General features: G+C 50.0%; 12 protein-coding genes and 1 pseudogene across 50 annotated transcripts in view; 7 read left to right on the forward strand and 6 right to left on the reverse strand.

Annotated features, from left to right (window-relative positions):
- Positions 1-3,305: 3,305 nt before the first annotated feature.
- On the reverse strand, positions 3,306-8,931 carry UBALD2 (UBA like domain containing 2). Of its 2 annotated transcripts, none has more exons than XM_067715841.1 (3): positions 8,549-8,931; positions 8,099-8,161; positions 3,306-4,461 (listed from the first exon to the last, which is right to left on the reverse strand). In XM_067715841.1, exons 1-3 carry the CDS (start codon positions 8,666-8,668, stop codon positions 4,141-4,143), a joined length of 504 nt encoding a protein of 167 aa, XP_067571942.1. In that variant the 5' UTR covers positions 8,669-8,931; the 3' UTR covers positions 3,306-4,140. The 2 variants fall into 2 exon arrangements, with proteins under 2 accessions (XP_067571942.1, XP_067571943.1); XM_067715842.1 differs by having other exon boundaries at positions 3,306-4,458; positions 8,549-8,923.
- A 14,093-nt stretch (positions 8,932-23,024) lies between these two features.
- RNF157 (ring finger protein 157) lies at positions 23,025-103,791 on the forward strand. 4 transcript variants are annotated; one of them, XM_067717463.1, is made up of 19 exons: positions 23,028-23,340; positions 46,192-46,310; positions 74,839-74,927; positions 80,260-80,406; positions 80,854-80,971; positions 81,437-81,503; positions 81,800-81,843; positions 82,474-82,521; positions 84,443-84,514; positions 85,007-85,166; positions 85,301-85,413; positions 87,424-87,662; positions 88,379-88,487; positions 90,887-90,998; positions 91,474-91,646; positions 91,938-92,009; positions 92,870-92,918; positions 95,018-95,128; positions 100,928-103,791. In XM_067717463.1, exons 1-19 carry the CDS (start codon positions 23,253-23,255, stop codon positions 101,047-101,049), a joined length of 2,052 nt encoding a protein of 683 aa, XP_067573564.1. In that variant the 5' UTR covers positions 23,028-23,252; the 3' UTR covers positions 101,050-103,791. The 4 variants fall into 4 exon arrangements, with proteins under 4 accessions (XP_067573565.1, XP_067573568.1, XP_067573566.1 ...); XM_067717464.1 differs by lacking the exon at positions 95,018-95,128 and having other exon boundaries at positions 23,025-23,340; XM_067717467.1 differs by lacking the exon at positions 95,018-95,128 and having other exon boundaries at positions 23,025-23,340; positions 91,527-91,646; positions 100,928-101,016.
- Positions 32,840-33,241, reverse strand: LOC137212546 (NHP2-like protein 1 pseudogene; annotated as a pseudogene).
- Positions 103,792-104,932: 1,141 nt separating the features above from the next.
- FOXJ1 (forkhead box J1) lies at positions 104,933-109,436 on the forward strand. The gene is made up of 3 exons (XM_067714629.1): positions 104,933-105,059; positions 105,635-106,299; positions 107,979-109,436. The coding sequence occupies exons 2-3, from the start codon at positions 105,802-105,804 to the stop codon at positions 108,744-108,746; spliced, it is 1,266 nt and encodes a 421-aa protein (XP_067570730.1). The 5' UTR covers positions 104,933-105,059; positions 105,635-105,801; the 3' UTR covers positions 108,747-109,436.
- A 10,258-nt stretch (positions 109,437-119,694) lies between these two features.
- EXOC7 (exocyst complex component 7) lies at positions 119,695-149,613 on the forward strand. 15 transcript variants are annotated; one of them, XM_067716549.1, is made up of 21 exons: positions 119,697-120,244; positions 121,698-121,754; positions 132,351-132,416; positions 133,566-133,750; positions 133,936-134,041; positions 136,317-136,539; positions 138,523-138,690; positions 141,653-141,745; positions 142,635-142,703; positions 143,678-144,243; positions 144,515-144,613; positions 145,013-145,075; positions 145,346-145,412; positions 146,172-146,210; positions 146,947-147,012; positions 147,475-147,595; positions 147,811-147,906; positions 148,637-148,700; positions 148,921-148,962; positions 149,062-149,195; positions 149,442-149,613. In XM_067716549.1, the coding sequence occupies exons 3-21, from the start codon at positions 132,414-132,416 to the stop codon at positions 149,542-149,544; spliced, it is 2,307 nt and encodes a 768-aa protein (XP_067572650.1). In that variant the 5' UTR covers positions 119,697-120,244; positions 121,698-121,754; positions 132,351-132,413; the 3' UTR covers positions 149,545-149,613. The 15 variants fall into 15 exon arrangements, with proteins under 15 accessions (XP_067572655.1, XP_067572650.1, XP_067572645.1 ...); XM_067716551.1 differs by lacking the exons at positions 119,697-120,244; positions 121,698-121,754 and adding an exon at positions 131,965-132,146 and having other exon boundaries at positions 143,678-143,823; positions 144,091-144,243; XM_067716554.1 differs by lacking the exon at positions 133,566-133,750 and having other exon boundaries at positions 119,695-120,244.
- A 930-nt stretch (positions 149,614-150,543) lies between these two features.
- On the reverse strand, positions 150,544-154,791 carry ZACN (zinc activated ion channel). The gene is given in 11 exon segments (XM_067714240.1): positions 150,544-150,689; positions 150,692-150,733; positions 151,175-151,292; positions 151,294-151,340; positions 151,445-151,652; positions 151,784-151,908; positions 152,680-152,849; positions 153,112-153,202; positions 153,335-153,398; positions 153,733-153,844; positions 154,745-154,791. Coding segments are annotated over 11 exon segments (1,170 nt in total).
- A 277-nt stretch (positions 154,792-155,068) lies between these two features.
- Positions 155,069-157,525, reverse strand: GALR2 (galanin receptor 2). The gene is given in 3 exon segments (XM_067714241.1): positions 155,069-155,894; positions 157,166-157,456; positions 157,458-157,525. Coding segments are annotated over 3 exon segments (1,185 nt in total).
- A 3,820-nt stretch (positions 157,526-161,345) lies between these two features.
- Positions 161,346-191,146, forward strand: SRP68 (signal recognition particle 68). 2 transcript variants are annotated; one of them, XM_067715906.1, is made up of 16 exons: positions 161,346-161,546; positions 163,116-163,182; positions 165,584-165,697; positions 168,659-168,854; positions 169,419-169,501; positions 169,746-169,855; positions 170,211-170,293; positions 171,866-172,006; positions 178,455-178,553; positions 181,449-181,513; positions 185,144-185,300; positions 186,189-186,283; positions 187,236-187,365; positions 189,300-189,496; positions 189,835-189,887; positions 190,345-190,441. In XM_067715906.1, exons 1-15 carry the CDS (start codon positions 161,387-161,389, stop codon positions 189,842-189,844), a joined length of 1,707 nt encoding a protein of 568 aa, XP_067572007.1. In that variant the 5' UTR covers positions 161,346-161,386; the 3' UTR covers positions 189,845-189,887; positions 190,345-190,441. The 2 variants fall into 2 exon arrangements, with proteins under 2 accessions (XP_067572007.1, XP_067572006.1); XM_067715905.1 differs by having other exon boundaries at positions 161,347-161,546; positions 189,300-189,375; positions 190,345-191,146.
- Positions 191,147-199,617: 8,471 nt separating this feature from the next.
- Positions 199,618-216,526, forward strand: EVPL (envoplakin). 3 transcript variants are annotated; one of them, XM_067715884.1, is made up of 22 exons: positions 199,618-199,889; positions 202,204-202,303; positions 202,640-202,794; positions 202,915-203,031; positions 203,786-203,915; positions 204,112-204,150; positions 204,287-204,448; positions 204,529-204,636; positions 204,833-204,928; positions 205,895-206,017; positions 206,697-206,843; positions 207,161-207,315; positions 207,478-207,575; positions 207,882-208,054; positions 209,383-209,561; positions 209,649-209,787; positions 209,919-210,112; positions 210,662-210,812; positions 211,570-211,653; positions 211,791-211,901; positions 212,007-212,099; positions 212,828-216,526. In XM_067715884.1, the coding sequence occupies exons 1-22, from the start codon at positions 199,792-199,794 to the stop codon at positions 216,266-216,268; spliced, it is 6,093 nt and encodes a 2,030-aa protein (XP_067571985.1). In that variant the 5' UTR covers positions 199,618-199,791; the 3' UTR covers positions 216,269-216,526. The 3 variants fall into 3 exon arrangements, with proteins under 3 accessions (XP_067571985.1, XP_067571986.1, XP_067571987.1); XM_067715885.1 differs by having other exon boundaries at positions 199,642-199,889; positions 202,905-203,031; positions 203,786-203,911; XM_067715886.1 differs by lacking the exons at positions 199,618-199,889; positions 202,204-202,303 and having other exon boundaries at positions 202,321-202,794; positions 203,786-203,911.
- Positions 216,527-216,843: 317 nt separating this feature from the next.
- CDK3 (cyclin dependent kinase 3) lies at positions 216,844-220,512 on the reverse strand. 2 transcript variants are annotated; one of them, XM_067715913.1, is made up of 7 exons: positions 220,235-220,512; positions 219,815-219,892; positions 219,615-219,735; positions 219,349-219,519; positions 219,165-219,266; positions 218,693-218,896; positions 216,844-217,686 (listed from the first exon to the last, which is right to left on the reverse strand). In XM_067715913.1, the coding sequence occupies exons 1-7, from the start codon at positions 220,399-220,401 to the stop codon at positions 217,537-217,539; spliced, it is 993 nt and encodes a 330-aa protein (XP_067572014.1). In that variant the 5' UTR covers positions 220,402-220,512; the 3' UTR covers positions 216,844-217,536. The 2 variants fall into 2 exon arrangements, with proteins under 2 accessions (XP_067572014.1, XP_067572015.1); XM_067715914.1 differs by having other exon boundaries at positions 216,844-217,553; positions 220,235-220,496.
- Positions 220,513-221,017: 505 nt separating this feature from the next.
- TEN1 (TEN1 subunit of CST complex) lies at positions 221,018-237,072 on the reverse strand. The gene is made up of 4 exons (XM_067715915.1): positions 236,868-237,072; positions 231,177-231,273; positions 227,442-227,599; positions 221,018-221,388 (listed from the first exon to the last, which is right to left on the reverse strand). The coding sequence occupies exons 2-4, from the start codon at positions 231,266-231,268 to the stop codon at positions 221,267-221,269; spliced, it is 372 nt and encodes a 123-aa protein (XP_067572016.1). The 5' UTR covers positions 231,269-231,273; positions 236,868-237,072; the 3' UTR covers positions 221,018-221,266.
- Positions 237,073-237,117: 45 nt separating this feature from the next.
- On the forward strand, positions 237,118-259,721 carry ACOX1 (acyl-CoA oxidase 1). Of its 3 annotated transcripts, none has more exons than XM_067715903.1 (14): positions 237,118-237,371; positions 237,647-237,806; positions 242,435-242,595; positions 251,173-251,280; positions 252,462-252,581; positions 252,722-252,837; positions 253,251-253,420; positions 254,339-254,501; positions 255,094-255,284; positions 255,552-255,731; positions 255,870-255,975; positions 256,109-256,252; positions 256,399-256,605; positions 257,610-259,721. In XM_067715903.1, the coding sequence occupies exons 1-14, from the start codon at positions 237,263-237,265 to the stop codon at positions 257,658-257,660; spliced, it is 1,986 nt and encodes a 661-aa protein (XP_067572004.1). In that variant the 5' UTR covers positions 237,118-237,262; the 3' UTR covers positions 257,661-259,721. The 3 variants fall into 3 exon arrangements, with proteins under 3 accessions (XP_067572004.1, XP_067572003.1, XP_067572005.1); XM_067715902.1 differs by lacking the exon at positions 242,435-242,595 and adding an exon at positions 248,420-248,580; XM_067715904.1 differs by lacking the exon at positions 237,118-237,371 and adding an exon at positions 248,420-248,580 and having other exon boundaries at positions 237,666-237,806.
- Positions 259,722-262,564: 2,843 nt separating this feature from the next.
- The window catches only part of FBF1 (Fas binding factor 1), a 22,546-nt gene continuing 7,854 nt past the window's right edge, over positions 262,565-277,256 (forward strand). Inside the window, exons 1-18 of one of the 15 annotated variants that reach the window (XM_067715891.1) lie at positions 262,569-262,722; positions 263,154-263,219; positions 264,273-264,356; positions 265,060-265,087; positions 265,883-265,924; positions 268,072-268,165; positions 268,795-268,855; positions 269,754-269,804; positions 271,666-271,807; positions 272,336-272,413; positions 272,955-273,074; positions 273,416-273,554; positions 273,679-273,812; positions 274,410-274,509; positions 274,779-275,213; positions 276,517-276,615; positions 276,960-277,048; positions 277,218-277,256. The exon at positions 277,218-277,256 is cut by the window's right edge and continues 20 nt beyond it. In XM_067715891.1, the coding sequence (XP_067571992.1) occupies positions 264,354-264,356; positions 265,060-265,087; positions 265,883-265,924; positions 268,072-268,165; positions 268,795-268,855; positions 269,754-269,804; positions 271,666-271,807; positions 272,336-272,413; positions 272,955-273,074; positions 273,416-273,554; positions 273,679-273,812; positions 274,410-274,509; positions 274,779-275,213; positions 276,517-276,615; positions 276,960-277,048; positions 277,218-277,256 (1,654 nt within the window). In that variant the 5' untranslated portion in view covers positions 262,569-262,722; positions 263,154-263,219; positions 264,273-264,353. Of the gene's footprint in view, positions 262,755-263,153; positions 263,220-264,272; positions 264,377-265,059; positions 265,088-265,882; positions 265,925-266,003; positions 266,023-266,962; positions 267,357-268,071; positions 268,166-268,794; positions 268,856-269,753; positions 269,805-271,126; positions 271,263-271,665; positions 271,808-272,335; positions 272,414-272,954; positions 273,075-273,415; positions 273,555-273,678; positions 273,813-274,409; positions 274,510-274,778; positions 275,214-276,516; positions 276,616-276,959; positions 277,049-277,217 lie in introns of those variants that run through there. The other 14 variants (XM_067715890.1, XM_067715895.1, XM_067715889.1 and 11 more) reach the window with 14 other exon arrangements.

A 277,256-nucleotide genomic window follows, 5' to 3' on the forward strand; every position in this document is an offset into this window, starting at 1 on the left:
GCTAGGAAGCAGCAGAGCTGGAGTTCAAAGCCAAGCCATCTGGCCCCAGAGCCAGCGCTGGTGACAAAGGGTAAGAGCCTGGGATGGAGGATTCAGCAGTGGACCGACAGCACAGGTCTGTGGCTCTTGGTTCCGAGTTGATTTCTTGGGGGTACTTAGCTTTTTTCTCCCCAGCACTCCACCGTCTACTCCAAGGGCACTTAAAACGTGTGGACGCAGCAGCAAGAGGGAGGGTAGTGTTAGGGAAAATTCCTGCACCTATTTGTGTCAATATTGCCTAAAGAGTCCGTGTATTAAGAGGGAACGTTACCAAAGAGGCAGGCTCTCAGCCCCTGGTGAAAGCTTATTTATTTTTAACTCAGATTATAAAGGAGTGTGACTTAGGGGCTCGTATGAGGGCTTGCCACCCCCCCACCCCTCCCCAGCATGATGCCCTAGCTCGGCCTGGCTACTGGGGCTGCTCTCGACTTCCCTGGGCTTCGCGCTAGCTGGGCTGGGCCGCTGGCGGGCGTGGGAGCAAGACAGAGCCAGGTCTGCTCCCTGCTGTCTCGCACATTCTTCTCTTCAACGGAAAGACAGACCCGTCTCCACCGAGGGGCGCCTCTCCCAGCCGAATACAGCTCACCTGCCCAGTGAGATGACAAACCTGCCAGCGGGGCTGGAGATGCATGTGGACGCGCCTCCTGGGGAGGGGCTCGAGGAGCCCACCCCGGGGCCAGGCTGAGCAGAGCTATAAATAAATGTTTAGGAGAAAGCTTGGGGCCTTGCAGCTTCTCTGGTCCTGGCTCAGGAAGGTGGAGTGAGAGGCAGGGGCCGCTGCAGGTCGGATGGCAGACCTCTTGCAGCCTGACCATTAGGCCATGGCCCCCAAACAGGTTGAGCTGTTCTCTGAGGGTGCCAGGGCTTCGAGAGGGCTGAGTGTTGGACCCAGGGCCAGGAAGAGGCAGCACAGGCCAGACCCCAGGCTCCGGGGACTGGCGGGCCTGCAAGCGGTCTGCCCTCTCCTGACCCCAGCTGGACCCGGTGCTGTGGCCTTCTCTGGCACTGGCACTGCCTTCCATCTGGGGAGGCTGTCCAGGGCACTCTGGTGAGGTTGGGAGCTTCATGTCTGTGCTTGAGCTGTTCCTTGTGTACGAGCTGTACCTTGTGTATCTTGGAGCAAAGGTAAGGGTGGCAGCCCTCCTGCTGCTGGCAGGGAGGCTCCTGGCACATCCTGGGGGGGAGCAGTGCCACCAGCACCTGGGAAGGTTCCCGTTTGCTGTCCTCTGTGGCTTACCCTTGAGTGCCTGCTGCAGACGCAGGAGGGGCGCAGACCCAGGGGCCGCCAGGGCTAGGTCATGTCCCTATTCCCCTCCCTTCCCCACCCCTCCCCAGGAAGATAGAGCAGAAGTGTGCCTGGCATTTGCCAGGGGGTCTTGAGGCCTGGCCCTTGCCCTGCTTCAGTGTCACCCCAAACAGGCCAGAGGGCTCACTGCTGTCCCCCAAGTCAACTGTAAGGGACAAGCGCGTCCCCAAAGCCCCAGGGACAAGGGAGTGCTGCCCCGCACCCGGACGGAGGCCTCTGCAGTCATGGAAGCAGTTTTCTGCCTTCAGATCTGTTCTCAGCAGCTCCCTCTTCCAAGGTGGGGTTCCCTCCCTCCCCCCCACCACCCCCAGTCCCCTCTGACATGGGAAAGGGATGTCTGGGCCCAGTAAGAGGGCTGCTTCAGGGTGTGAATTGAGGGATGACAGAGTCACACAGGAAAGTGTAGCAGGAAGTAACCGAGAAAAGGGTTTCTCCCTCATCCCCCTGTGGGCACAGGAGGGTGGAGTTGGCTGGGGTGTCATGGGTGGGGCAGGCGCTCCCTGCGGGAAGGGGCATCCCCCATCTCTCCCCATCTGCTGAGATCCCGTTCACTGTTGAACGCTGGGGTCCCAGTTGGCACCGCCCACACCCCCACACCCTTTTCTCTGCAAGGGGCGGCAGGGCCAGGCCCAGGCCTCCTCTGCTCCTGCCTGAGAAATGTCAGGTCACTGGCTCAGTGTCCCTGCTCTAGAATCCAAACTCACCAGCTTGGAAGGGAGGAGCGGCAGCCAGGCCTCCCCGATGCCCCGGAAAGGATGAGGGGTGACATTCCCCAAGCAGCCCAGGCCACCCCTGCCTCCCCGCACCTGGACCCGCCTGCCTACGCTCACCCAGGCCGCCCAGCACTGACCGCCCACGTGCCCACGAGGGGCCTTCCCCTTCCAGCCTGGGAAAGCACAGGTGGGCAGAGTGAGGGGTGCGGGTGGGAGGAGTCTCACAGGTTTCCAAGGAGGAAACAAAACTGAAACGACAAACCCAGCTTCAAAGTACATGATCACATGCAGAGGGACCAAGGACAGCTGCGTCCCCAGTTCTCCACCCCTGCAGGGGCGGCCCCACAGGTGACCTTGTGAAGACACACGAGGCCCAGGAGCAGCACGGGCTGGCTTGCCAGGTGGGGCCCTTCCCAAGTGTCACTGCACGTTGGGCCTGAACCTCCAGGCCCCGCAGTCCTGATCAACAGCAGTGCCCGGGCTGCTGAGAGAGGGAGGGAACGAGCCCACTCACACATGTTAAAGGGGTTTGTTTTTTGTGGGGGGCAGGGGGCTCAGGAGGAATCCCAACCCTGGGGCCAGCCACCCACTCCTCCAATTGGGCGGACAAGCTCCTCACGCACCTGGCCACCTGCGCTGGAATCTGAGAAGAGCCCAGCTGCCATCACTGCTGCTTCCATTCCAGCGCCTGAAGGCCGAGCGAAGGGGGGAAGGGAAAGGAAGCCAGTCCTCTTGGGGACCCACCCAGTCTCTGTGGCTCCCTGATCGCCTCGGTTGACCTTTGGGACAGGGCCACACAACATGCACATGGGGACAGGTTACCCCAAAGGAGGCTGAGGGCAGGGACAGCAGAGACAGGTCCAGCGGCAAGCGCCTGGGGGAACAAGCAGAAGCGTGGGGCTGCCATTGGGCCCCCAGGCGGGGAGGCAGCTCCCCCACTGCAGGCAAAGACAGGGGCTCCAGGGCTGAGGCCTAGCCTGCGGTGGGCTGCACGGTGGCGAGAGCCAAGGGAGAGGGTTACCGTAACCAAGCCAGGACCTGTCCTTCCCCTCCTCCCCACGCACAACCGGATCCAGCCTGTCACGTGGCCCCCTGGCTAGGATGCCCCTTATCAGAGCGTCCAGACCCGCCACGTGGCAATGGAGCTGGTCCCCCAACCACAGCACAGCCGAGAGCCTCACCACCCCTCTGCCCAAGGAGCACGCTCTCCACACCAAGGTAAAGAAAGGCACCGCAAACCAGGCAAGTTAGAAAAGTCTCTTTTAAGTTTTAAATTAAAATTTCACCCTGGTGAGATGACTGATTTGGGAACTAAATCCAAAGGCAAGCTCTCCACTCTGTTGTCCGCGGCTGGGCTGCACGGTGGAAGAGGCAGGGCAGCTACGGGGGTCAAGCCCACTGGCCGAGCCCGGGCCTCTGACCCCAGTTGGCTCTTAAAGTCCCGCACAAGCCCTGCACACCTAGATGGAGACAGGGGTGACACCGGGAGAGGCGACAAGAGCTGGAGAGCCACTGGCTGGGGGTGGGGAGAGCCTCAGGACGGCGAAGAGGGCCCACACCTTCACCCAGCCGGCGCACCCCTCCTGCCGCCATCACGTGGAGTGGAGAGGTGGTGGTCCTTCTCCTGATTCCAGAAGGTGTGGCCTTTGAGAGGAGGCAGCCGGCAGACACCTCGTGACTGCAGGATCACACCACCTGGCTTCCAAGCACCTGCGCCCGGGACCGGGGTGGAGGACGGGGTGCTGGCCCAAGGGGAGGCTTCTCTGGCCCTTCCCCACTGACCCAACACCCGTCAGCCAGCCCCGTTCTCACACACATTAGTTACTTTTATATATTCATATATATATTATAGTTATATATTAAAAAGAGAAAAAAAACTTGCCTGAAAACTCCTGAAGGACCCAAGTGGCTCAGGAAGTTTACTGTCCCCTCCACCCACAAAAATTCTCTTATAAAATCTTCCAGTGCGATCTTCAGGAAACCCCGCCCGCCCCAGCTCCCCCCACCCCGCCCCGGCCCTCCTGTGTCCCCACGACCCTGGACTGCCCCCAGCTCCAGCCCAGCGCCCGGCGGCATCCAGTCTCATCTCTGGCCATCCATCGCAGCCACGGCTTTCTGCTGGGTGCCCCCCTGCTGTGCTCCGGGCGGCCACGTGGGCTGCGGGTGGTGGAGATGGTGGAAGCTGTGGGCCGTGGGGGAGGAGGGTGGGATCCAGGCGGCCTGGTGGCTGGGCGGGGACGAGGCCCAGAAGGGGCTGAAGCTTGCCGGGGGGGAGCAGGCCACCGCGGTCATGGGGCCGTTGTTGTTCTGCAGGCCCTCGGAGGCGCGAAGCTTGGAGAACATGGCCAGCGCGTCGGGAAAGTTGGGCGGCGTGGCAGGTGTGTTGCTCGGGGTGCACATCTGCTGGGAGAGAACACTGGGGTTGCGAGGGCTGCCTGCACCGCCCCCACCCGCCGCCCCGATCCCAGGCCACTGTCTGCGGGTCTATAGAGCCTTCCCACGGGGCTCACCCACACTGGGCCCTCCTTCCTCCCCGTTTTTCAGTCCATAAGCGGTTTCAGCAGGACAAAAGCACTCCTTGCACCCTGAGCCAATAAAAACAGAAAACCGGGGGCAGACTCCTACAATTTTTGTCAAAACCAAAGAGTGTTTCCTGATGTTTGGGAATGACGCTCTGAGTGTCAGAAGTAGATGGTTAATTCCGGCAGAAGCTAGGGTGTCAGATTGAAGCCAGGACAAGGGAGGCAGCCCAGGACACCGCTGCTGAGCGCCTCACCCTGGGTGAGAAACCAGCTGGCTCCTCAATAATCCGCCCTCAGACGTTCCGAGGTTGTTAGCCAAGGGAAGGCGGCCAGATCCAGGATCTCCCTCCTATGCCAACCCCGGGGAGGCTGCACTTGCTAGGTGCTTGGGTCCGTTCCACATCCACAGCGCCAGCCAGCGGGCCTCGGGGCCTCAGCCTGCGCGCTCTCACTCCTCACCAGGGTGCTAGGTCATTCTGATGGTCTTCTCGGTTACAGATGAGGAAACTGAGGCCCAGAGCTCAGGTCACTGGACCAAAAACACACCGCTGCAGGGCACAAGTTGAGAAGCCCGAATCCCGGGGCTCCCAGGTCTGCAGGCCCAAGCTCTTAACCTCTACCCAGCCCCACTCTGCACTTAAGAGTCAAGTGCAACTTCATGCCTGGGCTCCCCGAGGACAAAAACCGGCGTCTCCCAGCAGGCTGCCCTTGGCCAGATGCTGCCAGTGTCTCGGTCCGCTCAGCCCCTCTCAGCCCGCTTTGTGAGGGCAGCTGCAAACATCCCAGCATCTGCTGTCTTCTGCCACTACCCTGAGCAGGGACCCCAGCCAGGAAGGGCAGGGGCTGGGCTGCTGGGCGGTAACTGGCAGCCTCCCTGCAAACAGCGGGGACCGCAGGCCTCCCAGCCCTGTGGCGTGGGGGGCATGGGGTGCCACCCCCCCCCCCCCGAGCACTTCACCAGGGTGCAGGGAACAGGCGGCAGAGAACAAGGCCTGCCCAAAGCCAGTTCTGACCCCGCAGCAGCTTCTCCCTTTCCCAGGAAGCCACGGGAGCCCTTCTTTGAATTTCTCCTAATTTTAGCAACACCGGCCCCTCCCCCAGGCAGAGGGCTCAGGGAGCACGATTCTAGGGCTCCTCGCCTTGCTCCCAGGGCTCTGTCCCGGGAGCTTCCACAGCTCTGCAATTAAACCCCAGCCCAGAAGGAGGACAGGCCCACGGGAGGGGGGCAAACCCCCTCTGATGAACTGGGCCGGCTCCACATCGGCAGCTGGGGCGCTCCAACCAGCGTCCTCTCCAGGGAGGCCACAGGACCCGGCCTGGCCCCACCCAGACCATTTCCCTCCTCCCTTCACTCCTCCCCGCCCCCGCCCCCCCCCCCCAGGGCTGACTTCTCGGCAGCAGGAAACAATGAATGGGGGGTTGGGGGGGACAGGCCAATTGCATCACAGCATCGTGACCGACTTCCCCAGTTCACCGAGCCAGTGGAGCCTGTCTCCTCGGCAGCCACCCTGCCCCCGGCCCCCGACAGCGGCAGCGGCCTGGATCCGGGGCAGGCCTGTGCCCACCTGCCTGTGTGAGCTCGGGCAAGTCCCTTAACCTCTCTGGAGTTTCTCTCTACTTCTATAAAACCAGGGGTTCGGACCAGGTCCTGTAGAAGTCCCTCCAGCTCTGCTTCTAATAGCTGTGGATGGAACTTTCCAGCTCTCAAGCACACCCAGCGTCCACTGCACCCCGCTAACGTCCTACTGCTTCGCATCCAGTGTCTTCCTCCTCTTCCCGGCCCTTCCCCATCTAACCCAGGAGCCCTCCCTTATCTAGGAAGATGCCTCCGACTGTGTAGGTACAGTCATCTATGGGACAACCATTTATCAGCAGCTCTTGGCCTGGGTCACTTCTGGTATTTTTAATCTAACATTTTCCTTCGATTTATATTATCTCTAAAAAAAATTACCAACTCCTTGAGGGCAGGGATGGCGTTCTCATGGATACACTGATCATAATGTCTATTAAAAAACCAGCCACAGCCCTTGAGGGAAGCTTCAAAAAGATGACAGTCCCTCAGGATTTGCAGGGAAGGAGCAACAGAACCTAAAAGGACCATCAGTCCCAGCTCTCGGGGGCGAGCCCCTCTGTTCAGGGCAGCACAGAGTGGCTGTGCTGGAAGCCTGGGCCTTTTGAAACGACCACAGTTGGTGGAGCAAACCTCAAGGCCCCTTTAGGAGGAGACGGAGGCAAGACAGAGGCAAGCTCCAGGCTCACACCCGAGCTTCCCACGGTCCGGTACAGGGGAGGGTCCCCTGGAGATGAACCCCTCTTGGGTTTACCAAGAGCCCAGCCTCAACTGCCACAGCCCTGCAGCCAGCATAATTCTCATCATATTCCGATGCAGTTTTGTTTTTTGATTTATACAAATAGCATGGGCTATTCCAAGAGAAAAGCTGGTTAAAAGGGTCAAAACAGACCCCCTCTACTTGTCCTTTGCAACTAGATGAATACAGAGCGCCAAAGACAAGACACAGCAGAGGAACCATTTGCAGCTTCTCCAGGCAAGGCAGCAGCTCTGAGAAGGGAGCCACGGGCAAGGACACCAAAATGCCAAAAATGTACTCCAGAAGCCATAACAGATCTCCTGGGGAATCATGTTTTACAATCCCTATCTTGAGGCCCTCCCCCCACCAGCAGGGCTAATAGGTAACTAGAGAGGTAGAGAAGGCATTCAATCCTCTAAAGTGAAAGGGATGTCCTATGCCTGTGGAAAGCAGGGCAGGAGGGCAAAGGCCCAGGCCTGGGGCCAGCTTGCAAAAGAGACGAAAGCAAATCCAGGCCTGAACCACTTCTGTTTCCTGTGTTTTATGTATCTTCACCTACTGAGATTAAACGCATTCTTGGTTTATCTTGTCAAAAATCTGTAAGTCTTCCACGCTCAGGGTAGGTCTTTTTCCATGAACAGGAAAGAGTGAACATAACTCTCTGGGGGGAGCCCAGCTCCCAGGCCAGGGTGGATTTATCCCTTTCCTGTTCTCTGCAGAGCTGGGTTGTCTGCATGGGGGGCTGCCACTCCAACAGCAAGACGGCTGCTCCATATAGACAGACATTCCAGGTCTCAGTCCCCTCGGGGCCCTTCACTCGGCCCGGGTTCCCCCGACGTCTAGTTGTCGTCCGAGCCCCCCTCCCCACTCCCTGCCAGCCGGCTACTCCGCCGGCCACCCTCGCCGCCCTCCTAGCCCCTGGCCCAGGGGGAGCGCCGAGCACAAGGCCTCAGGTCGAACTACAGCAGCCCAGGAGGCCTGACTGCAAACTTGGGCGAGCCAGCCGGCCCCGGGAGCCGCTCTTTCCTGGAAGACATTTTGGCTCTTTGTTTACATCGCGGCTCGGCGCTCCCCGGCAACATGGCTGTCACCGTCGGCGCCTGACAGCGGCCCCCGGCCCGCGCCCTCGGCCGCCCGGGTGGGCTGCGGCCGCGGCGAAGCCGACCCTCCAGCCCGCCGGCCCTCCCGCCGGAGCCCGGCCACACTTACCATCTGGTGGTGGTGGTGGCTGTTGGGAATGTTGGTTTCTTGGAAAAACGTGCTCAGGGCGGTCTGCGGACAAACATAGCGGCAGGGCGGCGGTTAACGGGGACGGGGCAGGAAGCCCACCGGCCGGCCCTGCCCCACCGGCCGGTCTCATCCGCAGTGTCCGCGGCGCCGCGCTCGGGCCGCCGGGCCCGACCCCTCGGACAGCCGGCCCGCGTCGCTCGAGGGGACGTCCCCGGGCCGCGCGCGGAGGTACAGGGCGGCAGGGCCCCGCGCCCCACGCGAGACCACGAGGTCACTGAGCGCCTGACGGGGCGATATAAATAGAGCTTCCCTCCCCCCACCCCCTTCCGTGGCGCGCGGCCGGCCGCCCCGGCCTGCGCCTCTGCCCCAGTGCCGGCGGCCGGGGAGCGGGGCCGGCCGGGAGCACTCGCTAGCTCGGCCCGCACGCACCTCGAACTGCCAGTGGGCCGCCTGCAGCAGCTGCTTCGCCTGGTCGGCCGCGCAGCCTGCGGCCAGCACGAACTGGTTGATCATGACCTGGTGCCGCAACTCATCCATGTTCACCGACATGGCTCCGGCCGGCGCCCCCTCCCGGGATCGGCGGCCGCGGGAGGCTGGCCGCCCTCGGCTCGCGCTCGCCGCCGCCCGCGGCCTCCGGACCCTCGCCCGCCCCGCCGCCCGCCGGGCGAGTGTTGTGGTCCGGCTCGCGCGGCCGGCCGACACCACAAACAACAGTGCGGGGCGGGGCCGGGTGTCCCAACGTTCGGGGGCCGCGAGCCGCCGCCGCTGATTGGCCCGCGCCGCTCGGCCGGCGCCCGGCTCCCTGGCAGACGTTCGATTCGAATCCTGCGGCCTGCGGGCCCGCACTGTTTCTCTTTCTGCCTGGCCGCGCCCATTGGCGGACGTCGGCGCCGTGGGGCTCCCCGGTATTGGCCGGACGCTGTGTTTTGGCTCGTCCTGGCTCATGATTGGCCACGGCCCGGCGTCTGGGGAGGAGCCGCGCGCGCTGATTGGTCTCCCTTGGACCTGTTTGAACTCAACTTGAAAACCTTGAGTGCCTGCTGATTGGCCGAGGCCCCTCTGTTTGCTGTTGTAGGCTTGGGGGTGGTGCAGCCAAGTTCATTCATTACTTCATTGAAACTGAACATGCTCAGCTGGAAAAGCAAGACAGAGTGGCTTTGACTCACTTCCTCTGAAAGATGTGGTCATCTCGAGAAACAGAATGATCAAAATAGAAAACAGACAGAGACTTTGCAGCTGCTCAACTCTCAAAATTGTTTATTTTTTTTAAAACTTTCAAGCTGCTCTACTTTTTTTTTTTTAAGCTTTTTATTGAAATGTAACGTACCCACTTCATGCCTCCTTCCAGCCGCTACCCACCCCAAGAGCCCAATAGTCTTTCCCTACGTTTTTAGGACAAAAACTTGGCTCTCTGAAGACGAAAATTGCTGTTAATGTACACTATAAATACAATTGCAAGGGGGAAACGAGACTTTCTCAGACACTAATATTCCAAGCTAAAAAACTGTTTTTCCTTAAATTGATTGGCCTAACTGAAACTTTAATTTGTTTCTATACATGTACCGGCTCTCAACCCTTGACATTTAAAAACAAAGTTTATTTATATGCACCGAGCTTCCATCTTCTGGATTAGGATTTAACCTTCAAGGTTTGTGCTTGGGATTTGTGCGGGTGGGGAAAGAACTAGGAGTTTAAGCATACAGAAGAAAGGCCAGAGAGTTTAGGAAGGTAAACATTGCTAGGAATTCACTGTTAGAATTTCTGTTTCTAAAAAACTTAGTAAGTTCTGGATCTGAAATACCAGTCGAAGAGTATATAATAATTAGTTAAGAGTCTTCAGAACGGGAGGCTAAGAAGAAAGCAAGCAAGTTCTATTTTGACTTTGCCTAAAGTGGATTTAACTCTCCATCTAAGAAAACTTAACCATGTAACAAAACAGAATATAAATAGGAAAAAGTTACACCCAGTGTTTATGTTCTGATGAAAAACAGCCTCAGGCACTATAATGAGTTTGTCCCATTTAGTTAGTCTTTTTGTTTGTTTGTTTCTTGTTTGTTTTGAACGGGCAGGAGTCAGCTTTTTTGCCGAGGCCAAAAGACCCATTTCTCTTCCCGTAATTGCACTTGGCCACCCCCAAGCGCTCACGGGCTGAGAACTGGAGTGTGACTAGAGAGTCAAGTACAGCTTGCAGCCCTTCCCTTCCAGTAATTGCAAGGTGAAATCAAAAATGAGTATCCAGGGCTTCCCTGGTGGCACAGTGGTTGAGAGTCTGCCTGCCGATGCAGGGGACGCGGGTTCGTGCCCCGGTCCGGGAGGATCCCACATGCCGCAGGGTGGCTGGGCCCGTGAGCCATGGCCGCTGAGCCTGCGCGTCCGGAGCCTGTGCTCCGCAACGGGAGAGGCTGCAACAGTGAGAGGCCCGCGTACCGCAAAAAAAAAAAAAAAAAAAAAAAAGTGAGTATCCAGCAGCTGCCATTGCCAAGGGGCCTGGCCCACGAGCAGCCCAGAACAAGGAAGTACTGTCACTGTGGGGCTCCAGTTTTCACAAGTACATACAGTTGTCAAGCATGTCAGGGCCATGAGTAGTAGGATCTAACTGGGCAGAGGCGTCAGGCTGCAGGAGCCCTTAGGTCTTATTTAAGAAGTTCTCAAGGAAGACAAAGGTCCTGAAAACACCAAAATTGCCAAACCTATTTTTTTTCTTGGATATCAGTGTGGTTTATTCCAAAGCTTTCTTTAGTTTACCATTTGCAGGGCACAGCTGTAGGCACCTGGCATAGGCATGGAAGACAAAGCCCTAAGCCACTCTGGTTATCTGCTGGGGGCATAAAGTCACCCTGGGCAGAGAGAGCAACAGAGTTCTGCCTCTGAGTTGTGGCCATGAGTAGTGGAAATACTTAATCAGTACTTTGGCTTCTGAGAATCTCTTCAGCGATGTATGAGGGTAGGGCTTCCCCTTCTAGGACTGGGAAACAGGAGTGCCCTGGTCCTGGGAGCGCAGGGAGAATGAATGAGGTCCTGTTTGTAGAGGGCTTTGAGCTGCTGGGATGAAAGCAGCTCCCCAAGTGTGAGGTATTATTAACTGAAGGTATTATTATTTTCATCTGAGAGGACAGTGTGCATCAGGTAACACAGAACAATGAAAACATGCCCCTTAATAACGAGTAAAACCCAGTAGTAGCCTTGGAAGGAACAAAATCCTTGTTACATCAGTGATCTAGGCTACAGAACGGGCCATGTCACAACAACTAAGAGAAACAACCTCAGCCAGTATTTCCTCTGGGCCCGGATAACAAGGATGCTGTGAATGCAAGTCATTGAGTTGGTACAGAGACAGGCAACAATAAGTAGCTGGAGCATCACAAACAGCTGCCATTTACCAAGCACTTCGTGTGAGCCAGCACCTTCTGAAGCGTTTACTGTCTGTTAACTCACACAATCCAGAATTCCATTTCACAAGCAAGGCGGTTATGGCCCAGAAGAGGGGAGGAGCTTACCCAAGGTCACAGTAATAAGTGCTGGAGTGAAGCGTTGGCCCAGTGTAGTTCCAGAACCTTGCAGTTAACCATTACACCATACTACCTTCCTTAATGCTGCAGTGTCACCTCAGTGGGGCTCACAAACAACAGCCATCAAGGGCACTGGGACTTGCACAGCAGACGCTTGAAAAGTAGTGAGCCCCAGATGGGGAAAAGGAGGCACCAGCTGTCTTGGGCAATCATGGGGGAGGGGTGGGGAACTGACATTCCCAACCTCCATCTCTGCAGTGCATTCCGTTCCTATTCCTTTTTTCTTCCTTTCTACCTCTTACTCCTCAACCCAAACAGATCCAACAAAGCTGAGAGAGGGAGGGACTTCCCTGGCGGTCCAGTGGTTAGGACTCCGTGCTTCCAAAGCAGGGGGCGTGGGACTGAGATCCCACATGCTTTGTGGCACAGCCAAAAAATTAAAATGAAAACAAAAAACAGAGAGGGAACTTGGGGACTCTTGGTACCCAAGGCCCACCACATGCAGGCTCCCCGTGAAACTTTGTACACCTCTGCACATCTTCTCTGATTTGAAACTTCTAATAGTCTTGAGGCTCAGAGAGGGTGAGGAACCTACTCAAAGCCACACAGCCCCTGCTTGATTTATGGTAGCAATGGGATTAGATCTCTCATTTTCTCCCGTCCCTTCCTTCCCTCCCTCCTTTTCTCCCTCTTCAAATTCTCATTTCTTGTTTCGCTGCCAAGACAAAAGGACGAGGTGGCCAGGAGAAGCAGAAAGATGCTGAGAGAAGGAGAGGGAGGATGGGAGAGGATGAAGTGCCAGGTAAAGAGACCAGATGCAGACAAGCAGCACCAAGGTCTGCGGGGCAGCTGGGTTAGGGTGGACCCAGGCACTCCTGGAGGTGAGATGGCTCCCTTCTCCTTTCGTGGACTTCGAGCACTATCGCCAGCCCTTGTTTGTTTAACACAACCTATTTTTTTTACAACTACTTGCCAGGGCAAATTTATGCTATTTCTACTATATCATGGGCAAGGTAAACTTTGCCACTTTTTTTTTTTTTTTTTTGCCGCTTTTGAAGCATTCGGTTTTTTTCCTAGTCTTTTTCCTTAAAGAAGATGGGGGCTTAGTGCAGGAGTACTTCTACTCCAGGCAAATCCCAGTCCTCCGTGATCACTGAGATTTTGTCTCAATGACAAAACATTATGTCTGTTGAGAATGTACTCTGAACCCAGCTCTGCGCCATTCTTTATTTGGATTATCTTGTTTAATACAACAACCCAGGGAGGTGGGGACTGTGCATATCCCCAACTAACAAAGAAAAGCAGGGTCAGAGAGGGTAAGTGACTTGCCCCAAGTCACTCAGATAGCTCAGGGTGGAGCTGAGATCTGAACGCAGGTACATGTGTTTGCTCCCAGAGCTCTTAAATATCACAATCTACTTTCTAGCCCTGTCCACCCCCTGGAATGCACCTTATCTTCTCTCTCAGTGGTACTGAAAAGACACAAAAGCTTGTCTGTATTATTGGAAGTAGTGGGAAGGTCAAAGCCAGTCCTCAGGTGATGTGAGTTTATACTGCTTTATACCAGATTTCGTTTTCACCAAATGTCACATGTCCACAAGGGACAAAGGCCATACCAATCCCAGCACAGTTAATGGCAGTTCCCAGAAGGAGCACTGAGGCCTGTACTCTCTGTCCTGTACCTGCCAGCCCCCTGATAAGGCAGCCCCACCTCCCGTTGCCAGGTGTGTCTTATGGTAGGTAAGTTTCTGGCAACACTTTCGAAGGGATGTCAGAGGTGGGTCTTTGCCGAGGGGGACAGGAAGGGAGGGCAGGAGACAGCCTTCTTAGGAGGGTCTTCCTTCTCTGGGGGCCTCAATTGTCTGCTTGGACTCAGGCACCTGCCACTTTCTCTCTATGGGAGAGGAATTGATCAGCCTGGAAGCGGGCCTCTCTAGCCCCATCCGTGAGTCCAAAACACAGGAGGCCTGTTGCTGTGGCAGCCACTGACTTCAAGGTTTGACAACCTTCCAACTTGACACACCTTTTCTTTTCTTTTTTTGAGAACTATATCATATACCAAGTTTGTGTATAACCTATGCACAGTTTGAAGAATAATAAACAAACACCCACATACCCAACATAGAACTGAAGTACAAGACTAGTACCTTTGAAAACCCTTGCATGACTCTCCCCAAATGCATATTCCTTTTCTCCCCAGACACATAATCCTCAAATCTGCATTAAGCATTCCCTCCTTTGCTTTTTCTTTTTTACAAATTTATTTATTTATTTATTTATGGCTGCGCTGGGTGTTCATTGCTGTGCGCGGGCTTTCTCTAGTTGCGGCGAGCGGGGGCTACTCTTTGTTGCGGTGCGCGGGCTTCTCATTGCGGTGGCTTCCCTTGTTGTGGAGCTCAGGCTCTAGGTGCTCGGGCTTCAGTAGTTGTGGCACACAGGCTTAGTAGTTGTGGCTCACGGGCTCTAGAGTGCAGGCTCAGTAGTTGTTGTGCATGGGCTTAGTTGCTCTGCGGCATGTGGGATCTTCCCGGACCAGGGCTCGAACCCATGTCCCCTCCATTGGCAGGTGGACTCTTAACCACTGCACCACCAGGGAAGCCCCTCCCTTGCTTTTCTTGGTCATTTAATCCTATGTGCAGGTATCTCCAGACAAAGGCGATTGTGGGTCTGAGACATTGATCCCATTGATTAAGTGACTCACCTTTCCCGGGGCCCAGTCTCTCTCCTCGAACTCTGCTGGGTGAGCTCAGCGAAGCCCCCTGAGCAATATGGATCACTCGCAACAAGGGCTGGCTTTCTTTTTCTCTTTTTCTCATTTTCATGACCTCAGACAGTGACTCTAATCATAGGATCAATCATAGAAGATTGTCCAAGAAGACTCCTTGGAGGAGGGAGATCTGAGTTGGGAAGGATTTGGGTAGATAGAAAGGAGACGGAAGGGAATTTTTGGAAGTGGAAACAGTATAAACTAAAGCACAGAGTTACCTTGAAAGCAAGTTAATAGCAAGACCCGTCGGGGCTTCTGTTGGGGAGTGGGGTGGGGGAGACACTAAGCTTGGAGAGGCATGGGTTGGAGTGGACCTGCCCTGGGCAGCGGGAGAGGAGGGGGCTGAGTATCACTTCCTTTGTCCACAAAAAAACGGTACATGCTTCCTCAAATTGGTGCAGAGACTCCGTAAATTGGCCAGGTAAGGCTAAGCTATGCTGAGGTAACTACAATCCTACAGTCTTACTTCTCACTCATGCAAAGTTCGCTGCAGTTCGGTGACTCTCAAGAAAGACTGCCCTCTGGGCAGTGATATGATGATCCAGCCTGTAGGAGCTTCCGCTGCCTTGTAGCTCCGAATTGGCAAACTGCAGCTCTCGGGCTGCCTCCTGTTTTTGTAAATAAAGTTTTATTGGAACACAGCTCTATTTATTTGTTTGTGTATCATCTATGAGTGCTTTTGTGCTATAACAGAACTGAGTAGTTGCAGTACGAACCACAAAGCCTAAAGCATTTCCTATCTGTTCCTGTGCACCAGCTAGAACTTGGCAATGAGAGGCTTGGAGGGTTGAATGTCGGCAAGTAAACGCTTTAGCCCAGAAGTAATACACCTCTGCTCATGGTTCATCGTCCAGAAGAATCACATAGCCTCTCCTGACTTCCAGGGAAAAGCGAAGTCGATCTTCCGCACACCCAGAAGTAGAGATCCAGGGACTGGTGTCTAAACCACCTACATGCGGCTCTTCCACAGGTACCAGCCTGTTGGGCAGTGAGGACGAACCTATTTTCACTTGCTTATCTCTAAATCCCAGAGTCATAGAGGGGATATAAATGGACCAGGACTCAGCAGAACGGAGAGAAATATTGGAGAGGTCTGTAGTTTCCAGTGAGATGCTGCTTGAGGTTTTGGAAAATTTCAGAAACACAGGAAGCCAGCGTACATTTGGGGGAAAAAAAAGGGAAGGCAAGTCCTGGAGGAGAAGCATTTGTTTAAAATAAAGCCCCTGGTTATTTATTTTTTTTTTTTGCAAGTTTGGCAGTGACAGGTGCCCTCCTGTCAGGAACACAGGGCACCTCGGGTCAAATGATGGATGCGTGCTATTTCCTGACCCCAAGAGCCCACACCGCTCTTTGGAGCAAGCAGGGTGCTGTTAATAAACACAGGGCAGTGTTCCACATAAAGAGGAAGGAAGTCTCTACTGAGAATGAGAGCACTGGGTTGTACACAACAGAATTGGGAAACCACCAGAACACGCCTTGTCACCAACAAGATCCATGCCCATCATGCTTTGGACCCTGGGAGCAGGCAGAGAAAATCCTGTGACCTGCCCTTGGGGAGCTGCCAGGCCAGAGCTGTCCTACTGCCTGGGGTGTGTACTAAGCCCAGTCATCAGATGGGATTGTGCAAGGACACAGGATGTCTGTCCAGACCTGAAGGCAGTTCCAAAGCACAGGGTTCACCGAAGTGTCTATAGGAGAGAAGTTTAAGGCCAAGAACGACTTCCATAGACAAGAGGAGACGGGGGTCAAAGGCCTTGTTGAAAAATGGTCCTAATTCAGAGGCGGAGATGAGGTAGAAGGAAGTGGGGTAAGGAAGGCAGATTAAAGTTAGAGAGACAAGGTGAAGGTGAGGTGGAGAGAAGTCCCCATGAGTCGCCCTTTTTCACTGGTGCCACTACAGAGAGAACTACTCTGCTGGCTCAGTGACCAGCAGGCCTGGCACAGGGACAGGTTTTCCCCATGGAGGCTGGTAGGACAAGCGATCTGTGGGGAAGACCTGGGGCTTTAGGCTCAGGCAGTTTCCTGCTCCCTGGTGGAGTGAGCTTCAGTTTCCTCATCTGGGAAATGGGAACAATAGTCCTACTTACCTCTAGGGGTGGTTCTGAAGATTAAATGAGCTAACGCATTCAAAAGTGCTTGGATGGAGTCATTGTTCAAAGTCGATTATTCTTTGTAAGTATTTAACTAGTCATTTATCTAATGACTCTTACCCATATGGGAAACGATGTGGCCAGTCCTTCTGGGGGATTTGAAGAAACCTAAGGCCAGGAGTGTGCTGGCAAACTGGCTCTGGGGAGTGGGGGAAGCCCTGATTGGCAGCATTTGATGCTTTCTGTGGTTTAAATAGTCCCATTATGGCCAGTTTCAAACTACTGGCCGTTTCACAACTTGGCTGGCAAAATTCCGAACAATCAGCTCTGGAGAGCAGGCCTCAGCCCAATGGGCTTTCTCTCTAGTTAGCAGATGACACATAAATGAAAAGTTAACAATGGTGGCTCACAGATACACAGCCCAGTCCACAGATGGCCTATCTAGAGGGCCTTTGAGGGTGCCATTCGCTTCCAGTGCAGACACTGGGGCTGCCGTGCGTTGAGAAGAAGGAAGGGGTGCAGGCTGGCTTTTTATCTGGCCATTCAGGAGCCCACAGGCGTGATGGCGGAGATGTGTTCCTGGCAGTTTGGGTTCCAATGGCGCAGAAAGGGGGTGTCTCAGGGGATCCAAGCCCTGGGCTCTGCCTCCCTCTATTGTAGTTCTATCATCTGCACCATGAAGGCATGGGTTTTTTGTTTTTTTTTTTATGTTTTGGCCGCGTGGTTTGCGGGATCTTAATTCCCTGACTAGGGATTGAAACTGGGCCCCCTGCAGTGGAAGTGTGGAGTCTTAACCACTGGACCGCCAGGGAATTCCCAAAGGCAGGGTCTTGAATGCACATCCTGGCTCAGAAATCCTGGACCCCTGACTTTAAAAAGTTATCTTTTGGGAGCTTCCCTGGTGGCACAGTGGTTAGGAATCCACCTGCCAATGCAGGGGACACGGGTTCGAGCCCTGGTCCGGGAAGATCCCACATGCCATGGAGCAACTAAGCCCGTGTGCCACAACTACTGAGCCTGAGCTCTAGAGCCCACGAGCCACAACTGCTGAGCCCACGTGCCACAACTACTGAAGCCCACACGCCTAGGGCCCGTGTTCCGCAACAAGAGAAGCCACCACAATGAGAAGCCCGCGCACTGCAACGAAGAGTAGCCCCTGTTTGCCACAACTTGAGAAAGCCCGCGCACAGCAACAAAGACCCAGTGCAGCTGAAAAATAAATAAAAAACAATTATCTTCTGGAATCCAATTGCTTCATAACAATATTTTTATTATTGAAGTTGATTTACAATGTTGTATTAGTTCCAGGTATACAGCACAGTGATTCAGTTATATATATCTATTCTTTTTCAGATTCTTTTCTCTTATAGGTACTAAAGATTTTTTAAATTAAAAAAACGTTAGCATTTATTGAGCCCCTGCTGTGTGCCAGGAACTGTGCTAGGGCTTTACATAGCTTGTCCAACTGAATGTTCAGACAGCTCTTTGCTGTTCTCATATTCATTTATAGAGGAGGAAACTGAGGCTCAGAGAGAATGAGGAAATTTCCCGAGATGCACAGATAGTAATATAAGAACTGGGCTTAGAACCTTGTTCTGATTGGCTCCAGAGCCTGATACGCCTTTTGCCTTTGGAAGCTGGGGACATCCTGCATATAAGTACATATCAAGTGAGGTATACAGAAATTTATTCACACAATAAGACTTCTGAGAAAAGAAGAGCCAACTGTGGGCCACAGTTCTCAGAGGCGGCTTCATGGAAAAGGTCAGATTTCAGCTAAGTGGGATTGACCTCAGCACACAGGTGTGACACAAACCAGGTTTTTTATGCGCAAACACATGAGCCTGAATGACAGCTGTTTTCAGGGTACGAGCGGGGTTTATTGGGGCACAGAGGGAGAAAAGGGCTCGGGGATAAAATATCTGTCTTGTGTAGGGTAATAGGGAGCCACTAAAGGTATACGGGCAGTAACATGATGACAGGTGTGTATCAGGAAAGTTAAGCAAAGAGTGATTTTTAGAATGTATGAGAGGAAAGAGGGCCAAGATGCAGGAAAAGCAGAGAGGAAGCTGATGAAATTGCTAGGCCTCTTTTTATACACAGATAGCATCTTGGACTATAAAAGGTAACAGTACATGACGAAGCAATATAATAAATATACACCTCATGGTACATGAAAGAGATCTGAGGCTTCCAGCAGAACCACAACAGTAAGTGGTATCTCCGTTTATTACTCTGACAGGCTCAACACGTGATCTTTGAAGTGTCCCTGATGAAGATAGTAGGTGTCACCTAAATGAACAAGCAATTAGCTCAGGAATAAATGTGTCTTTGTAAACGGAGTCACGGAATTGGCCAGTGCTCAGACTTTAGCAGGGATGCACCGTGAGTGTGTATGTGACACTTTTCACCTGCTTGCTAAGAATCTGATCTAACCCTCGGTGGTGGGTCTCACCCCCTTTCCTCATCTGCCCTTGGGTTCCCGTGCCTGGGAGGAGATGAATGACTGATCTGACCTCAGCTCCAATTTCAGGGGAGTAGAGGGAGTGTGTAGGGAGACTCCAGCTGAGAGAAGTTCTGTGGCTTCCTTTCGCCAGCTGGAGCTCAGGATTGGATAACTTCCATGGCAGGGTGGTTTATCGTGTGTGGGCACTGGTATCACAACAGGTGAACATGTGTTTGTGTTGGATTTCTGAACTTATTCCTTGAGTTGATTTGTCCTCTTATACCAGCTCTAGAAGTCAACCTACCTTGCAAAAAAAGAAACTAAACCAGCAATACGGGTTTCCCACAGCGAGGCCCAGTGCGCGAAGCCTGGGATCCCTGGGTTCTGAGCCAGGCTTCCACTGGCCTGGCCTTGAGAAAGTCCCTTCCCCTCCCCAGGCTGTAGCTGCCTCATCGGTCAGGTGAGGGAGCCTGGACTAGACGGTCTTCCGACTTCTTTCAGATCTGATGCTCCAGCCAGGACTCGTGTTGTCAAGAAACCCTGGGAGAAGGAAGAGAATTTGTTCTCAGTTTCTCCCTTCGATTTTCTAAGTAACCGCAGTTGAGCATAGAGGTGTGGAGGCTGTCACCATGCTGCCTCTTCCACATTCTGGTTTCTCTGGGTAGCAGGAGACAGATGCTGGGCTTTTTGCCTGCCTGAGTGTTTCCCCAGGAAGAGCAGAGGGGGCAGCGGATCCACACTGGGCTGAAATGTTAGTGGTGACTTCTTTCACGCTGATTTTATCACACAGCATGTGCGGCCCCAGATGGGGCTGAGCTCAAAACCAGAAGAAGGGCAGGGAAGTGAAGGGAGAAGCGAATTACAGAAACGAGCTTTACGGGCTCTAGTGTTTGATAGAAACAACCTGGGACTAAAGTAAAGCAAAATAGAACGAACTCTCCTAATTTCTTTAAATGAGTCCTTGAATGGGATTAATGTCCCAGGTCTTCCATTTCTCCAAATGCCAGATGCCTGGGCAGCAGGGCTGCAGCCAGGGTGAGGCACCTGCGTGACACTAACAATGAGTGCCAACTTCAAGGTCCCACCCCAGGCACCTCACCCCACCCAAAGCCACACCAGTGTAAACACTGTCTTTCATTTCAGTCTTAACTTGAAAAGTAGATTAAGAAGTTACAAACCCAACTGTAGTCTGAACAGTTCTCCTTTGTTAGGGTCACACAGCTGAGCAGGAAATTAACAATGAAGAATTCACCCTTGGCAAGAAGCGAAATGTGAAAGGCCGATTGCTGATTGCCTAATGGGCAAGGTTATTTTCCTCAACAGAGAGCCTTAGGTCGTCAGAGGAACCGTTTGCTGGGTCTCAAAACACGTAGGCTCAGCCCCCTCTGTCAGCGTCAGCCTAGCACACTGATCTGAAGCAGGATGTGAAATTCCCTGCTTGTGCTTTTAGCTTTAATCCATTTAAGCCATGAGCTTAAGATCAGGGGCTGTGTGTTGTGACTGGGCCCATCTTTTGGATACTCAGAACAGCCTGGGCTCTAACCTTCCTATCCCCCCTAGCCCAGGCAGAAGGGCCAAGCCAACAGCCAAGAAGGGGCCTGTCTTAGCTCCTTCAGGTTCCCAAGGTATTCCCTGCTCTGCTGCCTTAGGAGCGCTGTGCTACATACAGGGCAGCGCCCATCAGCTCTTCGCCCACAGGCTCTCTCTCCCTCCTGATACAGGAATCTGTGCAAATCTTCCAAATGAATGGATGTGTTACAAAGGTGGAAAATGCACATCTGAGCTGAAACCAGGACAGCCAAAATGAACAAAATTAAAAGCTCAAGGGGACTAGCTGACCTAGAAATTACTCATCCCTCTGTTCCCCTCCCCACAGCCTTCTCCTTTCTCCCTCGGACCCAAGGTTGAGAAGAAGGGCGAAGACCTGATAAAACACGTAGCTTTTACCTCCCTGCCTTCCTCGGATGCTTAGAGGAAACCCCTGAGACCTTTAAACGCACGGCTCTCCGCTGGGCTGCATCCACAGCGTGGAAATGGATAGGACGCCTTGAGGCTATTTGCCCAAAGGATGCATGGTATTTGCATGTAATTTCCCTATGCGCTCTGCGCCACCCCTCCCCAGACCATTTGTTCAAGTTAAAAGTATTTTTATGGCTCTCTTTTTTTTTTTTTTTTTTTATGGCTCTCTTGATGGGAGTCATTTCTGGATTTTTCCTCTTGTCTATGCCATCTTCTCCCTCAGGGCCTCTCCTTGGCCCAGATCTCTGGCAAGGGAGTCAAGAGGCACCAAGGAAGGACCTGGGAGGAATGCAGTGGCGGCTCTTCCAAGGGTTTGCTTATCTCGCTTGCACCCTGAGCACCCGTAGAGGTTTTCTTTTCCAAAACTGTAACATGATGTGATTAGTAGACGGTGGGACTCTAATTCAATTCACAGAAAGTCTCTTTGAGCTAGAATTTTCCCTCCTTTTCTCTTCTGTCTCATGACCCTAGGCAGGGACAAGAACAGATCCTTGCAAGCAACGGGATGGCGCTGTCTCATTGAGCCACAACCTGCCTGGCTCTGGCTGGGACAAAGAAACCTGAAGACGTGGGTAAACCCATTAAGGGGATGGTGCCCCCTTTACCAAATGCTGAGGGCAGGAAGGACAAAGGCTTCTTAACAGGGTCTAAGATTATAAGACATTTTACTCTGTGATGTGCCGAAGGCCTTCTGCTTTGAGGCGGTTTCTAGATGACTTGTATTTTCCCTTTACCCAGTAGTTACAAGGTGGGCCTATGTGTGGTGAAAGGAGTATCCAGGAGGTCCCTTCCAAAGTTATGTCCAAAAGCCTTCTAGTGATGAGGGTCGAGGGCTCGGGGGGAAGGCTCTGAACTCCTCTAGGGAGACCTGGTACTTGGGAGAGGCTGCCCATCCGCTCCTCTGGGCCAGGGACTTGCCCTGTCGCTCAGGCCCTCCTCGCCATCAGTCGAAAAAAATGACAGGGATGTGTTCCTGCCTTCCTGGGGACCTTGGAGAAAACCAAGGCAACTGGGTGTCAGTATCTTCGTCACCAGGTCTGAAGCTGAAGAAAGGGCGATGAAAACTACAAAAGACAATCAGGAAAGAGACTCTATGGTATGGCTTTGCAAACCTAATCAAGGGAACTCGAGGCCCCAAACTGCACTGTGTGTAGAGACGCTCTTGAAATCACGTTCTAGCAGTTGAAGTTCTTGCTTATCAGTCCACCCTCTCAGAAAAAAACACCAGACGCACTCAAAAAAAATAAAAGGTTTAAAACACAAATGTCTGTAATTAAGCTCTGGAGTGACGTCTTCTGCCTGTCCAAGCATCCCACTGTTGGGTGTGTGCTCTCATCCAGAGGAGCCCCTGCTCTGCCTGGCCCACTCGCGTCCCACTGCGTCGACTCTCCTCGCTCGCAGGGCTTTCCAAAGTTTCCAGAAGGTGCAGAGTCCGGGGTTGAATGTCTTGATCTTCCTTTGGCTTGATGGTCCCCTAACTTCAGGACTACATGAGCTGCCCAAGGGACCCATAAACAGAACATGTATAGCTTTCTGCGCTTTGAAAGGAGCTAAGTGACAGGGACGGCGACCTCGTCCTAGCAGGTCCCCAGCACTCACCAATCTCCCCGCCCCCTGGGAGCCCCTTTGGGGCTGAGGCTCTGGGGGCGGGAACCCACCCGAACTGCCCCGGCTGGGAGACTCGGGCGCCCCTCTGCGGGGTTTCTGACCACTGGCTTTGGCAGATGCTGATGGGTGGGGCTGGAGAAGGCTTCCCCCGGGCCGGGAAGCCGCGTGCGCCTTTCGGATGTTGGGGGACAATGGTGACCAAACTCCCGGCCTCGGCCTGGAGCGCGGCGAGGAGGCGGCTCCCGCGCGGTCACCTGACGGGGTCAGCGGGCTCCGCGGGGCAACGCATCCTCGGCGCCTTCAGCCCGCGGTGGGCCGCGAGCCCCGGGTCGGCCCCGCGCGCCCGGCCGCCGCTCCGCCGCGTCCCGCTGCCCATTGGCTGGCGCGGCGCGGCGCGGACGCTCCCGCCCCGCCCCGCCATTGGCCTTGGCCGCCGCGGTCCCCGCGCGCGAGCCGCCGCTGACATCACCAGGCCTGAGGCGGCGGCGGCGCCCCCGGCCCAGCCCGCAGCCCCCCTCGGCACAGGCGCCGCCGCAGGGCCCGACGGAGGATGGTGCGCGGCGCGCCGGGGGCTCCTCGCCGCCAGAGCCGCAGCACCGAGGCGGAGCCGTCCGCGGCGGGCAGCCGACCACCGCATCGGGCGCGGGTCGAGCGGCCGCGGTGAGGCGCCGAGGGCGGCGCGGGCGCAGCAGCCATGGGGGCCCTGACCAGCCGGCAGCACGCGGGCGTGGAGGAGGTGGACATCCCGTCCAACTCCGTGTACCGCTACCCGCCCAAGTCCGGTGAGCACGACCCAGGGCCGGGAGGAGGTCGCGGTGCTCCCGCGCGAGGGCTCCGAGGGTCCCGGGGACGCAGAGGCCGACGTCGCTGCAGAGCGATCTCGGAGGGTGGGAGGTGTTGGAGGAGGTCTGGAGGGGTGCTTTAGGGCCCTTGGCCGGGTCGCTGGAGTGGGCAGCCCTTCCGCCGGGGGACGGGAGCGGCCCCCACGCAGTCGGTCCTGTGACAGAGACGTGCGCTCGGGGCGATGCGGCTCCCGAGGGGCGGGGTGTCCGCGGCGCAGGCCGGGTTCCCGCTGGCCGCAGCGCTGCATCCCTTCCTTCCCGCCCGGTGGTCTGTTCCCCTCGGGAGCTGAGGGTTAGTTCAGGCGGGCTTGGCATCCGAAGCAGGCGCCTGTGCCAGGTGCTGGCCCTGGTGGCCTCCGGAGAGGGAGGGACAGACACAGGTTTGAATTAGGTTTCTCAGGGGAAAGCTCCCGTCGCCTGCTGGAGGATGGAGGCCGAAAATGCGTTGGCTGTACTGGTGCTTTTTAAGAGGCTGTCAGAAGAAAGAAGGTGTTTAACAGAAATGTTAAGGAATCTGGTATCAGAGTCACTCGGGTTGCCGCTTTGCCAAAGTAGCGGCAAGCCTGGTTTTTGGAACGAGGATAGCTCTGGGACAGGGCACAGGTATTTAAAATGTAGAGAAGTATTATGTTTGTTTTCAGAATCATTAAAAAGATGAATGTCTCCAGCCTCTGGTTTGGAGCATAAATATTGGAAGTGTAGGAGAATTTTGACAGCACAAAGAGGATGACTAGTGGATCGAGCACCAGCCGATGCTGAACTGCTGGCACGTGACCTAACTCTCTGCTCTTTATTTTTCCTTGCTTTTCTCAAAACTTCTGGGGACCCATGGCTATCATCTTCTCTTTGGCTTAGGACCTGATGAGGATTTTCGTGATCTTGGAGAGATGTCAGAATTGCAGCAGGAGAATAAAGACATAGTAATGAGATGAGCTGGTTTCTCAGCAGTCTGTCCAGTTTGTGCCAGCCCAAAGTAGGGACCAGACAATGAACCTGCACCCTGCAGAGTGCCTGCCAGAGCTGTGTTGCTCACTGATTTGTGCCAAAGAGTGAATCCTTGCAGAGATGAATATGCTTAAGAGCTTGCTTTAGAACAGTCTAAGATAAAGCTGTGCATCATTAGTGTTTTAATAAAGCTCTAGCTGATTATGACTATAGGAAACCAGGGCTAAAGGAAACATGCATTTTGCTTTTTAGTAGACAAAAATATGCACAAGTATTGTGGATTTTTCTTTTCTGAAATCACTTAGCTTTTATTGCTCAGAATATGGAGCAGGTTTTGCTGGCTTGGAGTTTGCAGTAGAATTTGCTGCCTCAGAAGAGTATTCACCCCTCCTTCACTTATGGGAATAAGCAAAGGTAAATCACTGGAGGGCTAGTCCTCAAAGGATATTAATACAAGTATGAATCTTGGATGGTGATAATCAAAGGATAAGGGACCAAACTAAAACTTTTCTTAACCAGCACCCTCCATACCTACAGTCTTAAATCATCCTCTCCACTCTATCAATCTTTTAAAAGTTTTACCTAATGGTAACTCTTTTTTTTTTTTTAATAAATAAATTTATTTATTTATTTATTTATTTTTGGCTGTGTTGGGTCTTTGTTGCTGCGCGCGGGCTTTCTCTAGTTGAGGCAAGCGGGGGCTACTCTTCGTTGCAGTGTGCGGGCTTCTCTTTGTGGTGGCTTCTCTTGTTGTGGAGCACGGGCTCTAGGCACACGGGCTTCCGTAGTTGTGGCCCACGGGCTCAGTAGTTGTGGCTCGCAGTCTCTAGAGCGCAGGCTCAGTAGTTGTGGTGCACGGGCTTAGTTGCTGCGCGGCATGTGGGATCTTCCCAGACAAGGGCTCGAACCTGTGTCCCCTGCATTGGCAGGTGGATTCTTAACCACTGCGCCACCAGGGAGGTCTCTGGTAACTCATTTTTAGTCAGAGCTTTTGCATGAGAGAAATCTTTGTATCAAGTGGACCAAATTATGTATGTTTAAGATAAAACACGGAAAATAGGAATCAGAACATTCATGTCCCAGTCAGCAAATCTTTGTGTACGTGAAAATATGCTGTGGTCTAGAGGCATCTCCTATCCTTCATCTGATCTTTAGATTTACCTGACTCTTTATTGGATTATAGTATTTTATTTTATTTTTTTAAATTAATTAATTAATTTATTTAGTTGGCTGTGCCAGCTCGTATTTGCCGTGTGCGGGATCTTTGTTGCCGCGTGTGGGATCTTTGTTGCCGCATGTGGTATCTTTAGTTGCGGCATGCAAACGCTTAGTTGGGGCATGTGGGATCTAGTTCCCTGACCAGGGATCAAACCCAGGCCCCCTGCATTGGGAATGTAGAGTCTTAGCCACTGGACCACCGAGGGAGTCCCTGGATTATAGTATTTTAGACCCAAAGGAATCTTGCAGAGAATTTGGCCCCAGACCCATTCATTTCACCGGTAAGAAAATGGAGGCCCAGAGAAATGAACTGGTAAGGCCAGGGTTACCCAGCAAGTTAGTGCTCTTCTTACCAAAGCCTCTGCCTTTTTCAAGGAATTGAATTTTGAACTTGTCCTTGATGGTTTGTGGAATGGAGGCTATTCTGCATCAGAATTGAGACAAAACTCAGAGGCCTGTCTCCCTGTCGAAAAATCAGACTGGGTTGATTTTGAGGTCTCCCTATCTTGAGTACGGAAAGTAGAACAAAGCAAATAGCAGAGTCAGTTTTCTCCAGGTGACTAAACTGGCTGAGCTGAGACCGCCCTCTGGCTCAATGGAAAGTCTCTGTTACTCGATGGCCTTGGAGTAGTTGTTTCAGCAAGCACATGGTCATCTGTCCCTGTAATGGTGGTCACAGTGCCCAGAAGAAATTGCTTTTTCTTTCTTTTTTTTTTTTTGGCTGCGTTGGGTCTTCGTTGCTGCGCGCGGGCTTTCTCTAGTTGGCGGCGAGTGGGGCTACTCTTCATCGCGGTGCACGGGCTTCTAATTGCGGTGGCTCCTCTTGTTGTGGAGCATGGGCTCTAGGCAGGTGGGCTTCAGTATTTGTGGCATGCAGCCTCAATAGTTGTGGCACACGGGCTTAGTTGCTCTGCGGCATGTGGGAACTTCCCGGACCAGGGCTTGAACCCTTCTCCCCTGCGTTGTCAGGCGGATTCTTAACCACTGTGCCACCAGGGAAGTCCCTCTTTTTTGCGTTTTTAAAGGAACCCCTTCGTTTTGTATGCACATTGAACTAGAAACATTTAAAAAGTATTGAGAACAGCCGATTTCATGTTGGAACTTGGGTTTACAGCTTTTTTTTCTTTAATAGAGATAGGTGAAAATAAAATAGCCTAAAATTACTTAGAATTATTTATTTTTTTGAATAAGTAATATGGTCACGTGGTTCAAAGTTTAAAAGAATGAAAAGGCGTACAGTGAAAGTCTAGTTCTCACTGTAGCTGTTCATCCACCCAGTTCCTCCCCATACACCTCCCGTACATATGTAACCACTTTCTGGAATTCTTCCAGAGTTTCTTGTGTAAATACAAGCATAGCATGCTACTTAGACTGCTCTGCACCTTGTTTTGTATTTGTTTTGTTTACTTTCAAACATATTGGAGATCTTTTTATATTATCTCCATATTAGAGAGGGTTTTTTGTTGTTGTTCTTTTTTTTTTTTTTTTTTTTTTTGCGGTACGTGGGCCTCTCACTGTTGTGGCCTCTCCCGTTGCAGAGCACAGGCTCCGGATGCGCAGGCTCAGCGGCCATGGCTCACGGACCCAGCCGCTCCACGGCATGTGGGATCTTCCCGGACCGGGGCGTGAACCCGTGTACCCTGCCTCGGCAGGCGGACTCTCAACCACTGCGCCACCAGGGAAGCCCTGTTGTTGTTCTTTTTATTAAAAAAAACAACTGTATAACATTCCTTTGTGTGCACATGCTATCAGTTTTTAACATAGTCTATTGGTGAACATTTGGGAGTGGTTTTTTTTTTCAGTCTTTTACTATTGCAAACAATGCAGCAATGATTAATGTTATACATATGTTCTTAGGTGATTTGGGGCTTTGTTAATAAATACATAAATATTACTCATTAAATAGCAGAAGGTATGATGGGAGTTTGTTTCTGTAGAGTATTTCTACATTATCATGGGAAGCTATTTATAACACTGTTCTGCATTTGGTCGTGCCTTCGTAATTTTTCAGTTGGAAACCATACGTGCTTTTAAATCCTTCTCTGAGATCTTTGCGTCTTTCAAAGCCCATGATCGTTGGTTCAGCAAAGTTAGGGCTTTGCTGAGGTGGTTGTTTTTATGCGTGTAGGCCCGACTTTTGAAAGGGGTCCCCATGTTGATATGAGTCATTATTTCTGTTTTCTCTGTCTAGGAAGAAATAAGCATACTATAAAGACAATTTAATCCATTTTAATTCAGTACCTGATAAATCTAGTTCATTTTTCTCTTACATATTTGAGCAAATTGGAAAATAGGAGTAATTCGTTTTGCTCAGGTGTTAAGAGGGAAACCTATTATAAAAATTCAGAATGGTAATCAGAGTCCTGAGCAGCTAACATCATCATCTTCCAAATTTTTGTTATATTGGGGTACACATATGCTTGTCAAGTGGGTCTGTCCTAGGGCAGACCACATTTCTAAAGCATGGGTACTGAGCCTTTGCTTATCAAATAGTTATAAAAGTTTCTCTTAGCTTTTAGGAGCATCAGGTAAATATGTTTCGAAACCAGGGGCTTTCAAAGATGGAACTTACTGCAGAATAAAGAATTATTTGGTTTTGGCACATTTTGATTGGTACGTTACCTAAAATTAAGTAGGTTTCTGAAATTCATAGTAAATACATTTAATACCATAAAAAATGTAAAGGTTCTTCCATTTAATGATGGAATCATCAAGATCAGGAGTTCAAACGCTAGTATTATTATTATTTTAAAATAAATTTATTTATTTAATTTATTTATTTTTGGCTGTGTTAGGTCTTCGCTGCTGCGCGAGGGCTTTCTCTAGTTGCGGCGAGCGGGGTCTACTCTTCATTGCAGTGCGTGGGCTTCTCATTGCCGTGGCTTCTCTTGTTGCGGAGCACGGGCTCTAGGCACGTGGGCTTCAGTAGTTGTGGCACGCGGGCTCCGTAGTTGTGACTCACGGGCTCTAGAACACAGGCTCAGTAGTTGTGGCGCACGGGCTTTGTTGCTCTGCGGCATGTGGGATCTTCCCGGACCAGGGATCGAACCCGTGTCCCCTGCATTGGCAGGCGGATTCTCAACCACTGAGCCACCAGGGAAGCCCCAGTATTATTTTTGAACACTTACAACGTGGTAATTCTTCTACTTTCGAAACCTCCAGTATTTTTGCTTTATTTGTACTTTACTTCATTGAGAGCAGACTGATTTCTTTCACTTCTTGATTTTGTCTTGTGATTTGGGGCCTTTCACTTACTTATATGATGGTGGTTGTGTTCTTTTGTTCTTGAGCGTCTCTTTTCTCTTTCTGTTTATTGCCATCAGCGCACATTCTTGGGCACCTGCTACGTGTTTATCATGCGTTGTGCTGTGCACCAGTGTATAGATGCTGATCCTGTGATCTTGATGCCTGTGGCAATCAGCAGGATAGAAGCCCTCAGAATCAACTTTGTAATTCATGATGTGGGTCACAGAAGGGAGGATTAACAATATAAGCTATTTGATGGCTGTATCAGCCAGGGTTCTCCAGAGAAAGAGAACCAATGGGAGATACATACATATAACTGGCCTCCATTCTTGTGGGGGCTGGCAAGTCTGAAGTTGGTAGGGCAGGCCAGCAAGCTGGAAGCTCAGACAGGGGTTGACATTGTATTCTTCAGTCTGAAATCTGTAGGACAGTCTGCCAGATGAGAAACTCAGGCAGGATTTCTATGTTAGTCTTAAAGCAGAATTTCTTTTTCTCCAGAAAACCTCAGTTTCTGCTCTTAAAGCCTTCAACTGATTGGATGAAGCCCACCCGCATTATCAAGGGTAATCTATTTTACTTAAAGTCAACTAATTATAAATGTTAATCACATCCAGAAAATATCCTTGCAGCAACATCTAGATTAGTGTCTGGACGAACAGCTGACCACCATAGCCTAGCCAAGGTGACATAAAAATTAACAGTCATAGTGGCTTCTTTTTTTTGTTTCGGCCATTCCCGCAGCCTTATGGGATCTTAGTTCCCCGACCAGGGATTGAACCCACGCTCTCAGCAGTGAAAGCACAGAGTCCGAACCACTGAACTGCCAGGGAATCCCCAGTGGCTTCTTTTATTTTTTTTTATAAATTTATTTATTTATTTATTGGCTGCATTGGGTCTTCGTTGCTGTGCGCGGGCTTTCTCTAGTTGCGACGAGCGGGGGGCTACTCTTCGCTGTGGTGCGTGGGCTTCTCATTGTGGTGGCTTCTCTTGTTGTGGAGCACGGGCTGTAGGCACACGGGCTCAGTAGGTGTGGCACGAGAGCTCAGTAGTTGTGGCTCACGGGCTCTAGAGTGCAGGCTCAGTAGTTGTGGTGCACAGGCTTAGTTGCTCCGCAGCATGTGGGATCTTCCCAGACCAGGGCTTGAACCCGTGTCTCCTGCATTGGCAGGCAGATTCTTAACCACTGCGCCACTAGGGAAGTCCCCCCAGTGGCTTCTTATTTTAACAAGTTATTCTTGCTAAATAGGTGCTGAGCTCAAGTTTTTAGTTTCTGAAAGAGTACTTGTGCTGGGAAAACATATTTTTAAAAGTCTAAAAATTGCAGTCTTTAAAAATCATTATTTAAAAATTACGCTCCTTCCTGGACTTCCCTGGTGGTCCAGTGGTTAAGAATCCGCCTTCCAATGCAGGGGACACGGGTTTGATCCCTGGTCGGGGAGCTAGGATCCCACATGCCACGGGGCAAGTAAGCCTGAGAGCTACAACAAAGAGCCCACATGCCGCATGAAAGATCTCGTGTGCCACAACTAAGACCTGATGCAGCCAAAAATAAAAAAATAAAAATTACACTCCTTCCAAAATTTCAGTGCTTATCATCTAGTATCAAAGATAGAATGCAGGCATACAGAGATAAATAAGAATACAGAATATACCATGACCAGGGATCTATCTCAGGAATGCAAGGTTGGTTTAATATCTGAAAAATCAATCAGTGTTAATACACCATATTGGTAGAATAAAGAATAAAAACTACATGATCATCTCAATAGATGCAGACAAAATGTTTAACAAATCCAACACCTTTTCAAGATGAAAAACACTCAGCAAACTTGTAATAGAAGGGTACTTCCTCAGTCTGATACAGGGCATCTACGAAGAGCTCATAACTACCACTCTACGTAAAGGTGAGATAGAGATGCTTTCCTGCTAAGATCGAGAAGAAGACAAGGACGCCTGCTTTTGCCATTCAGTATTAACTGGAGATTCTAACTAGTACAATAAGGCAAAACAAACAAACACATTTTTTAAAAAATTTAAGGTAACCAGATTGTAAAGAAAAAAGTGAAACTGTCTTTATTCATAGATGACATGATCCTATGTATAGGAAATACCAAAGATCCACAAAAAAACCTACTAGAACTAAAAACTGAGTGAGGAACATTGCAGATACAAGATCAGATCAACACACAAAAATCAACTGTGCTTTTATATACGAGCAATAATCTGAAAATGAAATTAAGGAAACTGTTCCCAGTAGCATCAAAAAGAATACAGTTCTCAGGAATAAATTTCACATAGTAAGTATATGATTTGTACAATGAAAATTCTAAAATGTTGCTGAGATTGATGCTTTAACTAAAAAAGTTTAAAGAGATCTAAATAAATAGACGTTTCATGTTCATGGAATGGACAACTCAGTATTGTTGAGATGCCAGTGTTCTCCAAATTGGTCTGAAAATTGAGTACATTTTCTGGTAAAATCCCAACAGACTTTTTTTTTTTTTTTTTGCGGTATGCGGGCCTCTCACTGTTGTGGCCTCTCCCGTTGCGGAGCACAGGCTCCGGGTGCACAGGCTCAGCGGCCATGGCTCACGGGCCCAGCCGCTCCGCGGCATGTGGGATCTTCCCAGACCAGGGCACGAACCCATGTCCCCTGCATCAGCAGGCGGACTCTCAACCACTGCGCCACCAGGGAAGCCCTCCAACAGACTTTTTTGAAGAAATTGACCAGCCAATTCTAAAATGTATGTGGACATTCAAAGGACCTAGAATATCCAAAACAATTTTGAAAAGGAAGAACAAACTTGAAGGATTTTCACTACCCAATTCCAAAAATTACTATCAAGCCATGGTGTGGTATTGGTACAACAAGAAGCATATAGATCAGGGACTTCCTTGGCGGTCCAGTGGTTAAGACTTCACCTTCTGACACAGGGGGTGTGGGCTCGATTCCTGGTCGCGGAGCTAAGATCCCACTGGCTTGCTGCCAAAAAACCAAAACATAAAAGAGAAGCAATATTGCAACAAATTCAACAAAGACTTTAAAAATGGTCCACATCAAAAAAGAAAAAATAACTTAAAAGAAACAGCATGTAGATCAATGGAACAGAATTACAAGCCAGAAATAAATCCTTGTATTTACGCTCAGTTGATTTTGACAGAAGTACCAAGACAATTCAACAGGGAAAGGATAGGTTTTTCAGCAAATGGTGCTAGCAAACTGGATATTGACAAGCAAGAAAATGAACTTAGACCCTTTCTCCACATGACCAAAAATTAACTCACAATGGATCACAGAATGAAAATATTACCCACAGAATGGGAGAAAATATTTGCAAATCTTATGTATGGTAAGGGATTTATATCTAGAATGTATAAAGAACTTGTACAATTCAAAAAACAAAAAGACAACCCGATTAAAAAAGGATCAAAGATCTTGAGTAGACATTTGTCCAACAAAGATATACAAATGGATAGTAAGCATGTCAACAATGAAAAGATGCTTAACATCATTGGCTGTTAGGGAAATGCAACTCAAAACTACGGTTAGATAATACTTCATATCCATTAGGATAGTGATAACTTAAAAAACAAATAGTAGGGCTTCCCTGGTGGCACAGTGGTTGGGAGTCCGCCTGCCGATGCAGGGGACACGGGTTCGTGCCCCGGTCCGGGAGGATCCCACATGCCGTGGAGCGGCTGGGCCCGTGAGCCATGGCCTCTGGGCCTGCGCGTCCGGAGCCTGTGCTCCGCAACAGGAGAGGCCGCAGCCTGCGTATCACAATAAAACAAAACAGAACAAATAGTAAGTGTTGGTGAGGATGTGGAGAAATTGGAATTCTGGTCCCCTGCTGGTGGGAATGTAAAACGGTACAGTTGCTATGGAAAACAGTTTGGTTTTTTTTCCAGATTTAGCGCTACAATCTTTTATAACCATAGAAGGTAGCTGGAAATACTAGATGCTAACAGATAATACGATACATAACCCCTGGGGTAGGAGTCAGCAGGGAGTTTGACAGAGACCACCTGTTTAGACTAAGAGCCTTTCAGGGGATTGCTAGATGGATTGGATCTGCTGCTTCAGTTGTGAGCGTTCTTTGATGGTGACAGAGCAGGCGATGACAGGCCTGGAGACCCCACCGGCTCGCCCCAGGGCCTGCCTGGAACGCACAAACACACAGGGCACGTTCTTGTCCTCACATAGCAGTGGGAGGTGCAGCATGATCTCCAGGGGCTCGGCATCTGCAGCCATCGCAGTGAACTCAGAGATGTCTCTGTTGAGGGTTTCGGTGGCCTCACTGGCTCCTTTTCGAAGCTGCTTGTAGTTACATGATGGCTGAATGAGGTCCAGTAGTTTCTTGGTGAGGTGGGCATCTGCAAGAGGGTAGGCCTTCAGATTTACATCAGCCTCAATCTTGGCTCCAGTTCCATGGTATTGTCATTGGTCAACGAGCACAGGCGATGTCAGAGTTGGAGCCCTCACCGCTGCAGACAGCTCTATGGAAAACAGTTAGACAGTGCCTCAAATGTTCATTACTTCATAACTCAGCAATTACAGTCATATGTTACACACACACACATAATATATATATGCCCAAGAAAAATGAAAAAAAAGTCCACACCAAAACATGTACTTGAATGTTCATAGCAGCACTGGTCATCATAGCTAAAAGGTGGAAACAACCCGAATGTTCATCACCTGGTGAATGGAACAACTGATAAAATGTGGTAAATCCATGCAATGGAGTGTTACTTGGCAACAAAAAGGAATGAAGTATTGATATTTGCTACAGCTTGGATGAAACTTGAAAAGCACTGATGTTAAGTGAAAGAAGCCAGAGGCAGAAGGCCATATATTGTATAATTCCATTTATATGATGTGTCCAGAAGCGGCAAATCCACAGACAGAAAGGAGATTAGTGGCTGCCAGTGGCTGGGGGAGGGGGAAATGAGAAGTGACTGCTAATGGGTTTCTTTCTGGGATAATGAAAATGTTCTGAAATTAGATAGTAGTGAATAGTTGCATAACTCTGTGAATATACTTAAAAAACCATTGAATGGTACACTTTAAATAGGTGAATTATATGGTATGTGAATTATAGCCCAATAAAACTTTTTTATTGTTACTTTTAAAAATCTTTATTTATTTCTTTGGCTGCTCTGGGTCTTAGTCGCGGCATGTGAGATTTTCGTTGCGGCGTGCAGGATCTTTTAGTTGTGGCATGGGGATCTAGTTCCCTGACCAGGGATTGAACCCAGGCCCCCTGCATTGGGAGAGTGGAGTCTTACCCACTAGACTACCAGGGAAGTCCCAAAGCTGTTTTAAAAATGGACCTAAATTCAAGAGCTAAAACTATAAAACCCCTAAAAGAAGACATAGGAGAAACTATTTATTCGTTTCAGATTGGGCGGAGTTCTTTGATACATTGCCAAAAGCAAAATCCATAAGAGAAAAAACTGATAAATTGGATTTCTTCCAAATTAAAAATGTTTCTACTTCAAAAGAAAACATTAAGGAAATGAAAGGACAAGCCACCTTCTGAATGAAAACATTTGCAAAACACATAAAGGATTTACTTCCAGAATATATCGAGAACTTTTTACAGCTCAGTATTAAGAAGACAACCCAATTTACAAATGGACGAAAGAGTTGAATAGACATTTCACCAAAGAAGATATAGGAATGGCCAATAAATACATGGAAAGATGCTCAGCATTAGTAGTTATTAGGGAAACACAATTAAAACCACAATGAGATAGCACTTCAAAACCACTAGGAGAGCAACAATAAAAAAGACAATATCAAGTGTTGGTGAGAATGCAGAGAGATTGGAATCCTTGTGCATTGTAGATGGGGATGTAAAATGGTAACAGCCAGTTTGGAAAAGAGTTTGGGAGTGTCTTAAAAAGTTAGGGACTTCCCTGGTGGCACAGTGGTTAAGAATCCACCTGCCAATGCTGGGGACATGGGTTAAAGCCCTGGTCTGGAAAGATCCCACATGCCGCGGAGCAACTAAGCCCGTGCACCACAACTACTGAGCCTGCGCTCTAGAACCCGCGAGCTGCAACTACTGAACCTGTGTGCCACAACTACCGAGCCCTCACGCCTAGAGCCCGTGCTCCACAACAAAAGAAGCCACTGCAGTGAGAAGTTCATGCACCACAACGAAGAGTAGCCCCCGCTCGCTGAAACTAGAGAAAGCCTGCACGCAGCAACAAAGACCCAACACAGCCAAAAATAAATAAATAAATAGAAAAAGTTAAACATAAATTTACCTGATGATCTAGCAATTGCACCCCTGTGAATCTATCCAAAAGAAATGACATAGATACAAAGATATGTATGCAAATGTTCATAACAGCATTGCTCATAACAGCCAAAAAGCTGGAAATAATCCAAATGTCCATCAACTGGTGAATGGATTAATAAAATGAGGTATATTCATACATTGCAATACTATTCAGCAATTTAAAGGAACGAACTATTGATATATGCTACACGATGCGGGTTAACCTCATAAACATTGTGGTAAGTGAAAGAAGCCAGATACAAGACGGTGTATTATTGTATGAGTCCATTTATATGAAATGGCTAGAAAAGGCAGATATGTAGAGATAGAAAGCAGAGCAGTGTTTACCTAAGGTTGGGGATGGGAGTGGGAATTAGTTGTAAATTGTCATGAGGGAGCATTTCGGGGTGGTGTTTTCAACTGGATTGTGGTGGTAGTTGATTGTAGGATGGATGAATTTTATTCTGTGTATATTATACCTCAATAAAGCTGTTTTTAAAAATAACAGTACAGGGCTTCCCTGGTGGCGCAGTGGTTGAGAGTCTGCCTGCCAATGCAGGGGACATGGGTTCGTGCCCCGGTCTGGGAAGATCCCACATGCCACGGAGTGGGGCCCGTGAGCCACAACCGCAGAGCCTGCGCGTCCAGAGCCTGTGCTCCGCAACGGGAGAGGCCACAACAGTGAGAGACCCGCGTACAGCAAAAAAAAAAAAAGAAACAGTACAGAGTGGTTTATGCCAATTGAATAAAATAAAGAGAAGAGCTTCATCATTAAGGGTGGGGCTCTTGAGAGCTAATGGCCTTGAAGGTAGACTTTGAAGGCAGGTAGAGCTCTCCAATAGTCCAATGTGGAGAATAGTATTAGTAGTGGGTAAAGGTCGCCGATGGTATTGATAGATACAGAATTACAGGTAGGAGCCAAATTTGAGAGGAAGCAAATGGTGTTTTAAGGAAGATTTATCTCTTAGAGGGATAGCTTGTGGGGAGAAAACACTGGAAGCATAGAGACTTGCTAGGAAAGTTACCTGGTAACTCACTGTAATCAAACTTGGAAAGGGCTGAGGTCTTGACGGGGTGCTTTGCACGAAGCACATGTTCACGGTTTTTGTAGCTTTGATGCCTGTACTGTTTTTAGCTTGGGAGCCAGAGAAGTGAGGCCCCGTTGACAGAAATTGGGAATATGGAGCAGAAACTGCTTTTGAATTGATTCCCAAATGTCGGCCAGGGCTTTACCGCTCCTCAAAATCTAGGTAGATTTGGGACTTCCCTGGCGGTCCAGTGGTTAAGACTCCACGCTTCCACTGCAGGGGGCGTGGGTTTGATCCCTGGTTAGAGAACCAAGATCCCGCATGCAGCACTGTGCGGCCTAACTAACTAAATAAATAATCTAGGTAGATTAGACAGAAACCCACCTATTCTCCCAAATCAGAGTACAGACTTCTGATGCCCCCTCAGAGATTTCTGTGAATTCCCAGGTGACATGTTATGACCATGTTGGCCCCGGAGCTCCAGCTTGCTGTCTTGGCCTCATAACAAATGTAACATTGGTCCATTATTCAGTTTCTCCAAAAAATTCCATTCACATAAATTATTCGAAGTGTGGATTCTAGGGCTTCCCTGGTGGCGCAGTGGTTGAGAGTCCGCCTGCCGATGCAGGGGATACGGGTTCGTGCCCCGGTCCGGGAAGATCCCACATGCCGCGGAGCGGCTGGGCCCGTGAGCCCTGGCCGCGGAGCCTGCGCGTCCAGAGCCTGTGCTCTGCAACAGGAGAGGCTGCAACAGTGAGAGGCCTGTGTACCGCCAAAAAAAAAAAAACAACAAAGTGTGGATTCTAGTAAAGATTTGTAGGGGGATGATGAAGTTTGGGCTTACATTGGAGAAATACAAACTCCCTAATTGTATGTCAACTAGGGAGTTTTACTGGCTCTTCAGCTCACCAGTCCTGGCCTTCCTCTGTTTTAATGTCTCTTTTCCTCTTACCTCTCCTTTTTTGGACTCTTCTCTTTATTATTTCCCCTGAGAAAAAAAACAACTTACTGGGACTTCCCTGGTGGTCCAGTGGCTAAGACTCTGTGCTCCCAACGCAGGGGGCCCGGGTTCAATCCCTGGTCAGGGAACTAGATCCTGAATACCGCAGCTAAAATCCTGCATGCCACAACAAAGATCCCACATGCCACAACTAAGACCCGGTGCAGCCAAGTAAATAAATAAGTGAATAAATAAATAAAACAAATTACAAAGTAGTTTGAGTGCCATTAACAAGCAACAAAAGCACCCATACTTTTGGCGTGCCATTCTCCATTCTAAGTAGCTCGTGAATGTATATTCCAAAAAAAAATTAAGCCTTCCCTAAGAGGAGTTCTGGTGCCAACTCTTAAGATAAAATGCCTTTCATTCCACCTCCTTCCAGAAGAAAAGGTTATTCACTGAGTTTGAGGCAAAGAAGGGATACCCAGGTAAAAAGATACGGCAGGTGGTTAAAGATTTGGACTGAAACTCCAAAGAAAGATCAGAGACAAAGGTTTGGGAGTTGAGGACGGCAAAGGAGGGCCAACGTGTATTAATTGCCCGCTGGGCCTAGCCAGCTGCATAAATGTTATCTTATTAGATCCCAACAGCAGTCCTTGGAAAGGGGTATTATTATCTCCATTTTACAAATAAAGAAGCCAATGCGGGACTTCTCTGGTGGCCCAGTGGGTAAGAATCCATGCAGGGGGCCTGGGTTCGATCCCTGGTTGGGGAACTAGATCCCGCATGCATGCCGCAACTAAGAGTTCGCATGCCGTAGAGAAGATCCCGTGTGCCGCCAACTAAGACCCGTTGCAACCAAAATAATAAATAAAGCCAATGCTCAAAAAAGTTAAATGAGGGGCTTCCCTGGTGGCGCGGTGGTTGAGGGTCCGCCTGCCGATGCAGGGGACACGGGTTCGTGCCCCGGTCCGGGAGGATCCCACATGCCGCGGAGCGGCTGGGCCCGTGGGCCACGGCCGCTGAGCCTGCGCGTCCGGAGCCTGTGCTCCACAACGGGAGAGGCCACAACAGTGAGGGGCCCGTGTAAGGCAAAAAAACAAAAAAAAAAAAGTTAAATGATTTGTCCGAGGTCACACAGCTAGTAGACGGTGGCATCAGGACCAAATCCAGCTCTGTCTTAAGTCAAAGCCTTTGCTTTGATTCTGTGAGGAAGAGAGAGAGAGGAAGAATGAAAAAAAAGCAGAGGATGGGGCTCCTAGAGACGTATCCATGTTTGGGGCTGGGTGGAAAAGTGGGGCAAGAAGAAGAAGACTCAGAAATTCGTGTTGAAGTCTTCTGAGCGTTCGTAAGGTGAATGAATTGTGGGAAAAGACAGTTGGCCTCTTTGGTATTCCAGAGAAGAGTTTCAGTGCAGTGGTGGAAACTGTTGTAAAGATTTGAGGGGGAAAAAAAAAAAAGATTTGAGGAGTTGTTGGATGTGCGGTGGGAGCAGACAGAGGATGAACTGGTGGATGGATGGATGGGTGAGTGGGTGGGTCTTAAGGCACGGCAGATGGAACTTGTTTTTGTATTTGTTTTTTTAGTCAGGGAGGGAAGACATTTGTAGAATGAGGCAAGTGGCCAGCGGAGAGAGGGGAATAGAAATCTTGAGAAAGAACGATGGTTTTTGATGAGGTCTGCAGGACATAGAGGCAGTTGGGAATGAGAACCCAGGTGAAGAAGTTAACCTTGGAATGGGGAAAAGAGGAATATCTTCTTGAGACGGGAAGGAAGTATGAATAGAAGTATGGGGAGGTTGTAAGGTGATGAAACTTTCGTAATGGAGAAGGGTTTGGGGGTTTTTTGGGGGGCTGTGCTGTGCGCGGCATGCAAAATCATAGTCTCCAACCAGAGATCGAACCCGTGCCCCCTGCAGTGGAAGCACGGAGTCTTAACCACTGGACGGCCAGGGAAGTCCCTGGAGAAGGGTTTTGAGGGAGTGCCACAAAAGAAAAGGAAAACGGGTAGAGGGGTCGGGTTTGGGGACTTGAGAATGTGGGAAGGGTTTGGGTCCATTGAGATGTGCCTTGCTGTAAATACTGTAAAGCTACAGTTGTTAAAACTATGTTGTCCTAGTTCAGAATAGAACAGAATTCAGATCTAGGTATATATGGCATGACAAAAATAGCATTTCAAATTAGTGGGGGACATGGAATAGTCAGTAAATGGTGTTAGTAAAATCTCCTATTTGGAAAAAAAACAATTCTTATCCCATACAGTCCGTGAGGACAAATTCCAGATGTAAAAACAATCAAATAGAAAGAAAAAAAAAAAAAGCAGGCAAGCAACATAAACTAGAAAGAATAGGGAGTGTTTATCAGTAGGGAAACAGTTAATTCAATGTGGGCACTCATTGGGATTACAGTGTAATGGTTAAGAGTACACACAGGCTCTGGAATAAAAATAGCTGGATTTGGGGCCTGACACTGCCTCTTACTAGCTGTGTGACCTTGGACAAAGTACTTAAACTGTCTGTGCATTCAATTCCTCTTTGGTAAAATTAAAAGAAAAAAAATTAGTAACACCCACCTTATAGGATTTTGAGGGATAACCTATATAATACTTGTTAGTACAGCACTGGTATAGAGTAAGCCCTCAATAAGAGGTGGTTATTATGTAGTCATTAAGAACAATGAGGTCGGGAATTCCCTGGCGGTCCAGTGGTTAGGACTCTGGTGCTTTCACTGCCGAGGCCCGGGTTCAGCCCCTGGTTGGGGAACTAAGATCCCGCAAGCTGCTCGGAGCGAACGGGTCAAAAAAAAAAAAGAACAATGAGGCAATGAGGTCAATCCATAAGTACAGACCTGGAACGATGCCTACAGTACATTAGGGAAAAAAGCAACATGCAGATCAATATCAGTAATATCCCAATTAGGTTAAATATCAAAATAAAGCAAAACAGAAAACCTGAATGTGTTTATATATGTATAGGAAAATCTGGAAGGCTGCAAACGGATTGTTAATAATGGAGTTACCTTTCATAGTGTTGGATTATTACTTTTTAAATTACGTACTTCTTTGTTGTTTTTTTTTTTGCCAAAGACAGGTATTACTTATATAATTTTTAAATTTTGTTTATTTAATTTATTTTTGGCTGTGTTGGGTCGTGGCTGCTGGGCACGGGCTTTCTCTAGTTGTGGCGAGCAGGAGCTACTCTTCGTTGCGGTGCGTGAACTTCTCATTGCAGTGGCTTCTCTTGTTGTGGAGCACGGGCTCTAGGCACGTAGGCTTCGGTCGTTGTGGCACGTGGGCTCAGTAGCTGTGGCTCGAGGGCTCTAGAGCACAGGCTCAGTAGTTGTGGCGCACGGGCTTAGTTGCTCCGCGGCATGTGGGATCTTCCCGGACTAGGGCTCCAACACCTGTCCCCTGCATTGGCAGGTGGATTCTTAACCATTGCACCACCAGGGAAGTCCCTATAATTTTTTTAAATAAGTGAAAAACATGAATAACAAAAGCAGCATTGTAGCATTAGAATTGACTTGAACAGTTAGAGATGTTTAAATACAATTTTGTTACCTTCCTTTTATTTTTGTGACCTTAAGCTTAAAGTGTGTTATTGAAATGCCATGTAGATGAAGATTTTTCAGATATATGAAAACGTAATAGGATTTCCATAGCCAGTTTTTCCATAATTTTTAAATTTATTTTTTAAATTTTTTCCCATATTTTAATTTTGTATGAAGTTATTTTTAAGTACAATTCCATTTTCTACAATAATCAAGGATATAACTCCATTGGTCCAAAAGTAAATAGGTGAAGATTAGTATTTTTCACTTATAGGCAGGATATCTAATTTATTTTACTGTGACCTCAATTTTTAAAAAAATACCAAAAGAAGGGAAGATTGATTAGAGATCTTGCAATAAAAACTCCCAATTAGGGGCTTCCCTGGTGGCGCAGTGGTTGAGAGTCCGCCTGCCGATGCAGGGGATACGGGTTCGTGCCCCGGTCCGGGAGGATCCCACATGCCGCTGAGCAGCTGGGCCCGTGAGCCATGGCCACTGAGCCTGCGCGTCCGGTACCTGCGCTCCGCAACGGGAGAGGCCACAGCAAGTGAGAGGCCCGCGTACCGCATAAAAAAACACAAACAAACAAACAAAAAAAACTCCCAATTAGCATGAGATAGTGACTAAAATCCAAAATATATTTTGCTTCATCTTTTACTCTATACAAATTATCACAATTTTATTGCTTCCTCAGCAGCGTCTTTGAATTTTGTTAGTTTTATAAAATATAAAGTTTCAAAAACCTTAAAATCTTTGATTTGGAATCATGCCATGACAATAAATAAATTGCTATTACCTAGAGGCCTAAACAGTTGGGTTTTTTCCCCTAACCCTTTTTCTGTAGACCAACATATTTCAGTAATATCATAGATTTGGAAAGAAAAGTTATTTTAAATTAGAATAAAATTAGAGTTTCTGTTTGTTAACATTTAGGGAACCCTTTAAATACAGAGTTGTAGAAAGACGGGAAGGAGGTTTAACTACCCTTTATTGCGTGATGTGGTAATACATAGTGGTTTGGTGGCAAATGTCCGAATATCTCACTGGGACAGACATAAATTCTGGAATTCGCTGAGCAACACTGAATTTCATTGTGATGTTAGGAATATGCCCTAATATCTTAATTCACTGGGTAAATTATTTAAGTTAGTGAATTCTAAGATATTTCTCTTTGTTCTCTTGCTGAGTAACAAATAGTTGTATTTTTCTTCGTGGATAGTTGAAAAAAGAATGTGAATAACTCCTTAAAAGTTTTTATATTGATTACCTATTGAAATAATATTTTGGATCTATTGTGATATTGGAATATCCAACATTGGGATAAATACAATATATTCAAATTAATTTTGCTTATTTTTACTTTTTAAAAATGTGGCTATTAGATAATTTAAAATTACATATGTGGCTTGCATTTACGGCTCATGGTATACATATATATATTTTTGGCCACGCCACGCGGCATATGGGATCTTAGTTCCGGGACCAGGGATTGAACCCACTCCCCCTACAGTGGAAGCGTGGAGTCTTAACTATTTGACCTCCAGGGAAGTCCTGTGTTAGCATATCTTTGTTCAGTGCTGATCTGGAAGAACAGTACTAGTGTAATTTTCTTCCCTTGTAAGTAATTTGATTTTTGTTTGTCTAGATGCCTTATTTTCTTTAATACTTTTTTTAAAATACTGAAAAAATATTGTATTAGCACTGGTCATTCTGGGCCATACGTTATGGTTGTTTTTTTTTTCTTGATATTTATTTTTATTGTGGTTAAAAATACATAACAGTAAACTTACCATCTTAACCATTTTCAAGTGTACAGTTCATTAGTGTTAAAATCTCTAGCACTTTTTCTTCTTGCAAAACAAACTCTGTACCCATTAAACACTAATTCCCCTTTTCCCCTCCCACTCATACCTTTTGTTTTAAATATAATTTGTTTAAGAAATTGTAGCCAGCTAATAATGGAAAGCTTGCAGGTTATCTTCTAGTCATGTGTGTATTTTCCCATTAGCAAATAGGCAAAGAAGTGTTTTAGGGCAGTTCTTTTTCCCTACCGTTTCTGATTTTAGAGCGTAGTTCACACTAAGAAGCAAAAATGTGTGCAAATTGTCCAGAAGGCATTTTTTTTCAAGGATTGTTAGTGTGTTTGGTGTTCCCATCTGCTGATGCGGCCGCTCTCGGTCACTGTGCCCTGATCCACACCTCTGGGCAGCCTGGGCAAACAGGCAGAATGCTTTAGCTAGGCTGCAGATAGCAAGTTTGCTCTCTCTCTAGTCTAACTGGGGTTATTAGCGAGGTGCATTTCAAAAAGAGGAAAAAACAAAATTTCGGTTGTCTTAAGTTTAATTTTCCTTTTACCTGATGATAAGTGCACCAAGGAAGATCAGCTTTTCCCAGGAACTTGGCATTGACGCTTCTCCTGAAATGAAAAATCCCCTTTTCATGTGTGGATTATTGACCTTAATTTTAGGTCTTGGTATATGTGTGCTCTTGATTTCTAATGCCAGGCAAGGCTACAGTTAACTCTGCACTGCTTTCTGGATAATTTCTTTTAATGTCACAGCTCCCCCCAAAAATGGCATTTCCACTAGAACACTGTCATCTTTAACACTTTAACCCTGAAGCCATTAGTGCTCTTCTCTTGCTAGGATCAAATCTCCGTGGATTTCATTGTCCCCACATCCCTCACCTGACTGCTCCCAGGTACTGGAAACTCAACATGTCCCACATTGAACTCAACCTGTACCACAGACACCAAACCTGCTTCTCCCGGTTCTTTATTCATGATTTGGGCAAGCCATCCATCCATCAATGTAAACATCTTTCCCTTTTCTAATGTCACCTAATGTGTAATAAATGTATAATGTCTAATGTATAAAAAATATATTTTACTAAGGTTCAACAGTAAATGACAGATTCTTTGAGATGGCTGCCTCTGCTTATGGCAACGAGGCACCTCCCCTCTCTATAAATTATGCACGTGGAAAATAGGGCTAGTAAGTGCTAGACATAAATAATTGATAACTAAGCTTTCCTAAATGATGAATCGCACTGTTGTATCACTGCAGATGGCTGCCCTGTGTGTTTTCGTTCTGATGGGTAACTTTCAAGGGTTCCTCAGTGATTGCTTTGGTTTTGGCAGCTGTCACTTTCAAATAATGTTTTCCTGCCTGTTATTTAATGAAAGAACTGCCTCACTTTGTGGCGAGTGATTTTATCCAGGTGGTTTTGTTTAATAAGTGTTTCTAGACTAAAGCAGCTCCATGTGTAGAAAACCCAAAAAATGAACATTTGGTTCCGTTCTTCTGTTAGAACATTCTTCTCTGTCTTCCTCGCTGTGGCTTCTTCACAGGCTGAAAGTGCTGAATCTCATTTTTTTTTAGAGTTTGCTGTATACCTAAAACATTGAAACACTTACCCGAGCCGTATAACACGTAAAGAAGACTTCTGCCGATTCATCAGTTCTTTGTATTAATCTAAGAACTGGGGTGTATGAGAGCATCGATAAAGTATGTTATGGTAGCAGTCGTTCACTTTGAACAGCTTGCCTTTGTGGGGGAATTAGATTATAGAAATGTGGCTTAAGAAGCATTTTTTTTTGCTGGAAGGGGTGTGGTGAAAAGGGAACCCTTCTGCACTGTTGGCAGGAACGTAAATTGATACAGCCACTATGGAGAACAGTATGGAGGTTCCTTAAAAAACTAAAAATAGAACTACCATATGACCCATCAACCCCACTACTGGGCGTATACCCAGAGAAAACCGTAATTCAAACAGAGTCATGTACCACAATGTTCATTGCAGCACTGTTTACAATAGCCAGGACATGGAACCAACCTAAGTGTCCATCAACAGATGAATGGATAAAGAAGATGTGGCACATATATACAATGGAATATTACTCAGCCATAAAAAGAAATGAAAGTGAGTTATTTGTAGTGAGGTGGATGGACCTAGAGTATGTCATACAGAGTGAAGTAAGTCAGAAAGAGAAAAAAAAAATACTGTATGCTAACGCATATAGATGGAATCTAAAAAAAAAAAAAAAATGGTACTGATGAACCTAGTTGCAGGGCAGGAATAAAGAGGTAGGCATAGAGAATGGACTTGAGGACTTGGGGTGAGAGTAGCATTGACATATATACACTACTGAATGCAAAATAGTTGGCTGGTGGGAAGCAGCCGCATAGCACAGGGAGATCTGCTCTGTGCTTTGTGATGACCTAGAGCGGTGGGATAGGGAGGGTGGGAGGGAGGCTCCAGAGGGAGGGGATGTGGGGACACGTGTATGCATATGGCTGATTCGTTTTGTTGTGCAACAGAAACTAACAGTATTGTGAAGCAATTATACTCCAATAAAGATCTATTTTTTAAAAAAAAGCATTTTTTAATTGAAGTATAGTTGATTTACAAAGTGTTCATTTCTGCTGTACAGCAAAGTGACTCAATTATACATATACATACATTCCTTTTTCTATTCTTTTCCACTGTGGTTTATTACAGGATATTGAATATAGTCCCTTTGCTATGCAGTAGGACCTTGTTGTTTATCCGTTCTATGAAAAGCATTCGTTTAATCATCAGATTTGGAAAGTGTTCCCAGATGGAATGTGCGGTGTTACCTAAGCCTCCCTTGGTGACTTAGTGCCATCAGGTCCTGGCTCGGTTCTTCCTTCTATCTGGATAAGGCAGATGGGGATTCTGACCCTGACTGCTGATCGCATCTGGTTAGTGTAGAGTTGAAAATAGCCCTGCCTCCTGGCTGGTCAAGGTGGGGCAAAGAGAGCCTGTGTGACTGATGTCCCTGTAACCTTGGCCATCAGCACTGCTAATGAATTTGAGACTAGGGTTTGTGTATGTGTCTGTATCTTTCATAGCACTAAACCTGTCCAATTAAGCTACATAATCTATGTGGTAGTTGGTAGGTAAAGCCTGGGGCAGTATTATTTAAATTTGTATTTTCCTATTAAACAATCATTTTGAAACAAATATGAAAAACAAAGAGCCTTCACTGTGGAGGGTTATGGACGTATACACATAGGTAGGTAGGTGCTGAGACTTCTGTGTATAGGTATGAGCTGGCTTATGACAAATCTAGGCAAAGAAACGTATGTGTGTATGCATGCTGATACCTGCAGTTAAGATTCCTGAAGAGGTGGAGAGCAAAGAATAACCGCTTCCAGTGTAAGGAAAAAAATCAGGAACAAAACACATATATATGTTCATTAACATACATATAACATAGATATGTTCATACATTATATGTTCATGTGCATTGTGGGGCCTTCTGGTCTTTTGCTTCATGGTATCATAGGCAGATCATGGTAAAGATTCAATTAAGAATGTCACAAGGAATACGGTGATCTGTTTTATATTTGGTATCTTGGGTTCTCACTGCTATGATTTTGTTTGTTTTGTGCCATTATCCCCAATCAAGAGAAGAACATTTTCCTAGGGTTAGAAGCTGCTCTAATTGTTTGTTGAAGGGTTAACCTTTTTTTTTTTTTTTCCGCATCAGCTTTCTCGCTTGGCTTAATTTGATTGGTTTCTGTTTGATTTTTCTGTCTCTCGCCCTCTAGGAAGCTATTTTGCCAGCCACTTCATTATGGGAGGAGAGAAGTTTGATTCAGCTCATCCCGAAGGCTACCTGTTTGGAGAGAACAGCGATCTGAACTTTCTGGGGAACAGACCAGTTGCGGTATGATTGTAATCCGTTTACATCCACGCGGGGCTAAGTGGCCCAAGTCAAATGGTCTTGTCAAAATAAGTTTGTAATTGCTGGTTCCGCAGTGTTTGTAGCTTGGTCTGAGTTGAGAGGGGCCCTGGGAGCCAGACCGCAGCCTCTTTGAGGCATCAGGGTCTCCTGGCACTCGAGGCCGCCCCGTGGAAAAGTACAGAGTCTGCCTGAGGGCGAGGACAGCTCACAAACCCCAGCTCTCCTAGGGATCTGAAGCTCTGCCTAAATGCCACCTCTGAGGACTGCCCTTGCCCAGCCCCTAGCTTGCCCTCACCTTGCTTTTCGTTCCTCTTCATAGCACTTAATACCATATAAGCGCTTTTATTTCTCTGTCTCCTCCTGTTTAGTATCTGCCTTCCCCATCAGAAGGTACATTTCACAGGGCAAGAGCTGTCCGACTGCTGCATCCCAGCACCCAGGACAAAGCCTGGGACATTACGATAAGCCCTTAATAAAGATCTGTTGAATGAATGACTCAGAAAGCTCCCCTTGATATCTGACCTGCTATCAGACTGTCTCTCTCTCCATTCATTCAACTCATTCCATAAACGTTTAGGGAGCACTTTCTCTGCACCCAGCCTGAGGCGTTGTAATCATAGCTTCCATATGGCTATTGAGTGGCTGCTGTGTGCTAAGGAAGGCCCTAGAGACTTCTCAGGCATTATTCCTAATCTTCACAAAGACCCACCTGACAGAGGATTTATTATCAGTCCCATTTTGTAAGCGAGAGAAGTGAGGTTGCGAGAAAACTGAGGTTCCGAAAGATGAACAGCGGTAATAGCCTTTATGAAGTGCCTACTATGTTCTGGGCCCTGTTCGAAGTGCTTTACAGAAAGTTTTCCCAAAGTCACATAACTAGATCTGCCTAGCCAGAGATCCATAACCTTTCCACTGCTTCTCATTGCTTCAAAATATCCTGCCTTTCTCCAGAAACTCCTAGTTTAGTGGGGCAGACAAAACATAGGAACGGGAAATGTTTCAGTAGCACCCAGGGTCTGAAGGGATGGGGTTCTGTAGGAATAGGGAGTGGGGGAGGGGAGTGGCAAGGGCAGATGCTTCGGTGCCGGTGTGGAGAACAAGGCCTTGGAGGATGGCTGGGTTTTCACAAGGCGGGTGGGAAAGGGGCTTCCCGGGAGTGAGGTGCAGAGCACAGGCCTGAAAGCATTCACGTTTCTGTTGAATGGGCAACCATTTACTGAGAAACTACTGTGTACCAGGTACTGTGATAGGTGCTGGGGATACAAAGCTGAAATGAGCATGGTTTGTTCCTCCCCTGGAACAAATAAGGAAGCCAGTCTGGCGGGAGTGGACCTTTCCTGATGGCGAAACAAGATTGGAAAGGTAGGTGGGGACTCCATTACCTCCAGACGTTTTCCACTCTCTCCTGTAGGCTCTGGGGAACACTGAAGGTTTTTAGGCAGATAAGTGCCCTGGAGAAATTATTTTGTTTGTTTGTTTGTTTGCTTTTTAGGAAGGTTAATCTGGTGATGATCTTCCATCTGGAGCTTTAATTGAAAAACGTTGTTGTTGGTGGTGATGGTTTTCATTGTTTTCTTCCTTTCTATCTGGGGTGACAGTCCCCCTCTTCAACACCTTCTAATTCTTAGTCCAGTAGTACTTTAGAAAATACCAAGTCCTTTCTGCTTCAGATTCACTTCTGACAGCTCACACTTACCAAATGTCTGTTCTCTGATTTTGCTGCTACTACCTTAGCCATTAGAGTGGAAAGATCTTCTTTTTCTGATGGAGCCAGATAAGTACTCTTCCTCATTCACTGAGAGTCAGCTTATGCCTGGAAAAATGCCCTTTCTTCTCACATGGACTTGACGTTTGTGTCCATTTCTTCCTCCCTTTTTTCTTTCCTCTGTTGTCAGAATAGTTCATGTACTTTAAAAAAGTGTAGTTGTTTTGTTTTTTCACCTTTTCAGGCCATAAAGATTATGTTATTTATTTAGTTTTGGCTGCTTTGGGTCTTTGTTGCTGCACGAGGTCTTTCTCTCGTGGCGGTGAGCGGGGGCTGCTCTTCGTTGTGGTGTGTGGGCGTCTCACTGCGGTGGCTTCTCTTGTTGCAGAGCTCGGGCTCTAGGCACGCAGGCTTCAGTAGTTGTGGCTCAGGGGCTCTAGAGCGCAGGCTCAGTGGTTGTGGCGCACGGGCTTAGCTGCTCTGCGGCATGTGGGATCTTCCCGGACCAGGGCTCGAACCCGTGTCGCCTGCATTGGCAGGCGGATTCTTAACCACTGCGCCACCAGAGAAGTCCCAAAGATGATTTTAAAACAAGGGAACACTTCTTTAGGTTCATTTTGAGGTTTCTGCCAACTAACGAACCTTCGCAAAGCTTAACCGCCTTGTTTACACTTCTCTGTGAGCCTGTGAATGAATGAGCTCTTCCAGGAGCACAGGAGAGCAGACTTGACCTTCACTTGCAGGCGCTCTCCCAAAGGAGTATCAACACTGGCCGTTCTGTTGTTGTTTTTATGAAGTAATCATTAACTCTGCTTCATGTTGCACAGAGCAAATGTTCTCAAAAGACATCATGATTTCATGTTAAGGAAGGAAATCAGGGTCACTTCAAAGAGGGAGGTAGAAGCAGAGAAAACAGAAGAAATGTAGCACATTTCCCTTTGCTTTCCCCCTTTCTTAGTTGATAATAATAATAGCTAACATTTATTGAACACTTACTGTTTGCCAGGCCCGGTTGTGCTAAGCTCTCCGTACGTGTTCTCTCGTTGTGTTCTCACCCTAACGAGTAGGGTCCTGATTTGACAGATGAAGAACAAAGAGACACAAAGAATTGAAACAAAGATCGCAAAGCCTGGAAGTGACTAAATCAGGATTTGATCCCAGCAGTCCAGCTCCAGAGCCTGGGGTCCTCTGCCCTTTCCTGCTGGTCAGGTGAGGTGCACTCAGGACCCCTGCGCGTGTCCTGTCTGTGAGTCTGTCTAAGTAGATCATCAAGTGAGGTTTGTGAGATATGGAGAGACAACCATCCGAAAGTAGCCAGCATGGCCATGACATGTTCTCCTGTGTGCCTCTTGACAGAGTCCATAGCTGGTGTGTAATTCCACCTGCTGACCTGACCTGGGGAGTTTGCCGTTACCGCAGGTCAGCTTGTTTAGGGGAAGGCCCATCGATTGAAGGTTGACTGGTCGCTTGAGTTCTGCAGAGCTGACCTCTACTCTCTAGTAACGTATCTCGGTGTCGGTAAATGGGCGTCAGGTTGCAGAGGAAAGCAAACAGCCTTATAAAGCCATCCAGCAGCTTCAGGCAGGAACAGCACCTCTTTCCAGAGAGATGGGGACAAAATATGTTGAAATACATTATTAGATTAAATTATAAATGCCATAGACTTCCTGGCTTCTGGGTCTTGTTTTTCCTGTCATTTCTGAACGATCAGACTAAGATGAGTACCATTCAGTTATCGCTCAGCCTGTAGTTTTTACTGGAGCTGATCTCCCACTTAGGATGATCCATCAAAGTCAAAGGTATTATCAAGTCTTCAGGTCAGATTTAAAGAACCAGAGTGTGTGTATATGTAGAAGGATGGTTGAAGCGAGGTTGGAATCAAGATTGGAAGTTTTATGTACCTTAAACTCTTTGCAACCTTGGCAAGTCCATCACTCAGGCTCTCAAATTACCCACTTGTAAAGTGGAGGCAGTTCTGACTTTATAGGAATGTCATGCTTGAAAAATGCATTGCAACTGCTGGATGCAAAGAGGTGTGGAGCCATGTTAGCTGCACTCACTAGGCTTTCAGGTTGGTTATTTCTGCAGTGACTGATAGTTCTGGGTGGAGAGAATACCCACTGGTTTTTAAGCAACTGTCTTAAGTAGTGAACAGGGCTTCTGAAGGGCTTTCTGCCCCGGTCCCTATATAGAGGAGATAAGATGGTTGTGTTTGTACATCACAGTTGAGTCAAGGCCATTCCTCCCTTTCTTAGGTGGCAGAAGAGCTGGTGCTGATGTTTTTGGTCCTTTATTGCATTAGATCTTAGTTTGTTGAGGTAAATTACTGCTAAAACTCTAAATTATCTGGAGGCTTAGTGACCTTAGGATTGTCAGATATCAAGTGTTCTCTTGACTCTCCGGAGTTCAGATCTCTCCTGTCATCTGAGAGGAAGCAGCTGAGTTTTCGTTGGGCCCCTAATACTCCACAACCTCTTGTGTGTTTTGTCGCTTCTTCCTCACGCTCCCTACAGCCAGGCTGCACAGCTGGTGTTAAGAACCAAGGCGCACAGAGGTGGGCTTTCCTTCTTCCTCTCATAGAGATGTACCCCAAAGTTGTGCTTAAATCCCGTTGCCATACACTGAACCCTTTTATTCACATATGGGCAGGGAGAGCAAGCTAGTTAAAGGAACTTGGCGATATATCCATTTATGAAGCAGGATTGTACACAGCTTTGTGTTAGCCATGGTGCCGTTTATTCATTCAGTAAATATCTGTGAGTCATATATTTTGCTCACAACGGGGAATGCAAAGGTGAGAAGGACTTGGCTCCTGCCCTGAGGAGCTCTGGCGGAGTGGGGTGGGCAGATTGCCCCTGACTGTGATGGGTCGTGGTAAGTTCTCCGAGAGAGACAGGGCCAGAGTAATCTGAAAGCGCAGGGGAGTGGGGATGCCCTCCGCCCAGGGAACTGGCTCTGAGAGAGGAGTCCTGGAACCTGGAGTGATGAGCAGGACTTCCTGGGTGGAGACTGGGAAGGTCATTAAGGCAGAATTAACAAGCACTGCAAGGAAGCACAAAGATGCAGAAGTGCACATCGGGCTTCCAGAATGGCAAGTAGTCTGTAAGGACTGGATCGTGAGGGATGTTGGTGGGAGATGAGGTTGGAAAGACAAACTGGGCCCGTGTTCGAAGGGCTGTGAATATTGTACTGAGAAGCTTATCCTTTCCTATGGCAGTAGAGAAGGTCGTAGTCATGAGTGGCTTTGCCATTGACTAGCTTTGTGGTGTAGGTTAAGGTATTGGCCATCACTGAGCCTCTGTTTCCCCATCTATAAAAATACCCATCTTGGGGCTTCCCTGATGGCGCAGTGGTTGAGAGTCCGCCTGCCGATGCAGGGGACGCGGGTTCGTGCCCCGGTCCGGGAAGATCCCACATGCCGCGGAGCGGCTGGGCCCGGGAACCATGGCCACTGAGCCAGCGCGTCCGGAACCTGTGCTCCGCAACGGGAGAGGCCATGACAGTGAGAGGCCCATGTACCGCAAAAAAAAAAACAACAACAAAAAACCCATCTTGGGAATTCCCCGGGGGTCCAGTGGTTAGGACTCCACGCTCTCACTGCTGCAGGCCTGGGTTCAATCCCTGGTCAGGGAACTAAGATCCCACAAGCCACATGGTGCAGCCAAAAATTTTTTTAAAAAAGTTTAAAAAAATATCCATCTTGCTGGAATATTTTCAGAATTCAAATAATGACAACTCTTGTGATTTGATTTCCATTTTAGAAAGTTAGCTCTTTAAATCAACTCACAGTGTAGAGTGGATCAGAAAGGGAGGAGATTAAAGAGACCAGTTAAGAGGTCGTAGTTTTAGTTAAGAATGAAAAGTACCTGAACTAGGATAGCGGCATTAAAAAATAAGGATGGTGGATTTCCCTGGTGGTGCAGTGGTTGAGAGTCCGCCTGCCGATGCAGGGGACATGAGTTCGTGCCTCGGTCTGGGAAGATCCCATATGCTGCGGAGCGGCTGGGCCCGTGAGCCATGGCTGCTGAGCCTGCGCGTCTGGAGCCTGTGCTCCGCAACGGGAGAGGCCACAACAGTGAGAGGCCCACATACAGCAAAAAAAAAAAAAAAAATAAGGATGGTGCAGATTCAAAAGTTGTGGGCAGTGTGAGTTGAGGGAAGGGGAGAAGTTGAGTCAGAGGACACGGAGGAGGAGCCCCTGGGGGCAGCTACCACTTAAATGGGATGCTCTGCACGGGTTTTGTCTGCAGGTTGGTTTGTGCCCAGGCCCCAGTGTAACCAGACCGGTTGGTCACAAGTACCCCAGTATCTACTGCCTTGGAGCCTGTATTCATCTGCCCAGGCTGCCGTAACAAAATACCACAGGCTGGGTGGCTTAAGCAACACATACTCACTTCTCACAGTTCTGGAGGCTGAGAAATCCAAGATCGAGGTGCTGGAAGACTGGGTTGCTGGTGAAGGCCCTCTTCCTGGCTTGCAATGACTGCCTTCTTACTGTGTCCTCACATGGCAGAAAGAGACTGGGAGTTCCCTGGTTGCCTAGTGGTTAGGATTCCGGGCTTTCACTACCGTGACCTGGGTTCAATCCCTGATTGGGGAGCTGAGATCCTGCAAGCCGCACGGTGTGGCCAAAAAGAGAAAAAAAGAGAGAGACTGATATCTCTATTTCTGTTCTTATAAAGCCACTAATCCCATCTTGAGGGGCCCACCCTTATGACCTTATCTAACCCTAATTACCTCCCAAAAGCCCCATCTCCAAATATAGTCACATTGGAGGTTGGACTTCAACGTATGAATGGGGGAGGGGGACATGAGTCCATAGCACAATGTGAAGTCCATGGAAGGAGTGGGCCTCTTTTCCGAGTGAGTGTGTGTGTGTGTGTGTGTGTGTGTGTGTGTGTGTGTGTATTAGATTGGATTTTTTGCCTTTTGTCTGCTATCTTCTTTCCTTCTTCCTTCCATTATAATTGTACTACAACTGTTTTTGTTTTGGGCATTCAGTTTGGCAATATTTAGTAAATTTTCAGCTGTGGCCCAGCTATTTCACTTCTCTGAGTGTCCATGTAAAGGAAAAACATACTCCTGTGTTTCCTCTGCTCTCAGTATTCTACTGCAATGCTGATTCACATATTTAAACTTAATTAATTAATTAATTAATTTTTATTTATTTTATTTTTGACTGTGTTGGGTCTTCGTTAGCTATGCTCCGGCTTTCTCTAGTTGTGGCGAGCGGGGGCTACTCTTCATTGTGGTGCACAGACTTCTCCTTTCAGTGGCTTCTCTTGTTGTGGAGCACGGGCTCTAGGTGCACGGGCTTCAGTAGTTGTGGCATGCGGGCTCAATAGTTGTGGTGCACTGGCTTAGTTGCTCCACGGCATGTGGGATCTTCCCAGACCAGGGCTCAAACCCATGTCCCATACATTGGCAGGCGGTTTTTAACCACTGTGCCACCAGGGAAGTCCCCTGATTCACTTTTTTTTTTTTCCGATTCACTTTTTATTTATTTATTTATTTATTTATTTATTTTTGGCTGTATGCGGGCTTTCTCTAGTTGTGGTGAGCAGGGGCTACTCTTCGTTGCTGCATGCGGGCTTTGTTGCTGCATGTGGGCTTTCTCTAGTTGTGGTGAGCAGGGGCTACTCTTCGTTGCAGTGCGCAGGCTTCTCACTGTGGTGGCTTCTCTTGTTGCAGAGCACGGGCTTCAGTAGTTGTGGCACGCGGGCTTAGTAGTTGCGGCTCACGGGCTCTAGAGCACAGGCTCAGTAGTTGCGGCACACGGGCTTAGTTGCTCCACGGCATGTGGGATCTTCCCAGACCAGGTTCCAAACCTGTGTCCCCTGCATTGGCAGGCAGATTCTTAACCACTGGGCCACCAGGGAATTCCCTCCTGATTCATTTTTGACACCAGATGTGTGTGGGTTTTCCACACGTCAGGCAGGAGTTGTTAAATAAATTGTAGTGTGTCTATACTATGAACTGGTATTCGGCCAAAAATAAAGTAGAGCTGTATCCACTGAGGTGAAAATATATCTATGACCACATCGTTTACCAAAAAAAACCAAGTTCCTATATATAATGTAGAGTCTGGTTTCATTTCTTTATTTTATTTTTTTAATATTTATTTATTTGGTTGCACTGGGTCTTAGTTTCTGCAGGCAGCCTCCTTAGTTATGGCTCACTGGCTCCTTAGTTGTGGCATGTGAACTCTTAGTTGCGGCATGCATGTGGGATCTAATTCCCTGACCAGGGATTGAACCCGGGCCCCTTGCATTGGGAGCTCGAAATCTTAACCACCACGCCACCAGGGAAGTCCCTGGTTTCATTTCTGATAAAAGTAACAGTGTATAAAAATATATGCGTACATTTATGTTGATATTTACAGGTGCATAAAAATACATGAGCACAATGCATCTTAACCTGTGATGGGGTAACTCTTGGGGGTGCATCAGTGAGAGGAGGTACTTCCTTCATATTCTTCTATGTTGTTTGAATTTTCCCCAGTGAACATGGTTTCACTTTTTAATTAAAAGCATTTAAATTTTTTCTAAAAATAGAGAAGGGATTACTGCTGAGCACAGGAAGGAAATAAAATATATAGAGGTAGGAAAATTAAGGAAATTCATAGAATAATGGTTTTAATTTTTTTTTTAATGAACTGCAAGAAGGGTGTGGTCTGCTGAGTGGTTACGGGCTTGTGGAAAATGAGAAAAACATCAGAATAAGCATGGAGAGGGATGGAGCGTCAGCCTTTGGGTGTCAGGCCGCGATGGTTCAGCTTTAGAAACGTCAGATTAGGTGTGGATGTGGCCTGCTTTTAACAACCTGAGAGTAAAAGAAAACCCAGATTATAAAGAGCTAAACTAGGGAATAAATATTCATACTTTTAAAAAAATTATTTATTTAATTTATTTATTTTTGGCTGTGTTGGGTCTTAGTTGTGACATGGGAACTCTTAGCTGTGGCATGCATGTGGGATCTAGTTCCTGGACCAGGGATCGAACCTGGGCCCCCTACATTGGGAGCATGGAGTCTTAACCACTGCACCACCAGGGAAGTCCCAGATTTCTTTTTTTTTTTTAATTGCTCCTTTCTTAACTGCATATTAGATCTACTGCATTGCTTAGGGATATAAGACAGGGATCATGGTTCTGTGTGTCTGGTGTGTAGGCTTCAGGGTATAGTTTTATGGATTAGAGCTATAGAAAGGGGTTGTAATGTAGCCTGAAATTATGAGAGAAAGGAAAAAAAATTCTCTGGAGAAGAAACTTTGCTGGAGATGATGAGGAACAAGAACAGTGTTTAGTAGCTGTTGACCTAGTGGATTACCTTCCCGATATAAGAATTTCAAAATCAATTTGGATTATAAAATTATGCACTGGGAGAACAAAGGAGAGAAGGAGAAGGAAACATTTTCTTCTCCGTTCTTATCATAATTTGCTTTCTGTCCTAGTTGAGAAGATAGTTTTCTTCGATAATCATGAGACCATGACCGCGTTGCTCTCCCCCCCCACCATTACACAAATCATTGATTGGTTGACTCATTCAGTCATTCCTTCATAGGGATTCATTTGACTGAACCCCTATCATCCTCCAGGCTCATGTTCAACACTAGAGATACAAAGATAAAATGAAATCCCTGCCTGAAGGAACTTACTTTATAACCAGGACATATGCACGAGTTGGAGGAGGGCCCGAAGAGCAAAGGCACAGAAGCGTCTAACCAAGGTGACAGCTCTGCTCTACAGATGATTCAATAAAATTAAAGTATAGGGTCCAGAGGGTGCAGGGGAGACACAGCAAGAGATAAGGCTGTGCATCCCGGCCTAGACCAAGGGGCCTTGTGTGCCTTCCTGCAAACTTTGGACGTTTATCCCATAGGCACGGGGAACCATTCATGGGGTATAAACTGGGAGTCATTTAATATACATTTTGAAAGCTCACTCAGACGACAATGTAGAAAATCAATTAAGAGATTATTATTATTACGGTTGTCCAGATGAGATCTGATGAGGTCTGATCTCAGGTTGTAGCCGGAATAACGAAGAGGGCCCTGATCCGTGAGGCAGAATCAGTGCTGGTAACCAACGTAAGAGGCAGAGTCTAGGCTTTGGTACTCAGACTGTATCTCCCGGGCCCTCCCAAAGGGTACGGCCAGCTCATGGGTTTCCCTGCTTTATGTGCCAAACCCATTCTAGCGTGCCGGCTCCTCCAAACCTTTTGGTCTTTGCTTCCAAAGATGTCTGTGCCAGTTCTGGAATCACTTAGTGTGGTCCATTGCTCTTCCAGGCTCCTAAGAGGCCCCCTCCCCCAGCACCTATGAGACCCAGGCCTTGGCCAGGGTGTTAATTTTGAGTCATGAGAGGATGTCCTCGGGTCAGCAGCTCCTCCTCATTCTGCTCTATTCTGCTCTGTAGGCCACACCCATGACCAGCACCCTGAGGACCCACACATCCTTCCAGCTCCTGCCAACACGTGCGTCCACCCGGTCCCCTGGGATGTTTGGAATAATAACCCCTCCTCTCTTAGCTGGCCCAGCTGGCCCCGAGTGAGTGATGCAGCCAGGAGGAAGATGGGGGCAGTCCATTGTAGGGCCAGCAGTGTCCTGTAAGAGGCTTGTCTTGTTCGAGACTGCTGCCGTGGTCTTCAAGCAAGGGGGATTCCTCTATTTTCCACTTTGCGGGCCCAGAGAATCTGGGGTTCACAGTTCTCAAGTAAATAGATACAGACATCCCCATCTCAGGCCTTAGAGTTCACCCTTTCCAACAGGGCCCTGACTTTGACGTAGGAGACTTGCCTGGGCTGAGTTCAGCCTTCTTAGAGCTGCCACCGCTAAGCGTCAGGTCCTGAGCCCGAGGGAGGTAAGTGTCTTTAGGCTGGCTGACTGTCATACTTGGCTTCCAGTAGCTGGTTGTTGTATCCGAGACTGTCTTTTTCCGTTTTCACTGGGCAGACAGCTCTTAACAACAGCCACCCAGTTCCACAGTCCTTCTCGTGACCGTTTCTTCTGCACCTCCTGTACCAGAGACGTTAAAGCAGTCAGTGCGTCCCCAGCCACAGGTCGCACTACTACAGCACCCCAGGGGCCGTCACCCCACTGATGGGTCCACGTTGCCAGCTGGCTGGTAAGCAACCCACCCCCAGAATTCCACCTGCTGAATCCACTTCCGTAGGCAACTTCTGATGCCACCTGGTCTAAGGCAGACTCTGGAAGCAAACCTGCACTGGAGATTGTTGTGAAAACTCTTTATTGAAGAAGTGCTCTTTGGAGAAGGGGCGTAACGGAAGCCAGACGGGGCAGGGGAGCAAAACTAAGCAGCAGTGTGGTCTTGGCACAGACTCGCTCCTGCCTGGCCCTTCGGGAAAGCTCTGGAGTACAGCCTGCACCACAGACTCCCCCCATCTCGAGGACAGGGGGCTGGCCTTTTGTACCCCTCGCCGTGCTGTCGCGAACATTCTATTGGGTTGGCCAAAAAGCTCGTTCGGTTTTAAGTGAAACTGAGACAGTGTTCATGTTCACGAAGGACTTTATTGAACAACGAACGTACTCACTACCCGAACGAACGCAATATTGTGTGTATTTTGTTCGGCACGTGTACGCGTATTTGTAGGAGTGCGCCCACAGCTGGCATTGCTGGGGCGCACAGCATACTGTAGAAGATACTGCCAAGCAGTTTTCCAAAGCAACGATACTAATTGTACTCCTATCCGGAGTGTTTGGAGTCCGCAGCACCTAGTATTTTCCATCTTTTTCATCACAGCCCTTCTGGTGGGAGTGCAGAATTAACTTCCATTTTCCTGATGACTCACGAGGTTGAGCACCTTTACGTATATTTATTGGCCGTTTGGATCCCTCCTTTGCGAAGTGTCAGTTCAAATCTCTTCTCTTAGCTGAGCTGCTTTTTCTTTCTTAGTGAGGAAATAATAAGGAAAACATGAGTCCTTTCTCAGGTAAATACATTGCAAATATCTTCTCCTAGGCTCTGCTTGCTTTTTACTCTCTCTTTTTAAAAATCATTTATTTATGGAGTTCCCTGGCGGACCAGTGCTTAGGACTCAGTGCTTTCGCTGCTGTGGCCCGGGTTCAGTCCCTGGTTGGGGAGCTGAGATCCCACAAGCCGCACAGCGCGGCCAAAAATGAAAAACGAATACTAATTAATTTATTTTTATTGAGATACAATTGACGTAGAACATTGTGTTAGTGTGAGGTGTACAGTGTGTTGATTTGATAAATTTATATATTGCAATATGATTACTACCAACGTGTTAGCTAACACCAGCATCAGGGCCCGTAATTATTATCTCTTTTTTGTGGTGAGAACATTTAAGATCTAGTCTCTTACCAACTTTGAAGCTTATGCCTTTTCACTCTCTTCCCAGTATCTTTAGTTGAACAGAAGTTCTAAATGTTAATATAGTCCAATTTATCAGTTTTTTCTTATATGGTAGCACTTTTTGTATCCTATTTAAGAAATCTTTCAAATACCAAAGTCATGAAGATGCTCTGATTTTCCTCTAATAGCTTTGTTTAACCTTTCACACTTAGGCTTGTCATCCATCTGGAATTGATTTTGGGGTGTGCTGTGAAGTAGGGACCAAGGTTCTTTTCCTCCTTTTTCTTTTGTTTAAATTGACCCAGCACCGACCGTGGAAAAGACCATCCATCATTTCTCACGGCACTGCAGGATCGCCTTTGTCATAAATCAGGCGACGGTAACTAGTTTCTCCAGTGAAGAATCCACTCATGTCCAGCCTGGGGGTGGGGGACAGAGGAGAAGGGGTTGAAAGTCTGACGGCTGGGTTCCAGGAGATGAGCGGGGAAGGGGCTGTGTGGTCTCAGCAAGCCTCCGTATGGAGACCTTGACTTAGGCCCGTGTTTTCAAAGAGCTCCCTTGCCCTTGGTTGTGCCCGGTGTCCCTGGGACTGTCAAATCCTCTGATTGATAAACGTCTTCTCTTAGAGAGGGGACAGGTGGCCTCCTGGCCACCTGGCGTCTGGGAAAAGATCTCAGAGTCGAAATGCTCTTCATTCAGACCTTCCCAGTCTCCTCTTTCAAACCTCAGTGTACCCCGCTTTTATGACGACCTGCTGCCTCCAATTCCTAAGCCTTTCTGGGATTCTGGGCATAAATATGTTTCTACCGTTTCGAATTTCAGCCTTTTCTGTTCTCCTAAATCAGCTTCCACTTGTCTGTGTGTGATACAGCTTCCAATTATTTATTTCCTCTCCCATTCTCTCTGTTCTTGTGGTTTTAGACTTTTTTTCCTTCTCTTTCAATCCCTTTGCTGTCATTTCGGTGGGAATTCAGAGGGAGCAGAAGTCAGTACAAGTGTTTAGTCTGTTGTGGGCGCTGGGAGGTCTGTCCTAAACCTTTGCATTCATTTCTTCACATTTTCAAATCTGTGCTGATGGGAGCTGGGAAGCACTGTTTGACTTTAAATTCTCTATCATTTCTTCAAACTACATCTCAAATTTTTTAATAAATTTATTTATTTTTGTTTTTGGCTGCATCGGGTCTTTATTGCTGCACGCGGGCTTTAGTTGCGGTGAGCGGGGGCTACTTCTCGTTGTAGTGCGTGGGCTTCTTATTGCGGTGGCTTCTCTTGTTGCAGAGCATGGGCTCTAGGCGCACGGGCTTCAGTAGTTGTGGCATGCGGGCTCAGTAGTTGTGGCGCTCGAGCTCTAGAGCACAGGCTCAGTAGTTGTGGCACATGGGCTTAGTTGCCCCACGGCATGTGGGATCTTCCCGGGCCAGGGCTCGAACCTGCGTCCCCTGCATTGGCAGGCGATTCTTAACCGCTGCGCCACTAGGGAAGCCCTATACATCTCAAAATTTGATAGCTAACCACTTATATATCTAATATGAAATATAAGATATAATATAAAATAATTTATTACATAGAGTAGAGAGGGAATGAGTAAGCAGTATAATTGGGGCTTTGAAATTATAGGGCAAGGATTTTCTGTGCGTAAAAATTTTAAATTAAAAAAAGAAGCTGTAATGTGACCTTGTATTGTGCTAGAAGGTAATTTGCAATTTCCCTCGCTCTCGATTTGCCAGGGAACTCGAAATTGTCCCTTTTTTTGCATTTATACGTTCTTTGTACTCCGCTTCATGTTAGCCTGAAGTTGTGTAGGAAGCTCTTGAGTGATTGTTAAAGAATTCAGTAAAAGTTCAGTATTTTGCTAGGCACAAAATAACTCACTGTGCGGTCAAGCCAAATCTGATAGGCTGGAAGGACATTCTACTGGAACTCAAGCTTTTTAGCTTAACAGAATTTTCTTATTAATCTATATTCTATTTCAGCTACAGTAATTTATGTTTTCTTTTAATACCAAAAGCTCAACCAAACCAGAAGGAAATCTGGTTGTGTCTTGTACCATACGATCATGGAGGAAGGAACCCGGATATTCCATAGAGAGACAGTTTAAAATAAGAGGTCTTTGTCTTTGGATGCAGAAGAGCTGCTTCACAGCTCACGAAGACGCCTCCTGCGCTCTGTAGAGTTTGTGAAGTCATCCACGCTGCAGTGAATGTTGCCGCCCTTTGCACCCATCAGACCCTGTGTTCTCCCCTCCAGATATACACGAGGGGCTCATAGGGCAGCTGAACATACGGTGATCTGTGCAGAGTTCAGTGAGGCCTTTGGCTATTTTATTTAAGCATGGAAAGAATGTGTCTTGTCATTCTGGAAAGGACAAAACTGTGGGGATGGGAAACAGATGAATGGTTGCTAGGCACTGCTGGGTGCAGGGAGGGGTTGGCTGCAGAAGGGAATGAAGGAACATTGTGGGGGGATGGAAGTGTGCTATACCTTGATTACAATGGTGGTTACAGAGCTGTATGCGATTTGTCAAAATTCATAGAACTGTACACTAAAATGGGTGAATTTTACTGGCTGTAAATTACACCTCGATAAACCTGACTTTAAAAAGAAAAAAAAAAGGAATGTCTTGGAAAGAAGGAGTGGTTCACAGACATGCCAGTGCTCTCTGTGGCCTGGTGTCCATGTGGCCCAGGGAGCCCCTGCTTATGGCCATGTACCAACAAGAGGCGGTGGACGTGTGCCCCAGATGCCGTGTGTGCACGTGGCAGTAGCGGGTGGGGGGGGCAGGGGGCGGGTCAGCATTGCTTCTGCATCAGCAGCCCTCAGCCAGAGGGGTCAATCCTAGTACCCCAGCAGCAGGGAAAAACTATAATGGAAAAGAATATTAAAACACGATTGTCTATATGCATAAAACGGAGTCACTCTGCTGTACAGAGATTGGCACAGCATTGTAAATCAACTACGCTTCAATAAAAAGGTAATAAAATAAAAAACAAAAAACACATGGCAATCTGTTGTTTAGTTATTTTGTGAGTATTAATTGTGCCAACCTGCCGTTCAGGGCAAATATGCGCAACCCAGATGGTCACCATGGGCACACGCTGTGCTCTTCTGAAGACCTTATTCATATATTCAGTCTACACATACCTAGTTTTATCTTTTATGTGTGCTGGTCTAATCACTCTGGGTGATACAAAGATATCTCTAACCTAGACTTTGCCCTCAAGCTTATAATCTCGCAGGAAGCTCAGACACGATATACACACAAAGAGGGAAGTGATAAATGAAGTGTAGACAGAGCTTCCAGAAGCTCTGAGAAAGGAACTTTACTTTGTGACATAAGTTTTGCTGACTTGGAAAGTACTGCTTGAACTTTTGGTTTGTTGTTTAAGGCTGTGTTTCTTAACAAACCAGGGCACAAAGAACTGCTGCGGTTTTCAGCAGTGAAACTAAAGCATCTGTGTTGTAGGAAGTTCCTCGACATTTCTTTGAAACCTACTGAAACTAAGTGTGCACACTCTCACCTCTGTTTCCTGTTGTCAGGGTCCGCCCCAGCTTACGGGAAACTATATGTATTGGCGTTGCATTTCAAAGAAAAATTTGGTTAACTTTTTCAGCTTTTAAAGAGATGCATAATGGCCTTAAATTGTAATGAAAGTGTTCTTACAAAAGTCTATAAAAGTCAAAGACTTCTGGGTCAAATAGCCTGGTTACATGTAAATAGCATCCCTGAGGAACACACTTATTTGACTCAACTAAAATAGTAGCCCTGACTATGACAGAAATGAATCAGGCATACGCTTTATCTTTAGAAGACAGCTCTGACAAAGCGAGCTTTGCGGTAAAGGTTGCTATAATTATAGAATAGAATGTCATCCCATATTTTCCATTTATTAAAAATTTAAATGCTTTTAACACCAAAGGTGCATATCCTCTGTTAATCCATACTGTTAAATATTTTTTAAAGAAAGAAGGGGAGAGGGCTTCCCTGGGGGTCCAGTGGTTAAGACTCCGTGCTTCCACTGCAGGGGTCACGGGTGCGACCCCCTGGTCGGGGAACTGAGATGCCCGCAAGATGCGTGGCGTGGCAAAAAAAAAAAAAAAAGAGGGAGAGTTAGCTCAGGCACTTAATAGAAGTAATGAAAATAATAAGTACCAGTGGGTAACATTTACAGTCTACAAAGTTGTTTCACAGTTAACAGTTCAGCTGTTGTCTCCCAGCCCCAAGCCACCCTCTAACCTGGGCTGGGTAATGCTGGGGCAGGGACTCTTCGGCCAGGTTTCTCCATTTCCGGGCTCTGCCAACAGAGGGCGCCAGAGGGTCTGCAGGGCTGGAGGAAGAGAAAGGGTGGTACCCAGAGACCAGAGTCCCACCCGCAGGGGGCCTCTAGGCTGATAGCCCCCACCTCTCCCCTTGATTCCCTCAGCCCCAGGGGTTGTTGCCGCTTCCTGAGGTGACTCTGTGTCAGCTCGGTGTCCCCTTTTTGTGTTTTGGTTCTCCGGTGCCTGTTTAACCAGTTCGATTAAATTCTCTGTTAAAATACCTGGTGTGGTTTGTTTTCCTGACTGGACTAATACAACCTTTATTTTTATTTTTATTTATTTATTGGCTGCATTGGGTCTTCGTTGCAGTGCGGACTTTCTCTAGTTGTGGCAACTAGAGTAGAGTAGCGGGGGCTACTCTTCGTTGCGGTGCGTGGGCTTCTCACTGCGGTGGCTTCTCTTTGTTGCGGAGCATGGACTCTAGGCAGGCGGGCTTCAGTAGTTGTGGCGGGAGGGCTCAGTAGTTGTGGCTTGCGGGCTTAGTTGCTCCGCGGCATGTGGGATCTTCCCGGACCAGGACTTGAACCCGTGTCCCCTGCATTGGCAGGCAGATTCTTAACCACTGTGCCACCAGGGAAATCCCTAATACAACCTTTAATCTCACAAATTATAAGGTAGCTATTATCAAGCACATTTTACTGGTGAGGAAATAGAGACTTAGTAGGGTACAGCAATTTGTGTAAAATTGCACAACCACTAACAGAAGGGCCAAGACCTACACCTTCCACTTTGGGATCCTTTGCTCTCCATTTCCTCTCAGCACTTCTCTTGCTGAACTTTTTTTTTTTTTTTTTAAATACTTAACAGAAGAATTGCAAAGGTAGTCGGGAATTCCCATATTCCCTCCACCCAGCTATCTCTGATGTTAACGTCTTACACAACCATGGAGCATGTATGCAAACTAAAAATTAGCATAGGTACATTACTATTTTTCAAAACTACAGATTTTATTAGGACTACACCGGTGTTTCCACTAATGTCTTTTTTTAGTCCCAGTTACCTTCGGTTGTCACGTCTCCTTCATTTCTTCCAATCTTTAACAGTTTCTCAGTTTTTCCTTGTTTTTCATGACCATGACAGTTTTGAGATGTACTAGTTAGATATTTTGTAGAACTCCCATCAATTTGGGTTTTCTGATGTTTTCTTGTGATTAGACTAGGGTTATGGATTTGCGGAAAGAATACCACAGAGGTAAGTGCCCTTATTACATCATATCAGAGGCACGTAACAGTTCATGACATGCTCCCAGTGATGGCAACCTTGATCGCTTAGTGAAGGTGGGCTCTGTCAGGTTTACCCACTACAAATCTTTCCTTTTCCATAATTGATTTGTTTAGAAGCCAGTCACTAAATCCTCTTGCTGAACTTCCCACTTAATCCTGGGGCTGTGCTTTCTTGGCAGATTATTAAGTCGTGCTTAAAGAATCTTTGAATTGGCCAGGCTGAGAATTATAAACCTAGGAGCCAGACTAACTGTGTTAGGATATATGACCATGTATTGCTTCTTGGGAAATCATTATCTGTTTTGCCGTCTTTTTTTGCACTACGTTTAAACTTGGAACTTGGCTCCTTTTAGTCTCAGAAAGCTTATGGTTAATGCTAGGACACCTGTTTTTTTCTTGATGAACTGGAATCACTTCTGACAAGCCTGTAGAGATGCTTAGAAGCCCAGGGTCTTAATAGCATGCAGGAAATCAGTAAAAAGAGGAAGAGCCATAGAGAAGTGTTGGCTGAGAATAGGAAAATTGGAGATGTTGAAGGATGTGGTTAAAGGAGTGAAGACTTACAAGGATGGACTGAGAGGTGATAGATGACTGGTGGAGGGACACAGAGATGTCAGGTAGGAGGTCAAGGAAGGGATGAGGATGGAACACAGGATGAGAGAGAAGCCAGTGACGTGAATCAACCTTGGGATTGGACTCTGTGCATGATATATTGTAAATACTTGTATTTTGTCTCTGAGATTCACCATCTAGAACATAAGAGTTATACTTCTAGCTCTAGATTTCATTACAGACAGACTTTAAGTGAGCTTAGACTTTAATATATTTAATATATATTTAATATGTAAGCCAAAGAAATTAGTTCAGTTGGTTTATATAACCTTGGCTACTCACTGCTATTTTTTAAATTTATTTTTGGCTGCGTTGGGTCTTCGTTGCTGCACGTGGGCGTCCTCTAGTTGCGGCGAGCGGGGCCTACTCTTCATTGTGGTGCGCGGGCTTCTCATTGCGGTGGCTTCTCTTGTTGCAGAGCACAGGCTCTAGGCACGCAGGCTTCAGCAGTTGTGGTGTGCGGGCTCAGAAGTTGTGGCTCGCGGGCTCTAGAGCACAGGCTCAGTAGTCGTGGCGCACAGGCTTAGCTGCTCCCTGACATGTGGGATCTTCCCGGACCAGGGCTCAAACCTGTGTCCCCCGTACAGGCAGGCGGATTCTTAACCAGTCCTATGCACTGCTATTAAGGAGTGAGTGAAGAATAATCAGAGCTCTCAAGACTTTTGGAAGCTTAGCAGGGCAAAGTGAAACAGATTGGTACCTTGTTAAATTAGCTGCAAATTACAGATCTTTTTTTAAATTAAATATTTATTTATTTATTTTTGGCTGTGTTGGGTCTTAGTTGTGGCACACGGGGTCTTTCATTGAGGCGTGTGGGCTTCTCTCTAGTTGTGGCGCGTTGGCTCTGGAGTTGTGGGGTGCTGGCTTAGTTGCCCCGCAGCATGTGGAATCCTAGCTCCCTGACCAGGAATCAAACCCCCGTCCCCTGCATTGGAAGGCGGATTCTTAACCACTGGACCACCAGGGAAGTCCCTACAGATCTTAGTATTAACAATTTAGAAATTAAAACTATCATACATATGCTATAGGGTTTTTTGTTTTTGTTTATAAACAGCAGTAATTTTTTTTATTTTATTTTTATTTATTTATCTTTTGACTGTGTTGGGTCTTTTTTTATTTTTACATCTTTATTGGAGTATAATTGCTTTACAATGGTGTGTTACTTTCTGCTTTACAACATATAGGTTTTTATTTTATGCTATTTTGTTCTAGTTATATGGGGTTTCCATATCTCATGATGAGCTAACCAAAATAAAATCTCATTAGGGTTTTTGAATTACTAATGGCCTTCTTCCTGGGCCTAGGGCTGTATCTGCAAATAGGTAGCTTAGCCAAAGAAACTGACCTTACCTGGGCTTAGAATTCTGTATTTGATTGGCTTATAAACTTAAATGTTTCTGTATTTCATACTATTCTTTTTCTGAAGCTGAGATTCCTAACATAGCAGACTTCAGCATATTTTTTTTAAGATTTATTTATTATTTATTTAATTTATTTTTGGCTGCATTGGGTCTCAGCTGCGGCACGCGGGATCTTCGTTGAGGCGTGCGGGCTCTTCGTTCTGGTGCGCGGGCTTCTCTCTAGTTGTGGCGTGCGGGTTTTTCTCTTCTCTAGTTGTGGTGCACGCGTTCCAAAGCACGTGGGCTATGTAGTTTGCGGCACGTGGGCTCTAGTTGAGGCGCGTGAGCTCAGTAGTTGTGGCGCATGGGCTTAGTTGCCCCGTGGCATGTGGGATCTTAGTTCCCTGACCAGGGATCGAACCCCCGTCCCCTGCATTGTAAAGTGGATTCTTTACAGCTGGACCACCAGGGAAGTCCCTCAGAGCATATTTCCTTCCAGAAATATGAGATGGAGACTTGAAACTCTTGTAATTGATCTTGGCTCTTACAGAGATAGTTTTAGGGTCAGTATATTTCAGGAGGGGCACAGGTGGGCAGCTTGGAGTTTTTCAACTTGAAGACCAGCTTACAGTTTTTAGTTTTTAAAATATAGACTGAGGAGGACTTCGGTCCACTTGCTCTTCTTAATAAGTGGCCTACTGAAAACACCTCTGTTAAATAAAATGACTGGAAAACTAATACTTGGTGGCATTAGAACATTCATATGCTTCTTTGGAAAAAATATATATGTTGTGTATTTTATTGTTTTAATTATTTTTTAATTTTTTTAACATCTTTATTGGAGTATAATTGCTTTACAATGGTGTGTTAGTTTCTGCTTTATTGTTGTGTATTTTTAAATACCTGTTTTAGGGCTTCCCTGGTGGTGCAGTGGTTGAGAGTCCGCCTGCCGATGCAGGGGACGCGGGTTCGCGCCCCGGTCCGGGAAGATCCCACATGCCACATGCCGCGGAGCGGCTAGGCCCATGAGCCATGGCCGCTGAGCCTGCGCGTCCGGAGCCTGTGCTCCGCAGCGCGAGAGGCCACAACAGTGAGAGGCCCGCGTACCTCAAAAAAAAAAAAAAAAAACCCAAAAATAAAATACCTGTTTTGGCTGATACTGGTGTTTGAGCGTATTCTTTACCTACACTATTAAGCATCTCAAAATCTCTTACTTAAAACTGGATTCTTATTTGTGAGCTGGGTTACCAGTCTCCTGACCAGATGAAATCTGGAAGTCAGGCATCTAGAATGGGGTGCTGGTCTGAAAGGAGTCGTTTCTCTGACCATTAGTCATTATTTACCAACTTGCTGGAGGGAAAAGATGACAGTGTCTGCTTTACTAAAAGCCCTTTTTTCCCTTTTAACTCTCCTTAAAATTAGCTGGTGTTAGTCAGAACCCTTTGTATCTAAAAGCAGCTCATCTTCAGAAAGATACTTTTATTGTAGAAGCCCAGGATCACTGGGTAGTGTTTTATCCCGATGGGAGGGGCTTTCAGTCAGGGGAACCGGAAGTTGAGTAGGTTTCACTTGTCGTCAAAGCAGCGCACAGAGCCCTGGAGGTGCATTTGATGTCAGCGTGTACGCAACCTGTTGCCCGGTCTGAGTACTCCTGAACGATATGAGTCAAGACCCAAACCATAAGTAGAGGGAGGAAATGGGTCTGTGACGGTTGTTAACAGAGACCAGGGCGATTTTGTGATGGGTGCTTTGCTCTGCAGTGGATCCTTCATGCTCTTGTTATCAAAGAGAACTGGTTAACTGGGCATACTCGTAGTAGGGTTTAAATATTTTGGAAAGATCAACCTTAGAGGTGATGTCATATAGCCAGGACATTGGTCCCATGTGCACCCTGCCAGGGGACCCAGCGGAGGAGTTAACAGACTGTAAATAGACTGCCATCTTGAGTGGATTCCTTTGGTAACCAAACCTGAACACAGAGCATCTTTGAGTTAAGGTCATCATGTGACACCCTCGTGGTATCTCCCTCACATCTTTGATTTGAGTGGAAAAAATGTCTTTTCACATCTTGTCAGCTTTGTGGTCACCAGCCTTTCTACATGGGTGATTGACTCCCCACGAGGATTGGATGGAAAATTAGTGAAAAGGGATTTTACTGCTGTAAATATAGCTCATTGATGTTTTGGTGGACAGCAGGCACAGTACAGTCTGTCCCAGGGCTACAGCTGGTTAAATAGGCAAATTTGTATTCATTTCACATCATTCAACCGGAGTAAACTGTTCTCCCTGATGTGGATCTAAGAAAATGTTATAAAGTATCGCAAGTCTAAATCTATCCACTGGCAAGTCTTGGACACACGACGTAGCTGAGAAGAGGGGAAGTAGAGAAAGCTGAGAAAACAACCAGGCATCAAATAAGAAGGAACTGAATTTTAAATATAAAACCCCTAAAATCTATAAAAGCAAGAGCTTATGTAAATGAGTGCTGTAAATGAGCTATTCATATGATCCCAGATGTTGATTTCCATATTAACTATTATTTCTTTCTCTGACACAAATATTACATGTCTATGTGTAAAATGAGTACTTTTCTCTTTTAGTCATAAATTGCCTAAAAATAATTTCCTTTCTCTTCAGAGGCAGATTTTTGGCATTTGGGGCTTTTTTCTTCTTAAGTAAAAACTGCATTAGGTCATATTCATTTGTTTTTCTTTTACATCACCCCCCCCCCTCCTTTTTCCTATTAAGTTTCCTTTCAGGGAATGTTTATTGCATCATTGTTTGTAATATTGAAAACTGGAAGCGGAGCAAGTGTTCACTGGTAAAAGATTAGTGAATACATGGTGGTCTGAGGTAGACGTCTCTAAAAAGGAACCAGGGATCCTCGGAGACGTGATCAATTCCAGGGAGGGGACAGAAAAACACAACATCAACTTGGAATATCTTGTGGTGCCAGAAAGTAAGGAAGTGCTCAAAAAGTGATGGGGCGAGTCAAAAGGACACAGGAGCCAACTGAGGGAGTTCCCAGTGGCCACATCCAGGATGCCATGTGTGTATATGGTCAGGCCTGAATCTAATAGCAAATGTTAGCAAATTATGTACCTTAAAAAAAACCTTTTTATGGAAATTAATTATTTATTTTTATGAATGGATTATAGGCCCTTTTACAGACTACTGGGAATTACCCAATAATTTACAATTGAAGTAAGATCCTTTTATCGCGTATGCACTGGGACCATATTTTCTACAGCAAAAATGTGAGTGCAGACATGGGGGGTAGTTTAACAAAATACTTGAAATTAGAATGGTTAGAAAATCTAGGATACATGGTTGATATATACAAATATATATGTGTGTATATGAATATATACGTATGTGTACCCCGCCACACACACACACACACACACACACACACACACACACACACACACACACACACACACACACACACACACACACACACACACACACACACACACACACACACACAGCCATATCCTTATCCGGTCTATCTAAACCGGCAGTTCCACATTTGGCCGCCAAGTGGCACTTTGCTGGTGTAAGGAAAACTAACAAGGAAACTGACGAGCACCAGGATAAAAGGTCAAAGAGGCGCTTGCTCTGTATTCATATGAGCCTTGATCGCCAACGCCCTGGGGCCCATTGAAAGAGTTCCTCTGGCTGAGTGGGTACTATACCCCCATCCTGGGCTTGAGGTGCTTGGGATTTAAATTATTCTGAGATTTAGGGTTATTTCAGCGCGGACACAAGCAGGCCGGTCCTGGGGTGGGGGGGGCGCGGTTCGCTGCTGGTACCTGAGTGCAGGGCGCCAGATGCAAGCTCTGTTGTGGGCCCCTTACAGGTGGAACTAAGAGAGGCGTGCCTGGTCCATCACCGAATCCAGGCTAGCATAGCGCTCAGGGCATAGTGAACGTGTTGAATGAATTGGTAGATGTCTTTGTTCTTCAAAAATAATTTAGAGGAGAAACCACCGTACTTTAGGAATATCTATCAGTAACACATATTGGAGCATATTGGGCAGAAGGTAAACAGTGATGAACATCTCCCCTGCTTCTGCTGACGTTCTCTGACGTCACACCCTGAATATACCTTTGTATCTTCTACAGGTGCTGTTAGCTCTTACAGACAAAGGGAATTTGTCATACAGTGCTCCAAGAAAGCTTTCCTCTGAGAAGACCTTAGATACTCCTGTTAAAATTTAAAAGGAGTGTGGCATTAGATATGCTTTTGTATGTACTGCTGCCTAAGCATAAGGGTGTAATCCAGAGAGTTTCGACCAGCCTCTAGAACCTGAACAGGATTCGGTACCTTTTGCAGTGATCGTTTAACGTTCAGACTCTCTCTACACTCTACTCAGGTACCTGGAACACTCCTGGGATCAGAACAACATGTAGCCTTGCCCTGCTGTAGCCAAGGCAGCTGCAGGACAAACAGTGTGGCTTTTGGATTCAAATCCTGGTTCTGCTACTCATTAGCCCTGAGACCTTGAATAATTACGTGAATCTTTTGAGTCTCAGTTTCTTTATCTGCAAAATGGGGGTGTTAATACTGATATTCTTCATTTATCCAGTCAACGAACATATTTCTTGAGGTCCTCCTTCATTTCAGACTCTCCTCCAAGAGCTTACAGACTGGTGGGCATGGCCGGCATGTCTACTAGTGTTTAGAATATTAAGTAAGAATGTATCTAAACCAGAGCTCCATGGTAGTGACGATAGCACAGGACATGTGAATGCGTTTGCTGCCACTGGACTGCGTGCTTAAAAATGGCTAAGGTGATACATTTCATGTTATATATATTTTATAAATGAAATAAAGTAAAATGAAAAAAAAATCTAAAGAACCCAGCATGACGCCCGGCCCGTAGTAAGTACTCAGTAAACGTTTCCCTGTGTTCCCTTTTTTCATGGATGGGCATTGGCAAGCTGTCATTGCAACAGTTACCCAAATTTTACCCCATTAAGAGGGCTTTCTTCTGGCAGCATTTCTGCTTAGATGAATAGAGTGGAGGGACCTGAGCCTTAATTCTCTGTCAACACATTACTGACCCGGCAGGTTTGGGCCACAAGTCCCTGAGCAGACCCGATTTCATTCTTTGCACATTAGTCTTTATAAGTCTGTCTTCATTATGAAAAGTGAAAGAGAATTCTGGAAGCTGTTTTTAAGGTCCTTCGTAAGGTGGTGAGAGTTTATGTACTCCAGGATGTTGTCTGAGAAACGGGAAGACGTCTCCTAAGCCCATACTGAGCTTGAGGCAAGAAGTGAGGATACGGCTTGCAGAAGGCCTGTGGGTCCTCCTCCATCTGTGCGCCTGGCGGCATGTTGTGTACAAGACAGAAAAGGCCACTTCTCCCCATTTACTGGCCTAGTTATGCCAGAGCGCTTGCATCTGAGAAAAATAAATTCTGTCTGACTTTTCTTGTCATCACTCACTCCCTGATGAGGTACAACTGGGGCTGAGAAAATTACGGTTCCAAGGTCATAAGAAAGCAAGTGGAAACTGTGGATGTGAACTGAGAAACGGTTATTGATGCTGTTCTGAGCGCAGTAGAATGACCGGTGAGCGGCTCCTTCGGGGTGGTGCTTGGACCCGAGTCCATCCTGACCTTCATCTCCTTCGGTCCCAAGAAGATGTTACTCTGCTTTCATGTCACACGTATCTGTTAGCATAGGAGTGAAATCTCTGGTCTTGAAGTGAACTAAGATACTTTTTCTTGCTCTAAATATAATACAGTAATGGTGCATGTGTTAAAGAGGTACTGTAGGCAAACAAAAAAGTTCATCAGTGCCTTGCTAAGAAAAAAGAATGAACAAAGACATAGGTTAGTGTTTTCAGATCTTTTAATAACTGGTACTTCAATCCCTTCGTCATCTCTAGGTTAAGCAGCTGTATCCAGGAGTATCTTAGAGAAAGATGGAGGTAGAATGTGTTCAAACCTCAATTCTTCTCCCTAAAACTTGTGGGAATTTGGAAGGTGATACTGAACCTGTTCCTGTGTCAATGTCCTTATCTGCAAAAAGGGAAGAACTATCTCTCCCTCACAGGATTGTTCCAAGGATAACTAAGATAATGTATGTAAAGAGCTTAGTATAGTGCCCGGCACCTAGTAAGTGCTCAATAAATGATCGTTTTAAAAGCGAAGATCACGAAGAAGCTTAGAGTCACGGTGGGCTAACCTGGCCTAGAGAGGTAGGGGAGGCGACTCTAAGAGCAGAGTATTTTCTTTAGTTTGCCTCTGTTCCTGCTGTCTCCTCTGTCTTCCCTGTCATCTCTGAATTTACAAATTACGTTTATCCTTCAAGATCTCAGATCAAATACCACCTCCTCCATGAAGCCTTCTGGATTACCTCAGCCAGAAGCGATCACTTCCTGTATCGTTGCCCTTTTTGTGGCATTTCTGTTTAGTGTTACAGTTATTTGTGCAACTATATCATCTTCCTTATAATGTTGCTTCCTGAAGGAGCAGGACCTTATCTTTTCCACTTTAAGTCTTTCTTTACACTCAGCACTGAGTGTTGCCGGTAGACTCTGATTGGGTACGTGAATGGCCATTAAGGCAGAAGCTTTGGTAGGTAAGAGCCTACAAACAGGATTAGTTTCTCCTAAACAGATTTTCAATGGTTTTCTTTTGGCGGGGCAGAGGGTAAAGAGCTAAAAATGTAAGTGTGGATTTATTATACTATAAGGATAGTTTATGTATATAAACAATTGATCCCACGGTTGCCTTTCCCTGAGCAGCGAATAACTTGTGTTCCATTGCCAGTTATCATCAAATGTAATATTCTAAACGGAAGGTGAAGAACACTAACTCCCCCCCACTCCGCCTTCCTTTTGTTTTTCTTTTTTTTTTGCGAGGGTAGGGAGGATATAGAGGGGAAAGGGCAAAGAGTGAAGGGAAAACCTCTGGGTTTTTTTTGAACTCAGGTAGGAGTTAAGGATAACTCCCAAGTACCCGTGCAAATGAATATGATTAACTTCGCTACTCCAGAAAAAAATTTTAATCCCAAAGTCATTTATTTTGGCTTTAGAATAGACAAGCATTTGTGTTGGGTTTTCCTGCCTAATTACTTTTTGCTTAAGCTTATTTAAAAATTGTTTTAAATTCTTTTAGTGTGACAGCCCAGCAAAGGGGGTGGGGGGTGTGTGGAGAAATGGGCCACAGATGGGATCTGAACTATAGGATTTCAGCTTTCCTGTATAAAAGCCTCCTGATACGCTGCAAGCAGGAGGGCAGAGTTGCAATCAGCTTTTCCGGAGAACAATTTGGCAAAATAGTTTTAAAAGTCTTCAAAATATGCTTACTCTTTGATCCAGTAATTCCACTTCTAGGAATGTCTTAAGGAAATAATCAAAGAGGCACGCAGAAATGTAGGGACAAAGCATTCACCACGACATTTATATCAGGAAAAAAAAAAAAAAAGTAAAACCAACTGAAAACACTGAATAATGTGGAATTGATTAAAGTAGGCCCCTGTCTCTAATGTGTGTAGTTATATTGTCAAATTATAGGCTTTAAAACATTTGCCACATCTTTCTAAGTGAAAGAGAGACAATAAAAGAGTAGGTACAGTTTGAAACAGTGCAGAGAGATAGAGCGGGGGGAGGGAGGGAGGAGGTGGGTGGGTGGATGGATGCCTATCCCAAAAGACACATTCTGCAAACGTTAACTTTGGTATCACCGAGTAGTGAAATCACGGCTGGTTTTGTACTTTTTTGTGTTTTTCAAGTTTTCTGCTTAAACGTGTATTGCTTTGTAATCAGAAAAACCAACTGTCATATATTTTAAAAGAATATATGTTTAAGGTGAGAATTCCCTGGCGGTCCAGTGGTTAGGACTCCACACTTCCACTGCAGAGGGCCCGGGGTTCGATCCTTGGTCGGGGAACTAAGATCCCACAAGATGCGCTGCATGGCCAAAAAAAAAAACAAAAACAGAATATACGTTTAAGGTATCAGTGAAAAAATAAAATATTGCTACACAATACCCACAAAGCAATAATCTGAACGCACAGCTGATAGTTTGGATTCAATGTATTTTCTTAAGGGTCACATTCATGCACATGAAGTATCAGGGATCACAATACACAAAATCAGACGTACCATAGGTTCAATTATGTTTCCCAAGTAAAACAGCAAAAATCTGGGAAGACACAGAGTTTCATGTGGACGTTCTGTTTTCTGAGACCCGCATGAGGGGGTAGACTCTTCAGAGCTAAGAGGACCATGGTTTTGCAAAGCTCCAAACACTAGTAGGTCTTCTGGGAATCACATGTAAAAAATGTTTACGGCCCAAATGACGTTATAAGAATAGCGGGGACATTTTAAATCACTCAATCTTCTCAAAGCAGTTCCCAGTGAAATGTTTTACTGTGTCCCCTTTCTCATCTCCTCATTGTCATCAACTCACAACTCCAAACCCACATGTTTAAACAGGGAAAGAGAGTGAAAGCGTGAGGTAAGTGATGGGCAACCACAAACCTTTGATGACCCCAAAAGAGCTCTTTGGCTCACGTTCTTTTAAAAAAACTCTCCTTTATATGATCAGCTGCGGAGGAAATTTGTTCTTCACTGTTTGCAGGCCCCCACTCTGTACACATGATGGGGTTCTCTTGTGTTTGCAGTTCCTAAATTCCTCAGACACCATGTGGCTTCACTAAAGGAAAATCCTTGCAGGTCCGGCTCCCCATTGTGTAAGGTCAGGTGGAAAAGCCTTTTGTGATTAACTCGGCCACCGTGTGTCCCTTGGTATTTGGAACTTCAGTGGGAGTTTTTATTAGGTGTCCGCATTTTGAATGCTGACTCACATAAGCTTCATCTAATGGGAAAAGCAGATAAATGTAGCGCTTTGGACACCAAGTCGGATCCCAGCTCTCCCAGTAGCTGTGACCTCGAGCACGTCCCCTTACTATGGTTATCCGTCTTTCTAAACACAGTCTTCTCCCACTTTGTTTCCGACACAGTTTCCTTACGCTGCCCCTCCTCCCCAAGAACCAGTGAAGACTCTGAGAAGCCTGATCAACATCCGAAAGGATACACTAAGACTCGTCAAGTAAGTTCAAGTTCCCAGCCGGCGGGGGCCAGGTTCCAGGGGCCCTTCTTCGTGAAGGGGCAGCCGACTCCCCAGGGGACCCACAGAGCGGTTTCTGTCAGACCCGGAGCCCGGCCTCTAGGCCTCCGGGCCGTGGGCTGCTGGCATGAGGGGTCTCCGCACCTAGATTGTTCAGAACTTTCTCTGATAGTCAGTGTTTGGGAAGAACTTTCACTCTCCTGGAAGCTGTCATGATTACCCCGATTTGGTGAACCTTCCAGAAAAAGAACAGTTGGAGGAGAAAGTGAATTCTGCAGATACCTCGACAAGCCTGTGTGAAGATGGGATGTTTGAACTTGGTGCAGGAAATCCTTATTTTATTGCCTATATTTCCTTTGTAATTTATTCTTAATCTCATGTGCCCTTCCTCTGGTGCACTGGGTTTGTTGTTTAATCACCACTGTCAGTACTAATTATCATCAGCATCTGTCTTCTTTGTGCTGTCCCTGAGATAGCACAATTTTTTTTTCTTTTTTCTTTTTTTTTTTTTGGCTGCATGGCAAGGCTTGTGGGATCTTAGTTCCCTGACTGGGGATTGAACCCGGGCCCCCTGCAATGGGAGCACGGAGTTCTAACCCTGGACCACCAGGGAAGTCCCAGAGGTAATGTGATTTTTAAACAGATGCTGCTCTCCAGATAGCAAGTCTGTCTACTAAGACTCACTGGTTCCCTGGGGAGACAGATTTGGTTAGGGCAAACCAGAGGTCCCACATTCTTCTCAGTTGACAAAGGAAGATGACTCGGAGAGCATTTTATGCTTGTATAGATCAGGGAGTTTATTTCTCTCTGATCATCTTTTTAAAATACAACCACTTCGGGGACTTCGCTGGTGGTCCAGTGGTTAAGACTTCCAATGCAGGGGGTGTGGGTTCGATCCCTGCTCAGGGAGCTAAGATCCCACATGCCTCGAGGCCAAAAAACCAAAATATAAAACAGAAGCAATATGGTAACAAATTCAATAGACTTTAAAAATGGTCCACATCAAAAAAAAAAACTAAAAAATAAATTTTTAGGAATAAAATATAACCACTTCATTGAGATATAGTTCATATACCATACAGTTCATTCATTTAAAGTGTACAATTCAGTGATTTTTTTTTTTTTTAGTATTTATTTTTTTATTTGGTTGCACCAGGTCTTAGTTGCGGCAGGCAGGCTCCTTAGTTGTGGCATGCAAACTCTTAATTGCGGCATGTGAACTCTTAGTTGCGGCATGCACGTGGAATCTAGTTCCCTGAGCGGGGATCAAACCCGGGTGCCCTGCATTGGGATCGCGGAGTCTTATACGCTGTGCCACCAGGGAAGTCCCCCGATTCAGTGATTTTTAGTTATTCACAGAGTTGTGCAACCATCACTACTATCTAATTTTAGAACATTTTCATCACCCCGAAAAGAAACCCGATACTCATTATTACCCGATACTCATTATTACCCGATACTCATTATTAATCATCCCTCATTTCCCCCCGAAACCCCTCTTCCCGGCCTAAGCAGCCACTAATCTGTTTTCTGTCTCAGTTTTTTAATATTTTATTTGTCCCTGAGGTTTTCAACTGCCTCCCCAGCCGCTCACACCCCCGGGGTCAACCCTGGGGACGGCGCAGCCAAGGGGAAACTCTTTTGCTGCAGAAGAGTCTGCAGCCGGCTGGCCCCCCTCCACCGGGGAGTTCCTGCCACAGCAGGATAGATGGAGGCTACTGAGGCCTCAGGAGCCTGCCAGCTGTCAGCTGCTCCGGCTACTTGTTTCTCTCATCACATATGGTCTGCTCGCGTATTTGATGGAGATGGATTCAGGGGTCTGAGCCCCCTTGAGGTCCTGGCCTCGGATGTGGCAGCCTGGCTGCAGCTCTAGAATAAAATGAGGCAACTGCTCTGAGCTTCTGGTTCTCACCTGTAAAATAGTGAACCAACCTTACCTTTCATGGCTGTTGTCAAAATTAAAGGGGATAATGAAAGGGAAAGCACCTGGTGATCAATAAATGTTAAGATGAAGGGTGAGTTTTGATTTTGTTTTTTCTGAGATGGAACTAAAGTAAATTCTGATTCTCAGATTTCCAGGTAAAGATGGAGGATTGAACATGTACCTTTGCTTCCTCTCCAAACCCCACTAAACAATAATGAGTATTTTTAAACAGCACAAATCCACAAAAATTGGGAGAGTGGGAAAGGAGCAACGGCAACAAAATTTTAGAGGCTGGGGCTTCCCTGGTGACGCAATGGTTAAGAATCTGCCTGCCAATGCAGGAGACATGGATTCGAGCCCTGGTCCGGGAGGATCCCACATGCCGCGGAACAGCTAAGCCCGTGTGCCACAACTACTGAGCCTGCGCTCTAGAGCCTTCGAGCCACAGCTACTGAAGTCCACGCGCCTAGAGCCCATGCTCCGCAACAAGAGAAGCCACTGCAATGAGAAGCCCATGCACCGCGACAAAGAGTAGCCCCCGCTCGCCGCAACTAGAGAGCCCACACACGGCAACAAAGACCCAACGCAGCCAAAAATAAATTAATTAATTAATTAATTTAAAAAATTTTAGAGACTGGAAACAGGTGGTGAATGTTAAATAACTTACTAAACCTGAGAAATCAGGATCCTGAACAAACAGAAGGAAAAGCTGAGAATCACCAGTTTGTACTGTGGTTTCCCCCAGAAGGCTCAGGAATTGGCAGTTCCAGGTACCTCTGGACATCTTGGGGGTGGGGGTGGCTAAAAGGAGGGAGGTTAGTGGAAAGTCTGCTTGAGAGGTATTCAGATCCCCCCTCCCTTAGACTACACAGCCAGAACTGCCCTCCCACACCCTGGCAAAAGGCTGGCAGACGATGCTCACTGGAAAAGTTCAAACAAAGAATCTCTGGACTTGGGGGACCGAGGCACAGCTAAGGGCTGGACTCAGTACTGAAATCAGGGGGTTAAGTGAATTCAGAAACGTTGGATGCTGAGCCCTCCAGCCTGCCCCCCAACCCCAACTCTAAGCCCAGGATGCCAGCAGTCAGGCCATTGTTAGAAGAGAGGAAAACTGTTCTTTGGACAATCAGACGCCCCCAGGTGGGAAGACCAAAGAGACTGGTTTTGGAGGTCCCTCTCCTGACCCAGATGAGTCCCCAGGGAAGCCTAGCATCCCCAAGCCCCACCGTGCACTCAGTTCCCATCAGGATTTTATTATTTTTTTGGCCGCGTGCCATGAGGGATCTTAGTTCCTTGACCAGGGATCGAACCCATGCACCCTGTAGTGCAAGCGTGGAGTCCTAACCGCTGGACCGCCAGGGAAGTCCCCATGGACCACAATTAGGGGGTTTAAATGTCTTAGTATGAGCAGACAACCAAAAATTCTCAGATGTATAAGGAACGCCTATCGTATGAAAGACAATTGTAAAACAAGCCAACAGGGGGAAAAAGTGGAAATAAAAACTGCAGGAAGAGGAAACCTTGATTTGTAGCCTCAGAGACATAGAGAAGATACTGCCTTCTTATTTCACGGACGCAGTGACACAAAGCGTTTAGCAAACAAACAAGGCTCTCAGAGCTTACAAACGTAGAAATGAAAAAACCAATAGAATATCGGAAGAAAAGTTGAAATGTTCTAGGAAGTGGAGCATAAAGGCAAAGCTATGGAAAACAGAAGAGGAAAGATACGAAGAATAGAAGGTCCAACAGCCAACTAATGGTTCCAGAAAGAATGGAGAACATAGAAGGAAGGAATCACCAATGACGTACATAATTTAAGAGTTTCTACAAAGGTCCACCGAGTGCTCGACCCTGGGAGCTAAAAGATAACGCAGCAATGCTCTGAAATGACTTTTTTAAAGTATTTATAATCCAGAATTCTTTACTCAGCCAGACTTTTTTTTTTTTTTGGCCTCGTGGCTTTGCAGGATCTTAGCTCCCCGACCAGGGATTGAACCCGCATCCTAAGCAGTGAAAGCACCGAGTTCTAACCACGGGACCACCAGGGAATTCCCTCAGCCAGACTTTCAATGACGTGTGATTGTATAATAAAATCTCTCGAAAAGTTTATCCCTCCAACACACCCTTTTCCAGGATGCTACTGGAAGTTGTGCTCCAGCAAAAGGAAAGTGTAACCCAAGAAAGAGGAAGCCAGGAGGTGCAGGAAGCATGCGATTCTCCGGGAGAGAGGCAAAAGGGACACACAGGGAGATGGGACAGGGAGATTCCAGGGTGGCAGCCGTGTGCAGGTACGGAGGGATCAGGGTCCAGATGGAGCAGGTCAGAAGGCTCCATAAGTGTCCTGCTCAAAAAGACAAGGTGCACAGGATACCTGGTACGTCTGAACGTCGAGATGTAGACAGCCAAAGAGTTTGAATTTGAATTAGTGACTAGTGCAGAAAAGACTAAGCAACTGAAAAAAAAGCAAAATGAGCACAAGCTCTAAGAAAAACTTACGCAGGAAAGGAAAAATTATTAGAGATTACTCTGTGGCTGAACTGTGAATAATGTTGATGGACTCACAGTCGTATAGACGAAGATGTCCTGAGCTAACAAAATCATGGTGTATCACATGGTGGAAGGGGTGTCCCAACATGGAGCAGAGTGAGGAAAGAGAAAGTCTCATTTCCATAGTAGGAGGTCAATAGATAATGCCTAAAACTGAAAAATGAACATGCAGATAAATGCCAAAATGGTCAGCTACAGAGGTAAAGGCAGTTTTCTCTAAAGAAGAGGAAAAGGGACAGAAAGAGACCTGCTGGTTTTTTGTCACAAGCCTTGTGGAAACTATTTAAACTATGTGATTAGTAACTTTGATTAAAATTAAAAACTTTTTTTTGTAAAGCCTGGCAAACGCACAAGGATGTTAACTGTGGCACCGTGAAATATCAGAAATCCCCTAAATGCCCCCTGATAGTGGTAACAAAGTGCTCTGCCGTCATTCAGAATGAGGATGGAAAGTGTATGATCACAAAGGGAAGCCCACAATACGTTCAATTAGAAAAAGAAAACAAGGGACATCCCTGATGGCGCAGTGGATAAGACTCCTCGCTCCCAATGCAGGGGGCCTGGGTTCAATCCCTGGTCAGGGAACTAGATCCCACACGCATGCCACAACTAAGGAGCCCTCGAGCCGCAACTAAGACCTGGTGCAACCAAATAACTAAATATTAAAAAAAAAAAGAAGGGAATTCCCTGGCAGTCCAGTGGTTAGGACTCTGCACTTCCACTGCAGAGGGCATGGTTCCATCCCTGGTCAGGGAACTAAGATCCCACAAAAAAAAAGAAAAAAGATTACTTTTAAAATATTAATTTGCTACTCCCAAATGCTGAGTCTTTGTGGTTTTCTAGATGTGCCGAGGAAGTGAAGACCCCGGGGGAAGAGGCCGGCAGAGCGAAAGTCCACTACAACGTGGAGTTCACCTTTGACACGGATGCTCGGGTGGCCATCACCATCTATTATCAGGCCACCGAAGAGTTCCAGAATGGGATTGCCAGGTAAGAACAAAGGACCGGGGAGCCACATCCTTCCTAGACAGGTTAGGGTCTGTGCCTGACGTGCTCACCTGTGGAGGAAAACATTCTTTTTCTACACCCAGGTGAGAGCTGGTTCCTGAATTTGGATTTTCTTCTACCCAGCCTTACTTTTTCACCTTTCCCCTTCAAACTATGTCATCTTGGTACAGTGACAGATAGCAGCATAGTCCTTCAGGTCATCATGATGCTGTTAAAAATCTATTAAGCTACCTTTCTGTGGATATGTGGGTTGAATAGATAACTTTAATAGCATTACCAAGCAAGGGCAAAGGAAAGAGATTATAAAGAAGATCTTTTCTTCTCTTTTCTCTTCCACTCTATACTGAGAACGTGTTGATAACTGAGAACAGGCATGAGACAGAGGAAACTGTCAGTAACTTTCGCTTTGCTTCCCACTTTGATCAACAGCTACATCCCCAAAGACAACAGCCTGCAGTCAGAGACGGTGCACTACAAGCGTGGGGTGTGCCAGCAGTTCTGCCTGCCCTCCCACACCGTGGACCCCTCCGAGTGGGCTGAAGAGGAGGTGAGCTGCCGGCTGGCGGAGGGGCCCGGCCACTGGGAGAAAGCGCAGGGCAGGTTCTGCCCACAGACCCACAGGGCGTGGGAGCTACTCAGGACCCTGGCCAGCAGCAAAGGATGGGCCCGGGTACTCGAAGGCCATGCTCCCCTTCAGCCTTGTAACGTCTTCACGCCCTGGGAAGGATACATCTAATTTTTCTATCCCAGAGTAGCCCATTAACCCAGGATATTTTGAGAAAGCCGTGTCCAAAGGAAAGACCTGCAGGTTAGAAGCCTTTACATCTAGGGGACTTTTTACAAAGAGACTGGTGGCCTTCAATTCTACGGACTTAGGTAGTTAACCAGGTTGATGGAAGAGGAACAGAGATGAGATTCAGGCTTCCCGACGAGACCTCCCTTTTCTGACGGATTACTGTGCCCTTTAAATGTGTTAAGTCCCTTTCGTTTTTTCTTTTTCCTTTTCTTTCAGCTTGGCTTTGACCTGGACAGAGAGGTTTACCCGTTAGTGGTCCATGCTGTGGTGGATGAAGGAGATGGTATGGGCGCTTCCTGTCTTCTTGGGCTGCACACGTGCCCGTATGTAGCGTGCAGGCCCGGCAGCAGCTGAGGCCTCAGAACAGCCTCCCCCATGGGTATCAGGCAGTTCCCACATCCCCACGCACTTTTTCTCCCACGCTTCTCGGGCAACGAGAGTCCTACTGGGTAACCTGCCCCTTCCCGTGACAGCCAGAGGGTTCATGTTGCCAGACTGTGGGACCCGGGGAAGGTGAGTGGAATCGAGGTGTGTTGTGGGCTTTCTTCTTCTTCATCCATGTGCCTTTATTTGTTTCAGAGTATTTTGGCCATTGCCACGTCCTGCTGGGCACTTTTGAAAAGGTCAGTGGGTAATGTTACAGGGCCTCACTTTGGTACATGTTGCTCTGTCTTTCCTGTGAGGACACGTGGATCCCTGTTCACTGGCTGCCTGCGCTCGGCAGAGTGGGTCCAGCTCCGAGGCTGCGCAGGGAGCTGGGGGAAGCACCACACCGGGGGCTACGCCACCAACTTGCTGCGTGACCTTCAGCTCCTTAGGCCTTGTTTCCTCTTCTTCTTTTTTTAATATTTATTTATTGGCTGCGTCGGGTCTTATTTATGGCACTCAGGATCTTTGTTGTGCTGCCAGGGCTTCTCTCTAGTTGTAGTGCATGGGCTCAGTAGTTGCGGCGCTCGGGCTTAGTTGCCCCACGGCATGTGGGATCTTAGTTCCCTCACGGCATGTGGGATCTTAGTTCCCTGACCGATTCTTAACCACTGGACCACCAGGGAAATCCATCATTTCCTCTTCTTAAAGAAGAAGGGCTAGACTATGTGCTTGAAGACCCTTCCTGTATTAGGAGTCTGTCATTCCACACTGGCAGGGTGGGGGGGGGGCTGGGGGGGCCTCCAGGAGGTGTGTAATTGAGAGAAGTAACAAAAGAACAGCTGATCCTCGTTGCCCTCCTTCATAACTGTGTATTTTCACTCCAGCACACAGACGGGACTTTCTGTGTCAAGCCCCTCAAACAGAAACAAGTAGTAAGTATTCGAGGGCCAGGGACTGTTGGTGTACCCCCTTCTCTCTCTCCACTCTTTTGCTAAAGCACTCTTCTTTCCCTCCCACCACCACCCCCCTTTTTTTAGATCAAAGAAGAAAAGCAAACAGGGAATGCTTTTCTGTGTTGGAAACTACTTGGGTGGCCTGAAAGGAATACTGATTTTTGGTATCTCTGTTGTTCCCGAATTGTTGGTGGTGAGGTAGCCATTATCTGAGCAGGGGACTTTAGAAAATGAAAGGACAAGATTTATCTCCTGACTTTAGGTTTAGGGAGAATGTTTTTATTTAAAATGCCAGGGTGAGAGACATTTCCAGCTAAAGGATAAAAGTATTGGGATCCAGTTCAAGGCCAACTGGAGCTCTTGGCGTAATTTATCCCAACATTCCTTTTCTCACATTCCAAGTTTGCTGGCCATCTGCCCCCTTCCAGAATGATCAGGCAAGTTACGCATATGTTGCTGGAAGTCCTAACCCCCGCTGTGTGCCAGCACTTTCCTTCCACTCTTGCAGAGGCAGGAGGAGGGTCATGGAAGACAAGGAGGGGAGGGGTGTCAGTGGCATTGCCAAGGGAAGGTGTGTCGTCACACAAGGGTGTGGAGCAGTCGGGTGGGGGGCAGGGTAGACCTCGGGTTGAGATGCAAAGAAAGCCCCCGCCCCCGCAGATGGGTGACAGATATCTGAAATTCTACATCATTCATTCTTCAGGTATTAAGTGCTCTCCACCCTTAATGAGGTCAATAGTAGTCGGTAATACTTTAGTATGAATTTGTTGATAATGTCCTTTCCAATATAATCACTGTGTTAAAGCAAGTTTTAAGAGAGGCAGAGGAGATAACAGATCCTGAGCCCAGGGTACGGCCTGGAAAGGCCTGGCCTCAGGGAGTTGCCTCATGGGAAGGCCTGGTTCCCCAGGACTCCTGGATGGGATGGAAAGGCTAGGGTAGCTCAAGGGAAATGGTTTATCTCTTCTTCTGTTGCTAGATTGGCATCAGCAACAGCCTTTGTCAGACTGGAGAGCGGGATGCGACATCGGTGACAGACTGGGCCTTAGGGGCGGGGATAAGTGGGACAGCATGGGGGGCAGGGGAGAGGAGTGAGCAGGCGTAAAGAAACAAGGGAGGGGCCAGCTTTGGCACCAACATGGCCCAAGCTAGTGGGAGTCAAACGGGGCATTGAAGTTGAGGTTCTCATGTTTTTTGTTTTTTTTGGGTTTTTTTTTGGCTGTGCTTCGGGGCTCGCGGGATCTTAGTTCCCTGACCAGGGATTGAACCCAGGCCCCCTGGCGGTGAGAACGCTGAGTCCTAACCACTGGACCGCCAGGCAGTTCCCAAAGTTGAGGTTTTAAGGAGCAAGGCCAACAGAGGTCATATTTTGCTGCGTGTTGGAGATGGGGTGGCTCCGTGGCCCTGGAGGGGGCGCAATCGGCTCCTCCTTCAAGGTCCTGCTCTCTCTTTGCTTCTGCATTTTCCCTTCCCCTCTTTTCCTTGCCCATTTCTTCTCTTTCTTTCCCATTCCCATTGCTTCCCGTTTGTAATGTCTAAACTTAGCTTTTATTATTACATAGCTAATGCTTCTGACACGTGGTCTTCCATCCTTTTCCTAGTTTCTGCCTTCCTTGACTGTCCGTTATAGCGACCTGCAGTACGAGTGTTACTGTTGTATTTGCGCACGTTCCCTGTTGGGCATAAGGGCGGGTGAATGAAGCATTTGATTTCCGTTCCCCTCCCAGAGAGAACACATTAGTAAATAAGAGCTTCCTTTACTCTTCTAGGCCTTTGATTTTTTTCATTGTGAATCAGTAGTCCTTGGTTACCGAAGGAGGTTGGGGGGTGGGGGGTGAGTTCCCACTCATCTCTCGGTGGAACCAGCCTCTGCCCTTGAACTTTTCTATTGGCTCTTCAGGTGGATGGGGTCAGCTACCTCCTTCAGGAGATCTATGGAATTGAAAACAAGTACAACACGCAAGAGTGTAAGGCAAGTTCCCTCCGCAGTTCTGAATGTACTCTTCCCAGGAGGCAGAGTGAGAACTCTGATCCAGCCAGGATCTAGGGACTTAGCATGCCAAGCTCTGGAATCCATTTGGTCCTAGAAGGGTATTCCTTCTTCCTCGTTTCAGATGATTATACTTATATAACATTGGAAATGAGAATATAGGCTGGTTTGGATCGGTTCTTCGGCAGGGCTCTGCTCACTCAGTTCATTGCTCCCCACTTCCCTGGGTGGCCTCCTGGGCCCCTTCAGCTCCGACTTTCAGACAGGACCAGATCTCAGCCTCAGAGGACGAGCTTGAGACAAACAGTTGCCAGAAGAAGTGAAACTGAGTGTGCCAGTGCACTTGGTAAACTACCAAGTTCAACGTAGTTTACCAAGTGCATTGTCTCAGCTGTGCAGGCAGGCTGCCTTCGAAAGAAGGTGTGTGACGTGAGGGTCTTTGTGACACTGGCTAAATTTCTGTCCCCCGGCCAGGTGGCTGAGGATGAAGTGAGTGATAACAGTGCCGAGTGTGTGGTGTGTCTCTCAGACGTGCGGGACACCTTGATTCTGCCCTGTCGTCACCTCTGCCTGTGTAACACCTGCGCCGACACCCTGCGCTACCAGGCCAACAACTGCCCCATCTGCCGACTGCGTAAGCCCCGGAGGCCCTGCTGGGTCCCCGAGGTCAGCCCTCGGGGGGAGAAGGGGTCGTGGCTTCTGTGCGGGCTCTTGTCCATCCTGACTTCTGCATCACCGTGTCCTGATGGCCTGTTTTCTTCTTCACAGCCTTCCGGGCACTGCTTCAGATCAGAGCCATGAGGAAGAAACTGGGCCCTCTGTCCCCAACCAGCTTTAACCCCATCCTCTCATCCCAGACATCCGACTCAGAAGAGCATTCAGTAAGTTGGGCTTTTTTCACCTTTTGTTGGGCTTTTTTCACCTTTCTTCACGTGACTTTGTGGCAAGTAATTAAACCTTGGCGTTCTGAAGTACTGAGTAAGCTGGCCGAGATCATGTTGTGTTAAAAACCAGCCAATAGTACAGTGGAAAATGAGGTTCTGATCATTAAAAGCTCCCCTTTCCACCTTGGGGACTCAGCGTCCAGTTAACATTTACCATCCCTAGAGCTGCCAGCTTGCTGTTTCACCCCAGTGTCCAGGCGGATGGGGGCGGGGATGGGGGCCAGCTCTGGAACGCCCCCAAGCAGAAACAAGGGGATGATTTACATACAAGTTACCATTTTTATCTGAATCCTCCGAGAACGTAACTGGTTTTTTTTGTCTTATTTCGTGACTTCAGGGACTGGGAGCCACGTAGATGAAATAATTCACCTCTGTCTCGTGGTGTAAGTGATGGTGTCAAGCCTCCACGCTTTGTAGTTATAGACCAGAAGGTCTTGTCTTTAGGTTAACACGCTAGTGGAAGAGATTAATTACCAATTATTCACTAAATGGTACTGGAATGATTAGGTAGTGCTTTAGGGAGAAACAATGAGTTTAGCACTTCAGTTCTTACCAGATAACAAATTCCAGGCGGAGTAACTAGTTAACTGCACTAAAAACAGAGCAAGCCAAACATTAATAACCTAGAATAAATTATAGATGATTCTTTAGTTGACTGTGGATGGGAGAGGGCTCTCTAAGCTTGAAAACAATGGAATGCTACCAAAAAAGAACCTGTAGTTTTTTTTTTTTTTTTTTTTGGCCACGCCGCGTGGCATGTGGGATCTTAGTTCCCCGACCAGCAATTAAACCCGCACCCCCTGCAGTGGAAGTGCGGAGTCTTAACCACTGGACCGCCAGGGAAGTCCCGAACATGTAGATTTTATCGCATAAAAATTTTTTTTTTTAGATGTGTAAAAGATGACCAAAGTTAAAACCAAACAGCAGATCATCTAAAGAAAAAAAATGCACTCACAACATTTGCATCAGAGGAAAGGCTAGTATCTTTACCATAACTCACTTGAATGAAATAGTAGATAAATGGGCAAAGGATATATAAAAAATTTCTCAGAAGAGGAAACATAGCTGGTCAACAGTCATTTTTTAAAAAGTCAACCACGTTAAAAATCAACAACATGCAAATTAAGATGAGAGACCATTTTTCACCTTCCACCTTTAAAAACTTCCTTTTTTAAAGATACCCCATGCTGGCCAAGAAGCAATTAAAACAGGTAGTCTGTACTCCTTGTAAGGGTGTAACTAGAAAGATCACTGAAAATAAACAAAACAGCTGTATATATTAAGAGCCTTAAAAACATTTGTACTTGGTAATCTAAGGTCGTAGAATTTAATACCCAGAAAATGATCTGAGGAAAAGAGATTTAGGCACAATAGATGAACAGATGTTCATCAAAGTGTTGTTTACAGCAGGAAATGGACACAGCTAAATAGCCAACACCAATGGAAGCGTAAGGAAATGTATGGCAGCTATGAAAAGGGTTGCATGTGAAGGAAAATATTTATGTTCCGTGAGGTAAGCGGGGTATAAAATTATCATTAACACATTGATCACAACTGTGTAAACAGTACAGAGGGAAAAACACTGGAAGAAAATAACACCAGAATGCTGACAAAAGTTATCACTTTGGGTGATTTGATGGTTGATGACTTTTTTCCTTCTTTCCACTTTTATGTATCTTCCAAATTTCCTGTAATGAACATATATTTCTACCGTAATCGGAAAAAAATAAACAGTATTAAGAAGAAGTTCATCAGTAAGCAGCGTCAAGGAACACGCGGTTCTCTGATAATTTATCTTTCTTCTGCTTCTAATACAGCTTCCCTTTGCCAGAGCCCCAGACTAGATGTAAAAGAAAGCGTTTTTCCAACGCAGAGGAAGAAACAACGCTCATACCATAAAAGGAAGAGTATTTAATTAATTTCCCAACCTGTCTCTGATTCCCCTAGTCCTCAGAGAACATTCCACCGGGTTATGAAGTGGTATCTCTTCTGGAGGCCCTCAATGGGCCCCTTACCGCATCCCCGGCAGTCCCCCCACTCCACGTGCTTGGAGACAGACACCTCTCGGGAATGCTGCCTTCCTATGGCAGTGATGGCCACCTGCCTCCTGTCCGGACGCTCTCCCCCCTCGACCGCCTGTCCGACTGCAGCAGCCCAGGACTCAAGCTCAGAAACAGTCTCTCCAAGTGAGTAGCCAGCATGCAGTAGTGTTGGCCCTGGGGTCCTTGATGAGGTGCTTTCAATCCATCTTTCACCTCCTCGGTGCTGGCTCGAGTCCCAAGTCCCAGGGCAGTGTAGACCCTCTGGGCTGTTCCCAGAGCTGCTCACTGCACTGAAGACCTGGGCTAGCACCTGAGGGGTAGTTATCCCATCCCTTGGGAGAGGAAAATAAGATGGTACATGGGTACTTAGGAGGATCCAGACGGACGAACCTCTCATGGGTTCTGTTGTGGGAGGAGAGTATGGGGTATAGGGACGGTGACAGCGTTAGGGTCATTCAGGCCCCTGGGAGCATCACCTAGTCTGAGGACCAAAGGGACCTTGTGATCTGTGTTTCTTAGGCGTTTCCATCCAACCAGGAGCAAGTCATAATAAGCTTCCGCGGCAGAGGAAAGGAAGGTATTTGACACATGAAAATATTGAAACCCTAGACATGTCAGTGGTTTTCCCCCAGTTCAGACACAATTGTCTGAAAGAGCTAAAGGTAAAACTCCGATTTTCCGACGCCCAGAAGAGGTCTCAGACCCTCTGGTGCCCTTTCTCACGTCCCCGCTCCTTCCTAAGATTTAGGTTCCCCTCAGGGCCCTCTTCTCCCTGTGACATCTGGTTAATGGGAGTGCAGGCGAGTTCTGTTCTTTAAGGGGCATTGGCTGCAGCTGCTTCTCCCTCTGGGCTTATGCAGGTCCATCTCCCAGAATTCTTCTGTGCTGCACGAAGAGGAAGATGAGCGTTCATGCAGCGAATCCGAGACGCCCCTGTCTCAGAGACCGTCAGCCCAGCATCTCAGAGAGGTGATGTGCAGTGTCCTTCCTTGTTTGGTTTTGGACTCCAGGTGCTCTGCTTCCTGCCTGCTGGCCTCTTCCGGCCTGTCTGCTCTCATTCATTCATCAAACGCCCTTTGAACACTCTCCGAGACAGCAGCAAAGGTGTCACCAGACTCAGTCTTTTATCAGTGTACGGGGCCTGTGTTACTGACCAGGCATATGATCCTTTATGCAGAGGACAGCAGCAGTGGGGACACACAAAAGTCCTGCCCTCCTGGCGCTTACAGGCTTCATGGTTGGGGTGGGGTGGACACAAAAGACAGTCAGTACAAAACGTATGTGTCAGGTGTTACCGGGGATCCGTGTGTCACGTAAGGGTCGGGAGGCTCGCTTTAAAAAGTGGTCCATGGGGCTTCCCTGGTGGCACAGTGGTTGAGAGTCCACCTGCCGATGCAGGGGACGCAGGTTCGTGCCCCGGTCTGGGAGGATCCCACATGCCGCAGAGCGGCTGGGCCCGTGAGCCATGGCTGCTGGGCCTGCGTGTCCGGAGCCTGTGCTCCACAATGGGAGAGGCCACAACAGTGAGAGGCCCGCGTACCAAAACAAAAAAAAAAGTGGTCCATGGACAAGGGGACTCCCCTGGCAGTCCAATGGTTAGGACTCCGTGCTTCCACTGCAAGGGATGTGGGTTCGATCCCTGGTTGGGGAACTAAGATCCCACATGCCACGCAGTTGCAGGTAAAAAGAAAAGTGGTCCATGGGCAGAGGAGGTGAGATGAACTGGGAAGATGTCTGAGGAGGGCGGGTTCTGGACGCAGGCGCAGCCGGTGGAAAAGCCGGGCGGCTGAGTGGAGGATGGGATCCTCTACCCTGTGCGCCTCTACCCTGGCTTTATGTAACAGAGGTCAGCGGGCTGTCGAGCCCACCCCTGGTAAGGCGGTGGGCTAGGTGCAGCAGAGCATAGGGAGGTGAAAAGCGGTCCATGTCCTGAGGAGCTCATGGTCCAGTAGGAGACAGGACATGTACATGAATAACAACACCACACCTGGCACATAGGTGTTAGTAAGTGTTTGTTGAATGAGTGAATGAATTTTAACCAGAGAAAGGAAGTGCTCCCAAAACAGAGACACTGACGTGCTGTGGAGGATCACGCTAAGTGGAGGGAGCCAGAAGCAGTGTGATGGCGGGGCAGCGTTTGAGCTGAATATCAAAATTTCTTAGACACGAAGAGACAGGTGAGAGAAACATTCCTGGCGGCAGGGACAGTACACGTGCAGCACGGAGCAGAAGTGGGGGCCCTGAGCAGGCCAGTGGTACAGTGGGAACGTGGCTTCACGAGGGCCCACCTGGCGGAGGTGTGCAGACTGGATTAGGCAGGAGACAGACCAAGCCAGGCAGGAGGGTTGCCTGAACCAAGGTTTGTTTTTTTTTTTAATTAATTTATTTTTTTTGGCTGCGCTGGGTCTCCGTTGCTGCGCGCGGGCTTTCTCTAGTTGTGGCGAGCGGGGGCTACTCTTCATTGCGGTGCGTGGGCTTCTCGTTGCGGCGGCTTCTCTTGTTGCGGAGCACGGGCTCTGGGCACGCAGGCTTCAGTAGTTGTGGCACGAGGGCTCAGTAGTTGTGGCTCACGGGCCTAGTTGCTCCGCGGCATGTGGGATCTTCCCAGACCAGGGCTCGAACCCGTATCCCCCGCATTGGTAGGCGGATTCTTAACCACTGCACCACCAGGGAAGCCCATAAACCAAGGTTTTAAGAAAAGAAGACCTGGAAGAGGAACACAGGCTGTAGAGAGAGAATCCGTAGGCCTTTGCATCTGCCCTGGGGTGCACGGAGGTTGCGAGCCCAGGTGACTGATGGGGGTGCCGGACGCGGGCTGGGGGGCAGGCGGTGTTTGTATTAGATCCATCGAGCTGGAACTAACCCTCCATCCCAGAGGAGAAGCCCAGCAGGTACCGGGGCCTCCACCGGTTTTGTGTTCTCTCCCTTCAGAAGGAGAGCTGTTTGTAATCCTGGGGAAACCTGGGGTGTTCCCGTGTCACAGCTGCTGGGTGACCTGTGTCACCTGAGCTGCGGTCTTTGTGTGGCTCCAGCAGCTGCTGGGCCTCGGGCAGGATGTGCTTGCCCCCCCCACACCCCCCCACCCCCCACCCCACCACCACCACCCACCCCCCCGCCCCCCAGACAGCCACTCAGGGTCAGGGCTGCATAGAAGTGATGAGAGGAGGAGCTGGCCCTCCCTCTGCATGTCGCCTCCTGCCGCCCCGCCCCGATCTCCCCTCTCCCAGGCCCCCCGCCCTGACCCCTCCCTGCCCCGATCTCCCCTCTCCCAGGCCCCCCGCCCTGCCCCGATCTCCCCTCTCCCAGGCCCCCAGCCCTGACCCCTCCCCTCTAACGTGTTTGATTGGTGCTTACTTCTTTCCCCCCAGGAATGTGGCATCACCCCAGAAAGTGAGAACCTGACCTTGTCATCGTCAGGAGCTATTGACCAGTCGTCCTGCACGGGGACGCCTCTCTCCTCCACAATTTCCTCCCCAGAAGGTACGCGATGGTGGGCGGGAGCAACTGCAGGTCCTTCCCCGTCAGCCGAGTCCGTAGTGCTTCTAATATTTCCTCCTGGATGGACTGGGGAGCAGCAAATTAATACCTAAGCAGCAGACAGAACAGGCCCCGGCTTGAGAGGAAGTGAGACTCACTCTCTTGCAATGAGAGGGTGGTCTAGCGGCTGAGCTGGGGGAGAAGCAGGCATCTCACTCCCAGTCCTGCTGTCGTAAGGTTTTCTTTAACATTATGACAGGGAAAAGCAAATCCCTCATCCCTGAGGTTGAGTTTGGAGCTCTAAAACGTAAAGGAGCCAAACCTTGGAAAACCTTCCATCTAAACCCTATTTGGTGAGGGCAAGGCCAGGCCGCTGGTGTCCTCACTGCCTGGGTGCAGCGAGAGAGCTCTGCCCCCAGTCCTCTCACAGCAGCCGGGCCTGACCTCCGTGTCCTTCCTCCAACTCCTGTCTCCAAAGACCCTGCCAGCAGCAGTCTGGCCCAGTCGGTCATGTCCATGGTGTCCTCCCAGATCAGCACCGACACCGTCTCCTCCATGTCCGGCTCCTACGTCGCCCCCGGCACGGAAGAGGACGGGGAGGCTCTCCCCTGCCCCCGGGCCTCCAGCAGGACCCCCTCAGAGGAAGGAGAGGTAAGAGAGGAGCATGGGCTCGCCCTCGCCACTCTGCTCTGCTCTGCTCTGTACTTGAGTCCCAGGGAGCTCAGTCCAGGGCCTGCCAGGGAGGTTGGCAGAGCCCCGCAGTGCTTGGGACGGGAGCCCCGGAAGACAGGGTACCGTGTCGTTGACTCAAAGGCTCCCTCAGATGTGATCTTCCGTGTGGTACCCCTTCTGTCCTGAGGACTTGGTTGGGGTTTGCTGCCAGGCGAGCTGGGTAGGAGGGCCGGTGGCGTCTGCACCTTGACTTTTGTGGCTCCTTTGCAGGTGACACCAGCGGCGTCTCCAGACTGCAACTTCGCGGGGCTCGCCGCCGCCGCCGAAGAGCAGGATGCAGAGGTGAGAGCAAGGTGGACTCTGGTGCCCCCACCCCGGTCAGAGGGACTGCCGGTGCCGGCAGAGGATGCAGATAGCATGGGGGCCGTTCTGGAAGAAGCCTTCCAAGGGGGCGCACTTGGATCTGTTAGAGCTAGGGTGCAGAGCAGAGGGATTGTCCGATTAGCAGAGGGCGCTGGTCTCAGCGTAGTAGGCGTGGGGTGAGTTCTAGAGGGAAGTCTTCCAGGCCAGACCCTTGAGAGGGTGTTTGTCCTCCAATTCACTTAGTATTTACCTGGGACAGGCATCTCACATCTTCCTGGCACTGGGGGACACAAAGACCGAGTGACATGGCTTTTGCCTGCCCCCCCCCCCCCCACCAATCCACCCATCCCGGAGCTCCATCTGATGGAGGAATCAGAGTTATAACTCAGCGTGAGAAGTGCTCTGACGGAGGTGTGGCCGAAGTATATGGAACGCCCAGCTCACAGTGGGGACTCTACAACTTTCTCTTGAGCCAGATGTTCTCAAAGGAGCATCTGGATAGGGTTGGGGATCCTAAAGGATTTCTGGAAGGTTTATGATCTCACGGTTTGCTTTTTCATTTGACAACTTTTATTTCCACCTGAGAGAAACAGTGTGAGCTGAACTATGACCAAGGGTATTCCTGACAGTCCTAGGGTCCCTCCGTAACGTGCCTCAGACCTGGTCCCTACAGGCCGATCCTGCCTCGCCAAACAAAAGCTGCCTCTGCTGGGCCTCCCAGCCGTCTCACACGGACAGGAAATGTATAGACACCGTGAGGGTGATGAGTTCTGTCTTCTGACGATCAATAGGCTCATTTCACTGCTTTCTGGACTCATAGTGCCTTCCTTCTGTCCTAGGGAAATGACGTTCTAGAAGAAGAGGACGGATCACCCACACAAGAAGATGGTAAAAGACCTGGTCTTTTGCTCCCTTTTATTATATTTCTTTCCCGGGTATTGTCTGAAGGGTACAGGAAGGGGCCCTGGTGTGACTTGGTGGCACTGCTCACGGGTGTGGCTTTGGGGAGAGGTTGTCTTCTTGGTGGAATATCAAAACGAGCAGGGTATCTGAGGACCTCAGCACCCTTCCCGGCTCTCTCTGGGCCTCTGAGCCAAGGCTACAGAAGATACATGGAGTTCTCCATTTACGTTGAGTAGGTCCTGAGGCTTCTTGGGCAACTCCCATCACCTTCCTTCCTGCTTCAGCTTCTCAGCTGAGTCTCACAGAACGGCTCTGGCAGCCCCAAAGTTCAGCTGCAGCAGGAGAACAGCTTCCTCCCCTTGGGGGAACCGACTGTTAGGCAGTAGGTTTTCCTGCCTTAGTGAAGAAAACGGCTGATGTTACAGTAGCAGAAGGATCACAGCCCTGGCAGCACAGCGAAGGTGAGGTGAAGAGACGTCAGCAGCTCAGCGTAGACTAGTGTTTGTAGGCTATCGGAACGATTCTCTTTACCATCTTCAGGCCTCAAGTATATATTTTTTTAAATTGGAATAGTTGGTTTACAATGTTGTGTTAGTTTCTGCTGTCCAGCAAAGTGAATCAATTATACGTATACACATATCCACTCTTTTTTAGATTCTTTTCCCATACAGGTCATTACAGAGTATTGAGTAGAGTCCCCTGTGCTCTACAGTAGGTCCTTATTAGTTACCTATTTTATATATAGTAGTGTGTATATGTCAATCCCAATCTCCCAGTTTATCCCTCCCCTCCCTTCTCCCCGCCATAACCATAAGTTTGGTTTCTACCTCTGTGACTCTATTTCTGTTTTGTAAATAAGGTCAATTATACCTTCAGTTGGAAGAATTTTGTTTCTAGTAAGCCGAGAAGCGAAGGAACGACCTACATATAGAGCAAGGAAGCAGGGGGGGCAGGCTGGGAATCCCGCCTGGGAGTGCAGGACCGGGCGTCCCAGCAACCGGTGTCTCTTCCCTCTGCTCCTCTGAGGTGCCTCCGCAGAAGGGCAACCTCCAGAGCAGACCTGGATCCCAGCCGGGATGCAGATGGCATGCTAGTCGCTTCTGCTTTGGCCCTGCCAGTTGCTTGGGGGGCGGTGTGGTGTGCAGGGGGTGCGCATGCACACTTGACCACTCTCTCCTGGCCAAGTAGTGCCGGAGGAGGGGTGGTCGCCCAGGCTGTGCCTCTGCTGCACGCGTGCGCCAGCCAAGCCGGGGTTGGGCGCCGCCTCCCCTCGGTTGATGTCTTCAGGGCTCAAGGCTCCGAGTTCTCCATTGTGATTGTCGCCCCCCCATAGAATATTTGCTTCTAAAAGGCACAGGGCAGTACGTGGTTTCCACCTCACATTCCATATGTGGTTTCCGCCTGACATGCCATACGCAGTAGATGTATGTTTCTTCCTCTCCCTTTCACCAAGGAAACAAAGCGGGGTGGGGGGCTTGAAAAAATAACATCTAAGACTGTCCGCTTCCCATCTTCCACGACTGTAGGTTTCTGGTCAGCCCCTTAAAACATACTCAGAAGAGCAAATTAAGTCTCAAAGAAAATAAATCATAATTTTGCGAACGAAGCGATTCTTTGATTTGAGGAGCAAAATATGGAACCCAAGAGCTTTAATTGCCGTTTTATGTATTAGTCATTTCGCAGAGTCTTGTGGTCATAAACACACCCCACGTCCACCAACAGACACAGGCCGGGGCCAGGGTCGCTTCCCCTGTGGCTCTCCTAGCTCTTCCAGCCTGGCTTAGCTCTGCTCTGGGCCCGGGTCTGCATGGTCCGTATCCCACAGACCTCCCCAGGGTCTGATTTCCCAGGAACGAAGGCTGGAAAGGGGCCAGTTAAGGAAACAGAGCAGAAGAGAGCGAGAACACAAACATACCCACACAGTTTCCTTTATTGTCCACTCTTTACCCACTTAATTATTGTCTTTTTTTTAACATATGATTTGATTTTTTTTGTCTCCATCCTTAAGATTTTTATTTTAAGGACAAAGCAAAGCAGAGAAAAACACAGCCAGGCCCTCTCTAACTGCCTTAACTCCGTTACAGGCCAGAGGACATTCGCATTTCTAGGTATGGAGTGTGACAATAACAATGACTTTGACATCGCCAGCGTGAAAGCACTGGACAATAAGCTGTGCTCTGAGGTCTGCTTACCCGGTGAGTGGCAGTCTGCTGAACATGAACTTGGTGGGAGATGCTCCCCTGCTCGCACCCCTGCTCTCACCCTGGGACACCCATCTCCTGCCCTACAGTTCCTACAAGAAGGCATGGGCTTTGCTAAGATGCTGGGAGCCAGTTGCTGAAAGGAAGTGAGGCGGCCTCGGGAGAGTCCTTGGGCAAAAAGCGACTCTGCTCTAAGCGAGACTATTTGGGCATGAAGAAAGGCGCAAAAATCCCTCCAAATCCTTCCGATTTGGCCTGACCGTGCCCCCTCCATCATGATCTTGCAGTTGCCATGGCAGGGGGCCTGGTCTTGTTTCCATCAACAGGCAGTTTAAGGCAGACACGGCCTCTGTGAGAAGGTCTTGGAAAGAGAGCCTGAGCCCTTGAAAAGGGAACCTGTAGCTCCTCAGAGGAGAGTGTTTAGTTAGGATCAGAGAGGAATTTCAAAGCCAGCGTTTTATAGACTAGCTCTGTGACCCAGTGAGCCCTGGGCTACCACCAGTTGCCTTGTGCTCCCTAGATTTGGATCCCAAAGGAACGATCAGGGGTCGAGGGTGACTCTTCTCCCTGGAGCCCTAACTCTGTAAATTCGATCAGGGCCGTCGACATGCCCCTTGTTCCTTCTCATGACACTAAACTGAATCTGGGATGAGTTCTCAGGGGGAGCCCACCTGTCAGTCACACTCTGGGCACTGACGTCCCTCTGCTCCGTGCTCACCAAGGGCTCCACCAACCATGGCTCTAAAGCCACGTCTTGCCCAGTGGACTAGGTCGAAATTGCCCCTCCTGGGTTCACGGCAGAGACTGCCTTCATGTTGCGTGGTTTGTAATCTCCTAAACATGCCCTGGACATGTTTAAGCTTCAGGACAGCCACGTCTCGTCGTGGGTCCAGTGCTTTACTCTCTTGGCGACGTGGCTACAGGCGCTGGAGGGACACGAACTCCTGTGGTTGCCACTCTCCATCAGCTTGCAAAAGACCCAGGTCTTCACCCCTCTGGCCCCATGCAGGCTTGTGGTGGAGGAAGCCGTAATCCCTGGAGACACCTCCCACGGCCTTCCCAAGGGCTCTCTGGTCCCTTCCCACTTAGCGTTGACCCAGCCAGGCCTGGGCCAGAGCGGCTGAGATCCAGGGTACACTTCACTTCCTGCCTTCCCACTCTTTACCTGGCTCCTGTCTGTCCATTTGTTTCTCATGTCTTTTTGCCAAATGTACGTCTGTCTGTCCAGTTTGTTTATTTTGAAACTCATTTATGTTATCCAGACTTCGTGTGAAAGTTCACGTTCACCCACACCCAACCCCAAGCTTGCTGGGCGTGCGCACATCCGAGGGGCTCTCGCTGAGGCTTCCATTCCTAACTGGCAAGAGCCTGTATTTTAATATGCTGAAATTTCCCAGGAAAAAGAAATATTTGTGAGAATAGATGAATCCCTGTTCCACAAAAGCGGGGATGCTTCTGTGGCAAAGGTTACAGGCAGGATTTGTTTTGGTCACTAGTTGGGGAAGATGACATCTCTGCCCTCACTCCGCCCTGTGTCTGTGGCAGCTGTGCCGGCCAGCCGCTCACTGGGCTTCAAGAGAGGAATCTAGGCTCCTGCCTCCCCCCAGCGGCTCCCCACCAACCCCCGTTTTTTGGCAGAGAGAGCTACTGGGATTGTTTCAGCCACCCATGCTGGTGGAAGCTGACCCCAGGCCTCTGCTTCCTCCTGTCCCTAACTCCCCAGGCCTCTGCTTCCTCCTGTCCCTAACTCCTTCCGGCCAAGCTGCTGGTGGATGTTTATTCCACTCTGGGATTGCGGCAGGGGAGCGAGACCTGGAAGGAAAACAGTGCCTGGGCTTCCTTATGGTGATCTCGGGAGCCAGCCATTCTCAGATTAAACTGGCTCCACCCTTCAGGCCAGACGTGAAACCCAATGACAGTGGCGGCTGCCGGAAGAGGGACTTGAGGGTCACATCGTAGCCTCACCCCGAGGTCTCAAGGACACTTACGGAGAAGGAAAGTGCATCTGCTCTCTTGGTAAAATGTTTCTCGGGTTCTGCTGTTAGCATCACACTGGTAGCAAAGTGCTGGGGAACTCTCTGGACGCATCTGTCGGGTTAATGACAGGAGTATCCACTTTGGTAGGTCCCGTGGAATCAACAGGCCTCACCACGCTCAGCTGTAAGTTCAAAGTTCCATCCTATGACTGAGGTGCCTCAGGCTGGCTTGGCCATCAGGACAGCTTCTCAGGCACTTGGTCCCCCTCTCCATGCTGTTTCCCTCCCCACACGGATGCCACTCCCCTCACGGAGCGCCCACAAGGAGGGAACCCAGGGAGCATCCCATGGTCCACCCTCCCCAGGCCCACACGTGCTCTGCCAGGAGCCCCAGCTGGCGGCAATGATGGCTCAGGTCCCCATCCTCGCTGCTCTCATCACCCTTGTGGGAGTGACGCTGAGAGAGCACCTGTGTCATTCCAGCCCCTCTTCCCCTAAGAAGCCTCTGGGTCTTCTTTGGCCCCAAGACCAAGGTCGGGGGGCGATGGTATGTTCTGAGATTGTTCTGCAAGGTTCTCAAAGGGAGGAAATCTGAGTTGACCATTGTAGGTGGTGAGCCGATTAGAACTGCGAGGCCGTGCTAGGTAGACGGGGCTCCAGGGAATCTGATGGAGTATCGCACAGGCAGCAGGATGGTGGTCAGGGGACCAGTGACAATCCTGTGAAAAGGCTCTGGGGAGTGTGATGGGAAAAAGCAAAGGTAATTTGGGTTTATTAGTGGAAATACAAATTTTGTGTGTGTGTGTGTGTGTGTGTGTGTGGTACGCGGGCCTCTCACTGTTGTGGCCTCTCCCGTTGCGGAGTACAGGCTCTGGACGCGTAGGCTCAGCGGCCATGGCTCACGGGCCCAGCCGCTCCGCAGCATGTGGGATCTTCCCGGACCGGGGCACGAACCCGTGTCCCCTGCATCGGCAGGCGGACTCTCAACCGCTGAGCCACCAGGGAAGCCCGATACAAATGTTTTTAAATGACGGCATTGGACGGGAGTGGGCATACCGATGAAATCTAAAAGTACTTATGGAGGGAATTCCCTGGCAGTCCAGTGGTTAGGACTCAGCACTTTCACTGCAGTGGCCTGGTTCAATCCCTGGTCGGAGAACTAAGATCCTCCAAGCCACTGCGCAGCCCAAAGCAAAACAAACAAAGAAAAGTACTTATGGAGACCTGAACTAACCCAAGACTAAGACGCCACTAGGAAGGGTTACGCTTCGCAGATACTAAGGAGAAATCTGAATTAACTTTCTCTTTTCCTGGAGAGAAACTCTACAAGATGGTGGAACTGTTACAGACCTTAAATTTAATTAGTGGCTGGGTAGAGGCAGGAAAGAGCTGTGCGGAATCCCCCTAGATGTGCTACCCAAATCTGCCTCTAGAGGTCTCTTCACGCCCCCATTTCTGAGCCTGAGGATGGAATTAAGTGGGAACCACCTTTCTCTACCTCCCGTGAAGGATTGTGAATCTCCAGGCCCCCTTTTCTGGCTGAGGGCTGGACGGAATGGTAGCACCCGCTCAGGAAGTCCTCCTGCGCCTTCCAGGCTTACCTTCTGCATCCAGGATGCGCGGAGCGGCAGGGTTTTGCCGAGGGTCTGGCAGAAGCCTTTTTAGAGGAAAGAGCACCACCGACTGTACCAAGAAGCCGGGAGAACAGAGACTTCAGGTCTGAGTCTTGAGGCTGCTTCAGAAGGAGCCAGTTTTCAGCCCTGGCTCAGAATCTGGACCGGTGGTGTTTGTAGCAAGGACTCATGAATTAAGAGCCAGGCAATCTGGCAGCCAGTGGTGGTGGCGGCGAGGCTGTGGCAGTGTTTTGATTTGACTGTGTGTGTGTGTGTGTGTGTGTGTGTGTGTGTGTGTGTGTGTGTCTTCTCTCCTGTTTACCATTTGCTTTTGGTCTTTCCTACCAAACAGCTGCAGTTCCTGAGTCCTGCCCCATAAACACTGAGGAATAAGTATGAGATCTACCAAATGAACGAACAACTTATTTCATCTGGGGGTTCCTAACGTAGAAGGGCAATCTTGCCTGCTCTTCATCCTGTCACCCTTAGAGGGGAAAAGCACTGTGGACCCATGTGCCGGACTCCGGTGCCCCCAGGGACTAGAGATCCCCACGTTCCGTCTGGCTGCGAGAGATACCTAAAAATTTCCTGTCCCACTCACTCCCCTTCCCCTGGGGTCCACCTCCACAGACTATTATTAGAGGCTTAGGGCGGATTATCGCACCAGGACATTTATGGGAAATACACAGTTTATACCCACTTAATCCTAGTGTTTCTGCCATTAAAGGGTTTCGTGTCTTGGGCTGGCCTAACCTGAAGCTGACCCCAGACATTCGTGAGTGGCCTCCCTCAAACGTGATGCAGTGAGCCTCACGCCCACCCTCCAGGGTCGGCCAGCTTCGTCCACGAACTGAGCCCTCTGATGGGCCAGGCATGGCTCTCAGCTCTGCCCGGGAGGAGATCACAGTGTGATGGAGGGTTCAGCAGTTTCCACACGGCGTGAGAAATTGGGTGGTGGTTCAGGCCGGTGGGGGGGGGGAGCACTTCGGAGCACGCTGGACCCCATCTGGCTTGGGGGGGGGGCCTTCTGGGGGCAGGTGCTGGGAGAGGCAGCTCAGCAGTCCTCGGCCAGAGGATGGAAGGCTTTCCCCAACCTCAGGGGGTTAGGGCTTCATTCTCTCCCTTCAGAAGGGGCATCTCGCTGCACTGGAGGGAATGAATCAGATGGAGCCAGTCTGTGGGCTGGGAGGACGACTGGGGGGAGATGAGTGTGGCCTGAACAAGGCCTGGGGGGCGGCTGGTTGTCGCGCACATTCTATGAGTCAGGCGCCCTGCTCACCGCTCTCCCATGTCGCCTCACTTAGTCTCACAGCACCCCTGGGGGGGGGAGGGTAAGTACTTGTCTCCCATCTGATGGATGGGAAAACCAGGGCTCCAAGTACAATGACCTGCCCAGGGTCACACAGTCAGTACGTTACAAGCTGGGGCTGTACCCCGGTTTTCTGACTACCGGTTTAGACATTACTAGAGCTTGAACAAGCAGGAGGTCATAATGGATTGGATACAGAGCACAAAGGAGAGAGAAGCACCGAGAGTGGGTTTCCAGCAGGGGCAGCGGGTGCTTCTTGTGCAGGAACTGCAGTACAAGGGGGGAAGATGATGAGTTTTGTGGATGGTACCCGGGGGACCCCAAAGCTCTGGAGCTCATGTCTCCTGGGGTTGTTGACACCAGCTGATAGCAAATCCCGGTGGGCTGTTCGGGTGCAGAAAGAGAGGAACAGGCGCCACTCTGTTCTCCCCCATGCCATTTGGTCCCTGGCACCCTGCTGGGCAGCCCGTCACTTCCTGCCCCACCCTGGCCCCCACAGCAAACACTAACTCTGAGCCCAAATTAACACACTCTTCTCCCTCCCCTTCGTCTCCTCCTGCTCTCATGAAAGTCTCAGCCAGACTCAGTTTCTTTTCCTGTAACACTTAGGCAAACTTCAAGACCAAATAAAGACACAAAAGTGGATCCTAGGGCAAAGCTCACAAAACAAGGACCATCCTGCATGTCCCTCCATCAATGGGCCACAGTGGCCATGACTGTCCCTAGCCCAGTGGGCGCCAGTGCTCCCAAGTTTCACGTGCTGTGGTTTGCACCCTGTGGGAGTTCCAGGTAACGCGCGTCCTGCCAGTTTTCGTGCCAAACTCCCGGACTGTCCTGCCAGAGACACCATCTGGACCAAACCAAAGGTCCGGTAATCTTCCTTTCCTCTTCTCAGGTGCCTGGCAGGCTGATGACAACGTGGTCAGTCGTCGGAACACGCAGCGCCGACGCCTATCTTCTGCCAGCCTGGAGGACCCTGAGAACAGGCTCTGCGTGTGGGGTCCTTTGGCCATCTGAGAGCCCTAGCCCCTGAACCAGGGCTCTCCTCCCGCCCTCGCATCCCATCCTGGCCTCATGGCACCACGGACCTCCCGGGCATCCTCAGCAAAACACATGGAGACTTTTTAGACCCACGTGAAAGCTGGATGCTGAGGGCACCTGCCCCTTCTCCCAGGCTCATCTTCCACATCCGTGATCCTTCCTCTCTCAGAAGGGACCGGAAGCCTCTTTTCTCTTTGTGGGCTAAAGCCACTCAATGAACTGCAGCTCATGAGACCCTTTGCAGAGAGTCTCTGGAATGTTTCCACTGTATCTTGACCTTCAGGTGGAGCTGTGGTCCACAGACTGGTTATTTCTCGTGCATCTTTTTTTCTCCTTAGGAGGTAGACCAAGAAGACTCAAGAGTTTGGGTGACTTCACTGTAAACACCCATCTGGCATTTTCTAGTCTCTGGGACATCATAACCAATCTGAAGCCTGCAGTTTGGGGTGGCGTTGGGGGATGACTCCTGTGAGAAGGGAAAGCCATATTGCACTGTAAGTGGGGTTTCCCTCAAAATGCGTTAGGAGCTCCTTTCTCAAGGACAAGAAGCAGTGGCAACCACCAGAAGGTCGGTTGGGAAAACAGTTCTTGCTTCTGATAGCAGAGGCTGTGCCTCGTGTGTACGTCTGCTTAGGAAGGAGGCCTTGAATCTGACAATCCCTCAGTTAAATGATTACCTACCGGGGAGTTATTTATGATCAAGTGCACTCAGGAAGGCCTGGGGCTCCATCCTAAGGGGACACTGCAAAGGTATTGTTGACGCCCTCTATGAACCAGGCACTTGTTAGGGACCGTCGTATATTATCACGTTTCATCACTACCGCCCTGGCAGGTGGCATTCTTATCCCTGCCGCCCCCGTTTCCACCCCACTTTTCTTAAATAGTTGAAGAAATAGTCTGAGAGAGGGGTGGACCGGTGGTTCTCATCTGGTGCCCAGGAACCCCAAAGGAGGTTGGGGGAAGGGCTGAGCTGGGGTCAGTGGTGGTCTGGGAGGCTCCCCACCCCACCGGTTTTCCTCCCCTGTCCGCCAGATCAGCTGAGCCTGATGGGGGGAGGGGGAGGTACTGCCTTCCATAGGCTCATTAGAGATTTAGAGATATTGTTCAAACCACATGTCCACCCCACCTCAGTCCAGTGTAGGGCATATAAATAACAGCCTGAAACAGCAAGGCCGTAAGCTGTTGGGTATTCGTCTCTCAACACTAGTGTTATCAATGGATTCCTCGTAGCTCTCTGATAGAGGCATTGTCTGCTGGCTTTTGGAAGAGGTGGTGGTTCCATGGAGCATGAGATTGAGAAGCAAAGTGGGATCCAACAGTTTGTGGGGCTGAGATGTGACGGAGTCCTAGGCTATGCCCACCATGATGGCCTGAATTGGTAGTTGGAATTGTTGCCCTAGAAGAGCTTTTCAGGGTCCTTCCCGAGGCCTCAAAGGGAGCCCAGTGCCGGGGGGTCTTTTGCACCTCCTGTGTGGCTTCTTTGCCCTGCCAGGTGGGTGGTGACCCTCACTGCCTGGTGGTTGTGATTCATATCCTGCCCTGGGGGTGGGCAGGGGGAGGCCTGTGGTCCTGACAGACACTACATGAGCCAAGCCTGAATCTCAGCTTCTGCCTTGAGTTCCCGTGTCCACCCGCTCTGAAATCCTGCAGTGGACTCTGCTGTTTCAGGCCCCACTTAATGTCCTTTCTTTCCCCGAAACATTCTTACAGCCCCTTTCATATTGAAGATTCGAGCAATAACCCCACTTCCTGATTTCCTTGAAGTCTGAGCCCCAGAAACACTAGGGAAGGGGGCGCTCCCTTAGCCTGGGCTGGTGGCATACAGATCCACCTCCTCTCCCGGCAGGTAGTATTCACAGTGTGGTGTCACCTGAGATGAAGGAGATGCAGGTAAACAGACGCCACGGTGGCCAGGAACCCTAAGAGGAAGCCGTTGTCTTCACCCTTTCTGGAGGGTCTGTCTTCTCCCAGGAAGAGGCTCAGAGAGATTCCTCAAGGCCTTGGTTCCATAACCAAGACATACCCGGGTGAGAAATGGCCTTTCACTCCTGTTTCTCAGACAGTTCCTGCTCTCTCCCCCATCCCCTCACCTCTTTGCCCTCATTTAGCTCTTTGGCGAACAGAAATATCCCATCCAAAAGGGCTGGGATCAGGGAACAGGGCTCAGAGCCTGGTCAGGGAACAGGGCAGCTGCCCCAGTCATCATCTGGAGATGGTCATGTTGTTAGCAGTTGACCCAGAGAGAATATGACGGGGCCTGGCTTCTCACACAAGGACACAGACTCACCGGAGGCCTGGGGCTCCTTCCTGCCACACTCAGGTCGGAGCTCACCTATGAGCTCACTTCCGAGTGGTGCGGCGATCCCAGTCTTCTCACAGAGCCCTTTTTCCTTCTCCTCCCCAGTCCCATCCCACCAGAGGTCATGCCCACGCTGGGGCATCTCCTGGGCACGGATCCACACACGTTAAGCCATCTCACCTGGGGAGAGTTTGTGTCCTGTTCACCTGACCTTGGCATGCTGGTTGCTCACTTTGCTTTAGGATCTGCACACCTAGTGTGTGTATGTGTGTACTGTTGTGCCATCTGTGTACCCCTCACTCCCTGGAGTACACTCGTGGGCACACTACAGTGGGGACGTCAAGGATGCAATATTTATGGATTGCTGCATGATTCTTAAAAATGAATAAAACTGTTCACAAGGGAAGGAGAGCTGTTAACTGCGCAGTTGGCTTATTTGTGAAAGTTTCTGTCCGACTTTCTCCAGCACGCTTTTAATACTTTTACTCAAGACAAGCTGGACATGGAGGAGTGAGAGAGGGCAAGGGGTAGGGAAAGACATGTTTCTGGGTGGGAGTTGGTGTACCATCCCCCGGGCACAGCTCCTGCACAGAGGCCTGATAAGGAGCCCTCACCCCCACCCCCTTCAACCGGAGAACTTCCAACTGCAGCTCCTCAATAATTGAAGAGCAGGAAAGCTGGTGACTGGAGGGAGGCTGGGGGAAGGGAGGAGGAAGGACCACAGTCCACCGTTAGTCCGTCACTTGAAGGTTGGTGAAATGAGTGGGGCAAATGACCCCAGTAAGAGAATTTGGCAAGTCCACGGCTTTTCTGAGTTTCACCCACCGGCTCTGCTTCCTCGGCTATCTGGAAAGGAGGGAGAGCACTTCCGAAGAAGCCTCTGGAATGTCAGCTTCTGGGAATCTTGCTGAGGCCGGGGCGGGGAGGGAGCGCTTACCGGGAAACACTGGATTACCCTAGCCACCTTGGGGTGTCTGCGACCGGGGCTGCGGTTTCTGCGGACCTGAGCGGCGGGTGGCATCGGAGAGTCAGACCTGCTTGCGGGCACCAAGACGACACTCGGTCGGGAGACAGGGACAGGCCGCAGAAACGTGAGATTGCCACTCGCAGCCCAGAGGAGAGGAAAGGAAACCCCCAAGCATGCACCCAGCCTTGGCCCCCGCGCCACAGGCTGCGTCCCAGGAGCCGTCGACACCTCTGAGCAGCCCAGATGGGAAGTGGGTGGGGCGGAGCACGGTTCCCGCGACCTCTGCGGGAGCCCCGAGCCGCGCGCCTCTCCGAGCTCTGCGCGGGGCCCTCGGGCGGGAATGCGCGGAGCCGGGACGCGGTGGCGGGTAGGGAGCTGGGTGGCGCGGGAGAGGGCGGCCAGGAGGGAGTTCGAAAAGAGTTACCGCCTGAGAGAGTGGTAAGAGCCCGCGGTCTCCTTGGAGACACCCTGACCAATGGCAGAAGCGGAAGCTGTTTATATGGGCGGGGCGTCGCCATGGCAGCAGGAGAAGCCTTCCGAGCGGCTACTTAATGCCGGTCCCCGGGCCGCTGGCGTTCAGACAGGCGCCGTCGGGCGTTGGGGGCGACGAGGATTACTGGCTGGGCCCTCGAGCTGGGGGCAGAGAGCCGCGGTGGGGGTGGGCGGTAGGAGGAATTTCTTCGAGAACCTTCCTTTGGCCCGGGCTGCGCTCTGAGCCAGGTAAGGGACGGGGAGGGCTGCAGGCCGTGGGAAGGGAGGGCGTCGGTACCAGCCCGCTCTCCCATCCGTCCCCGACGGAAGTGGTGGGCCCGGGGACTGACATCAGAGGAGTTTGGGGGACACTCACTTCCCGCCCCCTTATAACTCTCTGTTTTGTTTCCTTCCTTCCCCTTGATCCCCATCCTATTATCCCTTTTCAAAGAACAGACGACCTCCCCCGCCCCCCGCCCCGTCGTACTGCCCTCCTGGACTCTCTCGCTCCATTTCCATTTGTTGTGGAGGGAGAGAGGGGGGTTAATTTCCCGCTTTGAGGGAGAAGGGGGTGGCCTCGCGTGCCCCTACACTATTCCCTCGTTTGGCTAATTAAGTCGCCTCTAAAAGATCAAAGAGGAAAAGAGCGAGGCGAACCCCCGTGTGGGTCGGACCCCCGGGCACAGCTTCTGTTTCCCAGACCTCGGCAGTAAAAGATCCTCCCCAGCTGCAGGAACGATTTTAGTAAGAGCCTCCCCCCATCGCACACACTCTCCCCTCGGGAGTGAGGAAAGAGGGCTCAGTTCCCGCTATGGTCCCCGCAGGCACCACATTCAGCTCGGAGGAGGCTACCCCCGCATCGCGGGATGGAAGCACGCTTCCGGGAGGCTGTGTAACTGAAGCCGCGGGAGTCAGCGGGCTGGAGAGCTCGGCGGCCACCCTCGGCTCGGCTCGTGGATGTTGACCGCCCCCTCGGAGAGTCCCCGCAGATATGGCGGAGAGCTGGCTACGCGTCTCGGGAGCAGGGGCATCGGAGGAGGCCGGACCGGAAGGCGGCCTGGAGGAGTCCGACGCCCTGGATGACAGCCTGACCAGCCTGCAGTGGCTGCAGGAATTCTCTATTCTCAACGCCAAGGCCCCCGCCCTGCCTTCGGGGGGCACCGACCCCCACGGCTACCACCAGGTGCCAGGCTCGGCCGCGCCGGGGTCTCCCCTGGCGGCCGACCCCGCCTGCCTGGGGCAGCCGCACACGCCCGGCAAGCCCACGTCGTCGTGCACGTCGCGGAGCGCCCCCTCGGGGCTGCAGGCCCCGCCTCCCGACGACGTGGACTACGCCACCAACCCGAACGTGAAGCCGCCCTACTCGTATGCCACGCTCATCTGCATGGCCATGCAGGCCAGCAAGGCCACCAAGATCACCCTGTCGGCCATCTACAAGTGGATCACGGACAACTTCTGCTACTTCCGCCACGCTGACCCCACCTGGCAGGTAGGGGAGGCCCTCCCTCCCTCCCCATGCCCGCGCGGACTGGTCTCACGTCCCAGATCCGCAGGCCAAGTAGGCGCGGTACAGCCAGGGCCCCGAGAGAAGGAAGGCCGTCGAGGAAGGACCTCAAGGGAGCCCAGTGCTTGGACTGCTGCCCCTTTGACTTCAGAGAGGGAGGAGGGAGGATGTTCAGAGGGCTTTAGGGGTGCCGACATAGAGGTTCAAGTGGAAAGAACTTGTCACTCATCCAGCAGGCTCAGCCCAAAGACCAGGGCTGAACTATGCGTGGACACAGCCCCCCAGGGTAGGTTGATGGACTGAGGGACACATTTTTGTCTCAAGTCCTAGAATTCCTAGACACTACCCTACTCAAGGTCAGTTTGTCAGGGCCTGACTGGAAGCAGAGCATCGTTCCCGCCAGGCTCTGCATCCTGCCTGCTTTCAGTTGGCTGGAGGGGGTCTGGGAGGGGAGAGGGGCGTGCTGTGGGGTGTGAAGGCCAGCTGTGTCCCAGTGGAAGGGCTACGGGGCCTTCCTAAAGCTGCTGTGCCAGCCCCCCCCAACCCCTCCCTAGTTTCCTGCCTACATGCCTCCCCCTCTTCTCATCAACCTCCCTGGGGGGACAATTACCTCAGCCAGGTGCTTTCCACAGGGGCTCCTGCCTCCCACACTGGCTTCATGTTCCAAGTCTCCGGAACCTGGCACAGAGCAGCCAGGGGGCCCAGGCCACCGTGTAAACATCCCAGTCTTGCCAGGGGGCACTACTCACCTGCCGGCCCCACTGACCAGGCCCCAGACCCCTGTGCCCCAGCGTGGTTTGGGCTGTGCACCCAGGCGTGAACAAGGCAGGATGGTGATTCAAGGCTGGGCACACACTGCCCTGAGCATCTTCGACCATCAGAATCGGGGCTACTTGGGGACAGAGACCCTGAGGATGTACAGATCCTTCCCTGCGGCACAGGATCACAGTTCCTGTGGTCACAGCTATTCCACGTTTGCTTGGGCCCTGACCCTGGGGCAGGTACCATTTGTAACCTTGGTGAGAAAGCAGAGACCCTCCACCACCCCCCACCCTACCCCAAGCCTGAGAGGCCCCAGGAATGAGCGCTATGCTCTTGGCTGGGTAATAATCAACTGAGGCCTCAGAGCCTGGGGTGGGAGGAGGGGGACATGGGGGGTGAGGGCCCAGGCCAGCAGCCGGCTCTACAAACAAGGAAAGTCATCAGATCCTCCCACACTTCATCCCCCCCCCCACCCACACACACCCTCACACCCACTCACTCATTTCACAAACAGAGAAGGCCAGCCAGGCCCAGGCAGAGGGAGATGGCCGTCCAGGCCCTGGGGGAGCCAAGGCCTTTGGCCAGAGGCCTCAAGCGGCGGGGTGAGGGAGGGAGGGCAGGACAGGGTGGCACTGAGAGCCACCCTGCGGCTCAGGGCTCGGATGACTGAGCAGGCAGATATCCTGGCAACAGGGAACAAAAGCCCCCGACAGCACTCCCAGCTCCTGGTGCCCCGTGGCTGGTGTCCCAGAGCCTCCCGATCGGAGCAGCGCCTCTGTCTCCCCTGCCCCCATCGGAGAGAAGGCGGTGGCGGGACTGGCAGTGGCGCTAGGAACCCCCCCATCACTGACCCCACCTACTCACCCAGCTGTCTTCCTTCTCTCCTATCTCCCTGTGTCCAGAACTCCATCCGCCACAACCTGTCCCTGAACAAGTGCTTCATCAAGGTGCCTCGGGAGAAGGACGAGCCAGGCAAGGGGGGCTTCTGGCGCATCGACCCCCAGTACGCCGAGCGGCTGCTGAGTGGGGCCTTCAAGAAGCGGCGGCTGCCCCCAGTCCAAATCCACCCAGCCTTTGCCCGCCAGGCCGCGCCCGAGCCCAGCGCCGCCCTGTGGGCCGGGCCACTGACCGTGAACACCGAGGCCCAGCAGCTGCTGCGCGAGTTCGAGGAGGCCACTGGGGAGGCAGGCTGGGGTGCGGGCGAGGGCAGGCTGGGGCATAAGCGTAAACAGCCGCTGCCCAAGCGGGTGGCCAAGGTCCCGCGGCCCTCCAGCACCCTGCTGCTGACCCAGGAGGAGCAGGGCGAGCTGGAACCCCTCAAGGGCAACTTTGACTGGGAGGCCATCTTCGACGCCGGCACGCTGGGCGGGGAGCTGGGCACGCTGGAGGCCTTGGAGCTGAGCCCGCCGCTGAGCCCCGCCTTGCACGGGGACGTGGACCTCACCGTCCACGGCCACCACATCGACTGCCCTGTTACCTGGGGGCCTCCGGTGGAGCAGCCTACCAACAGCCTGGACTTCGACGAGACCTTCCTGGCCACATCCTTCCTGCAGCACCCCTGGGACGAGAGCGGCAGTAGCTGCCTGCCCCCCGAGCCCCTCTTTGAGGCCGGGGATGCCACCCTGGCCTCTGACCTGCATGACTGGGCCAGCATGGGCGCCTTCTTGTAAGAAGCCAGGCCCTGCCCCACCTCCAGACAGCGCCCAAGTCTGGGCCCAGACTGCCCCCCCCCCACCAGTGCAGGCCCATGGACACCCTACCGCCCAGGCAGGGGCTGGGCCCGGTCACCCCGTGAGGCCACACGGCCCCCAGCCCAGGCCATCCTCAGATTCTAGTCCAGCAGTCTGAGAATTGGGGCCCAGAACCAAAATTGCTGCCTCCGCTGCCCAGTCCCCCATACACACAGTGTTTCATTGATCCACTTCTTCCCTGCCCCAAGGACACGCTAAGGGCCCTGCGCTATGAGAGCTCCGGCTTGGAGGGGCCCTGGCCAAGCTGGAAGCATCAGTACAGGTCCCGCCCCAGAGCATCTTAGCTTCGAAGCTTCTCTCTCTCCCCCTCTCCTCCCCAGGTCTCTATCCAGAGAAAGTTCCCAGGTACAACAAATGCTGATTAGGTGACTGCAAATTAACGCCCTAGAGGCCTCTCCCGGCAGAGCTTCCCTGGGGCTGGGGCCAGCAGTCTGTGAGGCGCAGCTCCGGGGAGTGGGGAAGAGTGAGGAGACAGGAGACAGAAACGAGGCCGGGGTGCTGGGTGGAGCCAGGAGATTTTCTAAGGCCTCTGGGGTCTTCTGGCTTCATCCCTAGAGGTGGGGCAGAGGGTATATATCCCTAATCTTTGAGCCCAATGTGAGGCTGAGAGCAGCGGGGAGTTGGGGTTCTGGGGGTCAGGGGCTGGGGCAGCCAAGCTGCAGAGGGAAAGGGGACAGACAGACTAATGTAGTGAGTGTAGCTATAGCTGAGGCTTAACTGGGAGGGACGCAGTGCTTGCTAGAACTACCGGGACCAGGAAGCGGGGATGGCCCTGTGCCCTTGCTTGCACTCCTGTGGGGGAGTATCTTGCTCCACCCTAAGCCCCCTGGGCTGCATTCCACATCCACCCTCCTGCCCCATTGGGCAATTTAACCTTTTTCATGGAAAGTTATTTACAATAAAAAAATTTTTAAAAATAAAGTTTTAAAAAATCTCAAAATGAACCTGCTTGCAACTTTCTCTGGGGAAAAGCATGGGCCAGTTTTGGAGAGGCCAAGGCCCAAGGGGGAATGGCTGGGAGGAAGATGGGAGGCACCAAAGGCCTGCAGAGTGCCCCCTGGTGCACTCCCCATGATCTCTGGGTCCCCAGAGAGAAAGGGGCTGAGAGGCAGTCCTCGAGGGTCCCCTGCAGCCAGGGCCTCGGCACCTCTATCTGTGCAACGGGGAGACTGTACCCACAGCCCCCAGGAGCAGGCGGCAAAGGAGGCACAGCCCCGTCCCTGGCCCTGGGGACTCACAAAGGCCGAGCTTGCCCAGGGCTCGGCTCACGTCCCCCACCTCGCCCACCTCGAGGGCCTGCCCAGGCTCGCCTGCGGTCCTCGCCTGGGCCTGTGTCCAGCTCCTCCCTCCCTTGGTCCCTTCCTGAAGGGACAGGGTGTGAGGTCAGAGGGCCCCAGCCCTTGGGGCCCCACTTGCCACCCTGGGGTTCATTCACCCCGCCCAGCACCTTCCCTCCAATGCAGGTTGGGGCTGAGGGAGGCCATCAGGGAAGACAGAAGACGGGGTGCCTAGACCCTACAGCTCCAGCCTGTGAGGAACCAACGTACCAGAGTTCTGATGGGGAAACTGAGGCACAGCAGATATGTGACACTCAGCAGGCATCTTTCAACCCCCTCACCCCAGCTTTGCCTGGAACCCTTCTCTCCCCCGAGCCCACACCTGGCCCCGCCAGCATGCCCTTGTGGTGCACAGCCTCTTCCCCCAGCATTCACGCACGCGCGCGCGCGCGCACACACACGCACACACACACACACACACACACACACACACAGGCACTGTCCTACACAATCCTGCCCAGCCTCCAAGGGCCCCTTTCTCCTGAAGCCCCTTTCTTTCCTTGCACTGGAGGCTGGCTCCAGGCCAACCTGGCATTCCCCCGCCAACTTGCTGCTTTCACTTGCTAATTATTCCAAATATTTCAGAAGGGTGCACACACTGCAGGGCCAGCCGGGTTGGGGCCTTACCGAGCTCAGGAGGCAGCCCATCCCCTTCCCACCGCTCGCTGAGGAGGCTGCCCCAGCCTCCCTCTGAGACTCCCTTCACCCCCTAAGCAACGGCTCCCTCCCTCCCCCCACCACCCGCCGGCACTGGGGGAACATGGGGGCTCCAGCCTCTCCACTGGTCCCCAGGATCAGCCTTCAGCCCCCCGCCAAAAGGGGTATACCCTGGATTGACAGGTGGGGCCTGTCACTGTCCCCCCTCCTCACCCTCTGCCTGGGCCCATGCTGGGGAGGAGGGGCAAGGTCAGGGGCTGGCAGAACTGCCTGCCAGCTAAGGAGAGGCTGAAGAAGCTTCTGGCTGCCAGGAAGAATCACCAGGAGCTCCTGAAAATCCCGATGCCTGGGACTAGCGTCTCGGGGTGGGACCCAGACGCTGGCACTTTTAAGGGTCCGTGGATGCTGCCAACGAACAGCCAGAGCTAAGAGGGGGCCCCAAAGGGGCCGGAACACAGGGCTTCACACACCCCTTCAGCAGGCAGCGTTTGGGGGTTGGCGGTTGAGGGGGCGGGAAGCGTGAGTGGATCCTGTCCCTCCTACTCACCCCTGCCCTGGCCCTTGGTTGGGTGGCTTTTTAAAAAAGACGTTCAGTGACTCCGTATTTATTTATAGATTCAATGTAATCCCAGTCAATATATATTTTGCACCATTAACAGTAAGTTGCAGACAGGATGCCCCATCAGCACTAGATACTTTAGCGTGTATTTCCTTAGAACAAGGACACGCCTCCATAATCCTAGTACCACCATCCCAATCAGGAAATTAACATTGACCCGGCAATCCCATCTAACCGCAGACCCCATTCACATCTTGCAGATCACCCCAGTAATGCTCCTCTCCATTCCAACACCCCAATCCAGGACCCCATGTTGCACTGAGCTGTCCTTTCTCTTTGGCACTGTGTGGCTTTGAGCCCACGTCTCAGTTTCACATTTCCTTCGATCTCCACTTTTGAGGTGAGAAGCCCTTCAGCCACTTCACCCTCAGGTGTGGTACAGTCCCTTTCCAGAGCAAGAAGCCACCTTTCTGTCTCTTAACTTTCCACCTCTTTCCTCCCCTCCCTCCCCCATGTATCCCCAGCCAGGAAAGGGATGAGGGGGAAAGGGCAGGAACTCAGACTTCGGGGACCCTCCCCGTCTGCCCAGAGTACATCCTGTTCCACGGGACAGGCCACCCCCAGCTCCAGTGACTGGAAGGCCCCCGGGATGGGATTCCATGCTGGCCTGGAGCAAATGCACCAGGCCTCCTGAAGAGCTGAGCTGAGGGCAGGAAACACTCTTCTGCCTGCCTCTGCCCCCCTCAACATACTGGGGACCCAGACTTGCAGAAGGAGGCAGGTGAGCTGGAGGGCAGGAAAGAAGGTCTGTGAGGGCGGGTGGGAGGAGACGGTCAGGAGTCAGGCGAGCTTCCATCCCGGGCTGAGGCCCAAAGGTAAACAGGTGTATTTGGACTCCCGGCAGGGGGGAGTGGGCTGGCCCTGCGGGGCAGGCCTGGGCCTGTCAGGGGTGGGGCTGTGGAGAGGGGCTGCATTAACAATGGGGTGGGAGAGTGGCCCCAGGTCCCGCTGACATTCTTGTGTGATGAAGAGGAAAACACAGGTGACAAGGGAGGGGAGGCACTGGGACAGGGGAGGGCGCTTTTTGAGGCCACCCAGGCTGGGCCTGCGCTGGCCAGTGTGAGCCAGGGAGGTGCATGGAAGCCCTGGGGGGTCACCTTCCTCCTGGGGCACGTGTGTCCAGCCCACTCTGAGGCTCCCAGGTGGGACAGGTCAGAGGCTCCGTGACTGGAATGCTCGGGCCTGAGCTTTCTCTGTGAGTGCAGGAGCCGGAGGGAGCAGCTGAAGGGTCGGGTCCCCCAGAAGCCAACCAGGCTGAGTGGCAGGACAGGGGAGGCGGGGTACACATTAACCAAGGCGGGAGACCTCGCTGCTGCCCCCCGCTCCAGCTCCCAGCAGAGCCCTGTCACCCAGATGCGGATCTGAGGGCAGGACAGCAGCCTGGGTCCGAGCCCCAGACTCCTTGCTCCTTGAAGGAAGCAGCTCGCTGAGCTCCCAGGAAAGCAAGAGTCCCAGGAACTGGGGAGCACAGGCTGCTTGCATACATCCCACCCTACCCACGGCCCCCAAGACCCTTTGAAGGCACAGTGGATTGCCGGCGGCCCTCCCAGGGCTGCTATTCGCCCAGGGAATTAAGCTGAGGCTGAGGGGCTGCCAACTGTCCTCTCCCCTTCACCCAGCCACCCCGCTTCTGTCAGTGGCTCTCCCCCTTGCCCAGACCGCCCTGCGCCCCGCCTCCTGCCTCAATCTGCATACCAAGCCCTATCCCCGGCCCGGGTGCTTCCTGATGCCCCCAGGGGTGCAGAGCATTCAGCCAGGGGGGCCTCTGAGGAAACCCCATACTGCCCTGTTCTGGAAACAATTAAGAGGCCCCCCTTGCTGACTCTGTGGGCTTGGGTGAGGTAATAAAAGAGGGAGTAGGGCCCTGAGTGCCACCTGAAGCTTGAGTGGGACATGTGGCTGGTGCGAGCCAGGGGAGGGAGGAGGGAGAGGGGATACGGGACAAGAGGGAAGGGCTGGAGGGCAGTGGGAGAGGCCTGGCCTGTCTCACTCTCATCTGCTCCTCTGGTCCCCAACTCTCCTGGAGCCTAGGCCCTGGGAATAAGGATCACAGAGGCCCGAGATGCAGGGTTGGTGTGGTGAAACCAGCATTCAACCCCTTCATACACATATCTTTTATTACCCCACCCAAGTCCACAGGGTCAGCAAATGGCCTTTGACATGTTTGCACCCGACAACAAGGTCACCAGGTCGGAGCTGTGCCCAGCTCAGCTGTCCCTGCTGGGCCCGCCCCACCGTGCACCACGACAGGCCCTGGGGCCACTGAGCTCGACAGCTGTGGAGCCCAGCTACTCAGGGTCCAAGCTGGGACTGGGAGCTCTGCGACGGGCCCGAGAGCCCCTGCTGCTTGCTGTTTGGCTAAAGATGAAGCCCGGCCTGATGGAGATGGCCCGAGAGGCTGGGCCCAGAGCTGGCACTGTGCCACAAGGCCGGGTGGGCTTGGGCCCACAGTTCAAGGCCAGTTTTGGAGAGAAGGGTGGGGTGTCCAGGTGTGGCGGGCGGACCTCACAGGGGGCTGGGGCTCAACCCCCAGCCACCTTCCCCGGCTCTATTTCATGTGTGGGTTCTATTGCGAGGGGGATTAAGGGTCTCCCAGGCAAAGAGGAAGAGAAACAGCAACTAGGCCCAACGACCTCCATGCAGGGAGAAGTGGGTCACGAAGAGAGGGCAATCCCCACCCTGGCCCCCCACCCAAACGCTCAGCTCAAAGGCCCGGCCACCCTTGGGCCCAGGAAGCTTTTATCTGAAGGACAAGTCGCCTCCCAGACCCCTCCACGAAGATGACCCGTGGTGACCTCCAAAGGGACTTGGGAAGAGACAGGTATAAGTGACAACCAGAGACGCGGTTACAAAATGAAAATGAATCCCACCTAGAGAACTGGAGGCGGCGCGAAGCCGTGGAGAGACAGACATTTGTTGAACGCGCAGGCCGCGAATAACCCTATGAATTAGTAAACGAAGCGGAACCATTTGGGGGAGGGGGGAGATGACAATGGCGTTAGTCCTGTCCTGTGGAGGTCACCCCAGGTTATGCAGTGGAATCTGCTGGTGAACAAATACGATGCTCAAAACCGGGAGGAGACAGAGCCAGGACTAGGACACAGTCCCAAGGGACCTGGTGAAGGTAAAGGCTGCAGCCCAGGTGCACAGACTCTTCCAGAAGGGAGACCAGAGAGGAGAGCAGAGAGTAAGGAGCCTGGAGAAGGGCCACCATTAGGGCAGGAGGGAGCCCCCTCCCCCACCCCCTCCCCCCTCCTTGCCCCTGACACACACCTACATGGACGCACCTGTTCCTGGCTGGCCCCGCCCCACGGAGCCTGCAGTGAGAGTCAACAGGCCAGAGTGGGCTCCGGAAGGAAGGGAACCAGCCAGCATTCGCCCAGGGAAGGCCTGTGGCCTCCCGCAGGGCATTTCATTAGCAGGACAGGGGTAGAACCCAGAGTCTGAGGGCAGGCTGCCAACTCCGAGCTCAGATCAGGGTGAAAGGAAGGAGAGGGCGGGCAGTGGTGAAGACAGGACCAAGGGAAGCTGTTTTAAGATGGGGTGACCTGCGTGTGTTTGAAGGAAGGAAGGGGCTAGCCTGGGGAGAGGGTGAATTGCAGATGCTGGGGAAACGGGATGCTGGGAGAGCAAGGACGGACCCTTCTGGTGGCAGCACAAGGCAAAGGGTCTCAGAGGAGGTAGGAAGGGAGAGCTCTGCCCCAGCCCAGGGCAGCGGTCACTCTGCAGTGCCTCTTGCTTGCAGAGTGAAGAAGAAGGTGGCAGGGCGGGGGTGGGGTGAGGAGTAGAGGGGGCAGGGGCTGTGCCGGGATGCACAAGAGGATTGTGGGGACCTCTGGTTCCCGCTCCAGCTAGAGGGCAGCGCAATGGGAGTAAGGAGGGAGGAGAGATCTGGAGGGACATGGGAGGGCACTCAGGAGCCAGGGACACGAAAAGGAGGAACGGGAACAAGGGGAGGCCAGCCTCGGCCCTTGAGACTCTGCAACGGGCCAGCCTCGCCGGCACGTCTGCCTCCAGCTGGCAGGACTCAGGGGGATTCCCAGCTGCGGGGAGGAAGGCCAGGGTCCCAGGTGCTGGAAACCCTGGTCAGTCATCACCTGGTTGCTTGGTCAATGTTTCCTTTCACCTGTGGACCTGAGTCTGCGTGGACACAAAGATGGGTGAGATCTGTTCTTAGAGAGATTTCCCAACCCACTGAGCTGGGTGGCGGCGTGGTCTTGCCAGGACAACTCTGCAATTTCACTCCCACGATCATGCAGAGGGGTTTTCTCAGGGCTCGGAGGCCACAACAAGAGATGACTGGGAACTGGTGGCCGGCAATGCCATCATCCCCTGAGTGGGGAATGCAGCATGAAAGAGAAGGGAGGGGGAGGGGGGGGAGTTAGGCTGGGGGTACAGAGAGTTTGAAGCACACGTGGCACAGTTGAGGGGTGGCTGAGAGGCTTCTGGGTAATGAAGGATGGTTCTAGGAGACTCAGCTTGGAAAAGGAACCACACTGTGTGAGCAGAGCCCAGTCAGCCCCTCCTGGCCCCTCCACTCCGCAAGCAACAACCACTAATTCGATTTCTATCGCCATAGGTCAGTTTTTCCTGTTCTAGAATTTCATATAAATGGCATCATACAATTTTACTCTGTGTTTGGCTTCTTTCACTGAACACATTATTTTTGAAATTTAACTACGTTGTCACATGCACCAGTAGTTTGTTCCTTTTCACAGCTGAGTAGTGTTCCATCGGATGACTATAGCAATTTGTTTATCCGTTCTCCACTAGATGGATACCTGGGCTGTTTCCAGTTTGGGGCTATTGTAAATGAAGTTGCTATGAACATTCTTGTACAAGGTTTTTTTGTGGGTTTTTTTTTGTTGTTGTTTTGGTTTTTTTGCTGTACCACACAGCACGCAGGATCTTAGTTCCCTGACCAGTGATCGAACTTGGGCCCCCTGCAGTGGAAGTGTGGAGTCTTAACCACTGGACCGCCAGAGAAGTCTCAGGGTTTTTTTGTAGTAGGGCTTTTAAAAAAAAGCCTTTTGATTTGAATGGCGCTTGGGAAGAGAAGACATAAACATGTGTGGCCCAGCTGCCATGCTTCACTGGACCATGCTGAGTTGATTCTTAAAAGGGTCAGCAGGGGTATCTAGCAAGACGCAGAGAGGACAGGAGTTACAGGCAGAAGGAGAGGAGGTGGGAAAGGGCACGCAGGTGGACACCCGGCTGGCTGGCTCAGTGCAGGGGAGGGTTCGTGGGACTCTTCTCAAGTACACTTCTGGCCATGTCACTCATCTGTTGAGAACCCTACAATGACTTCCCTCGCCTACAGAAGACTCCAAACACCATCAAGATCCTCCCCTGCTCGCCACTCATCTTCCCACCTACCCCTCCCTCCGTGATCAGTCACACTGATGTATCGCCCAGAATCACTGTTTCCTCCCTCTGTCTCCTACCCCTGCCCTCTGCCCTGCGCGAACACCCTCCCACTCTCCCCCTTCACCTACGTAACTTTTCAGGACCTAGTTTCAGGGTCCCATCATGAGTCCCCAGCTGTGGTCCCCCAGCTGGAAGGACCCTAATATCCTGGTAGAACTCACACCAACCCTTTCCGCACTTCTGCTTGAGAAGGCAGTTGGTTACACATATTGGGGTCCCCAGACTGGTACCCGAATTGAGGACAGCACCAGCGGGGACATATCCTCACGGAAGGGTGGGGCAGGCTGGAGCAGTGTCCCCAGCCAATGGCTCTGCCTCCAGCTGGCCAGAGCTCTGGAAAGCCCACCCACCACGGTCCGCTCTTGACCCTGAACCCTTTTATTTGGTGGACCTAGAACTCAGTTTGGGGGATGACCTCCATCACAACCCCTTTTCCTTCTTCACCCCAGCAGTCTGTTGCATGACTCAAGGTCAGAGGACAAGTTCTGGGGATTCTGTCCTCCTCCTGCCCGGTGCTCATGCCTTTCCCCTGCTGCCAGCACAGACTGCCCAACTTGGGGCTCCTGGCTGCTGTCTGGAATTCAAGTTTGTTGGGGAAAGTCTTGGGCTGAGCCCTGAGCTCCAGGAGCCCACCACATCAGCTGGCTGGGCCTCTGGCAGACCCCAGGATCTTCAAGCCCAGACTCCGGGGGATAAAGGGGCAACGCTGGTCTGTTTGTTCCCTCTGCGGGAGCGAGGGGGTAGCTGGAATGGTCTTCAGTCATAGAGGCATAGACCTTAATCTGCAGGAAGTATTAGGAGCCTTCTGGTGACTGCAGAAGTGGAAACTAAGAGAGAGGACCCAGCTCTGAGGATGTCAGCACAGATGAGGTTGGCTTCTCCCGGGCACTACTGGCTGGGGGACCCATCTGGACATCTGCCGCCTCTCCACCCACTGCCACCCTCCAGTGCCCTTTATTTCACCATGTTGGCAGCATGGGCCTCTCCTGCTGGATTGGGAGCTCCAGGAAGGCAGAGGCAGTGCCTGGTTCTCCATGGCACCTGCCAGGAGTTGGGAGTGGCACATGGTGTGTGCTCAACAGAGCATGGCGGAACGGATGGAGGGGGTGGGAGTGCACGCCCCATTTCTCACAGTGACTTAGATCCAGAAGCCAGCACTCTGACCTGGGCAGACAGTGGAGAGCCAGAGGAAAGGCAGCTCAGCCTGTCTTCCCTGCCCTCAGGGACCCCAGGCCTTGACTCCCAGCTCACCCCTCTTCCTTGGCCTTATTAAAAAGCCCTTGCTGAAGACGTGATTGTGTGTGGTGCCCTGCCGGTGGTGTACACTGAGAACCACATTTGCCTGTCACTGGTCTCTGTGCTCATTCACTCATTCAACAAATCTCAGACAGATGGGAAGACCCTTCCATTGGGTGTGGAGGGCAAGCACACAACAGAAGACCAAACGCACAGAGCAAGTGGGTCCCAAGAGTGCACCAGGGGACTTCCCTGGCGGTCCAGTGGTTAGGACTCTGCACTTCTACTGCCGGGAACCCGGGTTTGATCCCTGGTCAGGGAACTAGATGCCATGTGCTACAACTAAAAGTTCACATGCTGCAACTCAGGATCCCACAACTAAGACCCAGCACAGCCAAATAAGTTAAAAAAAAAAAAAGGAAAAAAGAACTAGGGATGTAATGTACAACATGATGACTCTAGTTAACACTGCTATGTGATAGACAGGAAAGTTGTCAACAGAGTAGATCCTGAGTTCTCATTGCAAGGAGAATTTTTTTTTTTTCTTTTCTTTTGATTCTATTTGAGATGATGGATGACAACTAAACCTACTGTGGTAATCATTTTGCAATACAGTTGACCCTTGAGCAGCAGGGGTTAGAGGAACTGACCCTGGGGCAGTGGAAAATTCACACAGAACTTTACAGTTGGCCCTCCCTATCCACGGTACTATTGTGTACTACCGTAGTATGTACTCATTGAAAACAATCCAGGTATAAGTGGACCCCCAGAGTTCAAACCCATGTTGTTCAAGGATCAACTGTATGTGTAAATCAAACCATCAGGCTGTACACCCTTTGTTTTTTTGGGTGTTTTTGGCTGCACCGGAGGGCATGTGGGATCTTAGCTCCACCACCAGGGATCGAACCACACCCCCTGCATTGGAAGTGCATAGTCTTAACCACTGGACCACCAGGGAAGTCCCAACACCTTATACAGTGACGTATGTTAATTATTTCTCAATAAAACTGGAGAAAATAAATTAATTTTAAAAAGCCAGCAGAAGGGGTCCAGTGCACCCTGCGCAGGCTGCAAGCCCCTTAAGACACGCTGCCCTCTCTTTCTCCCCCTGCCTACAGTAGCCCCTGGGGTTAATGAAAAAAACGATTGAACCTGCCCCTCCCCACAAAGATTCACCAGCCTGGCAGGAGGGCCTATGTAAGGGCCCTTTCAGGCCCCTGCCGGCAGGCAGAGGGAGGATGCGGGTGGGTCCATCCCTGAGGCTGGGGTCTCCACTCCCCCAAGCCCAAGGCCAGGCGGGTCAGGGCGCTCTAGGCGCAGAAAAAGCGCTGAGTCACGTTCCGGGCACGCGACACCCAGAGAGAGGGGCCTTCCGGGAACGGGGCTGCGGGGACGCGAGTGCGCCCGGGGCTGCAGGGTGCGGGGGCGCGCAGGCCGCCCGCGTGTGCGGGGCTGCGGGAGCGCGCCCGGACCGGCGGGGGCGCGCGGGCCGCCCGGCTACCCGAGAACCGCAGCCCGGCCGCCGGCGTCCTCGGTTACCAGGAGTTTCGGGGCCGGAGTGCGGTGGGTGCCAGCGCCTGGCGTCACCGCTGCCCGCCGGCCCGGACCGCCCCTTCCGGGGCCCGTTTGGGAAATGGGGGGAGGGGAGCCCCGCAGAAAGGCCCCGAACGTCGGCCCCAGCCACCCTGTTAGTGCCCCTCTTCCCGCAGGTTCCCTTCTCCGTGTCCTCTCGAGTTTTGTCCTCATTTATTTGCTTTCCACGTTCCTCTCCTTTTCAGGGCCCCATTTGCTCCCGCCTTTTCTGTTTCCATCCATCCACCTGCCTTTAGACCTCTCTCCTCATTTCCTTGCACCCCCGGACATTCTCGGTGGTGGTGGGGAAGGGCGCAGTAGAAAGGTACCGGTGGGCGTCGGGCGCCCCCTCGCGGCCCACTTGTCCCGGCCTGGCCTCCGGCCTGGGAGGGGACCGGCCACTCGCCACCCCCCAGCCCCCACCCCCTACCCGCCCAGGTCTGGGGTTCAGGTTTTGGGTTAGCGGGAGCCGCGCGCCCCCCAGCGGCACAGTCACATCCTCAAAACCCACTCTCCGGGTTCTGGAAAGTGGAAAGCGGCCTCCAGAAAAAGGGACCTTGAGACTGAAGGTAAGCAGGCTGGGGAGAGGCGGATGTTGCTGCTAGCTGAGGTAGAAGGAAGAGTAAAGTCTCAGTTTTTGTTTTTTTTTTTAATTTTTGTTTTGCTTTCTTTTTTTTTAATTTTTAAAATTTTATTTACTATTAGAGTATATTTGATTTACAATGTTGTGTTAGTTTCAGGTGTACAACAGAGTGACTCCTTTATACATATACATATATCCATTCTTTTTCAAATTCTTTTCCCATGTAGCTTATTACAGAATATTGAGTAGAGTTCCCTGTGCTCTACAGGAGGTCCTTGTTGATTATCTACTTTATGTACAGTAGTGTGTATTTGTTAATCCCAAACTCCTAATTTATCCCTCCCCGCCCCACATTTCCCCTTTGGTAACCATAAGTTTGTCAGTGAGTCTGTTTCTGTTTTGTAAATAAGTTCAGAAAAGTCTCAAAATTCTTCACCCATTTTTCCATAGAGTTAGCACAGGGATGTGCCGGGAAGTCTGCAGTTTGAAATGGAGGGAAACATGTGTTTTAGGACAGGGGCAGAGGTGGGGGAATCGAGCCAGGAGTAAAGGGACAGGGAGGGAGCGGTAGCCACGAGGAATCATCAGGCCTTGGTGGACTGGGCCTCCCCAGCCAGCCTCCTGCCAGGCCTTAACCCTGGGATCAGAAGCAAATCCCTGCCGTCCTCCAAGCCCCACTGATGAGAGTTTTAAAAGAGTTTAAAAAGCGAATGGGAAATTTTCCCTCAAGTGTCGGTCCTCCTCCAAATCCAGACAGTGGAGAGCCTCTTGCCTGGCGACCAGGATCCCCGATGTCCTGGAGGCAAAGGCTCACTAGGCCCAGGGACAGCGGCAGGGCTGTGACACGCAGACTCCAGCAGCAGGGAAGTAGCTGGGTGCCTCCTTGACCCACACTCTCTCTTTGGGTCCCGAAAGGCTGAGTCCTTCAGGGTCTCCCCAGGTGGGATGGTGGCTGTGGGCCTAGAGTGTTCCAGCAGGTCCCAGGAGGGTCATTCTGATGTACCTGTGTGAGCCAGCCTGCCACATGATGAAGGAGAAAAATGGAGCATCTGCTTCCTGGCTCTGGCACCTTCCAGACACTTCTGTGCACCTTGGTTCCCGCTCCCATGAAAACAAAAATACTCACCTCCCCCCGCAGGACACACAGGTGGTTGTGAGGATTCTGGGAGGTGACCATTTTAAAGATTCAGCATGGTGCCGGCACATGGTAGCGCTCATACCTCAGGCTTACTTCCTGGTCTGTAAAATGTGGTCAGTGTCACTCGTGTGTTCCCCTCAGCCAGTGCCTTGTGGCCTCCGCTCTTTAAACAATCCATCAGCATTTGGCTCTCACTACGTCTTTTTTCCTTTAATTGAAGTATAGTTGATTTACAATGTTGTGTTCGTTTCAGGTGTACAGCAAAGTGATTCAGATATATATATATTTTTTTCTTTTTCAGATTCTTTTCCCTTCTGGGTTATTACAAGATATTGAGTAGAGTTCCCTGTGCTATACAGTAAGTCCTTGTTGGTTATCTATTTTATGTATAGTATTGTGTATATGTTCATCCCAAACTGCTAATTTATCCCTCCCCCCTTTCCCCTTTGGCAACCGTAAGTTTGTTTTCTATGTCTGTGAGTCTGTTTCTGTTTTATAAATAAGTTCATTTGTATCATATTTTAGATTCCACATATACCTGATATCATGTGGCATTGGTCTTTCTCTCTCTGACTCCACTTAGTATGATAATCTCTAGGTCCATCCATGTTGCTGCAGTGGCATTATTTCATTCTTTTTTATGGCTGAGTAATATTCTATTGTGTGTAGAATAGATGTATACCACATCTTCTTTATCCATTTATCTGTCGATAAACATTTAGGTTACTTCCATGTCTTGGCTATTGTAAATAGAGCTGCAGTGAACATTGGGGTGCATCCTTGATCTTTAAGAATGACCTTAGTGGATGGGACCAGGGCCAGGCCACTCAGGATGCTATCGGTGACTCAGGACTGTTTGGGGGGCAGACAGCAGGAGTTGGTGAGGTTCCAAAGGTGCTAGATAAATCAACAATTTGGATCTCAGAACACATTTCTAGGGGAATTCCCTGGCAGTTCAGTGGTTAGGGCTCTACGCTTCCACTGCAGGGGGCACAGGTTCAATCCCTGGTCGGGGAACTAAGATCCCATAAGTTGCGCAGCACCGCCAAAAAAAAATTTCTACGCAGAAATCAATTTACTTCCTAATATACTCGAGCTATAGCTGGAAAGGCCAGCCAAGGAATGTCTGGGGTGGGCACTGGTTAACATCCCTTGAGCACCTGCTGTGTGCCGGGCCCTTTATATTTGCTGTGTCACTTAATTCCCGTGAAATGTTATTCAGAGGGACGCTCCCTTGGCTGAAGTCACATGGCTCATGGGTGGCAGGGCTGGGAGCAGATGAGCCCCATCTGACCTCACACCTGGTTCTCACTCCCCCTCTCTGTGCCATTATCGCCCTGGCTGTGATTGCCACAGGGGTCAGCCACCACGTGGAACACACTCCTATGGGAACATGTGTCCAAAGCCAGACCCCCACCTGCTCCACAGACCTCTCCTGGCACCTCCCCTGGGTAAGGGGACAAGTGAGGGTAGGAGGCTGGGGCGGGGGTCCCCAGAGGGGCAGGAAGGGTCAGTGATTCTCTTCAGCCACATCTCTGTGGGGTGTTTCTACTCCTCCTGAGTGTGTGGCTGTAATTCTCAGGGCAGATAGTCTCACGGTTGCCTCAAAAAAGTACACCTGCCCTCCTTCCCCTGCTTGCCCGTTCTGGAACACGTACCCGCCAGTTTCTCTCACCCTTTTGGTCCTCCCTCCAGGCCCCTGCTCCTCCCTTGCCCTCCTGGATTTAGCTGTCACACACTTATTTGTTCCTCACAGATTGGTTGGGCGTCCCCTCTGTGTCAGGCCAAGGCTGGGTGCTGGAGACAGCCCTTTAGAAGGCTGGCCCAGGGTCTTCCTGTCACCTGGCTTTCCTCTCACTTTTGTCACTCAGCTGTGAAGAACGATTGCTTCATGCCTGCCTTTGATCTGCCTTCGGCAAGGCTCCTGTGTCCTGGTCACTCCTCGCTCCAGCTCTTGCCTGTGAGGTCCTTCTTCTTGGCGTGGCCGCTGAACAGGCTCCGCTGGAAGGACTGTGGTCCAGCCTTCCAGCCCTCCCTTTCCAAGCTCACTTTGCCTCAGTCCCTCAAGCAGGCATGGATCCCCAAGTGATGTCCCAGCCTTTTTGAGGACCTTCATTCAAACCAGTTTACTCTGGGGACATTCAATTTGCAGTTGTGAAAATAATATTAAAGCTCACCTGAAAAAAATAAACAAAATTAGAATATCTAAGAAGTTTTTATTGATTAAAAAAAAAAGGCCAAGAAGGAAGGGTATGCCCACCAAAAATTAAATTAAATATAATTAAGTCATAAAGCTACATTACCTTAGCTGGTTTGGTACTGGTGCTGACCTAGGTAAAAGCAGTTCATTTGAATAGAATATACCCCAAATATCTATGGGGAGTTATTTATGATATAGGTGGCATTTCAAACCAGTGGTTGAGTAATTATTGAAAAAAATGATATTGGGACAATTGGGTATCCATCCAGGAAAATATGCAGATGGCTCAGTGTTGTAAACATTAAAAAACAAAACAGATGAAGAAAAAAGAAGAAATTAGTAGGAAAAAAACAGGAGCGTTTAAAAAAAAAAAGAAAGAAAGGGCTTCCTTGGTGGTGCAGTGGTTAAGAATCCGCCTGCCAGTGCAGGAGACATGGGTTCGAGCCCTGGTCCGGGAAGGTCCCACAGGCCACGGAGGAACTAAGCCCACGTGCCACAACTACTGAGCCTGCACCCTAGAGCCCGTGAGCCACAACTACTGAGCCTGCGTGCCACAACTACTGAAGCCCACGTGCCTAGAGCCTGTGCTCTGCAACAAGAGAAGCCACCACCATGAGAAGCCCGTGCATCGCAATGAAGAGTAGCCCCCACTCGCTGCAACTAGAGAAAAGCCCGCGTGCAGCAACGAAGACTCAACGCAGCCGAAAATAAATAAATAAAATAAATAAATTTATAAAAAAAGAAAAAAGCTTAGACCAGGGTAAGCCTTTCCAAGCAAGACACAAAACCAAAAAGCTATAAAATAAAAAGTCTGATAAATATGAATAAATTAAAAAATTAAAACTCTAGTAGAAAAAAATCAGCAACAACAAAAAACTAAGCCACATAATAACAAAAAAGGAAAAAAATTTTTCCACATAAATGTTAAAGGCTAATTTCTTTAATATATAAAGAATTCTGAAACACTAATATGGCCATTAAACAAGAAAGATACTCAACTTTTATTTTTTTTAATATTTATTTATTTTATTTTATTTTTTGGCTGTGTTGGGTCTTCGTTGCAGCGTGCGGGTTTCTCTCTAGTTGCGGCACGCGGGCTTCTCTCTAGTTGTGGCACACGGGCTCCAGAGCACATGGGCTCTGTAGTTTGCAGCACGCAGGCTCTCTCGTTGAGGAACGCGAGCTCAGTAGTTGTGGCACATGGGCTTAGTTGCCCCACGGCATGTGGGATCTTAGTTCCCTGAACAGGGACGAACCCCTGTCTCCTGCATTGTAAGGTGAATTCTTTACCATTGGACCACCAGGGAAGTCCCTCAACTTACTTTTTAAAAAAAAGATTTTATTTATTTATTTATTTTTGGCTGCGTTGGGTCTTTACTGCTGTACGCAGGCTTTCTCTAGTTGCAGCGAGCAGGGGCTGCTCTTTGTTGTGGTGCACGGGCTTCTCCTTGCAGTGGCTTCTCTTGTTGCAGAGCACAGGCTCTAGGCACACAGGCTTCAGTAGTTGTGGCACGTGGGCTCAGTAGTTGTGGCACTCGAGCTCTAGAGCTCAGGCTCAGTAATTGTGGTGCACGGGCTTAGTTGCTCCGAGGCATGTGGGATCTTCCCGGACCAGGGCTTGAACCCGTGTCCCCTGCATTGGCAGGCAGATTCTTAACCACTGTGCCACCAGGAAAGTCCCTCAACTTACTTTTAATTGAAGAAAAAAATTGAACATGAGATGCCATTGAAAGATTTTTTATTAATAGACTTTATTTTTAGTGAAGTTTTATGTTTACAGAAAAAAATTGTGCAGAAAGTACAGAGTTCCCATATGCCCCTTCTTTTCTTATTGCATTAGCTAGGATTTCTAATATGATGTTGAATAGGAGTGGTAAGAAGAGGACATCCTTGCCTTGCTCCCAGTGTTACAGTGAAAGCATCTAGTTTCTCACTATTAAGTATGATATTAACTGTAGGTTTGTTGTAGATGTTTTTATCAAATTGAGGAAGTTATTCACTATTCCTAGTTTGCTGAGAATTTTTATTGCAAATGGATATTGGATTTTGTCAAATGCTCTCTTGTTTTTCGCATTTGTTGATATGATCATATAATTTTTTTCTTTAGCTTGTTCATGTGATGGATTACCTTAACTGATTTTCAAATATTGAACCAGCCTTGCATACCTGAAATTAATCCCGCTTAGTCATGCTGTATAATTTATTTTTATACATTGTTGGATTCTATTTGCTAACATTTTGAGTATTTTTGCATCTGTATTCATGAGCGATATTAGTCTATAGTTTTTCTTGTAACGTCTTTCACTTTTAGTTAAAGACATTAGTATTAGGGTAATTCTGACTTCACAGAATAAGTTTGGAAGTATTCCCTCTGCTTCTATTTTCTGGAAGAGATTGTAGAGAGTTGGTATCATTTCTTCTTTAAAGGTTTGGTAGAATTCACCAGTAAAACCATCTGGGCCTGGTGCTTTCTATTTTGGAAGCTTATTAATGACTGATTCAATTTCTTTAATAGATATAGGTCTATTATCTATTTCTCCTTGTGTGAGTTTTGGGAGATTGTGCCTTTCAAGAAATTGGTCCATTTCACCTAAGTTATCAAATTTAGGGGCATAGAATTGTTCACTGTATTCCTTTATTATCCTTTTAAAGCCCACGAGATCAGTAATGATGACCCGTATTTCATTTCTGATATTAGTAGTTTGTGTCTTCTTTTTGTCTTGTTTAGCCTGACTAGGTTATCAATTTTAGGTTATCAATTTTAGGTTATCAATTTTATTCATTTTTTCAAAGAACCAACTTTTTTTCTTTTCTTTTTTTTTTGGCCGCTCCATGCGGCAGTGAAAGCAGAGTCCTAACCACTGGACCAGGGAATTGCCTCAAAGAACCAACTTTTGATTTTCTTGACTTTCTCTACTAACTTCCTGTCTTCCATTTCTTTTCTTCTGCCTATTTCAGATTTAATTTGCTTTTATTATGCTTGTTTCCTAAGGTGGAAGCTTAGATTACTGATTTTAGATCTTTCTTTTCCAATGTATCTATTCAATGTTATAAATCTCCTTCTAAGCACTATTTTCCCTGCATCCCACACATTCTTATAAGTTTTATTTTCCTTTCCATTTAGTTCAAAAATTAAACATGAGGGACTTCCCTGTGGTTCAGCGGTTAAGACTCCACACTCCCAATGCAGGGGGCCCGGGTTCGATCCCTGGTCAGGGAACTAGAGCCCGCATGCCGCAACTAAGAGCCCACATTGCCACAACTAAAGATCCTGCATGGCACAGTGAAGATCCCGCTCATGGCACTGTGCTGCAACTAAGACCCAGAGCAGCCAAATAAATAAATAAATAAATATTAAAAACAATTAAACATGGTATGCCATTTTTCATCTATCAGATTGGCCAACATGTTAAAGCTTGGTGATATTTAGTGTGGGCTAAGGCGGTATAAGGGAGTGTAAGGCACATCTGTACGTCGGTATTGAAATATAGACTAGTTCAACCATTTTGGATGGTAATTCGTACGTATCTATACAAATGTAAAAGGGGTGTACATTTTGATTTAGCAATTCCACTCTCAGAAGGCTGGGAGCAGAGTGTATGTACGTACAGGGGGCAGAGTCTGCAGTAGTAAGATACCTGGGAACACCCCAAATGTCCAATAATAGAGACTGCTTCAATATATAATATCTATTCAGTGAAACACTATGCAAAGACTATGCAAAGCATACACGCTATTATTGAAGGATGGTCGAGGTGTACTGTTAAGTGGACATGCAGGCTACAAGGATGGTATGTTTAATGAGATAGCATTTGTGGCTTTTTTTTTTTTTTTAAGGATATTAGCTTATTCTGTTTATAATAGGCTTGGATTTGTATGGACACATCTGGAAACTCATAACTGAGGTTATTTGTTGAACAGAGGTGCTTGGGGCCGAGAGGGAGGAGGGCACTTTCTGTTCTTCTCTTTATACCTTCTTTACAGTTTGAGTTTTTTTTTTTTTTTTTTTTTTTTGCGGTACGCGGTATTTCAACCTGCTATCTCTACATCAAGGCCTAATTGGGTCTTGCTAGGAAAAGACAAACGGGTGCTCTGTTTGTCAAGACAAGAGAAGAGACTTCTTAGAACTTTTACCTCTGATAACTCAAGTCCAGACTCAACAAGTTAGTTCATTTATAAGGGTTCCATTTCTTTTTTCTTTTTGCGGTACGCGGGCCTCTCACTGTTGTGGCCTCTCCCGTTGCGGAGCACAGGCTCCGGACGCGCAGGCTCAGCGGCCATGGCTCGCGGGCCCAGCCGCTCCGCGGCATGTGGGATCCTCTCGGACCGGGGCGCGAACCCGTGTCCCCTGCATCGGCAGGCGGACTCCCAACCACTGCGCCACCAGGGAAGCCCTACAGTTTGAATTTTTAACCTTGAATAAGTATTACATTTAATTTGAAGAGCAGTTTTAAACCCAAATTGCAGATTTGAGCCCACAGGTGGCTTGAAGGACACTAAGCATTTCCTTTGCCGTCTCTGCCTTATACGAGAGCATGAGAAAGGCCGCCCATCCCTGGGCTTTGGGCACCCTGGTCCTTTCTCTCATTTTATATATAAGAGGATTTCAAGAGGAAAAAAAAGAAAGAAAGAAAACACTCCTGACCACTCTGTCAGATGGCACTGTTGGTGGCTGGCTGGTGGTTTCTAAATGAGGAAAAGAGACTAATTTTAATCACTACAGGAAAAATGAAGATTTGTTTTCTTCCTTTTTTTGTTTTTCTTTTTTGGCCATGTGGGATCTCAGTTCCCTGACCAGGGACTGAACCTGAGCCCTTGGCAGTGAAAGTACAGGGTCCTAACCACTGGACTGCCAGGGAATTCCCTAGATTTGTTTTCTTAGAAGTGTTTTTATAGAAAGATAATTTAAACTCACCATCTTTAGAAACTAGAGAAAAAGAATCATCCACCTCCTCTGCTTGCCCCTTTAGTATTTTGTGGTGTTTTCCTGACTTTTTTTTTGCAATGCATCTGTCATATTTTAAATGGCTGCCATCCCAGGGAACATATACGCTTGTGATCTGCTTTTGTGGCTGTTACGTCATACCATATTCATTTTCAATATTGCTGCAGGGCCAGGAAACAGTAATTTGGAGGAATTATATAGCTAATTCCTCAGAAAGAGCACAAAGTCCGGAATTAGGAAGTTACCAAACTAAGGCTGTTGGGACTTCCCTGGTGGTGCAGTGGTTAAGAACCCGCCTGCCAGTGCAGGGGACACGGGTTCGATCCCTGGTCCAGGAAGATCCCACATGCAGCAGAGCAACTAAACCCATGAGCCACAACTATTGAGCCTGCACTCTAGAGCCCGCAGCTAAACCCGTGTGCCACAACTACTGAGCCCGTGCGCCACAACTACTGAAGTCTACGCATCTAGAGCCCATGCTCCACAACAAGAGAAGCCACCGCAGTCAGAAGCATGCGCACCGCAAGGAAGAGTAGCCCCTGCTCGCCGCAACTAGAGAAAGCCCGCACGCAGCAATGAAGACCCAATGCAGCCAAAAATAAATAAATAAAATAAATAAATTTATATATATAAAAAAAAGAACAGGCTATTGGGGAGCAAGCTCTTCCTCCCCCCTCCCTGTGGAAAGAGCATCTCTGTGAGTGGGCAGCTGAGGGCTCCCTGGTGACCTGCACCTTTGTGTTCTGAACAAGTTTGCAAATGAAAGCCAAGCTCCTGAGGCTGCAGCTGGAACACCACTTGCTCCTTTTGCTAAAGCAGCTTGTGCTAAGCATAGTTGGGGAATTCCAGCTTTTACTGAGTCAATGTCCACTTGTCAACATCGGCCTGACATTGGGTTGGGAATCATTGGAACTCATCTTTTCATTCTGTCTACCCTTTACTAGATATGGTTGCTATAAATATAATAACTTGCTTTTCACAGTGGATTTTCTTGAAAATCAGATTGGCAGCTTTGCATAACAACAGTCAGAACTCCTGAGCTACCCAGCATGGGGAGACGGAGAACAGCCTTAGCTGTACGGTGTCCTGGCCAGCTGTGTTGACTCAGCGCAGCTGACCTCTCTGAGCCTGACCTTCCTTGTCTGCAGAAGGGAGACAATAGCTGTGCCTGACTTGTGAGTTTATTGTGAGCATTAGACAAGATAACACAAGGTGGGGCTTGTAACAGAGATGGGCAAACAGAAGGCTCTCAATTGAGTTGGCTACCAAATTACCCTTAGAGAAGGAAATTGGATAAAATACAAAAACCCACACACATATGTAGTTTATTTACAAAATTGCAGTGATAATGTACAAAGCTCAAAGTATTTGTTCACAACCATAGAGGATTTTTATTTTAATTATTTTATTTATTTAGTTTTGGCTGTGTTGGGTCTTCCTTGCTGCGTACGTGCTTTCTCTAGTTGCAGCGAGCGGGGGCTACTCTTTGTTGCGGTGTGTGGGCTTCTCATTGCGGTGGCTTTTCTTGTTGCGGAGCATGGGCTCTAGGCACGCAGGCTTCTGTAGTTGTGGCTCGCGGGCTCTAGAGCGCGGGCTCTAGAGCGCAGGCTCAGTAGTTGTGGCGCACGGGCTTCATTGCTCCGCGGCATGTGGGATCTTCCCGGACCAGGGCTTGAACCCTTGTCCCCTAGCATTGGCAGGCAGATTCTTAACCACTGTGCCACCAGGGAAGCCCCGTAGAGGATTTCTTCCTGAGACCTATAGAGCAAGATGTTATTAATATTTTCTAGAGCGTTTTTTTGTCTTGTTTTGGTTTTCTGGCTGTGCCGCAGGGCGTGTGGGATCTTAGTTCCCCCACCAGGGATTGAACTCAGGCTGTGGCAGTGAAAGTGTCGAGTCCTAACCACTGGACACCAGGGAATTCCTGCCCTCTAGCCCACTTATTCTTTACTGTGGCACCTAGCAGTTTAAACTTCTCCCTTCACTTAGTTCTCAGGACTGCACAAGGACCACCTCAGCGAAATCATCCTAGGTATCCTTACACAAGGACTCTGCCTTTTTATTTCCCTCATCTGTGACAGGGCTGCGCCTCCTGGATATTTCCTTCATCAGCACTTTCACGGCCACCCACCAGATCTGAAATTGTCCTCTTGCCCCAGAAGGGCTGCCTAATCCCCGTCCAGGCTCTCTGTCCCACTTCTTTCTCCTCTTTGTGGAACTGGGTCCTGGGAGGGCCTTGGGAACCCTATGGCTTGGTGCCCACCAGCGTATGCCTCATTGTCTATCTACCTGTACCTGGATGTCGGGTCCACAGACGAACTGAACAAAGCTGTGTGGCCACTTACTTCCCCAGGGCTGGGGGCAGAGACAGGGTGAGCAGGGAAGGGATGGAGGAGGGAGTAACTAGGTTTTGCAGGAGCTGGCTCTGGTGGTGGAACAGCCATCCCTGCAGGAACCTTGATCCAGGTCCCCCTTCCCGCCCCAGAGCTGTACTTAGAGGAGAGTCTGGGCAGAGGAACTGAGACATTCTGGCACCCTGCAGAAGGGGCGCTAGCAGCTCTCCAAGCCTTTCTGATTTCCTCAAAGGCCCTGTGAGCAATGCTCCCCGTGTGTCTGAATAGCCGCAGGCAGGCCTCAACCTCTCCTTAACTGACCCCACCACCTGGGCCCCAACCCCTCAGACAGCTCTGGGCTCTTTCACCCTTCCCCTTGCACTGTTTCCAGATGTAGGAAAACTCCCCGCTGAAGCCACTTCTCTACCCGCCCAGGTCCTCAGCACTCCCATGCGTGCCCTTCCCGCAGCGGGGTCCTCACCCCCAGCAAATAAAACCACACAGTTCTCTACAAAACAGACACCTTCCGGTGGAGCTTGGGGCTTGCTCTCCGGTCCCATCCAAATCCCTGGGATGGACGCTCCGAGAACTCCTGCCACAGGAAGTTGGCTGAGCCCCTCCACAAGGCAGAATTGTAGTTATGGGCGCCGCTGGGACCATGGGCGACCACTCTGTCCCCAGCCGAGGGCTTGCACACAGGGCTCGTTACATGAGCTTTAGGGCCGAAGGGGGACGAGATTACACAGGCCCCTTGTTCATTAAATGGACACATATTAGGCGCCTGCTGTGTGATAAGCACTGTGCTGTGCTTTGTGGGGAATGCGCCATCGATGCCTGGATCCAGACTTCGATCTGGAGAAACGAATGCGTCATTGATCTTTGTGAGAAGAGTCAGGCTTCCCACGAAGACGGCAAGTGAGTTGTAACTGTTGTGACAAAACGCCGCTCAAGAGAACTTTCTCTGTTCAGGGTGGAAAACCGCATCAAGGACAAACCCGAACACAATTCTCTGCCACACCCAAGATGGCCACCTGCCCGGTCCCCCTGCACTGAGTTGCACGCAGGCGCACTCAGCTTGCCACTCCTAACATGGCACATCAGCGCGCCCCGGGGCGGGGCCGCGGGCGGAAGTGGGTGTGACAGGGACGGGAGCCGAGAGGGCACTCGGAGGCGAGGTACTGGGCGGTGAGAGCCGCTGGTGGGGTCGAAGTCATGATACCCCCGCAGGAGGCGTCCGCCCGGCGGCGGGAGATCGAGGACAAGCTGAAGCAGGTGGGGCTGGAGCTGGCGCGGCGGGGGAGGAGGTGAGGGAAGGGGTCGAGATCCGGGCCGGGCCTCTACTCAGGGAGGCGGCGGGAGTGGGAGGGGGCCCTTCCTGCGAGGAGACCTAGTCAGGGGCGAGGCCGTGGATCCAGGACGCGGTGGTCTCCTTTAGCCTTCGGCTTCTGGTGACGTCCTTGCCTGCGCTCCCCCCAGGAGGAGGAGACGCTGTCCTTCATCCGAGACAGCCTGGAGAAGAGCGACCAGCTCACCAAGAACATGGTGAGTAACCCCTCAGCTGGGAGGGCTTCCAGACGCAGGAGGAGAACCCTGCGACCCGGTAGTTCCGGTACTTAAGGCCTGGGGGTGCTGGTCTGGGTAGCGGTGGTGGTAAGCTGTGGGTTTCTCTAGCAACAGTATGACACGTCTCTTAACACTCCCTTCCCCTCGTCCGCCCCTTCGCTGAGGATGCTGCAGCCCCCACTGGCCTGGGCTTTCTGCTTTCTGTCTAAGTTCTCCATTCTTCCTTCTCTCCTTCTGCAGACATTTAGTGAGACTGACTTAGGTGGGCTGGGTACTGGCCATGCATCATCGTCAATTCAAGTGAGGGTTGGACGGCCGGGTTTCCACTTCTGGGATTACTGAGGGCAGAAAAAGACTCAGCCTTCACCCCAGAGGGCTTGAGGTGTAAAATGAGCTGTGAAGTCAGAGAGATCTGGGGTCTAGTGCTCGCCCCTCCACTTATTTGTGTGTGGCCCCTGACAGGTAACTCTGAGCCTCAGTTACCTCCTCTGCTAAAACGGACGATGCCAACCTCCAGTGTAACTGTGAAGGTCATAGAAGCTAATGCATAGAGATGCATTTTGCATAGTACCTGGTATACAATAGGTCCTCAGTAAATAAGAGTTTCCTTCCTTGTTCCTAGAGAAGACTACAAAAGCACAAACCGAGCAGATACAGACTTGAGTATGTATTGAGTAACACAGTCATCAGGTGCTAGTCCTTACTTAATGAGATTCACTCTTGGAGAGAAAGGGTTTTGAAGGTACCAGCAATGCATTTGAGGCTACCCTGTATGAAACTACTTCCCGTTCAGTCCAGGAAAGCATCAGAGAGAATAGAGATTGAGATTTGACTTCAAAGGGTGGAAGGGAAGCCATCCTGAGGTGATTATCTGAGGAGGAGTTAATTTAATGCTTGACTTGCCTTCAAATCAAACTTCAGCCAATTTATTTGGGCCACCTCCTATGTGCCAGGCACATGGTAGGTTCTGGGGATACAGCAGTGAACAGGTGTACCCTGTCCCTTCCCTCATGGAGCTTATTGTCTAGAAAACCAGAGAAGAGGCAGCAATTGCCAAAGACCTGGTGGGTGGCAGAAGCGGTGCTGGGACAGCCCTGAGGCCTGAGAGCACGGAGCTTCCCCCCGCAGGTGTCTATCCTGTCATCCTTTGAGAGTCGCCTTATGAAGCTGGAGAACTCCATCATCCCTGTGCACAAGCAGACGGAGAACCTGCAGCGGCTGCAGGAGAATGTTGAGAAGACTCTGTCCTGTCTGGACCACGTTATCAGCTACTACCATGTGGCCAGTGACACTGAGAAGATCATCAGGGAGGGGTGAGCTAGGGCCAGAAGGTCACATTCCTAATGCCTCTCGGACCAGTGGCTGTAGGCCTTGGAAGGGAGGAGTAGAATATATTTGAGTCTAGAGTCCCCTGTGTTAATTCTCTTCTCCCCTTGCCAAATACCATTCTCTTGGTCCTTCTTTCTGCCCAGGCTAATAGGACTTTTCTCCTTTCCAGCCCCACAGGTAGGCTGGAAGAGTACCTGGGAAGCATGGCCAAGATTCAGAAGGCTGTGGAGTATTTCCAGGACAACAGCCCAGACAGCCCAGAGCTCAACAAAGTGGTAAGGGGCCAGCAGAGTGATGTGAGAGATTTGGGGACACCAGTCACGGCCCTGGTCTCATGAGAGACACTGAACCAGCTTAAAAGAGAATGTAGTAGAATAAACAGAAGTATATAATACCATACACATACTGTAGGCATTAAGATCTCTGTCTCAGAAATTACAGGTATGCATTTTTATTGCATCTTAATAATTTAACTAAATTATAAGTTAAATATGAAGTATAAGTTTAACATTTGATTTTTATAAATGCATGGGTATTTTTTTATTGTAGCAAAAAATACATAATATAAAATTTGCCGTTTTAACCATCTTTAAGGGAACAGTTCAGTGACATTAAGTACGTTCACACTGTCGTATAACCATCTCCAGAATCCTTTTCATCATCTCAGACTGAAACCCTGTACCCATTAAACACTAACTCCCCTTTCTCCTCCCCACCAACCCCTGGCCATCATCACTCTACTTTCTGACTCAATGAATTTGACTAGTGAGGGGACCTGCATTCATGTTTTCATATTCAATTTTTTGGTGTCATACCTTTGTGTTTAACTAAGTTTTGGGGTCTTTATTAGATCACCAGAGGGAGATGGAGAAGGGCTGGGAAGTGAGGTTTACTCAATGCATTGAGGAAAGGAGAGAATGCAGACAGGAGAAAAGGTGGGAGCAGAGGCCCAGACATCCCAGCCACTGAGGAACATCAGAGGGCAGGCCAGCTCGGACCCCCCAGTCCCCTGGCACACCTTCCTGGTGGTACCACAGTTCTTGCCCTGAGGCGTGTGTCTTACCCAGAAGAGGGGGTGGGCTGAGGCACAAAGATGGGAAACTGGCTTTTCTCCCACCCAGAAAGCTGTTGCTTAGAACAGAGCCTCCCAGCTTTCCTCCCATCGTGGCCCCATCGGAAATGAGAATGTTTGCGTGGCACGCTGGGGTAAAGTGGTAACTAGCCAGTGGTCTCTGGCTGCGCACAGCGCCACCTGGCCACCCGGAGGACTGACAAGATCAATACCATGGCACACCAGTAACGCAGTGGGCACCCACCAGTAAAACCATAATACTGCAGCCCTTGGGTGGGCAGCGTGGACTCAGAGATTGGGATGCCAGGGGCTGGAGAACTTGATTCTTGAGGGTCTCTACCAAGTTTGGATCACAGAGTGAAGAGCTCTGTGCTAGAACTTGGGTGTGGGAGTGGATTGGAGAAGGAGAGTACAAAGAATATGCTACAGGTTTACCCCAGAGGACGTACTTTCCATTTAAGCAGAAACGCTCCAACTCCTCTCTCTATTTTTAAAACATCTTTACTGAGATATAATTCACATACCATAAAATTTACCCATTTGAAGTATAAAACGCAATAGTTTTAGTATAATCACAGAGTTGTGCAACAACACCGGAATAAATTTTATAACATTTTCATCGCCTATAAAAAGAAATCCATTGGCAGTCACTCTTCTTCCCTTCCCTCCCCCATTCACCCAGCCTCTGGTAATCACTCATCTCTTTTCTGTCTCTGTAAATTTACCTCTTCTGGACTTCTCCTGAAAATGGAATCACACAATATGTGACCTTTTGTGCCTGGCTTCCTTCACTTAGCATAATGTTTTCAAGGTTCATCTACGTGGTAGCGTGTGGAGGTGTTTCCTTCCATCGTGTGGTTGAATAATATTGCATTGTAAGGATTTGCCACATTTTGTTTATCCATCCGTCACTTGACGGACACTCCACTTTTGGGCTGTTATGAACAGTGTTGCTATGAACCCTTGTGTACGAACTTTTGTGTGGACATACGTTTTCAATTCTCTTATCTGCTCTGGATACCTTTCGCTCATCAGATACATGATTTGCAAGTATTTCCTCTCATTCTGTGAATCGTCTTTTCACTTTTCTGATGGTATCGTTTACAGCACAAAAGTGTTTAATTTGATGTAGTCCAATTTATCTATTTTTTTTCTTTTGCAACCCCTTTTCTAACAAGAACACAAATTAATGGTACAATGAGAAAATAATCAACTGATATCTGTGAAGCACCTACTTCTTGTAAAACTCTGGGTTTCACCTATGAACATACGTTTTGAGAGAACACAAGGGAAAGAAATAAGCAAAGCTTCCCACCGTTTATTCTCTGGGAAAAAGGAAGTGAAGGCAGAGGAGGGCCGAGGCCCAGAATCAGGAAGGCAAAGGAAGGGGATGGGGAGACGAGGGCCTGCTGAATGGTGGAACAGCCGTGGACCCTCTTTCTTCTTCCCCTCCCCCCTTCCTTCCTTCTTCCCTGTAGAAGCTGCTGTTTGAGCGGGGGAAGGAGTCGCTGGAGTCCGAGTTCCGCAGCCTGATGACCCGGCATAGCAAGGTCGTGTCCCCTGTGCTCATCCTGGATCTGATCAGCGGTGAGGACGACCTGGAGGTACAGGAGGAGGTGCCCCTAGAGCATCTGCCTGAGAGTGTGCTGCAGGACGTGATCCGCATCTCCCGCTGGCTGGTGGAATATGGCCGCAACCAAGGTGAGGTGTCCTGGGGAGGCGGGGGCCCAGGCGGCAGGGCCAGAGGGAGTGGACTTTGCCCTTTGTTTCTTTAATCCACCTGCATTTCTTTTAAAACAAAGGAGTTTAGTAGGAAACAATATGAGGAGTAAGTCTACAGCTTATGTATCAAATTATGAATCTAGCTAAATTCAAACTTTTTTTATATACCTTACCTTCCTGTTTCTTTCCTTCTTTTGATTAATTATAAAAACTTCAAGTAGCACAGAAAGGCTTAGGTGAAAAGCAAAAGGCCATCTCCCCACTTCCCTAATGCTTACAGTATCATAACCCAAAGATGAGTACTGTTAAGGTTATTTATACCCTTCCAAAAAATTCTTTATGCCACTGCATGTGTGTGAGAGGGAGAGAGAGAGAATAAATATGTGTGTATCTGCTCCTCGTTCCCAAGTGGAAGGGAGCATACTAAACACTCCCCTGTGATTGTTTTGTTTTTATTTTGCTTTCAACTTAGTAATACGTCTTGAGAGTGTTCCGTATCAGTACGTGTATATTTGCGTCATTCTTTTTGGCAGCTGCATAATATTCCATGGTATGTTGGTACCATCATTTCTTTAAATCCAGTCCCAGGATTTTTTTTTAAATCCCAAGTTAAGCAAAAAATTAAAAAAAAAAAAAAAAAACCACCTGTAATGAATATTCAATTGAAAGCTTTTTAGCCCCCCCCCCCCCCCCCCCCCCGCCACCCTTCGTCTCTTTGTTAGTCTGTACACATACCAAGTTGTCAGTGTGTGTTGTCCCTGCCTTCCCTCGAGGACTCTGTGGTGCCAGGTCTCAGGGCCGCCTGTACTGACCACACGGCACGTCTGTGGCTCATGAGCTGCACTGTGGGAGACGAGGGCTCGGCAGGAGCTTTTCAGGGGCTCTCTTGGGGTAAGTGGGAGGCCAGTGGATGCTTCCAGACCCCTCAGTCCCCTTCAGTCAGAGCCTCAGTGTTCTGTTCCATTTTTCACATTGGTGACACACTCGTTGGGAGCTGCTAAAGTGTACCGTGGCATTCGTATCTTTTTCGTTGCTCGTTTGCATTTTTGGATTTTCCAGTTTTCCGGTATTGACAGTTAGTGCTGCAGTGAGCACAGTTGTATGGCTTGCTTTTCTTGTTTAGGAAGTTCTCTGAGATATTTTCTCAAAGGTACGGTTATCAGGCAGAACTGTCTGAACAGATCTGTAACCTTCTTGCCGTCTTGAGTTCCTCTCCGGGTAGGTGGGGCCAGTCGACTGACCCATCGAAAATCCCACAGCTGTTTGTTCTTCATTAGCTTCATTTATCTCAGCTTTTTGACAGGGCTTTCACAATCCTCGAATTTTTTAAACTTTGCATTTCATTCATGGCTAAAGAAATGGTGTGTTTTTTTATTCAGTGACATTTGTTGTCTCTTTACTGCATATAAATTGCTCACATCCTTTGACCCCTTAGCAAGTTGAAGCTGGATGTAAACTTTACCTTTTTTTTTATCTAAAAAAACCTTACTGTGGATTTCCTTGGCAGTCCAGTGGTCAAAACTCTGCACTTCCCGCACAGGGGACATGGGTTCAATCCCTGGTCAGGGAAGATGCCACGTGGCATGGCCAAAAAAAAAGAAAAGAAAAACCTTACAGGGAATTCCCTGGCGGTTCAGTAGTTAGGACTTGGCACTTTCACTGCCAGGGGCCCGGGTTCAATCCCTGGCAGGAGACCTAAGATCCCACAAGCCACACGGCGCGGCCAAAAATAAATAAATAAAATAAAAAATGACAGCTAATTGTTGGTTCTGTTGGGGGATACTTTCCCTTTTAAGCCTTTGATTTGGGACGGACGAGGCCGTGTGGGAGGCCGCTGGGAAGGGTTAGCACGGAACAGTGATGGGCACTGCTGCTGCCCTGCGGAGCTGCGTCTGGAAGTGAGAGGGAGGCCCTGGGGCCAGGCAGAGGCAGGAACCCCAGCTGTCGCCCATCTCTCCTCAGACTTCATGAACGTCTACTACCAGATCCGCTCCAGCCAGCTGGACCGCTCTATCAAAGGCCTGAAGGAGCATTTCCGGAAGAGCAGTTCTTCGTCTGGGGTCCCCTACTCCCCTGCTGTCCCCAACAAGAGGAAGGACACACCTACCAAGAAGCCGGTCAAGCGGCCAGGTGAGACCCCACCCTGGCCCACCTCAGAACCAGACAGAAACTCTGTGGGACCCGGGTTGCCTTTGCCCACCCTGGGGGTAGCAGCCGCTACAGCTTGACCTCACAGCGACCCCCAACTATAGGTACGCAGGACAGAAAGCAGGTGTCTGCCCACCTAGCAAGGCCCCACCCGGTGAGCTCCTCTCTACCCAGCCGAGTCTGGGGGCTACATAAGTGTCCTTGGAGTGGAGGGTCACAGGCACGGAGAGGTGGGCTGACAGGGGTGCCGGGGCAGAGCCTCTTGCTGGACCCCCTTCTCCTCCCTGCGTCGTCCTATCAGGAGGCCAGGCCCGCTGCTGCCGCCAAAACTGTGGACAGGACAGGGGCAGGCACTGCAGCCGTCACATTGCAGAAGGCCAGGGTGGCTTGAAGAAGTGGATAGGGGAGAGTTTACACTTTCACAGTCACCCAGAAAGGAAAATAATGCCACGCCTTCTTCTCCAAAGACCTTAATCCGGCTTTTGGGCTCCACTCGAAGTTAGTGCCTTGCGGTGGGAGAGTCAAGGGAGGGGTGTTGAGGTGGGAGACGCCTGGGCCCTGGGCGTCGGTGTCCTGGGCGAACAGCTCACTGTCTGTCCTTCTTCCCGTCATCATGTCCCCTGTAGTCTGTGCTCCGGGTAAACAGTGTTCCTGTGTGTCAGCTTCCGCTTGGCAAGCCTGGCTGTGTCTGGCTGCTGAGAGGTGTGGCCCTCGAGAGGCTGGGGTATTCCAGGGTGAGGGGCTGCTGCAGGCCCCAGGGAGAGAGCGCCAGTGAGGCTGGGGGCTGCTCCCACCCTAGCCTTCCCTGTCCAGCTGCTGCTGTGGGCACACGCACCGGTGGGACCCGCCTCTCACGACAGCGTTTTCCTTGCCAGCCCCTCAGAGAACGAGGGGCCTGTTGACACCGCGAGCACCTGCTCTTCCTCAGGCCTTTGTTCAGGCTTCGGAGATATGGCAGAGCCGAGGGTGCCCGCAGGGGCGCAAGGGAGCAGAGCATAAGGGAATCTGGGTGGCCCCAGCAGGAAGAGCACTGTCCCCCCCCCCCCAGTGTGGATATCCTGGCTGACCCCCTGGGGAACCTGCCACAAACGGTGACTCTACTAAGCCAGCCTGCGCGGCCGCAGCTGCCTGCACCTGGGCCTGTCCGTCTCTGTGCCTTGGTTCCGGGAGGCTGCGAGGCTGCCTGGGCCTTGGCGAGTCTGTGCTCTCTTCCCCTCTGTCTCTTCTCTGATGGGCCCAGTGGAGGCCCCAGGACCCCGACTGCATCCAGGAGTGCTGCTGGCCATGCAGGGAGCAGGGATCTGATCTCGGGGCCCCCAGTTTACCTAATCTAGCTTGGCTTAGAGCCCCAAGAGGAAAACTCGGGCTCTGAGCGTCCCTCTGGTTTCTGTGGGGTTTCAAGAGTTGTCAGGAGCTGGGGGGCTCAGGACTGACGTCAGGAACTAGGGAATCAGGCCCCTGGGACATCAGTTCCCAGCTCTTGAGGAGAGGAGCAGGGAGGCCTCGGTGGGTAATGAAACACCGACCTCAACGTCGTTCGTGGTAATTTTGCTCCTGGTGGGTTTGGCGGCTGCCGGATCAGTGCCCCCAGCCCACGTCCACGTGAGCATACTGGCGAGGCTCCTGGAGGCCCGGCGGGCCCACCTGCTCCTGGTCGGTTGTGGGGCAGGGCACTGATTCGCTCATTAGCGGGGCTGCTCACTGAAGGGGCAGAACCCAGCCAGCCAGATGCTGAGCCCAAGCCCCAAACTTAGTTATTAGTAACTACCTGCGGCTGGTGCAAACAGAAAGAGATGAGCCGCTCAGACGCTGCCCCTCCTCCGCTAGCCTTCTGGGGAGCTGCCAGGCCCCAAGGAGCCCCGCTGCGCTCAGAGATGCGAGGGGGCACCTGGGAGTCCCCAGGGAAGAGGGGCGGAGCTACGCTCATGGGCGCCTCCCCTGCCCCAGTACATTTTGTTAACAGGGCAGCTGTACACATCTGTTTTAGATGCTGTTTTATTTCCCCGCGTTTTCTGCCCTGAGATGTCTCGTTCCCACAGAGGCGGCTGACCCTGGAGGCTGTGGGCGCTGCAGTTTTGTTTCCATTGTGCTCACTTGTGATACTAACTGTTGGTTTTTTCCCCCCCGTGCCAAGGGCATGTGCCCTTTCCTGCTGCCCTCCCTCCTGCTCTCTGTGTGACTGGCTCCTATTAACTTCTTTCTGGCTTTTGAGTTTTTCCCAATTGCTTTGGTGGTTTGGGTCCCTCCCCTGGTGTATGGGGCCAGTCTGCCTCTGGGTCTCCAAGCCTTCCGTCCTGGGCGCTGCTGGCCCAGGAAGCTCGGTCCCGTTTCACCAACTCCTGGGTGCTGCTTTCGTCTGGCTACTGTTTGGCCGCGTCCCGGCACTGAGCATGCCCGGAGAACTCTGCCTGCCCTTTGGGGAGGAGCCGTGGGCCTGCCTGCTTCAAGGTGCCCCCAGGCTCTGCCACCTGGTCTCGCCTTCTGGGTGTGAGGGCTCCATCGCTAGCTCCTCCATCCCAGGCCCTTGTCTATTTCTGAGTTAAGTGCCACTCAGTACTGTTTTTTATTTTTGGCGTCTCCTGGTGGATCTTTGCCCATCTCATCTCCTTCACCCTTTGCACTTCCTAAAATGAACTCAGATCTGGAACAATGAGGGCCACTGGCAGGATCAGGAGCTCCACTGGGGGAACGAAATGTGTCCGTTCCTCCATCTCCTTCTGCGGGGCCTCTGGCGGGCCCGGGAGAGGCCTGCTGGGAGAGATGGTACCCGGGCGTGCTCTGCTGGGGGCGGGCCCGGCAGAGGCCTGCTGGGAGAGATGGTACCCGGGCGTGCTCTCTGCTGGGGGTGGGCGTGGGCCTGGGGGGTAGGTGGAGGGCTGTTGCTGTTTCCTCTCACTCGTTTCCTAGGTCTTCTTATCTCCTCTCTGTGTGGCTCTGGTGACAGGGACGATCCGTAAGGCTCAGAACCTTCTGAAACAGTATTCCCAGCATGGTCTAGATGGGAAAAAGGGGGGCTCTAACCTCATTCCTCTGGAAGGTAATCATCCTGTGTTCCTCTCCTCTTCCCTCCTCCTCCACCGTGTGTCCACTCACGTGGTAGGGCAGAGCCTCCAACCCCCCCAGAGGGCCTCGGGCGCAACCCTGAGAGGGGACCAGGGGTGGGAACTGAGGTCCTGGGCCTCTGACCCCAGCTGGCTCGGGGACAGCTTTCATGGCCCTCGGCCTGGTCCTGTCTGGCTGACGGCGGCTCTGCCCTCCCGGAGGCTTCCCGCTCCCTCCCCTCCCTGTCTCTGTCCTTGTCTCCTGTTTGAACTCAGAGAAAGTTCTTTGTCACGGGCAGCCCTTTCACGCTCAGACCAGCAGTGGCAGGACCAAGGCGGCCGAGGCCTCCTGGCCGCCCCCCTCCACCTGAAAGGCGAGCATGTGCCACAGGGGACAGGCAGCCCGTACACCATGTCCCTGCCTCCCTCCCATCAGAGGAAGGACAGCCCTGCCCTAGTGGACCAGATCCACCTTCAAAAGAATGACCCTGGGGGCGAAAAGAAGCCTGTCCCCATTCACTGGGCAGTGACATTTCTCTAACTGGATCTCTCCCCAAATATGGTGAGATAAACCCCCTGGGGCTGAGCATCAGAGCTTCCGCAGCTGCTGGAAACGCTTCAGAAACCCGGTTTTCTCTCAGCCTCCAGGCGTGGGGAAACCAGCTCCCGAGGATGGTCTGGGGCACTGCAAGTCACGCTTGAAATGGCTGTTCCCAAGGTGGTCTGAGGCAGAGGAGGGGCTCAGAGCCCTCTCCAATGCCCCCTCCCCTACACCCCATCTCACATACCCCCCCGGAGGTCGAGGGCTTCTTCCCAGTCCCCTGAGAGGCAGCCACCCCGCCCCTGGATAAACGCTGCTTGTGTTTGCGGCCGACGTCTCGCTAGGTCACGAGCATGATTTCCGAGTTAAGCACCTGTCCGAGGCCCTGAACGACAAGCACGGGCCACTGGCCGGTGAGTACTGCAGCCCAGCCCGAGGGCAGCCGCCGCTGCATTCACGGCCGTCCCCAGAGGGCCTGCTCCGGCCTGGCCTAGCCGGCCGCTCCGCTCCAAGGATGAGCCCGGCCTACCCGCCTCTCTCTCTCCGGTCTGTCTCTCTTTTGGGCACTAGGTCCCCTTGCCTCTCTCCAGGTGGGAGTGCACGCCTGGCTCTCAGGGCCTGGGCCAAGGGCAGAAGTTGCTGCCACTCGGAAGGCGGGCAGAGAGGGCAGGCGGGCCCCTGGAGGGCAGGGAGCATCAACACCTGACTCCAGCGATGGCTCCAAAGCTCTGACTCCTCGGAGCCCGTCCCTCGGCACATAGGACCAGGTTGCCTGCGGGCACCCCTGCCCCAGCCTGCAATGCAGTAGCGGGATCCTGTCTCCTGCTGGGCAGCTGACAACCAAGGAGCCCTCCCCCTCTGAGGCTCACATTGCCTCATCTCCAGCTTTGACGCCACGCCAGCTAGCCTTATGGACCAGAGCCCATTGCCTCTTTATACATTCCAGAAGGCCTGGCGGGGCTGGTATCTGGCTCCAGAGGCCCAGCATTTTCGGACATGGACGACCACTGAGACTGCCTCCCTGAGGTGGACGCGGCCACTTGCCCATCCCTGGGTGTCCTCTTCCCAGTACAATTCAGAATCCTCAGTCTTGGGGTCAGGCGTGTCTTATCCAGGAAGTCGATTGGGGGATCTTATCCTTTTTATCCATCTCCCCAACACCTCTCGTACCTGACATTCTGGAACAAAGGCTGGACTCAGCCCGTTTTTCCTCGCAAACCCTGCCGGGCCTGCTGGAGTTCTCCCAGCTTTCTGCCAGCACAGTCGTCTTCCCCATCTGCTGCTAGTCTGGCTACAGGCCAGGAACTGGGGAGACTCGTGCCCCACCCCCCAGCAGGGAGAGGGTCTGCCCCAAACCAGTAGCTCAGGGGCACTGCTTTCCCCCCAGGGAGAGATGACATGCTGGACGTGGAGACCGACGCCTACATTCACTGCGTCAGTGCCTTTGTCAAGCTGGCCCAGAGCGAGTATCAGCTGCTGACGGACGTCATCCCTGAGCACCATCAGAAAAAGACCTTTGACTCTTTGATACAGGTCCTGCCCCTGGGCCCTGACCAGATGCCCCAGCATGAGCTGTCACTGCAGAAGCTTGAGTTCGGTCCGGGCATGCGGTCCACAGCCCTCAACTCCAGCCACCACCTCCACCTCCCATCCTGGGGATCTGTCCTGGGTGGCGTGTCCCGGTCGGGACCTCCCCATTGGGGGCATACTTCCCCCACGCCCCTCCAGGTGCCCTCACCGTCCCTGGGAACCGGCTGTCTGCCCCCTCCCCTGAGCCCTCTCCCTGCCCCGCTCTCTCAGGATGCCCTGGACGGGCTGATGCTTGAAGGGGAGAACATCGTGGCTGCTGCCCGGAAGGCCATCATCCGACACGACTTCTCGGCTGTGCTCACCGTCTTCCCCATCCTGCGGCACCTCAAGCAGACCAAGCCTGAGTTTGACCAGGTGCTCCAGGTATGTGGGTGAGGATGCCCTTGGGGACCCTGGAAGGAGGAATCCTGCTGCCCGGCACGGCCCCCCAGGAGAACTGTGTTCTCTACCCCCACGGGTCCGCTCCGAGGGTGAATGGCAGCAGCTTCCTCAGGGTCCCGGGCATGTGGAGGTGCTCTCAGGGTGAGTGAAGAGGGGAGACAGTCCCCTGGGGTGAGGGGCCGGGAAGGAGCAGGGCCCCAGGCACAGCCTGTAGCCGGGTTCTGGCACCCTGTGCAGCCATGTGCTTCCTCAGGGGACGGCGGCCAGCACCAAGAACAAGCTGCCCAGCCTCATCACCTCCATGGAGACCGTTGGAGCCAAAGCGCTGGAGGACTTCGCTGACAACATCAAGGTGCTCTCCCTCCCTTCGCTGCCGTGCAGGACGGCCCGTGGGGCTGTGGGCAGGGCTGCCGGTGACCTGGCTTGGAAACTCTTTCTGAAAGCAGGCCTCCAAGAGGGGCGGGCCTGCCCTGTGGGGAAGCCGGCCGTGCTGCTAGTCTCCTGTCAGTGCCCACGGGCCCCCCTTTCTTCCCCAGGGGCTCCAGAGGCCCCCCACCCCAGGTGTCAAGCTCCTGCCCCGCTTTTCCCATGTAGTCATGTCCGTATGTCTGTCCCGCTCACCTTTGTGCCCGAGGGGCATCCTGACACCTGTCTGCCAGGAGGTGGCGCCATGAGCCCGCAGACTGGGGTGTGGGGTGGGCGCGGGACTCCCCGGGAGCTGCTTCAGGGAGTCGGGCTGTTCTTCCCACAGAACGACCCGGACAAGGAGTACAACATGCCCAAGGACGGCACCGTGCACGAGCTCACGAGCAACGTAGGTGCTGCCCGGGGGCTCCTGGGGCGGGGAGGGGGCGCAGGTGGCAGGATGGACTGCAAGGTGCTTAGTGCCCCCAGCAGACAGGGCCTTTCCCAGGAGGCCAAACCCACAGGGTGAAGCACGAAGTTTGCAGCCACCCTTTTCACTGGGCAGGCCCCTGGCCCTGTACCTGTCCTGGAATGGTCAGAGGGGTGAACTGTAGGAGGTGATCCGACCTTTGGGTCCTGCCCTTGACCTTCTTCCTGGACCTGTTTTCTCCCCACGCAGGCCATCCTCTTCCTGCAGCAGCTCCTGGACTTCCAGGAGACAGCAGGCGCCATGCTGGCCTCCCAAGGTACTTGGCACCTCCCAGCGGGGCCCCGTGCCCCACTCCTCCCTCTGGCCTGGAGACGTGGGGTTAGCCCCCTCTGGGTGAGGAGATTTCCCCCGCCCCGTGGAGTGGGAAGGAGATGTGGCCTGTGGCGGGACCCCCAAGCTGCTTGGGCCATCTGGGCCCAGCATCAGGAAAGCAGCCGGGGTATGACTACCTTTCCTGGCCTCCAGCCCCTCTCGGCTCCCTCCACTGTCCTCACTCTGGAGAGCAGAACTCACTTGTTTGGAGGTGCCCTTCCCACCCCGCCCCTCCTGCATTTCCCCACCTCCTCCTGTGTTGCCTTTCCTCCTAATTAGTCCAGTACAGCTGACCCCTTACAGCTGGCATCTCAGGGCCAGCCTGGTGTCTTCCCGGGACTGTGACTGCTGTCCTGGGACGGGGGCTCAGGAGGTTAGCACGTGGGGAAGAGCGCGCTTCCGAGCACTGAGACCCAGCCCAGCTTGTTGGGCCCCAGGCCTTCCCTTTTCCCCCCAGTCTAGGGGCAAGGAGCCAAGGTTCAGCCTCTGGCCTGTGGGTCTCCAGATGTCCACTTTCCAGTGTGTCGCTGGCCTTCAGGGGTCCAGCCTGGGCTGTCCTGCTGTCTGTTCCTGGCGTCGCGGGGAGTGGTCTGCTTGGCTCGGGTGTTGCGGCCGTTTCTAACCTGTTTTTGCACTTTGCATCTTCCTCCCTCCTTTGTCTCTCCCCCCTGCCCCTCTGTGCGCACTGCCTCTCACTGCGTAGTTCTTGGGGACACATACAATATTCCTTTAGACCCCCGAGGTAAGCAGCAGGGCTCCGCAGCCCCATCCTTCCCCTCTGAAGCCCCCTGAGTGAGGTTCCCTGGGGACAGAGGCACCTGGACAGACTCCCAGTAGGAGCGGGGTCAGAGGGCACACGGTTCCTTCCGGGTGCTCCCAACCCTCTCAGCTCCCTGACGGCCACTTTCTGTCTCTGGGTTTCTCCAGGCAGCATCTTGCTGTGTCCAGCACCCTGAGTACACCCTTCAAGCTGGTCCAGCACCTCCCTGTCCCCTTCCTCCTCCATCCGCTCCCTTCCCCCCTTGGCTTTCTGCTCTGTGCAGCCAGCAAGTCTCTGTTAGGAAGGGCCTGGTAGAGGAGGTTGTGAGCAGTGGGGGTGAAGGGGGAGAGGCCACGGGGGGCCTATTCTAAGACTCTGTTGCTGACAAATGGGAGAAGTGGGCCTTGTCGGTACCCCCAGCGTGGGTCGGGGGCTGGGTTGCACAGACTGTCCCGTTCCTGTCCTGCCAGCCTTCCTGCCGGCCCTGGGCCAGCTCATTACCCCCGCCAGCCGAGACCATGGAGGCGCCGGCCCTGGGTTCCAGGAAGAGTCCCAGGGAGTGCCCCCCGCAGCGGGAAGGGAGCCCTGTAGCTCAGCACGTCCCCGGGAGGCTCGGGCCCCTCCCAGGGTTTCCTCAGCCGCTCCGCGGGCCTAGGGGAGGCCAGGGAGGGTCTCGGCTGCTGCCACTGCTGTGGTAACAGGACCCCTCCTCTCACAGAGACCAGTTCCTCAGCCACCAGCTACAGCTCCGAGTTCAGCAAGCGCCTCCTGAGCACCTACATCTGTGAGTGGCAGCCTCCGGGGCCCGGCCTCCCCGCCTCCCGGCCTCCCCGCCTCCCGGCCTCCCCGCCTCCTGGCCTCCCCGCCTCTTCCCTTCCGTCTCCTCTCTGTGCTCTCCTGCTAGTCCCGGTCCCGCTCCTGAGCACCAGCGCCCCGCCAGCCAGCAGCCTCCGGGGCCCGGCCTCCTGGCCTCCCTGCCTCCCTGCCTCTTCCCTTCCGTCTCCTCTCTGTGCTCTCCTGCTAGTCCAGGTCCCGCTCCTGAGCGCCAGCGCCCCGACTTTTAGAATCGCAGCCTGACCTCTGGTTGGGGGGCCGCGGGGTCTCGGCAAAAGGCTCCCAAGGCTGGTGGGGTCTCGAGTCCGGGAGGAGCAAGGAGCGACGGGTGGGAGTTGGTCTGTGGGCCCCAGGATTGGGTCATTTGGGTCAGCCTGCCATGGGAGGCGTCACCACATCCTGCCCTGTGCAGGTAAAGTCCTGGGCAACCTGCAGCTGAACTTGCTGAGCAAGTCCAAGGTGTATGAAGACCCGGCTCTGAGTGCCATCTTCCTGCACAACAACTACAACTACATCCTCAAGGCCCTGGAGAAGTAAGTGGCTATGGGTGCTGGTCTGCAGCTCTCACCTGCCCCTGCCTGGCCTGCCGGGGCTGGCTGTGCCCCCTCGTGTCCAGGGCGGGGAGGACGCCGCTTTACCCTTCACAGTCCCAGGACGCAGGGAGGTGGGAGGCAGGCCCCACTGGTGTTGCTGCAGAGGCCGGCAGCCTTTCTATCGTCCTCTCCTCTCTCGCCTGTTCCCACCCCAGGTCTGAGCTGATCCAGCTGGTGGCCGTGACCCAGAAGACTGCCGAGCGCTCCTACCGTGAGCACATCGAGCAGCAGATCCAGACTTACCAGCGCAGGTGGGCCTCTGCCCACCCTCCCGCTCCCCGACCTGTGTACCCACCAGTAACGCTTGCTTCTCAGAGCCTCGGGATGCCGGGCCCAGTCAGAGTGGGCTCAATGACGGGGAACTGCCACCCTGTGAACCCCAATCCTCTACTTGTTTTTTAATCACACTCGTGGGGTGGAGAAGGGTAGTTGCCAAGGGTGACGACTAAGATGGTTGAAGGGCTGCCCGCCAGAGATGTGGGTAACGTTTAGACCAGTTGAAGAGCAAGCTCACAAGGTCCCTTGAACTTGGCTAGCCTCACTACAGGGCTGTCTCTGCCCCTCTCCTCCTGTTTCTTAGTTTGTGCGTCTCTCTCTCCCTTTGTGTGTGTCTTCCCCGTGACCGTATCTCCCTCTGCTTTCCCATTTATCTGTCCTCCGTTCCCTCTTTTCTCATCTGCTTCTCCATCTTAATTGGCCATGATACCAACGTGAAGTGTAGTTGGTAGTGTTTGTTCAATTTATTGAATGTTCTGTTTCCTGTCCTTAATTTTAAAAGCGAGCAGCTTGAACAGTTTTATTCCCAAGGAAAAAGATCTCAGCTGTGTTTTGCTTAGTTATGACCCACACTGATCCCTGCCCTCACCCTCTCCCCCAGTAGATCAAGAGATTTTTAAAAAACAAAGCAGTCCAGCCCCAGGGAGGGAGCAGCTGCCTGAGGCTGTCCCTCCTCTGCCCTCTGCTTCCCTCCCTGCCTGGCAGTTGGTTAAAGGTGACTGACTACATCGCTGAGAAGAACCTGCCTGTGTTCCAACCCGGAGTCAAGGTGGGCTGAAGGCCTGGGCTGGGAAGGGATGTCTAGCAGATGTGGTGCTTTCTGTTGTGTCTCTGGGAAAAAACAGACAACTGGGATGAGAAAGCAAAGGATGCCCGTGGCCATCCGGGCAGCAGGGGAGAGGGCTGGGCTTGGGGTTTGGGGAAGGAGCAGGGGCAGGACGATCCTGCTCTGAGGGACGCTTTCTCTGCCGTCTCCCCTGGCCCCCCAGCTTCGGGACAAGGAGCGGCAGGTGATCAAGGAACGTTTTAAGGTAAGTCCCCCGCTCCACTGATCGCTGCTGCTACTGTAGCAACACAGACTCAAACCTTTGTCTCTGGGTCACTTCTGTTTCCACCGTTTTGGTGACCAGGGCTTCAACGATGGCCTGGAAGAATTGTGCAAGATCCAGAAGGCCTGGGCTATTCCCGACATGGAGCAGAGGAACAAGATCCGCCAAGCCCAGAAAAACATTGTTAAGGAGACCTACGGGGCCTTTCTGCACAGGTTAGCCCTCCGTCTCTGCCCTCCCAGCCCCACGCTCCCCGTTGCCCTGGCTGGACCACTGGGTCCTTCTCTTCTTCAAGGAAACCTGGAGAGGGTGGTGGGTTTGGGTGGCAGATCCAGTGCCCACGGCTTTGGTGTGCGGCCAGACCCAGACATCACCCAGGGGCACCCCATCGGGAGGGCCTCAGGCTGAGGCAGAGCTGGGGGGGGGGCTAGGCATCCCCACTGACCTCAGCGCCTGGTCAGGTATGGCAGCGTGCCCTTCACCAAGAATCCTGAGAAGTACATCAAGTACCGCGTGGAGCAGGTGGGCGACATGATCGATCGCCTGTTTGACACCTCCGCCTGAGCCGCCACCGCCCTGCCTGGCTCTGCCGACCAGCCATGTTATCGGACAGATAAACCGGTGTTAACTTGCCTCTGGGCCCTGGGGTCTTTCTCCACCACCCCGACCAGGAGCCCTGTCCCTGAGCCCTCGGGTCCTGGTTTACCCTTCCTCTCGCGGCCCCCATTCCGCACACAAGCAGCGCTGTCCCGGAACTCGGGGGTTCCTCCGCGCCTTGGGTTTCATGACCCTGACTGCGGCTCGCAGGGGCCACGTGACGGCTTCAAGGCAGGAAGGACAGGGAAGGAAGACAGAGGTCTGTGCCCTCAGCCGCCTTGTGTGGACAGGAGCAGGAGAGCAGAGCAGGCCCACCCCCGGACCAGCTCCGACTTGGGGATGGAGAACCCCCTTCAGCCCAGGCGTGAGGGTTGGGCTCGGAGGAGCTGGCCACACTGCAGCCACAGGGCCTGGAGAAAGGCAAGCAGGGTTGACCCGCTCTCGGATTCAGTGCAGAGACCGCATTCCCCATCCCCGCAGTCCTGCGGTCTGGGGGGTTCTGCCCCCGAGGCATCCCCCCGGTGGCTGGAGCGGTAGTGCTCTGTCCCCTGCCCTCTGGGGGCCAGCGCTCCGCAGGACTTCACAGAAGGAGTTCTGACAACCCCGTGCCTGGAGCCAAGCAGCAGTGGTTGCAGAGGAGCAGTTAGGCTGCGTGTGGGGACTGGGTGACCAGTGAACAGTCGTGAGACGATATGGGGCAGAGTTGGGGTCGGGGGCATGAGATGGGCCCCACCTACTTTGACAAAAGTGAACAGCTGAGCTCAGTGAAGACAGACCCCTGAGGCACCCTTGCACTGGGATGATGGGTTTATTCCACACTCTTTGCTTGCATGCTAACAGAAGGGAGAGCTCAGGGTGGCCTGGGGTCCTCCAGGCTTAGGGAAGAGAGTCGACCTCCCTCCCTCCTCTTTCCTGAGACCCTGTCACAGCCCAACTCCTCAGGTCTGTAGCCCCAGGCCCTGCCCCTTACAGCCTGGGCCACCCGCCGTGGGGTGCAGCCTCACCAGGGGCTGGGTCCAACTTGCATGTCGCCCACATCCGGAGCACAGCGCAGATGAACTGGCTACACAGCGCCCCTGCCACGTACACCAGGAAGAAGATGTGGTCAGCAGCTCAGCCCAGCTCCTCCTGGACCCCTTTCCTCCTCTGGAGGCTTCTGTGTGGGGAGAGGCAGGAAAAGGAGGTGTACTTCAGGGCTCACCTGACATGCACACTCGCCGGGAGCAGAAGGGTGGGTCCCAGGAGGTGCCAGTCTGTATTTCTCCCTTCGTTAGAGTCACAACTAATGAGTGTTTGGGTCTGGCCCATTCTAGGTCATCTTGAGTTGAAAAAACGTCCCACAGAGAGGCTCTGCAAGGCAGAGGGTTATCTCAGGGAGTCTGAAGTCACCTGGGCCTTTAGGGAGGCTAACCCTGCTCCCTGCTCCAGACCTGCTGCTTCCAAGGGCAGCCGTGATGGAACCCAGGACAGTGGAGCCAGCAGAGTGGATGCAGGAACCTCTAAACAGCCTGGTAACCCGCAACCCCAGCCCACCAGCTCTGCCCCTAGGCCTCTTTCCTCAGCAGCCCCCAAGGAACGGGCCCCAGGCCCTGCCCACCTTCAGGATTGGGCCCTGGGTTCCCACAGTCGTGCCGCTCCCTGCTCAGGACCGGGCTGGGGCTGCTCTCAGCCCTGAGGTTGCTGTGGGCCAGCAGCCCGGACAATAGCCCGGTCTCCCGTGGTGCTGATGAAGAGCAGCAGCAGCAGGGCAGTGACGTAGTGAACTGGGGAGGTGGGCAGGGGTGGGGCGACAGCAGGTGCGGGCAGAATGAGGTGGGCCCAGCACAAGGTGGTCCTGCCCCCGGCCAGGCGAGGGTGTGGGCCTTACTGAGCAGCGGGTTGCAGGAGGAGAAGCTGGGCAGGGCCTGAACCAGGGAGGAGTGGAAGACGAGGTAGCCCAGCAGCAGGGTCACCTTGTAGGCAACGCGCGCCGTCCGGAGGGGCAGCAGCGCCCCGCACAGGTCAGCCAACAGCAGTGCCTCCCCGGGTACCGAGAGCGCTATGATGGCCTTTAGCGCTGTGTTCTGCAGGCACAACTGGAAGGAAGAAGGTCGGGACTTTCCAGTGGGGGTTGCGCAGGGGTGGGCGGTAGAAGGGTGATGTCACGGCCTCTGGCTATGCATCCTCGATGCCCCCATCAGCCCTCGGCAGCCACCTCCCAAGTCACCGTCACCTGGAAGCAGGGCACCAGCTGCTGGGATGGGACTTGGGTTTTCAAATCCCGAACTACGTATTCTCTCTTGACACTCACCATCTCATTCATCACATGGGCCTGGAACTCCAGCTCCATCACTGAAGGGGTGGGGGTGAGAACAGTGAACTAGAAATACCCCTGCCCCCGCATCTCTCTTGGGGGTAGGGGCAGGGACAAGCTGGAGCCCAGGGATGCTGGAGCCCTGTGTTGGTTGCTGGGGGCAGACTTGGAAACTGGTCTGTACAAGGGCTTTCCAAACCGGATTTCGCAAGACCCCAAGTTTACTCCAGTTAGAAGGGCCTTATCAGATTCACAGGTGAGTTTTCATTGTAAAAATAAATGCACCACTTCATGGAGGGGACGTGGTCACAGACTCATTCACCAGTATATCATCTCACACCTGAAATAATTAGGATTCATTGGGCGGCAGCTGTGGTATTTCCCAGAGGGGAGGGATGTAGGGAAGGATGGAACTTCGCCGCCGAGTTGGATGTCACCTGTTGGGCTTGTGGGATATTCACTGGGTGGCTACACCTTCGGGATGTTTCCAGGAATGAGCCAGCAGCAGCCTGAGCCTCTGGGCTTGACACAAGTGTGCAGTTCGGCCCTGGCTGCTGGGGGCATTGCTCTGGGGTAGCTGATGGGGGAGAAGAGAAGACTGGAGGGGGGCTACGGCCTAGAGCAGGGGAGGACTAGGAGGTGGGGCTGCTGTTTGAGTGGGAGGTGCCCGGTGAAAGCAGAACGATCAGCTCCCCTAAGCCTGGGGGTGGACTGGTGTGAACACAGGGCCGGGACCCCTGTGTCAGGTGTTCGCTGGAGGCCAGAGGCTCCCCTCTCCCTTCATCTCCCAGCTCCTGTCCTGTCAGCACCAGTGTTGCCAAAAGCGAAGAAGCTGAGGCTGCAGTGGCGCTGGTCCCTGGGGAAGTGGAAAAGCTCAAAGTCACAGTTGGTCTCCGTGGTGAGGACCAGGTAGAGCTCGATGTGGCCATCCCGGTCCACTCGGGCTTGTGGGCTCTGGCCCTGCCAGTTCACCCAGAGCCTGCAGAGGGAAAGGTACCACAGCCAGTGGCCCAGCTCCTCCTCAGAAGGGGGAGGAGGGGGAGACCCCAGCATATGCCCAGCTGCCATCCACTGCCCTCGGGGTTCCAGAAGGGGCACCATAAGGCATGGGAGTTGTGCCAGTGGTCTGGCAGGGCCACCAGGAGGGGGATATTCACTAAGAGGACCTCCCGGCCCTAGATGGGGAATAGCGAGGGCTATGCCTGCCTAGTTCCTGAGACAAGAACCCCCGCCTCACTTACACCTCCCGGATAGTGAGTCCTGGTGTCCAGAGAGAGTCCCAGGGCAGCGTGACTCTGCCCTGCCGGTGGCCAGGCGAGTGTCCAGCCAGGACTAGGGACACAAGGATGCTACTAAGGCTCCCACTCTCCGTATACATGCGCCCTTGGGCTTGGCAGGTTGGTGAAGGCCAGTGCTTCTGTGCTGGGCTTACAGAGGTCTCCCTTACTCACCCCCTGCCCCCACACTGGTGGTGGGTGCTCACCAGTCGAAGCAGCATCGTGGAGGACACTGTGTACCGCAGGATGTCCTGGGGGAGGGGGCAGCAGGTCACCTCGGGGGTGGGTGCTACGTGACAAGAAGGAAGGAGACCCCAGCACTCACTAGGCTGAGTCCTGTCCCATTCCTAGCTCAGCGCTTGGGCCCCCGAGTTCTCCACAGCCTGAGGACACTTAGCACGTTAAACACGTTTGACACAAACACCTGCACGTCCACGAGCAGGGGCGCGCTTCCGTTCGGAATCTGGATGGTTTCCTGAACCTCCTGGGGTTGAGTTGAGGTTGAAGAAGGATGACCAGTCTGAGGGATGGAGGTCGAGGTCACCCAGTGCCCTGGGGCCCAAATCCCAAAGCTCAAGACCCTACGCTTTCTACCTGCCAACCGCTGACACGCTGGAGCCACAGTGCGGTTCCGAGCCCGAGGAAGGTGAGATGGAGCAGGAGCCGCAGGGCCATTGGCAGCAGCTGCTCGGAGGGGCTGGATGGAGCAGCAGCGCCAAGCTACGACCTCCACTTCAGTCACTTCTCTGCGCGACTGGGCAGTTGGTTGGAGGCAGCTGTTCTGCGCACCAACCCTGGAGCCTTGGACTTGGCACACCCCCACCCCAGGTTCAGCAAACACCTGAAGACAAAGCTCAGGACCCAGCCCCGCCCACCTGGCACCTGCCTATATGCTTCCCGGTCCTGCTCCATTTCCACCACCTGGAACCAATCATCACACTCAGGACCCATCAAGCAGACCAGGGAAGCGTGGGAGCCCTGCTCAAACACGCACACACTTTTCTCTGACACTGTCCTTCCAATCTGGCCAGGTGCAGCCTCTGTTTCCACAGCAGGCACCGCCTGGCTAAATACCCAGACCCTTACCAAAGTGCTCTGTGCTCAAAGACCTGAAGTGGGCACGCCCTTGGGTTATCCTGCCTCTTCTCAAACACTGAACTAATTTCATGTAAAAAGCTTGGCTCAAGAACTCCGGGAGTGGGGCAAACCTGGGGACAGGTAGAGGCTGGCTCCTGACCAAAGCTCGGGGCGGGATTCTCAGCCTGCCCCGGTCCAGCAGTGCCTTAGAACCGCTGCTGTGCGCCCCAGAGCAGGACTGACGGGTGTGCGGGTGACTTTCCTGGCCTGAGGATAAACCAAGCCCTTGGAGACCAGATCCCAGATAGCTGCAGTGAAGGAAGGAAGCCCAAAGGCTGAAGGTGGGTAGGCACTGCTCTGGCTGGCATGGCTCCAAGGGACCCCAGGGAGCCGGGAACAGGCAAGGACTCGCCACCCGCAGGCGCACGAACGCTACTAGGAACACACATAGTGTCCAAGTCTGTCATCGACCGGTTTATCGAGCACGCTTAAACACTCAGCCCGCCTTTGTCGCGCTCACCGGCGGCTGCTGGCTCCCCGATCTATATACACCTGGCGCTTCCGCATGGCCACGTGCAAAGAGCCTTCGGTCGTCCCGCGCTCCCCAGCCTCAGTTAGGGATTTCTACGCGGACTTTAACTCTGCCGCCTTCAGTGCGGGCCGCCCTCTTTCCTTGTAACTGAGCAGGGCACCCTGCCCTCATTTAGCCGGAGCGCCCCTGTGAAGTTGTAGAGCCTCGCGAGATATGCGGAGACACGGCGCGCCAATGCCCGCGGAATGGATTGCGTGTTTTATTAACAGATGAAACTCCCTCCACGATCCCCCGACCTCTGACTCCAATCTTTCAACACCCAAGTGTACTCCCTAAGTGCCTTCGGGTCACATTAACTGTCAAGGTGGCTTTGGGAGCCTTTTGGTCCCGCCAGGACAGGCTGGGAACCGAGCTCGAGGACTGGCAGCTAAGAGGCGCCGGCGCAGGAGCAGAGGGCCCGGCTGCCTCGCTCACGTGCGTTACGTCGGTGGACTCGCGCTCCAGCACGCTGCCGCTGTGGGTGCCCTGGGCCGCGACGCACACGCGGCCGGAGGCTCTGCGCGGGGCGCGGCGCAACAGGCCCGCGCAGATCTTGCGGAAGCCCTTGCGGAAGTGCTTGGAGACGAGAGCGTAAACGATAGGATTGACGCAGGAGTTGGAGTAGGAGACGAGGTGCGAGACGATACGCAGCGCGTAGGTAGCGCGCGTAAGGGGGAAGCGGCCGAACCACACGCAGAGGTTAAGCGCGTGGTGAGGCATCCAACAGAGGCAGAAGAGCGCGGCCACGATGACGATCATACGCGTCAACTTGCGTTTGGCGCGCCGGGCGCCCGAGCCGGCGGCCACCGGGTCGACGGCTCGCCAGAGGTAGCGCAGGGTGCGCGCGTAGGTCAGGCCGAGCACCAGCACGGGCAGCAGGTAGCTGAAGACAAACGTGCAGAGGTCCATGGCGCGGCGGCGAGGCGCGCTCCACGCCGGGCGGCACACGGTCAGGTTGGCTAACCGTGACTGGCGGTAGTAACTCAGGTACGGCCCGGAAAAGAGCAGCGACAGCCCCCAGATGAGCCCGATGACCGCCAAGGCGTTGCGAAGCGTGCGCAGCTCGCGGGAGTGCAGCGGGTAGCGGATGGCCAGATACCTGCGGGTCGGGCCAGAAAGGGAGACGTCTGGTGTGCCGGCGGATTCGCGGAGGCAGGGCCGGACCCCTCCACCTCGAGCCCCACGCTCACTGTCGAGGAATGTCTCTAGCGCACGGTAATACCGCACAAGCCCGGAGGGCGACACAGAGCATCCCGGACACCCTCAGCCGCGCCTACACGTGGGGCGGGACCCGGCAGCAGGAAAGGCCACTCATCTGCTCTTCCTGAGACTACGACCACAATCGGATTCCACCCGGGAGGGCACCCCGAAGAGTAAACCGACTTTGGGGCTCCGGCAGGCTGTGATTACCCACCAGTGACGGTGCCCGGAGAGGTAGGACCCAGGCGCCTTGAGGCCCTAGGAGACAGCCTGGAGACACTGTCAGGCAAGGTACCGCGAGGGAATTCTTTAGAGAAGCCGACGTTCTATGGGTCCCATCAGTGCTCTCTTCTTGGAACCAACACACTTGGCATTCAGTGGACCTGGGAGGTATATGGGGAATGTGGCCTCACCTCGCTGCCTGTCCAGGGAAGGTTGGGAGGACGTGGAGACGGAGGGGGCTGGGGAGATACCAGGATTCCCTCCCTAGGAATCCCCCAGGTGTCCTTTCAAGCTTCAGCTTCCAGGGGGACCCTTGGGCCCGCTCCTCTCCTGCCCTTGCCCCCGGGCCTGTTGGTCAGGTTGTGGGACCGAGCTAGGGAGCCTCGGCCATGCTTGCTCGGAGTTTGGCATGGGCCCTCACGAAGGACCCAAATTCTGCAGTCCGCACCAGAGTCGGCTGTGCGGAGCAAACTGTGGCTTGGAGGCCAGTGAGGTGGAGGCGCCCGAGTTTGACGCCAGGAGACAGGCCAGTGGCTTCACGCACAGGATTACTGGATGGGCAACTCTGAGCAAATCACTTACAAACTCGGTTTGGTCTGTAAATTGGGCACAGTAATCCCTCCCATCCCAGCCTCCCAGGGGCGTCGAGCTTCAAAGGAGACCCAGCACGGGGGGAAAACCCTTTGCACCCAGAAACGTTGTGCTTTGTCAGATGTCAGCGGCGCTGGAGAGCTGAGGTCTCCAGCCTGAAGCTCCTGAGGATGTACCGAACAGAGAGACACGGAGGTCCCCCATTCTTATTCTTCTTTTTCCTCTTACACGCCTGCTTGTCTTTCACTCCTTCCTGCTTCCCTTGCCTTCCTAGTGTTCTTTTCTACTTTCCACACATCCCTCCTTGACCCTCAAGTCCAGCCCCCTTCTCCAGCCACAGCCTGCCTGCCAGCTCACCTGTCCAGGGAGACGGCAGCCAGTGTGAAGCTGCTGGCATGCATGGTGAGGAAGATGAAGAAGTGCACCGCCTTGCAGAGCAGCGAGCCGAACACCCAGTCGTCCAGGGTGTAGATGGTGGCCTGGAAGGGCACGCAGCACACGATGAAACACAAGTCGGCCACGCCCAGGTTGAGGATGAACAGGTTGGTGGTGTTGACCGCCTGGCCACCACGAAGCAGCACGGCCAGCACCAGTGAGTTGCCTATGGTGCCCACGAGGAAGATGAGCGCAAATAGCATGGGAACGATGAGGCTGCCAGCTACCCCGGCCGCCCGCCTCGTTCGTGTCCTCGGTGTTCAGGCCACCCGAGCCATTCATAGTGCCGCTGCACCGGGGCTGCCCCGACTTCTGCAGCCGTCTGCGTCCTGGCGAGCGCGCAGCTCCGGCGGTTTTCAGCCGCTGCAGCGCCCAGAGCGACTCGGTGGAGCTGCGGACGGAGTGAGTCTCGCTGAGGCTGGGGCAGGAGAAGCGGGTGCGCTGGGGGCAGGGGAAGGAGCGAGCAGCCGAAGGGTGGGGTGTTCCCCCTGGCGGCCGGCCGCGCTGGGGGAAGGACTGTCCAGTGGCCTCGGCGCGCCCCGGCCAAGGCACAGGCTGCCCACCCTTGGGGCGGAGGGCCGCGCCAGTGTCTGTTCCTCGGCCCTCCGGCGTCGGCGCGCTCCAGCCTCCGACTCCGGGCTGTGCCGGGCTGAGCAGCGAACCGACCTCCGGGGCAGACGCCGGAGTGGTGGAGGGACCGCCTGCCGGGAGCGCTCGCCCGCTACCCCGTGCGCCTCGGCACTTCCCTGCAGCCTGGCGGGCGCGCCAGACCTCCTGGGGCAGGCTGGGGAGCGTCCTCGAGAGAGTTGCAGGTGGCCCCTAAAGCGTGGGGTGGGAGTGATGAAGGGCGGAGGCGGATGAGAGTGCTGCCGTTTTCCAGAAATGGCGAGTGGGACGGCCCTGCCGTGTGCCCCACGCCTCTTCCCACTTCTAATTCCCAGGAACAGCGGTAGGGATGGTGGAAGGATTTCATTCCCTTCTCTCCCTCACTGAGCGTCTCCCCCTCCAGTTCAGTCCGGTAAAAATTTATTGAGCATCTGCTGTGTGTCAGGCTCTGTTCCTGGCGCCGTGGCTCGGTTTCCTCAATATTACAATATGGGCTAATAACACCTTCTCAGAGGGCTCTGGTGAGAATGGAATGACATGTGTGTGAGAGACCTGAGGCCAGTTGGTAGAATCTGGATGAATCCAACTCTTCTTCTTTTTCTCCTTACCCTATTCAGATATCCAACAAGGGGAAACTTAAAGGAAATACAAAACAGCAGAGGACCATGCATCAGGAGCATTTTCCTAGATAGCCAGGAGGGTGTTTAGGTTGCAAAAAACAACTTAAATATTTGTTTCTGATTTTGACATACTAGGCATCAAACACCCGTGACCCAGAATCATCACTGTTTCTGTATAGTTTTAAAACTGGGTTTGAACATCACTACCTCCTGTGGCTTGACCTCTGCTTCCCCTTTCCTTGCCCTGTTCCTTGAGTCCTAGTCAAAAACATTCTTTTTCCACTTTCCCCTCCAGGATCTCAGCCTCAGGAGCCCAGCTACCTGCTCCTCTTGGTAAGGAAGCCTCGTTCACACCTCTGCCCTGCCTGCTTATTCACTGAATAGGAAGATAATGACCATTCATGTTTCTGAGATGCTTGCCATTCATTTATTGAATACACGTTTATACAGCACCTACTCCTTTCCAGGCACTGTTCTAGGTCCTTGGGATTTACCAGTGAGCTCTACAAAGACCAAGGCCCTTCATGAGCTTCCTTTCTGGCAGGGAAGAGACAAATATAACTCAAGTTATTAATCAATTACAAGTTAAGTACTTGCAGGAAAAGTAAATCACGGTGAGGGAATTGGGAGTACTGGAGTGGTGGTGATGGTGCAATTTAAAATGGGGTGGTCAAGCAGACCTCATTAGGAAGGTGACATTTGAGCAAAGAGTTGAAGGAGCTAGCCTAGCAGATAGCCAAGGGAAGTGCATTCCAGATAGAACAGCCAGCGCAAAGGCCCTAAAGCAGGAGTGTGCCCATGTCCCTAAGCAAGGAGCGTGGTATGGCTTGAGCTGAATGAACAAGAAGGAGATTGGCACGAGAGAAGGTGAGAGGCATAGCATGTAGGACTTTTTTCCCTTGCAAGGAAGTCTTCTAATCTGACTAAAAAGCGGAGCCATTGCAGAGTTTTGACTAGAGGACTAACATCATCTGACTTACTTTTTTAAAAAAAGCTTTATTGAAATATAATTCACATACCATACAATTTACCCATATAAAATGTTCATTTGTTTCTTAATATATTCACAGAGTTGTGCAACCATCACCACAATCAATTTTAGGATGTTTTTGTTCCTGCCTCCCACCCCTAGCCCTACACAACCACTCTTTGTCTCTATAGATTTGCCTATTCTGGACATCTTATATAAATGGAATCATACAATATGTGGCCTTCTGTGTATACCTTCTTTCACTTAGCCTAATGATTTCAAGATTCATCCACAATGTAGCATGTATCAGTACTTCATTCCTTTTTATGGCCAAATAATATTCCATTGTATGATAATCGCATTTTGTTTATCAAATTCACTTGTTGATAGACATTTGGGAGACTTACTTTTTTAAAAATTATTTTTAATTTTTGGTAAAATATACAAAACACAGTTTGCCACCTTAAACATTTTAAGTGTATAGTTCAGTAGTGTTAAGTATATTCACATTGGTGTGCAACCAATCTCGAGAACTTTTTGATCTTGCAAAACTGACAGTCTACACCCATTAAACAATAACTCTCCATTTCCCCTGCCTTTAGCCCCCAGCAACCAATCATTCTACTTTCTATGAATTTGACTACACTAGATACCTTATATGAGTGGAATCATACCATATCTTTTCACGACTGGCTTACTTAGCACAATATTTCCAAGCTTCAATCATGTTGTAGCATGTGTCAGAATTTCCTTCCCTTTTAAGGCTGAATAATATTCCATTGTATGGACAGACCATATTTTGCTTATCCCTGAGGGCCGCTGGGTTGCTTCCATCTCTTGGCTATTGCGAATAATGCTACTATAAACGTGGGTGTACAAATAACTCTTCAAGACCCTGCTTTCAATCCTTTTGGATATATACCCAGAAGTGAAATTGCTGGATCATATGGCAATTCTTTTGTCTTCCACTGTGGATGTACCATTTTATATTTGCACCGAAAGTGCACCAAGGTTACAACTTCTCCACATCCCCACCAATACATGTTATGTTCTGTTATTATTGTCCTTTTAATAGTAGCCACCTTAATGGGTGTGAGGTGATCACTCATTGTGGTTTTGATTTGCATTTCCCTAATGATTAGTGCAGACTTACTTTAAAAATACACCATTTAATTTAGTCTTCATAACCACCCTAATTGGTTATCCCCATTTACAGATGAGGGAAAAGGTTTATGAGGGAGATTATTTGCCCATCATCTCCCAACCAGTAATGGCAGAGGCAGAATTGGAGCTGCAGAGATCAGACTCCAGAGCTCGCAGTGCCATATTGCAGAGGAAAGATTCATGGTATCCCTCGCTTCAGCACTTCTCACTCCGCGGACTGCTCGACCGGAAGTCCAGGGAAAGGCACCGATCCCCATCCATTAGGGAAAGTCCCTGCACTATGGTCGGCTCCAAAGGAAAGCGCAGACAGAGGCGGTTCCTCCCAGGCGTGGTGTTTCGTTGTGTAGGGTGGGAACCCCACCTCCGGAGCCCCCGGGGAGGTAGACACTCCGAAATCCAAAGGTCTTAGCCAACTGCACCCGCTCTCTGTGTGCGGGACGTGAGCCGGATCCCCTGTGCAGGGATGCAGGAGGTGTGGGAGGGGGACATCTCCGGATCCTCCACCCTTGGTGGATGCGAAGTAGGATTGCCCCCAGGAGACCTCAGCAGTTACGGCGTCCGCGAGCTTCCGGGCCCTCAGCCTAGCCCACCACCGTTTGAGACCCGGAAGCCTAGTCCACGCGCAGGCGCACTCCAACAAGTGGCCGCTGCCTGCGGGCAGGGCCGTCGGCGGCGGAATCCGCCGGTATCCCGTCAGCCCATCCGAGCCGGCTCCGCTCTCTCTCTCTCTCCCCGGTCGTCCCGCCTTCTCTATCCCGTCCTGCTCTGCGGCGCAGGGGCAAGATGGCTGCTGAGAAACAGGTTCCTGCAGGCGGCGGTGGTAGCAGCAGCGGCGGTAGCGGTGGTGGACGCGGTGCCGGAGGAGAGGAAAATAAGGAAAACGAACGGCCTTCAGCTGGATCGAAGGCAAACAAAGAATTCGGAGATAGCCTGAGTTTGGAGAGTATCCTACAGTAATCGGGCCTAACTCGCAATGACTACGTGTCGATCTGGCGGGCCGGGGGCGGGAGAGGCGGCGGGTTGCGGCACGACCTGGGCAGGAGAGGCCGAAGGTTGCAGTTTCTCTCGCTTCTACTTTTTGGCACTTCAGAGTTTCAGGGTCTGGTTTTCGACTGGCCTTTCCTCGCATCTTCTTTGTCTTCCAGTCTGGGGAACGTCCTCTTCTTTCAAGCGGCACCGGAATATTGGGCAGTTTTCTTCAGTTTACCCGCAGTTGCCCAGTTGGAGGGCTGGTGATGGGGCTGACACTGGCCACTCTGATGAACTACTGCCTTGGCAACTGGGGCCACTGAACTGGGGAGAGGAAACTGCAGTCTTGACCTTTTGGCCTAATACTTCTGTCTGACAGCTGTCGGGGAATGCATAATAAAAATTACAGTTTGATGCTTTGGAAATGGAGGCAAAAGTTACGTGTTGTAAGGGAAAGCTTATTGCCCATTTTGAATATAAATCATTGTAGGTTGTTAACATTACTTGTATAGCTTTCTTAATAGGTCTGTAGACCTTTTATCTTGTTGAGAGTCATTCAGATGAATCGGTTTCTAGTTTTCATCAGAGTGTACCACAGTTGAGTGTTGATGACATTAGTTTGTGGCTTTTTGAAATGAATAAGTAGTGGAGAAAATGTAGGTGAATTTCTGAAATAATACATTTAGCTTGACATCTTAATATAGTGAAGTTTTCAGGAGATTGAAGTTTTACTTTTTGAACGGGCGGTATCCTTTCAAATGGATGTTAGAACGCCTTGATTTTACTGCACACCTTATATATGTTTGTCTCTTTTTAGTTATTGAAATAGCCCTTTTATTGTTCAGTGTTTTAAAATACATCTGTAAAGAAGCATTGAGGAAACTTTAAAAGAAAACTAAAATTGTAGACAAAGGTCGTTGGACTTCCTGAAGTTTGGGACATAATCTTAAAATATTTTAAGGTTCTTAAAAAGGAGAGTTTGCTCAAGGCTTTTTTTTTTAAAAAAAGAAAAACTAGTATTTTAATGCAAACTGTGGTCTGGTTTGGTTGGCATGTGCTCACCATAGGCACATGCAGCATCACAGCTGTTAAGGAAAGTCAGATTTGGCAGATGTAGGAGGTTATGCAAATAGAGGAGTAGTACACGTCATTTATAACCTGAATCTGCTAAAATGAGTAAAACATTGGGTCCAGGTGTAAATCACTGGGAACCACCCCAGATGTAGTCAGTATTTAGAATCCAGCAGCTTTAGCTGTTGGGTCTCATTAATCCTCAATGGCTAATGATGCCCTCCTTTTTTAGTTTGAAAGTAGTAACAGTTCAGGCAGTCAACTTTTCTACATGCTTAGCCCTGGTCCTGTCCTATGATAAGAGAGCTATTGAAAATGCTTACCAGAGATTTCACTAATGTACTCAGTATTTCAGAAATGTTTAATGTGCTGTGATTTGATACAGATGTAGACCAATAGTACTAATATAGATCAATGTTTTGAGTTATTTGGATTCTTGGCACTGTAAGCTTTTCCTTAATCTTGGCTCTAGTTCTTCAGATTATTAAGGAATCCCAGCAGCAGCATGGTTTACGGCATGGAGATTTTCAGAGGTACAGGTTAGTATCGTGCGCAAGATATGTACAAGTCCCTGTGGAATTTTCAAATTTGGTTTGCTTTTTTACTATCCTACTTACTCTGCTGTACCAGAAAGTATACCTAGAAAGTCTAGTTCTTAACTTGTATTGAGTTCTCAAGAAGATACTTAATTTTCAAATTTAAAAGGAGCCAATCTTTTTATCCATTTTGTCTCACAGTATTGCAGATAACATTGGAGGCTTCTGCTGAAAATAGTAGTTATGGTAATCTTTTTTTTTTTAAACTTAACCGTATTGTAGGATCTGGGTTACATTCCAGCTGTTGGCAATCACTGTTCTGATTTCCATTGTTATAGTTTTGCTTTTTTCAGAACATAGCCTTTTGTGTCTAGATTCTCTCACCTAACAGATACTGCTCAGTAGTATTCCATTGCAGGGATGAATCGCAGTCTGCTCTTGTTCCCCAATTGAATGGCTAGTGGTTGACTCCGATTTTTGTTTTTGTTTTTTCTAGTTATTATTAATTGTTTTCAGTGTTACATTTTTAATTAGATTTTTTGGTGGTAAAATATTCATAACATAAAAATGACTTTGATGTGTACCTTTTAGTACGTTTTTAGTACATAAATATATTTGTATGTGTGTGCCTACCAAGTAGTATTTTTGTTCTCCTAGTCTCTTTCTATGCATTTTTTTCATGTTTGCTCATATCGTATATACAACTTTGTATTCTGCTTTTTTGCCTAACGTTATATGGTATGTATTTCTCCATGCCTATAAAAATGTTCCATACACGTGATTTTTATTAGTTGCATTATAACTCAATATATAGGCCTACCATAATTTATTTACCTATTCCCCCAAGTTGGTTATTTATATCGTAGCCAGTTTTGTAGGTTTAAAAATATTGTTCCCGTGAATCTCTGTTCATACCTCTTCGTATTTCTGATCATTTCTTTAGCATAGAGTAGCATAGAAATAGGCAGTCAGTTCAGGAAGTGTGAACATTTTGAAGGATCTTGATAAATGTATCCATATTGCCGGAAAATTTTTACCGATTTATATTTCTACTCATAATGTGTGAGTGTCCCATTTGATTTTTATGTGAAAGGGTAAGTGATAATTAAAGCATAATTATGAATCGAGGGAAAAGATCTAGTTCATAGATTCGGTCAGACTATTACTTCTTCTTTTTAATAACTTGTGCTCTGGTAGCTTTTTTATTTTAATAAATTTATTTATTTATTTTTGGCTGTGTTGGGTCTTCGTTGCTGCACTCGGGCTTTCTCTGGTTGCAGCGAGCGGGGGCTACTCTGCATTGTGGTGCGCGGGCTTCTCATTGCGGTGGCTTCTCTTGTTGCAGAGCACGGGCTCTAGTCACGCAGGCTTCAGTAGTTGCAGCATGTGGGCTCAGTAGTTGTGGCTCATGGGCTCTAGAGTGCAGGCTCAGTGGTTGTGGTGCACGGGCTTTGTTGCTCCGCGGCATGTGGGATCTTCCCGGACCAGGGCTCGAACCCGTGTGCCCTGAATTGGGAGGCGGATTCTTAACCTCTGCGCCACCAGGGAAGTCCGCTCTGGTAGCTTTAAGACTGAGATTTTGAAGTACCATTTAATATCATTTTGCATTGTAAATTTTGTGCTATATTATTTGATTAAGGGTGGTAAAATTTTACATGTACTTTTACACAATTTAGTCAAAATACATTTACTGCACATCTGTATGTTAGGCACTGTGCTATGACATTGGGGGAAACTTGAAAATAAAATCATCTTTGCACTAAAGGAGTTTATGTTAGTGAGATAGACATATTAAGAACATAATATAATGCCCTCATATTGTAGTAGAAGTAAGAATAAAAAGTTGCATGAGTACAGAAGAGAGAGGCTTGGCATAGAGGTGATGTCTATAGTTTTCTTATTTATATCCTAATTAACCTCCTCATTTTTCTTCAAATATGCTTGCAGTTTCTTTCTCCACGTCTTCATTGTCATCACAGTCTCCCTCAGGATGCCCCTTCTTCCCTTTTACATCCATCAGAATCCTACTCATTCTTTCGAAACCCACCATAAGTCCACTCCAGCAAAGTGGGTTAACAAGAAGAGAATGATTACTTGTGTCCTATACATTCAATTTGACATTGGCCTTGTTTTTTTTGGTTGCCATTCTATCTGCATGATTCTCTCCAACTAGAGTATGGGTTCTTTGAGAATGGGTACTGTGTCCTTGTCTCTTCATGTTTTCTGTGATACCAGTCATATTGCTTGCAATTTTCCATTCAATAAATGTTTGCAAGAGGATGGTGGTATCTATAGCAACCATATAGTAGAATACCCTGAACTTTTGACCTTACCTTATTGTAGAATTTACTATTGAAAGTATTATCAGCTTGGCCGAATGATTTTTGGTTGTGGTTTCCTACAGAGGCTACTGTTCCCGTAGACAAAGACGTCTTCGGAAAACACTCAACTTCAAGATGGGGAACAGACACAAATTCACAGGGAAAAAAGTAACTGAAGATCTTCTGACTGATAACAGGTATTGACTGCCCAGTGCTAAGTGCTGAATGCATCTTGCTAATACATTTATTGAACAATTACAGCGTGACAGGTGTTGTGTCAGACTCTTAGTTATTTCACGTGATCCTGTGGGATAGACATCTTTACTACTCCTGTGTTATAAAATGAGGAGACTGAGCCTCAGAGAGACTCTCTAACTTGTTCAGGAGCTATGGTAGAATGGCAGATGTTGAAGTCAGCGATTAGACTCTAACTGGTTATTAGGTAAGGTTTCTAGAACGCAAATCTCAATGTCTGAGTACTTACTTAAATCATTATGTCTTAAGCGAAATCTGGACATGTGTAAATTATTACAGAAGAGTTTTGTATTTCAGTGCTCAATGCATTCATGCTTAACATGGCAGGATTACTCTATGAAAGCAATATGTATTAAAAGTCTATGGGTCAGTTCCTCAGACTTTGACCTGTGAGCCAAAATAGTCTTCCTGCCACCTGTTTATTGTAAGTAAAGTTGGAACACAGCCACACCATTTATTTAGATATTGCTTACAGCTGCTTTTGTGCTACAGTAGCAGAGTAGTTGTGACAGAGACCATAGGGCCTATAAAGCCTAAAATACTTACTGTTGGGCCCTTTATGAAAAAAGTTTGCTGCCCCCTGGTCCGGTACGTGGCCAGAACTGAGTTAGACACCATATTGGATGTAGAAGAGTTGGGGAGGCATAGTTATTGAACCTCATTGACTCTGATATTGTTGAGAGATATTGGTTGAGTACAGAACAGGGAACACTACAAGATAGCAAAACTGCTATATTGTGTGTAATTTACTCATAAGAATTCTGAAGTCTTGGAAGGGAGAAGTTAGTTTGGGGGTTCTTGATGGGGAAGCCAGGAAGCCTGCATGGAGGAGGCTGGACCTTTAAGGGTTTGTGAGAGGAAAAGACATTCTGTGTTCAGGGAAACAGCATGCCATGATGTCTTTGAATGCAGTGTAGGAACTGTAATGCTCTGGGCAGTTGTTAGCTACTGCTCAGGCAGCAAAGAGGCTCGGAGCTTGGTGTATGAGACACAGTCAGAAAACTAGAGCATGATGGGATGAAGCAGGATGGATTGATTAAATCCAATGAGATCGAGTTAGGAAGAGTCTGTTATAACAGTGAGACCAGGCTAAGCTACAGTTAAAGGAAGATTAATCAAGGCAGTAGTTTAAAGAAAGATTCACCATAATAACAATGAAGTAGCCAACTTATATAGCATTAGTAAGTGCCAGGCTCTGGTCTAAGTGTGTTATATGTATTATTGCATGGGAGAGTGAAGCACAGAAAGGGTTGGTATTTTGCCCAAAGTCATACAGTGGTGGCACTGAGATTCCAATCCAGGCTCTTAACCACTTCAGTATACTGCCTCTCTTTGCACAGCGAAAGAAACCATCAACAAAATGAACAGGCAACCTATTAAATGGGAGGAGATATTTCCAAATGACATATCCGATGAGGGGTTAATATCCAAAATATATAAAGAACTCATATAACTCAATATCAAAAAAACAAACAATTTGATTAAAAAATGGGCAGAGGATCTGAATAGAAATTTTTCCAAGGAAGTTATATAGATGGCCATCAGGCACCTGAAAAGATGCTCCACATCACTAGTTGTCAGGGAAGTGCAAATCAGAACCACGATGAGATATCACCTCGCACCTGTCGGAATAGCTGTTATCAAAAAGACAAGAAATAACAAGTGTTGGTGAGGATGTGGAGAGAAGGGAGCCCTCGTGCACTGTTGGTGGGAGTGTAAATTGGTGCGGTCACTATGGAAAACAGTACAGAGGTTCCTCCGAAAATTAAAAATAGAACTATATGACTCAGCAATTCCACTTCTGGGTATTTATCTGAAAAAAACTCCCAAAAACACGAATTAAAAAAGATACATGCACGCCAGCGTTTATTGTGTAGCATTGTTTACAATAGCTAAGATGTGGAAGCAGCCTAAGTGTCCACTGAAGGATAACAGATAAAGAAGGTTTTATATCTAAATCTATGTCTATATCTATATTTATATGTATATTTAAACCAGAGCTCAGAAACAAAAACAAGGGATGCCAACTTCATCTTTTAAAAGCAAGATCAGGTTACATATATGTGACTCAGGCATAAAAAAGAATGAAATCTTGCCATTTGCGACAACATGGATAGACGTAGGGAGTATTATGCTAAGTGAAATTAGAGGAAGACAAATGCTGTATGATCTCACTTATATGTGGAATCTAAAAAACAAATGAACAAACAAAAAGACTTGTAGAGAACAAGCTGGTGGCTGCCAGAGGGGAGAGAAGTGGGAAGGGGTGGGTGAAATAGGGGAAGGGGATTAAGAAGTACAAACTTTCAGTTATACAGTAGAGTCGCAGGGATATATAATGCACAACATAGGGAATATAGTCAATAATACAGTAATACCTTTGTATGGTGACAGATGGTGACTAGACTTCCTGTGGCGATCATTTCATAATATATAGAAATATCGGATCTCTGTGTGGTACACCTGAAACTAATACGATATTTTAAGTCAGCTATACTTCAGTTTAAAAAAATACACACACACGCATATATATGTATGTATACACTGCTTCTCAAGGACTTGGTTTCTAACTGAGTTGGGATGAAGGAGCTATGATTCAAAGATGAGGCCAGATTATGTGCCTAGACTGCCTCTATTTGTTAAATTTGGGAGGGGTAAGTCTGGGTTTGCCAAGTTTGAGGCAATAGCAGGCTTTTCAATGAGATGTGTCTGATAGGTGGTTAGAAACCTATCAGAGATGCTGATTTGGGAGCCATGGTTGATACTGAAGAGCAGCTCTGAGGAGGAGAGCAAGGCAGAGCATAGGGAAAAGTTGAGAGGCCAAAGATTGCACGTCAGAGAATATCTGAGTCTGGTGCTCCTGGCCTTTGCTGTTCAGTTGGCCCATTCTGTCTCTGGTTTAGATATTTGCTTCTGGTTCTGATGGATGCTGAGAGAGCCTGGAGCTATGCCATGCAGCTCAAACAGGAAGCCAACACTGAACCCCGAAAACGGTTCCACTTGTTATCTCGCCTACGCAAAGCTGTGAAGCATGCGGAGGAGTTGGAACGCTTGTGTGAGAGCAATCGTGTGGACGCCAAGACCAAGTTGGAGGCTCAGGTTAGTGTCTCAACATCAGCTTTGCTTTATTGTGGAGCTTAGAGACGTAAACAGAACAGAGTTTCTTACATTATATGTTTGTAGTCAGGAGAGGAAAAAACCTAATCTTGCTTTTAAAAGGTGAAGTTGGCTCTTGTTTTTGTTTTTGAGCTCTTGGTTTTTAACAATTAGCTCTGACTTTTAAGAAAGCCCATGCTTCTTTTGATACGTGCATGGAGAACTTGTATCTGGGAAATTCACAAAATAAGAACTTTTTTCTTAATGAATATTTGAAAAGAGATGAAAGATATTTCAACTTTTAATGCTTATGTTATAGCCCAGAAGTGGGTTGTTAAATAAAATGAAGGGAACAAATTTTCTTTATTTTGAAGTTCTTTCCTAGGAAGTAAAATGAATCATAAAATTACCTGTGTATCACATTTTATTAGTGAAATAAATTTTTTTCTTTTAGAATCAACCTGAATATCTCTGTATTCTTGATATCAAAGTTCGAAGCAAGTAGAGGCGGTTGGGCTGTCTGGTTGTCGGGTGTTGATGCAGTTTCTCTTTCCCATCACCTTACAGGCTTACACAGCTTACCTCTCAGGAATGCTGCGGTTTGAACATCAAGAATGGAAAGCTGCCATCGAGGCTTTTAACAAATGCAAGTGAGTCCTCTGGGCCAAAGGCTGCGACCGGTTCTGATGATAGTCACATTCAAGCTGCAGATCAGCTAATGCTTGTTTCTGTGAAAGTTATTACAGTTTCTTTCTTTTTTTCTTCTCTTTAGAAATGTTGATTCTTCTCTTTCAGCCTCAGAACATGCAAGTTCTGGTAGTTGGTCTGTGTTCCTTGTGAGCTTATTTTCTTAAAGTGAGGCTGCTGTGAGCCATGATGTTTCTTTCCTCGCAGGACTATCTATGAGAAGCTGGCCAGCGCTTTCACAGAAGAGCAGGCTGTGCTGTACAACCAGCGTGTGGAGGAGATCTCGCCCAACATCCGCTACTGTGCATATAACATTGGTGAGCGGGCTGCATGGGGCATCGACAGGTGGCTTGGTGGTAGTTCATCTCAGAGAGCCTAGAGAATTTCTTTAACTTTCTTCCCTTTCCCTTGCTTCCATATTTGGTGTGGGTTTTGGTTGATGAAAAAAGTAGAATTGTCGGAGTTAGCCCTGCTCGAAATCCGGAAGGGAATTCCATTGCTTCGGTTTTGGCCCTGCCATCTTCTTTACTCACCAAGAGCTTTGTGAAAGGACTTGGGAGGCCTTGAAACGTGCTTATGGAGGGAGAAGAGCTTGGAGTTGAATCTAGTGGTTCTTGAGGGAACACCCAACTCCCTCGAGGATTTTCCACTCAATATCTCTCTTTTTCTCAGGGGACCAGTCAGCTATCAATGAACTCATGCAGATGAGATTGAGGTCTGGGGGCACTGAGGGTCTCCTGGCTGAAAAATTGGAGGTAATCTAGTATGCACATTTTTGTGAAAAGTCTTTGGTTTGAAAAAAGTCCAGTAAAAGAAGTAACCCATAATCCCATCATCCGAGGATAATTGCTGTCAATATATGCATATTTATATCTATTTTTAGCAAAAACTATTTTCACTTAATATTTTAAAGTGTTCAACTTTCTTAATTTGGTACTCATAGAAAAAGTAGGAAATATAAAAGACTGGGAAAGATTGGGGGGAAAAACAGAATCATTTAGGGGCTTCCCTTGTGGTGCAGTGGTTGAGAATCCTTCTGCCAGTGCAGGGGACGTGGGTTCGAGCCCTGGTCTGGGAAGCTCCCACATGCTGCGGAGCCACTAAGCCTGTGTGCCATAACTGCTGAGCCTGTGCTCTGGAGCCCGCATGCCGCAGCTGCTGAGGCCCACACGCCTAGAGCCCGTGCTCCGCAACAAGAGAAGTCATTGCAATGAGAAGCCTGTGCACCACAATGAACAGTAGCCCCTGCTCACCACCACAGCAACAAAGACCCAACACAGCCAAAAATAAAAAATAAAATTAATTAATTAAAAAAAAAAGAATCATGTGGGTTACCACCCAGAGGTGGTATGATATGATGAATATCTTGCAAACTTTTTTTAAAATTTTATTTATTTATTTATTTATGGCTGCTTTGGGTCTTCACTACTGCATGCGGGCTTTCTCTAGTTGCGGCGAGCAGAGGCTACTCTTCACTAGTGCGCAGGCTTCTCACTGCGGTGGCTTCTCTGGTTGCGGAGCACGGGCTCTAGTCGTGCTGCCTTCAGTAGTTGTGGCTCGTGGGCTCTAGAGCGCCGGCTCAGTAGTTGTGGGGCACGGGCTTAGTTGCTCCACAGCATGTGGGATCTTCCCGGACTAGGGCTCGAACCCATGTCCCCTGCATTGGCAGGCAGATTCTTAACCACTGCTCCACCAGGGAAGTCCTGCAAACTTGTATATGTAGAGAAAAAGGCATATGTTTTAAAAATAGAATCTCAGTATACACTGTTTAGTAACGTGCTTCTTAAATTTAATGTCACATGCATTTTTCCACTTCAGTAAATACATTTCCATGCATCTTTTGATGACCGCATGGTATTCCATTGTGGTACATGTTTTATTTGACCACTCATTATTGTTGATTGTTTAAAAGTGGTAACTGGTATTACCATGAATATCTGTGTCCCCAGTTTTTGTATACATTCTTAGTTATTTCCTTAGGATAAATTTGTAAAAGTGGAATTGAATGTTTTGGAAGCTTTTGATACATATTGACAAATACTTTTAGTAAGTTTCTACTAATTTACATTTCTGCTTGCGATGCTTTTCTCCTTACACTCTTGCCAAAACTTAGTGTTGCTCGTTAGCCTTCTGTCGTGTCCTTTTAATATTGGAGTTTCTGTAAGCTAAGAAATATGCCAGGGAGGAATTTAAATAGAAATTTGTATATACTCTATAAACTGGGATATGTTAGTTTTAGAAAGAGACAAATGATAGTTTCTGCTGATTTTCACCTTGATCACTCATATCCACAGTTAAAGCTTTAACTTTTTAAAACTACCTTCCAGGCCTTGATCACTCAGACTCGAGCCAAGCAGGCAGCCACCATGAGTGAAGTGGAATGGAGAGGCAGAACGGTCCCGGTGAAGATCGACAAAGTGAGGATCTTTTTACTGGGATTGGCCGACAATGAGTCAGCCATCGCCCAGGTAAGGAGCAAGGACCTATTCTGTTCTCTTCTGTGTGTGTCTGGAGCTTGTCCTTGTGTGTTTAACATGTAGTGTTTTGTTGCTGCTTGGGATTTGGTAACAGTCTCAAGATGTACCCTCTTGAATAAAATTACTTTGAAAGCTGAGTTTATCAAGGAGTTCTTAGTTTGGAGGGCAAAGAAATTGACAGTGACAGCCTTCAGTAAAAATGGGAGCAACAAGGGTCTGCTTAAAGTCAGGGGTTACATTCGGCCCAGCAGGTGGTGCAGCAGCATGACTGTTATGTCCCTTGTGTCTGTCTGACCTCTTGTCCTAGCCTTCTAGCCCTAAAGGGCCACGTCTTGTTCCTGGGCCTTTTAAAGACAGCTAAACCAGAACATCTTGTTTTATGTGTGGTATATATGCAGTATTCATGCAAAGCCATACTGCCTGATGCTCCTGCTGAGATAATTCTTACCTGTTTGTGGGTGTGCACAACCAAGTGAGTTCCAAAAGATGAGAGATCCTGGTGATCTTGGTTTGTATGAAGTAGGCAGTGATTGAGGCATTTTTTTAGAGCTCCTTCTCCATATTAGGTGAAGAACGTCTGAGAAAAAACCAGGCTGCTCCCTGTGTCTCCAGCCTCAGCAGGGACCAGTGGCATTTCGTGAGACTTCACAGCAAGCTACTGCACCCGGAGTGATATTTGTATGAGGTGCTTTCTTAGTTGTGCTGATGAGTTGTCTTAAGCATCCAAACCTTTCAGTGACTTGTTCCAAAATGGCTCCTTTGGGTTGGGGACAGCTTTCAACAACTGAAGGATTTCTTTGTGCCTTTTGTCTGTATTACATATTGCCTCTTATTTACCCTTTATTTCCTTGAAAGACAGAAGACTAGAACAATACCAGAAAGTTGAGTTTTCATTAATCTAAAAGACTAAACTTTTTCTGAGAACATTTCATTGGCATTTAGGGTATAGAGGTCTCTCTTCTGGACTAGGGCTGATAGCAACCATTTAGATCATGCAACTGGGTTAACTCTTGTTTTAAAGCGGTACATGCTGGAAGAAAAGAACTGCTACAGTTCTGTGCCAGGCATCAGGCAGTGACAGTGGGGCAGAAATTCTGGATAGAATAGGGGGCAAGGGAGGTCAGTAGGGGCAAATAAAATAGGGACTTCTTAGGAATGGGGCCACAGACATACATCAGACAAAGGACAAGAAAAGATAACATTTATTAAGTAACTTTAAAAAGTTGTTCATGCTTAACATTTATAAAATATAAATTTTTAAAAATTTTTCTTTATTTATTTTGGCTGTGCCGTGTCTTAGTTGTGGCATGAAGGATCTTTAGTTGCATCATGTGGACTTCTTAGTTGCGGCATGTGGGATCTAGTTCCCCAACCAGGGATCGAACCCAGGCCCCCTGCATTGGGAGAGTGGAGTCTTACCCACTGGACCACCATGGGAGTCCCAAAATATAGATGTTTTTAAGAAATCAACCTTTAAGAAAACAACCTGTGATGAGGTGACTGACCATGACTTTCTCTAGTTGCAGCGAGCAGGGTCTACTCTTTGTTGCCGTGCGCCGGCTTCTCATTGCGGTGGCTTCTCTTGCAGAGCATGGGCCCTAGAGTGTGTGGGCTTCAGTAGTTGTGTCATGCAGGCTCTAGAGTGCAGGCTCAGTAGTTGTGGTACATGGGCTTAGCTGCTCCGTGGCATGTGGGATCTTCCTGGACCAGGGATCGAACCCGTGTCCCCTGCATTAGCAGGCGGTTTCTTGACCACTGCACCACCAGCGAAGTTCCATATGAGTTTTTAATTGTTATCCCGCAAGATACAGTGGTGTGTTTGAGGAGTGTATGAAATCAAAGGGTTGGAAAGAACCATATAGGGATAGTTTCAAATCTTTAAAGGCTGAAGCGGGAAGAATATTTGAAGCCTGTTAACGTAGTGAATTACATTGATTAATTTTCAGTGTTTAAGCCAACCTTGAGTATCTGGGATAACCCACTTGGTTGTAATATGTTGTACTTTTTATTTATACATTGCTGGATTTGGTTTGTTAATACTTTAAGAATTTTGCATCTGTTTTCCTGAGAAAGAGTGGCCTATGATTTTCTTGTTTTGTATGTAATGTCTTTTTTAGGGTTGGTGTCAGGGTTATACATACCTAATAAAACAAATTTGGAGATGTTCCCTTCTTCTCATTTTATGAAAGAGTATGTAACACTGGTATTTTTTTTCCTTAAATGTTTGTTATAATTCACCAGTGATACCATTGGTCCTGGAGTTTTCTTTGTGGGAAGGTTTTTAAAATTTGGTTTTGCTTGTTTTAAACAAATATTATTCCTTTACAAGTTGTAGGGCTATTCGGATTTCCTGTTTCATCTTGTGTCTTGTGTCAGTTTGGATTTTGTTTTTTTAAAGGAATTTATTAATTTAATGTAAATTGTTGATTTTACTGGCATAGAGTTTGCAATATTCCGTTATCATTTTAATGTTTGTAGAATCTTTTAAGTGCCTGGTTAATGTGCTTGTTGTGAATACAGTTATCTGTGGTTTTTAAGCATCTTACCGTACATTAGGATCACTTGAGTATCAGAGACCTTTAAATAATTTGGTAGGTCAAACAAAATGTGTATTAATCCCAGGAATCCCATTAAGGTTTTAACATTAAAACAGGGTGCGGGGGGATGGATTGGGAGATTGGGATTGACATATATACACTATTGATACTATGTATAAAATAGGTAACTAGTGAGAACCTACTGTATAGCACAGGGAACTCTATTCAATGCTCTGTGGTGACCTAAATGGGAAGGAAATCCAAAAAAGAGGGGATATATGTATACGTATAGCTGTTTCACTTTGCTGTACAGTAGAAACTAACACAACATTATAAAGCAACTATACTCCAATAAAAATTTTAAAAAAAACATTAGAAACAGTTACGTGCCTGATGTGCTATATCACACATATACCACCACGTCAAGCCAGTAAATAAAGTAATTTAAGTGCAGTGTCAAAGTTTAGTTGAATCCTGAGATGTCAGGGCTAGCACTGTGGCCGATTAAATGTGTATTGAATTGAATGAACCGTGGGTTATTAAATGTGGGAAATGCCCTTTGGCCATTTGAGGCTAATCTCCAGAAGAACTACTTGCTCCTTGGTGCCACTGTCAGATGATTTGCCTGTTCTCCTTATTGTATCGAGTTGTTCTCTGCCCTGGAAACCAAGCACTCTGCCTGAGAGAGACAGGGCTTTTCACTGCAGTGTTTTCTAACCTGGTTGATGTTGGTGTTTGCCACCCTCTGGGAGCTGGAGTTCAGGAATTTGGTAGCCCCAGCTTCTTGCTTGCTTGTAGAGGTTTTTATGACGTTTAAATACTAAAACTGCAGTTTACTGAAAAGCGTGCAAGGAAGAAATAATTCAGGGAGATAATATTAAACTGCAAAAACTGGAGCTGAGGCTTAATGAGCTGCTGAACTCCTGCTGCAGAATCCTTCCTTCCTTTAGCCAAGCTTTAGGGCCTCATGTCTTTAGTATTGTCTTACTTTATAATTTATTTCTGTTCTGCTTTGTTAGTCCTTGGTCCTGCCTGAATTGTCACTGGTGGTGATTTGAGGGTGTAAGGCAGCTCTTGGGTGGGGTGGGGGGTGGGCAGCTTTAAAGTCTCTGCAGGTTTCATGATTCTTATCCACAGGCTATGGCTCATGTTTTAATGTTTGACTGGAAGGGAGATCATTTCCCCTTTTCTCTAAAAAAAAAAAAAAAATCTATTTTTAAGTGAGGTTTGTATCCTCTGCTACTCAAGTCCCATGTGTTTTTCACTAGACCTCACTGGGCCGAGCGAGGCTTGGTTCCCATCCCCTTGGTTCTCCTGCGAGTCTGGTGGAGAATGTGGTCAGACTCGCCTTGTTGTCTCTTAGTCACACCACCACCTTGCGGCAATATTTGTGGACAAGCGAAAACCATCTGGGAGCTCTGTTTTAAAGAGCTGGGGGTCTCTACCTCAGGACACAAGCAGCTGGTTTTAGTCAGCGTTGAGACGTGATTTGAGGCTGTGGAAAAGCACATCCGAGAGTATTTGAAGTTTTATAAAAATTGGTCTCGAGTTTGTTTATTAGGACTGAGTAACATTACTTCTGGGCTTCAGGTTTCTCTGTGTCATAGGCACAGCTGGGAAAGGTCCAGGCAGACCACAGATTCTCATGCAGGGGGTTTGCCCCTGTGTTTAGGAGCACATTCTTGTTGGTTCAGTGGCAAACTTGAGACATATGCATGTGGACTCTGAGGGACCCTCCCTCTGCATAGGCATAGAGAGGTGTTTCTTGTTCCACTGCCCCTTCAGGATTATCTAAGCCTCCAAGATAGGTTTATGGAATAAGCAAGTAAGTAGCAAGATACGTTTCAGGCTTCCTGTTTGGAGACATTCTGTCCAGCCCGAGAGAACCGGGAGAAGTTCTGCTCCGGAGATTAGTGGTCTCCACGTCACTGTGCAGTGCAGCTGCCATTAGGAAAACACAATTGACTGAAGTGCTCCCCTTCAGATAGGCTTTTTCCTTCATTGCGGTTTAAGACTTTTGTAAGATTCCCAATGGATCTTAGAATTTTCTGGAAGCAGAGGGAAAATTTGCTTATGTTCAGTACCTTGATGCAGAGGTTTCCTTACTCAAAGGAAACGAAGGTAATACATGGCATTAAAGAGGTTTAGCATTTTAGACATCATTTTAATTTTTTTATTTGAGCCATTCCCTCCCTGTAGGAAAGGAGACAGATCCTATGTAGCTGGTAAAACCACATTTACTCTCTTCTTACTTATACACCCATTGCCCTGACTGCTGAACCCCCCCATCTTAAAAGGGTGTCGGTGGCCTGTTTGCTGGATTGCATGGTATCAAACTGATGCTGGAGTTTATCCGGGCTGCTCACGACGTGGCTCTGGTATGTGTGTGGTTAGTGCCAGGTCTGTTCGCATATCTTATTCTGCGGCTGCTCCGTTACACAGGATCTGTACTTTGAAAAATTTGGCCAGTTTGATTAAATGATTGTAAAGAATCTTGCTAACTTGAGATGCTTAATTAACAGTGTTTCGTGTGAGTGTGTTTCTCCAGAGCTGGGCTGTACTGTCCAGTACAGTAGCCACTTGAACACACACAGCTGTTTAAATTAATTAAAATGTCAGATTGCTCAGCAGCCGCGTGTAGCTGACGATGACTACAACGGACAGTGCAGATACATCATTATCACAGAAAGTTCTAGTGGACAGCACTACTCTAGGCTTCAGTGAGTTAATGGTGGCTGTGTTTGCCTTTATAAGTTTATAGAATAGCTGTGCCCCTGATTTGTTCCTAAGTTACTGAACAACAGGAAAGTCAAGTAACTTATAAATAGAAAAGTATGTTCAATTTATATTGGGTAATTTACAAGGAAGTTTTTTCCCACACTGGAAACTAGGAAAAACATAAGCGTTCTTAAGAGAAGAAAAGGTTTTTCTTTAAGCCACTCCTAGCCATCTCTTAAAGGAGTGGGTTTTCTTTGGGGCTTTCTTGGAGGTCACTTGAGTGTCAAGAGATCAGATTGGATGATAGTTTCTGTGGAAAGTCAAACATAATCATGAGAATGTTGATGTTCTAATGTCTGGGTGGGTCTGCAAGTAACACAAGTTCGTCTCCTTTTTGCTTTTTGTTCAGTCCCACCTGCTCAGTCAGATTCTTTAGAATGGTAATGTGGTTTGGCAGGTATTCAGTTAATGAATCACTTTTTGCCTTATCCCAGCCGGCTGGCAGAGGGGTGACACCCTATGCTTTGTCAACCTCATCTGCCCTAAAAATGTTCTCAGCATAGCTGTATGGAATATCTGAGGGCAGAATTTCCGTGAGGAGGAGAACCTCATATGGCATTTAGGAGAAATATGTTTTTGATTGGGTATTGATTAGTAATGTTACTCACCTGCTTGGACTTAAAAGAAATCCAGTATGTGCAAGTCCGTTGGGTTACATTTGTAAGGAAAAGAAGCTTCTGCTGTGCTGAGCCTCAGTATGAGGTAGCAGTGCCCTAAATCTAGTCCATAAGGCCCCTCTAGGGAAGCCAGGTGCAGGTCGGGAGCAGGGGTAGAAGAGTTGGAGGAGAATAGTAGAAAGTTCTATGATAGAGGAAACATTAAAGCATCTGTTGCCTGACAGTTTAGATCAGTTATACAGATACTTTTTCAGTATGTTCACTTTATATTTATATATATGTATATATTTCTCATTTCCATACAAATAAAGACTAAAACCATAAGAAAAATCATATACGATAGAGAATATTAACAGTTGAAATGATCTCCGATTCGGGCCACTTTTTGGTTGATGTGTGTATTTGTGTTTAATGGGAGGAATCAAAGCGATGTTATGCCTTCCTCCCGTCAGAGTGCTATGTCTTACTCAAAAGAAAATCTTTTTACTGCCTTCTGCCTTTGTTTAGGCTGAAAGTGAAGAAACCAAGGAGCGTCTGTTTGAATCCATGCTCAGTGAGTGTCGGGACGCCATCCAGGCCGTTCGGGAAGAGCTCAAGCCAGATCAGGTAGGACTCTCAGCTGAGCCACGGGCTCTTGTTCTGGGCTGAGGTCCTCTTCAGTCTGTGTGTCGCATTCTCAGTGCATTGACTCTGAGCCACTGTTGTATTTAGGTGTGGTGATTGGCTAATGAACAACAGAAGCCTCTTCTGGGCTCCATCAGGTTGAGAATTTCTTTTGTCTATCCTGTTTCTCCTAATGGTTTCACGTATTACCTGTTAAAGCTTTGATCTCAAATTCATATCTCCAGGTGGATTTCTCCAGTGCTCCCTTTCTCTAATAATATCACTGTGATTCATTCAGCCATCTAGGCTGAAAACCTCAGAACCATTTCTGTCTCTTTATTCCCTGTCACCAAAAACCCTGTTTATTCTCCCTTTGTAATTTCTCTCACTTCTTGTCCATTCCACCTGTTTCTAATAAGCCCTTTATATTGTGCCTGGACTACCACAAAAGTCTCCTGATTGCTTTTCCTATCTTGGTTTCAGTTTGGTTTTCCAGACCTTTTTGCCAGAAGAACAGACTGAATCTCTCTAGATCCTATTTCACTGCCTACTTGTGAAAAAAGCCCAGTGATTCTCTGAGGTCTAGAGCGGTGGTCGCTAAACTTCTATGATCATGCACCCCATAAGTAAAATTGAGCATTTATCTCTGATAACATTTATTTATAAATTATATACCTTATTATTCAACTAATTTGTGATTTAGAAAATGTATTAAAATAAAGTTTTTAGAATTGAGATAGATATAAATAGAAGTTCTAGTTTTCTTCTTATACCCGTACCCTGAGGGCTGTGTGCACCCTTCTTAAATACCACAGTGTCTAGCAAATACAGTTCAAACTCCTTGAGCTGGTATATGAGCCTCCGCTGGGTGTTTCTAGCCTGTTTCCAGTGTTGTACTTGGCTGCTTCCCTCTGAGTCTTCTGCCTTAGGCTCTTGTACTCACTGTCTTATGCCTGTCCCACTGCAGTGCATTCCTTACACTGTTGTCCTTTCCCCCCTCCTCACACTTGGCTTCTTCCACTCCCTTTTCACCTGTCCAAACGCTGGCTGTCTTTCAAGGTGTGGCTCATAGCTCACTGTCTCTGAGAAGCCTGCCTACACCATCCTCGCCCACATTTCTCCATTTTCCGAATATCTGATACTTGCAGCTATAATTTTTGTTTGATAGTTAATCAAGCATTGCCTTTTTAAAATTAATTAATTAATTTAATTTTGGCCACATTGGGTCTTCGTTGCTGCACACGGGCTTTCTCTAGTTGCGGCGATCTAGTTGCGGGCTACTCTTTGTTGCGGTGCGCGAGCTTCTCATTGCAGTGGCTTCTCTTGTTGCGGAGCAAGGGCTCTAGGCATGTGGGCTTCAGTAGTTGTGGCACATGGGCTCAGAAGTTGTGGCACATGGGCTCAGAAGTTGTGGCTCGTGGGCTCTAGAGCACGGGCTCAGAAGTTGTGGTGCATGGGCTTAGTTGCTCCACGGCATGTGCAATCTTCCCAGACCAGGACTCAAACCTGTGTCCCCTGCATTGGCAGGTGGATTCTTAACCACTACGCCACCAGGGAAGTCCCAGTCAAGCACAGCCTTTTAACATTTTGTGTATTGCTTTATATTTACCTTCTTGTTATATTTTTCTTAAGATTATAAGCATATTAAAAGTAACTATATATTTCTTTAATCATCTGCCATAGTACCTTCTGTATGAAATATTCAATGAATGTATGTTGGGCTGTAGTTGCGTGTTTCCTCCTCCAATAAGCAGGCTTTATATATTATACTTCCCTTGATTCATTTAGCAGGTACATACAGAGCCCCAGCCTCTGTCATTCACTTTGAATTCACAGCAGCTGAATTCAGCAGACACCTCACAGAATGTAATGAATATGGTGATAGCAAGGTGTTCCTGTTGCTGCTGTAACATTACCACAAACATAGTGGCTAAAAACAACACAAGTATATTATCTTACAGTCCTGGAGGATGGAAGTCTAAAATGGGTTTATAGGGCTGTATTCCTTTTGGAAGCTCTAGGAGAGAATCCATTTCCAGTATTCCAGAGAGTGCATTTTCCTGCATTTCTTGCCTGTTGTCCCTTCCTCCATCTTCAAAGCCAGCAGCATAGCATCTTCTCTCCTGTCTGTCCTCTGCTTCAGTCCCAGTATCTTCTCTATGTTGTTGACCCTACTGCCTCCCTCTTATAAGGAGTCTATGTTTGTGTTGGCCCCCCCTGGATAATCCAGGCTAATTAAGAGATTCTTAGCTTCATCACATCTGTAAGGTCTCTTGCCACGTAAGGTAACATCTTCACAGGTTCCTGTTAGGATGTGAACATCTTTAGAGGCCATTATTCAGCCAGCCACAAAGACAAGAGCTAACAGCACAAGGCATAGAACTTGGGTCTAAGACACAGGTCTTAAAATGGAACCGAGGACCACGGACTGTCTGCCTTAATGCTTTGGGTCTGGACACTGGACGCAGTGGACAGGAAGCCTTACTGGCCATTACTCTGAATCCTCTTATTCAAGTCTGGTTTTTAGATGCCAGTGGCAACTGAGTGACCCTGTCATTCTAGAATATATGCAGTAGATCTCTGATATTTGAAGACCCTTAACTTACTAGAGTCTGTGCCTGTATTCCAGGGCACTTGGGGGAACCACACCATTAAATGAGGTGGTCAACCTAGAGGGGTGGGATAGGGAGGGTGGGAGGGAGGGAGATGCAAGAGGGAGGGGATATGGGGATATATGTGTATGTACAGCTGATTCACTTTGTAATACAGCAGAAACTAACACACCATTATAAAACAGTTATACTCCAACAAAGATGTTAAGAAAAAAAAAAAAAATCGAGGTGGTCAGAGCCAAGGATAGGATCAGCCATTTTATCCTTACCTTTTCACTGTCTGCAGAAACAGAGAGATTATATCCTTGACGGGGAATCGGGGAAGGTATCTAATCTTCAGTACCTGCACAGGTAAGGGTTGTGATGTTTTGACTTTTTAACGTTGTATGATGTATCTTTGGAACAAAAGAGTATATGTAATGTTTATGTACATTATAATTTATTGATACATACTAAAATCTGAATGCATCTGTTCGCATTTTATCATATGAGTTTTGAATTTGTGTATTATTCTAATATACTTATAATTTAAAATTTTTATACAGTGTAAGAACTAGAATACAGCCAATAATTTTGAAGCTCCTTGTGGCCCCACCCTTGCTGATTCCTCCCCCTCTTCTGGAGCTAACCACTGTCCTTCCCATGCCAAGCTCCTAGAGTGACTCTCTGCTGTGTTCTGAATGTTTTACATTGTCCCTTTTATATTTGAGTTCAGTTTCAACTCAAGTTTAATTCCACCTGGAGTTTATTTTTGAGTGAGGTAAGGATCTATTTCACCTTTTTCCATGAGGATAATGGATTATTCCAGTGTGTGATTTATTGACTGTTCTGTCCTTTCCCCACTGATCTGCAGGAATACATTCCATTTTCTCCTTGCGCGCTCTTTTTTTCTGGACTCTCTTCTGCTCTGCTGATTTATTTGTGTGTACTAACACAGCACAATGATTTACTATAACTTTATCATAAGTCTTGGTATCTGGTCGAGCAAGTTTTCCCCACTAGGTTTCTCCTCAGGCATATCTTGACTGTTTTTCTCCCTTTGCTCTTTCATATGCATTTTTAAATCACCTTGTCAAGTTTAAATTTTTTAAGAGGTGAATCATTTTGTTTCACAGAAGAAAGGAGGGAGAGTGACATTTTTCGAACTTCCTGGGGAGAAATAAAATTCCACTTCTCCTCAGATTCTCTTTCCATGTGACCTTGAAATTTTAATTTCTTAGTCACTGCTTATAAGTTTTTAGTGAACCTGGCTGTATTTTCAGTCATTCCCGTGCCCCCCGCCCCTCTTCTATAAAAAAAGCAAAACCATAAAAGCTCCTCTCCCTGCCTTAATCTCCATTCTTAGGGGACTTGGTGTTATGTGAATGTCAAATTGACTGCTAGATGACTCGGGTGCACAGAATATCAGCCAGAACGGCCCTTAGCCGTCTTCTGCTTCAACAACCTAAGGAGAAAGATGAGGCTCCAGGAGGTTAGGGGACATGTTGGTAGTTAACAGCCACAACAAGGCAGAGGCAGTTGATCAACTTCCTAACCTTGAAAAACCCAGAGAGTTTCAGCAGGGCTCAGGAAACTTTCAAATTGTGAAGCCCCTTGCCCTTGGATCCATTCTCCCACCTCCACATGTGGCTAGTGTCAGGATCGTAATCAGTTAGGATCGGAAACCAGCTTTGGGGTAAATTGAAGTCGAGAATCAGGTAGCTCTTGTATTTTAATAAAACTCTTGTATTTTAATAAAGATGTATCTGGACTCCTACTCTGAATAATAGTTACTTTGAGAGTTTGATTTTTCTACAGAGCTTTAGAAAAAACCATCTCATGACCTTTCCTCCCATTTCTCAGAAGCATCCACTTTTGGGAATTCCCTGATGGTCCAGTGGTTAAGACTCCGAGCGTCCACTGCAGGGGACGTGGGTTTGATCCTTGGTCGGGGAACTAAGATCCCACAATCTATGCAATGTGGCAAAAAAAAAAAAAAAGGCAGCAGCAGCCACTTTTAATTCTTTTTTTTTTTTTTTTTAATATTTATTTGGTTGCGCTGGGTTCTAATTTCGGCAGGCGGGCTCCTTCGTTGTGGCACGCGAACTCTTAGTTGCAGCAAGCGTGTGGGATCTAGTTCCCTGATCAGGGATTGAACCCATCCCCCCTGCGTGGGGAGCATAGAGTCTTACTCACTGTGCCACCAGGGAAGTCCCTACTTTTAATTCTTTTAACAAATTCTTTTGGTATTTACCTCCGTGTCTCTAAATAACATGCGTTTTGTTGCTACTTGTTGATTTTTGGCTTTCAGCATTTCTTACCACTTTCCCCTACAGCCTTCTCTCACCGATTCTACTCCCACTCTTCACCCTGACCCCTCTTGACTTCCCATCTGACTCCTACACAGGCTTCCTCATTTCCAATGCCATTAAGTTAATTAATTAATTAATTATTTTGCCGCAACGCACAGCATGTGGGATTCTAGTTCCCCGACCAGGGATCAAATCCGTGCCCCCTGCAGTGGAAGTGCAGAGTCCTAACCACTGGACCATCAGGGAAGTCCCGATTTTAATTTCTAAGAGCTCATTTGTGTTCTTTGAATATTATTTTAAAACAGTGTCTCATTGTAACTTCACAACCACAAAGTCTTCACTTATCTTTCTGAAATTAATAATAGTTGTCTAAAGTTTTCTTCTCCCTACAAAGTTCGTTTCTTCCAAGTTGCCTTTTTTTCCCTTCTCAGTCTTGGCCCTTCCTGTCTTATTAGAGGTTTTCCTTAAGTGTCTGGTGATCCTTGTTCATCCACTCCTATTAATGACTGTGTCTTGTCTGTTGGGAGCTCTTGCATGGAGCTCCTCAGCTGTGGTTTCACTGTAGGTGCTCTGGGTCTGCGCTTTCACTGAGGACCCTGACTCCAGAATCTTGAAGGGTTTTTTATCTTGGGCTGGTCAGATCCTCAGCATATATCAGGCTGTTCTTATTCTGGAAGCCGAGTAGGAGAAGAATGCTAGGAGGTCAGCCCTCAGAACTTGACAGTCTCTTAACCCCCCTGGTTCATTGTGGAGCCCCTGACCTCAGCTGTGCCTGTATCCCCTGTCCCCAGGCCTCTTTTATATCCTCCCTCTCCCAGGATGCCTCCAGCCTCTGCCACAGTAAGATGGGGATCTAGAGGCCTGAACACTTCTTAAGTAGACTTAACTAGTTACCGTGTTTTTAATCGCCAAATATTAAAGGACTTTCCAGATGGTACAGTTAAAATAAGCAGGCATCACGCATAGTCTCCGGTATATACACACATTTAATATGCATAATCCTCCAAAGAGAATGTCCCTCAGTATTTTCTGAGAAGCGAAGGTCATCAGCGGAGCAGGAGCAGCTGCCGTGCATGTGTGCTGTCCTTGTAGTGTGGGCCAGGCGGGTAACCGGTCCTTGTTCCAGGAACTAGCTTGCCATCCATTAGTCATCTTAAGGACCAGCAGTGTCCTCTGAAATTAGTAGCTCTCTGGCTCTTTAATAAAGATACAGAGAGGGGCTTCCCTGGTGGCGCAGTGGTTGAGAGTCCGCCAGCCGATGCAGGGGACACGGGTTCGTGCCCTGGTCCGGGAAGATCCCACATGCCGCAGAGCGGCTGGGCCCGTGAGCCATGGCCGCTGAGCCTGCGCGTCCGGAGCCTGTGCTCCGCAACGGGAGAGGCCGCAACAGTGAGAGGCCCGCGTACCACAAAAATAAAAAAAAATTAAAAAAATAAAGATATGGAGGATATAATTCAAGCTAAAATCAGATTTTGTCATAAGGTTTCATTACTGGTCCCCTGCAGTTAGCCACTGAACAGCAGCCAGAATTGAAGGCCCTTGGAGTTTGAGGCCCAGGCCTGACAGCCCTGCGATATGACACCCCCTCACCCCCATAATCCCCTAGGGCAGTCCCAGCTTGTGGTCCAGTGCTCTTCTCGAACGTCAGCTTCCCTCATCATAACCTGAGCTGACATGTGGTCCATTCCAGCTACCTGACTTACATCAAGCTGTCAACAGCAATCAAGCGGAACGAGAACATGGCTAAAGGCCTGCAGAAGGCGGTGCTGCAGCAGCAGCCGGAGGACGACAGCAAGCGCTCCCCCCGGCCCCAGGACCTGATCCGGCTCTATGACATCATTCTTCAGGTGACCCTGGAGGGCTGGGAGTGCAAGAGCCTGTCCTGTGTTTGTGTTGGACACAAATGACTGAGCTTTGCATAGCGAAAGGGCTGTGACAGCCAGGAGCTGTTAGTGTCTCGATAAAAGACAGAGGTCTTGGGCTTCCCTCGTGGCTCAGTGGTTGAGAGTCCGCCTGCCGATGCAGGGGACACGGGTTCGTGCCCTGGTCCGGGAAGATCCCACATGCCGCGGAGCAGCTGGGCCCGTGAGCCATGGCTGCTGAGCCTGCGCGTCCGGAGCCTGTGCTCCGCAACGGGAGAGGCTACAACAGTGAGAGGCCCACGTACCGCAAAAAAAAAAAAAAAAGACAGAGGTCTTGTTTTCATGCCATTTCAGCCATCCGTGAGCCCAATATTCAGACGTGTTGGTGTGTAAACACTTGTAAACCACAGGTATTCACTGAGCACTTCCCCTGTGCAGGGTGGTCTCCTGCATGCTGTGGAGCGTCCTGGGACCTGAGGCCACTCTGCCTCGACCCAATGGGAGCTCACCAGTGAGTAAGGTTGTGAGACCCCTGCACATCTGCACTTATTCGTGTAGATGCCACAGTAGTGGGCTGTCTGAAATGAGAGTTCAGAGCCGGAGAAATCCCCTCTAGCTGAGAGGGTCCTAGAAGTCTCTGAAAGAGGTGGAGTGTGACTGGGAGAGAAAGGACACGTGGGCTTTCAGTGTCAGAGAGGAGGGTGGAGGTGACACCAGATGTGGCTGCTGCTGAGTCACGCGTCACAGACTTTTTCCCGTTACTTGAAGCCTAGACTCTTCCGTTTTGCCCATGTCTATTCTCACAAGTCTTCTGTCAGACGATCAGTGCGAGGTCTCCTCTTCATGAGTTTTCTTGTTGCATCTGTTGTGCAGAATCTGGTGGAATTGCTCCAGCTTCCTGGCTTAGAGGAGGACAGAGCCTTCCAGAAAGAGATAGGCCTTAAAACTCTGGTCTACAAGGCTTACAGGTAAGTTCCTGTGGGACAGACAGGGCTCCCCTCTACCATCCCGTGGTTCTAGAAGCCTTGGGAGTATGTCCCTGGAAGGTTGGGTATGTGATCAGAGAGCAGTTAGCCCAGCGTGTCCAAGGGAAGTTTCAGGTTGTGGCTGGGAGTTTCCAGTGCAGTTTTGCTCTTTGGAAAGGTTGGGGGAGCTGGAAAGCACATACATTACCTGTCTTCTCCCTTCCCTTTCCTCCCTCCTCCCAGTGGAAAAGGGATAAGTGTTGGAAAAAGCGTCAATTAGCAGAACTAGAACAGCTGATTCAGGGAAACTGAACTGAGTTGGGAGAAAGCTCAGCGTCTCAGTTTCTTACATGCACCGTGCTATTTGTAACTTGGGAGTGGACTGTGTAGCAACATGGGGTCTAGACAGAATGGCTCAGTAGAGCCCTGAGTGCTTTTGCCCTTCCTTTTCTGGCCCGCATGCCCCTGCGCTCTCTGGCTCCTGTCAAAGGCCAGCAGCGCTCAGGCTCTGTTGATCCCAGCAGAGTAATTTCTGTTAGGAAGAGGTTTGTTTCTTTGGATTTGGTTTTTGAAAGACATGAGCAGAGGTGAATGGTTGCGACCTAGATGTGTGGGCAGTTGTGGGTGGGATTTATATCTGGGCAGCATCCCACCTTCCTGCCTGTCTCCAGCTTCCTCCCTGTGCCTTTTGGGAATTGCCTCTTTTTTGCAGAGTCAACAGTAAGTAAAAGACAGTGGGTCAGCTTTGGACCTACCCTTGTCGGCTCCAATTTCGGGGACAAGTCTGCAGGTTAGGCTGGCAAACTGGAACAGTGAGAACGGTGGGATCTCCCATCCCAGGCAGTGCGCCTGAGGTTAAGAAACTTTACAATTTATTTAGCCTAAACAGCAAGGAAAGCCTTGATCTTGGGTGATTTTTGCTTAAGAACACTGTGGCTCTTTCATTCCCCATCAGGTGTTTCTTCATCGCTCAGTCCTATGTGCTGGTGAAGAAGTGGAGTGAAGCCCTCGTCCTGTACGACAGGGTCCTGAAGTACGCAGATGAGGTGAATTCTGATGCCGGAGCCTTCAAGAGCAGCCTGAAGGTGAGCTGTTGTTCTCTCCTGTTTTCCAAGCCCTGAGCACTTTTGCTGTGAGGCTGCCACGCCTTCCCAGACTGGTCCTGCCTGGTCAGCCATGGCATGTGGTACATCCCTGAGTGCCCAGGAGCTGCGGAGTGCAACCCATGGCAGCATTCCAGGCCCGAAGAGGACTCGGGTACTAAGAGGGACAGCCTTCCTCTGGTTAAAACAACCCTGAAATACTATTCTCAGACTCGGCTACATGTTGGAATTGCCTGGGAAGATTTTTAAAAGGTGGATGTCCAGATTCCACCCTCAGAGATATTGGTTCTAATTGGTGTGGGATCTGGTATGAGCACTGGGATCTTTTAAGCCCCTCAGTTATTCTAATGTGTAGCCAAGTTGAAAACCACTGGTGAAGCCTTTCCACACAATGTGTGCCTGGACCAGCAGGAGCAGCATTTGGGAGTTTGCTAGAAATACAGGTTCTCAGTTCCCCACCCCAGGCCTGCTGAGTCAAAAGCGCGTTTTGGCAAGACCCCCAGGTGACTTGGGTGAGACCCGCAGGTGACTTGGGTAAGACCCGCAGGTGACTTGGGTGAGACCCCCAGGTGACTTGGGCGAGACCCCCAGGTGACTTGGGCGAGACCCGCAGGTGACTTGGGCGAGACCCCCAGGTGACTTGGGCGAGACCCCCAGGTGACTTGGGTAAGACCCCCAGGTGACTTGCGTAAGACCCACAGGTGACTCGGGTAAGACCCCCAGGTGACTCGGGTAAGACCCCCAGGTGACTTGGGTAAGACCCGCAGGTGACTTGGGTGTACATCAAAGCTTACATGCTGATCTGGTTTGATGTAGTGATTGTTGACTGGCAGCTAGCTTTTTAAGCTTGTGGACTGCTGTGAGGTTATAGATTCTTAAAGCACTGGTCCAAGGAATCCATGTATATTTTATAAGTAGAGACTGTTTAGAAAAGCGGGCTAGGGTCACTGTTCCTAACATTGTCACAGCCAGTGTGAGAGGGGCTGCTGGTGGGGCACTTGTTTCTGCTTGGAACAGCCCTGGGCTCAGGGGTGGAGGAGAACTCTGGTTTCTGCCTTCGGAGAGCTTGTGGTTTTGCTGCAGCCGTGGGACTTGCATAGTACCCACCTATGAATACAGAAGAAGATAGAGGGCGAGGGCAGAGAAATAGGAAGGAGTACGTGGGAGGCGGCTGTGGGCAGAGGGTGGGCTGGCGAGTGTAGCAGTGTCATCTGGTAGGGTGTCGTTGGAATGTGGAGACAAACCAGTGCGGATGGCTTATCTCCGGAGAGAAGTAAGAGGCATTTTACAAAAGCCCATCTGACCTAATGTGACGGCTGATTTCAGGGGAAAGTGTTAGGGAACAGAGGCGTAGGGGATTCAGCAGTATCCAGACCTAGTCAGATCTTTCCCAATTTGCCGAGTAAGAGGCTGAGGCAAGAGAATGGCATTGCCCTTGTAGAAGGGGTCAGTGGGTAGGGGCTTAGGCCCTGGAGCCAGCCGTCCTAGTTCTGAAGCCCCGCCCTACTGCCACTGGGAATGTGACTGGACACGTTCTTTGGCCCCTCTGTGCTTTAGTCTTCTCATCTGTAAAATGCAAGTACAGACTGTCTCAGGGTTATGGCGAAGATGAAATGAACAGTTATGTGAACTCCTTAGAGCAGTGCCTGGCACATACTGCATTTAGTGTATGATTAACTTCTTAGTATTATCCTTGGTGTCATTGTTATTTCCAGGCAGTATTACTTAAGCCATGGCATAGATTCCTCCCTTTGAAACAGGCTGGTTTTTGTGTGTTGTTTCTTTTAATAGGGAGACCATTTTAAAAAGTCTAAAATTCATGAAAATACCAGTGGGGTCACTTAGCTCAGGTTAGTGTGGTGCGCTTCTCTGGCCTGACTCCAGCTCACGAGTCCCCGTTTTCCACATTGTTACAGGACCTGCCTGACGTGCAAGAGCTCATCACGCAAGTGAGGTCGGAAAAGTGCTCTCTGCAGGCGGCCGCGATCCTGGGTGAGCCGCCTGCCTGTTCTCTGCGGCCTGTCTTCTCAGACTCCCCTTCACTGCTGCTCCTCTTCTCTCCCACCCCCTATGCCACTGTTTTAAGATTGAAAGGGCCTGTTTGGGTTAATCTGTAAGTAGTTTTTTCCTGCCATTCCTTCTGCCCCGTTGAGGCATTAGGTTATGTGGAAGAATTTAGAGGAACGCTGTTGTGGTGTCCGTTCTGCCTATCCGTGTCTCTTGCATTCAAGGTGCTTGCTTCGCTGGGCTGACCACATTGGTTCTGGGGTTAGTTGTCTGTTATCTGCACTGCTTCTCTCTGAGTTTGGACTCAGGAGGGAGAGGGCTAACTCCCCACAGATCCGCTACTTTTGCTGTTAGGATTTAGAACCCAGACGTGTGATAGGTGTCCATTCGTGACTATAGTGTGTTATAAGTCCCTGTTCTTACTGAATCCTGTGAAACTTTCAGATACAAATGATTCCCACCAAACAGAGACCTCTTTTCAAGTCAAGGACAATAAGGTGAGTCTGGGCTGTGGCTTTTGAGGAATAAAAAGGATTCATAACTTATTAGGAATGTGTACTCATTTGTAGAACGAGGACCCTAGATCTCTAAGTGAGCACCCTACTTCCCTCCCTTCTTTTACTCAGGACCTGAAAGCTGCCTATGTGAGATTTGTCAGGTGTCATCTAGATGGTCCCAAATGGAGTTAGGAACCTGCTGTGTGCCCTGGCTACGAGCTCTGACTCGGACATCGGACAGGCTTACACCTCAGTCCCAGCCCACCTCTCCCAACCTCTCTAGATTTCAGTGACTCTCAATTATAAAACGAGGACATGATAGCCCCTCATAGGAGGTTTGTGGGGATCGAGTGAGATAGCACATATGAGCTCTGAACTGGGTGCTCGGCCCATAGTGAATGTTCCACCAGTGGGCTGTGATTAACATCTGGGTTCCTGCTTTTGGTTTGACTTCCAGCCCCTGGTCGAACGGTTTGAGACATTCTGCCTGGACCCTTCCCTCGTCACCAAGCAAGCCAACCTCGTGCACTTCCCGCCGGGATTCCAGCCCATCCCATGCAAGCCTTTGTTCTTTGACCTGGCCCTCAACCATGTGGCTTTCCCACCTCTTGAGGACAAGTTGGAGCAGAAGACCAAGAGTGGCCTCACTGGATATATCAAGGGCATCTTTGGATTCAGGAGCTAACCAGGCTTTTCCTTGGGGGCAGGGGGAGATTCTGACTCTTAATCTGTATTGTGAGAAAACCCCAGCAGCTTCCATGATATTAAATCCAGGTCTGCATTGGCCCAGGGCAGAAGTTTAACATCCTCAACCCTGCATTCCTATGTCTTGTGTGTTTGTACACTTCCATTCTTAACCAGGGTGCTAGAAGGGCACCCTGTTGTCTTCTGATAAATATGTGTGGGGTCCTGTGTCTGTCCCCTGCAGGAGGGGCCCCTGCCATCTGGTCTCATGTGAGCCTTTGGTCAGTAATGTGGTCGTGGGGGTCCACACCAGGCACAGATTGGGGCTGGGAATGTTCTGTCGTGTTTCTTCAGTCCCATGGATTTGAAATGAACTCATTCTTGCTGTGAGCATCCAGAATCCCTTGAAGAGTTTGTCCGTGACTAGGAAGCGTTGGCAGCCTTACTCCCCTTCACCTCCCAGTGAAAGTTAAGAAGTTTCAGAACAAGCAAAGCTCTATTTTTAGAAGAAATATGTTACGCTCAGAAATAATGAAAACAAATCTTATATTAAAAGGCGAAGATGCTGGACACTGTGCCCGTTCTTTGCACATCCTCATTCACGTCTGGGCCCAGCTCTCTCCTCGGGAACCTTGTTGCGAGATCCTGTCATCACGTGGATCCTGACTTCCTGGCAACGTGGGTGTGTCCGATGCCTGATAAGAGCGATAGAGGCACTGTTTCTGAAGAGTTCCCAACCTGCAGTTTTTAGATGCCATTGTATTTTCATCACTTCCCTTCCTTACCCTTTATTTTTTCTTCGTCACTCATTTTTATTTCTATTATAGCATCAATAATAGGAGTCAAAAAAGTAATGTCAGAAAGCAAGGAATAAAAGTGACTTAAACATGAGATGCATGAAACCCTCTGTGGGCTCAGAGGTGCCTCTGTTTTCCCAGTGAGCTACAGAGGAAATCGCCAGAAGTTAGGAGAGGGTGGTGGGAAGACAGATCAGATGTGTCTCTTAGACTTGAGCGTTGGCAGGGGCTTTCAAGATGCTCAGAGATAAGAACTCTTCTCCCCCCCAGCATTTGACTTGGGTCAGAGAGTCTCAGGAAGCTGATCTTTTAAAATTTTAATTGAAAGTTTTATCATTTCATCATCTGTGCCATGCAATTTAGGGGTATCTTTCTTTTCCTCTCTCCCTACCTCCTTCTGAGGGTACAGCACAGATGATCTTAGGTTGAGGTCCTGGATTTTGGTCCTGAAGGCCCGGTCAGTGTTCCTAATGGGCTGGGGGAGCGCCGGGGCCCTTCGTTCTCTTCCTCACCCTCGTCCCGCTCTCCAGTGCGCTTGGCAGCACCGGGGCTGTGGTCCAAGGTTCTTCATCTCCCTCGCCTCATTCTCACGCTGACCTGGGCTGCAGCCGCAGCTGGGATGTCCTCCAGCGTCAGGAAGCCAGTTTGAGGCCCCACTGTGCAGGCGGTCCTCCAGTCTGCTTGTGCCAGTGTCTGTGGCGCTGTAGGGGTGTGGCCGGGGCTGGAGAAGCTCCGTCTGTCCTCATCTGGGAAGATGTCCCTTTGTCTTGCTCACAGTAAGTCCTTCCAGCCCTTCCTACTCTCTTTAGAGTGCCGGCATATGGGGGCGGGGGGAGCCAGAATCCCGAGTCGATCATTTTGACTGAAGATTTTCTAAGCTTTCTCTTTCTCATGAAAAAGAAACACACCAGAAGTTCCCCTCCACCTGGTGTCCCTGCTGGCTGCTCTGAGTAGCAGTGACTGTCGTCAGCCAGTGAGGCCGTGACAAGACGTGATTAGTATCAAAACGCATATTTACCTAAGAAGAAGACCTGGCAGGGCCGAGGTCTCACTTAGCTCACACATCTCTTCACCTGGAATCCCCAGTCGTTGAACAGGCTGTGTTATGGGGGACAGGACGCCGGAAGCAGGACCCCATCCTGTCCTCAGGCCTGGGAAGCGGCTATTGCAGCTCATGGGAACGGGTTCAGAGTCAGGCCCAGGGAGCAGCACTTTTCGCTGGATGGGTTTGCAGAGGCCGCCCGGCGCTTCCTTCCTGGGGAGCGGAGGGCGGGGAGGTCTGCCGGCGTGAGGAGGGGTTGTGAACAGTCAGTCGCTTTGCTTTGGGTGGGTCCTGCTGTTCTGGCTCTCGTCCCTCCCACAGGATGGGATGTAGCGCGGTCAGCAGGATTTGACCCTGGAAGAGTCTTCTGTCTCCCCAGATCCAGAGAGGAGGAGGGCAAGCTCAATTGAGTCTACGTTTTTTAGAACATGCCTGAGCGCTGCTGTGTTAATGGTTTTTATCTTCTTACCTGTTGCGTGGTTAATCTGTAAGTAGTTGGTCTTGATCTGCAGAAACGTTAGAGTTCAAAGCTCCACGAGGTGAAAGCTCTGCGTACAGACTTAGAGAATGAATGCTGAGCCTTGGATGGGAAAGACATGACGTGGCCAAGTTCGTTACCCTTAACTCTGCTGGTTCTGTCGGAAAAAGCAACGTAAGGCAGTTGGAGCTGGACAGGCTCTCCACTGCTCATGGATATGCGTATGGCTTTTTCCTTTCCATATGCGTTGTTTCGCTGTACTCTCCAGTTTTCCTTTTTTTTTAAAGTCTTTATTGAATTTGTTACAATATTGCTTCTGTTTTATATTTTGTTTTTTTGGCCCTGAGGCATGTGGGATCTTGGCTCCTGGACCAGGGATCGAACCCACGCCCCCTGCATTGGAAAGCGAAGTCTTAACCACTGGACCGCCAGGGAAGTCCCCAGTTTTCCCTTTGACTAGATGAGAATTCTTGGATTCCCTGTTTGAAATGAAACAGTGCCAGGCTTCGTTCCATCCCTTTCCTCTGTTGGCAACCTGAGCCTTTCACCGTGGCCAGGAGGTGACAGCCTGTGGTGGCAGTGCACCTGTCCACCCACAGTGGCCCTGGCCCTTCGCCAGTCTTTCCTCCCACAGCTGAGGTGATGGCCTCCCCCTTCCCCCATCCAGGAGAGGACACGCGACTTCAGGAGCTCCGAGGTGGGCACTGCGCTCACTCTGCCTGTTCACTGTCATCGCCGTGGCAATGCTGATCCTTCACACGCTCGGCATCAGTGTACACAAAAGCTAATCGACCGCGGATCTCTAAACATGTTGCCGTCTACAGCTTTGAGAAGCTTGGAACCTTCAGAGGTCTAGGAAAGTGTCCAAAGATAGCAAAAATATGTGTTGGTTCTAATTTTTTTTGTTTTGGAAGACACTTGTTGCTACAGAGGAGATGGAAACCAGATTTAGCTGTAAAGTTTATCGATGTTCCAAGCAAAGAGATAAATTGGAAACTGCCTGCATCCTGACAACGCCAACTGGAAGAGTGGCCTGTGGTTCTGTGAGATGCTGGAGACACTGTGCACAGGTGGGAGGGCACGAATGACCAACACGGCCCCTCGCTGCCGGGGATCTGCCCTCCGTGTGAGCACCAAGTGTTCGTGAGCCGTATTGTTAGCTGGTACAAGTTAAAATATAACTTCAGCTCATGAATACTGATGGAACACTTATGAGAACCTTTTAATCAACCTTTCTGAGCTGCTCAGGTTTGGTTTTGTTGCTTTTGTTCTGGGGGCAGGATCCTGGTGGCTCTATCGAGTCTGTGTCACGCTGGGGCCGAGACCTGCAGAGCTCTGAGGCAGGGGGCACTGCTTTCCTCCCTCGGCCGCACCCACTGTGGTGATTTTAATTGTGTTGGAAAGGGGAGCCTTGCTACTCTCTGGTCCCTCTTTTCAGCAGATGGTTTTGTTCACCTCCGTTAGCTGCAACTATGTGTCCTCACGCTCAGTGTGCGGTTGAATGACCCCTTGGAAAAGAACCATGTTCTTTCTGTTCGGCTGAACTTTTCCCAGGGACCTTCCGGCAGGAGGCAGTGCAGTTACAACGGGCAGGTAACTGGTCCCTGAAAGCTGGTGACGTTCGTGAGCTCTCACTCATCTTGGAATGGAAGGAAGGTAGGGGTCATCCCCTGGAAGATGGGGTCATCTGGTTCTCTGCCATGCAGAGGGCTTGCTTAGTACCAATAGGCCCTTGACAAATGAATTTCCTTCCCTTTGCTCCCCCACGGGTGGAGCTGGCATTAGAACACCATGCTTCTCCCTCCACTGCTGCCTACAGGCCACCTTCACATCTGAGCCCTGTCCTGGCGCCTTGCAGAGGGAGCCCCTGCCTAGGTAGGACTGAACTCGTAGAACAGTCTCTTCTCCTAGCTGTAGCCATGCAGCCTGAGCCCAGGGTCCAGGCTGCTGTGCACTAAGCTGGTGGGGCCAGCGCAGCTGATAGGTGAGGAGAGCCTTCCGCTTATAGCTGGCCTCCTCCCTGCTCCTGGCAGGCCCCACTGTCTTCTTCCTCTTCCCTCCCCAGAGCCGAGTCCTGCTAGGTCTAAACAGTGTCATTAGGACAACAGGCTGAGTGTAATGAGCTGCTCTTGTGTGCTTTCCAATTTCCTGGCAACAAAGACTGATTAGGAAGGCCTACCCCCCAGCTATAAAGACTTATTCGTTCTTTCATTTTTTTGTTTGTTTTATAAATCTTTCTTCCACAGACCATTGAACGGGGTTTGGTGCAGCTGAACCCCTGCTGCTTCAGTACAGACAATGTAACTCTCTCCCAGCTGCTGTGCTGGGCTGTTGACCTTGTGAGGGACATGGCTAAGCCACCTCCATTAAACCTGAACTTCTCCACAATAGGGCTGCAGGTCCCCAGACCTGGCTATTAAAGGCTAGCCGTTGTCTTCAGGGTGACAGGCCCAGAGCCATTGGGCAACTTGGGGAGACCTGGAGGCGCCACAGTGCCTGAGTGAGAGTGGGCGGGCTGCAGGCTTCTGGAATGCAGGCATGGCTTGTGCCAGCAGGCTGCTGCTATGGCCCAGAGGTGTGGGCTGTACCAGCACTGGTCCCACAGGTGAACTGGGGCCAACCACTGTTGCCCAAGGGTAGGGAAAGAGAACCACTCCTAGGGAGGGACAGATAGCCAAGACATCCTTGGCCTTGCCCTCCCAGCCAACTCGGGACCTGGGCTCTCCTGAGGTCCCCTCTGTGTTCTCCCTCTTGCCACCTAGTATGGGGAACCCTATTCTCACAATACGGGCAGGACTGGGTGGTTGGTTTGCTTGAGTTGCTTCCTTTAGACTCTCTATGAAAGGCCCAGAAGGAATAGCCAGCCCCGTTTTCTGCCCGCTCTGTTCTAGATGGGCAAGCCACGGTCTCCAGGCCAACCTTCAGTATTTCTTTTTATCCAGCTTGCTGGGCAGACTTGGCAGCCAAGAGAGCCTCCTCCAAACTGCCCAGTGGATTCCTGTGGCCACAGCCCCTTCCTCCCCCAGCACCTGTGGACAGAAGGAGGCCCATCCCCGAAGTCCCCACCCCACCAGCCCTTGTCCACTCCGCCCAGCCGGTGAAGGCACCTGGCTCCTCAGCCGGCCAGGGATGTGTAAGGCAAGAGAGGTTACCAGCTGGCTCAGCTCCAAGGGCCTGGTAGCAGAGCTTTTGTACAGACAGAGGGCAGTTTCCTGAGATGGCAAAGCTTGTCCTGATCAGGGAGCATATGGAAGCCTGACAGGTTACAGTTCCCAGGGCAAAGTAGGCAGTTGCCACCATCTGCTTCAGCAGGGAGGAGAATGCCCCTCCCTGCAGGACCCCATGAGCTGGAGGAGAGAGTGGGTACCTTAAGCCCTGGCACACTATCCAAGCTGCCACCCTGTTGCCTAGCTGCATGCATGCCTGGCAGCCTCAGAGCCGGGAGCTACACTGCTTTCAGCTCTGATCAGCCCTTCTGCTCCGGGCTCGGTCCCCACGAGCTGTGAGTGGCCCTCATCACGTGCCTGGAAGCGCCAGGCTGGGGCATGTGAATGAGCTGCCACAGTGCTGGAAGGAGGTTGGGGATCCGTGGATTTCAAACCTCTCAGTCCACAGGGCGGGTAGCAAGTCCAGGCAAGGGGAAGGCCTCATGGACGGGACAAGAATTCTGCCAGGTCCTGGGACTCCTTTCTGGTTCAAAAGGAGGAGGCCTGGGAAGGCTGAAACGGGTCACCCAGTCTGGCTTCTGGGTCAGAGCTGTCTGATGGAATTACAGTGTGAGCCAGAAATGCAAGCCTTATCTGTAATTTTAAATTTTCTAGTAGCCACATTAAATAAAAATAGCAACACCCGTTCCACCATGTGAGGAAAGCATGAGAATCCATGACCCTGAAGAGGGCCCTCACCCAACCATGCTGGTGCTCAGACCTCAGACGTCCCGCCTTCAGAACTGTAAGCCATAAACTTCTGCTGTTTATAAGCCAAAAAAACTTAAAAAGCAATAGATGAAATTCGTTTTTTAAAATACATTTCATTTAACACAATATATTGCAAAAGATCATTTGGACATGTAGTCAGTATAAAACATTATTGAGGTATTTTACATCCTTTTTTCATGCTAAGTCTTTGAAGTCCGCTGTGAATTTTATACTTGGAGCACATCTCAATTCAAACCGGCCACGTTTCAAGTGCTCAAGAGTGACAGGGGGTTGGGACAGTGCAGGTGGCCACAGAGGCTGGTGATTCCATCCCGGCCTTCTAAATGAACGACTTTTTTTTTCCTCAGATTTTTTTTTTTTTTTTTTTTGCGGTACGCGGGCCTCGCACTGTTGTGGCCTCTCCCGTTGCGGAGCACAGGCTCCGGACGCTCAGGCTCAGCGGCCATGGCTCACGGGCCCAGCCGCTCCGCGACATGTGGGATCCTCCCGGACCGGGGCACGAACCCGCGTCCCCTGCATCGGCAGGCGGACTCTCAACCATTGCGCCACCAGGGAAGCCCCTTCCCTCAGATATTTAAAACCCTACATCTTTCTTTGTCCCTATCCTTCCTCCTGTGCCTTCGTCTTGGGGGGCCAGGGTTACTGCTATCTGAATAGGAGCACCCTGCAATGACAGCCAGCTCAGAGACCTGGGTGTTCATGCCTATGGCACGTCAGCCCTGTCTGGGAGCTGGAGTCTGATTCGATTTGGCTTTAGACAGGCCAGGAATTCAGCCCTTGTTTTTCTTGCAGTGAATCAGTTCGTCTCTGGGGCGGATGAGGGCCCCCTATGGTACTCACTTATTTCCAGGGGAGCTTCTGCAGGCAGAAGGCAAAGCTCAAACGTTCCAGATCTCAGTCTCACTGCCTGCCCTCCACCTGGGGGCCACAGCCCAGTGGGGCCTCCCCTGGCTGCTCCCATTCCTGGGGCTGGAGTCTGGACATTTTCCCCCCTGGGACCTCCGCCTCCAATGACCACCCCCTCCCAAGAAAGGCCTGGAGTTCTCGGGGAGACAGGACAGTGGACTGAGGGCTGCTGTCTCCTGTCTTGGCTCTCCTGGGATATTGCTATCACTTGCCCAATCTCAAAGATAAGAACATGAGCTGACTCTTGGGTTTGATATGAGAGGCCAGCCGTTAGGGCTGGTGGCTGAATCCGGTAGTCATTTCAACAAACGGGCCCCTTTCTGAGAACAGTAAATGGCAGGCATGCAGCTAGTGGTTAGAAGACAATTGTCACCCAGGAGTAACGGGGAGAGGGGCTGGGGCAGAGGGTGAGTGGCCTCTGGGCCAGGCTTCCTTATCTGGCTCCATCTCACCATCACACTCATCTGGGAGAAGAACAGCTGGAAACCACTACATCCCTGTTGCTACTTGTTGCGCCAAGGCCTCCTGCTGCCCTCCCCACCGCCACTACCACTGTTAGCCCCACCCCCTCCAGGATAGATGGTGACTCCTGTGTCCCTTCTCCAGGGCCAAATTCAATGGGTTGTTCATGAGATGCAGCCAAAAGGGACTCGGGCCTTTTCTGCCCTAGGGGGCACGTGGCCAGTCTCAGACCTCTGTCCCTGATCTCCCTAGTGGGCTGGGACCCTTACCTCTTCTCCGGTTGTTTTCTGTCCTCAGCTGGGCCTGCCAGGATGTCCCAGTGCTCCAAACCCAGCCTGTCTGCATCCCTCCCCCTTTGTTCCCCCTCAAACCCTCCTTCCACCGAAACTGTAATGGTTCCAGGGAATGACTCTAGATCTGTAGAAGGGACTTGAGCTGGGGCAGTGAAATGAGTACCTGGAAATGGAGGAACCCACACCTGTCTTGAAGATCCTGGGGGCCACCCCAGGAGAAGGCAGCTACCAAGATGACCTCCCTGGCCCTCAATGTGAGGGAAAGACCAGTAAACTGGCACTGCTGTTAGACACTCCATCTGACTCCAGCAAAGCCACCAGGGGCCACTTCTCGGGAGAGAGGAGAGGCAGGTAGGAAACCCAAGTACAGTGGGTTCCCAGGAGGCTCCTGCAGACCCTGGGCTCAGCAGCCCCTGAAGGCTAGTGCTGGGGGCCCTTGGGGGGAGGGGCCAGGAGGAGTCCCGGCCCCGCTGGCGCTGTTCTGAAGCTTCCGAGGATCCCAGCAATGCGCATCTGACTGTACCTGGACCCGGAGCCGTGGACAGCTGGGATAACCAGCCCACCAGGAAAAGCGCGCTGCAGGACTGTGGGCTGGTGCTCTGGGGAGCCGGCTGGGTGGTGTCCACTTTTAAAATGTACTTCGTGCCAGTTGCCAGGGGTGAATGCCCCCTAGCTGCCCCATCATGTCGGTGGAGGACGTGGAACAGAGACCTGGACGCCCTGGTGGTAAGCAGAGAGCCCGGGGCCTCCACCCACCCTGAGCTGGCAGGGAGCAGCCCCCCACCCACCCCCGGCAGGCTGCGAGCCGTGGGCAGGTTGGAGGTGTTTATTAACCTGGAGCCCAAGCTCTGAGGTCGCTTGGGTCCCTGAGCCTGCGCGTGCATATGCACGCACGTCTGTCTGGAGCCCTGTCCCTCCTGGGCCCCGCGATTTCCGCATCTGGGTGTGATCTCTGCCGACTCCCCTGGCTCTGGGCGTGTGAGTGTAACAAGTCCAAACCTCCTCTGAGAGTCGGGGAGGCTCGGGCGCCCCACCCTCTGGGCTGTGCCCTTTCCTCCCAAACTGGTTGTGCAGGAGCAGGCGTGAGTGGGGTGTGGGCAAGCGTGGGTGCATGCGCACAGCCCCGGCCACTGGCCTGCCTCACCTGCAGGGAGAGGCCGCACAAAAACCGCCTGCCCAGTGCCCGGCCGCCCCACCTCGCCAGAGCCCAGCTGAGCAGCCAGCGAGGACTCACACCTGCTGCCTGCCACCCGCCTGCCATCACCGGCCAAGCCCAGCCCGAACCCGCACCTTCCTTCACGACCATGTTCAAGGGGCTGAGCAAAGGCTCCCAGGAGAAGGGGTCCCCCAAGGCATCCCTGGCCAAAGGCTCCCCCAAGGGGTCCCCCAACAAGCACAGCCGGTGAGTAGGGCCGGGGGAGGGGCTGGGGCCCGGGTGGTGCCAGACCCAGGTGCTCCAGCCACCTGGGGGAAGCAGCCCAGAGCTGGGGCCAGCCCAGTGCCGGCATTAGGTGTCCTGAGGCCGAGAGCCTGGGGCTGGACTCTCTCTCACCGGCGCAGGCCAAGCTCCAGCCCCGGCAGGAGACCAGAGATGGCCGGGGGCTCCCCACATTCTCCAGGGGGCCTGAGGGCCACGGGTTAAGGCTGCTCTGCAGACATGCTGGATGGGGGCCTGAGCAGCTGCCTTCCTCTGCTGGGAGGCTGGGGGACTGTCTCCCTGTCCATGGCTCTGCCTTCAAGGCTCCGCTTGGATTGTGATGACCCTTGGGACCTGGGCACAGCACAGGGTGGGCAGAAGGACTGAGGCTGGAGAAGCCGAGAGGTGGCAGATGGGGTGCCCGGAGGCAGGGCTGTGCTGCCCCCACCTCCAGGCTGCAGCTCTCCCCACCCGGCTCACGCCTCGGGCCTTGAGAGTTTTATTAGAGTTGAGATGATACCTTCACCCTGTGGGTGTGTGGAGGGGGTGCTGGAGGGAAGGCGGAGGGGCCCGTGGGCCCCGGACATCCTCAGAGCCTCTCTCAGTTCCCCCAGCTCCCGGCAGGGTCCAGCCCGGCTCTCCAGAGCTGCACAGTCTGCAGACTTGGCTGGCCTTCTCCCACTCACTGGCCATCAGGCCCCTCTGCAGGGTGGAGGTGGCGGCTCGCGGGGTCCTGGGTGTGGAGGCGGGAACGGAGATGAAAGGCCCATCACCCCAGTAGGGATCAGGGTGACGACTCCGAGGCTGGGCTTCTCGGCAGACGGGAAGGACGGCAGTTAAGACTCACTGGAGTGAGCTGTCCTCCCTGGGGCTCCTGGGCCCTGCCCAGGGTGGAGTGTGCTTCTCCCAGGGCTCAGGACCCAGAGCTCCCGTCCCCAGGGAGGCTCCCAGGCAGCTCGGTCCCTAGGGCCCTGTCCTCTGGCTGCAGCCGCCCCAAGAGGGCTCATCATTCCCCTCGTGCAATCTGCTTGTTCAACACATATTTATTGAGCACCTACTGTGTGCCAAGACTGTTGTAGGCCCCGGGGATGCCATCGTAAACAGAACCGACAGGTCCCTCCCTGCCTTCAAAGCGCCTACATTCTAGGGGAATAAAAACTAACACTTACTGGGTGTTGACTCTGCACAGGACACTTCAGATGAATCAGTTCTCTTAACACAATGACACGGTGAGGTAGATATTACTAGAGCCTTACTTTACAGGTGAGGAACCTCAGGCACAGAGAGATTAAGTAACTTGCCCAAGACCACACAGCTGTAGTGGAGAAGGATGAAAACCAGGCTGTCTGTCAGAGTTCTTTCAGGCTGTGTCTTTGCGTCACCGCCCCTCTGCTTGGAGGAGGCTTATCCTTTGCCCCCTCGTTTAAGGCCCAGCTCGTGAAGGTTTACCTTCCCCAGGACTGTGACCTCACAGGGTGCTGTGCTCCTGAGGCTTAGATCACTCTGCCTTTTATTAGGTCTGCTCAAGCCTCTGGGCTCCAGAGTGAGCTCAGTTCCACAGCAGGCGCCCTACAGAGGCTGGGAAAGGACCCTGGCAGCCCGGTTCAGGCTCATACTCTGCTCCTGGCTGTGTGGCCTGGGGCAAGTCAGGTCCCAGTTTGGGCTCTGAACCCCCAAATCTGGAAAGGGTTGGGGTGCCCTGGCAGTCTCGTGGCTTCCCCCTGCCCCGGTGCTGTGTGTCTCCTCTGGAAGCTTGTTAGCCTGGGCACAGGAAGAGCCCAGGGCAGCGGTGGGGAGACAGGGTTGGCGTGAATGGAAGTTGGGCTGGGGGACACGCTGCTGCTCCCCTGTCCCCAGCCAGCCCAACTGCCCCTCCCCAAGATCCAGCCATTCCATGTCAGGTATTAGGGGCTGAGCCAGTGATTCACTCACTCCCCTGAGGGCTGCCTGCCCTCCATCCAGAAGGAGCAGCAGGGAGCTAGGCGGGGTTGGGGACACACTTCCAGGACAGGGAGGTTGGTTGGCTCTGCAGTGCCGCGCACACCCGGGACCCCCATTTTCTGAGCCTCCTGTGGAGGCAGCGCTTACCCGCCCAGAACTGGGTATCTCACAGAGCTTCCTACAGAGAGGCCAGAGCTCCCCAGGTCTTGGACTCCTCCCTCCAGGGCAGTGAGCCCGGCTATAGGGCAGGACGGGGCAGGCGGAGGAAGGGACACCACCCAGGTGGGCAGACCTCTGCCCAAGGGAAACAGAGGGACCTTCTCTAACCACGCTGCCCTCTGTCCCCACCACCCGTCAGAGCTGCCACCAAGGAGCTGGCCCTGCTCATCTCTCGCGTGCAGGCCAAAGCCAACCAGGTGGAGAGGGACATCCTGGAGACCCAGAAGAGGCTGCAGCAGGTGAGGCCTGGGGGCAGATGACGGGGCGTGGGCACGTGGGAGGCCCATGGCCATGCCTGGCGGTCCCTCCTGTGCCCACTTGTCGTGGTGAAGGTGGACAGACAGTCCAGTCCTTCCCTGGCCACTCTCCAAACACAGTGGGAGAGAGGGCTTGTCCCTCCTTCTCTGTCGGGCTCCTAACCTGGAGGGTCAAAGGGGCGGGGCCCAGGCCTCCCCTGTGTCCTGAGTCCGCCCCGCAGGTGCCCATGCCCTGCCCTCTGCCAGTGTGGCCAGAGTCCCTCAGGGCGGGGCTCAGGCAGCAGCAGCGGGCAGTGAGGATATCATCTGCTGCCGCAGGACCGGCAGCACAGCCAGCAGGGCCAGGCCCTGCAGCACCAGGGGGAGGTGGGCTGTAGCCTGAAGGAGGCCGAGGAGCTGCTGAAGAGCCTCTTCCTGGACGTGGACAAGGCCCGGCGGCTCAAGCACCTGCAGGCCGAGGAGATCGAGAAGAAGTGAGTGGGGTGGGGGCGGCGGCGGGGGGCTGGGGCTCAAGGATGGAGGCGCCGGGGGTGCGGGGGGAGCCCCGGGCCCAGCTCCGACCTGTTGGCCACTTCCTTGGCAGCATCAAGCAGCTGCATGAGCGGGTGGCCCAGGAGTGTTCCGAGTACCGCGCCCTGTATGAGAGGATGGTGTTGCCGCCAGACGTGGGGCCTGGGGTCGACTGGGCACGGGTGCTGGAGCAGAAGCAGGTCAGGAGCCATCCCCAAAGTTGGAGACGCCTCAAGGAGCTGGAAGTCACACCCAGCAGCAACCACAGGGCAACCCAGAGCTGCCTTTCGTCAGGGGCTGATGCGTGCTTGGACCTGGGGGCAGCTAGCCATCTGGGAAGGGAGTGGGCAGAGGCGACGGTGCAGTCAGGGAAGGCTTCCTGCAGGTGGGAGGGCTCGGTTGGGTTGGGGTGAGGTGGTGAGGAGAGGACATTCCAGAGAAAAGGAAGAGACCTGGAGGAAGCCTGGGGTGCGATGGGAAGTGGGGTTTTCTGGGCAGGTAGGCAGAACCAGGTCACGGGCACCCTGAGCATCACGTGAGGAACTGTGCTTTGATGTCACGACAGAAGGGGTGCTGTGATAACAACGAGGGGACAGGGGAGCATGGACAGGGCAGGGTGTGCACAGGCTCCAGGAGCCAGGCTGGAGGTGTCCCAGCAGGAGGCAGGGCAGAGCGTGGAGACTTTTCAGAGGCTGAACCCTGAGTCCTGGGGACCAGTGAGATTCAGGGTCCTCAGTCATGCAATGCTGAGGCCTCGGCCAGGGCCACTGGAGAATAGCATGTTCCCCAGGGTGAGCTGCAGCCATTCACCCAGGCGCCCACCTCTCCACCCTCTGCCCCAGTGACCAGCTCCACCTCTGCCGATGGGGATGCCAGGGGCCAGGGGGAGGGTAGGTGCAGGAGGGCTCCCGCCCCAGGCCCTGCAGCAGAGCTGAGCGGCCAGCCTTTCTGCAGAAGCAGGTCTGTGAGGGCCTGTACGGGCCGGGCATGGTGGAGCTGGAGCAGCAGGTCGCCGAGCACAACATCCTGCAGAAGGAGATCGAGGCCTATGGGCAGCAGCTGCGGAGCCCCACAGGGCCGGTGGGTGAGCTGTCGGACACACATCCCTGCTTGGCCCCAGTCCCAGTTCCCTTTCTCCCATCCGATCCTGAGTGAGGCCTGGCTGGCCCTCTAGGGCCAGGGATGGAGGAGGGGGCACGGGAGGCCCAGGACGTGGGGACATTCTCCCCTGCACCCCATCTCTCACTACGCTTGTGTTCTCTCTCCCTTGGTCGAGGCAGGACGCGGCCAGCATCCAGAGGCAATACCAGGGTCTCCTGGTGAGCAGGGCGGAGGGACAGGCTGGCGGGCTGGTGGGCTGGCGGGCTGGGCGGGCTGGGCGGGCTGGGAGTGGGGCACAGCGTGACGATGCCTCTTGCTACCCCTTCTCTCTCCCTGCCTCTTGCCCGAGCACAGAAGGCAGCCTCGTGGCGAGGGCAGAGCCTAGACAGCCTGTACACACACCTGCAGGGCTGCACGCGCCAGCTGAGCGCCCTGGCCCAGCAGCAGCAGCGCATCCTGCAGCAGGACTGGAGTGACCTCATGGCAGACCCCGTGGGCGTGCGGAGGGAGTACGAGGTCAGTGTGCGCAAGTGGGGGCGAGGTGGGGGGACGAGGACATCCTCGTCCTCACCGCCCGCTCCCCAACTCTCTCCCAGCACTTCAGGCAGCACAAGCTGCTGAGCCAGGAGCAGTGCGTGAACCAGCTGGAGCGTGACGGGGAGCGCCTGGTGGAGCTCGGGCACCCAGCCGTGGGGCCCATCCGGGTGCGAAGGCCCACACACTCCCTGCTGCCTCGGGGACCCTAACTCCCTCACTTGGGGAGCTTCCCAGGGAGGCTGGGAAGACGGAGAGGGAGACACCAGCCGGGTGGGGGACAGTGGGCAGGGCCAGCAGAGTGGGTGGGCGGGTGGATGGACCAGGTCGGGGCACGGTCTGAGGACTCCGTGCTTCTGCCCCCAGGCCCACCAGGAGGCCCTGAAGTTGGAGTGGCAGAACTTCCTGAACCTGTGCATCTGCCAGGAGAGCCAACTGCAGCACGTGGAGGATTACTGCCGGGTGAGCCTGCGGACAGGGCCGGGCAGGGGGACGGGGGTGTGTCTGGAGGACGCCGGAGGACACGCTCTCATCTCGGGTGTCAAGGCACCGAATAAAAAAGACAGAGCTGTGTTGTTGTGACTAGTTCCCAGGGGGAAAATAATGTCACACATACATTCTCAACAGGGTGATATCACTCCTGGGGGATGAAAGTTGGTTCTCGTGGGCGAAAAAAAAAAATCTTTTTTTATGCATAAATCACAGATATACATACGTAAAGGATATACAACATATCTATAAAACTAAAATTTCATGGCGACAATGGGGAAAGTAAGGAAAAAAATGTCTAAAAAACTCCTTAGAAGGGACAATAATGAAACAAGGGTTGACAAACATTGATATAATAGACATACAGATAGAAAAAGAAAAAAAGAAAAAAATTTAAAAATGTATATATACAACAGGGACTTCTTTTTTTTTTTAATAATTTCCAGCTAAAATGGTTTATTACACTTTGAGAAAGACAAAAGCCAAGGATTTTTTTCTTCCCTTTTCTTTTTTTTAAAAGGCATTTTTCTATATATCCACAATACCAGTATCACACCCACTGATGAGAATTCCGTAATATCACCCAACTGTAGGATGTTTCTTTAAAGCACACTCCCAGCTTCTACTCTGAGGCACCCTGGGCACCCGGGGTCCCAGCCAGGACTCCAGGTGCTAGAGTGAGGCGGGAGGGGCACTGCCCTTCATCTGTGCAGGAAGGACGAAAACCAAAGTGTTTTACGACACTAAACGAAATTAAGTTCAGTGACCTCAGAATGCCTGATTTGCAGAGCACTTTAGTTAAAAAGACTGCACTGCCTGGGTAGAAAGACCGACAGCAAGTGGCAGTTTGGGTTTAAGCGGTTTGCGTTTAGCTGCTTTGCGGGGTGCCCTAGGGCAGCGGGTGCCCCAGCTCTGCCCCTGACCACCCACCGACCTCAGTTCCAGGAAGAGGCCGACTCTGTCAGCCAGACCCTGGCAAAGCTCAACTCCAGCCTGGACGCCCAGTACAGCCCTGCCCCGGGGGGCCCACCTGGCGCCCCAACAGAGCTGCTGCAGCTGGAGGTGAGATGGCCCCACCCAGCCCCTGCACCCACTCCTGGGAACGGGGCCTGCCTGTGTGTCTGGGCCTCAGGCCTCCCGGGTACGTAGTCCTGCCCGGAGCCCCAGCCTCGGGAGCAGGAGAAGGAGGTCTGCTGCAGCAGGAGGAGCCTGGTCTGTTACCACCTCTGGACCTCAGTTTCCTCATCGGCAATGTGACAGGGGCTGCCCAGAAGAGCTCTGAGGCCCCTCCAGCTCCCACTCTGCAGGCCTGGGTGATGCTGGGCAGCCCCCTACCCCACCCCACCCCAACCAGCAGGCCCTAGGATCCTGGGTGCCCTGGGAGGGGCTCCTTTTACTTTGCTGACTAAGAGACCCTGTCTTGGGCTTCCCTGGTGGTGCAGTGGTTGAGAGTCCGCCTGCCAATGCAGGGGACGCGGGTTCGTGCCCCGGTCTGGGAAGATCCCACATGCCGCGGAGCGGCTGGGCCCATGAGGCATGGCCGCTGAGCCTGCACGTCCGGAGCCTGTGCTCCTCAACGGGAGAGGCCACAACAGTGAGAGGCACGCATACCGCAAAAAATAATAGTAATAAATTAAAAAAAAAAAGAGACCTTGTCTTCATGAGGGCCAGACCCCTCCCCGGCCCTCCTGGGGGGCACGTATGGGGCTGGCCTGAGCCCCCATTGTCTGGGTCCCTGCAGGCAGAGGAGAAGCAGCTGGCTGTGGCCGAAAAGGCTGTTGGGGACCTGCAGCTGCGGAGCCGGGAGGTGGCCCCTCTGCCGCAGCGGAGGAAACCACCCCAGCAGTCCCTGCACGTGGACAGCATCTGTGACTGGGACACGGGAGAAGTACAGTCTCTGCCTGCCCAGCTCCTCCGGCCCCGCCCACCCCACCCCTGCCCCCTCCAGTCCCTCCCCTCCCCATCCTACCCACTCCTGCCACTGCCCCCGCCCCCCGCCCCCCCCACCCCCCACCCCTGCCCGAGCACTACCCCTCTCCAAGCCCTGTCCTGCCTCTAGCTTGTCCCTGTCCCTACCCCAGCACCCCTGCCCCAGCTCCTGTTCCTCTACCTGTCCCCGTCCCCAGCCTCTACCCACCTTGGCCTTGATCCCTTCTCCATCCCGGCCCCTGAGCCTGCATAAGCCCCTCCCCACCTGCCCCCTAGGTGCAGCTGCTGCAGGGCGAACGGTATACGCTGATGGACAACACTGATCCGCACACCTGGCTGGTCCAGGGCCCGGCAGGCGAGACCAAATGTGCCCCAGCCGCCTGCTTCTGCATCCCAGCTCCGGACCCTGAAGCCGTGGCCAGGGCCTCCAGGTGAGTCTGCCTGGGGATCCACAGGGGCAGGAGGCAGGCTGTGGGCCCAGAACGGGCCCTGTGGTTTGAGGCCATTGCCCGGCCTTCGCCTGGACCAGTGACTGCTGGGGCCGAGGGGAGAGAGTGGAGGGACGTCCTTCTCTGATCTCCTCCTTGTTCCAGGCTGGCCTCGGAGCTGCAGGCCCTGAAGCAGAAACTGACCACAGTCCAGAGCCGCCTGAAGGCCAGTGCTGCGGAGCCCTTACAGCCTAGCCAGAAGGGTACCGAGGGCTGGCCAGGGAACAGGGGGAGGCACTATTGGGACAGAGGGAGTAGACTCGACTCTGGTCACTGTGAGGGCTGCCATGGGCAGGGGGTGACCCTGAATTAAGGGTTTCTGCTCTGGGGATTCCATCTCCTGGGTTGGCAAGCCCCTGGGGATGTCCCTCCCTCAGTTAGGCCCTGCCCATGGCCCTCCCACCCTACCCCACACAGGACCCTCTGCAGGCACTCAGGGAGGGGCCAACCAAGCAGACAGGCAGACGTGAGGTAGGCTCTGGACCCTCACAGGCACTCTTTTCCCCCAGCTCCAACCAGCTCAGCCCCAGCCGACCCACAGGCCCAGAAGCTCCTGACACAGATGACCCGGCTGGAGGAGGACCTGGGGCAGATAGAGAAGCAGATGCTGACCTGGATCCGGGCCCCGTTGAGCCACACCACACCACTGGAGGACCTGGAGGGCCGCATCCAAAGCCACAAGGTGGGTGAACCAGGGCAGCTGGGATAAGAAGTGGTCCGGCCCTGGGGGCGTGCACAAAGTAAAGACGAGGCAAGTGTGGGAGCAGCCATGGGGCCCCGAGGTGGAAGAAGGGAGTGGACAGTCCATAACTCACGCAAGCTGGTTCCCATCCTGGCTCCTCCACTGACTGGCTCTGTGACTTTGGGCAATTCACTCAGCCTCTCTGGGCCTTGGTTTCCTCATCCCTGAAAAAAGGCACAATAATACCCAGCTCGTCTGGGTGTCCTGAGGATGAAGTATAGCAAGGCCCAGGAAGGTTCTAGAGGGGCAGGGCTCAGAGTAAAGGCCCTGTACCCCACGCTGGAGGGGTGTTCTGGCGAGAGTCCTGAGAGCAGCAGGAAGCCTGGAGCATCTCAGGGGTGGTTTCTCCCGGGTGGCTGGCAGGGAGCCTCCCTGGAGAGGCTGCAGGAGTATAAACATGATCACAAAAGGACTCAGAAGTGCTAACAGTGAAAGCTGCCCCTCCCCCCACCTGGGGGGCAGCAGTTTGGATTGTATCCTTCCAAACCGGTTTCTACTCAAATATATCGTTTGGATATAGTTTTTAAAAAGTTGAAGCACGTTCACGTTATTGTGCAACTTGTTATTTTCACTCTGCAGTGTTCCGTAGCATTTCAGCTGGTTCAGAGCGCTGGCTGGGGGCGGGAGGGCTCCAGAGGTGGGAAAGGTGCTGCAGATGGGGTCCTGGGGCGGCACGGGGAGGAAGCAGGAGTGGCAGAAGGAGGCACTGTGTGGTAACACGGCCTCAACGATGCCTCTGCCCACGCCAGGCCCTGGTTACCACTGCGCTGGGACCTGGCAGTCTCCAAATAGGTCCTTAGGTTTTGAAGTCACAGCGTCAGGGGTGTCGGGGGTCCAGTTTACCTGGAAAGGAGGCAGTGCACGGCATGGAGTCGGCACCAGTGGCTTATGGACTAGATGAGTGAATAACTGATAACAGAATCAACGCAATAACCCCAAGTGGATGGAGCTAGGGCTTTGCTGCCTGACCTGGAGCGAGGGGGCAGGGAACTGAAGGTTTTGTGAACAGGAGAGTGACATGAAGACCAAGGTGGGTAAGAGCTCCTGACTCACAGGGCCTCGTCTCAACCTCCCATCGAGCATTCTGTAGATGAGGAGACTGAGGGTCAGAGAGGTTAACCGCCCACAGTCATCTACCTGGGAACTGAGACTGAGCACGTCCGCACCACACTCTCGGGCCTCATGGGCAGAGTTAGGTTGACATGGCAGGAGGGCTGGGTGGAAGCCACCCGCCCAGAGCAGAGATCCTGAGCCCCGCCCCACCCCAGGGCATGGCCCAGCGGCTGCAGAGCCTGGGAGCAGAGAAGGCGGCAGCCCAGCAGGAGTGTGAGGCGTTTCTGTCAGGGCAGCCTGCGGGCCCCGCCGCCCTGCATCTACCCGTGGTCCTCAGCAACGTCAAGAACAAGTACAGTGACGTGCAGGTTCTCTGCAGACTCTACAGGGAGAAGTGAGTGCTCTGGGGATGGGGGCCGCTGGGCGAGGTCATATGGGTGTGGCCAAGGGGGTGTCTGACCCTTGGCCTCCTCTGTGGCAGAGCCAAGGCTGCCCTGGGTCTGGAGCGGCAGATCCGGGATGCGGACAGGGTCATCCGAGGCTTCGAGTCCACCCTGGTGCAGGAGGCCCCCATCCCTGCAGACCCAGGCGCGTTGCAGGAGAGGGTCAGCGAGCTGCAGGTGAGGGGCTGGGTGGCCCCCTGGCAGAAGGGGGCCACAGCCTGACCAAGCATTTGAGGGCAGGTGGAGGGTGGACGTGGCATACGACCGAACCATAAGGGTGCCTCGCGCTGTGTCCCCTCCTGCCCCAGCGCCGGCGGAGGGAGCTGCTGGAGCAGCAGGCCTGCGTGCTGGGGCTGCACCGCCAGCTGAAGGCCGCCGAGCGCACGTGCGGCACGCTGCACAGTAATTTCCATGAGTTCTGCCAAGACCTGCCGCGCCAGCAGTGCCAGGTGCGGGCCCTCACGGACCGCTACCACTCCGTGGGTGACCAGCTGGACCTGCGGTGAGTGCTGGGCCATCGCGGCTCATGGCACAGCCCCACGGGGCACGGTGGCCACGGCTGGTGAGCTGTGTAACCTTGGACTGGCGACTTCACCTCTCTGAGGTTCAGTTTCCTGACCTCTAAAATGGGATGGAGGACTTCCCTGGCAGTCCAGTGGTTAAAACTCCACGCTCCCGATGCAGGGGGCCCGGGTTTGATCCCTGGTCGGGAAACTAGATCCCACGTGCCGAAACTAAAGATCCCGCATACAGCAACGAAGATCCCATGTGCCACAACTAAGACCTGGCACATCCATATAAATTAAAAAAGGAAGAAAAAAGGGATAATAACGGCACCGACCTCCCAGGTGGTACCTGGCAGAGAGTGTCCGGTCCATCTCTGAATGCCCAGCTCCAGCACAGGGCCAGAGTTAGGGGATCGGCATGGTGGGTCACTCAGCCCTCCTGACCTGTCCCAGGGAGGGAGGCACCCACCAGCCTCCTCCGTGCACCCCTCACCTGTCCCCTGAGGGCAGCTCTCACCTCTGCTCTGGGCCTCGTCCTCCTGCAGGGAGAAGATGGTGCAGGACGCTGGCCTCACCTACCAGCGGTTCAAGAACTGCAGGGACAACCTGAACTCCTGGCTGGAGCACCTGCCCCGCAACGAGATGCGGCCCAGAGACGGGCCCAGCCAGATTGCCTACAAGCTGCAGGTGCAGAAGGTGAGGATCTGGGGCTGCAGGCGACCTGGGGGCCGGTACCCAGAGCTGGGCCCTCAAGCCACATCCCTTTCCCGGGCCACCTCCCCATCAGGGAGAGCTGCCTGTGTGCATGTGGCCCTCTAGTGGCCAGTGTTTTAATGACCTCAAAGCTCAGACCTCAGAGGCCTTGTGTCACACCCGCCACCCCAAATGCTCCAATTTGCCCACAGAAACAGCCAACCCTTCTCTGTCTGGTCCGAGGTGGACAGCGGGCCTTATGCTCCTGAGGGTTCCAACTCCTACTGCATCCTCTTCCTCATACTTGCCAAGCCCCTATTACATGCTGGTAATGACCCAGGGGCGGGGGTACAGCCCGGCCCTCGGGCAGCCCCCAGTCTGAGGCGGAGGCCGGTGCATCCCAGGCCGGTGCATCCAGGCCCACTGCTAAGTACTTTGGTGGAGAAGCCAGAGCGCTGTGGGAGCCCATTGCGGGACATGCAGGGGCGTCGGGGCAAGCAGTCTGGAAGGAACTGACACCCAGGCTGAGGCCTGAGGAATAACTAGCATGGCCAGGTGTGTGTGTGGAGGGGTGAAATGTCCTGAGCAGAGGCCACAGTGGAGCACACCAGGAAAAGGCAGTTTCCCGCAGAGCCCTTCCCGCCTCTGGGCGGTGCTGGCTGCCTGAGGCCCTGGAGGCGCCGGGCTGGAGGAGAGTCCAGGTGAGTGGAGGAAAGTCCAGGTGAGCGGTGTTTCCTGAATTTCCCTTCTGCCTCGGCAGAGGCTGCTGCAGGAGATCCAGGGCCGAGAGCAGGACAAGGCCATGGCCTCCCGCCTCTCCCAGCAACTGCAGGCGGCCCTCCAGGTAAGCAGTTACTTCAGCTTGTCCCTTTTATCTCCCACCCTCCCTCCCTCCCTCCGACAGTCCCCTCCTCCCCCTCCCCCCACCTCCCCCACTGACGGCCAGCCTGTTGTCCTTTCCCCCCCCCCCCCGCTGCTCAGGACTATGAGCTGCAGGCAGACACCTACCGCTGCTCCCTGGAGCCCACCCAGGCGGGGTCGGCCCCCAAGAGACCCCGAGTGGCTCCCCTGCAGGAGAGCATCCAGGCCCAGGTGAGCCCGGGCTCTGTATCCCTCATTCCTCAACACCGCCGGGCTCCGCAGCCTCTCAGGCGGGAGCTGACACCGCCCTCCCCCACCTCCCTGTGGCCTCTCCAGGAGAAGAACCTGATGAAGGCCTACGCTGAGGTTGCAGCTGTGCACCAGCAGCAACTGCACCAGCTGGAGTTCGCCGGAAAGATTCTGGAGAAGGTATGGGGGTGAGGCCCATCCGCTCCCGCACTAGGCAGCCTGGCCCGGTGGCTGACCTGGCAGACGCCCCTTCCTCCCCCCACTGCAGCCTGCAGCCCCGGGACAGCTCAGCAGCCTGAGGGAGGGGCTGCTTCCTTCCTCCCCCAGCAGCTCTTACAGGCTGGTGACCATGTCAGAGTTAGTACCAGGAGATGTCATTCAGTGCGGTCGCAGCTTCGCCACTGGGCAGTGCTCCGGTGGGGACGGGAGAGAATCCCCACGAAGTCTTCAGCCTAGGATCCAGCCCCAGTGGGCGAGAGGCCACCTAGGTCTCCATCCCTGAGAGACCAGGAGCCAGGTGCTCTCCATGACTCTTGGTGACTGGCCAAAGGACTGGCCAGCTTCTTCCCACCCAGAGGTGTACTCCAGGGTCCCCCAGAGGAGTGCAGGCCCATTTCTGGGAGCCTGGGTGGAAGTGGAAGGGGGAAAGTTGAGGAAGGGAGGACCTTCCTATTTGCACGTTCTAGTGCAAACGCGGCCTGAACGCTGCCTTGAATCCTAACATCCTGGGCATTGATGGAGCCTCTCAAAATCCCGCCTCCAAGCATCCCAGGTCTTCAGTTCCACCTCCCAGGACCTACTAGGAAGTCTCAGGAAGCAGGGGAGGGTCCTGATCTCAGGAGGGTGTGGTGGCTTATCCCTTTCCTCCCCTCACCCCAGGACTCCCCCCTCTTCCTCTCACCCTGCAGAAGGAGCTCAGTGAAGACATCCAGGTGACCCGTGACTCACGGCAGGGGTCCGAGAGCCCAGCCCGAGCCCGGAGGGAGTCAGAGGCCCTGAAGTCCCAGCTGGAGGAGGAGAGGAAGCGGGTGGCCCAGGTGCAGCGCGAGCTAGAGGAGCAGAGGAACCAGCTGCTGCAACTGAAGACCCAGCGGCCCTTGGAGAAACTGGAGGAGAAGGAAGTGGTGGAGTTCTCTCGGGACCCCCAGCTGGAGAGCAACCTGTCCAGGGTGAAGTCCCAGGTGGAGGACGAGGGCAAGAAGCGGGCTGGCCTGCAGGCAGATCTGGAGGCGGCGGCCCAGAAGGTCATGCAGCTAGAGAACCAGAGGAAGGCCACGCAGCCTCACCTGCTGACCAAGGAGGTCACCCAGATCGAGAGGGACCCTGGCCTGGACAGCCAGGCGGCCCAGCTCAGCAGCGAGATCCAGCTCCTGCGGGGGGAGAACTCCGCCGTCTTGGCCCAACTGGAGGCGCTGAAGACGGAGCTGCTGGCCCTTGAGCAGAAGGAGGTGAGCGTGAAGGAGAAGGTCGTGCTGAAGGAAGTGGTCAAGGTGGAGAAGGACCTGGAAATGGTCAAGGCAGCCCAGGTCCTGAGGCTGCAGGTGCAGGAGGACGCGGCGCAGAGGAAGGGGGCGGAGGCAGCCGTGGCCGGGCTGCAGGCTCGCATCGCGGAGCTGGAGCAGGCAATCCGCGCCGTGCAGCCGAAGGTGATCGTGAAGGAGGTGAAGAGGGTGGAGCAGGACCCAGGCCTCCTCCAAGAGGCGTCCAGGCTGAGGAGCTGCCTGGAGGCGGAGAGGCGGGAGAACGAGGCGCTGGCCGGGGAGCTGCAGGAGCTGCGCGGCAAGCACAGCGCGGAGGAGAAGCAGAAGCCCAGGGTGGATCTGCAGGAGCGTGTCCACGAGATCTTCCAGGTGGATCCGGAGACGGAGCAGGAGATGGCGCGGCTCAGGGCCCAGCTGCAGGAGACTGCCCGCAGGAGGGGCAGCGTGGAGGAGGCGGCGGGGCGGCTGCTGCCCGAGCTGGCGGTCCTGCGGGCGCAGAAGCCCGTGGTGGAGTACAAGCAGGTGACGCAGGAGGTGGTGAGGCACGAGAGGAGCCCGGAGGTGCTGCGGGAGATGGACCACCTGAAGGCCCAGCTCAACGAGCTGGTCAACGGCAGCGGGCGGGCCCAGGAGCAGCTCATCCGGCTGCAGGGGGAGCGCGACGAGTGGAGACGGGAGCGCTCCAAGGTGGAGACCAAGACGGTGAACAAGGAGGTGGTGCGCTATGAGAAGGACCCGGTCCTGGAGCAGGAGGCCCAGCGGCTGCGCCAGGAGCTGCGGGAGGCGGCCCAGAAGCGACGGACGGCCGAGGACACGGTCTCCGAGCTGCAGAACAAGTACCTGCTGCTGGAGCGGAGGCGGCCCGAGGAGAAGGTGGTGGTGCAGGAGGTGGTGGTCACCCGGAGGGACCCGAAGTGCCGCGAGGAGCACAGCCGGCTGAGCCGGAGCCTCGATGAGGAGGCGGGCCGGCGGCGGCAGCTGGAGCGGGAGGTGCAGCAGCTGCGGGCCGCTGTGCAGGAGGACGAGGGCCTGCTCAGCTCCCGGGAGGACTGCGGCAAGAAGCTGGCCGTGGAGACGGAGCTGCGGCAGCTGACCCTGAGGGTCCAGGAGCTGCAGAAGCGGCGTCCCGCAGTGCAGGAGAAGGTCATCATAGAGGAGGTGGTCCAGCTGGAGAAGGACCCGGACCTGGAGAAGTCTGTGGAAGGCCAGCGGCGGGACCTGGACCAGGAGAAGACCCAGGTGACCGAGTTGCGTCGGGAGTGCGAGAAGCTGCAGGTGCAGATCGACGTGCTCCAGAAAACCAAACCGCAGGAGAAGACCATCTACAAGGAAGTGATCAGAGTGGAGAAGGACCCGGTCCTGGAGGGGGAGCGTTCCTGGGTGTGGGAGATGCTCAACAGGGAGCGCGCAACCCGGCAGAGCCGGGAGGAGGCGGCGAGGCGCCTGCGGGAGCAGATAGAGCGGGCGGAGGCGCTGAGGAGGACCTGGTCGCAGGAGGAAGCCGAGCTCCAGGAGGCCCGGGACCAGAAGAGCCAGGAGTGCAGGCAGCTGCAGGAGAAGCTGCGGGAGCTGGAGACGCAGAAGCAGCAGCAGGTGCTGAGCCTGCAGGAGGAGTCGAAGCTGTTCGGCCGGAAGGCAGAGAGCGAGCGGCAGAGGGCAGCCCAGCGGGGCCATGAGCTCTCGCGGCTCGAGACGGCCATCCTCCGCGAGAAGGACCAGATCTACGAGAAGGAGAGGACCCTCCGGGACCTCCACACCAAGGTGAGCCGGGAGGAGCTCAGCCAGGAGACCCAGACGCGAGAGACCAACCTCTCCACCAAGATCTCCATCTTGGAGCCCGAGACGGGGAAGGACATGTCCCCGTACGAGGCCTACAAGAGGGGCATCATCGACCGAGGCCAGTACCTCCAGCTGCAGGAGCTCGAGTGTGACTGGGAGGAGGTCACCACCTTGGGTCCCCGTGGGGAGGAGTCTGTGCTCCTGGACCGCAAGAGCGGGAAGCAGTACTCCATCGAGGCCGCCCTGCGCTGCCGGCGCATCTCCAAGGAGGAGTACCATCTCTACACGGACGGCCACCTGCCCATCAGCGAGTTCGCCCTGCTCGTGGCCGGGGAGACCAAGCCCTGCTCCCCGCTCTCCATCGGCACCATCATCTCCAAGTCCCCACTGGCCTCCCCGGCCCCCCAGAGCACCAGATTCTTCTCTCCCAGCTTCTCTCTCAGGCTCAGCGAGGACAACTTCCCCATCGCCGGCGTCTACGACACAACCACGGACAACAAGGTCACCATCAAGATAGCCGTGGCCAAGAACATGCTGGACCCCATTACCGGGCAGAAGCTGCTGGAGGCGCAGGCAGCCACGGGGGGCATCGTGGACCTCCTCAGCCGGGAGCGCTACTCCGTGCACAAGGCTGTGGAGAGGGGACTGATCGAGAACAGCTCCTTGCAGAGGCTGCTCAATGCCCAGAAGGGCTTCACCGGCATCGAGGACCCCGTCACCAAGAAGAGGCTGTCGGTGAGCGAGGCCATCCAGAAGGGCTGGATGCCCCAGGAGAGCATGCTCCCGCACCTGCGGGTGCAGCACCTGACGGGAGGGCTCATCGACCCCAAGAGGACGGGCCGCATCCCCATCGCGCAGGCCATGCTCTCCGGCATGATCAGTGAAGAGCTGGCCCAGCTCCTGCAGGACGAGGCCAGCTACGAGAAGGATCTGACAGACCCCATCTCCAAGGAACGGCTGAACTACAAGGAGGCCATGGGGCGCTGCCGGAAGGACCCCCTGAGCAGCCTGCTGCTCCTCCCAGCCTCGCTGGAGGGGTACCACTGCCACCGCTCGGCCTCCCGCACTGGCCTGCACTCACTGCGCTGACGGGGGCCAAAGCAGTCACAGGAGCGTGTGTGAGGGGGGAGGGTAGGATGCATGCACCCCTGCCCCCAGAGCAGCCCGATCGAGGGGCTGGGTCTTCCCTCTGTCTGACTGACTCTCGGTGTTGGGCTCCCGCCCCTGACTTTGGTGCCCAGTCCATCCCCTGACCTGGATGGAGATCAGCAGTTCTGTTTTCCTCTCTCCTCCCTCCTCCCTCAACCCAGTGCTTCCAATAAACGAATTCTCCTGGCGTCTTGTTCACATCTGGGAACATAAGAGTCGATTCGTCTGCAGCATGAGCACGAGGGACAGCACTGCTTGGGTCCTGGGGAGTGGACACGCCCAGCTGGCCCTGCTGGGGACGGGGTGCTTTCGGAGGCCTGTGGCTCCTCTGACTCTAGGAAGGACCCGACGGGGGCAGGCCACGGAGGATGATGCCCTCCCCCCTCCCCCTACCCCCACTCCCCACCGGCTCAGGGCTTCTCAGTTCAGGCCAGGAACTGTCTTCAGCCCGCTGTCAACCTCCCCCTCGTCAGCAAGTCCCTGGTGTCCCCCTGAGCAGAGAAACACTGGAAAACTCAGGAATGCATCAGTTTTATTTTCTGTTCTTAAAGCCAGAAGCAAACAAACGTTAAGCATATCCCAGGTGACGAGACAACTAGTTAGAACACCCAGCCTGCCCCAGGATCAGGAAAATGTCCTCTCCCTCACCCCGCTTTCTGTTTAACTTGGGACCCTTAACTGGAACTCAACTCTTCCCCAAAACATTTTAAATCCAGAAGACCAGCCGGGAGAAACTCTTTCCCCCGGGGTCTGGCTCTGCAACTGAGGGCCGGGCAGCGGAAGGGCACTAGGAGGGCTTGCTGGAGGCCCGGGCAGGTTTCCTACTCTCCTTAGCACCTGCCATTCTGGTGCCAGGGGACCCAGCCTCTGATGGACCCCCTCGGACATGGCGCTTCTGTGCCCCCATCTTGAAACGGCACCAGCAAACCCAACAAACAACCCAGGAACTCGCTAACCTGCTGGCAGGACAAACCCAAACTCAGCCCTCTGACGGCTGACGCCAAATTGCTCTCTCCCCAGATGTGTCCTCTTTCTTGGGAAGTGAGTAGGGAGGCAGGGGGGCAGCAGCTGGAGAGAGGCTTTGAGGCCTCACACCTTCTCAGCGGCAGAAACCCTCCAACACACACTAGCGCGGGGCCAGGGAGGCCTCGGTGGACGAGAAGTACGGATGCACAAGGGCGGCCTTGGCTGACATGCGCCGGCTGGGGTCATACTGCAGGAGTTGCTGCGGAGGAAGAGACAGACTGGGCCCGGGGGTGGCCAGGGCCCCAAGCCCCAAAGCAAAGCTGCCGCCACACCCAGACGGCACAAAGCCAGTACCTCCCAGCTTGAGAACCAGTTCTGGACGCTCCCGGAATCTGGGGACAAAGACTTCATTCTAGTCCAGCCCTAAGTCACCCCCTGTCTCCTTCACGTTACTGAGGCCGAGTCAGTCTCCCCCCTTCCTCAGGGAGCCTTCCAGGCTCCAGCCTAGTTCTAGTTGAGACAGACTTTTCTCTAGGTATCAGGATGAGGGAACCAAACCTGTCCAGGGAGCATGTTGAGGGTGGGGCAGAAACACAAAAATCCCTAAACCTGGCCAGGCTGTGGAAGGACCCCCCTGCCTTAGAGTAGCCAGGATGGAGGGCTAGGAGGCTCCATGGGAAATCCACTCCATCCTCCTGGCCCTGGGTTGGGAGACGCACACAGCCCTCTGGAAAGCTGGATACAGAGCCTGAAGATGAACTTCCTGCCCTGCCTTCCTCTGACCCAACACCAGACTAAAGAGAGAAACGTGCTCTGAGTCTTTGTGGGCAAGAATGGCTAGCTCTGCCTGAGGCCCTCTGGGCAGCCTGGCCTGGGCCAGCCCAAGGGGTCAAGAGGGTACAAGCAGAGGGGTGAGTGAGGACTGGGGCAGGGGCCGCGGCGAGCAGCGAGCAGCCTGCTCTGAACAGCCTCGTGTGAAGAGTAACCGCTGTGGAACGCACTGCGGGAGCACCGAGGCAGTGGGCGGTGTGGTCCCTTCTGGGAAAGCTTACAGCTTAGATGGGGTAATAATGTCCACGAGAAAAAATTACCAAAACACAAGGCAACTAAGAAAAAGGGCACATATAGCACAGCATAAAAACAAAGCTAACTAGAGGAGAGAAGTTTTAAAAGGGATGATGAACATTGGACCTATGATGGGAGAGGCTTCCAGGTGGAGCAATGGATACACATGGGGACAAGCGAACTCTGTATAGGGGTCAGCAAAGAGACGAGCTGGGACTCAGAAGGAACCAGGGCTGCATAAGAGGCTGGATGACAAAGGGGACACTTCTAGCAAGAGCAGCAGCTGGCGTGAGGAGGTCTTTCTCAGCCTCCCTGCCGCCCACCTGTACCTACCATGAGCAGGTCCTTGCCCTCTGGCTCCAGGTGGGGCACGATCTCCTCCAGCCCCTTCCTGGTCCACTTGGGGAAACTGCCCTTATAGTCAGGCAGCTGGGTGACTCCTGGCCACATGGCTTCATTGGGTGTCCCCAGGGTCCGAAAGATACGAAAGAGTTGGTCAATCTCAGAGTCGCCAGGAAACAGGGCTTTGCGGGTCACCTGGAACGGGGAAGGGGAGAAGGTGTGGGGTCTACTCCCTTGTCATGCAGAATCCAATACCAGAAAAGAGGCCAGACCAGGGAGGCACCTCCAAGATATCTTTCCCAGGGCTGTGCTAAAAGTCCTGGCCTTTTCTGGAAAAAGACCTTAGCCAGTCCCAAACACCCCTTAATCCACTTCTAACAGGAGAATCAGAGCCCCTTCTACCCCCCACCCCAGAGGACCCTGCCTGTGGCCTCCCTGGGGCCATGTCTGGCCCTCTCTCTACCATCTCTGCAAAGATGCAACCAATGCTCCAGACGTCCACAGCTGTCGAGTAGAACCTGCTTCCCAAGAGGATCTCGGGGGCACGATACCAGAGTGTCACCACCTGTGGGGACAAGAAAACAGTGTCATTCAGGGTAGCTGGGTGCACGGGTGACATCCCTTCTCTCTCCTCTGTCCTGCGGTACCTCATGGGTGTAGGAGCGCAGGGGCACCCCGAAGGCCCGAGCCAGTCCAAAGTCAGCCAGCTTGATGGCTCCCAACTCATTGATGAGCAGATTCTGGGGCTTCAGGTCTCGATGGATGACCCGATGCGAGTGGCAGAAGTTCACCCCCTGCAGCAGCTGGAAGAGGTAGCTCTGGAACAGCAAGCATGAGAAGGAGCTGGCTGAGCGGAGGCGGGGCCGGCTGAGCAGGCGTTCGCCGCAGGTTGCCCCCGTCCCGCCCCTGGTACCTTGACTACATGCAGGGGGAGCTTGGAGGCTGGGGTGGAGTCCATGTACTTCTTCAGGTCCTGGCTGAGGAACTCAAACACCAGGTAAAGCTTCTTCTCGCTGTGCACCACATCCAGCAGCCTGGCCAGGCGACACCAGTCAGCATGCGGCTCCCAGCCGGGCTGGGAGAGGCCCACTTCCCCGCTCCTTCAGGCCTCACCTGACGATGTTGGGATGCTTAAGCTCTTTGAGCAGGGAGATCTCCCTGATGGCAGTGCTTGGGACCCCCTCGGTCTCCCTGGAGAAGAGAGTGGTACAGCAGTGGAGGCAGCAGCTGAGCAGGCCCTTCTGCTGGGGGGTGGGCGGGGGGTGTCACCTATGTTCCTTATTCCCTAAGGATGCCCACCCCCTCCCCAGCGATGGGGCTCTGTGCTCCTCGGCACACACCCATCACCCCCACCGGCCGGGGGCAAAGCCTGGTCGGGGTGAGGACGCATGAGGGCTGCACCTCCGTGGCCCCCGTGTAACTGGGGAGCACTCGGAAAAGGAGTGGAACACAAAACCCTGTGATGAGGGACGGATGGGTGGGCTGTGGGTCACCCCTGGACCAGGGGGTCTCAGAGGCCGTCCCAGAACTCACAAATCCAGCCTGATCTTCTTGAGAGCCACGAGCTGCCCGGTCTCCTTGTTCTTGGCCTTGTACACCACCCCATAGGTGCCCTCTCCGATCTTCTCCACCTTCTGGAACACATCCATGCCCGCAGAGCCGCCCTGGAAACAGAAGGCGCCTGGGGCGTTCGCCCCCATGCCCAGCACCCCCGCTGCCCCTCCAACCTCCACGGCACAGCCTGTCCAGGGCCCCCAGCCCCGCCCCCCGTCCCGGCTCCTGAGGCCTGGGGCCCCCAGGGCTCACCCTGCTCTGCCTGCCAGGCCGCCCAGGCCCAGGCCCGGCTCCCACCACCCACCAAAGCCCCAGCCCCAGCCCCAGCCCATGCCCGAGAACCTGGTGTGGCGCAGGGATGCCCCTCGCCCAGCCCAGGCCAGGCAGAAAGCCCCAGGCCCCAGGAAGCAGCTGCCCTGAGCCGGGCTACGGAGCACAGGAGGGCCCAAACTTCTTCTGCCCCAGCCCCCGCCCCTGCCCAGCCAGGCCTGGACCCCGGGGGGAAGAAGGCTGCCCAGAGGGGCCGCCCAGGGGGGGCCGGGGTCAACTCAGGACAGAGGTCAGAACCTTGGCAGGAGCAGCACCCACTGTGTCCCGGGCCCCCCACCAGGTCCTAAGCGTCCCCAGCGCCCTCCCGTCAGGCCCCCAGCCCAGAATTCACCACAAACCCTGCGCTCCCGCAGCCTCACTGCCGGGCCGGCTGCCTGCTCCGAGGCTCCCCCTGCTGGCCCCTGCCGGCGCTGCACCACGTGCACGCACTGCTACGTCACACCACATGGCTTTATTCACGAGGACCTTCTGCAACCCTCCAGGATCCACACGGGGCCCATCCCCCAGGGCCCCAGAGCCCGGCCTCTGATCTCTAGGCTTCCATTTCTGGGGCAATCCCAATGAACAACCCCTCCCCTCTTCTCTCCAGGAAGCTCCTGCATCTTCTCGGCGGCAGCTCCAGCGCGGGGGCGGCGGCGGGGAGGGGGTGGGGCGGTTTGCCAGGAGCTGCTGTTTCGCTTTCTACTGGCTGCTGTCCCTCTCTCGTTGGTACAGCCTCTGCTCCCGGATGGCTTGTTCTAACAAGGGGAGATTCATTCCTTCCACACAAGTCAGCACCCGGGCCTTCACCACGCAGTCTCCATCTGAAAGACACAGACACCAAGGCACAGGCAGTGTCAGCAACACACCCTGCAGATGCATTCCAGCCGTTTCCCCTCGACTTGTTCTCGGGCTTGGGTTTTGACAGAAGAGTCTGACAGGGCACAGGTGAGAAGGATGGTTTACAGGATGATGACCATTTGTCTACTTGGGCCTCAGAACTGCGGGCCCACCATGCACTACAGGCACGTGGCTGAAACTCAGGGGGTAGCCTGAAAATTCCACTCCGGCCCAGAGAGACGTAGCCTCTACTTCCCTCTTCTGTCATCTTAACTCCTGCCAGCTTCTCTGTAGCTCCCAAGTGCCCAGAGTTGAGGAGCAGTCTCAGTCACCACCCTAGTTCCCCATTTGTACCAGGGGAAGGGCCCCTTGGCTTCGTGGGGCTCACTGGCATTGGAAATTGGAGCAAAGAGAACCCCATATTTAATCAATCCAAGGGGAGAGTCTGGGCAAGTCATCCCACCCTGGCCAAGGGGCTGCGGGCGCTTCTAGCAGATGCTGTGGTGAGCTGATGGAAAGGTTTGTCAATGTTCAGGTGACACCAAATAGGAAGGACATCTGGGGTTCGCCCTTATAGGTTGTTGTGGGGTTTTTTTGCACTATGTTCTCTCTGCTCTCTGGGCACGTCAATGAATACATTCAGTGTTCTAGAACATTATGCCGTCCTCTTTTGATGCCATTTTGAGATAGAGGCTCTCCCTGGTTAAAGTCTATGCCTAACTTTTCCTCTAGTCTAGGCCACTTTACTGATTTAACAGAGCCCGGGGGCAGAATTCAGAGAGCTGGACTGTGTAGATTCCAGGCTTCAACACAGAGAGATGAACTCATTTGAAACATGAGGTTGCCTGTGTGTCGTCAGCTTCTGTCGGCCCCAGCGCTGGACTGCAGGGGCTGCATGGCCTAGAGTGGGGTGGGGGGGAGGGCATGGGACAGTATGTGGATCTGTGGATGGATGTAGACTGTTGATTCTCATCACTCAGGCCTCTTCAGGAATAACTGGCTCATCTATACTAATCAGTCAAACAGGATATTTGCCTAAACTTCATTTGGCACTGAAAGGCCTAGACCTTTTCTTGTGACACATGTGGCCCTAAATGGTTTTCACAGAGCAGCTGCATGTGTTCAGGATGACACAGGGAAAGCAAGGACAAAATCAGAGTGCTCTAATTCGCAGTTAAAAATCTCAAAATAGAAGCATAGGTCAAATGTTTCCAAACTTCCTGTATGAAGATTTTCTTAGTATTGGACTTAATTTCACAGAACTTCCCTTACAATAATAATGCCTGTCAGCTCTTTCCTCCCCTCAACCTGGGGAAACGTTCTCTTCGAGATACAGATAGTGGAACATGTTTCTTCCCGTGAATGAAGAAAAGTTATTAAAAATGGAAGTGAACTTTAGAAGTATGATTATCACAGGAACAAATTTGGCAATTCTGTTAGTCCATCTGCAAAAGGTCTGTGTAAATGGAATAAAAGAACGGCATTTGAAGAGTGCTGCAGGGGAGGAGAAAGGAGTTTATGAAGCCAGAGAAATAGTCATTTAGGGGAATCTCTTCTTGCAAAGAAAAAGAACCTGCGGCAAAGGAGAAGGGCTGAGGGAATTCCCTGGTGGTCCAGTGGTTAGGACTCTGCGCTTTCACTGCCGAGGGTGTGGGTTCAATCCAGAATGCAGCGGGTTGAGGTGTGAGTCTGAGATAAGGAGGGGTGATGTGGAGAACAGATCTTCTTTTAGGAAGTTTGACTGTGGAGGGAGGAGGGTCACAGCTAGGTAGGGATAGAGCTGAACTTGACATTATTGTTGCTATTATTTTAATACAGAAGAGGCTTGAGCGCTTTATATGCTGGGAGGGAAGAACCAGTGGTATCAGGTTAAAGATTCAGCTGAGAAAGCAAAGCCCCTGCAGGAAGGCAGGCATGCATCACAGCACAGGGGCTGCACCGCAGGCAGGAGGGACCCTCCTCTCTCCCAGACTGGAGGAAAGGGGCTACTGATGGGTGTGGATGCATATAATTTTAGGAGAGGCTGCAGCTGTGGCCTCAATTTTACCTGGGATGTAGGAGGTGAGGTAATTTGCTGGAAGGGACAGGGAGGTGATGACGAAGGGGGTCCTGCGTGAATGCCTGAAACAGCTGTTGCGGGTCAGGGGGAGGGGGGACCAGCCAGGACATGTGGAAGGAATTCTAGGCAGCGTGAAGGGCCCGGAAGAGATAAGATACCTTGAAACCGTTGTGCTAGGAATCCCTGGAGCTTTGTGAACTTTCTCCATCAACAGTTGGGTGGGACCTGAGAGGGTGGGGATTGGGGTTTAATCAGGGAGAAATGATGGAAGACGAGTTGGAACTTCTGCCAGGAAAGTGGTTGAAATGATAGTGAGGTCAAGCTGGAGAGGAGAGAAGGTGGTCCCGATGGGTGACGAGGCAGGATACTGAGGGTGGAACCTAGTTTCAGGCAGCAGAGGGTCCGGGTAAGTCAGGCAGCAGTGGGGCAGAGGTGGCAGAACTGGTGCTGCAGGAGGAGCTGGCAGGATTTCCACCCCACCTCTGGGTTCTGTAATGGGGCCTGGGAGGCTCCACATGGGAGGGCAGGAGGGGAACTGCTGCCTGGGGGGGAAAGCCAGGTTTCAGGCAAGTCCCAGAGAAGAGGGCTTGAAGGTTTGAGAGGACACAAGGAAGGCCTGTGAGGGCAGGAAGCAGTCAGGTGAACGGAAACCAGAACAGGTGGGATTTATGGTGAGAGCTCTGGGGCAGCTTCTTGCTGTAGGCGAGTAACCTTCAGCCTGGTATTCCACGCGGGCCCCTGGAGCAGAGCGGGGCCGAGGCTGTGTCCTCACATCTTAATCCCTGGACTGGAAGCCCTCGGCCCTGCGGGGTGTCCTGGCCAGCTGGTGTTGGCACATGGCTGGCATTTCTTCTCTTTCGTGTGCAAACATTTCAGAAAGGTGCCTTGAGGGGGCCTCTAGTCCATCCTCAGAACTGCCAACCTTGCCACGGGGCAGGATCCGTGTGTGGTTGACCTTTGTGTCCCCACAGGACTTCAGACCTGGCCGGGGGCCAGACAGGCCACTGCAGGTTGGAGGTCAGCGACGGCTGCCAAGCTCAGCCCACACTCTGCCCTCCCTCCTCACCGTCGTCTTTCTTTCCTTGTGCCAGTCTCGAATGACGAGCATGTAGTCTCAATTAGAAACTGAGGGGAAAAATTTTTTTTAAGGAAAAAAAAACCCTACACATTGTGATGAAAATAATGGTGAATGGTAAACTTGCCAGAGCCTAGGAAGAATCCTGCTGGGTCTGAGGCTTGACTACTGAGGTTCCATGTTTTTTGTTTTTTGGCAAGAACACGTCAGAGCAGTACTGTCTGTGCTCTCCTGGTGCATCACACCAGAGGTACACGATCGATCGGTCCGATTTTTGTAATGTTTGATCACCTGAGCTACAGTGTTCCCGGCAAGCTTCCACCTACTGATTTGAGCGGCCAGTGATAACGATCGTTGCCTGGATTTATTATTTCCTCGGGGCTTTTAACATGGTGACTTTAGAATTTAGTTGTTTCTCCTGCGTTTATTCACTGTGATTCTTCTCTAAAGAACGTTCCCTCCTCCGAACATTTGGTTTCCCTGAAATACAATCCGTTCAGAAAAAGGTAGGATAAACTCAAGGGAAGGAAGAGCAGGTTTAATGCAACCAGGAGGAAGCAATTAGCTAATTCCAGACCCAAGTTCTCCAATAAATGGCATTACCAAAAAGAAAAAAGGAAGACCAGAACCATTATAGAGACTTGGGATATGTAACCCAAAGGCAATGCACGGACTTTGCCTCCTGCTTTTAAACTAACTTTTTGTAAAAAGCCATTTTGGGGCCGAGGAGGGGAATGAACACAGACAAGGTATGTACTAGAGTATATTAAGGAACAGCTATTCATTTTGTTGGGCGTGATTGTGATGTTAGAGATAGACATTGAGGTATTTATGGGTAAATGAAATGATGTCAGATTTGCTCTAAAATACACCAGCAAAATAAGCAAGTAAATGCGGGCGATGATGACACAACAGTGGAATGTGGATCACTGCTGAATTTGGGTGACGGGGACATGGAGGCTCATTCTACTTTTGTGCTTGTTTGATTTGAAACCATTAAATTGAAAAAGTGATATGGGTTGAATTTGTAAAGTTTTTTCCATTTTTCTTCCCACAAATAATTCTAAATGTCTTGTCCAGGTCCCACCCTGGTCCTGGCCTGATGTCCCACCTTAGTATCAACCCCTCTCTGTATCTGCAATCAGAACTTTGAGTTACAGATACTGGGCAGTTGGCTCCTGAGAGCTCCCAGGACTCCCTGTAGGGGCCAGGAGTGCAGGAGAGAGTCTCAGGTGAAGTGGGCTGCAGTCAAAGTGGAAATGATTTATTCAAGGCCCTTTGTACCCATTTCCACCCCTCCTCCTGATACTTCTCTCAAATCAATGATGAAGGCAGGGACTCTGAGCTCAAAGGCTTAAGCCTGAATAAAGATTAACTTTTATTAAATCAAACGTAATTAAAGTAAGCACCGTTTACTTTTTTTCTAGTGCATTTCATCCAGAGTTAAAAACCACTGCAACTTTTAGAAGGTAAGTTGGGAGTGTAAATCAAGAAACATAAATGTTCATATCTTTTAATGTAGCAATTCCACTTTCAGGAAACTACCCTAAAGAAATCATCAGCAAATGGACAAAGTTTGGGAATAGTTAAAGGCTATTAACTACAGCATTTTTAATATATATCTAGATAGATTGTTTAAACTGTTTTTTCCCTCTGGCTATAAAGCAATACATTTTCATTGTCAAATAATAAAAGTATAAGGAATCCCACAGCCCCACCACCCAGAAATAATTACTATTAACGTTTTGGTAAATAATATTTCAAACTTTTATGTGTATAAAAAATGTCTAGGGCTTCCCTGGTGGCGCAGTGGTTGAGAGTCTGCCTGCCGATGCAGGGGACACGGGTTCGTGCCCCAGTCTGGGAAGATCCCACATGCAGCGGAGCGGCTGGGCCCGTGAGCCATGGCCGCTGAGCCTGCGCGTCCGGAGCCTGTGCTCCGCAATGGGAGAGGCCACAACAGTGAGAGGCCCGCGTACCGCAAAAAAAAAAATGTCTGTTTAACAAAAATGAGATCATATGATACATACTGTTTTGTAAACTGCTTTTTCTCAGTAAAATACTACGAACATCTTTTCATGTCAACTGATATAAATTTACAACACCGTTTTTGATGGCTGTATAATATTCTCCTGGCTGAATATCTCATAGTTTCTTTAACCAATTAATGTACAGTGTACTTATAAGAGCAAAAAATGGAAACAATACAAATGTCTAATGCTTGTGTGAATTAGTGCACACATCTAATCTGTAAAATATTATATAACCATTAAATACTGTATCTAGAAAAAATTTTCAAGACATGGGGGAATGCTTATGATATAATGTTAAATTAAAATAACCAGATACAACATGTTATAGTTACATAAAGCATGTGAAGGAAAATGGCACAGGGACAGCCAGAGAGGGAAGCAAAGAATACAAGTACCTAGGTTTTAAAGGGCAAGCTTCAACCCTTGATGCCATAGAGATTCTCCCAGGTTGCTTCTGTTCCTTCCCTTGTGTTTTATTTCTCTTACCCTGACTTCCTGGCCTGTTACTCCAGCCCCATCCTCTCCGAGCCTTAGTTTTCTCACCTATGGAATAGCCATAAGATGACTCATTAAGGGCTGGTGAGCAGATTCGAAAAGATTTAAGCAAACCTCCTAGTACCAGGCCTGGCATGTTGTAGGCCTTCAGAAATTAATGATTTCTCTCCCCGCTTTCTTGCTTCCCTACGGCAGGTCCACCTCAAGCCCAATCACGTCTCTTTCCTATGAGTCCCTATAACTCGTGGGCTGATTTGGAAGGAATGTTAACCCCAATGAGGGACCCCTGCTGGGTCAGAAGCCAAGCCCAGGCACCCAAAAGACTGCCCCACTCAGGACCCAGAGTGAAAAAGGGTGTGTGAAGCCAAGGCTTACCCTTCTGGTGCTCCAGCTCCCCAAGGACCATGTAGAGGGAGCCCACCTGGGCTTGGAACGGTTCCACCAACTTGGTACAGACGAGGATTGGGTGCTGGTCAGATCTGTGCTGAGCCATCAGGGTCACTCGGGACTTTGTCATGTCGTAGCTGTACAACCTGGAGGTCAGGTAAGTGTGATCATTTCCATCCATAGACAGAACCAACCCAAAGTTCTAAAGGTTCTGGGAGGCCAATACATCCATTGGAAAATGTTCAGCCTCACTCGGATCAGAGAAATTAAAGTGGCAGCAACAGAAAAGGTTAATTAGGTCTACATAACTGAGGTATAAATTACATGCATTAAAAGGGACCTGTTCATTGACTGTTGACAGACGTATACACTGTGTAACCAGCACCCCCATCAAGCTTTGGTACATTTCCATCACCCCCAAAAGTCCCCTTGTGCCCCTCTGAACTCATTTTCCCACCTCCCACCCAAGGCAACCACTGATCTGCTCTTGGTCTCCACAGGTGAGTTTTCCTACTCAAGCACCTCATGTAAATGGAATCCTGACAGCATGAATTCTTCTGTGTCTAGCCTCTTTCACTCAGCATAATGCTGTTGGGTAAATCAGTAGTTTGTTCCTTTTTATTGCTTGGTAGCACTCAGTTGAATGGATCAATAAATTATTATTATCCTCACCAGCTGATCTGGTTTGCTTACGGACTTGTGCTGACATATGTTTTCATTTCTCGTGGGGAAATACCCAAGTGGGATTTCTGGGTCATATGGTCAATCTGTCTGTTTAAAGGAAACTGGCAAATTGTTTTCCAAAGTGGTTGTGCCACTTTCCTTTCCCCCCAGCAACATATGAGGGTTCTAGTCATTCCAAATCCTTGTCAGCACAGGATACGGTCAGTCTTTTTAATTTTAGCCACTCTAGTGGGCATGAAATACCGTACCATTGTGGTTTTAACTTGCATTTCCCTAATGACACATGATGCTGAACAAATTTTCATGTGTTTATCTGCCCTCTGCATATCTTCCTTGGCAGTGTCTTGTTTAAATCTTTTACCCATTTAAAAATTAAGTTCTTTGTCTTCTTATTGGGTTATATGGGTTCTTTGTTTATTCTAGGTACAAATCATTTGTTGAATATAGATAATATACACACACATGTTCACTTATTTTTTACCAGTTCGGGGCTTACCTTTTAATCTTCTTAATGGTAGCTTTTGATGAGAAGCTTTTAATTTTGTTGAAGTCCAATTTATTCATTATTTTTCTTTTATGGTTTTTGTTTTGGTTTGTTTTGAATATGTATTTATTTATTTGGCTGCGCCAGGTCTTAGTTGCGGCCTGCAGGATCTAGTTCCCTGACCAGGGGTCGGACCTGGGCCCCCTGCATTGGGAGCTCTGAGTCTTACCCACTGAACCACCAGGGAAGTCCCTATGGTTTTTGTTTTCTGAGTCTAAGAAATCTTTGCCTATCTCAAGGTGTATGTGAAGGTTTTCTCCTGTTTTCTTCTAAAGATTTTATAGTTTTAGCTTGTTCATTTATGATCCAGTCAGAATGATTTTTTTTTTTTTTTTGGTATGCTGTGGGGTAGGGATCAAGGTGTTTTTTTACCCCCATAAAAATATCCGGTAGTTCCAGCACCATTTGTTGAAATGACTATACTTTCCCCACTCAATTAAATTGATGTCTTTGTTGAAAATCAATTGCTTTTGGTTAAATAAATAGATGTGGTTAAATAAATTATGGTATGTCTATGCAATGAAATAAAATGGATCTATTTAAAGTGATGATATAGATTTACATATTTGGTATGGAACTAGGTCTACCATACACAGTTAAGTATGGTACAATATAGTAATATAATAGGATCTCATCTAGCTTAAAATATTTATACATGTATGTATATATATATGTCTCCAAGATGGTCCGCAATGATTCTTATCTCCTGGCATCCGCATCCCTGTGTAGTCCCTACCACCCTGACTAGCGCTGACCTGTGTAACCGATAAAACATTGCAGAGATGACCTAGAGTGATTTCTGAGGTTAGGTCATTGACATTGTAGCTTTCTCTTTGCCCTCTCTGTTGAGTCACTCCTTCTGGGGAAAGCCAGCTGCCATGTTATCAAGACGCTCAAGCAGCCATATAGAAAAATCCGTATTGAGGAAGTGAGCCTTCAGGTCCACGCCAGCCTTCAGATGCTGGCAGCCCTGGCTAACATCTCGACTGCAATCTTCAAAGTCAATCTGAGACAGAACCACCCAGCTAAGCCACTCCCACATTCCTGACACTCAGTAAGTATGAAAAAATAAGCATTTATTGTTATTTTAAGCCACTTAATTTTGGGGTGATTTGTCACACAGCAATAGGTGACTAACACAGTATATATGCATAAACACATATTGTGTATATACACACCCACCCACATATACACACAAACACACATGAAAAAGCAAGTAATCACCAAAAGGTTAGTGGTGGGTGGTTGTCCACACAGTGGAATTACAGGTGATTTTTACTTTCTTTCTTTCTTTCTTTTTTTTTTTTTTTGCTGTACACGGGCCTCCCACTGCTGTGGCCTCTCCCGTTGCGGAGCACAGGCTCCAGATGGGCAGGCTTAGCGGCCATGGCTCACAGGCCCAGCTGCTCCGCGGCATGTGGGATCTTCCCAGACCGGGGCACGAACCCGTGTCCCTTGCATCGGCAGGCGGATTCTCAACCACTGCGCCACCAGGGAATCCCTTTACTTGCTTTCTTTACACCCTTGCGGATTGTCTACATTTTTTACAATGAATATGTATTAATTTTTTAGCATTTAAAAATTATTAGGGACTTCCCTGGTGGCGCAATGGTTAAGAATCCGCATGCCAATGCAAGGGACATGGGTTCGATCCCCAGTCCGGGAAGATCTCACATCCCGCGGAGCAACTAAGCCCCTGCGCCACCAACTACTGAGCCTGTACTCTAGAGCCCGCGAGCCACAACTACTGAAGCCCGCGCGCCTAGAGCCCGTGCTCCGCAACAAGAGAAGCCACCGCAATGAGAAGCCCGTAAACTGCAACTAAGAGTAGCCCCCGCTCGCCGCAACTAGAGTAAGCCCGCACGCAGTAACGAAGACGCAATAAATAAAAATAAATTTAAAAATTTATTTTGAAAAACAAAAATAATTAGATAAAAGTATGACTATTTTAATTTTTAAAATAATTTTTAAAATATATAATAATAAATAATTTAAAATGTAAAAATAAGTGATTTTTTAGTAATTAAAAATACGTACTTTAGGGGACTTCCCTGGTGGTGCAGTGGTTGGGAGTCTGCCTGCCGGTGCAGGGGACACGGGTTCCAACCCTGGTCCGGGAAGATCCCACATACTGCAGAATGGCTGGGCCCATGCACCACGGTGGCTGATCCTGGGCAGCCGCGGGCCACAGCTGCTGAGCCTGCGCGCCACAACTGCTGGGGCCCGTGTGCCTGGAGCCCGTGCTCCAAACGGGAGAGGCCACCGCAGTGAGGGGCCAGCGCACCGCAGCAAGGAGTGGCCCTGGCTCGACGCGTCTGGGGGGAGCCCGCGTGCAGCGGCGAGGACCCAACGCAGCCAAAAATAAATAAATAAAATAAATTTATAAAAAAATATATATATACTTTAAAAATAATTTTTAAAATATTATAATTTTTAAAAAAGACTTTTAAATTTTTTTAAACATCCCCCCCACCATGTGAAAAAAACATTCTCACCTGCCAAACGTTCTCAGTGTGTCCCCATCAGGAACTTGGCCGGCACTGACCTCCCAGGGGAAGTAATAGATCCCAGGTTTGGGCAGCATCATTGCTCCTGTAACCAAATAGTTCAGATGGGTTTTTGAAGATTCCTGACAAACCAAGCCAACCACAAGATGGAGATTAACAGACACGAGACCAGCAACAACTGAAAAGGTAGTTCCAGGGGATGATGTTTTAAAATTTAAAAAGATTTTTTGATAGGTTTATGCATTCACATATTAAAAAAAAAAAAAAATATACAAAAGATCTCTGTGGAAAGTGTATGATTCCCACTCTAACTCCCATGCGGCCCGTTCCCTCCCCAAGCCCCTAAACCTGGGATCGGTAAAAAGGCAGACAGTGACATATGACCTCTGTCACAACTACCAAACTCTGCCATTACAGTATGAAAACTCGCAAAGACGATAAATAACGAATGCGTGTACCTTATTTCCTTCAAACTTTATTGACAGAAACATGTCGTGAGTTGTCTTGGCCTTTGCTGCTGTTTGCCAAGCCCTGCCCTGAGGGGACCATTTCCATCAATTTGTATTTAGCTTTTCATTATGCAAATAAGGACAAGTATGCATATATATTTATTTCCCTTCTGTACTATAGTATACATACTGTTCTTGATTTTCTTTCACTTAATATATTTTGACACTTTCATAGTTGTATATAAAAGGAGTCTTCACGTTTTTTAAATAAACTTTTTATTGGAGAATGGTTTTCATTTATTTTTTTAAATAAACCTGTAAAGATGGTACAGAGAATTCCTATAAACATCACACCCAGTTTTCCCTATAATTAACATCTTACATTAGTATGACACATTTGTCACAATTAATCAGCCCGTATCAATATGGTACTATTAACTCAACTCCATACTTTATTTGGATTTCACTGGTTTTTCCCTAATGTCCCTTTCCTGTTCCAGAGTCCCCTCCAGAATCCCACATAACATTTTCTTTTTTTTAAAATAAATTTTATTTATCTTATTTTTGGCTGCGTTGGGTCTTCGTTGCTGCACGCGGGCTTTCTCTAGTTGCGGAGAGCGGGGGCTACTCTTCGTTGCGGTGCGCGGGCTTCTCATTGCGGTGGCTTCTCTTGTTACAGAGCACGGGCTCTAGGCGCACAGGCTTCAGTATTTGCGGCACGCAGGCTCAGTAGTTGTGGCTCTCGGGCTCTTAAAGCGAGGCTTAGTTGTTGTGGCCCACGGGCTTAGTTGCTCCGCGACATGTGGGATCTTCCTGGACCAGGGCTCGAACCCATGTCCCCTGCATTGGCAGGCAGATTCTTAACCACTGCGCCAGCAGGGAAGTCCTAGAATCGTTTTTAAAGTAATTTTTCTACTCTCACCACGTATAAGCTAAGCTATAAGTAACTATATCATTAAATTTATTTTTTTTAATTACCATGCAGTAGCATTTGACTCTTTGTGGGGTTAGGGTTGGGGGAGATACTCTTTTGTAAATTTTAACCTCAATTTCTTCTTCAAACAAAAGCTGCTATGTGTTTGTTAAGACACTTCTGTTAAATAAGCACAGCTGGCTCCATCAATCATTATCCATACATTATCACACATTCAAGAAAGTTTCTGAGAAGACATATCAGGACAGGCTTCTCTTGTGGGCCAACTGGATTTCAAATACTCTCTCTAGGAGTCTGAGTAATGGTACAACCTGTACTTCAAGCCTTGCCCTTTTCATTCCCCAAGGCAAAATATTCTAGGAGAAAAAAATTCCTGGTATGAAGAAGAGAAATAGGCTTCTTTTTAACAACTGGGAAGTTTGAAAATGCTGTACAGGAAGGACGGTGAACCAATCTGACTGCTGCTTTCATCTTTTCTGAAGAAACTGTCAAGATTGCTGTAGTGGGATTGAAGGTCAGAGAAGTAACACTTATAACTAAGTTCATCATAGCTTTTATTGGCTTTGGGTTTGTTTCTTGGGGACAAGAAACTTGATGGTATATGTTTACCACCCCAGAATTAGAATAGGTTACTGGTTTATCATAAAAGGATATAATTCAGGAACAGCCAGAGAGAAGAGGTGCATAGAACACGGTAGGTGGGGAGGGGTGTGGAGCTTCCATGCCCTCTCTGAGCTTTGCCACTTTCCCAGCCCCTCCCTGTGTTCACCAACCCAGAAGCCATTCATCAATGTGTTTAAAGTTACAAGTCTTTGTTAGTCTATATTATACAATGAATCCCCAACATTAAAACTCGAGTGATGCCACATGATTTGACCTATGGCCTCAAAAGATTCTATCACCTGGGGATTATTTCCAATTTTAAGTGTAATCTCAACTAAATGAATTTTACAGTAACCAAATAAAATGATTATTTTACTATGCCTTTAAAAGTTTTGCAATCACCAGAGTAAAAATGAATTCAGGGAAGAATCACCACTGGATGCAAAAAGTACTGGGTAAAAGTTTGATGAAGAACCGGCATATTTACATGGTCTCAACAGTATCTCCCCCACCGATTACTTATTAATTACAAAGGAAAAAATGGTCCACTTCACAGTGAAGAAAATTAGCAAATACAGCCTTCATGTGCCTTCTGCATGTGATGCACTAAGAAGGACACATTGTTTCTGTGATATTCCTGTAAAAAAAAAAAGTATAATCTGAATCTAATCACCAAGAAATATCACACAAATCTGAATTGAGAGACATTCTACACAGCAACTGGTTTATATGCTCTAAAAGTGTCAAAATCACAGAAGATAAAGAAATTGCTCCAGTTAAAGGAGGCGAAAGTGATAGGACAACTGTTATGGGTGGAACTGTGTCCCCGCAAAAAGAGATGTTGAAGTCCTAACCCCCAAGGACCTCAGAATGTGACCTTATTTAGAAAGAGGGTCTTACAGAGGTAACCAAGTTAAAATGAGGTCACTACGGAGGGCCTAATCCAATATAACTAGTGCCCTTATAAAAAGGGGAAAGTTTGGACAGAGACAGACATGCACAAAGGGAGGAGGCCAGGTGAAGGTGAAGGCAGAGATTGGGGTGATATGTATACAAGCCAAGGAAGGCCAAAGATTGCCAGCAAACTATCAGAAGCTAAGAGAGAGAGGCACAGAGCACATCTCACTCACAGCCTCAGAAGGAAGCAACTCTGCCGATGCCTTGATTGTGGACTTCTGGCCTCCAGAACTGTGAGACAACAAATTTCTGTTGTTTAAGCCACCTGGTCTGTGGTACTTTGTTATGGTAGTTCCAGCAAATTAATACAACTAAATATAATTCATGATCCTGGATTGGACCTTGGCTGGGAGAAAAACTTGTGATAAAGGACTTTATTGGACAATTGTAAATCCACTGAAAGGTCTGTAGATTAGGTAATAGTATTGTATCAATGTTAAGTTTCCTTAATTTGATAACTGCTGTTCTCCTGTTCCCTTCGTCCATTTAGGTGGGTCCTTGGGAGGGAGAGGACGTAGACACAGGAGGACGATGTTTTAACCAGAACCAAGTCCCATGGCTTTAATACCACCTCCAAGCCACCCTTCTCCATCCCTGATCTGCTCAAGCCCAGGAGTCATTCTTTGTTTTTGTTTTTTTTTTCCAGGAGTCATTCTTGATGTGTCCCTCTCTCTCATGGTTGCATCCAATCCATCACAAATTTCTGTCAGTTCTACCTCAAAATACATATTGAATCTATCCACTTTCCTCCATCTCCATGGTCACCACTCCATCCAGGCCTTCACCACCTTTATAACTGGTCTGTTTCCACTCTTTTCCGTCTACAGTCCATTCTCTTCATAACAACCAGGGTGATATTTTATTGTATTTTTTAAATAAATTTATTTTTTATTTATTTTTTATTTATTTAGTTTTGGCTGCGTTGGGTCTTTGTTGCTGCACACAGGCTGTCTCTAGTTGTGGCGAGCGGGGGCTACTCTTTGTTGCAGTGTGTGGGCTTCTCATTACGGTGGCTTCTCTTGTGTGCAGCATGGGCTCTAGGCGCTCGGGCTCAGTAGTTGTGGCTCACAGGCTCTAGAGCACAGGCTCAGTAGTTGTGGCGCACGGGCTTTGTTGCTCCGAAGCATGTGGGATCTTCCTGGACCAGGGATCAAACCGTGTCCCCTGCATTAGCAGGTGGATTCTTAACCACTGTGCCACCAGGGAAGTCCCCAGAGTGATATTTTAAAATAGAAAACATGCCACAGGAGTATTTTTTCCTAAAGCCTCAAGCCTGAATCTTATAAAGCTTCTAGATCTAACCAACAGCTTATAGAAAATACAGAAATAGAGGAACGTGTTAAAGATATCACAGAGAGGGAAATTGTGGGCAAGTCACACGAAAAACAACCTAGTTTTTTCAATAAATAAATCGGAGAAAAAAATCAATGTCTAGTGGAAACCTATACATTAAAAGAAGCTTAAGATTCTTACCAACCAACTGCAATATGTAGACCTTGTTTGGACCCTGATTTGAACGAACCAACTGCAGACAATTTTTTACAAAGCAATCAGAGAAATCTGAATACTGATTGGATCTGTTGAGGAAGGAGATAGATGGGCCCCTGCGCCGGACAGCTGGGGTTTGTCAAGTGGAGTAAAACTGAATCTTTGTTCTCACCCAGGCACTCCAAGAAGAAAGCTAGTGGCAGAAGCTGAGCTCTGCTTAAGTAAAGAAATAAGATGACCACTCCTGAGGTCAAGGAAAACTTCCCTGTCTGCACATGCGCAGGAAGGCTCCTTGGGATTCAAAAAGGGAAGGGGTGGCGCAGCGGTTGAGAGTCCGCCTGCCGATGCGGGGGACGCGGGTGCGTGCCCCGGTCCGGGAGGATCCCACATGCCGCGGAGCGGCTGCGCCCGTGAGCCACGGCCGCTGAGCCTGCGCGTCCGGAGCCTGTGCTCCGCAACGGGAGAGGCCATAACAGTGAGAGGCCCACGCAAAAAAAAAATTGATGCGTCAGTTTTACAAACAAGTTTTTTTAAAACTATTAACACTATTAAAAGTGTATAGTTTTAAAACGGGATTAGTATGTTGTTTAAAGTTACAAAGGTAAATGAGAGATAAAGGAGATGGGTAGCGTGCCACATCTTCGTTACCATGGCATGAGGTCAAAAGGTAACAAAAATGAGCAAATCAAGAAATAGCTTGGAAGAATTTTACTTCGATGTTCTTTAGGAAACAAAACTAGAAACAATTTATTATGGTTAAAGTGGCTGCCTCTGAGGATGGGGAACTTCTGCTTTTCATTACAAATCCTCTTATACTAGCTTTTTTCAACGTGTGCTTTTACTACTTTGATGACGATAATTGTGAAAACAAAAAAGTCTCCTTTCAAAGACCTCTAAGCACACTGCAACTCAAGTCCAATTCCACACTCAGCTCCCCGCGGCCCACGCCTCTGGCAGCAAAGATGCCGTTATCTTAACAAACGATAGTTGGAGCCTCTACCCGGTGCGACCCTTGTTCCCGTCCATTTTTTCTCCAATCTTGGAAGGTTTTGGGAAACGCTACAACCTCCCCGATAACTCCGACAAGCACGAGGGTTCCCCGGCCCAAGCCTTGAGTTTCCTCCCCCATCTCATTCCCGGGGATGCCTCGGCGCGCGGACCCGGAAGCGGCGGCGCGGCCGCGTCCCGAGGCTCAGGCGCAGTCCTCCTCAGCCTCGTAGTCCCGCCCCTTCCCAACCACTCGCGAACCTTTCTGGGCCTCCTGGCCTTGGGTTCCCTCTTTCCGCCCAGCGTGGCCACGTGACGAGGGAGGGGCGGGTTGCGGAGAACGCTTCGCTTTCCCCCCGGGGCAATTTCTTGATCTTCTTCCAGGGTCTCCTAGCTGGGCGCCGCTCAAAGGCTCCCCTGGCCGAAAACAGGGGACTCGCCCGCCCCGGCGCCGCCTCCGCCTCGGCCGCGCTCTGTCACGCGCGGAGGGGCCGCGGTGAAGGAGAAAGGGAGGGCCGGGGCGGGCCGAGGCGAACGGGGCGGGGACTCGCGGTGTCCTGGGGAGGCTCTTAGGGCTGGGCCCGCTCTGGAGGTGCGGACACTCGCTGTCGCTGCTGCCGCCGCCTCGGCCTCAGCTGCCTCTGCTGGCCGTCACCATGAACCAGGACCTGCAGAAGGAGCGGGCCGCCGCCAGCTTCAACCCGGAGCTGCTCACGCACGTCCTGGACGGCAGCCCCGAGAACACCCGGCGCCGTCGAGAGATCGGTGAGGGCGGCGGGCCAGGCCTCCTTCCTTCCCCGAGCAAAGCTTGAGACTCCCTCCGGGAGGAATCGGGGGACGCTGTAGGGCGTAGGCCGCAGCCTCTGGCCCAGCTTTAGGGGAGCCTGGACCCCCATTTCCAGGGGCGGCTGTGGCGGGGGGAATCCCCTATAACGAGAGGGGACCTGTGCCCGTGAGTCTGAAACCTGCTGTGACCCAGGGAGCTTTAACGGAGCCCTGAATTTCTGTCTTCCTCTTGATATCCTTTAACTCCCTACCAGAGAACCTGATTCTGAAAGACCCAGACTTCCAGCATGAGGACTTGAATTTCCTCAGTCGTAGCCAGCGTTACGAGGTGGCTGTTAGGAAGAGTGCTACCATGGTGGAGAAGATGAGGAAGTTTAACATCGCAGACCCTGCTGAAATCATGTGGTTTAAAAAGTAGGTATGCCTTAGCTTAGATCGAGTGCCTAAGCCAATACTTCAAATCCGCAATCTGCGGTGTCCTTTTTCATCGTGCTTGACGTTTGAAGACTCGAATTGGCATATTTTCACGCCATTTTAAAGTTATTTGTGTCGAAAATAATGTTTACTTTTGTATTTAAGCCTTTGAAAGGGGTGGCATTTGTAAAAAGTTGATCGTGGAAATGCTATAATTTTCTATCTCAAGAATCATACAAATTCGGTCCAGATGTCTCAATTTTGAGTGATTTAAATACAGAATGACTTTGCTTTTTGTAAGAAGGAGGCCTGCTAAATTTAGAAGCTGCATTTGGAAGGATGTTTTCAGTTGCAAGGACCAAACATTAAATATTTTGGAGCAGTAACAGGTCGTATTTTCATATGCGTGTAGATCTTGAGTTTAAAATAATGGAAGATGTGGGTGGAGGAAGAAGAACTTTAGTCATACCTTAGAATGAGTATAAAGTATTCTAAGAACCCAGCATTGTTGAATCTGGTGATGGTATTTAAATGGCTCCCCTGTCATACAAGACCTCATAAAAACATGCCTTGGTCCTACTGCTGAAAGAGTATGTTCTTTTTTCAGACCATCTGCTTTTTGTTGTGTTTTTAGAAATAAAACACACTTTTTTTTTTACCTTTATGTAAATAAACAGTATAATTATATGATCTTAGTACAAGATTTCTTTGATTTTAAGCATCTCTTACACTTCTCGCTTATTCCTGGGCATTTCCTGTTTTAGGCCTCTACATTTTAGAAGAACTCCAATATTTTCATCAATAAAGAATAAATGGTGTGAATGGTACATATTTAAGAGCCAAGAAAAATGAAATATGTTACAAGTTCTGCCTTTATGTAGCAATAGGCATTCCTCCCCATACTACTGCTGCAAATACATATGGTATATAATTATTTTCTATTTGACCTGGTTATTATTGTCAAGAGGAAATGATTTACTCCAGCCCTTAGGACCACACTCAGAACTCCTTTCCATTTTAGTTACAAAAATACAGTTAATTTGGTAGTCCAGTCAGAGTACTTATTAACTTCCAAATGCTTTTTTTTTATTTTTAAAGTTTGTAACTCATGGCTGTGAGGATATTGAGGTGGAGTAACTCCTAGAAGATTATGTTTCTAATTTTCCTGAGTTCGGTCTGTGAACTTTAAAAAATTAGTAAGATTTTATTCTTCCTTAAAACAACACAAAAGAGGAGGTTTGTTTTGTTTTACTTTAAAATGGCTGATGCCGTGTGTTTCAGAGTTGGTTAGAAGATTTCATGATCTGTGGTGGTGCACAACGTGTAACCAGACTCCGGTGAAGTCACAATGAAATAAAGTCTTTTATGTGAGTTAAAGATCAGTGGACACCAGCCAACTGTTTTGCGTATCATTTTGTATGACACAGACCTCACTATTGGCGAAATACAAAGTACAAACTTTGGCATACCCTTTGACATCTTTCCAGTATTTCTGGGATGTGACAGGGAGATCCATGTATGTTAGAGAAGGGGATTGAAAATTAGTCTTGGCAATTACTGAACGCCATCGATTGTCACTCACACCCATGTCTTATGTATCACTAACAAAGTTAACTATGATGTACCATTAATTGTGAGATGCATCAGATTTCTTAAATGCTAAAATTGGCTGTGAGGAGAAGGATGCTATAATTAATGAAATATAGTAATATTTCTCTGGGAATTTGGGGCATTTACTGGTCTCTTTTACATCCAATTTCTCTATCACAAAATAAAACTCATGAGAGTATGTTGAAATTGACTAAAGTATTAGTAAAGTACTTTGAGATTTCTCAACTTGAGCAGTGAAAGAATTCATCTCTCCATTCCTTGAGAAAATAAGACTTTGCTGTTTGGGGAATAGGAGTTACTTTCCTAATCCCCTTTCCTGTAATTTTGTCTTTTAACTATACTATTTGCTATGCAAAAACTGTAAAATATTCTTAAAAGTACTTTAAAATTCTGATGAAAATCATCCATGGTTTCTGTTATCCTTATTAGGTTTTTAAAGCTAGTTGCTTGAAAAGCATCTTCAGGAGGGATTAAACATAACTTAAAAACAAGCACTGAGATTTTGTTCTTGAGTTAACTTTCTTTCTTTTTTTTTTTTTTTTTTGCGGTACACGGGCCTCTCACTGTTGTGGCCTCTCCCGCTGCGGAGCGCAGGCTCAGCGGCCATGGCTCACGGGCCCAGCCGCTCCACGGCATGTGGGATCTTCTCGGACCAGGGCACGAACCCGTGTCCCCTGCATCGGCAGGTGGACTCCCAACCACTGCGCCACCAGGGAAGCCCGAGTTAACTTTCAAGTGGCTTCAAAAAAAAAAATCTCAGTATGTTTATGAAAACATAAGTATTTGACAGTCTTTATTTTGTGTCATATATTTTTCCCTCTCAGTTTCCTAGAGTTAATTATTTCGTGTCAGTGTCATCATTTTACCAACCCAGAGCCTCCTCAATTCCGTCAAGGGATTGGGAGTGTCTTATATTGCCACCATTTTTAGCACCTAAATTACTGGTTTTATTTCTCAGAAATTCTCGCAGGTTCATTTCCTCCTTTAGTAAAGCATGGTTGTGAGGGAGTGCTGTGGTGCCCTTGCCGTTGAGAGGCCAGTTTCTACATTTATCTCCTCGTTACTTGTCTCCACTTTAGTGATGAATATGTTTTGCAAAGAGCCTTACTTCTCTTTGTAGTACAGCAGCAGGAAGTTGCTGCGGATTGGTATTCCTATACCTCCTTTCCCCTCTTTCTCTCCTTTCAGTTTAAGGTTGTTTTTTTTTTTAAGGTATTTTTTTTTAATTTATTTAATTAATTTATTTTTGGCTGCGTTGGGTCTTTGCTGCTGTGCGTAGGATTTCTCTAGTTGCGGCGAGTGGGGGGCTACTCTTTGTTGCGGTGCACGGGCTTCTCATTGCGGTAGCTTCTCTTGTTGCAGAGCACGGGCTCTAGGGCGTGCAGGCTTCAGTAGTTGTGGCACGTGGGCTCAGTAGTTGTGGCTCACAGGCTCTAGAGCACAGGCTCAGTAGTTGTGGCACACAGGCTTAGTTGCTCCACGGCATGTGGGATCTTCCCGAATCAGGGCTCCAACCCATGTCCCCTGCAATGGGAGGTGTATTCTTAACTACTGTGCCACCAGGGAAACCCTCAGTTTAAATTAATATTTGATATTTGTGTGAAAATCATAGAACCTTAGGGTTAAAAAGCATTTCTGATGTTGACTAGTCCAGGCATTCCTTGGATGTTTGAATCTGTCCCCAGCACCCCTGAAAGGTGGTGGGATGGTTTCAGGGCCTCCCCAGATGTGAATTGGCAGCCTACCCGCCCCTTTCCCTTAATTCATGCTCTGCTTGTTGTACAAGCCAGGATAGGCTGGCAGTGACACTGCTTCCAATCCATCCCTTGAAAAGTCATGAGGGTCAGTTAGGTGGTACTTACTTTGTACCCTAAGCTCTTTTATTTTTTTTTTTAAATAAATTTATTTATTTTTATTTTTGGCCGTGTTGGGTCTTTGTTGCTGCGTGCGGGCTTTCTGTTGCGGCGAGCGAGGGCTACTCTTCCTTGCGGTGCGCGGGCTTCTCACTGCGGTGGCTCCTCTTGTTGTGGAGCACGGGCTCTAGGCGCGTGGGCTTCAGTAGTTGTAGCACACGGGCTCAGTGGTTGTGGCTCACGGGCTCTAGAGTGCAGGCTCAGTAGTTGTGGCGCACGGGCTTAGTGGCTTCGCTGCATGTGGGATCTTCCCGGACCAGGGCTTGAACCCATGTCCCCTGCATTGGCAGGTGGATTCTTAACCACTGCGCCACCTGGGAAGCCCCTGAAGCTCTCTATATAGATAGATCTGACAGAATAGACCCCTAAAAAAGCTACAGCACAATGTAGCCGAGGCTGACTAGTGTACGTAACTCGTATTTTGATCATCTCACAGATTCTCTTTTGTGAGAAAATCGTTGAAGACTGAATTTCATTATGATTAGAGTTCCCTTAATCTGGAATAATTTTCAAAGACCGGTTGTGATAAATTTTTAACACTCACATTACCTACTTAGCCGTTTCTAAGCTCTGAAGACCTGTAGAGATGTGTGCTTTGGCCCCAGAACGTATATGTACCATCCTGGACATTTGCTTCAGTTACTAGGGAAAGATAGTATAAATTATTCTTCATTTTGTTAACATTTTGTTAACAGGTCAACAAATAAGTGTTCTGTGGAGTGTCTTTTGATTTTCAAAACAAGTAAAACCTGAAAATAATCCAAAAACAAATAGGCAGACCCTCCAAAAACTCAAACCAACAAATAACACCAACAGTATGATAAACAAAAGGGGGTTGAGGCTAAAACATGGTAGAATTTGCTTCCTGGATTAAGTATGAAATTCAGAATTCTGGCCCTGAAATGACTAGGGGGAGAAGAGATTCCACTAGATTCTGCTGTTGGCTTTTTAGGTAGTAAATGATAAATATTAGTCTTAATTTCCTAAGAAAGAGGTTTAAATTTTTCTAACCTTCATCCTCAGGGCCACAGCCATCTGGCAGGATTGGTAGTAGAATGCAGTTTCCAGAGTAAGGCTGAGATCCTTTTCTTTTCTCTCCCGTAGACTACATTTGGTCAATTTTGTGGAACCTGTGGGCCTCAATTACTCCATGTTTATTCCTACCTTGCTGAATCAGGGCACCACTGCTCAGCAAGAGAAATGGCTGCTTTCATCCAAAGGACTCGAGATAATTGGCACCTACGCCCAGACGGAAATGGGCCACGGTTAGTCCACGTTTGAGGCTCAGCGGGTAACCCACCTCAGGACTGCAGTTAACAAATGACTCCTGGCAAAACGAACAAACAAAAATGACTCCTGGCATTTGACTTTTTTCTGCTGCTACACATTTGGGGTTTTATTTTTAAATTGTTAAATCTTAAATAAAATTCAGCCTCTTATTTTCTGATAGTTTCTTTCCCCTTAAACTGGTCCAAGACTCTGGCCTGAAGCATCTGTCATTGTTATTTTTTAAGGCTCGTTACCATTGCTGCATACATCCGTTAAAATGGGTGTTGAGCAGTTTGGAAAGATGGGGTTGAAAATACGGCAAAGCGCCCCATTGTATTGGTGTCTGATTAAAGACTTAGTTGCAAATTCTTAAGAGGGTTCATGCCTCAGCAACATCTGGAAGATGCTCTGCTTTAATGAAGTTAAAGATGTGGATTTTAAAGGGGCAGAGGGTTAGAGTGGTGAAGGTTGTGAGATGGTTTGGGAAAAAGTCCACGATGCTCTTCATTGCTTTTTATTCATTTTTCTGTTCATGTCCATGGACTTTATATTACCAGTAATTCTTGGTTAAATTGTTCCTAAAAACCTGGCTACTTTCAAAAAGTTTTGTGTTTAGTCTTGTGAAACAGGTTTGTTTTCATAGATGAGGCCACTGACAGGTTTGAGTGTCTTGGAATTTGAGCTGCCCGGTTCATAATGCTTCCCTTATGTAAATAAAGGAAAGTAAAGAAAAAGAATGAGAAAAGGATGCAGATATCAGGAAGACTTCATTTTTGTGTTTGATTTGGTGCTTTTTGGTTTGCAAATTGGTTTAAGGAAATGTTCTTTCCCATAATGCCTGTGGGAACTGCAGATTCTGGTCATGGTACAGTTTTATGAACACCCTGCCAAACACCCATGGCCATCTTCAGGATGGTCAACACTGAGATGACAGACCTGAAGGAAGGTGTCCTAATGGAAGGAATATCACATTCCTACAATGTTCCTCTCTTGGAGTGTGCCCTCGTGTTTTGTTATCTTGAGATAGCTTTGAAATAGGGGGCATAAGATGTAAACTGTTGTGAGGCTAAGTGAGTCTGATCTGTGTATCTCTTGTTGGTCTAATCCTTCTGCCTCTCTCTATAAGGTACATTTCAAATGTATATTTGAAGGAAGAGAGGAGGAAATGAAGACTTGAACTTCACTGGTTTGAGGAGCCCAGAACGTTGGACTGAGGTCCTTTGTTGCTCTGGGCGAGTTTGTATTTGTTAGAGTTTTCTTTCCCTTATTCCTTCTAGTTTTCGAATGCTTTTTTGTATTCGAACCAACTCTGTCTCAATCTTTATGGTTTATTTAGAGAACAGAGTTTTAAGATTAGGTCTTGTTTCTTGCTGGAACTTTGTCAGTTCATATTAGTTGTGCTTCACTGACTGCTGTTCTTTTCCAGAGAAGCCAGTCAGTTTGTTGGCTAATTTGCATCCTGTGACAGTACGGTCTTATGTAGAATATATAAAAAGTACTTCAACACCAACGGGATTGGAAATAGAGCAACTTGTACAGGATGAAGATTTGACCATTTAAATTCTGAGACTTTGGAACATTGGTCAACAGTGATTATCTAAGTGTTCTCACAGAGTTGGCTATAACTTCGAGTTTGGGATTCTTTCACCTCTGGGTAGCCGCTGAGAAGTGAGAGACTCAAAATTTCTCAGGCTTATTCCAGAATCCTCAAGAATCTTAAAATTCAACCACTTGCAGAAAGTCTAGGTCACCAGTTTTCTCTCTTCCCTCGAGAATTGTGTCTTCCCTCCTCTAAATACACACCTGTCTGTATAGGCACACAAGCCCCAACACACATTTGGTCTGTGAGTGCGTGAGCCTTAATCAAAGGCAGAGGCCTGGGCCAAGGAGGGCACCCTCTTCCTGGGGTTCTGGTGTTAAAGGGACAGTCTGGGACGTGGTCCAGGGGTATTATCCTGACCATACGTTTCTCCAGGTCACAAAGCAAGTAGTGTGTTTGGTCTTCACAGGTATTTGATCATTTCATGTTCTGGCCACTTAATAGGAATTCTTCTTGCCTTTTCTATTATTGTTATTGTTATTTTAATTATTAAGGAAAATAGAGCTTATGTAGTACATACTTACCATCCTTGAAGATGGTGGTGCAGATTCTTTGCAAATTCCCATCACTAATACTCAAATGTGAAAATACTCTTCCTTTGAAACTTGAAAAATAAATAGTAAACTCGATTTTGTAAGTCACTAGTCTTTCTCTCCCTGTATCTCACTGCTCTGTCTCTCCGAGAGTCTCCTGTCTTCTTTTTCCAGGAGGGATTCTCTTACCTTTATGGACTTCCCATGAGACTTGCTCCTTGGGTATTCTAATTTCCCCACTGTCAGTAATAACAATATCAGTCTCTTTACAGAAACTGTGTTCTTTGGGTTATGCCTTTGGAATATCTTTCTCAGAAATGAATTACTACATCTGAAGGGAATGAACACTTCATAGCTTCTGTTGCTCAAGACATGGAACAAGTTTTGATGTACTTAGTGAGTTCGTGTCTCCATAGTCCTGTCAACGTGATTACTTTGTTTTTTTCTACTTTTATATATATCTAAGAGTTAAAGTTTTAATTCTTCCAGTGCTATGAGCCTGGATGTTACATGTTTAGCTTACTGTAAACTGGGTTTTTCTCCTTTGAGTATTGAATACATAGAATCTGCATATTGATCTTACAAGATTTTATTGTATCCTTCCAATATTTCTTTCTATTGCCTCTGTTTGATTAAGCATTTTGGCCTTATGTATTCAGTGCATCCTTCTCTGAATAGGTATAAGTTTTCTTTTTCCCGTATCTTGGATAATTATCTTCTATTTTATTCCCTTTTTTGTTTGTTTGATTTGTGTTTAATGCTTTGACTTGTGTATGATACAGAGATGAGTGAACCCCATACTATTTTTGTGTTTATTAACTAGTAGCTCTTTCCCCTCGTTATGTTCTTTCTGGTTCATCTTAGAGTTTTGTAATAGTTTCAGTTTATTTATGGAACCTTAAATATATTACATTAATTTTTTTCTTTATTTTTCTCCTAGCATCATAAGCTTGGCTCATTGTTGCTTTTTAAGATATTTAAAAATCTGATAGAATAAGCCTACTATTGCTATATTTCAATTTATATGTATTTGGTGTCCTTGCATACTTATTCTCCTAGATGAATTCTGATTTCAATTTGCCAAGTTCGAAAACATATCCTGTAGGAATTTAAAACCCATTGCCTTAAATCCCTGTATTTTCTTGGGAAGTATTAATTTTATTTAGTCCTCTCAGCCAAGAATTAGCAATTTCTTTCCTATTGTCCATTTTCATATCTTTTATTCATCCTGTTAGGCATTTATATTTTCTCTTAATTAAATCTGTAATATTCTGAGCTAAATTACTTAACAGATTTTTTAAATATTTTGTTGCTGTTATAAATCACCTTTCTCTTTACCAGGGTTTTCTATTTGAATGGTTCTAATGGATAAGAATGAGTGATTTTTTTTTTTTAATCCTGGTTTTTCTAAATTCATTTATTATTGATGGTGTTTTGTTTTTGTTGATTTCCTAGGATTATAATCATATTGTCCGTGGAGATGCTATTTTGATTTCTTCCTTTCTCATATATTATTAATCTAATAATTTTGTCCTCAGTATTGACTGCTAGCCTTCCCAGCCCTGTATCATGTAGGAGAGCCTGGGAAGGCCTTCTGGTGTTACGGTTTTGAAAGAATCGACTCCAGCTCTTTACCAAGCAAAATGTTGGTGCTTTGCAATTTTAAAATAAATTAATTAAAAATAATATATGATCTTTATCATGCATAAATGGTATAGCAAATACTTGATTTAAATCAAAAACTATCCAGGTCACTTTCTCCTTGTAACATTTCTGCATTTCATCCACTTCTGAATAATCCTTATCCTAGTCACAAGAGACATTTTTCTCCTGAAAACATTTTTTTGCTTCAAGACAGTTTCTGATTATAAGTAGTTTTACCCCTGCCCTCCTGAGTGTACTCTGTGGTAACCCTTGGTGCCCCTCATTATTCCCGAATACACGCCCACCCATGACGAGTCTGGGCGCCTCTGAATGGCCTCTCCTTCACCAGGAATCGCTCTGGTTTCTAGTCATGGAAAGTAGCCTCTCAGCACCGTGAGTGGCTGGCCCCAGGCCACAGCTTTCAGTCCTACTTCAGAGTTTTCTTCTTTTAGCTCCTAGGCGCACATTAATTTTTCTTCCTACACATCATTCTTTTAAAAACAGCACAGTTGACATTCCTGTCTGTGCGTGAAAAGTACTCTCTCATCCCTGGAATGTGTTTTTCCAGGGATTTCCACTTTTTTTCTTTTTTTTAACTTTTTATTTTGAAATGATTACAGATTCATAGGAAGTTGCAAAAATAGCACGGAGACGTCCCGTGAACCTTTCACCCAGTTTGCACCAGTGGTGACATCTTACAGGATTTCCACTTTGATGCTTCCGAGTCTAGCTGTGATTTTGGCAAGTCTTTCTAGTGTCCCCACTGTTGTCCTCAGCCCAGGTTGCACTAGAAGACGTGATTAGGAGATGAGATTCTTGTCCTTGTTTTGCCATTATCTTTTTGACCTGAAGACACATAATTCACCTCAGCTTTAATTTCTCTGTAAAATGAGGAAGTTATTCATGCATTCTTCAATCTTTATGTAATTGGTTAGCTGAAAGCTCAGCCCACCCCCCGCCCTCTTTGGAAAACATCACATGTCAGCCCCTGCCTAGAGCACCCTGTCCTGATTATTCTCCTCCTCAAGTGGAACAGTTGGAGAAATTTTGAAACTGAAATGTTTAGGCTCATTTCTAAGATAATGAGCACAGGAAGAGTAACATAGAATTGATTAATTTTGAGCTGGAAGTTAAATAAAATGCCAGTAGCATGCAACAATACAAAGCCATATAGAACTATTTCCTATTAGAAATAAATTCACATAAAAGTCTAAGGCACCTGCAAATTTTAAATGGAAAAGAATGACTTTAGAAAGTGGATTAAAATGACAACTAACATGTTTATTATCATTTGTGATAATTCCCATATAATTGTAATGGAGAGCTTGTTATGCATGAATCTGTTATTTGTAAATGTTACGGTCTTCACTAAAAATCACATGTCTTTTTATTTCTGAAATTAATTATTGGGATGAAGAGCACTGTCAATTTTTGTATTACATTGTTTCAGTAGCATGTGGCTGGATATTTGTGATGGATCCAAATGAAATGACCAGAATTATGTGAGGAATGCGGATTAATGCTGGATGCTTTATGGACAAACAGAAAAGATTCTAGCCTAGAAGCATTATTGGAATTAGATCCTGGAGAAACTTTTGTCCAAGAGAACCACTGTGTTCTCCTGTCTCAACTTTTCATTAGACTAAATAAGTCACTGTACAACTTAAATTCTCCATTCCATCCAGCCTTCTCAGGTTTTTTATTTACTTTAATTGCAAGGCTCGAATCCTCTGCCTTGCGCACATGGTCTCGTGCTGCACAGGCTTTGGCATCGGTAGCCAATCCCTACCAAGATTAATTAATTTTAGAGATGAGTAGCCTTAGAAAATACTTCTCGCCAACATAAGAAAAATGGAAATTGCTAAGAGTTATAAAGTAATACAGACAGGGCAGTGCTCCCATCCATAATAAAGTCCACCCATTAATTCATACTTAACAGAAGGGTTTTTTTCCTCCTTCCCTTGCTCTGTTTGTTCAAATTGCTGATTCTCTCACACCTGATGACTCTTCTCTCAAATGCCCATCCTTGGTATTTCTTTGAAGCCTTGTGCACCGAGGGCAGTCTGGGCCTCTGGATCTTCACTTGGGCATGTTCCTGCCCACCTTGCTTCACCAGGCAACCGAGGAACAGCAGGAACGCTTCTTCGTGCCCACCTGGAACTTGGAGATCATTGGCACTTATGCCCAGACAGAGATGGGTCATGGTATGGTGCATTCAGTCTACCTTCTGGGTTGGGCGGGGCTCTTCGAGCTTAGCATGCATGGAGTGTCCACCACGTGTCAGCAGTGGCATATCCACGTGCTGTGTAAGATCTGTTTAAATGCAGTCTTTCTGCAGCGGCCAGGGTTTTCACACATATAAGTCTCGGCATAGACAATGCTTTGGTCGGTGGAAATAAAAGCTTATATTATCACAGACATGCTGATTGATTATTCATGGTTCCCTTTCAGAAGGTCAAGAATTACAAGTCAGGCCTTACTTAATAAGTGATTTTTCAAGTTTACTGAAGTTGTATGGAATTTGTGTGTATATAGAGCCTGAACCCGTCTCTTTTTCTTCATTACTATCTGGTTATCTTTGCTACTGATACCTTAATGAACTTGCACAGATTGCAGAAGAAATACAGATTAATAGAATGTGTGCTCTCTGACTTGCTGAAGGGAAATGAGTGGCTTGTGTAACCAAAACATGCAGCATTTTGTACCTTGACATTATTTGTGCCTTGATTCAGTAAATTCAGTAAAGTTCTGAACGTGGCTTTGGCCACAGTTTAGAAAAAATAAGATAAGTTGTACTTCCGGGCAGTTGATTTCATATTCTGTATGTACTGCCTTTCTGCTTTTTAAAATATATGTATACTTATTTATTTATTTTTGGCTGCGTTGGGTCTTCGTTGCTGTGCATGGGCTTTCTCTAGCTGTGGAGAGTTGGGCTACCCTTCATTGTGGTGCATGGGCTTCTCATTGCGTGGCTTCTCTTATTGTGGAGCACGGGCTCTAGGTGTGCGGGCTTCAGTAGTTGTGGCACGTGGGCTCAATAATTGTGGCACGTGGGCTCAGTATTTGTGGCTCGCAGGCTCTAGAGCGCAGGCTCAGTAGTTGTGGTGCACGGACTTAGTCGTTCCGCGGCATGTGAGATCTTCCCGGACCAGGGATGGAGTCTGTGTCCCCTGCATTGGCAGGCGGATTCTTAACCAGTGCACCACCAGGGAAGTCCCTGTACCACCTTTTTTTTTCTTTCCATCCCTCACCTGTCTTTTCCTGTGAACTGGATGGGGCTGGAGGTGGTGGCTGTGCCTGGTAGCATCCGTTCCACATTGGTATCTGTGTTTACCATTTGTTTACTTCTGGCTTCTCTTTTCCTACTCAGACATTTCAGAACAGCTGGTCTAGTGTATATTTTCCACTTGCTCCTTATTCCTGTACAACTTCATCTTCATTTGATTGCTAATTTGGCTTTCAGCTTCCGTGGTAAATAGTATTTTAGAGGATTTTCCTAAAACTCGAAGTGGAATACTGTTTGATTCAGTTGTGCATTTGAAAACGTTTTGTCATTACCTGTTCTGTTTAATATGCTACCTCGTTTTCTATAAAAGTTTCTTCTTTGGTGAAAGGAGTCTTAGTGTCTGATTCCTTGATTCCCACACAGGGAGAGGTTGTGGATCACACATAAACTGTCCATTTCTGTTATTTAACTCGGGAGTTTCTAAGTGTTTCACAGTTTAAGTGTTTAATGAGATCTGGCATTATCAAAGCAGTTTGGTAAAAGGTTCTCAGCATTGGCTACAGGATAGTATTACTAGGGAGGGTGTCACTTAGAACATTTTTCTGTAACTTTTTTCAAATAATTTTGGCACGTTTGTATTAGGATTTAAAACACGAATCCCTGTCTGTCTCCATTATACATAAAATGGAAACTTTTCCTAGTCACACTAGTGAACCAGCCAGGAATAAGTTAAGGCTTAGTGTTGAGTCTGCAGGGTGAACTTGGACCTTATTATTGGACTTTTAGAAATTAAAAAAAGTGACTGTTCCAGGTCTTTTCCGCATAATGATTATAACTTTTTTTTTTTTTTTTTTTGCCGCACTGCAAGGCATGTGGGATCTCAGTTCCCCAACCAGGGATCGAACCCGCGCCCCCTGCATTGGAAGCGCGGAGTCTTAACCACTGGACCGCCAGGGAAGTCCTGGTTATAACTTTTTAAGTTCTTGTTTTCCTTTCTAGCATTCATTCTGAAATAAATTCTCAGTTTACAAGAACTTTAGCCGAGTCTCTTCCTGTCACGTGTTCTCATTCTTTGTTATAATACAGAATTCCAGAACATTGCATTGGTGTGGTAGACACAATACCAATGAGTTGAAATTGGCACACTAACAGCTTAGATATGCCTTTAAAAGGTCAGTTAACTTCCCTGTTAAATTCGTATCCTGTGACCTTACGAAACTATGATTCTAATCTGCCTTTATTTTACATTTTCTTTTGGTTGATCTAAATAAATGTTCCATGTCCACTGCCACAGAAGTGCACTAAATCAAGTACAGAAATGGAATATCCTTGACATTTGTATTTTCAGCTTAATAGGAACAGATCAGGAAATTACATATTAATTAATTAAGCTTAGGTAATTACGTATCTTGGTTATTAACCATTTGTAGTTCATCTACAGATGTTTTATTGTTGTTAGATTTTGTTACTCTCTGAGATGCTAGAGCTTTAAAGGACTGGGCAGGAGATTTTACCCTGTACCTGTTTTTTCCTGTATTCTGTCTGAAGTAGGTGTAATTCATTTTCTTAGGAACTCATCTTCGAGGCTTGGAAACCACAGCCACTTATGACCCTGAAACCCAGGAGTTCATTCTTAATAGTCCTACTGTGACCTCCATCAAGTGGTGGCCTGGTGGGCGTAAGTGAATTTTTTAACAGTTATTGGATGTTTTAAGATTTATTATAACGTGTTTAGAATGTAGAGCTTATATGAGAATATAATTTTGAAATATAGAAAAAGCTTCTTAGAGCTTAAACTATTCTAAGATATTTCACATTCTCTTGTGTTGCATGTTACAGATATTTATATGTTTTACAAAGCGTAGAAAGGGCAGCTATCTTACTCTGCTTTTCATGGTTTTTCATTTAAATATTCTCGTGTGTTAGCATAGTTTCCATAGTCATCATTTAAAGTAATTTAGTTTTCCCTGTTTGGTTAGTCATTTCCATACTGGAAAGCATTTGAGTTGTTTTCAAATTTTTATTATAAATAGCTTTGACATGAAATTTATTTAATATCATCTTCCATTCTGAGTTATTGTTTTAGGATATATATTTCAGATGAGATTAGTGGTTGAAGGATTTTGTTATTCACGTTATATATTTTAATATGGGATGTTACGTTTTGCTAGGAGGAAAACTAGCATGCAAAAAAAGAAATATTTCTGGATGCACTAACCAAAAATCTCTTAAAGCAGCTGTATCCCATAGTACTTTCTGCAATGATGGAATATTCTCTGTCTTTGCTGTTCGGTGTGGTAGCTACTAGCCACTTTCAGCTTTTGAGCACTTGAAATGTAGCTAGCTGACCTGAGGGACTGAATCTTTAATTATAATTAATTTAAATGTAAACAGCCACGTGTGGCTAGTGGCTACTGTTTTCGAAAGCCCTGCCTTAAGGGAGAAAAAGGATGTAATTTAAAGTAATGTTCTAGAATTATCCTAAAAATTTATTTATGTAAATGAATGAAAAATAAGTAGAAAAGCCTACTTTTTAAAAATGCTATTAAATTAACATACTGTACACTTTAAACTTAGACGTCATATGTCAATTACATCTCAATTAAAAATGTGTTTATATATATTTAAAAAATGAAGGATCGCTTTGCCAAAATTCAATGAATTTTAATAACTATCAGCTTAACTGGATTTCCTTCTGAAAACTAGGCATGACACTGTCATAAGAAAAGCTCTCTGGGCACACTTTATTGATGGAATCTAGTGTTATATTTAACATATGCTTTTTTCCCCCTCTTTTGTTTCTATGAAAATGTAAAAATGTTTGCTCACTTCCCTCTCTTGTTCTCTTTGATGTTGCAGTTGGAAAGACTTCAAATCATGCAATAGTACTCGCCCAACTCATCACTCAGGGGAAATGCTATGGATTACATGCCTTCATTGTACCTATTCGTGAACTTGGGACGCATAAGCCTTTACCAGGTTAGAACTGTTCATCTGATGTTGAGGTGAAAATTAAACCAATCACTTTCTTCTGCAAAAAGTATAATACATAACTAAAGAAGAGGAGGGAAGCCAGGAATTCCAGAGCATAAACACCTTGTGACTTTCATCTGCGGTAGGTATTACTGTTGGAGACATTGGCCCCAAATTTGGCTATGATGAGATGGATAACGGCTACCTGAAGATGGACAATTATCGCATTCCCAGGGAAAACATGCTGATGAAGCACGCTCAGGTATATTTAGACAGAAAATAGGAGGAGAGGTATCAGACGGGGATTTCAGTGGCTGTTGATAATCACGGGGTTAGAAGGATCTGTTCTTTTAGAAGGTACTAACAGATTTTTACTTCTGAAGCTGCTTTTATTATGACCATGAAATCAAAAGCAGTTGGCAGGTATGAAGAGCATGTTTTGTTTTGCAAAACCAGTGGGGCTCAAACTTTAGCATGCATTAGAATCACCTGGAGGACTGGCTAAAACCTAGAGTGCTTGGCCCCCAGAGTTTCTGATTTAGGAGGTCAGGGTGGGGACTGAGCATCAGGTGATGCTGATGCTGCCTTTCTGGGGACCACACTTTGAGAACAACTTGCCTAAACTGCCACTTGGTTTTAACAGAGGGAAGCATCCATCTCATGTTCTTTTTCCAGGTGAAGCCTGATGGCACATACGTGAAACCCCTGAGTAACAAGCTGACCTACGGGACCATGGTGTTTATCAGGTCCTTCCTTGTGGGAGAATCCGCTCGGTGTCTGTCTAAGGCATGCACCATTGCCATCCGCTACAGTGCCGTGAGGCATCAGTCTGAAATCAAGCCAGGGTAAGGGTGGAGTCGGAGATGAGCTTGGTACTGAAGACCTGGCTTGGACCCCATCCAAATATCAAAATTCCCAAATGTGTTGTGGAGAAAGTGCATTTGCTGTAAAATTAGCTAGGATGGCAGTGTACTGAGTCTGAGAACCTAGACTTCCCTTAAGTGGAAAGTTGAGAATAACCACCTAATTATTACTTTTAACCTTCTAAGAAAAACAGTAATATTATTTGAGCTTTATAAATGAAATGTTGAAAACACTGAAGGTGGTGTGAAGATTCTAGTTGCTACTAACAGTTACAAATCGGGTATAGTGAAAGTGACATTAAACTTGATTCTCTGTTGTGTTCGTGGACATGGTTTATTCTTACAACTGCCTATTACTTGGGCATGACTCTTTGATAAATTTTTTACTCTTAAAGAAGGAATAAAGAAATTGATAAGAGCAGACCTGCTTAGACTTCAAATATTTAACTCAGTGCATTGGGTCTCCTCAAATTGTGGTCAGAATATAGTTTATTCAGCCATCTAGACCCCTTTAATGTCTTCCTCCTGTGAAGTTAATGAACTTTGGTTCCGGAAGTTGCCATGAGATACAATTTTCTTAGATTGGAAAGACTAAGAAAAATATGAAAGTCAGCTAGAAAATCCTGTCCAACTAAGGCAGCTCATCAAGGTGGTTAAGCACGTGGTCTTCTATAGCCAGATACCCTAGATTTAAATCAAGGATCTGCCACTTATTAGCTCTCTAGGTTCTTAACCTCTCATTTTCTCCATCTGTAAAATGGGGGTAATAAAAGTTACCCTCACAGGATCTTTATAAGGATTTGATAAATTCGTCTTTCAAAGTGCTTAGACCAGAACCTGGCACATAGGAAGCTCTGTGTAGGCATTTAATTTTTTCTCCCCTTTTTTTATATGCTTTAGTGAACCAGAACCACAGATTTTGGATTATCAAACCCAGCAGTATAAACTCTTTCCCCTCCTGGCCACTGCCTATGCCTTCCAGTTTGTAGGCGCATACATGAAAGAGACCTATCATCGGATTAATGAAGACATCAGCCAAGGGGACCTGAGTGAGCTGCCTGAGGTCTGCGTCGTGTCTTGCTCCCTTGTGGGCACCCTTCTAGTTCACATTTGCCTATTGGATCATGTCCAGAGAAAATTAAACATTGGGATATCTTGAAAAGAATCCATATATTCTCAAAATACAGAGAGAGTTTGCTAATTGAGAGTGGATCAAAGGTGAAGATGCGTGGGTTTGTTTTTAAGTTTCAGAATTACTGTACCATGTTGGTCATTTATTAATCAAAGGAACTTAAGTGGCGCCACTTTTGCCATGTAGAACAGTTCAGAAGGGAGTGGGGGAATGTTGCTGGCCCAGGCCAATCAGATGAGCTTGCTTTTCAGTTTACATGGCATAGCAAGTGATTTTGTTTGCTGTTTGTTTGGTTGGTTTTTTTTTGGCTACGCCACGTGGCTTGTGGGATCTTAGTTCCCTGACCAGGAACCCAGGCCCCTGGCAGTGAAAGCGTGGAGTCCTAACCACTGGACCGCCAGGGACGTCCCTGCCAAGTGATTTTGAAAGTGACAAGTGCTGTTAAGTGAGGCTAAGTGTGTCTCATTGGAATGCGGGCTGTCAGCACCACAGATGTTCTGATGGCCTGTGCTTCCCCCTTCAGCTTCACGCCCTCACTGCCGGGCTGAAGGCTTTCACGTCCTGGACGACTAACACTGGTATTGAAGCATGTCGGATGGCTTGTGGCGGGCATGGCTATTCTCACTGCAGTGGACTTCCAAATATTTATGTCAATTTTACCCCAACCTGCACCTTCGAGGGAGAAAACACTGTCATGATGCTACAGACGGCCCGGTGAGAATCTAATTCATGATTTCTCATATGTGTTCTCAAGAGTGTTTGAGTCCTTTCCGTTGGTTCTTATTCCCATGTTTTCTCTTCTCATTATATTTGTTCCAGAAAGATGTCATTTTTGCCTTCCATCCTGACCCACGGTTTTTTCTTGGGGTCAGGCTAGTATGAAACAGTTGTCCCACAGCTTAAAGTCATTTCAGGAGTTCGTTTTATTTCTGTTTCACGAGAAGCATAGTTGCTGAAAGCATGTGTCCTGGTGACTTTCAGGTTCCTGATGAAAAGTTATGACCAGGTGCACTCAGGCAAGTTGGTGTGTGGCATGGTGTCCTACTTGAATGACCTGCCCAGCCAGCACATCCAGCCACAGCAGGTGGCCGTCTGGCCAACCGTGGTGGATATCAACAGCCCTGACAGCCTGACAGAAGCGTACAAGCTTCGTGCGGCCAGGTGAGTACACCCTCAAGAGCTGGGACAGGGCCACGGGGGCCTCTGTGGCCAGGGGCTTGATGGGAGAGGTGGGAGGCACAAGTCCTAGCGATCACTTCCTTGAGCTCCAGTTTTCTAGTTCTTTTCTTTTTTTAACAGATTAGTAGAAATTGCTGCGAAAAACCTTCAAACTGAAGTGATTCACAGAAAAAGCAAGGAGGTAGCATGGAACCTAACTTCCGTTGACCTCGTTCAAGCAAGTGAGGTCAGCGATGGTCCTCTCTCCCCCTCCCCTTCTCCGTCCTTCACCACCCGCCTCATTTTCTTAGTGCAGAAACTGTATCACTGTTGAGTCTTTTTCAAAGGTTCTTGCACTCTGGTGTTTTCTTTTTTTCTAGGCACATTGCCACTATGTGGCAGTTAAGCTCTTTTCAGAAAAACTCCTCCAAATTCAAGAGAAATCCATCCAAGCCGTCTTAAGGAATTTGTGTCTCTTGTATTGTCTGTATGGAATCAGTCGGAACGCAGGGGATTTTCTTCAGGTATTTTCTAAGTTTAAGTCCTTTTATTAATGTATTTCTTAATTTTTTATAGAAAAATAATTGTGGTTTACTTCGTGGTTGTATGTGTATATATACACGTATGAATAGATTTATACGTACCTATGTTGCTTGCTTGTTTCTTTTAGGGGAGCATCATGACAGAGTCTCAGATCACCCAAGTGAACGAGCGCGTAAAGGAGTTACTGACTGTGATTCGCCCTGACGCTGTTGCTCTGGTTGATGCATTTGATTTTCAGGATGTGACACTGGGCTCTGTGCTTGGCCGCTATGATGGGAATGTGTACGAAAACTTGTTTGAATGGGCCAAGAAATCCCCACTGAACAACACAGAGGTAAAAAAAAAAAAAAAGTCTTTTCACCTTTTGAAATTGTTCATTTAAATATTAAGGCAGGAAAGGCCTCTGACTGATCATCTGTGAAAGCTTTGAAAGCTCTCATGGCCACTTCGGACAGTCTCTTTATTTGAGCAGCAGGTTCTGAAGGGAACAAGGTCTTCCTGCAGTGTGCAGGTTTTTAGTTTTCCCCAACTATTTAGCAACAATTGAAAAATTTCAAATGTATACACAAATAGCATACTCCAGTGCATCTCCCCCGTACCCTTTGTCATGTTTCAGCAACTGTCTGCTCATGGCCAGTTGCATTTCATCTGAACCTCCCAGCTAAGAATTATTTTGAAGCAAACCCGAGATATCAGATAATTTTATTCATAGATATTTCAGTATGTATCTCTAAAAGATAAGGACTCTTCTTAAAAAACATAAACACAATGCCATTCTCACACCTAAACAAATTAACAGTAATTCTTTAATATCATGAACTGCTACCCAGTCAGTGTCCAGATTTCCCCAGTTAGCTCAATTCTTCTTTTCTCCCCACTTCAGATTTTTTGAATCAGGATCCAAATAAGGTTCAGATAATTTCTTGATTAAAAGTATGCTATTTTATTTTATTTTACTAATATATTTATTTGTTTTTGGCTGTGTTGGGTCTTTGCTGCTGTGCGCAGGCTTTCTCTAGTTGGCGGCAAGCAGGGTCTCCTCTTCGTTGCAGTACGCGGGCTTCTTGCTGCGGTGGCTTCTCTTTTTGCGGAGCACGGGCTCTAGGCACACGGGCTTCAGTAGTTGTGGCTCGCGGGCTCTAGAGCGCAGGCTCAGTAGTTGTGGTGCATGGGCTTGGTTGCTCTGCGGCATGTGGGATCTTCCCAGACCAGGGCTTGAACCCGTGTCCCCTGCATTGGCAGGCGGATTCTTAACCAGTGCGCCACCAGGGAAGTCCAGGTATGCTATTTTAAATTGCAAACTCCGTATCAGTAATTTTTTCTCTCCCTTCCCTGCAGGTCCATGAATCTTACTACAAGCACCTAAAGTCACTGCAGTCCAAGCTCTGAAGTGTCTTGAGGACAAGTTCAATCTCCCGAAAGTAACTGTACTCTACTCCCCTTATACCTGTCACACAAATTCGTGTGGAATCTGTATCAAATTTAGAAAAGCTAGAGCAAATGATAAATTGACCCTTTTCTCTTTTTATAAATGAAAAAAAAAAAAGAACAGATATGAGATTAAAGGAAAAAAACAGTTGTGTTTTACAAGTGCAATTAACACTGAAAGAGACCTGTTAAGCATTCAGAAAAAGCTTTAAGAAATGCCGTGTGATTTCCCTCTGTAACGCTGCTGATCCCAGGAGGCCAGGACTTTTGATAATTCGTAGAATTTAACTACTAAGTAGTTAATTATTTTCACATCTTAATTGCTAATCACTGGATATGCAAGTGTTTTTAAGCAAAGGTATTTTTTAAGTGGGGGTAGAACCCTTCCAAGCTTTCCTGCTAATTGTCCTACCACTCCTGCCGTGGGCGCTGGCTAGAAAGCAGGACTGAAGAAGAGGGATTGGGGAAAGAAACTAATCAGGAAACTTGGTGTGTGTGTGTGTGTGTGTGTGTGTGTGCGCGTGCGTGCGTGCGCGTGTGCATGCGTGCGTGCTTGATACATTGACATATTTCCTGCCTGCTTGCCCTCCTTTGCTGGTGTATAGTTCCTGTCTACCTGTTCACAGTAGCATTTTTCTAACACAGGGATTTCTTCAGCACAGGCTGCTGCAGGGTCACTGCCCCATGTGATTAGGAGCTAATCTTCCATTGGAGGGTTTCCCCAAATTGTTGCTCTTGTAGCAGTACAACTCCCTTCGTCCCGACTTCTTGGGCAAAGTTATCTCTACATATAACTTTCGGCAACTGATGGGACCTCCAAATCAATGGTTTTGATCTCCCTCTCTCCCTCTCCCTCTCTCTCCCTCTCCTGAGAGAGATGCAAAAAAAAGGAGAAAAGGAGAGTCACATTTCCTTCTTAGTAGAATAAGGGCAGGAAGAGCTATCAGTTATGGTTACTGTAACTTTGGTGACCATATTAACTAACTTTCCTGGAACAATCCAGATTCCCTCTATTCTGTCACTTTGGTGCAAGCTGTTAAAATGCTCGGTGGTTACAGTGTCTGGCCTCACAAAAATAAAAGCACCACTTGCCGCCTCTTACACCCAGGAGTTGCACAGAGAGATCCTTTGACAAACCACGTGTTCTGATTTTTGGATCAGAAAATATAATCATTGAAACTGTGGCTAAAGGATAAATGGAAGTTCCATAGAAAATCCGTTTCTTATTGTATATCTGGCATTATTTTCAGTATGTTTCTGGGAGCTTTTTCTGACTTGCTAAATTGTCCTTTCAGCTGAAATCTAATTTATACAATCATTCTATATTTAAAGGCTAAACATGTATCTCTTAATGAATTTTTTCTTAAAATCAGTGTAAAACAAGTCACTTGATTTTTTGTTTTTGTTAACTCTTTGTGACATCTGCCTCATGAAACCAGTTGTTCTAACATCAGTCTTGAGAATGTAGTATGTAATTCAGTGGAAATGTAGTTCCTATCTTGGGACCTGCCATAAAATCTATCCCAATGGAACGGGTAATAGGAGATAAGGTCCAGCAGAAGAAATACTGTCAGTTGACACAAGCCGTAATCTTTCCACCAGGAGCACTGATTGGTCATTGTGTTAAGACTGAAGTGAAAAAGCACTGTGTTAATCTCATTTGGGTGTATCTTTGACTAGATCAGATTCTGGGAAATAACAGAGAGTAAATTCAAATTCCTTAATATTGACCTGTTAAATGTAGAATAGTTTCCAATTAGGGGTTAAAAATCTTATTCACAGAGGGATATCCATAGTCAGGATCTAAGGGTGTTTGAAATGACACCCACCCAATCCAGCTGCATAGATCTGGGATCTAAGCAGGTTGGAACAGGTGGTGACTCTGCAGAGCCACCTTCAGTCCAGCACCTTGAGTTTCATTTAAAAACAATCTAATATTGACAGTATTTTTATTCGCATTGGAATGTTTTGTCTTGAACTTTGTCCTCTGTAATTAAAGAATAAAGATATCGTAAAACCTCACTAATCTGTTACTATCAAGATGGAAAGAACGTGCCACATAACTAAACATAAGTTTAAATTATGAAGAATTTTAAGATGCAGGTGTAGGTAACACTAAACAAAAAAAGGAAGGAGTGAGAACTGCCTAAGCAGATAAGGCTGAATGGGCCGTGATGCTGTCATTGCAGCGTATCTGAGTGCTCTGTCCGTGCAGGAATACAGGTTTCTTGGCTGCTCGTAAGGAAGCAGCAGACCCAGCCTGCTGTCCCTTAGAAGCCAGACTTTGCCACAGATAAGTTTGGTTCTGTTGGGTTCTTTTATGAGCCGTTTTCACAAAGAGTACAGATAAATTTCAGCCTAATCTCCAAAATGATGATAAATCTCAGTAGAATTAATGAGATTTTTCTGTTAGATGATACTTATATAAGCCTTTGAAGTTTCATAGAGGTTTTTTCTATTTGTAATGGATGAAGGTTGATACTTCCTCACGTATTTGGAGTTCTACTTCATGCTCTACTCAGTAGATACCGAGGTGTACTTAAGTGTTTGGATATTGGTGACCTCAAAGCACAGTTGGCCCCAAAGCCTTTGGGGGCCTTCACGTTCTTGTCTTCAGAACATAGTACTGCTCAGTAGCAGCTTATCTTCAGAACATTCACTTAATTGCAACATTAACCACATTCAGGTACTTTCTGAGAACTCACTGCTTGTAATTTCAGATGCCATATACCTAGAGGTGTTTAACAGTTCCTAAAGTTACCAATGTTAGATCTTAATTCTTGGATTCTCGTCAGTGCAGGGCATGGTCGGGGAAATATATCCAGGTTCATCATCCTCGAGTCCTCTGGGGAACAAAAATTCCTTAGACGATTGACTGTTGGTCAAAGTTCCTCCTACCCCTTTCTGAGTTTTTTCCATCCATCCTAGTAGAAAGGGAGAGGATTAGATGCAGATGGCCTGTAACACCCACTAATCTTTTTATACATGTGGAAGGAATTACAGCTTTTCTTCGAGCAGTAGCTCTGCTGCAGCTGGAGAGAGGACCAGTGCCAGGAGAATGATGATTCTGCTTGAGAGAAGAGTTTTTTTGAGTCTCCTCAGATAAAGGTTTTGATCATTTTCATGGAATAACAAAGAGATCATCTCAGCTAATTGAATATTTACTGATCCATTCCTGGAGGATTAGACCAAGTCATTGTAAATGATGAAAATGTATTTTCATTTTAAAATATTGGTGGAGTTTTGCTTATAGTTGTCCAAACTAAAACTTTCAGTACATATTTTTGTGGTCCATGATAGTAAACTTAGAAACAAAAGGAAATTTTAGAGTTACTGGATGTTAGCTGTTGCAGACCTGCAAATTCCTAGATTTGAAGGGATTTTTGTTTGATTTTGATTTTGCCTTAAATTTAAGTGAGCCACTGATTATCTCTGGAAGATCATGGAAAATTGGGAGGGATTTTAAGAATTCCAAACCAGGGACTTCCCTGGTGGCACAGTGGTTAAGAATTCGCCTGCCAGTGCAGGGGACATGGGTTCAAGCCCTGGTCCTGGAAGACACCACATGCCGCGGAGCAACTAAGCCCGTGCACCACAACTACTGAGCCTGCGCTCTAGAGCCCGCGAGCCACAACTGCTGAAGCCCGCACACCTAGAGCCCATGCTCCGCAACAACAGAAGCCACCACAATGAGAAGCCCACGCACCGCAACGAAGAGAAGCCCCTGCTTGCCGCAACTAGTGAACGACGGCGCGCAGCAACAAAGGCCCAATACAGCCAAAAATAACTAAAATATAATAAATTTTTTAATTTATAAAAAATTCTGAACCAAAATAAATTGTTTTGCCACATTACTGTCAACTGTTTCACAGATTAGGTAACAAATATGTGATCTTACGCATAATATTCCAACTGATGATTGCTACTTTGTAAACACCATTTTATTTCCAATTGCTGTGGATTCGAGGAAATGACTTGTATCTTTTGGAATGTGTAAATTACTTTGCTACCTTTTTCCCCTTTAACTCTTGTGGTTTGAGTTTGGTTCCTAGCTGACGAGATGCATTTAGCATGTATTGTTACCCATCCCTGGCAGGACGTGTCAGTGAGGGTGGGGGTACCAAGGAGGCGCGGGGGGTCCAAAGCGTGAGAATCATGGTTGGACAGCAGTGACCTACCAGCTTTGCTGGGCCTGCGAATAAGCCAAACCACTAACCTCTCCTTCTTTTGTAAAACTGAAAAACCCTTAATAAAATCTGTAATCAACACAAAAAGTGTCTTTATTAGGTGATGGTGTTGGGTTTCACTCTGGCTTCCCAGCTTTGATTTTCATAATTGAACAGGAAAGTCACAGCTACTTTCCTAAGCTTTGGGGTGTGGAATAAATGCATATTTATAGTTTCACCACGTCCGTCTTCCACTCTTGACACATTTCTCACGCCCTCCACCTCTCCGCAAGTCAGCGCTCAGAAGAGAGCTGGAAAAAATTGATTTCCGTGCGCAAGGGGGATGCGAGTTCCCCGACCAGGGATCGAACCCATGCCCCCTGCAGTGGAAGCGCAGAGTCCTAACCACTGGACCCCCAGGGAAGTCCCTGGAAGTGTTCGGTCGTGGAGCCCAGGCCCCCGGCAGTTCCCCAGGGAAACCGGGAGGAAGAAGCTCACCGGCCTTGGATCCTGGTAGCGACCGCTTCGCAAAGGAGCGTTCAGGCAGCTCCTAGCAACGTGTCAAGCCGCAAACAAGAGGACGGGCGCCAACTAACGGCCGCGGCGAGCCACCCTGGGAAATGTAGTTCATCTCGGTGCCCCAGGTTCCCTTGGCTCCGGCAGGTGAGCGGGTCTAGGACTACAACCCCCAGAATGCTTCGCGCCTTGCCTTGCTTCCGGAGGCCGGGCGACTGAGAGATTGGCGATCTAGAGGCTCCGAAGCGGGAGGCCTGATTGAGCTGGGCTCGAGTGGAGCCTGGAGCAGCGGATATGTCTGGGACACGTCCAAGCGGCTGCGCCTCCAAGGGGAATGGCGCGTAACGGGGGGGATTCAGGGGCTGGAAGGATCGTAGGTTGCGCTCGGGATCGAGACGGGCTGGGCGCGCGGAGGGGATGGCGCATGGAGGGGCGGGGAGTCTCGAGACCGAGGGGGTGATTCCGGGAGGGCGCTAACTAAGGGGCGGCCTCGGGATCTTAAAACGCCTGGCACGAAGTTGGCTGAGCAGATGCAATGACGCGATAGTCTTTGTGGCCCTGAGGCCTTTGCAATGCTCCCTTAGAAATTCCCACGGTCTGGGAGGCTGGAAGAGGATCGCTAGGAGATGGCAGACGCCCCTGGATGTGATAAGAGACAAAACGTGTTGAGACTTGTAGGCCGTGAACATTGCATTACAGAGAAAGAGAAACACAACCATTCAGAGTGGCCCCTATACAGTAACCTCACATAAACTTTGCATTCTAATAACAGGACAGGCCGACACCAGAGAACTAGAGAGGCCCACCTCCCACTCCTTTCTTCCAAGCTGTGCCAAAGGTCAGTTTTGGCAACGTTGAGGAGGAGGTGGGAGAGAATGATAATTCTGGGGAAAACAGTTCTCTATTAATGGAGTGAGTCGGATTTACAGTTAGTGTGAAGGGAAATTTTTCCACCGACAGTGAAAATACTATCAAGGAGTAACCAGCATTTGCAGCCGCTCTTTGCTCTGAACGCTGCCAGGAAAGTAGTCAGGGTGTTGCCTGGGAAGGTGTATTGGCCTTAGTGCTAGGCACCCACCTCCTTCCTGAGATGGGTACCTGCCATTTTCCGCATTCTCTTTCAGAGTAAGGGATGAGGACCACTGCACTTTTTTCGAATAATCTCCAGGCCTCGAAAAGTTACCAAGGGGACTTCCCTGGTGGTCCAGAGGCTAAGGCTCTGCGCTTCCGATGGAGGGGGCCTGGGTTCGATCCCTGGTCAGGGAACTAGATCCCACATACCGCAACTAAGAGTTCCATGTGCTGCAACTAAGACCCGGTGCAGCCAGATAAATAAATAAATATTGAAAAGAAGAGAAGAAAAGAGAAGAGTTACCCAGAACACTTCGCTTCTCATCTGAATTGCTCACCCTACAAGGAATTTTTTAATTTATTTTTGTCTGCGTTGGGTCTTTGTTGCTGCATGCGGGCTTTCTCTAGTTGCGGCGAGCGGGGGCTACTCTTCTTTGCGGTGCGCAGGCTTCTCATTGCGGTGGCTTTTCTTGTGGAGCACGGCCTCTAGGTGCATGGCCTTAAGTAGTTGTGGCACGCGGGCTCAGTAGTTGTGGCTCGGAGGTTCTAGAGCGCAGGCTCAGTAGTTGTGGCTCACAGGCTTAGTTGCCCCACGGCATGTGGGATTTTCCCGGACCAGGGCTCAAACCCGTGTCCCCTGCATTGGCAGGTGGATTCTTAACCACTGCGCCACCAGGGAAGCCCTACAAGGAATTTTTAATTGATGGAAATGTTTTGATCTCTTGAATGGGTAAAGTGAGAGAAGGCTTGATCAACCTTGGACTCAACCACTGTTAAATCCAAATAATTTTTAAGCAGCCACTTTAATTTTCTTCATTAGGGAGGATGAGCCTGATGGGCAGAATTCGAATGAGCTGGACAGCGCTGTGAAGGAGCTGCAGGCAGCCCCCAGAGCCTTGAGATGGTAGGCAGAATGCAGAGTAGGTGTGTGGAAATGGGAGCCTGCCCTCACCCCTACTCCCACCTCCAAGATCTTAACTGCATGAAGTACTTTGGGGGCTGGGTGGCCCCAAAGAAGAGTGATGGTTAGGAGCATTGATAGCAAACTTATTAATGGGACTTCCCTGGCGGTCCAGTGGTTAAGACTCCACGCTTCCAATGCAGGGGGCGTGGGTTTGACCCCTGGTCCAGGGAACTAAGATCCTGCGTGTCATGTGACACGGCCAGAGGGAAAAAAAAAACTTCTTATTAAACAGTAAGCAAGCATCTTTTTTGAGCCTCTGAATGTTCATCTGAAAGCATCCTTACATGTCTGTCACTGGTCCTGAAGAGTCAGGGACACGGAATAGAGGAAAACTTTACATCCTGGCTGGCTGGGAGGGTTTGCGTGTGGCGTCTGGAAATCTGAGGGAAAAGGAGAGACTTCTGCCCACCGGATGGCACCCACAGTGGTGTCCACTGCTGGTTAGTGGGGGCCCTTTTCATGCTCTGAATGAGTCTATTCTCAAAACTCAGAAAACCATAAAGGGCCTCTGTCTATAAATGCCATTGGTGCGCCTTTTCCTCTGGTGACTTGGCGAAAGGCAGAACAGTTCATTCTGCATTGTTGGTTTCAGTACACGTTCACTGTCTCATCTTGTTAATGTGATTTGTTTTTCCCATTTTAGGCACCAAAAACCAAGAAGGGATTGAAAGGTGAGTGGAGATGGAACACCACCCTTACGCCAAAAATATTTCCCCCACTTTGGGTCCACACATAACTTAGACGTGTCTGTCTGAATGTTCTCAGTGTGAGTCTTGCTGATTTCCCCATAATCCCATAGGCAGCTTTGGTTTTCCTAGGGAATTCCTTATGCTGCCTCATTGGCCCTTGGAGTAATTCAGAAATAAACAACAGATGGGACTTGGGGAAAAAAAATCCTTCTTGTTGAAGTATTTGTATCTAGAAGTATACCGTTGGGGTTAAGGGTGGTAAAGGCACTGAAGCTTGAGCTGAGAACTAATTCGGTACTCACACCTGGGTTTCCCCTACATGCTGCATCGGAAAGTGGCCAAGGTGGTGTGTCTTCAAACCAGCTTGGCAGGGGCGGGCGCTCAGCTGGAAGGGGACAAGGAGACTGGTGGTATGAAAGAAGCTTGTATATGTGCCTAGAAATCCTGAACACTTTTCCCAAAGAAGCATCTGGGCTTTGTTCAGAGTCTGCAAGACTGGCTTGTTGGCCAGTGTGTCACGTAGCATGTAGGTTCTACTGAAAAATCTTCACCATCATCCTTTGAGAAAGTTATTTTCAAATTCCACCCTGGGGTCTTTCAACAAAGCATTGTGACTTGTTGCCAGGAGTTAGAAAACATCTCATGGCCAGTGAAGAGAGAGCCAAGCCTAAGTCCCAACCTCTGAGGGCTCTGAGGTCCCGGATGAGGTCTCAAGACATGAGGCCCTAAGGACCATTCTTTCCTCCTGAAGTCACAGTGGCCCCTTTTCTGTTCCAGGTTCCATCGATGATGTCCTTGGTGACCTCCTGGGAGATGAGAGTAAGTGCCCCTTTGCTGGAATCCCCTGATTTAGGCTTGCTCTTTTTTTTTTGAATTGAGATAAAATCCAGTCCTTGGTGACCTCCTGGGAGATGAGAGTAAGTGCCCCTTTGCTGGAATCCCCTGATTTAGGCTTGCTCTTTTTTTTTTTGAATTGAGATAAAATCCACATAAAGTTCACTTTTTTTTTTCAATTTATTTATTTTTGGCTACGTTTGGTCTTCGTTGCTGTGCGCGGGCTTTCTCTAGTCGAGGCGAGCGGGGACTACTCTTCGTTGCAGCGCACGTGCTTCTCATTGCCGTGGCTTGTCTTTGCTAATGGAGCACGGGCTCTAGGTGTGCGGGCTTCAGTAGTTGTGGCACATGGGCTCAGTAGTTGTGGCTCGCAGGCTCTAGAGCACAGGCTCAGTAGTTGTAGCGCACAGGCTTTGTTGCTCCGTGGCATGTGGGGTCTTCCTGGAGCAGGGCTCGAACCCTAGTCCCCTGCATTGGCAGGCGGATTCTTAACCACTGCCCCACCAGGGAAGTCCAAAGTTCACTCTTTTAAAGTGTACAATTCAGTGGCATTTAGTATATTCACAGAGTTGTGCAACCATCACCACAGTCAAATTCCAGAACTTTTTCATCACCCCATGAAGAAACTCCATACCATTAGTGTCACTCCTCATTCTCCCCTCCCCGACCCCTAGGCAACCACTTACTGAACTTTCTTTCTCTATGAATTTGCCTAGTCTGGGCATTTTACGTGAAATGGAATCATACAGTGTGAGGCTTTTGCATTTGGCTTCTTTCACTTTCCATAATGTTTTCGAGGTCTGTCCACATTGTAGCATTCCTCTCTTCATTCCTTTCCACGGCTGGACGATAATATTCCATTGTATGATATATCTCGTTCTGTTTGGTCATTCGTCAGTTGATAGACATTTGGGTGGCTTCCACATTTTGGCTAGGCTATTATGAATAATGCTGTTATGAACCTCCAGGTACAAGTTTTTGTGTGGGCATATGTGTTCAGTTCTTTTGGGTGTGAATTTAGGAGTTGAATTACTGGGGTATGTGGTAACTCTATGTTTAACTTTTTGAGGACCCGCCAAACTATTTTCCACAGCACCTGTATCATTTTACATTCCCACCAGCAGTGTAAGAGGTTTCCAGTTTCTCCACATCCTTGCCAATACTTGTTATTTTCATTTTGATTATAGCCATTTTAGTGGGTGAAAAGTTGCATCTCGTGATTTCCATGGGCATTTCCCTAATGACTAATTGTTGCTGAACATGTTTTCATGTGTTTCCTGGCCGTTTATATCTTTGGAGAAAGGTCTATTCAGATCTTTGCCCAGTTTTCTTTTTTTTAAATTTTTATAAATTTATTTTATTTATTTTTGGCTGCGTTGGGTCTTCGTTGCTGGGCGCAGGCTTTTCTCTGATTGCGGTGAGCGGGGGCTACTCTTCATTGCGGTGCGCGGGCTTCTCATTGCGGTGGCTTCTCTTTGTTGTGGAGCATGGGCTCTAGGCGCAGGGGCTTCAGTAGTTGCGGCACGCGGGCTTAGTTGCTCCACAGCACGTGGGATCTTCCTGGACCAGGGCTCGAACCCGTGTCCCCTGCATTGGCAGGCGGATTCTTAACCACTGCGCTACCAGGGAAGCCCTGCCCAGTTTTTAAATTGGGTTGTTTATCTTTTTATTGTTGAGTTGTACGAGTTCCTTCTATATTCTGGACATTAGTCCCTTACCCTGTGTGTCCGTGTCTGCTGCACTGAGAAGCAGGGCTTCAGGGTCATGCACAGCTCACCAGGGACAACAAGGCCGAGGTTCCCCGCACCTGGCCCATAAGAACCCACAAAGCACAAGCCCGTGGACGATGGCAGTGCCTTGCTGTTCCTGCATTTCCATGGGGCTGCGGTGGCATGGGAGTAGCCTCTTCATTTGGCACCAGTTGGGTTGACTTCCTGCTTGGAAACATACCGCTCCCTCCCCCATTCTGGCTTTTAAGGGACCTGCCTACAGGGCCAGTTTCCTTCCTCCAAAAAGGCCCCTCTTTCAGTAGGAAGGTGTGGGAGACAGCTTGGTGGGGAACTTGCAATCCTTTTCCCCTTGACTCCAGTTCTCTGTGACCAAATCACATCTTTTGTTTTCTTTTTTTCCAGCGACACCGCCTGAGAAGCCTGTTAAACTAGCTTCACGTGCCAGAGACGCCACAGGTGCAGCTCAGGCGCTCCCTCCCTCAAGGGCTAGAGCAAAGTGAGCACACGGGGCTGGCCTGGGCATCCAAGCCCCGTTTCAGGCCCAATGCTCCTCCCCCTCCCCCACCCACCGACCACTTTCCACTCACTGTGGGCCCCGCTTGTAGTGTCACCACCTCCCGGTCCTCCCGTCAGCTCCTGGGCAGTGAAGAAGCCTGGAGGAGTGTGAAGAGAACTGAACTGGAGGTCGGAGGTTCTGGCTTCTAGTCCTACATCGGTTATTTACTGAGTCAACTTGGGCAATTCCTGAACCTCTCTGAGCCTCAATTTTCTTACCCTCAGAATAAGAGGATAGGCCTAGATAGGTGCCTCCCAGATTGTGTCTGTCCTCCTGAGAGTTGCGAGATAGGGAGACACTTTGTGAGCTCTCTGCCCTCCACCTTCATTTTAGCCCAAGCAGTTCTGTTTTTCTCTCTTACCTGTTGTTTTTAAAGGGCTCTACTGCTTTAAAAAAGTTTTAAAATCACTGCATTAGGTGACCTGTGAAATTCCTTTCAGCAACTCTGTTCTTCCAGAGAAAAGTCTATTCAGGTTCACTTGGACTCTTTAAGCCACTTCTTCCTCCTTAGAATCATCTAGTGCCCTGGGGACCATTCGTGGGTGGGTGCTGACTCTGCCCCTTTGCAGGTCCCTCTTGGAAGATGATGCCTTCAGCACCAGGGCAGACCTGGCAGGAGCTGATGCTGAGGTGAGCCTGGCGCATTCCCTGCTCCTCACTGACCCTACTTATCCCCAGAGACAGTGAGATGAGTGTTGTGCCGAGGGGCTGCCCACGGAGGTTTAGAAGTCCCTGCGAAGCCAGTTCGTTCTTCAAAGGGCTGCTGGGGCTTCCCTGGTGGCGCAGTGGTTAAGAATCCACCTGCCGATGCAGGGGACACGGGTTCGAGCCCTGGTCCGGGAAGATCCCACATGCCGCGGAGCAACTAAGCCCGTGAGCCACAGCTACTGAGCCTGCGAGCCACAACTACTGAGCCCTCGTGCCACAACTACTGAGCCCATGGGCCACAACTACTGAAGCCTGCGTGCCTAGAGCCCGTGCTCTGCAGCAAGAGAAGCCACCACAATGAGAAGACTGCGTACTGCAACGAAGAGTAGCCCCCGCTTGCTGCAACTAGAGGAAGCCTGTGCACAGCAACGAAGACCCAACACAGCCATAAATGGATGAATGAATGAATGAATGGCTGCTGAGTGGACCCAAGGCAGCATCCTTTTCCTTTCTACCAGTGAGATGAGCTAGAAAGTAGAGCTCCGAGCAACTGCTTTAGGCTCGATGTTGCCACTTCTAACTGTGCTTCCCATAATAAACTCCACGCTGTCCAATCACGTGGCTGAAAAGTAGCCTAATTTGAGTCCTATGATGGCTGTGCACTTACTGCTGGGAGGACCGGAAAGTGGCAGTGCTTCCTGGGTGTCCACAACTGGGCAGGCTTGACTTCCTACAATACCTGAGCCCCAAGTGAGGGCAGGACCCTCCAGTTTATGCCCCCTGACCCAGCTCTGCTCCTGCCCTAACAGAAGCAAGGCAACAAGGGCCCTGAGCTTTGTTGGACCTTGACTAACACGCCTCGTTACCTCCCATCTTGTAGGTTTCAGACATCTCCGATGCAGACCCGCAGGCTCTGCTCCAGGCCATGAAGGTAAGGAAACAGCTTGCACGATGCGGGGAGCCAGGGACCCGGGGTGGGATACTATTTTGTGCCAAGCCTTCATTCTCCCTCTCATTTCTTCTTTTACAATTTGTATTTCTGAGCCCCACCTCATGCAAGAATGGCATTCATGAGCTCTTGCCCTCCCTGCCCCTCTGGGTATAAATCAGTTTTCCTAGTTTATGGAAATTCACCCACCCAGAGACACAGTCACGTCACAGGCCTCTGGCGAAATGGGGCTGCCTCCCCCCGTGAGGAAAGGGGGAGACCGTTTCCCCTAAATCTTGTTCTTTTTTCTTTTTTTTTTTTTGGCCACACTGCCCTCACCAGGGATTGAACCCGGGCCATGGCAGTGAAAGCCCAGAATCTTAACCACTGGGCCACCAGGGAATTCCCTCCTAAATCTTGCTCTTAATCTTTCTCCAGATTTCTCCTCACATCCCCGGCCAAGTCCCCTTTAGTACAGCTGTCCTCTTGTCAGATCGAGCCCCAAGCTGATCTTTGCAATGGAATTTTAAGACATAAATTCATAAGCACCATCTCATGGGGCTCGGGTGGCCTGGCTGGGGTCTAAAATGTTGAGTGGTCCTGTTTTCTCCCTCCCCTTCTGTCCAGCAGCATCCTCCCACCTGACCTCCACTTCATGTCCCTTCTGGTTAACCCATGCTGCCACAGGCCAGGGCTGAGCGCTTGCTTTCAGCCCTGTGGGGCCCTGAAGGGTTGGAGTCTGTTTCCTTCTTGGCTCCGGAATCAGCTTCTTTAACCTCAGTTTGAAATTGCTCCTCCCCAAGACCAGGCAGCTGGGCCCCCTGGGCGTGACCCTCGAGTCCTCTGACTAGTCGATAGTGGTGGCTCTGAGTCTCTCATTCCAGGACCACGAGCTGAACCCTCCACCCACTCTGCTTACCTTTGGTTCCATTATCTTTCCCAACTCACCTTTCTTCTGAATAGTTTTCTCATTCTTTTGTTTCCTCACATTTCTGCCAACCGCCCTTGGAGCACCAACCACACTTATCAAAATCGCCATGCTCCCAGTCTGTACCAAGGGCTTGTGGCAACCAGGGAGTCCCCGACCATCTTCCTCTCCCAGCTTGCTTATGGTGGTTTTTAATGCCCTTACCGTAGACCATCCATTGACCCAGAATAGCATCCTTCTCATACCTCTGCCTCTGTTGTCAGTTTGCTTCTCCTGACCCAGGCAGGCTAAGGAATCCAGATGAAAAAGACATTTTTTTAAAGGCTTTGTATTTTGCAGGCTTCTTCATGCCTCTTTTTTTTTTTTTCCAGGCCGAGCTGCTCGGCTTGCGGTATCTTGGTTCTCTGACCAGGGAGCGATTGAACCCGGGCCCCCTGCAGTGGAGGCGCGGAGTCCTAACCATCAGACCACCAGGGGATTCCTGAGATCAAATTTTTCTTGACTTTGGACAGAGGGTTATCTTCTTGCCTCAGGTCCCTTGTCACTGCCCGGTGGTAGTCCCTTGGGGAGTCTTAAACCCCAGGATCCTGCTGTTTGGTTTCTACTGCAAATAGCTTTGACATTCGCTAAGCCTTTGTGAGAAGCTGCTGAAAGCAGGTTTTAGGCACCCTCTCATCCTAGCATCAAGGCAGGAGCTGCCGGTGGGGCTGATAGGAGTACCAACCTGAGACCTTTCAGCTTATCTGAGATCGACTATGTTGAGTCTTTGGGCTTTGGCCCTGCCTCTGTCCTTGTTCAGTCCCCCACCCCAAGTCCCCATTTGTTCCATATGGAAGTTGGAGGCAACACCCTCACCAGGCTGCTCAGAGCATGAGGGTGTTTAGCACCCGCTGGCTGAGCCCCTGTGGGGATTCCTCCCCCTCCCTGCTTTTCCAGGATCTGGATGAAATGGATGCTGACCTCCTGGGTCTGAAGAAGTCTAATCTAGCCTCAAGCAAAAGGTCTGCAAAGGGTTCTGGGAAAGAAGAGCAGCCTAGTCCTCATAAACCTGCTGGTGTGTTAACAGCCAATGAGAAACGTGAGTGAGACATAGGTCCGCGAATCAAGGGACATTTTGGGGATGTGGGCGGTGCTTAGAGGGTAGCTCTCAGCCCTGTGGGTTTTCTCTGCCTGGATGGAGAGGCCAGGAGCTCACTGTGTGCGTGTGTGTTAGAGTATTTATAGTGGGGGAGGGAGACAGGTTGAGCTTTCCTCCTTCCTACGGCTCTTGCAGTCCCTCTAAGTCCAACATGGCAGCTCCTGGAGAAGACATTTGAGTTAAATTGGAGAATTTTATGGTAGCCTGTGCATCTCCCAAACCTATGTCCCTGTTGGAGCAACTTGTGAATAGGGGGCCAGAGGTAGCTTCCAGACCACATTTCCCGGCCAGAAGCCTGTTTGAGAACCGGAGAGGTGTAGCCCCATCCCATGGCTGTGTCCACGGCCACAAGCCCTCAGCCTCCAGGTAGAAGTGTGCGCCAGCCCAGTGGTCCCAGTCTTGGTCTGGCAGAACGTAGGCCAGGAGAGATCCAGGCCTGTGACCTTGCCTTCTCTTTGCGCCCTGCAGGAGATGCCATTCCCACCAAGAAGCTATCTCCCTCTCCCACCAGCCTTGGGCATCAGTACAGGAAGTTCTCCTTCGAAGGTACCACAGACCCTGCAGTCACACCTCTGGGGTGCTTCAGTGTTGGGAGTGCAGTAGGCTGGGCGATGCTTAGTTGCTTGCCCGAGGCCGGGCCACTGTGTATGTCAGAAGAGGAGCAGAGAGCTCGTGCCGCTGGTTTTGTTCCTCATGAATTCAGGGAGGGACTAATTATGTTCTACTGGCTGGCATGTCTGGGGCACTTATTTGCAAGGACTTTGAAGCCAGGTGTCAAACTGAAGACTTTATAAAGTGTGGGGAAGAGTTCCTTTTCCTTCATGAATGCGTGGAAGTTTTACTTCTCTTCTCATGCCTCAGTGCAGGCCCTGAAGCCCGGGCCACTCTCCCTGCTTCCTCTCCCCTGGCCCAGCCTGGTCTGTGTCCGAGCCCCGCTAACCCAGGCCCCCAGATGCCGAGCGGCTTGTATAGATATCAGAGTGGCTAGAAATCTCCAGTAAAGCAATAACTCCCCTAGCACAGCACAGCGCTTGTTTTCCTGAACGAAGTGTGCAGTCTTCCCTTTGCTTCCCCTTCTGGCCGTGAGACTTGGAAGACCCGTTGGCAGGACTTCTCTCTGATGATGAGGAAGGAATAGCCAAGAAGCTGCCGGAGACGAAGAGTAAAACAGCTTCCGTAAAGAGCCCAGCCCCGGCCAGAGATCAAGGTGGGGTGGGCGTGTTACCCATTCCCGGGGCAGGTGCAGTTGGCTAACTGAACTTTGCGGTGCAGAGCCAGACACCCCACCAGGCAGGGACCACAGGTCTTAGATCCTGGACCAAGAGGTTATCAGTCTCTGGGAACGGGGAGGGGGGATGCAGGAGCCCGGGGGTGGGGCTGTGGGAGTGGGGCTGGGGAAGCTGGGTGCTGTGGGCAGACCAGACACTGCCATGCCCGCTCTTCCACCCAAAGGCCAGGGTTGCAGGGAAACGCCCCCCTCGACCCATTCAAACATCACCGTTGCAGCCAGAAGGCTGTGGGCATTGTGCCCTGTGTTCTGTCCCTTAGCGCCCTCTATCACTCTAACTCCTGGGAACACTCCAGTCCGAAAGAAAGAAGAGTTGCTCTTTGACGATGGGGACGACATCATGGCCACCCTGGGGTTTGGAGACAGTCCCAAAGCAGAGAGGAGGCACACGGGAGACCAGTAAGGGTCCCTGTGAGCGGAGAGTCCCTCCCTGGCCAGGGAAAAGTGAGAGGGAGGGTACAGTGGGGGCCCCCCCAGGAGCCCCTTGTGTTCACATGTACCAGCCCTATGTCCCATCCTGCAGGGAAGGACCCCTCCCTGCCCGCTCCAAGCTGGATGAGCTGCTGGGTCGGGGCACTGCCGCCAAACTCCTGGCCCGTCCGGGCACCAGGGAGCACAGGGAATTCAAGCTGGACAAGAAGTATCAGCGGCCACAGGGTGAGGAGCTTGTGGGGCAGGGGCGGTGGGGAGTGGACCCCCAGAACAGATTTTACCACAAGCCATGATAAGAAATAAGCTTTACATCATGACACACCTTTAATTATTCACGTTTATTACTGAGACAAAAAATGTCAGGAAATAATAGTCACCACATTCAGTGTATGTGTTCTTTGACTAATAAATACATTGGTTGCCACTCATTCAATTAGTATTTCCACCTGCTAATAGGCAGCAGCTCACGGTTTGAAAAACACTGCCCTGGACCAGTGTTCCTCCGTTCAGAGCATCGGCCCACGGGCCATCTGTTGAGAATCACGCTCGTGACACGCACGGCTCACCACGCCTCACCTGCAGGGGGTCTGCGGCAGGGCCCGCTGGTACACTCTTAACAGCTCCTGGGTGATGTTTTGTAGGCTGGAGCCTGAGTGTTGACAGACGCCCAGCCCCTCACCCTGCTTTCTCCACAGCAGCTTCCCTATCACTCGTCTTACCCATCAGGCTGCCAGTTCAGCTTTTCTTAAACAAAGAATTCTGCAGCTACAGAAGAAGGGTTTGAGTCCCCCTGCTCTAGATCACAGGTTCCTTCATTCACAGACAAAGAAGACCCCGGGGGTGATGAGAACTTCACCTTTGGGGCCTATCAGCCCACCGTGGGCTCCTCCGAGGGCCGGCAGTCCCGCCGGCAGTCCGTCAGGTAAGTGGGGCCTGCAAGGAGCTTGGCCTTGGAGGCAGGTTGCCCGCTGGGAAAATGGGCGGAATCCAAGATGTCTTTCATGGGTGTTCATGGTGTTCTACGGACATCACTCAGCTTGCCGCGGCTCTGGCTGTGCAGGGCCCCGGGCATCACGACTTCTTAGCATGGGCCCCATAGTCACCCCCAGCAGTGGAGGGAAAGGCCCGTCAGGGGCCTCTTGGGACAGGCTGCTTGCCCTGCCTTAGACCCCCCACTTCTCTGTCTTGAAGTAGGTTCTTTGAAGGCGGCACAGACCCCAAGGGAGAACCAGGCTCCAGACAGAGCACCCCAGCAGCATCCAGCCCTACCCAGCCCAGGAGGGGAGGTGCTGACTGGCTGGGCCTCAAGGACGAAGGCCTGGACCTGCTCCCTACCTCCCCGACCAGGGAGGCTCGGAGGGGCCCCCCTCCCGCCAGCCAGCATTCTGCTCCCAGCCACCACTCTGCCCCGGCCGGGCTGCCCTCCTTGGGGGCACAGCCACCAACCGAGGGTACCGGTTCTCCTGCCGAAGGCAGCCAGCCTTCCCAGCCAGGAGCGTCTGGGAAGAAGGAGGAGGACTGGCTGAGCCATGCCCTGTCTCGGAAGAAGTCCCAAGGTCTGTCCGGAGAGGAGCACGACGCAGCCTGTAAGGGCCAGCACTCGGTAGGGGCGCTGCCTTCCGACAGGTAGGGGCTTGGGCTGCTGTCCCTTTAATTTTCTTTTTTTTAATATTTATTTATTTGGCTGTGCTGGGTATTAGCTGCAGCACGAGGTATCTTTGTTGCCACGTGCAGGATCTTCGTTGAGGCGTGCGGGATCTTTTTTAGTTGCAGCACGCGATCTCTTAGTTGCGGCAAGTCGGATCTAGTTCTCTGACCAGGAATCAAACCCACTCCCCCCTGCATTGGGAGCGCGGAGTCTTAGCCACTGTGCCACCAACGAAGTCCCAGGGCTGCTGTCTCCAGTGGAAGGAGGACCCTGCTGTCTCGGTGCCTCGGTCGGGAGTGCCCACAGCGTGCCTCAGAGCAGAGCACCGCCTCTCGGCCGTGCTTCTCCCCTTCTTTAGGTGCTGGGGAGAGTGTCCAGCTCCCTGCCTTTGCTCAGATGAAAGCACGAGGGAGCTGGGGGGCTGCCGACGCTCACTCCCTGACTGCTGTGGGGACAAGTGCTGAGCTGATCGGGCAGGAGACCAAGGGCGCCCTTATGGCAAACACACAGCCATCCCGGTGCCTCTGAGCAGGGGCTCTGTCCACAGCGCCCTCGGGCTGGTGGGACACCCAGTGTCCAACTGCCCTGCTGACCGAGCTGAGGCAAGCAATGCGTGCGCGGGTCGGAGCCGCTCGTGCTCTTGGGGACCCGCTCGTGCTCCTGGGGAGTGTTCGAGAAGGGGAGGCCGCAGGATGTGAGCGGCCCTGAGGGGGCTGGCGAGGCCGGGACTGTCCGGAGGAAGCAGCAGGATGCTCTGCGGCTGGAGCGAAGGGGAGGCGAGGCGGGGCGCTCATGTGACAGGCCAGGGATGTCGCCCAGCCCTGGGGTTGGGGTGAATGAGGAGGGTGGTTTGGACCTGGACCTGAAACCGAGGTGATCCCGAGAGCCGAGAAGGAAGGGGGAGCACCAGACAGGAGAAGCGAGGAGCCCAAAGGGTGCTGGAGCCGGCGGGAGGGTGAGTGAGCAGGCCCTCCGCCGAAGCTGAGCGAGCCGCGTGGCCCGGCGCACGGCCTTGCTGCCCGTAACAGGCCCGTGGTCGCTCCTGGGACATCCTCAGGTGGTCCCAGTGAGCACTGAGGCCAGGACGGGCTACGGAAGGCCAGGCGCTCAGACTTGGGAGGAGAATTACCAAGACGGGATGGTTAGGAACAGGAGGAAGGCTGAGGGGAGGCGGGAGGAGGGGTGGCCACACAGCTTCACTCGTGGGCTTTGTCCCAGCCCGTCTTGGTCCAGCCTAACCCGGACCTTCTGCCTCCTTCACTTTAACATTTACTTCCTCAGCCAGCCTGCTGCCGGCACCCAAGGGCTCGAGCCAGCAGCCGCCGGGGGGACCCCAGGCACGGCAGCACCGAGGCCGCCTGCCCGGCCTGCCGCCTCAGGGTACATTCATGGCGGGGCTGCGGCTAGGGGAGGTGCGGCGGGGTGGCCCGGGCCCCCTTCCCTAGAGCGGCAGACGGCTGTGCTGGGCTCCTCGTGGTCAGCGTGGCGTGTGGTATCCCAGACCACGTAGCAGGCCCACGGAGTAAGGGGCCCACAGAGTAAGGGGGTCCCCGTCCCCTTTTCCCAGCTGAGACCTCACTCTTAGTAAACTACCAGCCTCCAGGCCTTTGCAGTCAGTGACTTGAACCTGCCATTTTCCTTTCCTGCTGGGCCAACCCTCCCCTGCTCCCGGCGTCCTACACAGAAGGCTCTTCAGCTTGCCACCCCCATTCCTGTGTCCTCAGGTCCCCCGTGACTTGGAAGCCCGCTGCCTCGGCCCTCCACGCGGGTGACCCAAAGAGGGGAGCAGCCCCTGGAGATTGCTCTGGCACTGGTTTGTCTTCTGCTTTGCTCGAGGGGTGTAACTCTGGGTAGAGAAGAGACACTGAGAGCTTCCTTTGGGGGCCCTGGCAGACGAGGGAAGCTGGGCTCTCCCGAGCACACACCCAGCCCGCGGGCCCTCCCTGCACCCCCTGCTCATTGCTCTGCTGTTGATTTTTCAGAGCCTGCAATTGGTTTTCCAAGCTCCCAGGAAGCCCCAG

Source organism: Pseudorca crassidens, chromosome 19, assembly GCF_039906515.1.
Source record: "Pseudorca crassidens isolate mPseCra1 chromosome 19, mPseCra1.hap1, whole genome shotgun sequence".
Lineage (NCBI taxonomy): Eukaryota > Metazoa > Chordata > Mammalia > Artiodactyla > Delphinidae > Pseudorca > Pseudorca crassidens.

Excerpts from the sequence above, each read along its gene's own strand:
- ACOX1 (XM_067715903.1), top strand. The coding sequence starts at position 237,263 with ATGAACCAGGACCTGCAGAAGGAGCGGGCCGCCGCCAGCTTCAACCCG. Across the intron at positions 237,372-237,646 it reads CCGGCGCCGTCGAGAGATCG|AGAACCTGATTCTGAAAGAC; the intron begins GTGAGGGCGGCG and ends ACTCCCTACCAG. Across the intron at positions 237,807-242,434 it reads GAAATCATGTGGTTTAAAAA|ACTACATTTGGTCAATTTTG; the intron begins GTAGGTATGCCT and ends TCTCTCCCGTAG.
- EVPL (XM_067715885.1), top strand. The coding sequence starts at position 199,792 with ATGTTCAAGGGGCTGAGCAAAGGCTCCCAGGAGAAGGGGTCCCCCAAG. Across the intron at positions 203,032-203,785 it reads GGGTGCTGGAGCAGAAGCAG|AAGCAGGTCTGTGAGGGCCT; the intron begins GTCAGGAGCCAT and ends GCCTTTCTGCAG. Across the intron at positions 210,113-210,661 it reads GGTGACCAGCTGGACCTGCG|GGAGAAGATGGTGCAGGACG; the intron begins GTGAGTGCTGGG and ends GTCCTCCTGCAG.
- TEN1 (XM_067715915.1), bottom strand. The coding sequence starts at position 231,268 with ATGATGCTGCCCAAACCTGGGATCTATTACTTCCCCTGGGAGGTCAGT. Across the intron at positions 227,600-231,176 it reads ACACTGAGAACGTTTGGCAG|GTTGTACAGCTACGACATGA; the intron begins GTGAGAATGTTT and ends CCTGACCTCCAG. Across the intron at positions 221,389-227,441 it reads GGAGCTGGAGCACCAGAAGG|ATGGAGACTGCGTGGTGAAG; the intron begins GTAAGCCTTGGC and ends TGTGTCTTTCAG.
- SRP68 (XM_067715905.1), top strand. The coding sequence starts at position 161,387 with ATGGCTGCTGAGAAACAGGTTCCTGCAGGCGGCGGTGGTAGCAGCAGC. Across the intron at positions 161,547-163,115 it reads AGATAGCCTGAGTTTGGAGA|TTCTTCAGATTATTAAGGAA; the intron begins GTATCCTACAGT and ends TCTTGGCTCTAG. Across the intron at positions 185,301-186,188 it reads TCTATGACATCATTCTTCAG|AATCTGGTGGAATTGCTCCA; the intron begins GTGACCCTGGAG and ends TCTGTTGTGCAG.
- RNF157 (XM_067717463.1), top strand. The coding sequence starts at position 23,253 with ATGGGGGCCCTGACCAGCCGGCAGCACGCGGGCGTGGAGGAGGTGGAC. Across the intron at positions 23,341-46,191 it reads CCGCTACCCGCCCAAGTCCG|GAAGCTATTTTGCCAGCCAC; the intron begins GTGAGCACGACC and ends CTCGCCCTCTAG. Across the intron at positions 92,919-95,017 it reads ATCACCCACACAAGAAGATG|GCCAGAGGACATTCGCATTT; the intron begins GTAAAAGACCTG and ends ACTCCGTTACAG.
- UBALD2 (XM_067715841.1), bottom strand. The coding sequence starts at position 8,668 with ATGTCGGTGAACATGGATGAGTTGCGGCACCAGGTCATGATCAACCAG. Across the intron at positions 8,162-8,548 it reads CGGCCCACTGGCAGTTCGAG|ACCGCCCTGAGCACGTTTTT; the intron begins GTGCGTGCGGGC and ends GTTTGTCCGCAG. Across the intron at positions 4,462-8,098 it reads GCCACCACCACCACCAGATG|CAGATGTGCACCCCGAGCAA; the intron begins GTAAGTGTGGCC and ends GTTCTCTCCCAG.
- FOXJ1 (XM_067714629.1), top strand. The coding sequence starts at position 105,802 with ATGGCGGAGAGCTGGCTACGCGTCTCGGGAGCAGGGGCATCGGAGGAG. Across the intron at positions 106,300-107,978 it reads ACGCTGACCCCACCTGGCAG|AACTCCATCCGCCACAACCT; the intron begins GTAGGGGAGGCC and ends CCCTGTGTCCAG.
- CDK3 (XM_067715913.1), bottom strand. The coding sequence starts at position 220,401 with ATGGGGGCGAACGCCCCAGGCGCCTTCTGTTTCCAGGGCGGCTCTGCG. Across the intron at positions 219,893-220,234 it reads AAGAAGATCAGGCTGGATTT|GGAGACCGAGGGGGTCCCAA; the intron begins GTGAGTTCTGGG and ends TCTCTTCTCCAG. Across the intron at positions 219,520-219,614 it reads TCCCCCTGCATGTAGTCAAG|AGCTACCTCTTCCAGCTGCT; the intron begins GTACCAGGGGCG and ends TTGCTGTTCCAG.
- EXOC7 (XM_067716544.1), top strand. The coding sequence starts at position 132,087 with ATGATACCCCCGCAGGAGGCGTCCGCCCGGCGGCGGGAGATCGAGGAC. Across the intron at positions 132,417-133,565 it reads ACCAGCTCACCAAGAACATG|GTGTCTATCCTGTCATCCTT; the intron begins GTGAGTAACCCC and ends TTCCCCCCGCAG. Across the intron at positions 133,751-133,935 it reads GAGAAGATCATCAGGGAGGG|CCCCACAGGTAGGCTGGAAG; the intron begins GTGAGCTAGGGC and ends TCTCCTTTCCAG.